Source organism: Rana temporaria, chromosome 4 (genome assembly GCF_905171775.1).
Source record: "Rana temporaria chromosome 4, aRanTem1.1, whole genome shotgun sequence".
In the NCBI taxonomy this organism is placed as follows: domain Eukaryota; kingdom Metazoa; phylum Chordata; class Amphibia; order Anura; family Ranidae; genus Rana; species Rana temporaria.
In genome coordinates this window covers 59080216-59301271 of record NC_053492.1, presented here as the reverse complement: position 1 = coordinate 59301271, position 221056 = coordinate 59080216, and the positions used below count along the sequence as shown (strand labels likewise).

The 221056-nt window shown below is 45.4% G+C and overlaps 1 protein-coding gene across 2 annotated transcripts; it reads left to right on the top strand.

Annotated features, from left to right (window-relative positions):
• Positions 1 to 20190: 20190 nt before the first annotated feature.
• RCAN2 (regulator of calcineurin 2) lies at positions 20191 to 195108 on the top strand. Of its 2 annotated transcripts, none has more exons than XM_040348440.1 (4): positions 20191 to 20437; positions 139435 to 139608; positions 147061 to 147232; positions 194073 to 195108. In XM_040348440.1, the coding sequence occupies exons 1-4, from the start codon at positions 20213 to 20215 to the stop codon at positions 194231 to 194233; spliced, it is 732 nt and encodes a 243-aa protein (XP_040204374.1). In that variant the 5' UTR covers positions 20191 to 20212; the 3' UTR covers positions 194234 to 195108. The 2 variants fall into 2 exon arrangements, with proteins under 2 accessions (XP_040204374.1, XP_040204375.1); XM_040348441.1 differs by lacking the exon at positions 20191 to 20437 and adding an exon at positions 79742 to 80441.
• The last annotated feature ends 25948 nt before the right edge of the window (positions 195109 to 221056 follow it).

The following is a 221056-nucleotide window of genomic DNA, read 5'->3' as shown; positions in this document are numbered from 1 at the left end:
TCAAACAAAGCAGGATGGTAAGTTTGAATGACAGCAACTTAAGAGACAGTGACTCATTGTCTTCCCAGCTCGAGAGCATGGCAAGGACCCTGGAAACGTCCCAAGTGGACTGATACTTAGGCCGCGGGGTCGTTTGAACCTGATACCTCGCAGGAGTCTGCAGATCAGGGGGTGTTTGCCGACAGGTCTAGAATCCACTGGATAGTGATAGGCCGATATGGCCGACCTGTAAACATTGATGGAACTGTAAGCCTTGCCAGAGGCAAAAGACTCCGCTAAGTAGTTCGCAATGAAGGTTATAGGGGCATGCAAGGGATCAGCTTGCCGTTGGTCGCACCAACGTACCCAAAGCAGCCAGGCTGATCGGTATGCCGACCGAGTCCCCGGGGCCCAGGCCATGGCGAGGAGGTCTCTAGCCGAGCTTGAAAGGCCGTCACCCGGGTCTGGCATCCAGAGACCAGCCATGCTAGGAGCAGTAGGTTGCCTTCTTCCACTAAGGGATGAATGCCCTTGGTCGGGTGTAACAGAATCCGAGGGAACTGGGGAAGGACTCTGGGGTGGTCGACGATCGAGTCCAGCAGTAGAGGGAACCAAGGTTGAGCCGGCCACCACGGTGTGATCAGAACCACCGTTGCTCCCTGATTGGCGATTTGCCGAAGGACCCTGGGGATCATTGAGAAGGGGGGAAACGCATAATGTGTGCCCCCTGTCCAGGAGTGGCGAAAAGCGTCCACTGCCGAGGACCCTGGGTCCGGTCTCCAACTGAAGAAGTGGGGCAGTTGGTGATTGAGGCGGGAGGCGAAAAGGTCTATGCCCAAAGGTCCCCAAAGTAAATTTATCTGGGTGAAAACCGAACGGTCCAAGCCCCAGTCGCTGGAATCCATCAGATATCGAGAGTTCCAGTCTGCTACTGTGTTGGAGACCCCCGGGATGTATTCCGCTAGCAGAGAGATGTCTCGAGACAGACAGAAATGCCAGATCTCCGCGGAGATGTCCGCTAGAATCTTGGATCTGGTACCTCCCAGGCGGTTGATGTATTGAACCGCTGAAATATTGTCCATGCGTAATAATACGCAACAGTTGGTCCGTGCTGTCAGGAAACTCTGAATGGCGAACAGAGCCGCTGAGAGTTCCAAAGCGTTGATATGTAACAGGGATTCCTCCCTGGACCAGATCCCTCCTGTGGACAGTAGTCCCAAGCGGGCGCCCCAGCCGTGTCGGCTCGCGTCCGACTCGATGACAACATCTGGTTGTGCATTGAAAATTGTCCGGCCGTTCCACTCGGTGGCGTGGCGGAGCCACCAGCGTAACTCGACCTGAGCTTCTGGGGATATGGACACTTCGTCCGCGTAGCGGAGGCCCCGTCGCAGGTGTAAGATTTTTAACCTCTGTAGGGCCCTGTAATGTAAGGGAGCCGGGAAGATGGCCTGTATGGATGCAGCTAGTAGGCCGACTATGCGTGCTAGAATGCGTAGGGATAAGAAACCCTTGCGCAGAACCGCCCTGATCTCTTTCCGGATTAGAGCCAATTTCTCGCTGGGGAGTCGCAGGATAGCGAGTTGGGTGTCTATAGAGAAACCCAGGAATTCCATCTCCTGTGCAGGGACGAGAACCGATTTTTCTCGGTTGATTACAAAGCCCAGGCTTTGTAACAGGTCGATGGTCCAGTTCATGTGACGATACGCCAGATTTCTGGAATAAGTCATTATGAGGAGGTCGTCCAGATAAATGATCAGACGAACTCCCCTGCTCCTCAGAGCTGCCACGACCGGTTTCAGGAGCTTGGTAAAGCACCACGGGGCTGAGGACAGGCCGAACGGTAGGCACGTAAATTGCCAGATGCGACCCCACCATCTGAAGCGGAGGAGGTGCTGAGACTCTGGGTGCATGGGAACTGTGAGGTAGGCGTCCTTCAGGTCTACCTTCACCAACCAGTCCCTTGGGGTGAGTAGGTCCCGGAGGCAGTGGATGCCTTCCATTTTGAAATGCCGATAGGCGACATGTTGGTTCAAGTCTCGGAGATTTATGACCGGGCGATAACCCCCCCCCTTCTTCTTGACCAGGAAGAGATTGCTGAGGAAACCCGGGGAAGGGGTGATGACTTCGGTGACCGCATGTTTGGCTAGCAATTCCCGAAGTTCGGTGTCTATAAGGGTCACATTTTGTTCTGAAAAATGGATAGGGGGAGGTATTATCCCCAGAGTCGGTGGAGAGACCAGGTCTATCTGGAAACCCGTTACCGTGTTCAGAACCCAGGGATCTGCCGTAATCGCAGACCAGGCGTGCGTAAAAAACATTAGGCGGCCTCCCACCGGTATGAGGGGAAAGGGAATGAGAATGGTACTCACCGGAATACGGGCGTGAACGAGGGTATCCTCTTTGGCCGCGTCCTCTCCAGGGTCTTCCACGGGGGGGGGAAGAATGGTGCCGGTTGCGCGGTGGTGGTATAGTGGGCGGGAGCCTGGTTATAGTGTGTTTGGGCAGAAGACCTCTGGAAGGGTCTGCCCGTGTTGTATCGGCCGGCAGAACGGCCCCTGTTTCTGCCGGCCCGGGGAAAAACTCTGGTATTATTGGTTTTCTTCAGAGATGTTTGAGCCTTGTCCAGGCTGTTGAACATTCCAACAAATTTATTAATGTCCTTTATTAAGGACTCACCAAAAAGCATGCCCTCTGCCGAGGGGCCTGGCTCGGACTCTGCTAAGTGGGCCAGTTGCGGGTCGAGGCGCATGAGAATTGAGCGTCTGCGCTCGACTGAACAGGCGGTGTTGGCGTTGCCCGTAAGGCATATGGCTCTTTGGGCCCAACCGCGCAGTTGATTTAAGTCAACCCCTTGGCCAGTTGTTGCGGATTGTTCCGCCAGATTCAGAATTTTTGTCAGGGGGCCAAACAGGTCCAGGATACGATCCTGGATATTATTGAAGGACCGATCGATCCCTTTCTTAGGCATCTTTCCTGTTTTAATCAGGTATTTCATCAGTATAGGGTCCACTGTAGGTGTGGCAACCGCTTTCATAGGGATATGCGGGCGGGGGCACTCCGCTCTAAGTTTGTTGCGATTGGATTTATCCAATTGTCTCCGTGCCCAGAGCTCTACATACTGGGACACATGGGGCAGGGGAGACCAATCCCCTGAGCGGGGATGTGAGATAGTGTCAGGATTGAAAAGAGGTTCCCCAGTGGCGTCTAATATGTCTTTGCCCTGTTTGTCAGGGTTGGCATCCGGGAGGATTGCCGAAGCCCCCGCATCCTCTTCCTCATAATAATCATCGGACCCTGAGACCTGTGATTTATCCGACTCGGCGGATGAATCGTCGTCTGACTCTATGATGTAAGAGTCTGGTTTGGCTCTCTTAGCGGAACCGTGCCTTTTTATTGACTCTCTGAGGCTCAGAGGTTGAAAAGGGTCTGTAGGATGCGTGGGGTGGCAGTCCGTGGAAGGATCTGCTCGTAGCATATTGTTAGCTTCCCCTGCCGGGGAGTCATAAACCGTTACCACGTTCTTCCTTTTAAAGGAAGATTTTCCCTTCTTTGTGGCTGGTTCTGTGCCGGGTGGTACGGACACAGGGGGGTAGTTGGATTGAGAAGCCCCAGAAGCGGTAGTTACTGCTAGTGCTGCTTGGACAGACTGGTTAATGATGTCCTGTAATTGGGAAGTACTGAGAAGATGAGTAGGTTCCAGGATTAGTTCCTGCTCTGTGGGGGAGGGGGAGCCCTCTTCAGTCATGATGATGAAGGAGAGAGACAGCGGTGCAAGGGTTAATGATGCACAGAAATTTTGCAGATGTCTGAAAAATAATGTGTATATATATATATGGCAGGTATCATCTAAAGGTTCTGGGGCGGTAGGATGTGGGCACAGGGTAGGATGGGAATTAAATTCCCAGGAGAAATGTGGTGACAGAAACTATACCAGGCTCTCCCTCCGGTCACCAGCGCCGACTGACACGCGACGGGAGGAGAGCCTGTAAGTGAGAGCGCTCTGGGGGCGAAGTCTCGCGAGACTACGGCCCCCAGGCGTCTATTGGTTGGAAGGTGTGAGAGAGCACGTATCTCAAGTCCAGAGCGCGATGCGATAGGACGGCGGGGGCGGCTCTGCAGAAGTGAAGTGAGGGGAGGCCCCGCCTACCTGGCGACGCACGTTCGTCCTATGGAGAGAAGGGGAAGATTGCCCGAGATGGCGCGCCGCATGGGAGAAAGGAAAGAGAGGGAGGGGTGCGCAGATCGCTGACACAACTGACAATCAGCGGTGTCAGCGGAGCGGAGGTAAGGAAAAAATATATGGGCACAGAAGAAAAAATGTTAAGGATAAAGTAAGATATAGTACATAAAAATAAAAGAGCTTGGAGGAAAGCTTAGGTGACAAGGAGATATGGGATCTCTTCAAAATCGCACCACCAAGACATAGAAATATATACAATATAAATATATAAGTAATATCAATATCTAATAATCCATGTATACTTATCTATGCTCCGCCGTGAGCAGAAAGAAAGAGGAAGATTCTAGTGAGAGCAGTCCATTTATAGAGACTGGAATGGGAGTGGTTTAGGCCATGGGACTGCTGGGAGGTGTGGTTCTACCAGTTTTTTCTTTTATTACATTCGTTAAAGGTTTTACACTTCTGCTGTGAGCATTAATAAAGAAGGATTAATGCATAAGATATGAGCCTCCTGTCTGATGTATAATCATAATGAGATCTGCATTTCATTCTTTATAGTGCTTCTTCCCTTGGGACAAACTTGCTGCTTTGCTTCCCTCTTTCTCATTGTGTGCAGAGCTCCACACCCTGAACATTCAGCTGAAAAGAAGCACATACAGTGTACACTAGAATAGATAGGATGGCAAAAACACCTATGTGTGCTGTTATCCTGCCTGTGTAACACAAATGTATGGCGACAAAGGAGTGGGCTTAAACGCACACACTCCACGTCTCTGGGTAGCTGATAGTTCTGTGTGTTCTCTTTCAAATGCGGATTAATGCATCGGCATACCTTCTTAAACCTAGTCTGTGCAGACATTATAGTCACCTGCTGACTTGGCACCATCTGCAGGCGGCTTAACTCCTAAATAGGAGACAGGAGTTGAACCCAACACAATTTTACTTCAGACAGTTGAAGTACAGAGGATATTTTTTCCAGTCTTAAGAAGACAATAACTTTCCTAAGCCCCGTCTCCGTGAATAATTAACACACTGACTGGGGGAACATGGAAGAACTGGGGTAGGTCTAGCTAAGACAAAACTAACTAGCCCTAAACAGGAGGGAAGCACAGAGGAAGAGACCAAAATCGCAATAATAAACAAGTTGTAGTGTCACAAAATCACCACTAGGTGTAAAAAAAAAAACATACTACAAAACAATAACAACTTACAGTGGCATACCTCCCAACATTTTGAGATGGGAATGAGGGACACCTACTAACAAAGTTATGTAGGCATAGGACACGCCCCCTGCCACACCCCCTTAAAGGAGAATTATCCAAAAAAGGACTTTTTTTACCACCACTATTCCTTTATACTAGCCTTTTAAATGTACAAATGCAGCAATTTAGAAATTGGATTTAACTGGTAATTGCGCGGTCATGCAATATTGTACCGAAACGAAATTTGCGTCTTTTTCTTCCCACAAATAGAGCTTTCTTTTGTTGGTATTTGATCACCTCTCCGATTTAAATTTTTTGTGCTATAAACAAAAATAGAGCGCCAATTTTGAAAAAAATGCAATATTTTTTACCTTTTTCTATAATAAATATCCCCCAAAAATATATAAAAACGTTTTTTTTACTACTAATGGCGGCGATCAGCGATTTTTTTCGTGACTGCGACATTATGGCGGACACTTTGGATAATTTTGACACATTTTTGGGACCATTGTCATTTTCACAGCAAAAAATGCATTTAAATGGCATTGTTTATTGTGAAAATTACAGTTGCAGTTTGGGAGTTAACCACAGGGGGCGCTGAAGGAGTTATGTTTCACCTAGTGTGTGTTTACAACTGTAGGGGGGTGTGGCTGTAGGTCTGACGTCATCGATTGTGTCTCCCTATAAAAGGGATGACACGATCGATGCAGCCTCCACAGTGAAGCACGGGGAAGCCGTGTTTACATACGGCTCTCCCCGTTCTTCAGCTCCGGGGACCGATCGCGAGGGGGTGGCTAGAAACGAATAGCCGCGCCGTCGTCCCGGATCGCTCCCTGACGATTTCCGACCGCCGCATGTACCGGGGGGGGGGTCCCGATCGGACCCCCGATCCACGTCTAGGCAGCGACGTGCGGGCACGTCGTTCTGCCTGTCCGTGCCATTCTGCCGACGTATATGTACATGCGGCGGTCGTTAAGCGGTTAAAGTGTTACTAAACCCAGGACCCTGCATTTACTATATCGGGTCTCCCACAGTACATGGAAATGAAATTATTTTAGTAGATATAAACTGCTAAATACCTTTTCTCATTCGCAGTACATAGCAGTCCTGTGACTTTTATCCGTGTCTGGCCGAGCACTGGTTAAAGCTTGTAGGAGGAGTTTTCATTCTCCTATGACTGTTCTATGAGGCTGCATGACCCCTGACTTCCTGTCTATGGTGCTTATTGGCCCTGTGCTGATCACATGCACCCTAATGAAAAAAAACAAACAAAGCAATACACACCAAACTGAGCATGTGCAGAGTGCTCCCAAGGCTCTGTTATATCAGTAGATGGATTGAGGACAGTAAAAGAAGGGGAGGATCAGAAGAGTCAGGATCAAACAGCCTTTTTACACAATGCAGAGGATTAACCCTTTAGGTTCCACAGTTAACATGCATGCTTTACTGCATATACAGAGTGATATTTCTGTTGTGGGTTTAGTAACACTTTAATGCATTCTTTGATGCAGCAGCGGGGCTCGGGAGCAAGCCAGCATAAGTGCCCCCATGGGAAATGGCTTTCTGTTGGGGGCATCTGCTAAAGAGGAGGAGCTGTAGCGCGAGACCCAGGAAGAGGAGGTTTGGAGTCGCTCTGTGCAATTCCAAAACTCAGTGTAGCACACCCCCTAAGGAGCCGCAGGTTACTGGGATCCCCCACCCTGCACAGCCAGGCACAACAAATTTCACAGTCTCTGAGTCAGAGAGCATTCCGTGACTTTGTTGGTTTTTGTTTTTCTTTATAGAGGGTAATAAACTTAAATGGGGATAGGGGTATTATGGGATTTCCACTTGACTTCAGAACAAACTTCAGGGATACTTCTTCTATATACAATCTATATACACTCTGCTTCCTCCAGAACTCGCTTGCAGAACTCCCCTGGCTCACTGATGGTGACACAGCATATAGTCATATTTTTCAGCAAAAGCCTGTTAGGTGTCCAGCATACAGTACATCTCTGTGGCTACTGATCCCAGCACCACCTCTTCAGGCACTGCCAGTCCACCTGGATGCAGCGGTCTCTTTCACTAGCCCTCCTGGCCAACTTCTCCACAATCCTCCGAGACTGAACACTCACCAGCCTACCCGGCTGACCTCTCAGGAGATCTCCTGGACATGCTGACCTGCTCCCGTTGTCCTCTTCTTGCTCCCATGCCTCCGGGAAGGGATTCCTCCATGTGATGTGGGGGATCCTTCCAGCACCTGGCCCAAAGTCACCCCCCAAGACTAGGGGGCACCCTCAAGGGCCACCGACAGCCTCCTCAGCACTCTATCTCCATCTTCCACCCGACTGACTCCTGCTGGCATGACGCATGCCCATTTATAAGGTGGCCTGCCCCTTGCCAGCCCATTGGCTGGGGTCCTCATAAATATGCCAAGCAGCTCCTCTTAGCCTCTGCCCACTACATGAGGAAGCTTCTCCAAGGTTCCATAAAACAGGGGGAGGCAGCAGAGGTGCTGCTTGCTGAGTCATCCAGCCTCCCCGAGTCACTCAACCCTGACCAAGATTTAACCCAAGCCTGGCTCTCAGCCAGACCAATTTACCTACACCAGTAGCCAGGCAAATTGAGGTTGAGGGTGCTACACCAGTTTTGTGGGTTTGAACACTCTTGAGCCCCAACATATACCAATATACTGGCCAGTGGGAGAGGGTTGGACAGAGACTATGAATTTCTGATTCTTGCATCACATTTAGTTAGGACACAAGAATTTGCAACTGTTCTTGTATACTTGTTAGGCCTCGTACACACGGACGGACTGTTCGCTGAAATCGGTCCGCCGGACCGTTTTCAGCGGACATGTCCGCCCGGAGATTTCTGTCTGATGGTTGTACACACCATCAGACATAAATCCGCGCGGACAGACAGCGCAGTGACGTGGCCGCGACGATGACGCGGCGACGTGCGCGACCCTGGAAGGTCAATGCTTCCACGCATGCGTCGAATCACTTCGACGCATGCGAGGGATGGCGGCCGATCGGACATGTGCGGTGAGTCTGTACAGACGACCGAACATGTCCGACGGACATGGTTCCAGCGGACATGTTTCTTAGCATGCTAAGAAACATTTGTCCGCTGGAAACCTGTCCGATCCGCCGGACATTTGTCCGGTCGGCCGTACAGACGACCAAACATGTCTGCTGAAACTGGTCAGCGGACCAGTTTCAGCAGACATGTTCGGTCGTGTGTACGAGGCCTTAGAGTGTTCTGCTGCTGTTGCTGGGAATAGGGTACCTGAGAAAAAGTGACTCCTTTAGGGGTAAGTGCTACATTCATTGAGTCCATGAAGTCACCATCTAATAGTTGGTGCATCTAAGCGGTTTGTATACCTCCTCATTCAATCAAAAATCTACAGGTGCAAGGCAAACTTTAGACTTGGACGGGTGAGTTGGGTGAATTAGGTTAGATCAGGTCAAAGGGGCAAAAAAGATAAGCCTACTTTGTTTTGAAGTGTACTTATTCTTAACCCCCTTAGCGGTATTCTCGAGCGTTCTCGGGGTTGTTTTTCAATGCAAAAATCGGTAACCCAGAGTCACGCTCGGGGTAGATGTGCAGAGCCTGCAGCGCGCGCTGGCTTACCTTTTCCAGGTAGGGTTACTGTACTTACCTTGTCCCTGGATCCAGCGATGCATCCCCGCTGTGTAAGCGAGCGGCGTCCTCAATTCGACTCACACAGTAAGTTCCCTGCGACGTTACGACGCACGGGGGCGGAGACCGGCGGCAAATTCAAAAAAGTAAACAAACACATTACATACAGTATACTGTAATCTTATAGATTACAGTACTGTATGTAAAAAATACACCCCCTCCCCTTGTCCCTAGTGGTCTGCCCAGTGTCCTGCATGTAGTTTTATATAATAAAAAAAAAAATTTTGTGCCTGAAAACTGTAGATTGTCCATAGCAACCAAAAGTGTCCCTAGAAAACAGCGATAATAAATTCTAATCACTTGTAGAATTGTGCGATAGCGATTTGTGGGGAAATTCGTCATAAAAAAATAAAAGTAATGACAGCGACAATTCTGCAACTGAGCAAATTTCAGTGATTTTGATTTGATTACATTATTGAATAATTTTTATTATAATTACATTATCATTTGTTATAATTATTTGTGGTTATTTATTATATTATAATTTTATGATTTTGTGTTTCAAATTTTATCATACCCGGGATGCCTACTAGACTCTTGTTTGGACAGATTTAAGTGAGTTATTCCTAAGAATTGCAGGCCTACAGTATAAAACGCAGAATTTCCATGCAAAATAATTGTACCGCTTTTGGTACGTAATTCCAGACAGAATCATACCGCCAGGGAGGTTAAAGGCAGAACAGGAAAAATAGCAGCCTTGGCTGCCCCATGCCTTAATTGATAAGGATTGCAATGGCCAGAGAGAAGCTAGCACAGCTGCATTGTTTGCTCCATCAGACACTAAGCTTGGCCATTTGGACACCTACCAGGCCCTAGGCTTCTGTCTAGGTCAGTGTTTCTCAACTCCATTCCTCAAGGCACCCCAACAGGTCATGTTTTCAGGATTTCCCTCAGATGAAACGGCTGTTACTCAGGCTGGGTTCACACTACTACACTACTTCCATCCTACTTTGCTCTGCTACATTGGTCCTACACTGATCCTACATTGGTCCTACATTAGTCCTACATTGATCCTACATTGGTCCTACATCCATCCTACTTTCATGAACAGGATACTACTTTGATCCGACTTTGTGATAGTCTGACTTGTTCTTTGACCAATCAAAACAATCCCAGAGTGAGATAAATTCCTTTTACTGCTGCTGTAATCACATGTCAGATGTCAAAAGTCAGATGGTTTAAGACAAGGCTCCTACTTTGGTCCGACTTCAATGATATTCAATGGGCTGAAGTAGGATCAATGTAGGACCAAAGTAGTACAGGGAGCATTTTCAAAGTCGGACCGACTTGTGTAGGACCAGTTAAGACAGCTCTCATAGGGAAACATTGATTTTCACACGTCATGCTACATGAGCTCCCAGTGTAGGACCGTTGTCGGACAAGTGTGAACCCAGCCTACGGCAGTGAAACTGATCAAATCACCTGTGCAAAATAATGGAAAGCTTGAAAACCTGACCTGCTGTGGCTCCTTGAGGACTGGAGTTGAGAAACACTGATCTAGGTTGCATTGTGGATGATCCAATTGTGACTGGGCTGGATTCCTTCCTGTCAACTGCTTGGGGCTGAAGGGGGTGTTTGCAATGTGCCCGCCCCCCCGAAGTTCTTCATGTGGGCACGTGGTGCGAACATTCACCCAATGTGATCAGGCGTGTTTACATGCTTTCATCTTTTATCACAGTGATTGTTCAGTGCCGAGATTGATAAAGTCTGTAGGAAGTTTTAGAATGATTTCTGCTGTGCATTATAGAAAGCTTTATATAAAAGTATTATACATTTAATGTTTTTTTTTTTTTCTTTCAATCATTTTTATTTATTTCAAGATATGAAAAGAAACAAAGTCATCAGGGAAAGGTAAAGCGTAGGTGGAATGAAATTAAAGTGTATGTAGGCAAACCGCTAAATACGCAGCTGAAGTACATAATTGTGAGCGTTCTCACCTACCGAAAATATACACCAAAAGCCAGTATGGCTTTTCTACAATAAAAATGCTTCCTGCTCGCAAGTTTAAAAAAAAAAAAATAAGCATAATTATTAATTATATTTAATTATATTATATTATCATTTTATTTGATATAATTAAACATCGTTTTTTAAATAATTATTTATTTAAATATCAAAAATGTTATATTTTTTAAAATTACTTTTTGGGAAACATTTTATGTCTCGCCCATCCCTCCTTTTCACCCCCCCCCCCCCTCTATCTGATCGCTGTTATGAAATAAATCCTAAATGTCCATTTTACTTAGATAAGTCATATGCCGCCTACACACGATCAGCCTTTTGCCCGGCCAAATCACATCGGAATTCCATCGGAATTCCATTGGAGAAAAATAGAACATGTTCTATATCTAAACTCCAATGGAATTCATCTGAATTTCGATGAAAAAACTCTGATGGGGCTACACACGATCGGAATATCTGATGGAAAAAGTCAGTAGGACTTTTTCCTTTTGAAATTCCGATCGTGTGTACGCGGCAATAGTCATACGGGACTCAAGGCCCAGGCCTTTTCTTCTTTTCTTTACTTCTTCCTTGGGATACGTTTTCGGGTGCTCGACGTGGACTCTTTCGATTGGATGGCCATCGGCGAGGTCCTCTCAGAAGATAGGGGGACTGAAATAATAACAGGAAGATGGCAGGAAAAGGTGGTCTTGGGGCGCCATGGCAGTGTAGGAATAGCAGTCCTACACATGCTTTTTAAATAATTATATATTTAAATATCAAAAATGTTAGATTTTTTATAACCTCTTTTTGGGATACATTTTATGTTTTCACCCCCCCCCCCCCCCCCATCTGATCACTGTATTAAAATAAATTCTAGGGCCCAGATTCACAAATCGCTTACGCCGATGTATAACAAGTTACGCCGACGTAAGTGCAAATGTGCCCAGTCGTATCTGTGCGCCAGACACACAAACTAATATGCGCCTAAAAACACGCTATACCCCGCCGACGTATCTTGCTTACGCCGGCGTAGAGTGGGCGCACGTTTAGGCTGGGAGCATGGTGCCGCTCCCATTGATTAGCCATTCAAACATGCAAATTAGGGAAATACGGCGATTCATGAATGTGCGTGTGCCCGGCGCATGCTACGCGAGATGTGCGTAAGTTGTACGTCCGGCGTGAAGTTATTCCCCATAAAGGAGGTGCAACAGACATGCACAGGTCTGCACCAGGGAGCACAAGCCGGCGTATTGTGCGTTGGACGTGTGTCTGGCTGGGCGTACGTTACGTTCACGGCGTACGCAGTGATCCGGCGTAGCTTAGGCAGTTGTGGCGGCGTGGTTGTGGGCAGGCGCGGGGGGGGGGGGTGCACATGCGCAGTTCGTGATACGTACCTGTCTGGCGCTCGGCCCATCTTTTGCATGGGGTCACGCCTCATTTGCATGGGTCACGCCCACTTCCACCTACACCGGCGTACGCCTACGAAACCCACGCCACGCTGGCGCAACGTTGGGAGCACTGGCTTGCTAAATTCAATGCTTGCCTCTCTGCGCTGCGTTGGCGTAGCGTACGGCGGTTACTCTACGGCGGCGTAAAGTGTGCCTTGCTCTCTGTGAATCAGAGCCAAAATGTCCGTTTTTACTTATGTAGCACTACCCCCGGAGGAGCTGCTGGTTGTTTTGGGTGGCACATTTACTTCATGGCTCCCCCGAATTCCTAGGGGTGAATGATGCGTATTGCATTTAGTAGAAGTAAAGGGATGTCCGCAACAGGTGTTCTTTGCTGTGCTCTTTATTACCCAGCCGGGTAAAAACAATAAAACTTGTGGCGAGGAAAGTAAAGTTGAAGAAGAAAGGAGAATAGCAAATTCAGGCGTGATAATAGGGAAACAATCCTGCTCCCAAGCGTAACACTTCTCTGTGCCACTCTTGCCGAAGTGGGTCTAGTGTACCCGGACAGGCCTCTCTCACTGACCTGGCAGCCGGAGTATCACTCAGACAATTGTAGGATAAAGTCTCTGCCACAGACCCTCCTTAGTGAATGTCAGGGAGACACCTCTGCCACAGGCCCTCTCTGATTTGTAGTTACGGAGGCAATCCTCCTTCGGTGAATTACGCCTGGATCTCCTTCAACTTGTCGCCCAGGTACCGACTGACAGGTGATCAATCCTTCATTGTCCAGCTACCTTGATACCCGGTGGTTTGTCGAGGCCCTTTTGGACCGCCAGCCTCTCAATGGTGCTCCTCAGACGGACTCCCCACCGAACAGCAATACAGCTTGGGATCCTCAAAGGTGGGAACCCAGTCGCTCACTGGGTCCCTGTCACTTTTCAGATGCTCCGGGCCATTGTGGTCCCAGAACCAGGAACACGTGTGGCACGCACGCCCCGGCCAGGTAGGCCATAACGCCGGGGCGCCGTGATGTGGTCACCCTAAAGGTGGGTGCCACACTCGAAGAAGAACACCCAGAACCAATGGCATCTGCCCCATAAATACCCCTCCCCAGCATGCACAGCGAGGTCAAACCCTACTGATTAGCTGCTGGGAAAGAGCACCCAAACCTTGACTCCACTGCTGCTACCTGCAGCACCAGGGTTGTAAGAACACCCCAGCACAACAGAATAAGCCCACAGCACAGCCAAGCTGAGACAGAGACCCTGTTTAACACATAACAATTTGAATCAGAGTTTAACTACACTCTGATCTCCCTCTAAATTTAACTAGCACCGGTACTGTAAAGTAACCAGGCGCTACACTTAGATAAGCCATAGTCATACGGGACTTAAAGCCCAGGCCTTTTCTTCTTTTGTTTACTTCTTCCTTGGGATGCTTTATCGGGGGCTCAACGTGGACTCTTCCTATTGGATGGCCGTTGGCAGGGTCCTCTCTGGAGAGAGGTGGTTGGCAGGAAACGGTGGTCTTGGGGTGCCATGGCAGTGTAGGAATAGGAAAAGCAGTATCTCACACTGGAACCAGTGGCAGCAAGGAATATGGATGGGGGACTTATATCAGGTAAGTATTGCTGACTTCACAAGGCAGGGGGTAAAAAAGATTCAGGAATGAAGGGGAGGGGTTTGTTTGTGAACAAACCTCATGTGACCACCATGATTGGCTGCCATGTTGATCACAAGATTACAAAACACGCTGCTTCCCCGACCTTGACAGTGCAGTCTCACAACGCGCTTATATGTGTGCATTCTAGGTAACCAGCTAGGAACAATGTAAGTATGTATGTGTCACATCTGTGGGATCCCCATGGAGCTGGAACTGTCCCTGATTTCGAGGGACTGTCCCTGATTTGGAGCAATGTCCCTCTTTCCTCCTCATTTGTTCCTCATTTTGGTCAGATCTGTATAGTTGTATATAAAATTCATGTTTTATCTTTCAAAAAGTGTTTCCCAATGCTAAATCTTTGATCCAAATTATAAATTGCTGCATTTGTAAATTTTAAGAGCCAATATAAAGGAATAGTAGTGGTAAAAAAAGTCCCTTGTTGATTTAATTAACCTTTTTTTGGGTTATTTCTCCTATAAGGGGGTGTGACAGGGGGCGTGTCCTATGCCTAAATACATTTGCTATTAGGTGTCCCTCATTCTCATCTCAAAATGTTGGGAGGTATTCACCAGTGATTGCCACTAGCTTCCAGGTCCATGCTGAGTGGCTTCTCACTGAAAACAGGAAGCCATTTAGAAAAGACTTTGCATTTTCTCAGTGAATGCAAAGTTTTCTTTGTTTGGATGAGATAGAAATGGTGACATCACCTCCTCGTCCAATCAGAATTCTTTGCATTTACTGAGAAATTGCAAAGTGTTCTCTGAATGGTGCCTATGCCAAGCTGGTGACCTCCTGTGTTTACAATGCAGCAGGGCAGCCGCTCAGCATGGGACCCGTCCCGGAAGCAAGCGGAGATCACTGGAGTAGCGGAGCTTACTGGACCAATGTAACATACACTATATTACCAAAAGTATTGGGACGACTGCCTTTGCACGAACATGAACTTTAATGGCATCCCAGTCTTGGTCCATAGGGTATAATATTTAATTGAAATTGTTGTAGGTGTCACCGGCGCAAAGATAAATAAACAATATAAAACGTGATCTGCTGCAATACCGTGTAAGCCCTAAAGAGGGCAAAATGTGCATGTAAAAGGAAAAAGTTACTGCGCTGATCTAATAATCCCTAAAGTGTGATCTCTAGAGATGTGAACTGTGAACTGGTATAGTGCACAATCAACCATATATATTATCAGGAGTTTGAAAACACCTAATATTCAATGTGGATAAAAAATAAACAAATCTTGATACAAACAAACAATCTGTGAAGATATGTTATAAACCTAAATACATTAAACGTGATCCAAACAGTGATTTTTTGGTTTGGTTGGCCTGCACATCAGAGTGCCATAGTGCTCCTATAAAGGAAAAGAATGGCTACTCTTACTGCTTCAAGTCCACCAATAGTGAAAACAAAGCAAAAAAGATTTTCCCAAAAATAAAATAAAATCAAAATAATCAAAAATCGCAACAAAACCAATAATACCAAATGTGCAATGCGCCAGCTGCGCTGAAAATATAGTCCAATAACAGGCAGTTTTGCTATTACACAATATATTCCAGTGGGAAAAAAGTTCAATGCTGGTAATGCTGTATACTGAAAAAAGTGCAACTGTCTCTTCCACCCGACAAAGATGTGCCACCATCACCAATGGTTAAACTCAACACTCACCAGACCCCAGGTCATAAAAGGCCCCAAAGTAGTGTCTTTTCTTTGTCCGTTAGTGGATGTTGCCTCCTTCTCCCTTTTACAAGATATCCTTAGATCCTCAAAAACAAGGGGCTCATCATGGTGTAGTATATTAAAACTTATTTATTAAAATATATAAAAATGCACTTACAAGAAAGAGTGCCTGTGACCGGTGTCTTTGGCAGTGTCAGCCGTTAAAAGCCGCTGACCAGCATGTGAATGGCGTTTTGGGAAGTGTGCATACCCCGCTCCTCTCCTCATATGCTGCTACAAGGGGACCTGGCGTGCTGGTATGTTCCCCTCCTTGTGTGTGTGTCCAGACAGCCTCTGGCCCACCCTTTGCAGCTATAACAGCTTCAACTTTTCTAGGAAGGCTGTCCACAAGGTTTAGGAGAAAAATGGTCAAACACTCCCATAGACACTCCTAAACCTTGTGGACAGCCTTCCCAGAAGAGTTGAAGCCGTTATAGCTGCAAAGGGTGAGCCAACTCAATATTGAACCCTACGGACTAAGACTGGGATGCCAATAACGTTCACGTTAATGTGCATGTAAAGGCAGGTGTCCCAATACTTTTGGTAATATAGTGTATGTATAAATTGCCATACCTGGACTTCTTCTTTCATGGTCTCTCAGCATGGGGAACCAGAACCATGCCTGAGAATGTTGATCTACAGATTAAAGAAGTAAAGGGGACTTCTATCCCTTACTATATTTCAGACTTTTAACATAGTTACATAGTTAGTCAGGTTGAAAAAAGACACAAGTCCATCCAGTTCAACCACAAAAAAAATAAACAAACAAAATAAAAAACACAGTACAATCCTATACACCCAACTCCATACCCACAGTTGATCCAGAGGAAGGCAAAAAACCCCAGCAGAGCATGAGATCCAATTTGCTACAGCAGGGGAAAAAATTCCTTCCTGATCCCCCGAGAGGCAATCGGATTTACCCTGGATCAACTTTACCTACAAATCTTAGTACTCAGTTATATTCTGTACATTTAGGAAAGAATCCAGGCCTTTCTTAAAGCAATCTACTGAGCTGGCCAGAACCACCTCTGGAGGGAGTCTGTTCCACATTTTCACAGCTCTTACTGTGAAGAAACCTTTCCGTATTGGGAGGTGAAATCTCTTTTCCTCTAGATGTAAAGAGTGCCCCCTTGTCCTCGGTGTTGACCGTAAAGTGAATAACTCAATACCAAGTTCACTATATGGACCCCTTATATATTTGTACATGTTGATCATATCCCCCCTTATTCTTCTCTTCTCAAGAGTGAATAAATTTAGTTCTTCTAATCTTTCCACATATCTGAGCTCCTCCATGCCTCTTATCAGTTTGGTTGCCCTTCTCTGCACTTTCTCCAGTTCCCAGATATCCCTTTTTGAGAACTGGTGCCCAAAACTGAACTGCATATTCCAGATGAGGTCTTACTAATGATTGATTGATTGATATTTGAGCTTAATTAGGCGCCAAATGCCCACTGTGAAGTGAGCGTCTAAGCGCCGCTGGTGAGATGTAACTTTGAATCAATCCGTGGTGAAGAAGAGAGAGAAAAGAGAAGAGAGGGCGGTAAAAGGAAAGGGTATCCAGCCCTTAGGGGAGCAAGAGGAAAGAGCCGTGAAGTGTATGAGAAAAAATATAAAAGAAAAAGGAACAGTGGGGATACTAGAGGAGGGGTAGAAGACATCATAGTTATTAGAGAGGCAAGTGGCCCCTTCAATGAGGGGGCGGACTGTAAGAGGGAAAAGAATATAAATTTAACCATAGGCCTGGATGAACAGTTCCGTCTTTAGTTTTTTTCTGAAGAGGAGCAGGTTAGATGTCATCTTAAGTTCCAAGGAGAGGGCATTCCACAGCATGGCACCCCTACTCTGGAGTCGTTTGCCTCCCATGGAAGAAAGTTTAGATGGAATGACTGTGGCTAAATGTTGGGTCTTGGATCTTAATGGGCGCGAGGGTTCATAGTGCACCGCCAAGCTGTGTAAGTACTTGGGACCCTGTCCCCAGTATGCACGGAAGAAGATGCAGAGCGTTTTAAAGATCACTCTCTGCTCAATAGGGAGCCAATGAAGTGATCTCCTGGCCAGGCTAATATGGTCTCTTCTCGCTAGACCGAGTACAAAGCGAGCAGTGTGGTTCTGAACCACCTGAAGCTTATGGGCCCATTTCTGCGGGGCACCCAATAGGAATACGTTTGCCCCGTCTAACCGGGAATGGATAAAAGCCTGGGCAAGTAGTGATCTGTTATTTTGGGTGAATAGATGTTTTACTTTTCTGAGGAGCCTTAGATGGTAATTGGCATTCCGCAGGATGTTTCTGAAGTGGGGAACAAACGAGAGGGTGTCATCGATTATGACTCCTAGGTTTTTTACCTGCTTGGCTGGAATGGGTGTGGGTCCGAAAGACAGAGGCCAAGCAGCCAGCAATAGGGGGCTAGTAGGACCAATTAATAGAACTTCAGTTTTAGCTGCGTTCAGTCCAAGCCTATTGCCAGCCATCCAGTCCTGTATTTCTACCAGGCATTTCGCCAACTGAACTGGCTGCTGAGGTCCTCCTGCTGAATCAGCCAGAATTTGTGTGTCATCGGCATAAAGCTGACACTCCAAGTTATTGTTCTGGATGATGTCAGCAAGAGGACGAACATAGCAGTTAAAGAGGAGTGGCGATAGAGCACTCCCCTGTGGAACTCCGCATGTCAGAGGTCTTGGGGTAGACCGGTGTGTTCCCATCTTGACACATTGTGTTCTCTCATGGAGAAATGAGCGTATCCAACTCAGGACCACCCCGTTAAGACCAAAAAGATTTTTTAATCTGTCCAACAGTATATCATAGTCGACAGTGTCGAATGCTGCGGAGAGGTCTAGCAAAATCAGGGCTGCCGACCCCCCTGCGTCACGGATTGTCAATAATCTTTCTCGCATGGCCAGCACAGATATCTCGGTTCCTCTTCCCGGACGAAACCCCGACTGGGTGTCATGGAAGAGGTTACCCCCCTCAAAATAGTTTTGTAGCTGCCTGAAGACTACTTGCTCTAGGATTTTTGCCAGGAAGGGGATGGCGGAAATGGGCCTGAAATTGAGTGGGTCATTTATGTCTAGACCCATCTTTTTCAGAAGGGGTGTTACTATGGCATGCTTCATTTTTCCTGGGACGATGCCTAATTGCAGAGAAAGGTTAATAACTTTGCAAATGTCCAGGGCCAATGTTTTTGCGTTGGCCTTCATGAGCCACCCGGGACAGATATCATCCGGATATGATGATGCTTTTAAGTCTCTCATAATTTTCAGTATCTCCCCAGGGGTAGTATCTGTAAATCGCATAAGACCTGAATGGAGGCCAGATGATATTGGTTGGTCTAAGGGTCGCATAGCCTGGTTGGTAGATGTCCGGATTTTCTGTATTTTGGCTTCAAATGACAGAAGAAGGCTGGAGCACATTTTATCTGAGGATGGTATGGAAGAAAAGTATTTTTTGTTGTTAAAGAGGCTGGATGTGATTTTGAATAGTTCAGCCTCTTTATTAATAGCTTGGGCTATTTGGGCATTATAATAGCTTCTTTTTTGGAGTTTTACGTGCTTGCTATACACTCTGCACTGGTTCCTGTAGGCCAATTTGTCCTGCGGGTGGTTAGTTCTGATCCATTTGCGTTCAAGCTGACGTCTTTTGGATTTTAACTCTCCCAGTGAGGATGAATACCAAGGGCATGATTTAGATTTCCTAGGCCTATTGTATGACGTAGTGATGGGCGCCACTTTGTCAAGGGTGTTTATTAGTTTTTGTTCAAATGCATCCATGGCCTGTTCTAATTTTTCCAAATCATTTTCAATGTCGACTAACTTCTGTTCTGAATTGCCTTGGCTGTTAATATAGGCTGAATGAAAGGTTTCATCGCTGATTTTTGTAAGTTTTCGGAAAGGCTTTGATCTTTCCATCGGGGGGCCTGAGGTATTTTTTCTGGGGGCTAGGTCTGGCAGAGTGTATTTTAATAGATAGTGGTCCGTCCATCCTGTCACTGTTGTAGATAGATTTGTGACTTGAAGATCATTAGAGAGTATAGCGTCAAGCTGATGTCCAAGGATATGAGTTGGCCCCTGAACTTTCTGCTCGAACCCCATACCCTCCAGGTCTTCTAGGAGGTCCTTGGCGTGTGGTTCTTCAGTCTGCTCTAACCAAACGTTGAAGTCTCCTTGAATTATTAATTTATCCTGGTTAGCAGTTAGTTGCATAATATATTCATTAAATTCTTTGACAAAATGGCCGCTATATTCTGGAGGTCTATATATAGTGACCAGGGTAAATGATAAGCAAGGATTGACTGAGCATTTAATGAATGATTTGTACAGGGGCAAAATTATATCTTTGTCTCTGGAGTACATACCTCTCTTAATACAAGAAAGGACTTTTGTCTGACATCTTTTTTTATCTTTCCATTGCATTTTGTGATAGGTCATTTCTTTTTTGTTCTTTGTTTAGGATGAGGGAAGACCTATACTTAACCGGGATGAGGGATGCAAGTTATTTTACCTGTGTGGTCGGGGGCGGGGACCTTCTGGTACTCTGCCCCATACATAGAAGCATGGATCTGTCCAGGTACCTCACTGAAGAAGATTTTCAGGGCATCACAGACTTCAACGATCTTCCCACCTCGCTCTTCGCCTGCAACGTCCACCAGTCTGTTTTTGAAGATGAAGCCAGTAAGGTAAGGTACTGCCTAATGAGTGAAAAGGCCATTATTGGGGCCAATGTGGTTCAAGCTGAATACACAGATGAAATACATATAAGAGACTTGCTTTACCTGCTTAAGGAATTGAACCTCTGTCCATTCAGTTCTGAGATTTACATGTCTAACAGATTCCTCCATCCACACTACACACCACGGATGGACGAATCTCCTGCTGTAGATATTGTACTTGGAAACCCGGCCTCACCAGCTGTAAAAACACCTGAACAGCAGCTGCATCTGGCCAACAGTTTTCCACTTGGCTCCTTTGATGTTTCAGTCGAGGAATGGTGGAAGGGAGGCAGCCAACCGTGCCACCCACTAAGAACATTTTGTCTGGTTGATAAGGAACTGGCTGAAATTTGGTCTGTGTATGGCCAGCTTAAAGAGGAAATGAAAAGTCAGCAGCTAGAAATACTGTAGCTTCTGACTTTTAAAATAAGGACACTTACCTGTCCAGGGATCCAGCAATGTCCTCACCCGAAATCCTAGAAGACTGCGGGGGAAGGAGGGGGGAAAGGGCGAACTTCCGGCTCAGATTGCTGTCGTGATCTGAGCCAGAAGTGGGAGCGGGTACCTGTCAAAACCAGGTACCCCCCCCCCCAAAAAAGTGGCAAATGTGGCAGTGGGGTGCAAACAAGCAGAGCTTCCCCTTTTGACTGGAGCTTCGTTTTAAGGCACGCCTGCCCGGCTGTGATTCGTCACAGCACATGCCGATCACTCTGTCCTGGCCAGTAATTGAGCACCAGCACCTGGCGATCAGCGTTTACAGAAAACAGTTCTATGCGCTAGATTCAGGTAGAATTAGGCGGGTGTAGCGTATCTCAGTTAGAGCAGCAGGTCCTGTATTCACATAGAACTTGTGCTGAAACTTACGGCGGCGCAGTGTAACTGGGCCGGCGTAAGCCCGCCTAATTCAAAATAGGCTGGTTGGGGGCGTGTTCTATGTAAAATACTAGTGACCCCACGTATTTGACGTTTTTAATGAACGGCTCATGCGCCGTCCGTGGACCTATCCCAGTGCGCATGCTCCAAATGACGTCGGCAAATCGTCATGCTTTCGACGTGAACGTAATTTACGGCCAGCCCCATTCACGGACGAGTTACGCAAACGACGTAAAATTTTTAAATTTCGACGCGGGAACGACGGCCATACTTAACATTGGCTGCGCCATGTATTTGGTGGAATAACTTTACGCCTGAAAACCCCTTACGTAAACAGCGTATCTTTACTGCGACGGCCGGGCGTACGTTCGTGAATCGGCGTATCTAGCTGATTTACATATTCTAGGCGTAAATCAGTGTACACGCCCCTAGCGGCCATCGTAAATATGCAGTTAAGATACGACGGCATAGGAGACTTACGCTGGTCGTATCTTAGCAACATTTAAGCGTATCTCAGTTTGAGCATACGCTTAAAGTTGCGACGGCGGTGATTCGGACTTACAACGGCGTATCGACTGATACGCCCATCGTAAGTCTATGTGAATATTCCCCTTAGGCCTCGTACAGACGAGGGGTTATCCGCTGGAAACGGTCCGCCGGACCGTTTCCAGCGGACATTCCTCCTCCGGATTTTGATCCGATGGCTTGTACACACCATCAGATCAAAATCCGCGCGGAAAACATCCGCGGTCATGTGTCGCGCCGCGACGATGACGCGGCGACGTGCGCGACGCTGGAAGGTAAATACTTTCACGCATGCGTCGAATCATTACGACGCATGCGAGGGATGGGAGCGGACGGACTGATCCGGTGAGTCTGTACACAGACTCACCGGATCAGAAATTTTTATCCGCTGGGATCAAAATTTCTATCCGCTGGAAATCCGTTGGCTGGATTTTTATCCGCCGAAAATTGTCCGCTCGGGCCTACACACGACCGGATCTATCCACTGGAACTGATCCGCGGATAAATCCCAGCGGATAGATTCGGTCGTGTGTACGAGGCCTTAGAGTGTAAACAGCACAGAGCTGTATTCAGTGACAGAGATCTAGCTTGTTTTTCATTCCCTACTAAGCAGGGAATGAAACACTAGATCCACGGTAAAAGCAGCACACAGTACACACACAAACACCTGTGAGGCACATATTTAACCCCTTGATCGCCCAAAACGTTAACTCCTTCCAGCTCAGTGTCATTAGTACAGTGACAGTGCATACAGTAGTATTAGCACTGATCACTGTAATAATGGCACTGGTGATGTCAGTGACAGTTCCCACAAAAGTGTTAGTTATTGTCAGATTGGCCACCGCACTATTGCAGTCCTGTTATAAGTGCTAGAAAAAAAAATATGAAAAGAAAATTAAAATTAGATATATAAATTATATATCCCATAGTTTTTGGACGCTAGAACTTTCACACAAACCAATCAAGATGCACGTATTGGGATTTTTTTTTTACCAAAAATGTGTAGCAGAATATATTTTGATTAAAATGTATTAAAAGATTATTTTTTGTGGGACATGTTTTATAGTAGAATGTAAAAAATATTGGGCCAGATCCACATACAATTGCATCGGCGTAGCGTATCTGAGATACACTACGCCGCCGTACCTTACCTGGCGTATATTCGAATCCTCAGCGAGTTCGCGCCTTAAATTACGGCGGCGTAGTGTATTTCTGGCGGCGGATTTGAAATTGGGCGGGTTGGGGGCGGGTTTCATTTAAATGAAGCGCGTCCCCGCACCGAATGAAGTGCGCATGCGTCGTCCCGAAATTTCCCGCCGTGCATTGCGCTAAATGACGTTGCTAGGACGTCATTTTTTTAACTTAGACGTGAGTTACGTCCATCCCTATTCACGGACGACTTACGCAAAAAAAAAAAAATTCAAATTTCGACGCAGGAAAGACGGCCATACTTAACATGGCAATTCTATCTATACGCCGCAAAATACCAGCTTTAACTATACGCCGGAAAAAGCCGACTACAGACGACGTTAGAAAATGCGACGGCCGCGCGTACGTTCGCGGATCGTCGTAAATCGCTAATTTGCATACCCGACGTGGAAAACGCCACCCAGCGGACGCCGAAGTATTGCATCTTAGATCCGAAGGCGTATGAAGACGTACACCTGTCGGATCTAACCCAGAAGCCGTCGTATGTTGTTTTGAGGATTCAAAACAACGATACGACGCAGGAAATTTGAAAGTACGCCGGCTTATCAGCAGATACGCCGGCGTACTTCGTCTGTGGATCTGGCCCATTTTTTTTTTTTTCAAAATGGTCAGACTTTTTTTTTATAGCACAAAAAAAAAACCCAGAGAGGAAAAAAAGATATATAATTTGGTTTGGGTACAGCGTTGCATGACCGCCCAATTGTCAGTTAAAGTAGCGCAGTGCCACAGAGCGAGGCTAAGATGGCAGCTTCCTTAGCTGAAAGGGATAGGAGGGTTTACTTCCACGGAATTAAACCCATCAATTTAACAGTTTTAAAAAAACAATTGCATTCCTGGCATGCCGGCATTGCTAACTGTCACATTGGTTGTGTTCTCAACCAAACTGTCAAATCATCAAATGTCTGGAGTCATAACTGATCACATGTACAGCATCATGGCGGTTGCAGATCAAACTGAAGCAGCTTCCTTAGCTGAAAAGGAAAGGAGAGTTTTGTTCCACTTTAGGTGACAGTTCTAAGTATGCCAAGGCTTCTGATATCACATCCAAGATGGTGACACCCAGCAGCTGTGTCAGGGCTTTTGATTGTCTAAACAAAGGAGGCTTTTACAGGAAAGTAACATGCATAAAATAGTTAAATGCATATATATTTTAGTATATATGGGGAAATTGCACTTTGGCCCCGGATTCACGTAGGAGATACGACGGCGTATCTCCAGATACGCCGTTGTATCTCTGAGTCTGAGGCGTCGCATCTTGGCGCCTGATTCAAAGAATCAGATATGCCAGAATTAGTATAAGATATGACCAGCGTAAGTCTCCTTCGCCGTCGTATATTAACTGCATATTTACGCTGGCCGCTAGGGGCGTGTACGCTGATTTACGCCTAGAAATATGTAAATCAGCCAGATACGCCAATTCACGAACGTACGCCCGGCCGTCGCATTACAGATACGCCGTTTACATTAGGCTTTTTCCGGCATAAAGTTACCCCTGCTATATGAGGCGTATATGAGGCGTACCAATGTTAAGTATGGACGTCGGGCCAGCGTTGAATTTTCCGTTGATTACGTCGTTTGCGTAAGTCGTTCGCGAATAGGGCTGTGCGTAATTTACGTTCATGTCGAAAGCATTGGCTTTTTGGGGGTTAATTTGGAGCATGCGCACTGGGATACTTTCACGGACGGCGCATGCGCCGTTCGGAGAAAGCGTCATTTACGTGGGGTCACAATACATTTACATAATACACGCCCACATCTTCCACATTTGAATTAGGCGGGCTTACGCCGGCCTATTTACGCTACGCCGCCGCAACTTTGCTTTGAGAATACTGCACTTGCCTGTCAAAGTTGCGGAGGCGTAATGTAAATAGGATACGTTACGCCCGCACAAAGATGCACTCTCCTACGTGAATCCGGGCCTTAGTGATCTAATTGTAATTGATATATGTATATATTTTAATAGGAAGATTTTTGTTGAAATAAATAATCTGGTGACAGACACTCTTTACCTGCTTGCCGACCGTATACTGTAGATATATGGCGGCAAGGCAGCTCTCCTGTGCAGGATCACGTACCTAGCGGGAGCTGATTGGTGGGTACGGCAGACTCGATGTCCGCCGGCAACTGCCAATGCTTTGGTACACTGACAGAACGGCATTCTGCCTATGTAAACGAGGCAGATTGCCGTTCTGTCACTACAGAAGACATGGGGCCAGATCCACAAAAGAGATACGACGGAGTAACTGCTGTTACTCCATCGTATCCCTTGTCCTAACTTTGGAACTGATCCACAGAAGCAGTTTTCCAAAGTTAGGCAGAAGATCCGGCATGTGTAATTGAATTACACTGCCGAATCTTAGGATGCAGTACCGCATCCGCCGCTGGGGGCATTTCGAGTCGAAATGCCGCTTCTAGTATGCAAATTAGCACTTAAGGCGATCCACAAAGCTTTTCAGCCTCGTTTTTTCGCCGTAAGTTTTAGTTTGCAAGTGTAAAACTAGGGCTGGTGTTACAAAGTGTAAACTAGTCACACCATGTAAAAGCCCATTCCAGCGACGGCATTTGGTATGCATTCCCGAGGGAGAACTCCACGGCAATTTGTAAAAACAAAACCGGCATGGGTTCCCCCCCAGGAGCATACCAGGCCCTTAGGTCTGGTATGGGTTGTAAGGAGACCCCCCCCACGCCGAAAAATCGACGTAGGGGGTCCCCCTACAATCCATACCAGACCCGTATCCAAAGCACGCTACCCGGCCGGTCAGGAAAGGGAGTGGGGACGAGCGAGCGCCCCCCCTCCTGAGCCGTGCCAGGCCGCATGCCCTCAACATGGGGGGGTTGGGTGCTCTGGGGCAGGGGGGCGCACCGCGGGCCCCCCCACCCCAGAGCACCCTGTCCCCATGTTGATGAGGACAGGACCTCTTCCCACAACCCTTGCCGTTGGTTGTCGGGGTCTGCGGGCGGGGGCTTATCGGAATCTGGGAGTCCCCTCAAATAAGGGGGCCCCCAGATACCGGCCCCCCACCCTAAGTGAATGGATATGGGGTACATCGTACCCCTACCCATTCACCTGGAGGCAAAAAGTAAAAGTTAGTAAACACACAACACAAGGGTTTTTAAAATAATTTATTATTCTGCTCTGGAGGCCCCCCCTGTCTTCTTTATTAGCTCTATTAGCAGGGGGGGCTTCTTCTTCCACTCTCCGGGGGTCTTCTTCCACTCTCCGGGGGGGGTTTCTTCTTCCGCTCTCCGGGGGGGGCTTCTCCGGACTCCGGGGGGCTTCTTCCATCTTCTCCCCTCTTCCGCTGTTGACTCGGCGAACCCCGGTTCTTCTGCAGCTGTCCGGTGCCTTCTTCTTCAGCGCTGGCTGCCTGCTATGTTTGTGTGTTAGCTCAATTAGTAACAGGCAGCCATCGCGGTCTTCTGTGACGTCAGGTTCTTCTTCTCCCTTCTTCCGATGTTGACTCGTCGCCTCTTGTCACTGTAATGATGGAAGCGCGCCTTGCATCCCATTTATATAGGCATCACCGTCCCATCATGCTCCGGCAGGTACCCACGTGGTGGGTCTCCTTACAACCCATACCAGACCTAAGGGCCTGGTATGCTCCTGGGGGGTGAACCCATGCCGGTTTTTTCTTTGAAAATTGGCATGGAGTTCTCCCTCAGGAATGCATGCCGAGCGACTCTGTCAATTTTATTTTTATTTTTCCCGACGCAACTTTTTTAAGCCGGCGCGATCCACAAAACTCGGCGTAACGTAACTTCGCGCATGCGCAGTACGGCGGGAGCGCGCCTCATTTAAATGGGACTCGCCCCATTTGAATAGGAACGCCTTGCGCCGGCGGAATTTTAGTTACACGGCCTGAAATTTCTAGATAAGTGCTTTGTGGATCGGGCACTTAGGTAGAAATTTTAAGGCAGTGTAACTTAAATGGGATTTTTTAAGTTGCGCCAGGTTTTTGTGGATCTGGCCCATGGATCCTGTGTCTCTGCTAAGCAGAGGAGTAACGCAGTGTCGTATTGTAGAAAATGGCCTGGTCAGGAAAGGGGGGAAATCTTTTGGAGCTGAAGTGGTTAAGTTATACAGCGGTATCATTTAAAGGGCTTGTTCACATGGGGGGTGGCAAAAGCAGGTGGTTGAGCCATGGTTCTACCTCCCCTGATCGACTACCTAAACGCCGAAATGCAGCTGCTCAGGGCTGAACCCATGCTGCTTCCGTAATGTTTTGCTTCGCAGTTGCAGCAAAAATTAAACCGCATGTTGCATTTGGCAAAAAACGTAATTTACGTTGGGTCAAGACGTATTACCATAAAACACGCCCCCATCTCAACCATTTGAATTGCGCGCCCTTACGCCGACACAATTACACTACGCCGCCGTAAGTGTAATTCACTACGCCGCGCAAATTCTTTGAGAATACGGGAAATACGCTGTAAGTTACGGCGGCGTGTGTATCTGAGATACACTACGCCGGCCGTAAAGAAACACCGCGCTTCGTGGATCTGGCCCATAACGTTTATTATATATCTAGTCTCATAGGACAGAACATAATATCGCCCTAAATATTGCAACGAACCCCTCATATGTTTATATGTAAGTGGTGTTTATGTTCTCAGAGCAGCAAATCCATTTCACTTAAACAAGGTCTTTATTTTATTGAGTAAATAAATCTTCTAATTAAAGTTTAATGTGCCTGGAGTCCTACTTTAAAATGGTGCCACCTTGTAAAATGTTGCAGCCAAGGTTCTGCCCTCCTAAATCAAGCTATAGGACAGATGGTCAGATGTACTAAGTAGTGCTAAGCTTGGTGGCACCTTGTGGCGGATGGTTGGAGGATTAGCACTGGGTTAAGGTGTCTGCTGCCATGCCCGCTTCTCACAATGGCGCATTCTTCCTTCCTTTGGTTACAGACTCCTTGTGTTGGTAACGTCCACAAACAGAATTGTGTTGCAAAACCTTCAGGCCGGGTTCACACCTATGCGAATTGAGTGCGGCTTAAACCGCATCCAATACGCAGAACATTTCTAAATGCATTGTTTTCACTGAGGCTGGTTCACATATGTGCGATGCATTCGCACTGCGCATTGCAGTAAAACCGTTTGCGTCTTTTAGGCATTGCGGTGCGGCTCAGGTGCAAATTCAAGTCCATTATCTTCTATGGGTACGCAGCTGATTCGCAGATGTGTTCAGTTCTCTTCAGGAATTTCTCTCATTCAGCTCAATACACTTCTCCCCCACTCTCACCTGTAACTTCTCCCAGGTCTCCAAATTCGCATCTAAAATGTTGCTAATCTGCTGAAGACTTCTCTTACCTCTCTGCAGAGATAAGAGAGCTGAAATTCGCACCGCACTAGTGTGATTCCGGTCTAAAACCCAACATGGATGAAGACTTCCAGCATGTCTACGCTTTTTTTTTTATCTTCCTTTTTTTTTCAACATACATTTTATTAAGTTTCCTTTTTTTTTCAACAAAAATGTTATTACAGTGGATCTCCAGGCCCCCCCCCCCAAAAAAAATAACAAATATACTGTAGCTGCTGATTTTTTAGTATAAGGACACTTACCTGTCCAGGGATCCAGCGCTGTCCTCACCTGAGCCGATTCTTCAATTGAGGGAAACAGGAAGTGAAGCCTTGTGGCTTCATAACCGGTTTCCTACTGCACTAGTGCAAGTCGTGCTGCACCTTGTGAATGAATGGTCTCATAGTCTTCTGGGACCTGTGATGTGTCTCAGAAGACTGCAGGGGAAGGAGGGGGGGGGCGAACTTCCAGCTAAGTTTGCTGCTGTCAAAACCAGGCACCCATTCTTCTCCAAAAAGTGCTAAATGTGGCAGTGGAGTGGAGGACGGTGCAAGTGGGTGTGTGGAACTCTGCTTTAACAAAATTGTCCTAACAATGTATTTAAACACATATGCTAAAATGTTGTTTACTGCCTAACTTTTGTGTCCCATAACCTTTGCCATTCTAACTTTTGCTTCGAAAGTTACTTTTAATCTGCATCTTCCATTAAAATAATTCCTGGTGGTCCCTTGTATGAAGATTCCTTTTCAGGCACAATGCGTCATTCTCCTGCATTGTCACACAAGCTTCCAATGGAGAGCGGACGTCGCCTGCCCGCGTTTCCACTACCTTCAATCAAAGAACACTTTGCATTCACTGAGAAAATGCAAGGCGTTCTCTGAATGGTGCCCGTGCTGAGCAGATGACCTAAAAGGGAGTGGAGATCGTTGGCGTAGCAGTGTCTCCTTCACCAGTGTTTTCCAGCTTCCAGGGGCATTGGCCAAGTATGGTATATACAATGGACCAATGTAACTATGGAAATATATACCATGCCTGGAATTATTCTTTAAAAGGATAGTTCACCTTTACAAAAGACCTACCTATGTTTGTAGATTAAAATACACTGTACAGCTCTGGCTAAAGATGAATAATACCCTTGCTATAGGTGTAGGCCATTTACATACCTCCCGAAGCCTGACTGGAATACTCCCACCATGTTGCTAAGCACTCCCAAGACATTGCAAAGTGAGGCCTAGTCATCACTGCTCACCTTCACCATCACAGGAGTGAGCTCTTTCTCTGATTCAAATCCCCTCACATACTCTTTGATGACTAGGCCTCACTTAGCAATGTCCTGAGAGTATTAGAGTCAGGCTTAATAAGGTGCATAAATGGCCTACACCTATAGCAAGGGAATTATTCAACTTTGGTCAAAGCTGCACAGTTTGTTTTTACCTACAGATGCCCCTTATCTGCATTGGCAGTTTTGTGGTAAAGGTGAACTATCTCTTTAACCGCTTAATCACCGCCATATAGACGAAAGACGTCTACAAGGTGGTTCCTTAACTCTGGGAGGACGTCTATGGACGTCCTCCCAGAATCACGCTTCCGCGCGCCCCATGGGGCGTGCACACGGGAATGTCCGTGACTGCCGGGCCTCCAGGCCCGGAGCATCACGGATGGCGATAAATCGCAGTTGATGGCGGTGGTTTACCACGTGATCGCTTCGTCCAATGACGGAGCGATCACTTGTAAACAAACCGGCGTCATGTGATGACGCCGGTTCCTCCCTCCCCTCTCTGTACCGAACGGTACAGTGTGAGAGGAGAGGGTAGAGAGTGGATGCAGTACGAGTGTTGTGGGCTGGATCTGTGACAAATGCAGTCACAAATCCAGCCATCCATCCATCCCTACATGCTCAGCTATCCCTGCCCATACTGTGCAATACACAATACCCTGTGCAATACTCTGCAATACCCCACACTACTCTGCAATACCCCACACTACTCTGCAATACCCCACACTACTCTGCAATACCCCACACTACTCTGCAATACCCCACAATACTCTGCAATACCCCACACTACTCTGCAATACCCCACACTACTCTGCAATACCCCACACTACTCTGCAATACCCCACAATACCCTGCAACGTCACCTATGGGGATTTTTAAGTAGCGAAGTTTGGCGCCATTCCACAAGCGTGTGCAATTTTAAAGGGTGACATGTTGGGTATCTATTTACTCAGCGTAACTTCATCTTTCACATTATGCAAAAGAATGAAGAAAAAATACTAAATTTGCAAAATTTTATAACAGAAACAAAGAAAAATTCATTTTTTTTTTACAGAATTTTCAGTATTTTTTCTCTTATAGCGCAAAAAATAAAAAACCCAACGGTGATTAAATACCACCAAAAGAAAGCACTATTTGTGTGAAAAAAAGGACGAAAATTTCATTTGGGTACAATGTTGTATGACTAAGTAATTGTCATTCAAATTGTGAGAGCAACGAAAGCTGAAAATTGGTCTGGTTATTAAGTGGGTTTTATGTGCCTGGTGGTCAAGTGGTTAAGTAAAAATGTTGGTTCACATGTAGGCCTCATTCACATGGGTGTATGAATTTATACTCACAAGATGCTGTATTTGCTGAAGAAAATGCCTCTATGTACCTGCGTTTATGTGCATGTGGTGTTGAGTGTAAATGCATTCTACTGGCCACAATGTTTTATCCAGTTGCCCCCAAATCACGTGAATGTACGTCATATGACTTCAAGTCATAGTGGGATGATGCCTGCAGCTACAGCAGTGTTCGTCAAACTGTGTGTCGCGGCACACTAGAATTGCAGGTATGCCGTGGGAAGCGTCGGGAGGGGGGCTGACCAGATGTCTTGTAGTGCTTGTTTTACATTATTAGCCCTGAGCCCAGGGCGGCAGGCCAATCCTCTTCTGGCCTCTAATGCGGCCACCGCACTGGTTGCTAGGATCGCCTGCTGCCTGGCAACAAGTAATGTCACAACGTCGCAAGGAGAGAGCGAGGCCCCAACATTCAAAACGGAGGAGGATTTAATGGATAGATGCTTGGTCATAGTTATGACTAAGCATCTATCCATGATGTGAAACATGTTAGCTTTTTTGTCCCCTATGTCCACTTTCTACCATTGATTGCAGTGTTGCATGAATTTTTGGATGTTATACAGCTTTGGATTCTATCCTTTGTTCATTTTGTTTCAATAAATCGCCTATCAGAGTGCTGCAGTCCAGGAACATTTCTTTTTTCCACCATTTTGGGACCATCGTAATTTTTACAGCGATCAGTGCTATAAAAATCCACTGATTACTGTGAAAATGACACTGGCAGTGAAGAGGTTAACCTGTAGGGGGCGCTGAAGGGGTTAAGTGTGACCTAAGGGAGTGATTCCTACTGTGTGGGGGCGTGGCTTGGCGTGTGACGTCACTGATCGTCGTTCCCTATGACAGGGAACAGATGATCAGTGACAGGCTCACTAGGAAGCACGGGGAGAGGTTTGTTTACACTTACCTCTCTCTGTGACCCGATCGCGGGACACCAGCGGCGATTGGGTCCGTTGTTCCCGATGGGACGGTCACGGAGAAGAGGTCGCGAGTGGGCCGCCGGCGGCGAGCTCGCGACCCACAGCTGGGATCTTAAAGGGGACGTACATGTACGCCCTTGTGCCCAGCCCTGCCATTCTGTCGACGTATATCGTTGTGCGGCAGTCCTCAAGCGGTTAAAGCGCCCAGTCCCTGTGTTGGTACCCAATGCATACATAATCAGCGATCGCACCACACAATTGAGGTATTGCCATGAACATCAGAGCAAGAGCAACAATTCTAGCACCAGACCTCCTCTGTGACTCTTAACTGGTAACCTGTAAAGGCGTTTAAAGCATCTCCTAGGGAGATTTTTAAATACCAAAGTTTGTTGTCATTCCACAAGTGTGCGCAATTGTAAAGCATGACATGTTGGGTATCTATTTACTCGGCATAACATCATCTTTTATATGTTACCAATTGGCTATTATATTGTGTTTGTGTGCAAAAAAAATGCATTCAAGTGTATTTTTACTAAACAATTTGCATTCGAAAGACCACTGCGCAAATACCGTGTGACAGGGCTCGACAAATCCTGGTCGCCATGGCGACTAGAAATAGTTTTTTTTTTTTTTTGTGAGCTGGCGCCATCTGGTGGTGAGCCGTTGGTATTACAAGTTATTACAACCAGATGTGTGAGCTGGCGCCATCTGGTGGTGGCCGTTGGTATTACAAGTTAAGCATTACAAGTTAAACAGCAATTCTAATGTCATTTTACACTATTTTCCACTATTTTCACTGCCATATTCTTCCCTCTAATTAGAACCCCCAAACATTATATATATTTTGTATCCTAACACCCTAGAGAATAAAATGGCAATCGTTGCAATACTTTCTGTCACGCCGTATTTGCGCAGCGGTCTTACAAGCGCACTTTTTTGGGAAAAAATTACACTTTTTTTAATTAAAAAATAAGACAACAGTAAAGTTATCCCCATTTTTTTTTTATATTATGAAAGATAATGTTACGCCGAATAAATTCATACCCAACATGTCACGCTTCAAAATTGCGTCTGCTCGTGGAATGCCGACAAACTTTTACCCTTTAAAATCTCCATAGGCGACGTTTAAAAAACTCTACAGGTTGCATGTTTTGAGTTACAGAGGAGGTCTAGAGCTAGAATTATTGCTCTCGCTCTACCAATCACGGCAATACTTCACATGTGTGGTCTGAACACCATTTACATATGCGGGCGCTGCTCACGTATGTGTTCGCTTCTGCGCGCAAGCTCGTCGGGACGGGGCGCGTTTTCTGGCTCCTAACTTTTTTAGCTGGTTCCTAGATTCCAAGCAAATTTGTCAACCCCTGCCGTGTGACATAAAAAATGGCAAAACCCACCATTTTATTGTCTAGGGAAGTGATGGAGAACCTTGGCACCCCAGATGTTCTGGAACTACATTTCCCACGACGATCAACTATACTGCAGAGTGCATAAGCATCATGGGAAATGTAGTTCCAAAACATCTGGGGTGCCAAGGTGCGCCATCACTGGTCTAGGGTCTCTGGTAAAAAAAAAAAAAAATGTTTGGGGGTTCCATGTAATTTTATAGCAAACAATACAGATTTTACTTAAACAGTATCATAAGAAGGCCTGCCCTTCAAGTGCTTATTGGAATATATTTTCACGCGTGCGCGTGCGTTTATGCTCATAAGCTCCTTGCAGAACACACCTTTTTTATATGCTTGCAGAAAAATCCTCTATAAATGCACCTGTAAGTGCCTTTGTGTGCATGGCCACATAGACTATATAGCAGAAGATAATCCTTTGGGACCTTCTGTGTCCCAGCAAGAAATAAACCTATATCTGTTATTATGGGTGGATTGCTTTCCATTCATTTTCTACTCTTCCTTGCATTCCATTCGCTGTATACAGATTGATGGATTACATGCATAGTGTAGTACTAGGGTTGCCACCTTTTCATCAAGTCAAACCCCAACACTTTAGCGCTGAACAGCAATATTTTTTATAGTATAAGCTATACATATATTGTGCTATTAAATAACATTTGTAATCATATGAAGTTAATAACAAGAGTCCCCCTTTACATCTGAATCCGCAGAGTTCCCCTTTACATCTGAATCCACAGAGTTCCCCTTTACATCTGATTCCACAGAGTTCCCCTTTACATCTGATTCCACAGAGTTCCCCTTTACATCTGATTCCACAGAGTTCCCCTTTACATCTGATTCCACAGAGTTCCCCTTTACATTTGATTCCACAGAGTTCCCCTTTACATTTGATTCCACAGAGTTCCCCTTTACACCTGTATCCACCGACTTCCCCTTTACACCTGTATCCACAACTTCCCCTTTACACCTGAATCCACAGAGTTCCCCTTTACACCTGAATCCACAGAGTTCCCCTTTACACCTGTATCCACCGACTTCCCCTTTACACCTGTATCCACAACTTCCCCTTTACACCTGAATCCACAGAGTTCCCCTTTACACCTGAATCCACAGAGTTCCCTTTCACATGCAGACTCTGATGTAAGGGAGAACTCTGGGGACTCTGACATAAGGGATGCTCTGGGAACCCTGATTTAAGGGGGAACTCTTATGTAAGGGGTGCTCTGGGAACCCTGATTTACCTTAGTGTACTCACTCAGAGGCAGGAGAGAGAAGGGGGGGGACTTCAGTCACAGACAGAGATGGATGGTGAGCTCACTCACCCCTTGGCAGTCAGCACCTCTCATCCAGATGTATCTGAGGCTGCTGGACTTCAAATTTCCGGCCCCTACTTTCCTTTTCTGAGGCACAGCCCTGGGGATCAAGGCTGTCTTAATGAGAGGGCACACATGGGCACTGCTGCATGGGGGCCCCTGCCCTTTCCCCAACGCAGCTGATCCTTGAGCCTGGGCTGTCCTTCTACATCCCAGATATCCCCCCAGCACTCTGACCCCTCTACACCCCAGATATCCCCCCAGCACTCTGACCCTTCTACACCCCAGATATCCCCCAGCACTCTGACCCCTCTACACCCCAGATATCCACCCAGCACTCTGACCCCTCTACACCCCAGATATCCCCCCAGCACTCTGACCCCTCTACACACTAGATATCCCCCCAGCACTCTGACCCCTCTACACCCCAGATATCCCCCAGCACTCTGACCCCTCTACACCCCAGATATCCCCCCCCATTTTTTGGCGGGAAAAAACACTAAAAAACGCAAAACGCCGAAAAACACTCAAAAACGCGCAAAAACGCCGGTGCCAGCGTTTTTTTTGCGTTTTTTAATCCATTGAAAAAAAAAGTAAAAAACAAAAAAAAAGCTACACTGAAAAACGCTGATTAAAGCTATTGCAAAAAACGCGAAAAAACGTTGAAAAGCTCCCTGCAAAGCTACTGGCGTTTTTTTTTTATAGCTTTTATCAGCTTCAGTGTGCATGGAGCCTTATGCTGTTCCATGCGGCGCATGCGCAAGTACATCCCGGGCGCTTGTCAATAGCAGGCACTTATCGGCAGAACACCTGCATACTTTTGCTGATAGGTGTCCCTCGTTCCCATCTCAAAAAGTTGGGAGGTATGCATAAAGGTATGCACGGGAGTGACGACATCGCGGCTCCAGCCACTCACAGCGCTGGAGCCGAGATACCCGGAAGACACGCCAAGGCGAAATGTCAGCTGCCTCGGCGTGGACCGGGAGGGACACCGACCTCTCGTTCTAAGGTAAGTATTTCATAATGAGCTAGTATGCGGTGCATACTAGCTCATTATGCCTTTTCCCTCACAGGTGTAAAAAAAAAAAAAATGTTTACTACCGCTTTAATACACAGTGTGATCATGACTGGGCCTCTTTGCTTCTCTCTGCAGATCACAGCTGGTGGGAGCTCCCGGCATGGTGTTGTACATAGCTTCCTGAAAACATCACCACACCAAGAGCCAGGCCCTCCCACCAGCCATGGTCTGTCTGCATTGCATTGAGAAGCACAGAGACCCAGTGATGATGACGCTGGGTATAAAAAAAGGTATGTAATGAAATGATCATTTGAATAAGGGGATAAAGGAGGAAACAGGGAAAATATTAAACAGGTGGAACGTGGCAGACCTGTAAGTGTGCGTCAGGTCAGACTCTATTCAGGGACCAGACTTGGCTTTGGCTGTTGCGCCGCGATGCAGTAAATAAGTTATTTTTTTGGAACTGAGTTGCTAACGTCACACATGGGAATTTTCTTCTTTTTTTTTTTTGGAAAGACTTGGATGTTTTATTTTTGCTTGGCAAGTACGTTACTGACAAAGATTCCCCTGACTATTCCTCCGAGGCTTCCCCACAGCTAGAAAAATGTCACCTGAGCAGAACAAACAGGAACTGTCAGCGACACACCGCGGAAAAAACAGCGAGAAAGGTCGCTCCTCCAAACTAGAAACCTCCAGCCAGTGGAAAGCACTTTACCATTGGAATCCACGGTTATGTTTTTAACCCTTTCACTGACAGCGAGACCCTGGAGAATAAAATGGTGGTAGGAGTACCTGTCAGAAATAGGTACCCACTCCCTAAAAAAAAAAAACGCAGGTGTTAGAGGAGGATGAAAAGTTAAACTTCCCTTTTTAATTGACTTTGCCCTGTAACCACTTAAGACCCGGACCTTTAGGCAGCTAAAGGACCCGGCCAGTTTTTGCGATTCGGCACTGCGATGCTTTAACACAGTGGTCTCAAAGTACCGGACCGCGGGCCATTTGCGGCCCGCGGACCAGTTATAAATGGCCCTCAGGCAGGGTGGAAGTGAGGGGAGCAAAAAAAAAAAAAAAAAATATTTTTTTTTTTTTTAGCTGGTGCCATCTGGTGGTGAGCCGTTGGTATTACAAGTTATTACCACCAGATGTGAGCTGGCGCCATCTGGTGGTGGCCGTTGGTATTACAAGTTAAGCATTACAAGTTAAACAGCAATTCTAATGTCATTTTACACTATTTTCACTGCCATATTCTTCCCTCTAATTAGAACCCCCAAACATTATATATATTTTTTATCCTAACACCCTAGAGAATAAAATAGCGATCATTGCAATACTTTCTGTTACGCCGTATTTGCGCAGCGGTCTTACAAGCGCACTTTTTTGGGAAAAAATTACACTTTTTTTTATTAAAAAATAAGACAACAGTAAAGTTATCCCCATTTTTTTTAATATTATGAAAGATAATGTTACGCCGAGTAAATTCATACCCAAAATGTCACGCTTCAAAATTGCGTCCGCTTGTGGAATGTCGACAAACTTTTTTACCCTTTAAAATCTTCATAGGCGACGTTTAAAAAAATCTACAGGTTGCATGTTTTAAGTTACAGAGGAGCTAGAATTATTGCTCTCACTCTACCAATCGCGGCGATACCTCACATGTGTGGTTTGAACACCGTTTACATATGCGGGCGTGGCTCACGTATGTGTTCGCTTCTGCGCGCAAGCTCGTCGGGACGGGGTGCGTTTTCTGGCTCCTAACTTTTTTAGCTGGCTCCTAGATTCCAAGCAAATTTGTCAAACCCTGACTTACACCAGTGCTGGTGGTAATAATGCGCTCGCTGACACCAGTGCTGGTGGTAATAATGCGCTCGCTGACACCAGTGCTGGGGGTTAATAATGAGCTCGCTGACACCAGTACTGTTGTTTTTGAAGTTTGAAAGTTTGCATGCGGCCCCCCATGGCATATGAAAACTTGTCTTGTGGCCCTCAGGTAATTTGAGTTTGAGACCCCTGCCTTAACAGATATTTGCGCGGTCGTGTGACGTGGCTCCCAAACAAAATTGGCGTCCTTTTTTCCCCACAAATAGAGCTTTCTTTTGGTGGTGTTTGATCACCTCTGCGGTTTTTATTTTTTGCGCTATAAACAAAAATAGAGCGACAATTTTGAAAAAAATTCAATATTTTTTACTTTTTGCTATAATAAATATCCCCCAAAAATATATATAAAAAATATATGTTTTTCTCAGTTTAGGCCGATACGTAATCGTCTACATATTTTTGGTAAAAAAAATTGCAATAAGCGTTTATCGGTTGGTTTGCGCAAAATTTATAGCGTTTACAAAATAGGGGATAGTTTTATTGCATTTTTATTAATTATTTATTTTTTACTACTAATGGCGGCAATCAGCGATTTTTTTTCGTGACTGCGACATTATGGCGGACACTTCGGACAATTTTGACACATTTTTGGGACCATTGTCATTTTCACAGCAAAAAATGCATTTGAAATGCATTGTTTACTGTGAAAATGACAATTGCAGTTTGGGAGTTAACCACAGGGGGCGCTGAAGGGGTTATGTGTAACCTCCTTTGTGTTTCTAACTGTAGGGGGGTGTGGCTGTAGGTGTGACATCATCGATTGTGTTTCCCTATAAAAGGGATCACATGATCGATGACGCCGCCACAGTGAAGAACGGGGAAGCTGTGTTTACACAAGGCTCTCCCCGTTCTTCAGCTCTGGGGAACGATCGCGGGACTCCATCGACGATCGGGTCCGCGGGTCCCGGGCACGGAGCTTCGAACCCACGGCTGGGCACTTAAAAAGGACATACCTGTACGTGCTTGTGCCCAGGCGGTCCTTAAGTGGTTAGGTACACACGATCCGAAAATTGGGCTGCATTCACACCTAATCGCAGCGTTTTGTCCCGCGAATTGCGGCGACAAATTGCGGCATTTTGTACCGCGATTTGCAGCGACAAAACGCCGCGATTTTAACCTCCATTAACCCCCAGGTCCACATCTCCTATGACGAACGCCGAAGCCGCCTGAAAAAAAGGGTCCGGGACTTGTTTTGAGCTTCAGGCGTTTCGGCGTTCGGCGTGGAGATGTGAACCATCTCCATAGAGGGCAATGGTATTTCTCCCCTCCAGCGTATCGAGCGTCGGGCGTAAATACGCCTAGGTGTGATTGGAGCCTAAGACCCCTTACACACTAGGGCCCAGATCCACAAAGAAGTTACGCTGGCGTATCTATTGATACGCCGCGTAACTTCTAGGAAGCTCCGGCGTATCTTTGTTTTGTATCCATAAAACAAGATACGCCTGAAGCTGGGCTAGATCCGACTGACGTACGTCTTAGTACGCCGTCGTATCTAATGTGCATATTTACGCTGGCCGCTAGGTGGCGCTTCCGTTGATTTCCGCGTCGAGTATGCAAATTAGCTAGATACGCCAATCCACAAACGTACATCCCACCGGCGCATTTTTTACGTCGTTTACGTAAGGCTTTTTTCGGCGTAACGTTACCCCTGCTCTATGAGGCGTACGCAATGTTAAGTATGGACGTCGGGCCAGCGTAGAATTTTCCGTCGTTTGCGTAAAACGTTCGCAAATAGGGCTTTGCGTAAATTACGTTCACGTCAAAAGCATTGACTATTTGCGACGTGATTTCGAGCAAGCGCACTGGGATACCCCCACGGACGGCGCATACTCCGTTAAAAAAAACGTCATTTACGTGGGGTCAATAGGAATTACCATAAAACACGCCCACATCTTATCCATTTGAATTGCGCGCCCTTACGCCGACACAGTTGCACTACGCCGCCGTAACTTACGGCGCAATATCTTTGTGGATACGGAAAATACGCTGTAAGTTACGGCGGTGTAGTGTATCTGAGATACGCTACGCCGGACGTATAGATGCGCCGAGGTACGTGGATCTGGCTCTAGGGCTGTCCGTGTGTTTGGCCACTAGCGGAGCCCTTTTAACCCCAAAAAAGGGATTAAAAACTCCTGCGTTGCGGCGCTTCCGAAGCACTTTTCAGGTACTTCGGAATCGCTGCCCATTCATTGCAATGGGCAGGGGTGTTTTGGGAGTGCTGTATACAATGCTCTCAAGCCACCCCAAAGATGCTGCTTGCAGGACTTTTTTCTAACGTCCCGCAACCGCGCCGCCCGGGTGTGAAAGCACCAGTTGCAATGAATAGGAGGCAGTTTTCAGGCCCTTTACCGGCGCTATTTCTATCGCTAAAATACCTGAAAACTCCCCCAGTGTGAAAGGGTCTAAAGTGCTAGAATACCGGATTTTCTGTGCAAGTGGGTCATTTTGTAAACCACAGCAAATGATAAATGTGAAGTATAAACAGGATTATGTGCTGGCCATCATAAAGCAGACCACAGCTCCGCAGCACTTGGGGATATGTTGTTTCTCTCATACATTTTATCTGACATGCCGGATTTGCCTTCAGTTATTTGCAGGAACGTAATGGAAGCCGATGCCAGTAAGTGCCATGTTGTATTAGCCTGCACAGGCTGAGGGGGAGAGGGTGGCTGCGGGTACATGACTGGAATGGAAGGTACAAAGTGTATCCCGGGCAGAGCTCAGGCTGGAAGCATTTTCTATCACACTTCAATTTACTATTATATAGCAGGAACACTGCATGTTCTACATGAAACCATTATACTTCTGCTTGTCCAGAGGAGCTTACATTCTAATATCGAGCAAGCACATCCACTTTAGGGACAGAAACCTGTGAAAAGTACACTGCGGTCAGACCTGAAAATGAAAGCCTTGAAATGTATACAGGGAACACAAGCCTTAGAAACCACTTCCAGCCCAAGGACGTCATATGACGCCATTGACTTTGAGTCTGGGTTTAATTCAGATGTCATCTTTTACAGCCGACGATTCTGCATATCGTAACAATCATAGCCGCAGTTTAGCCGCACCCCCCTCCTGCCGTCCTCCGGTGCTTCTCCAGGCTTTCCCGTACGATTGGCTAACCGGAGAAAGAAACGGGAGGCCCGAGCATGATGTTACGACTTTACGTCCGGCCCGGTGGAAGTAAAGTACCTGCGCCCGAGATTGTGTTTCCAGCGCGTTCCTGTGCTCGGTGCTGCAGGCTGTACATCTCGCGCTCGCTGAAGTGGGAAAACACATTTTGTCGCTCAATGCAAGCAATGCCTTGTCGCTCATTGATGGAGGGGAAAACAAATTTTTCCTTTCCCGATGAGCGAGCTAGCTCGGCGCTGGCTTCCGCGACGGGGGTCACGGGTGTTAATCTCGCCGATAACAGAGGCGAGATTGACACAATATCACGGCCATGTACTGTAAACAAAGCCGAGAACTCGGCTGGAAAGAGAGAGATTGTTGATTTTTTTTTATCTCGATCTTTCCAGCCTGGAGCAGAGAGGTGAGGTCTTAAAGACCTTCCAGATTCCAATAAGCCCCCCGTCTGCAGACCCCCACAACCACCGGCCAGGGTTGTGGGGAAGAAGGCCCTTGTCCCAATAAACAGACCCCCTGCCTCAAAGCACCCACCCCATGTTGAGGGGAAGTGGCCTGGTATGGTTCAGGGGGGGGCGCTTGCTTGTCCCCCCTTCCCTGACCTGCTGGGCTGCATGCTCGGATAAGGGCATGGATGGGGGGAGACTCCATGCTGTTTTTTTCCTTTATTTTTCATTGTTGACATTTTTTAGTTTACATTCTGCTGTCAGTGGGGAAACCCGATGACAGCTAATGAGTCATCGGTTGTTAAGGATGCAGGGGCCAGCTTCCCGGCCCGCTCCTTAACAACCAGCTATTCTTTACACAGAATTCGGATCGGGCGATCAATTTTCGGCTTATTCGATTTCCAATCATTCTGATATTTGGAATTTTTTAGAAAATTAAGAAACTAAACAGTTCTGCATATGTATACCGGCTGTGTAGAAAACAAACAAAACAATCACATTGGTCAAAGCCAAATTCACAATGGAAATCATACATTGCAAATCCCATTTTGAAGTGTGAACGGGATCTTTTTACTGGGTTCCTACTTCCTGGTATTTTCAGGAACTGGTGACTTAGCCAGAGCCTCACAGATGCTTCCTGGTAATATGGTTGCCAGCTGTCCGGGATTCATCCGGACAGTTCAGGTTTCGAATTGTGTGTCCGGACACAATATTCATAATGGACTGTGGCTCCCCAAATAACAAAGTACCACAACCGCCGAGTGCATAGGGGTGTGCATTTGACCCATTCCCATAGATGACAGGAGAGGAGAGAGGGCTTGATCTGTTCCTCCTTCTCCCATCCTGACCCCCTCTGTCTGCCCACCCACACTCCTAGAGGTGGCTCTAGGCTTTGTGAGGCCTTAAGCAAAACTTAGACATGGGGGCCCCACTAATGCCGAAAAAATTCAAGCACATAAAAATGGCTGCAGAAAGATGCACGGATCTAGCACACAGTGATTGGGCAGAGGCAAATTACACAGCCGCAAGGCCCCTGTGAGTGCAAGGCCTTAGGCGACCACCTAATTTCCCTAATTAAAGAGCCGACTCTGCACACTCCAATCCACAGTGTTCTGGTCCTTAGGAAAGGGATGTGTGGGCTGGAAATCTGAAGTTCAGGAACCGGCAGATACATTCTAAATGAAAGGTGTCTATGCCTGAGCCTCCATCCTTGGGTCAATGAGCTCACCATCCAATGAGTGTGACTGAAGTCTCCCCCCCTCCCTCCCTTCTCTCTCCTGCTTCCGAGTGAGTGAATATACTGAGTTAAGAAGGACTCAGATTCAAGGGGTGCCCTGTGGATTCAAAATTTAAGAGGGTATTCGGGAACCCTAATTTAACCAGTTAACAACCGCCCTATAGACGATATACGTCTACAAGGCGGTTGCTTAACTCTGGGAGGACGTCCATGGACGTCCTCCCAGAATCGCGCTCCCACGCGCCCTCTGGGGCGCGCACACAGGAATGGCGCACGGATCACGGTAAATCGCCGCTGATAGCGGCGGTTTACCACGTGATCGCTCTGTCCAATGACGGAGCGATCACTTGTAAACAAACCGGCGTCATGTGATGACGCCGGTTCCTCCCTCCCCTCTCTGTACCGAACGGTACAGTGTGAGAGGAGAGGGGGGGGGGGAGAGCGGATGCAGCAGCAGCTGCTGTGGGCTTGATCTGTGACACATGCAGTCACAGATCCAGTCACAGTCACAGATCCAGCCAGCCATTCATCCCTGCTCAGCCATCCCATACCCATACTGTGCAATACTCTGCAATACCCACACTACTCTGCAATAACCCACACTACTCTGCAATACCCCACAATACCCCGCAATACCCCACAATACTCCGAAATACCCCACAATACCCTGCAACGTCGTCTATGGGGATTTTTAAGTAGCAAAGTTTGGCGCCATTCCACGAGCGTGTGCAATTTTGAAGGGTGACATGTTGGGTATCTATTTACTCGGCGTAACTTCATCTTTCACATTTATGCAAAAGAATGAAGAAAAAATACAAAATTTGCTAAATTTTATAACAGAAACAAAGAAAATTTCATATTTTTTACAGAATTTTCAGTCTTTTTTCTCTTATAGCGCAAAAAATAAAAAACCCAACGGTGATTAAATACCACTAAAAGAAAGCTCTATTTGTGGGAAAAAAAGGACGAAAATTTCATTTGGGTACAATGTTGTATGACTGAGTAATTGTCATTCAAATTGTGAGAGCACCGAAAGCTGAAAATTGGTCTGGTTATTTAGGGGGTTTACGTGCCTGGTGATCAAGTGGTTAAGGGGAAATGCTGGGAACGCTGATATAAGTGGGAGGTTTGGCGAGCAGAAACCCTGTTACATCAGAGTTCCCATTTACACCACAGCATTGCCCCTTAAAAAAATTGTTAAAAGTGTTGGGGTTTGGCTTGAAGAAAAGGTGGCAACCCTACCCGGGCACCAGTACTGCTATAGACTTTGACTGGCTGCCTGCAGCAGGGCTGGGCACTGCCCCTCTCCTGGAGGCACTAAAGCGCCAGGACGGACGCACTACAGCCGAACGTTCCATGTGTGAGGGGCCCAATGCTGATGGAAAATCCTGTGCAGTGTGATGAACTGATCTTACTACACTCTGTTCCCAGCATCCTCTGCACCCAGTATAAATAAACACGCACAGCGGGACGAGTTGTGTGTGCAGGATCACATTAATGGCAATACGGCTTCCTTTTCACATAGGCTCATCGCTCATCATCCCTGCGCTGGAGCAATCTGAGCTCTCTCTATTTTTAGGGCCATGCGCGCTTTTTTTTTCTTTTGTTTTATTAATAGAGTTTGGCCCCAGCCTGGTGGAAAGTGACTTCAGTGCGGCTGAATGATGTCACCGTGCCCAGGCCCGGCGTGGAATGTCTGCCCTGGGGGTACGTGTCTCATCTCTCTTTGTTATCAGACGCCGCTTTCCTTTTAGGGATACCGCTCTCCGCCAGGGCGCGCGGTTATCACCACACACAAGTGGGGTACAAGAGACCCCAAGGTGATGGTGACATACTGGCCAGAGTGCTGCTGTCACTATAAGCTTCTTAAAGGGCCACTGTATAGCAAAAATAAAAAAATGTATGGGTTATATTAGGAAATGATTTGTATTTTAATAACTCAGATGCATATTCAAAAACAGAATGACAGGGCAAGGTTTTCAAGCAAATAGCCAACTTCCTGTTAACCACTTCAGCCCCGGACCATTTTGCAGCTAAAGGACCTAGCCCCTTTTTGTGATTCGGCACTGCTTCGCTTTAACTGACAATTACGCGGTCGTGCGACGTGGCTCCCAAACAAAATTGTCGTCCTTTTTTCCCCACAAATAGAGCTTTCTTTTGGTGGTATTTGCTCATCTCTGCGGTTTTTATTTTTTGCGCTATAAACAAAAATAGAGCGACAATTTTGAAAAAAATCTTTGGCCCAGATTCTCAAAGGAGTTACGCTGGCGTATCTCCAGATACGCCGTCGTAACTCTGAGTGTGAGGCGTCGTATCTATGCGCCTGATTCTTAGAATCAGTTGCGCATAGATTTGTCTTAGATCCGACCGGCATAAGTCTCTTACGCTATCGTATCTAAGTTGCATATTTACGCTGGCTGCTAGGTGGGGCTTCCGTCGATTTACGCGTTGAATGTGGTAATGAGCTAGATACGCTGGTTCTCAAACGTACGTGCGCCCGGCGCATTTTTTTACGTCGTTTACGTAAGGCTTTTTTTGGCGTAAAGTTACCCCTGCTCTATGAGGCGTAGATGAGGCGTACCAATGTTAGGTATGGACGTCAGAACAGCGTCGAATTCGTCATGGCGTGTGCGTGCGTGTGAGGAGGACGCGCCGCGCTCTTGGGCGGGGGGAGTGAAGATCTATGGGATCGATAGGAGGAAGGATGGACCGTGACGAATGAGGGAGTGAGACAGCAGCCCTCGTACAGCACGCTGCGCGATACGCTCACCAGCTCTGCATGGAGCCGCTGGAACCATCTGTATCCCGCCGTGTTAAGGGCTGCAGATGGTGAGGAATTGTCCCGCTCCGCTACCTGCTGCCCATGCTCATATAAGCAAACTGGAGAGGACGGGGGAGGCAGAGCAAGTAGCGGGAGGACGGCACCTGTCGGTCGCAGCAGCTTCCGTCAGGTCATAATCAACACAGACACAGACGTGAGTATGCCGAGCCAGTGGACACGCTGAGCTCGGCTGGTCTTCTCCTACACCCCTCCTTTCAGTGGGTCAAGAACGAGAGGTACACTATGTATTATCATTTGAATACTATTGAATACTATTGAAGAAGACCAAGAAGGTCTGTAAACAGCATCTTATGTGAAACCCATTGTGAACTCATTGTGAAGGGAGATATATCTAACATGTTGAATATGATATGCTGCTTCTATCAAGTGCCAGGAATGTTGACATAGGTTACATAAGTTGCACAAAGGTAAAGAGCTTTGCAATGCTTGGTATAACACAGAACAATTAACCACACGTGAAAGGGGGGCTAGTAGTGGAGGAAATTGGGAACCTAGAGACAATTAGCGGTTTCTTTTGAATGACCCTCAATAAAAGGGATGGACAAGGACAAGGACATATTAAACTGACCGAATGGGACTATACACACCGTAACTGGAAAAATTAGAACAAGACAAGATTGGTATGGGTATACATGTTTGTATGTATGTACATATATATGCGCCTCTCCTTTTTTTTCGCCTCCGCCTCCGTGTACTACTCTAGGGGCGGGCCCATCCCCCGGTATTTTTTGTATTTTTTTTTTTTTTTTTTTTTTTTTTTTTTTTAGGCTGCTGACTGCTGACCGCAGCATTAACTGTATGCCAATTCTCCTTTTGGGAACCCCTAGGCATTCCCCGGCCCTGGTTTTCCTTCCTTTTTTTCCCCAGGGACCTTCCCCCCCCTCTTTTCCCAGGACATGCAACAATAGGAAAGGGACTAAAAAGGGAAGGAAACCTGAAGCTAACCTGTCCCCCTCTCTTTAATGACCAAATATTGATCAGTAAGCAGGTGAATTCCGTTTGGTCAAACCCCTTGCAGATACAGATTATCTGCCTGTATCCGATCGGTCAACATTTTAAAACCGTGGATAAGCACATAAAAGGGGGAGAGGCCCAATAGATAAAAGAAGGGGAAGGGAAGAAAGGGGGGGAACAACGATCTCCCTTTAAATAAAGAAGACGGGGGAGAAATAAATCCCTTGGACATCTTGTGTAGAAACATTAAATAAAAGGGACTTTTTGTTAAAAACTGGAAAATATATAGGAGGAAGGAAGAAAGAATAGGAAAAAAAAAACCTTTAAAATCTCCTATCTCACCCCGTCCGGCACACCATACTGGCCCATACCCCTATACGGAATCTTGCATTAAATTGTTGGAAATAAGAGGTCAAGCTGGGGAAGAGAATCAGAAGGAGGGAGACTAATATGAGCAGAATGACGAGTAGATCAACAAAAGGGGGCCCTCCAACTACCCCAAGTAACATAACAGCAACAAGCTCAATAAGGCCATTTGTGACCAGAGGGGAAAGCCCGCGTGCCTCCGGTACCCAGGGATTAACAAAGCAACAACAAGTGAATAAAGTAAAAAAGACCGAAAATAAGAAACCCCAGAGTGATACTTCCAGGGAAACATCTATAGAGGAAGGACCTACAGGGAGTACAGGGAGTGGACCGGAAAGCAGCAGGATGGATGATCGAAGCGCAGACACTCAATCCCCCTCCAAGGGAGAAATGGCAGAGATGCTATTAAAACTGGAAAACGCGATAAAAGGCGAAATACAGAATCTGCGGACGGATTTTGGCCATATGCTCTCCAGAATAGAAACAGCAGAGGAACAAATAGAGAAACAGGCACAGGAGGCAAACACATGTAGAGCCCAGATGGACCAGATCCAATTACAACAAAGACATATTCTCTATAAATTAGAGGATCAGGAAAACAGAAATCGGAGACAAAATTTAAGGATAAGGTTCATACCAGAGAAAAGGGGTGAGGACCTCAGGATAATAACGCAGATGATATTTAATCCAATATTGGAAAGAACTGTAGAGAACCCAGTCGGGATTGAAAGGGTCCATCGAGTAGGAAATCCGAAAAGAGCGACCTCTGAGAGATCAAGAGATGTCATAATAAGGTTCCGATTTTATGAAGAAAAAGAGGCAATTTGGAAGAAGCTGAGGGGACAACCCCCGATAGTGTTTGAAGGGATGGACCTGCAGATATTCACCGACGTGGCCCCAGAAACTTTGGCAAGGAGATGGTTGTTAAAACCGCTCCTAAAACAGATGATGGACTCGAATGTCAAGTATAATTGGGGTTTCCCTGCCTGTCTAATTGGAACAAAAGATGGGAGATCTGCGACATTGAGATTTCCTGAGGACTTGAATGAATTCTGTAGGAAACTGGAGATTCGGGTCCCTGACATACCGGGTTGGGAGTAGGGGGAGGGGGGGAGTGGAGAATGGAAGCTCCGCCCCCCCCCTTGTTTTTTTTTTTTTTTTTCCCCCTCTCTCTCTCAATTTTTTTTTCTAGCCGCCCCCTTGTGGGTCCTTTTTGAGGCCCCCGGTTTCTTTTTATGCTTGTTTTTTGTTCGCTTTTTTCCTTCTGACCTCTTTTTGTTTTTTTTTGGCCTTCCTTCTGTTCCTTGGTTGGGCCTTGTGCCCCCCCCCCCCCCGCCCCGGGTGGAGAAACCGGGACGGGGGGGGAGATCCCAGACCCCGCCCGGAGCAATCTGAACCAAGACATGGAAAATGGTTCAGAGGTCTTAAATAGGCCAAATTGGGAGGGTGGGAGGGAGGGGAGGGAAGAGGGGAGGGGGGAGGGAGGGAAGAGAGGGGGGAAGGGGGGGGGAAGAGAGGGGGGGTGGGGGGAGGGAAAATACCCTATCTCACCAAAACAATCAAAAGAAAGCGTAATCTGAAGAAAAGAAAAATGTCAGACCTAGACTTAGGGAAGAAGGCAAAGAAGAAAAGGACAAAAGTACACCAAAGATGCCAGTAATTAAATGTCTATCATACAACGTAAAAGGCCTCAACAGTCCATCTAAGAGACATAAGGTGTTAAAGGAGCTGAAGAGGTATAGGACAGACATCGCTTTCCTACAAGAAACCCATCTTACACTAGGATCAAATATAAGGCTATATTCCCCCGATTTTCCCGTATGGTACTATGGAGATACTATCTCCAATAGGGCCAGAGGGGTAGCAATTGGAATAGCGAAGGGGACTCGATTTGTCTTAATAGACAGACTGACAGATCCAGAAGGGAGATTCCTCTTCTTAAGAGGAAAACTGGAAGAGGCGGAATATACTCTCGTAAATATATACGCGCCAAATACTTCCCCGATGAAATACCTACAGGGAATATTAGGGAAATTAAAAGATTTTGGGAGGGGAAAGATAATACTGGGAGGGGATTTAAACTTCTGTATGGACCCAAAAGTTGATAAGACACACCAGACATCTGAAACCCAAGATAAACAATTAAGAAAAGTAAAAGATAGCCTACATAGAAGCCAACTAGTAGACACATGGAGGATTTTCAACCCAAGTCAACGAGATTTTACATATTATTCCCATGTCCATGGGAGCTACTCTCGGATCGACCACATTCTCGTTGAACATAGAATGCTGGAAATGGTGGTCGAGACGAGAATAGAGACCATGACGATATCCGACCATGCACCTATTAGTATATCCATAAATATTTCAGGTAATCAAAGACCCTATCAAAATTGGAGACTAAATGAGGAATTATTGATTGATGAGAAAAGTTTGTTAAGGGTGCAAAAAGAATTAAAAGAGTTTTTTAAGACAAACGAGACAGACGAAATTTCGGCAGCAACATTATGGGATGCTCATAAGGCGGTGATAAGGGGGGTCCTGATATCTGAAGGAGCAAGAAGGAAAAAAGAAGAGAATAGTAAAAGGGAAAAACTAATAGAGGAGATTTTTAACCTAGAACAACAACATAAGAAAATGGGGAAGCAACGAGATCTATATTTGAATCTAGTTGACAAGCGGAATAAACTCAAAGAACTAATGGATCAGGACACAAGAAGGGAATTTAATTTAATAGCAAGGGAAAGATATAGATGGGGAAATAAAACAAGCAAACATCTGGCTCGGATGGTACAAAAAAAGAAATCAAGGAACCATATAGATAAAATCAAAAACGGGAAAGGAGAGGTCCTATACACAACAAAAGATATTGCAGAAACTTTTCGACTATACTACGAAAAACTATACTCGGTAGAACAAAAGAATTGGCAAAAAGGTGAGAAAGAAAAAAAGATCATAGCATTCTTAGAAGAATCAGGATTATCAAAAATCAGCCAAATAGACGCAGAAGGGATGGATAGGCCAATTACGGAAAAAGAAATTAAATTAGCACTAACAAGCTCAGCCTCAGGTAAAAGCCCGGGCCCAGATGGCTTCACAGTAATGTACTACAAAAAATGCAAGGAGATACTCCTACCGAGACTATGCCAGTATTTTAATGGTCTTGGAAAGGAGTATAATCTAAGTAAAGAGGCATCAGAGGCAACTATCACTATTATTCCAAAGGAGGGCAAGGACACGGGAAGTTGTTCAGGCTACCGGCCGATATCTCTGCTAAATACAGATTTAAAACTGTTCGCAAAGGTACTGGCTGGGAGAGTTAGACAAGAAATGACAAAACTGGTATACCCGGATCAGACAGGGTTTATCCAAGGAAGAGAGGGGAGAGACAACGGAGTAAGAACACTCCTGATTCTGCGGAGAATGAAGGCAATGGGGTCCCCAGGACTACTCCTGTCGATAGACGCAGAAAAAGCGTTTGACAGGGTAGACTGGGGACTTATGCTGTCCACTCTGAAGGGAATGGGGTTTGGACAGAGGATGATGGATTGGATTGCCACCCTCTATAAGTCACCTACGGCCAAAATAAAAATAAACGGCAGCCTCTCTCAAACCTTTTTAATGAAAAACGGAACAAGGCAGGGGTGCCCCTTGTCGCCACTCCTGTTTGTTCTATCACTGGAACCTCTGCTGGCCAAAATTCGTAATTGCCAAAAAATAAAGGGGGTCAAAATAGGAGAGGAGGAACACAAACTCGCTGCCTTCGCAGACGACGTCCTCTTCTATTTAGAGGAACCTAAAACATCAATTCCAAATCTATTAAACTTATGCAGCGATTATGGAGAAATTTCAAATTTTAAATTAAACATCACTAAAACGGAGATCATGGGTATAAACATAAGTAAGACAGACGAGCAACTCCTGAAAGCGAAGTACCAGTTTGCTTGGGTTAAGGAACTAAAATACTTAGGGATATTCTTAACCAAATCAACCAGGAAAACCTATGTGAGAAACTTCATTCCCTTATTAAACGAAATTAAGACAGAAATAAAAAGGGTGGAAAATAGAGCAATATCATGGATAGGACGAATTAATTATTGCAAAATGGTAATTTTACCAAAAATCTTATACAAATTCCAGATGATCCCCATAGCCCTTCCAAGAACATTCTTCTCTGCCCTTAGAAAAGTAATTATGAATTACATATGGAGAAATAAGAAACACAGGATATCACTCCAGACGTTAAAACAACCAAAAAAAAAGGGGGGACTTGCGGTTCCGGACATTAAGGGATACTATGACGCAGTTGTATTAACAAGAGTGGTGGAGTGGGCCAGATTCAACAAAGAAAAAAGGTGGGTAAGATTAGAAAATGAATTCTCACAGGTGAGGTTGGATAAGATAATTTGGAACCCCCCCCAATTTAGGACACTAGATAAAAACTTACACGAGATAACAACGAATGCACTTAAAATATGGGACACTGTTTATAGGAAAACCGAGAAGGTATATAATTCACCACTTATAGCACTGAAAAATAATGATTACTTTGCACCAGGTAAAACACAAGTAGGGGGAAACTGGATTAAAAAGGACACTGCACAATTAAGGGACATAATGAATGAAGGTCACATTTTAACACTACAGGAGTTAAGACTCCAAAAAAATATAATGGAAATTAATGAATGGAGGTACCGGCAGCTAAACCATTTTATCCAAGAACTCCCACACCCATTGAGGTCAGGAGATCAGTTATCAGAACTGGAAAAAATATGTACCAAAGAAAGTTCTAAAGGAACCACCTCAATGTTATACGGGATTCTACTAAAGATAGAGGAGCAGAGTATACCTCCATTCATTAAAAAATGGGAAAGGGAACTTGGGACACAACAGGATAAGGCTACAATAGAGAAAATGTTGGCTCTGACACACTCCTCTGCGGTAGACAGCCGTACTGCGGAGATGTGCTTTAAATGTATAACCGGATGGTACATGACACCAGATAAACTAAGAAAATTTAAAGGGGGACAAACAGGAGATTGTTGGAGGGGCTGTGGATCATTAGGAAATATGGCCCACCTTTGGTGGGGATGCCCTAAGGTAAAGAGGTACTGGGAAAAAATATTGTCCAATGTAGAAGAGATCACAAAGAAAAAGATCAAGATGGACCCATGGGTTGTCTTATTCCACGGAGGGCAAGAAGGTATAAAAAATTATAGGAACACCCTTGTACCACACCTATTGAATGCCGCAAAAAGATTAATTCCAAGGAGGTGGCAAGAGATGGAATGCCCACCAATCTGGGAATGGATCGATGCGGTTGAAGAAACCTATAAAATGGAAGAACTAAAAGAGGGAATAGAGGGCAATAATATGTCACAAAACACGAAATGGGACAACTGGAGAACCTTTAAGAAATCATGGAGTTACGCAGAAAAGTTAAGGGAAGACATTTAAAAATTAACCTAGAAAAAGTTGGAGAGAATTAGAGCTATAAGAGATCGTTTAAGGTGAGATAGGGGGGGGCGGGGGGGGAGGGAAGAGGGAGAATAAGGGGAGGAAATTGTAACGGTATATATTTTTTGTCTTTTTCTTTCTTTTCCTCCTTTTTAAGGGAAGGGGAGCAAAAGGATTGAAACAATAATAATAAATATAATAATAAAAAAAAAAAAAAAAATTTTCACATAAGAAGCAACACTAATGATGCGAAACCATAATAGAGATGCAATGGGCCGGCACGCAGAACATGAGCATATAATGCACACTCTATGAGGTAGAGTCTGAAGTGAAAAAAGAGTAAAAAAAAAAAGAAGCAAAAAAAAAAAAAAAAAAAAAGAACAGCGTCGAATTTTTCACGTTTTACGTCGTTTGCGTAAGTCGTCCGTGAATGGGGCTGCGTAAGTTGCGTTCACATCGAAAGCATTGAGTCTTTGTGGCGTAATTTGGAGCATGCGCACTGGAATACGTCCACGGACGGCGCATGCGCCGTTCGTTAAAAGCGTCGATTACGTGGGGTCACGATTAATTTCCATAAAACACGCCCACCACTTCCACATTTGAATTAGGCGGGCTTACGCCGGCCCAGTTACACTACGCCAGCGTAAATTAAAGCGCAAGTTCTTTGAGTTACGGCGGCGTAGTGTATCTGAGATGCGCTACGCCCGTGTAAGATAGGCGATTCTACGTGAATCTGGGCCTATATTTTTTACTTTTTCCTATAAAATATATAAAAAAATATTTTTTTCCTCAGTTTAGGCCGATACGTATTCTTCTACATATTTTTGGTAAAAAAAAAATCGCAATAAGGCGTTTATTGATTGGTTTGTGCAAAAGTTATAGCGTCTACAAAATAGGGGATAGTTTATGGCATTTAATTTTTTTACTAGTAATGGCGGCGATCAGCGATTTTTATCGTGACTGTGACATTATGGTGGACACATCGGACACTTTTGAAACTATTTTGGGACCATTGTCATTTTTACAGCGATCAGTGCTATAAAAATGCACTGCTTACTGTGAAAATGACACTGGCACTAAAGGGGTTACGTGACCTATTGTGTGTTTCTTACTGTAGGGGGGCGTGGCTGGGCGTGTGACATTACTGATCGTCGTTCCCTATGACAGGGAACAGACGATCAGTGAGAGGCTCACTAGGAAGCACGGGGAGAGGTTTGTTTACACTTACCTCTTCCCGTTCTTCAGCTCTGTGACCTGATCGCGAGACACCGGCGGCAAACGGGTCCGCGGTCCCACGGGCACGGTCACAGAGCTCAGGACCGGGTCGCAAGTGCTGGGCTCCTAAAGGGCAACGTACATGTAGGAGATTGTGCCCAGCCGGTCCTTAAGTGGTTATTGAACCCCTTCCTGCCAGCACGAAGGTGGGCCTCATTCTGTGCTGCTGCATAGATAGGGATGTGTTTTGCTCTGGGAGCATGATGCTCAATCACGCACTGCCAGCACCGTGACCGCACTGTCACAAACTGCTCCTAATTACAAGGCAACAATCAGAAGCTGGTAGGACGGGTTACACGTTTCGTAAATGTGTGCAAGAAAAGCATGATTTTGCGCACATTTATGAAAGGCTCAGGTGTGAATGGGGACTAAAGGTCATGTCATGTTGCCCTGCCTCCCCCCCCCCTCAGTGTTGCCAACTGTCCAATTTTACGGACAGTTCGTAAAAACTGGCACTTTTTTCCCCCGTTCGTAAATGTCCGTGGTTGCGGGAATGTGCCAGTAAGAATAGTCAAGATCGTTTCGGCTTGGAACTGCGCATTGAGATTGGAGGCAGGGGGTGATGGTGGCTGCAGTGGCACCGCAGAGGGGGATGGAGGTTGGGGGAGATTGGAGGCAGGGGGTGATTGGAGGCAGGGGGTGTTGGTGGCACCGCAGAGGGTGGGGGGTGGAGGCAGGGGGTGTTGGTGGAACCACAGAGGGGGAGGGAGGCAGGGGACGATGGAGGAAGGGGGTGATTGGAGGCAGGGGGCCTGGGGGAGATTGGAGGCAGAGGGAGATTGGAGGCAGGGCAGATTGTGGCACCGCAGAGGGGGGTGAAGGCAGGGGGTGTTGGTGGCAGAGGGGGATGGAGGCAGGGGGTGATGTGACTAAATAATTTGCCCTTATTATATCGAAAATAACAAAAATATGTTTTTTCACCTTAATATCTACCTTAAATCACATTGCTATTTGCCTAGCGTACTTGTTTGTAGCCTAAATACTGAAATTTGCACCTAAAAATGTAATTTAGTAACTTTTGTGAAATGCCAGTAAAAACTTGGCTGCGCCATTAAATTTCGGGTGTTGTGCCAGTAAATTTCAATCTGGTAGGTTGGCAACACTGTCCCCCCTCCACTCTTACAATTGCATATATATATATATATATATATATATATATATATATATATATATATATATATATATATATATTTTATTACTAATGTCTTTTTCCACATTTCTCGCCTAGGTGAGAATGATTTTTTTTTTCTTTTATCTATCCCCACCCCCTGCAAATGCGCAGATGCGATGGCATTCGGTTCCTGAGTGAGCCCTATTTCACAGTTGAGCATGCGTTTTACTGTGCATGCACAAAGATGGCAATTAGAAATTGCTCCGCACTCCAGCCGAGGGAAGAGTCGGGCGAACAGGAAGTGGGTCCTGAGACTCCCTGGTCAATCGGGTCTCAGGACCTGCTTCCTGATTGGCTGGGAGGAGAATCAGGAAGACAATAGCGCCCACAACTGGGTGGCCTCAGGGCGCAGTGCTCTGCACATGCATTTCTAGGTAGGTGGCGCGCACGCTGCTTGTGCTGTGATTAGTCAAAGCAGAAGCTGATCAGTGGGTGCCAGCCAATGGTTGTTCGCTGGCACCCTCTGATCTGCGAGGAGACACAGGACAGAGCTTTGCATATGTAAACAATCTAGAGATCCATCCTGTTATTTTGTAAAAGCAGCACAATGTGTACACATAAACACTGGTTAGGCACACATTTAACCCTTTTCTCATCCTTGATGTTAACCCCTTCCCTGCCAATGTCATATTTTAGGCACTGATCACTGTATTCGTGTCACTGGTTCCCACAATGTGTCAGTTTTGTCTGCCGCAATATCGCAGGCGCAATTGCTGCCATTACTAGTATCAAAAGAAATAAATAAAAATTCCAGTGTATATATACTGTAGTTTGTAGTTGCTATAACTTTTGCCAGAACCGATCAATATACGCTTAATTAAAAGGGGAAGCAATCAGCGCAAACAACCAAAATAAGCAGAAATAATGCAAGCTGGACACAAATAGGTAATCACAAGCCTAAAATAGATATACAAAACGATAGGCTAATGCAGCGCAAAAAGAAATTGGATAAATGTCCATTCAACAATAATAAAAAGGTACAAGCTGAAGTTCCAAGAGTAAACGACAAGATCCCTCGTTAGGAAAGATGAAATGTTGTGTCGTGGTCGAGATTGGAACCAGTGACCTTTTTTACTGCTAGACAAGAGTGCTACCCACTACACCACTGTGCCGCCCCTTGTGCAGGGTGACTGGTCTTGTCTCTGCCCCTATAGTAATAAAGACTGGTCACTGCTGTCTCTCTCCTTGTGCAGAGTGACAGGTCTTGACTCCACCCCTCCTGTAGTAATAAAGACCGGTCACTGCTGTCTCTCTCCTTGTGCAGAGTGACTGGTCTTGTCTCCGCCCCCTCCTATAGTAATAAAGACCGGTCACTGCTGTCTCTCTCCTTGTGCAGGGTGACTGGTCTTTTCTCTGCCCCCTCCTATAGTAATAAAGACTGGTCACTGCTGTCTCTCTCCTTGTGCAGAGTGACTGGTCTTGTCTCCACCACTCCTGTAGTAATAAAGACTGGTCACTGCTGTCTCTCTCCTTGTGCAGGGTGACAGGTCTTGTCTCTGCCCCCTCCTATAGTAATAAAGACTGGTCACTGCTGTCTCTCTCCTTGTGCAGAGTGACTGGTCTTGTCTCCGCCCCCTCCTGTAGTAATAAAGACTGCTCACTGCTTCTCTTTATCCTTATACAGGCTGAATGGTCTTGTTTCTGCCCCCTTTTCTAGTAACAAAGACCAGTCACTGCTGCCTCTATCCTTTGTGCAGGGTGACTGGTCTTGTCTCCGCCCCCTCCTGTAGTAATAAAGTCCGGTCACTGCTGTCTCTCTTCTTGTGCAGGGTGACAGGTCTTGACTCCACCCCCTCCTGTAGTAATAAAGACTGGTCACTGCTGCTATTTATCCTTATACAGGCTGACTGGTCTTGTTTCCGCCCCCTTTTGTAGTAACAAAGACCAGTCACTGCTGCCTCTATCCTTGTGCAGGGTTACTGGTCTTGTCTCCACCCCCCTCCTGTAGTTTTCTACAGGCAGCCTCTAGTCAGTAGAGCTTGGTAAGGCCCCTCCCACAGTTCTGCCCTCTGGACAGGCTATGTACAGCACAGTGATGATGTCATTGCTACATATAGTACAAGGTTGTTATTGGGTTTGCAAAGGCATTTGGTGCACACAAAGTCATTTTATCATTTGTTGCTATTATATAATGTGTTGCTTTTGAAGAATCTGCTTCAATGAATGTGTTTGAACCTGGAGTTCACATTTTATTCACATGGGGAACTGCTTCTGAGAATTGAAGATTCTTGCCAGAGAAAAAAAAAACTACCTGTATGCACTCAGTGGCCCAGATCCACAAAGAACTTACTCAATAGATACGCCGCGTAAGTTCTACGATGCGCCGTCGTATCTTTGTTTTGTATCCACAAAACAAGATACGCCTGAATGTGGGCTAGATCCAACTGACGTACGTCTTAGTACGCCGTCAGATCTTAGGTGCATATTTACGCTGGCTGCTAGGTGGCGCTTCCGTTGATCTCCGCGTAGAGTATGCAAATTAGCTAGATACGCCGATTCTCAAACGTACATCCGCCCGGCGCATTTTTTTACATCGTTTACGTAAGGATTTTTTCGGCGCAACGTTACCCCTGCCTCTATGAGGTGTACGCAATGTTAGGTATGGACGTCGGGACAGCGTCGAATTTTCCGTCGTTTGCGTAAATCGTTCGCGAATAGGGCTTTGCGTAAGTTACGTTCACGTCGAAAGCATTGACTATTTGCGACGTGATTTCGCGCATGCGCACTGGGATACGTCCACGGACGCCGCGTGCGCCGTTCGTAAAAAGCGTCAATTACGTAGGGTCATACCAGATTACCATACAACACGGCCACTCCAAGCCTACTTTGAATTACGCGGGCTTACGCCGGCAGATTTACGTTACGCCGGCCCGCATATGGGAGCAAGTTCTTTGTGGATACCCTACGAGCCACTCTGATTTATGGCGGCGTAGCGCATATGAGATGCACTACGCCCGCCTAAATATACCCCTGTTTTTGTGGATCTGGCCCAGTGTGTACAAATTGCCACGACCAGATTTCTACTTTGTACATATCAATGACCAACGCCACCACTGTTCCCATATAATCGCTCATCCCAGCAGCTACACGCAAGTAGGGACGTCTGAGCAGCAGTTTGTATCCATGGGTGGCGTTTCTGGGCATGGTGAATTTAGGGTTGCCACCTTTTCTTCAATCCAAACCCGAACACTTTAGCAACGCACGGCAAGTTTTTTTTGTTTAATGGGGACATTGTGGACTTTTGTGTTGAGGGAGAACTCTGATGTAAGGGGATTTCTACTAAACAAAGCCCCCCTTACATCTGAGTCCCCCTTACTTTACTGTGCTCACTTGCACAGAGGCAGGAGAGAGAAGGGGCGGGAGGGGGAAAACTTCAGTCACAGACAGTGGATGGTGAGCTCACTCCCCCGAGGCTCAGGCATCGGCACCTTTTATCCACCATGTATCTACAGGCTTCCGGGTTTTCAATTTTCCAGCCACACATCCATTTTCTGAAGCACAGCACACCTGAGACTGGAGTGAGATAGAGAGGTAAGGATGGGAGGAGGAGGAACAGATCAAGTCCTCTCTCCTCTCCCATCATGTCCTCTCTAAGGGATGGGCTAAGTCTGACACTGCACAGCGCTAATCACAGGTAGTGAGACATTTCTCAATCTGTGCAACTGTGGACCGGGAAATGTCTCACTGCCTATGAATAGCGCTGCGGAGTGTCAGCTTCCTGGCGTCGTGCGGGCACACGAACACGCCTGAGCCCATCCTTAGTCCTCTACCATCCATGAGGGGGGAGGGGAACTGTGTGATGGCTCTCCTCTGGGCAGTGTGATAGAGAGTGTCAAAGACACTTACCTTAGACAACTTCAGCTAGCCCTCTGGACAGTTGGCAGCCCTGATGATTAGGGTGCGCCCAGGTACACCCGGCCTGGCCCATGGGCACACCTATGCACTCAGTGATTGTGGTGCTCGGTTACTTGGGGAGTCACAGTCCGGTCTAAATATTGTGTCCGGGTTTCCGGCAGTACAAAACCCGAACACATGATTCAAAAATAGGACTGTCCGGGTGAATCCCGGACAGGTGGCAACCCTAGCTGAATGGAGCAGTGTGTAGGCCGCCATAGCACAGAAGCTTCTGCATCTGAATGTGACATTTAGGATCTTTTTGTATGACCGTATTGTCAGTCTTGAGTATTTATCATTTGCTGCATTGTTTGTTTTCCCGAAATATATTCTGGGCAACAGAAGTTTCTAACATACAAATGACCTTTGTACACATTATTTATCTGTCTCGGTTGGTGCTTTATCTGTCCTCGAAGAACCTATTAAGCTGCATGTTCAATTATTCCTCTACATGTACCAACATGTCCTGGCAGCCAGCGGGTTATCATATATATCCCAGAGGATTTTTTGGATAACGGAAACAAAAAGCCATTTACAATGCTGCCATCTACTGTCCAATCTTTTCATTACCATTTTGCTGCTCTGTGAATTGCTTTCTATTCCAAATGGCCCACGGTTTCCAGAATTACCACCCATCAACAGAGACATGTTTAACCACTTGCTTACTGGGCACATATACCCCCTTCCTGCCCAGGCAAAAACATTTCCCCCCAACAAATAGAGCTTTCTTTTGGGGGTATTTGATCACCTCTGCGGTTTTTATTTTTTGCGCTATAAACAAGAAAAAAAAACACAATGGGCCAGATTCACATAGAATTACGCCGGCGTATCAGCAGATACTCCGACGTAAGTCCGAATCTAAGGCCGTCGTATGTTTAAGTGTATTCTCAAACTGAGATACACTTAAACATGCCTAAGATACGACGGCCAGCGCCGTTGTATCTTAGGGTGCAATATCTACGCTGACCGCTAGGTGGCGTTTCCATTGCGGTCAGCATAGAATATGCAAATGACTAGTTACGCCGATTCACGAACGTACGCTTGCCCGTCGTAGTGATTTTACGTTGTTTCCCTAAGAGATATGCGGCGTAAAGATAAACATGCCCCCTAGGTGGCGTACTCAATGTTAAGTATGGCCGTCGTTCCCGCATCGCAATTTGAAAATTTTACGTTTTTTGCGTAAGTCGTCCGTGAATGGCGCTGGACGCCATTTACGTTAACGTCAAAACAAATGACGTCCGTGCGACGTCATTTAGCGCAATGCATGTCAGGTAATTTACCCGACGGAGCATGCGCAGTACGATCGGCGAGGGAACGCGCCTAATTTAAATGATCCACGCCCCCTACCAGGATCATTTGAATTAGGCGGGCTTGCGCGGGTGTACTTTACGCTACGCTGCCGCAAGTTTACAGGTAAGTGGTTTGTGAATCAGCCACTTGCCCGTAAAACTTGCGGCGGTGTAACGTAAAGGAGATACGTTACGCCGCCGCAGATCTACGAGAATCTGGCCCAATATTTTTTACTATAATAAATATCCCAATATGAATATGCTTTGATCTAAACCATTTCATTGTAGCTCTGGCTGTATGTTTCGGATCGTTGTCCTGCTGGAAAGTGAACCTTCGCTCCAGTCTCAAGTCTTTTGCAGACTCTAACAGGTTTTCTTCTAAGATTGCCCTGTATTTGGCTCCATCCATCTTCCCATCAACTCTGGCCAGCTTCCCTGTCCCTGCTGAAGAAAAGCATCCCCACAACATAATGTTGTCACCACCATGTTTCACAGTGTGGATGGTGTGTTCAGAGTGATGTGCAGTGTTAGTTTTCCACCACACATAGCATTTTGCTTTTAGGCCAAAAAGTTACATTTTGGTCTCATCTGACCAGAGCACCTTCTTCCACATGTTTGCTGTGCCCCCCACATGTGTCCCCCAAACAGGACTTCGTATGACTTTCTTTCAACAATGGTTTTCTTCTTGCCACTCTTCCATAAAGGACAGATTTGTGGAGTGCACGACTAATAGTTGTCCTGTGGACAGATTCTCCCACCTAAGCCATGGATCTCTGCAGCTCCTCCAGAGTTACCATGGGGCTCTTGCCTGCTTCTCTGATTAATGCTCTCCTTGCCCGGCCTGCCAGTTTAGGTGGGCAGCCATGTCTTGGTAAGTTTGCAGTTGTTCCATACTCTTTCCGTTTTGAGATGATGGATTGAACAGTTCTTCGTGAGATGTTCAAAGCTTGGGATATTGCTTTTATAATGTTACCCTGCTTTAACCACTTCCATACCGCACCATAGGGAAATGACGGCGTCAGGAACCCCTCGTCGATCCGGGTGGACGTCATATGACGTCCTGTGTTCCCGGCAATCTAGGGCGCGCGCGCGACCTGGCGCGGGTGCCCGGAGCCCGCGATTGCCGGTGATCAAGTCAGGAGTGTGGATCTGTGTGTGTAAACACACAGATCCACCTCCTGTCAGCGGTGAGGAGACCAATGTGTGTTCCCAGTACAGAGGAACACACATCAGTCTCCTCCCCTTGAGAGTCCCCTCCCCCCTACAGTTAGAACACACCTTAGGGAACATATTAACCCCTTCAACGCCCCCTAGTGGTTAACCCCTTCCCTGCCAGTCACATTTACACAGTAATCAATGCATATTTATAGCATTAATCGCTGTATAAATGTGAATGGTCCCAAAAACGTGTCAAAAGTGTCCGATGTGTTCGCCGCAATGTCACGGTGACAGTAAAAAAACGCAAATCGCCGCCAATACTAGTAAAAAAATTAATAAAATAAAAATGCCATAAATCTATCACCTATTTTGTAAACGCTATAACTTTTGCGCATCAATATACGATTATTGTGATTTTATTTTACCAAAAATATGTAGAAGAATACGTATCGGCCTAAACTAAGGGAATTTTTTTTTTTTTAAAACTGTGATATTTATTAAATAAAAAAGTAAAAAATATTGTGTTTTTTTTTTTAAATTGTCGCTCTTCTTTTGTTTATAGCGCAAAAAATAAAAACCGCAGAGATGATCAAATACCACCAAACGAAAGCTCTATTTATGGGGGGGAAAAACATAGATTTAGTTTGGGTACAGTGTTGCATGACCACGCAATTGTCATTTAAAGTGCAACAGCGCTGAAAACTAAAAATTGGTCTGGGCAGGAAGGGGGTGAAAATGCCCTGTATGGAAGGGGTTAAACTCCTCCACAACTTTACCCCTGACCTGTCTGGTGTGTTCTTTGGCCTTCATAATGCTGTTTGTTCACTAAGGTTCTCTAACAAACCTCTGAGGGCTTCACAGAACAGCTGTTTTTTTATTCTGATATTAAATTACACACAGGTGGACTTTATTTACTAATTCAGTGACTTCTGAAGGTAATTGGCTCCACTAGATTTTAGTTAGGGGGTGTCAGAGTAAAGGGGGCTGAATACAAATGCACGCCACACTTTTTACATTTTTAGTTGTAAGAAAAATGTGAAAACCATTTATAATTTTCCTTCCACTTCACAATTATGTGTCACTTTGTGTTGGTCTATCACATAAAATCCCAATAAAATACATTTGTTTTTTTTGGTTGTAACATGACAAAATGTGGAACATTTCAAGGGGTATGAATACTTTTTCAAGGCATTGTATAGTAGGCTGTTTGAAAGAAATCTGTGTGTGTATGGCCAACTCTACAGACAGCTAAAAAGATCATTTGTATCTTGCCGCTGGCTCTCCCGTGTGGCGACGGACCTGGAACTATGCAGATTCTATCAGGTGAGAATGTAATATATTGCAGCTTACCAATCATTAGAGGTGGTGGCTGCATCCGTTTTCTTTTCCAGGCTTTTTTCACCTGGTGAAATAACCAATAACACACAGTATTAGAGTGCCCCTACTCTGGATGAAGGAGCACAGGGGTCACCTTTGGACAGCTGCATTGTCAGTCTGGATTGAGTGGAGTGTTAGATGGACTAGCAGATTTAGATACACTAACAAATTGAAGCCAAACTCCTGCTAATACGTAATAAGCAGTTACAACAAAATATTATTTTTATTTTTTGGGATAAATAAATAAAAGCTGATCGTTGTAAGCACCCCCGTTAGTGTTAAATTGTATGTCTCATCTTTGTAACTGTTATATTCTGCTGGAGAGCTTGTTCTTTTGAAAAACAACAGACTTACTGGTTAGATCACTGGTGAAAATAAAGACCAAAAAGACAACCTATGAAAAGAAAAACGAATGCACTCACCCCATTAAAAATAAATAAATAAGCTGCAATAAAATAATAACACAGCTTTAATCAACCACAGCTCGAGCAACAAAGAGACAGTAAAATTACAAGCTGTATATTCTTTTTATACTGTTTTACTATAATTATCACTTGACTTTTCAGCTCTGCCTTTTTTTATTTTTTATTCAAAGATTTTTTTTTTTATTCTTCAGATATTTAACAAAAATACTACATTAATTACCCACTTAACCCCCGGACCATATTGCTGGTCAAAGACCAGAGCACTTTTTGCGATTCGTCACTGCGTCAGTTTAACTGAAAATTGCGCGGTCGTGCGACGTGGCTCCCAAACAAAATTGGCGTCCTTTTTTTACCACAAATAGAGATTTCTTTTGGTGGTATTAGATCACCTCTGCTGTTTTTAGTTTTTGCGCTATAAACAAAAAGAGAGCGACATTTTTGAAAAAAATGAATATTTTTTACTTTTTGCTATAATAAATATCCCCCAAAAATATATAAAAAAACATTTTTTTTCTCAGTTTAGGCCGATACGTATTCTTCTACCTATTTTTCGTAAAAATAAATCGCGATAAGCGTTTATTGATTGGTTATAGCGTTTGAAAAAATAGGGGGTATTTTTATGCCATTTTTATTAATATTTTTTTTTTACTAGTAATGGCGGCTATCAGCGTTTTTTTTTTTTTGGTACTGCGACATTATGGCGGACACTTCAGACACTTTTGACACATTTTTGGGACCATTGGCATTTTTATAGCGATTGGTGCTATAAAAATGCCACTGGCAGTGAAGGGGTTAACACTAGGGGGCGAGGAAGGGGTTAAGTATGTTCCCTGGGTGTGTTCTAACTGTAGGGGGAGTGGCCTCACTAGGGGAAACACTGATCCTCTGTTCATACATTGTATGAACAGGCGATAGGTCATTTCCCCCCCCCTGACAGGACCGGGAGCTGTGTGTTTACACACACAGCTCCCGGTCCCCGCTCTGCAACAAACAATCGCGTGTGCCCGGCGGCGATCGCGCCCGCCGGGCAAGCGCACGGGAGTCGGGGGCGCGCGCTTCTCCGGAGGCAGTCGCGCCCCTAGTTGCCTGCGAGAGAGCCGACTTGGAGCTACAGGCTCTCACGCAGGGGAGCCGACCTGCCGCCGTAAAACGACGGCGGCAGGTCGGCAAGTAGTTAACATCAGCTCTGCCTTTTATAAAGTGCAACAAAGAAACTTCTTCATGCATTGCATATAATGACCACAAGAGGGAGCCGTTGCACTTGACATTTGTTATGGGAATGTTTCCATATACAGTGCCTTGTGAAAGTATTCGGCCCCCTTAAACGTTGCGACCTTTTGCCACATTTCAGGCTTCAAACATAAAGATATAAAACTAATTTTTTTTGGAAGAATCAACAACAAGTGGGACACAATCATGAAGTGGAACGAAATTTATTGGATATTTCAAACTTTTTTAACAAATAAAAAACTGAAAAATTGGGCGTGCAAAATTATTCAGCCCCCTTAAGTTAATACTTTGTAGCGCCACCTTTTGCTGCGATTACAGCTGTAAGTCGCTTGGGGTATGTCTCTATCAGTTTTGCACATCGAGAGACTGAAATTTTTGCCCATTCCTCCTTGCAAAACAGCTCGAGCTCAGTGAGGTTGGATGGAGAGCGTTTGTGAACAGCAATTTTCAGTTCTTTCCACAGATTCTCGATTGGATTCAGGTCTGGACTTTGACTTGGCCATTCTAACACCTGGATATGTTTATTTGTGAACCATTCCATTGTAGATTTTGCTTTATGTTTTGGATCATTGTCTTGTTGGAAGACAAATCTCTGTCCCAGTCTCAGGTCTTTTGCAGACTCCATCAGGTTTTCTTCCAGAATGGTCCTGTATTTGGCTCCATCCATCTTCCCATCAATTTTAACCATCTTCCCTGTCCCTGCTGAAGAAAAGCAGGCCCAAACCATGATGCTTCCACCACCATGTTTCACAGTGGGGATGGTGTGTTCAGGATGATGAGCTGTGTGGCTTTTACACCAAACATAACGTTTTGCATTGTTGCCAAAAAGTTGGATTTTGGTTTCATCTGACCAGAGCACCTTCTTCCACATGTTTGGTGTGTCTCCCAGGTGGCTTGTGGCAAACTTTAAACAACACTTTTTATGGATATCTTTAAGAAATGGCTTTCTTCTTGCCACTCTTCCATAAAGGCCAGATTTGTGCAGTAGACGACTGATTGTTGTCCTATGGACAGAGTCTCCCACCTCAGCTGTAGATCTCTGCAGTTCATCCAGAGTGATCATGGGCCTCTTGGCTGCATCTCTGATCAGTCTTCTCCTTGTATGAGCTGAAAGTTTAGAGGGACGGCCAGGTCTTCGTAGATTTGCAGTGGTCTGATACTCCCATTTCAATATTATCGCTTGCACAGTGCTCCTTGGGATGTTTAAAACTTGGGAAATCTTTTTGTATCCAAATCCGGCTTTAAACTTCTCCACAACAGTATCTCGGACCTGCCTGGTGTGTTCCTTGTTCTTCATGATGCTCTCTGCACTTTAAACGGACCTCTGAGACTATCACAGTGCAGGTGCATTTATACGGAGACTTGATTACACACAGGTGGATTCTATTTATCATCATTAGTCATTTAGGTCAACATTGGATCATTCAGAGATCCTCACTGAACTTCTGGAGAGAGTTTGCTGCACTGAAAGTAAAGGGCTGAATAATTTTGCACGCCCAATTTTTCAGTTTTTTATTTGTTAAAAAAGTTTGAAATATCCAATAAATTTCGTTCCACTTCATGATTGTGTCCCACTTGTTGTTGATTCTTCAAAAAAAATTACAGTTTTATATCTTTATGTTTGAAGCCTGAAATGTGGCAAAAGGTCGCAAAGTTCAAGGGGGCCGAATACTTTCGCAAGGCACTGTACATAATATAACTGAGGATTGACATTTATAGGTAAAAATGATCCGGGGAAAATCTGATTGCCTCTCGGGGGATCAGGACGGAATTTTTTCCCCTGCTGTAGCAAATTGGATCATGCTCTGCTGGGTTTTTTGCTTTCCTCTGGATCAACTGTAGGTATATGGGATTGTACAATATTTTTTATTTTGTTTATTTTTTTATGGTTGAACTGGATGGACTTGTGTCTTTTTTCAACCTGACTAACTATGTAACTATGTAATACAGGGATCGGTGCTTAAAAAAAAAAAGCACTTTCACAGTATAAATGACGCAGGGGAGGGGTTAACATCAGGGGCGATCAAAGGGTTAAGCGTGCTCATAGGGAGTGATTTCTAACTGTGTGGGGATGGTTTAACTGGAGGAAGAGAGAGATCTGTGTTCCTGATTAGCAGGAACACAAGATCTCTCTCTTCCTCTCTCACAGAACGACAATCTGTCCTGTTTACATAGGCAAAGCGCCATTCTGCCTCTCCAGTGAATGATCGGCGGGTGGCCGGTCGCCATCTCAGCCGCCGGAGAGCCGGCAACAGCAATCACACAGAGGTACATGATTTTGCACTTAAAGCGGAGTTCCAACCACATATATGAATTTAAAAAAAATCTATCTCTCACTATCATATAATGTCTATTTAGCAATGGATAGTCTTGTAAATAGCGGCGCTTTTATGAATATTTTATTCAAAAAGTTACCTAATATTATTGCTGCTAGGGCATTCCCATCTTACTTGTGGACAGGCGAAGCCCACAAGCATAAACTTGCAGGATATGGCGCTGCTGTATGACCAGCATGCACTGCCTGTTCTTGCGCATGTGCATAGCAAGCGGCACAGGAAATTCAAATGTTGCCATCACAACGGGCGTTGTTGTCAGAAGTGCCCACCCCATTGTGATGGCAACCATGGTAACCTTTTCAAATACCGTGATTCTAGCCCTCGGCGCTGCCCAGTGACTCCTGGAGCACAGGTAATGAGGGAAATGACGTCAGACGCTGCGGAGAGGAAGGGGCAGATTTCAAGCAACCCCATAGCAACAGCGCTGAACAAGTAAGTAAAAAAAATAAAAATTTCCAAATATTGTTGCTGATGTTTATTGCTGATGAATACTGTAAAGTAAATTTTATGGATGGAATTCCGCTTTAAGTGCCGCCCTGCTGCAGTACATGTACGTGTACGTAGGTCGGTCCTTGATTGGTTAACCAACCAGCATGTCTTCGGAGGGTAGGAGGAAACCCAAGCAGGCACAGGGGAGAACATGCAAACTCCAGGCAGGTAGTGCTGTCGTTGGGATTTAAACCAATGACCCCAGGGCTGCTAGGCAGAAGTGCTAACCACTTAGCTACTGTGCTACCCCTTAGGTTTTATATTTTTAAAATTGTAGCCATGTATTAAAGTTTGTATAAATTAGTAACATTCTTTGTAATAGTAGATAGAAAATCAACAACGTGCACTTTGACTCCAGGTTCCCAAACTTCAGCATAAAGAAGCTTTATATGTAGAGTTAGCATATCCAAATCGCCCCCCCCCCCCCCTCCCCTCGTAGCCTGTTCTGAACGTCTCTTCAATGGACAGCCTGTATATGGCAGGTCTATCATGTCCTTCAATAGTAAGGGGTTTATGTGTGTTTGTACAGTGTGCACACAATGGAGGATGTCACCTGGCGGTGACAGATCTTGAGGCTTCATTTATCAAAGTATTGGGTCGTCCAATCTGGATTTCAATACTCAGGGCAGCAGCTGGCAACAACGCATGAATCAAGCGTCTTATCACACTCCATTCATGCCATCAGCAGTGCACAACACCTTGGCCCAGATTCTGAAAGGGCTTACGACGGCGCAACGCAATGTACGCCGTCGTAAGTCCTAATCTGGGCCGTCGTATCTATGCGACTGATTCTTAGAATCAGTTACGCATAGATATCCATTAGATCCGACAGGCGTAAGGCTCTTACGCTGTCGGATCTTAAATGCATTTTTTTTTTTTTGCCGCTAGGTGTCGCCTCCGTCGTTTTCCCGGTCGTTTATACAAATTAGCAAAATACGCGAATTCCCGAACGTACGCGCGGTCAACGCAGTGAAGTTACGGCGTTTACGTTAGATTTGCGACGCGTAAAGTTGCCCCTGCTATATGAGGGGCAACCAATGTTAAGTATGGCCGTCGTTCCCACGTCGAAATGTAAAAATTTACGTTGTTTGCGTAAGTCATCCGTGAATGGGGCTGGACGCCATTTACGTTTACGTCGAAACCAATGACGTCCTTGCGACGTCATTTAGCGCAATGCACATCGGGAAATTTTAAGGACGGCGCAGGCGCAGTACGTTCGGCGCGGGAACGCGCCTAATTTACATGCTCTACGCCCCCTACCCGGCTCATTTGAATTAGGCGGGCTTGCGCCGGGGGATTTACGCTACGCAGCCGCAACTTTACAGGCAAGTTCTTTGTGAAAAAAGCACTTGCCTGTAAAACTTGCGGCGGCGTAACGTAAATGACATACGTTACGCCGCCGCAGTTTTACGCCCATCTACGAGAATCTGGGCCCTTATTTGCATCCCAGGTATGATGTACTCCCCAGGACAAATTAAATTTCAGTTAAGGACCATTATTGCAAAAAAGAGTGTGTTCTCTGATAACTGCAGTGTTCATTTCTTAGACTAAAACATTTTCGTTGACAAAATTAATACTATTTTAGTCTACTAAAATACGACTAAAACTAAAATAATAGAGATGACTAAAATACGACTAAAACTAAAATGGCAGTTTAGTTTTTACTTAATTTAAATTTGACGTAAAAATTAACACTGGTCTGTAGTGCATGTTCAAACCTAAATACCATAAATAATAACAGATTCTATTTTTCACTCCAGCAGTATAAATGAGTTTGAAAATTGTAGCGAAATGCTTTAATAATTCATTACAATTTAACTACACCCATTGATTTTAGATGAGTAAAATGTACTGGAGATTTAGTTGACTTAATACGACTAAAACTAAGACTAATGCCATTTTAGTCAAAAGACTAAGGCCCGGATTCAGAAACGACTTACGCCGGCGTAGCTCCAGATACGCCGTTGTAAGTCTGAGTCTGAGGTGTCGTATCTTGGTGCCCGATTCGAAGAATCAGATACGCCTCACTGTTGCCAAGATACGAGCGGCGTAAGTCTCCTACTCCGTTGTATCTTGGGGTGCATATTTACGCTGGCCGCTAGGGGCGCTTCCGTATATTTCCACATTGAATATGTAAATGAGCTAGATACGCCGATTCAGAAATGTACTTGCGCCCGTCAGATTTAGCTACGCCGTTTACGTAAGGCGTCGGTCCGGCGTAACTTTACCCCTCATAAAGCAGGGGTAAGTCATGTTCGGTATGGACGTCGGAACAGCGTCGTATTTTACGCTGTTTGCGTAAGTCGTCCGTGAATGGGGACGGGCGTAGGTTACGTTCACGTCGACTAAACATTGAGCCGACGTATCTTAGGGAGAAAATTCGACGTGATACTGAGCATGCGCGCGTGCGCCGTTCGTTAGGTGCGTCATTTACATGGGGTCACGATTCATTACCATACAACACGCCCCCTACCAGCCTAGTTTGAATTAGGCGTGCTTACGCCGGCCCATATACGCTACGCCGCCGTAACTTAGGACGCACGTTGTTTCTGAATACGGTACCTGCCTCTCTAAGTTACGGCGGCGTAGTGTATATGAGATACGCTACGTCCGCCCAAACTTACGCGAATCTTTCTGAATCTGGCCCTAAGACTAAAACTAAATCAAAATTTGCTAGAAAATGAACACTGGATAACTGTATGTAAACCCAATGGGCCAGATTCACAAAGAGATACGACGGTGTATCTACAGATACACCATCGTATCTCTGACTTACACTGGTCCTATCTATGCGCCTGATTCATAGAATCAGTTACGCATAGATAGGGCTTAGATCCGACAGTGTTACAATGTGTTACACTGTCGGATCTTATTTTCGATTTAAAAATTGCGCCGGGGGCGTTCCCGCTGATTTACCTTGAATAATATGTAAATCAGCGAGATACGCAAATTCACGAACGTACGCGGACCCGACGCAGTCTTCTTACGACGTTTCCGTAGCGGCTTTCCAGTTGTATACTTACCCCTGCTTTTATCAGGCGCAGCCAATGTTAAGTATAGCTGGCGTTCCCGCGTCGAATTTAAATTTTCTAACGTCGTTTGCGTACGCCGATTCACAACCACGCGCGTCGCAAGTCATGCTCACGTCGAAACCACTGACGTCCTAGTGACGTCAGTGGGAGCAATGCACGCTGGGAAATTCCCCGGACGGCGCATGCGCATTTAAATCGGCGCGGGAACGCGCCTGATTTAAATAGTACACTCCCCCTAGCCGCGGAATTTAGGATCCGCCACCGCAAGTTTGGAGGTAAGTGGTTTGTGAATTAGCCACTTGCCTCTCAAACTTGCGGGAGCGGATCTTAAATCACGTAGATCGAGCGGATCTATAGATCCGCTGATCTACGTGAATCTGGCCCAATGACTGAAATCTTTTATATAATCTTCAACATGTGTCTGCTGAATGCTACAGGGCAGATCATGTTTGCTGCACCACAATGCAAAGCATTGCAGCCACAACATTGGTACACTCCCAACAGCTGCCTCTCCAGCTTAAGGGGGAGCAGTTGGGAAGTGGTAAAACACAACTCAACCATGTGTCCTTACCTCCCCTAACTGCATGTATAAGTGTGGTCTTATTGAGTGTGGCAATATAAATGATAATGGAAGAAGATGTAACCCCTAGCAACCACTCAGCAGGCTACACTATGTACATTATCCACTCCTGACCCCTGCACTCTGTACATTTTGCACTCCTAACCCCTACGCTCAATTCACCTCCCAATCCTGATACCTGAACGCGATACATTACATACTCCTGACCCCTGCTCTCTGTACATTACACACTCCTGATCCCTGCAACCTGTACATTACACACTCCTGTCCCCTGCACCCTGTACATTACACACTCCTGACTCCTGCATACTGTACATTATACACTCCTGGCCCCTGCACCCTGTATATTGGACACTTCTGGCCCCTGCACCCTGTACATTACACACTCCTGGCCCCTGCACCTTGTACATTACACACTTCTGGCCCCTGCACCCTGTACATTACACACTTTTGGCCCTTGCACCCTGTACATTACACAATCCTGAATCCTGCACCCTGTACATTATACACTCTTGACCCCTGCTCTATGTACAGAACATTAACATTGCTGACCCCTGAATTGCTTTAAATAGCCATTTGTACAGCCCCTTTCACATGGGCTTTCCGATCAGGTTCACCTGAAAAACTGACAGGCAGACCTGATCGGAGCCTCTATTTTCTCCAATGGGGCAGCAGATGTCAGCGGTGACGTGTCTGCTGACACCCGCTGCTATCTGATGCGATCCTGTCTGTTAAATCTAGACGGATCGTGACCCTATTCTCCATCCGTCTGGCGGATCGGATGGGATCGGCAGTCCGTTTTCATCTCCCACAGTGGAGAACGGGTCTCTGACAGGGCCATCCCAGCTAGGGTTGCCACCTCATCCCTTTAAACCCAAACACATATGAATTGCACAGGTTCTGAGGCTAATTTAACCACTTCAGCCCCAGAAGGATTTACCCCCTATTGCCGTCCTTTTCCCCCCCACAAATAGAGCTTTATTTTGGTATTTGATCACCTCTACGATTTTTATTTTTTGCGCTATAAACAAATAAAAGTGTGACAAATTTTTTAAAAAAAGCAACTTTTTACTATAATAAATATCCCCATAAAATATATATAAAAAAAACAAATTTCTTCCACAGTTTAGGCCAATATGTATTCTTCTAAAAAAATTGTGTATATTAATTGGCCTGCACAAAAGTTATCGCGCCTACAAAATAGGGGATAGATTTATTGCATTTTTATTATAATTTTTTTTATTAGTAATGGCGGCGATCTTCGATTTTTTTCGTGACTGCGACATTGCAGAGGACAGATCGCAAAACTTTTGACACTATTTTGGGACCATTGACATTTATACAGCGATCAGTGCTATAAAACTGCACTGATTACTGTGTAAATGTCACTGGCAGGGAAGGGGTTATACACTAGGGGGCGATCAAGAGGTTAAATGTGTTCCCTGCACGTGTTCTAACTGTAGGGGGGATGGGCTCACTAGAACATGACAGAAATCACTGCTCCCGATAACTGGGAGCGGTAGATCCCTGTCATGTTGCTAGGCAGAAGAGGGAAATGCCTTGTTTACATAGGCATCCATTCGTTCTGCTTCTCTGTGCCACGATCGCGGGCCACCGGCAGACATCGGCACGCTCCCACGACGCGCCCGCTAGCCGCTGATGATGCAGCGATGTATGGGTACGTTGTTTTGCACACCTGTGCCGCTTTGCTGAGGTATATTGGCGCGAGCCGGTCGGCAAGTGGTTAATTCAGATAAGGCACCAAGTGAGTTTAATTACCACCTTAATCAGCCACAGAACCTGTGTAATTTATATGTGTTCGGGTTTAAAGGAATGAGGTGGCAACCCTAGTCTCTGCACAGCGTGCGGAGACGGACCTGTCATCCGCCTGCTCAGCAGGGATCAGCGGACCGATCCCATGTAATAGAGCCCTAAAGAAAAGATTACTTTACTCACCTGACCCCTGCACTCTGTACAGTTCATGTTCCTGACACCTGCATTTTCTACGTAATATACCGTATTTATCGGCGTATACCGCGCACTTTTTTGCCCTGAAAATAAGGGCAAAATCGTGGGTGCGCGATATACGCCGATACCCGCTTCCCGCGCTGTGTTTGAATGCCTGCGCCGACATATACCGAGCGCAGTACACTCGCGTACATTCGGCCAGGCTCGGCTTCGCTCGTAGTCACGCATAAACGTCGCAGAGCGTGAGCACGAGCGAAGCCGAGCCTGGCCGAATGTGCGCGAGTGTACTGCGCTCTGTATGTGTCGGCGCAGGCATTCAAACTGAGCGCAGGAAGCGGCGATTCGACGGGTAACAGCGCGGGAGGACACCACCGAAGCCGCAGACGGACGCCGGACCCGACGGGGAGGACACCACCGAAGCCGCAGACGGACGCCGGACCCGACGAGGAGGACACCACCGAAGCCGCAGACGGACGCCGGACCCGACGAGGAGGACACCACCGAAGCCGCAGACGGACGCCGGACCCGACGAGGCCGCCGATGGACGCCGCGCAAGACACCAAAACTGTAAGTACTAAAATGTTTTTTTTACAGGAATGCGGGTCCACATTAGGGGTGCGCGCTATACGCCGATACCTGCTTCCCGCGCCGTGTTTGAATGCCTGCGCCGACATATACCGAGCGCAGTACACTCGCGTACATTCGGCCAGGCTCGGCTTCGCTCGTAGTCACGCATAAACGTCACAGAGCGTGAGCACGAGCGAAGCCGAGCCTGGCCGAATGTGCGCGAGTGTACTGCGCTCTGTATGTGTCGGCGCAGGCATTCAAACTGAGCGCAGGAAGCGGCGATTCGACGGGTAACAGCGCGGGAGGACACCACCGAAGCCGCAGACGGACGCCGGACCCGACGGGGAGGACACCACCGAAGCCGCAGACGGACGCCGGACCCGACGAGGAGGACACCACCGAAGCCGCAGACGGACGCCGGACCCGACGAGGCCGCCGATGGACGCCGCGCAAGACACCAAAACTGTAAGTACTAAAATGTTTTTTTTTTACAGGAATGCGGGTCCACATTAGGGGTGCGCGCTATACGCCGGGACGCGCAATACTCCGATAAATACGGTACACACATTTGATCCATGTGTGCTGTACACATTTTTAACCCCTACCAATTTCTTCACAATGCACACCACCTCCTTTTTCTCTGCTGGTTGCCTGTGAGCTGGGGGTGGGCTCAGGCCCTGGCCCTGTAAGGTAAGCTGAACGGGGCCCCATGATTTCTAACTGTGGCCCTGGGCACCATACCTTCACTCGGTCAATTAAACCCCATTAACCATTAGAAAATTGATCCAGTGTTCTGAAAACAGAATGATACCGGTGTATGTCTAGCTGTACGGCAGAGAAGGCTCCCCCTCCCCCAGTGCTCAGCCATTCTCCCACCCGCTCAGTTATCAGGGACTACTTATGTCTCTTCATTCCATATGACACGCCAAGAGAAATGGAGGGGAGGAAGCTGCATTTATAGGAATGTTAAACCGTTTAGCGGGAGAAAAGATACAGGTGGACTGTGATTAAGACTAATGGGTCCACCAGGACACTTATTACAGCCTATGTTCACTCGTGGTGACTGCCCGCTCTAACTGGCTGGATGGCAGGGTGCAGAGAGGTTCAAGTGCCACTTTCTCAGCCTTTAATGACACAAAAGAAATGCCATTAAATGCAATGCAATGATTCTTAATACGTTCAGAGCACAAAATAGTCGCTGAAAGACGTAATGGGCACTCAGAATCTGGTGCATTTGTTCTTAAAGGGATTGTAAAGGTTCGTTTTTTTTCCACCTATGCATTAAAAGGGAGTTCCAGACTTTTTTTATGTTTATTAAAAGTCAGCAGCTACAAAAAGCATAGCTACTGGCTTTTAATAAACATACACTTACCTGCTCCACCATCCAGCGCCGCGCCGCCCGGAGCTCCGCTCCTCTCCGCCGGCGCCTCCATTCTAACTGTGGGCACCTGGCCGTGACAGCTTTCGGCTTCACGGGCAGGCACTCACTGCGCATGCGCAGGTGGCGCTGCGCTACCTGAGTGGATGGGCGATCGCCTGGGACCTGTCACGTGTCCCAGGTGATCACCTACAGGGAGGAGCAGCCAAAAGGCGATATGACGTTTTGCCTAAGCGGTCCCTAGGCGGACCGAGACAGACGCCGAGGGACCCCAGAAGACCAGGATCGGGGCCACTCTTTTTTTTTTTAACGGGAACATTTAGTGTCCCTTTAATGCCAAAAGATGACTTCTATTGCTCTGTCTCCTTCAAATCTCCTAATCCTTTTTTTTTTTTGCTGTGATCTGACTTCTTGTTAGAGGGTGGCTACGTTCGTTCTCCATGGTCCTACTGTATGTAGGAACATATCCACCCTCTCTTGCTCACTCCCATCATTGACTAGGGACTATGGGATGTGTAGTGTGCCTAGAGCAGTGCACATGACTACAACCAACATACACTGCTTATTCCAAATACAGTAATACCTCAGATTGCGAGTAACGCGGTTTACGAGCGTTTCGCAATACAAGCTATTTTTAATAAAAAATCCTAACTAGATTTGCAAGCGTTGTCTCGCAAGTCGAGCAGGATTCAATCCTTTGGGGTGTGCAGTACCGCATGTGGCCAGAGGTGCGGGGGGCACCGTTGACACTCGGAGATGCTTGGAGACCCTCGAAGACACTCCGTTTTCGACTGTCTCCCAGCATCTCCAAATGGTCTCTGAGCTTTTCCGATTGATTACAGGGCCATTACGTGGGTATGTATGGAATATTTTTGGAAACTAAGGATATTGTTTGTTCAGTCATCTTAGTATACAGTAGATAAAACAGTGATATATATGAATGTTTTTCAAGTCTTTAGAAGTGTAAGAAGACAATAACCTTCCTAAACCTTGTCTATGGGAAATACTAACACTGACGGTAACATGATGGAAAAAATGGGGAGGGTCTAGCTAGCTGAACTAACTAGCCCTAAACAGGAGAGGACAGAGTGAGATACCAAATCACATACACAAACAAGTGATAGCCTGATGCAGCTCATTTACAATATATATATATATATATATATATATATATATATATATATATATTCTGAGTGCTTTCAGCTTTATTTTTAGGATGAAAGAAAAAATTAAAGAAGGAAGAAAATCTAAGAAAGAAAGGGAACAAGAGAAAGGAATAGAGGAATGAAGAGAGAGAGGAATGTATGAAGGAAAGAAATAGAAAGCAAAATGAGAAAGGAAGGAAGGGATAGAGAGAGGAAGGGGGAGAACAAGAAATAAAGACAAGAGAAAAAAGGAAGCAAGCAAGGAGAGGAAAGAAGAGAGCGGGCAGGGTGTAACTACAGGGGTCGCAATTGCGATTCAGCCCCATTCTCCAGGGTCCGTGTGGGATAGGAGGGGCAGCAGCATATGGAGGAACCATTCCCCTCCCTCCTACAGCTGCTGAATGCCTCCTCCCCCTCCCACAGGCTTTCTGCAGCTGCAGAAGGGAGAGGATCGGTTCTTCTATATGCCGCCGCCCTTCCTATCCAGCTTCTTAATGTGTAATATATATATATATATATATATATATATATGTAGAGTCTGGTTACTTCAAAGTACCGGCAGCAGTGGAGTCAAGATTTGGGTGCTTTTCCCCAGCAGCCAATCAGGAGGGTTGGGTCTCGCTGGTGCATGCTGGGGAAGGGTATTTATGGGGCAGATGCCATTGGTTCTGGGTCTTCTTCTTCGAGTGCGGCACCCACCTTTAGGGTGACTGCACCACGTCGCCCCGGCGTTATGGCCTACCGGGGCGTGCGTGCTCCTGGTTCTGGAACCATGTTGGTCCGGAAAATTTCAGCTGTGGCAGGGAGCCCAGTGGTCGACTGGGTTCCCAATCCTGAAGATCCCAAGCGAAATAGCTGTTTGTGGGGAGTCCATCTGAGGAGAGCCAATGAGAGGCTGGCGATCCAATAGGGTCTCGACAAACCACCGGGGATCGAGGTATCCGGACACTGAGAGGCTGGTCACCTGTCAGTCGGTACCTGAAAGCAACTTGAAGGAGATCCAGGCATAATTCTATCAAGGAGGTTTATCTTCGTAACCACAATCAGGAGGGCCTGTGGCAGAGGTTTCTCCCTGAGTTCATTCCAGGAGGGTCTGTGGCAGAGACTTTTCCTTAAAAGTTCGAGTGATACCCTGGCTGCCATGTCAGTGAGAGAGGCCTGTCCAGGTACGCTATTCCCACTCAAGCAGGAGTGGCGCAAGAAGTGTTACACGTGGGAGCAGGATTGTTTTCCCTATTGCTACGCCTGAATCTGCTATCTTCTTCTCCTTTCAACCCTACCTTCTTCACCACAAGTTTTATTGTTTTTACCCAGCTGGGTAATAAAGAGCACAGCAAAAGACACCCGTCATGGACATTCTGTTACTACTGCTATATGCACCATACACCCCTAGGAATTCGGAGAGCCACGAGGTAAATGTACCACCCAAAACGAACCAGCAGCTCCTTCGGGGGTAGTGCTGCATATATATATAAAAAATTAAAAAAACTACTGACACCAGTAGCAGAACTACCATGGTCGCAAAGGTCATACTTATGACCGGGCCCTGGCATTCTACCACCGGGCTCGGAGGTAAGGGTCCTGGTCCCTCAGGGGGGCCCTTCATGGTTTCTTGCACTGGGGCCCTGAAGGTTCTAGTTAAGCCTCTGGAGAGAGGAAGAAATAAAGGCACAAAGGCAAAGAAAGAAGGAAGGAGAAGAGACAAAGAAATAAATACAGAAAAGAAAGAAGAAGAAGGAAAGATGGATGGAAGGAAGAAAGGGAGGAAAGAGAGAAGGAGGGGAGAAAATAAAATAAAGGAAAGATGTAAGGGAAAGAAGAAGGAAGGAAATAAGAAAAGAAGGGAGTGGGGAAGGAATTGAAGGGGTTGTAAAGGTAAAAAAAAAATCCCTAAATAGCTTCCTTTACCTTAGTGCAGTCCTCCTTCACTTACCTCATCCTTCCATTTTGCTTTTAAATGTCCTTATTTCTTCTGACTGTAACTCCACACAGTAATGCGAGGCTTTCTCCCTGGTGTGAAGAACGCCTCTTGAGGGGGGAGGGGGCGAGCAGGAGGGTCAGGACGCCCACTAAAACACAGCTCCTTTCTCTCTCTGCAAAGTAGAGTGTCCTGACTTGCCTGCTCGCCCCCTCCCCCCTCAAGAGGCTTTCTCCACACCAGGGAGAAGGCCTCGCATTACGGTGTGGAGTTACAGACAGAAGAACAGGAAGTGAGGATTTCTCAGAAGAAATAAGGACATTTAAAAGCAAAATGGAAGGATGAGGTAAGTGAAGGAGGACTGCACTAAGGTAAAGGAAGCTATTTAGGGAAAACATTTTTTACCTTTACAACCCCTTTAAGGATCAAGGCAAAGAGAGGAGAAGGAAAGAAGAGATGAAGAAATAAAGGAAAACTAAAAAAGAAAAGGAGTAAGGAAGTAAAAAGAGGAAGAAGGAAGCAAATCAAAAAAGGATAGCAGGGAGAGAGGAAGGAATAAACTAAAAAAAAACAAAGAAAGAAGAATGAAGCGAGAAAGGAGAGGAAGGAATAAACTAAAAAAAAAGCAAAGAAAGAAGAATGAAGCGAGAAAGGAAGGAAGGGAAAGAGATGAAGAAATAGACAGAAAAGAAGAAAAATTAAGCAAGGAAGCAAAGAAAAGAGAGAGGAAGAAATATGGGAACATAGGAGAAGAGAATGGAGGATGAGATGAAGGAGGGATGAATGACAAGGAAATAAAGGAAGGATAGAAGATAAAAAAGAAGAATGGTAGGTAGGAATGGAAAGAAAAAGAAGATGGAAGTGAGAGAGATGAGAAGGAAGAAAGGGGAGGAATGAGGAAAGGAAACGAAGAAGTGAGAACAGGGGAGGATAAGAGAAGAGGAAAGACAAGCAAATAAAGGCAAGACAGAAGAGAAAAAAGAAGAAAGGAAGGTAGGAATGGAGAGAGAGATGATGGTAGTGAGAGAGATGAGAAGGAAGGAAGGGGAAGAGGGAGGGAAAGAAGTGGGAACAGAGGAGAAGAGGAAGGAGGGAGGAAATAAAGGAAAGACAGAAGAGAAAAAAGGAAGTATGAGTTTATAGAAAGATTATAGAAGTGAGAGAGATGAGAAGGAAGGAAGGGGAAGAGGGAAGGGGGGAAAGAAGAAGTGAGAACAGAGGAGTGAAGGAAGGATGGAGGAATTAAAGGAAAGACAGAAGAGCAAAAAGGAAGTATGAATTTAGAGAAAGATGATAAAAGTAAGAGAGATGAGAAAGAATGAAGGGGAAGAGGGAGAGAGAAAGGAAGGAAGGGAATACGTGGAAACAGAGGAGAAGAAGAGGAAGAAGGAGGAATACAAGAAAATAAAGGAAAGACAGAAGAGAAAAAAAGGAAGTAGGAATGGAGAGAAAGAGATTGGGCAAGTCAGAGAGATAAGAAGGAAACAAGGGGGAGAGGGAAAAGAGGAATGGAGGGAGAAAAAACAGTGAATTGAAGGCAAGACAGAAGAGGGAAACGTAGAAGAAAGGAAGGTAGGAATAGAGAGAAAGAAATGATGGACATGAGAAAGATAAGAAGGAATGAGGGGGGGGAGGAAGGGAAGAAGTAGGAATAGAGGAAGGAGGGAGGAAAAAAATAGACAGAAGAGAAAAAAGGAAGTATGAGTTTATAGAAAGATGATAGAAGTGAGAGAGATGAGAAGGAAGGCAGGGGGAGAGTGAAGGAGGGAAAGAAGAAGTGGGAACAGAGGAGAAGAGGAAGGAGGGAGGAAATAAAGAAAACACAGAAGGGAAAAAAGGAAGTATGGATTTAGAGAAAGGAAGTAGGAATTGAGAGAAAGAGATTGGGGAAGTCAGAGAGCTAAGAAGGAAAGAAGGGGGAGAGGGAAAGGAAGAAAGGAAGGAAGGAGAAAAAACAGTGAAATGAAGGCAAGACAGAAGAGAAAGAAGTAGAAGAAAGGAAGGTAGTAATAGAGAGAAAGAAATGATGGACATGAGAAAGATGAGAAGGAATGAAGGGGGGAGGGAAGAGGGAGTGAGGAAGCAAGGAAGGGAAGAAGTGGGAACAGAGGAGTAGAGGAAGGAGGGAGAAAAAAAATGAAAGACAAAAGAGAAAAAAGGAAGTAGGAATAGAGAAAAAGAGATTGGGGGAGTGAGAAAGGTGTAAAGGAAAGAAGGAGAAGAGGGAAAGGAAGGAAAGAAAGAATGAAGAAAAAAGCAGAAGAAATAAAGGCAAGACAGAAGAGAAGGAAGTAGAAGAAAAAAAGAAGGTAGGAATGGAGAGAAAGAGATGATTGAAGTGAGAGGAGAAGGAAGGGGGAGAGGGAAAGAAAGAAAATGAAAGAAAGAAGAACAGATGAGAGCAGAAGGAAGTAAAAGAAAGAAATGTAGGGGAAGGGAGAGAGGAAGCGAGAAAGGGGGGGGGGGGGATAGAAGCGAAAATAGAAGAAAAGGGAAAAAAAACAAAGAAAGACCCAGTCAATTTAGGTAAAAGGTCTGGCATTGTTTTCTGCCACATGTGAATGAGCCCACCCTAGGTTGGGGTATTGATAGGTGTGGGATTGAGGGTACAGACTGGTCCCATGCCCAGGTGCTTTGTGGGTGAAGGTGGAAGTATCAGCATGCCTTTTGTCTTAGTTATAAAAGAATCAATTTTCCAGGATGGGATTTGTATTCTCCCTTGGAATTATTTCCAGTCCAGTAGTATAAGCAATGTGCGGGCACAGGTATTCTCTGGGCACGCCTCGTCTTCTGGCACACTGCAGTCCCTGTGAGGTCAGCGCTGTGACTGCATTGTAGGTCCTGGTAGGATTCACGTTTAGTACATAATCATGTCAAGTTTGCTCGGCTGCACTGCCTGCAGATAAAAGGCTTCATAAATAGACATAGCGTATGTCAGCGCTGGCGGTGATGTCACTGCTGGGAGAGAGAGACGGCTCTGGCTGTTACTATGCTGGGCTCATTCAGTGTGGAGGCACACACAGAGGAGAGTGGCACAGCTGTGATAGACAGGCATTGTCACCAGCTCTTGTATGGTCCTCTCCAGGAACAGCTGCCTGGACCACAAGAGGCATACAAGGACTAACCAGCACTCAAGTTCCAGCACATTGGTCCTGGTTTACGCAGCTGCCATGCCTTCCCGTAGCTTTGACTTCGATGTCACCTCTCTGGTGGCATGTGTGGTGGACATGGAGGTTTTCAACAACCAGGATGTAAAGGTAAAGTACAGCTGTAGCTTTTTTCCCTTTTTTTCATGGGCATGCTGTGACTTGTAGTTCCACCTTAAAGTGTATCTAAACTTAAAGGGGTTGTAAAGGTTTGTTTTTTATTCTTTTAAGCTAGTGCATTGTTGGTTCACGTACCCTTTCCTTCAATTTCCCTTCTAAATGTTTTTTTTCTTTGTCTGAATTTCTCACCTCCTGTTCCTCCTCAGTAAGCTGTTCTGGCTGACTAACCCCCATGGATGATGGGGGCAAGCTTACTGAGGAGAAACGGGAAGTGAGAAATTCAGACAAAGAAAAAACATTTAGAAAGGAAATCGAAGGAAAAGGTAAGTGAACCAACAATGCACTAGCTTAAAGGAACCTATTCAGAAAATAAAAAACGAACCTTTACAACCCCTTTAAGAACGAGAATGTAATTCATTGCAGATTCCGAGTCCTTAGATGTGGTGGATAGTTTTCTTTTTCTTTTACGCCGTCTTTTCTTTGTTTTCCACTGGTGATCCTGCCAGTAACATACTTCCTTTCTGAGTGTGACAACGCTCACTCACTGTACTGTATTTATGGAGGGATATAGCCAGATTCAGATAGACTGGCTTACTTTTGAGGCGGCGAAGCGTATCGCATATACGCTACGCCACCGTAAGTCAGAGAGGCAAGTGCTGTATTCACAAAGCACTTGCCTCCTAAGTTACGGCGGCGTAGCGTAAATGGGCCGGCGTACGCGCGCCTAATTCAAATGTTGAACAGGGGGGCGTGTTTTATGTTAATGACTAGTGACCCGACGTGATTGATGTTTTTAACGAATGGCGCATGCGCCGTCCGTGGACATATCCCAGTGTGCATGCGTCGGATAGAATGCCTAAGATACGTCGAACACTGCCTACGACGTGAACGTAACTTACGCACAGCCCTATTCGCGTACGACCTACGCAAACTACGTAAAAAGATAGGCCTGTTCCGACGTCCATACCTTGCATGGGCTGCGCCACCTAGGGAGCAGCTTTATCTTTACGCCGGCGTATCTCTAACGTAAACAGCGTAACTAATTGCGACGGGCGCACGTACGTTCGTGAATCGGCGTATCTTGCTCATTTGCATATTTGACGCTGCAAAACAACGGAAGTGCCACCTAGCAGTCAGGGTAAATATACACCCTAAGATACGACGGCGTAGGAGACTTACGCCGCTCGTATCTTAGCCTAATTTAAGCGTATCTGGTTTCCAGAATACGCTTAAATTTACGACGGCGTAGATTCAGAGTTACAACGGCGTATCTACTGATACGCCACCGTAACTCTCTGTGAATCTACCTAATCGTGTTGTCACCCTAAGACAGGACTATTTATTGTATGATTTATTTATGACAGGTATTTATAGAGCACCAGCAATTTACGCAGCGCTGTACATGCACGCCAGTCCCTGTCTTCGCGGATCTTACAACCTAAGCTCTCCATCTCACATGCATGCATATAATAGATCGGAGCCAATTAACCTACCAGCATGTCTGGGAGGAAACCCACACATACACATGGAGGACATGCAAACTCCATGTAGGTAGTGTCCTGGTTGGGATTTCAGGCAGGGACCCCAGTACTGCAATGCTAACCACTGATCAAACTAACTACTAACAATAACGTTTAACCACTAACAAAGCCACCTAACTAACTGACTAACCACTAAGCTACTAACTAACCATCCACTACACCACTGTGCTACAAAACAGCCCCTCTTCTTATCTCAATAGCATCGGGGAGGTGTTCTGTAGTTCACCAAAGGAAACCAGGCTGGGTTGATAACAGTGCTTGAGATTCACGTGTCGTACATGCAGAGTGCAAAGGAATCTAGGAGCTCCCTGGATTGCTGTTATGATCTGAAAATTTGGAACAGATATAACACAAAGGGGGTTATGTACTGAAGGCAAATCCAGTTTGCACTACAAGTGCAAACTACAAGTGCAAAGTGCACATGAAATTGCACTGAAAGTACACTTGGAAGTGCAGTCGCTGTAGATCCGAGGAGGACATGCAAGGAAAAAACAGCATTTTAGCTTGCACATGATTGGATAATAAAATCAGCAGAGCTTCCCCTCATTTCAGATCTACCCCTCAGATTTACAGCGACTGCACTTTCAGTGCAATTTCAAGTGCACTTGTAGTTTGCACTTGTAGTGCAAAGTGGATTTATAAATAACCCCCAAAGTGTTCAGCTGTATACGTAACCACATGACCTCTGGAAGATTTACCCCTCTTCATGACCAGGGCATTTTTTGCGATATGGCACTGCGTTACTTTAACTGACAATTGCTCGGTCGTGCGACACGTACCCAACTTTATGTCCTTTTTTTCCCCCCACAAAGAGAGCTTTCTTTTGGTGGTATTTGATCCCCTCTGCAGTTTTTATTTTTTGCACGATAAACAAAAAAAGAACGACAATTTAAAAAAATATTTATATATTTTTTACATTATGCTATAAAACATATCCAATAAAAAAAATGTAGTTTAGCCCAATATGTATCCTGCTAAAAAAAATTGGAAAAAATATCCCAATAAGCGTATAGTGTGCAAGTTATAGCGTCTACAAACTATGGGATATATTGATGGAATTTTTTTTTTTTTACTAGTAATAGCGGCAATCAGTGACTTATGGCGGGACTGCAATGGTAAAATCATTTGATGGAGGGGGGCATATGGTGTGGGGTTGTTTTTCGGGGGTTGGTCTTGGCCCCTTAGTTCCAGTGAAGGGAACTCTTCAGGCGTCAGCATACCAAAACATTTTGAACAATTTCCTGCTCCCAACTTTGTGGGAACAGTTTGGGGACGGCCCCTTCCTGTTCCAACATGACTGCGCACTGGTGCCCAAAGCAATGTCCATAAAGACATGGATGGGCGAGTTTGGGGTGGAGGAACTTGACTGGCCTGCACAGAGTCCTGATCTCAACCTGATAGAACATCTTTGGGATGAACTAGAGCGGAGATTGTGAGCCAGGCCTTCTTGTCCAACATCAGTGCCTGTTCTCTTTTTTCTCATCGTGAGATTCTTGGCAGTGTTTTCTTGCCGTGAAACCCGAGCGTATGTATACTTACCTCTGCATGGAAACACGTGCATGCTCGAAATGACTTTGACGCATGCGCAGTAGCTTCCAAGGCATAGGTAGGGTGAAGCAAGATGGCGGCGACGGCATCGAATGTGACGAGCGTGTTTACAGGGCTTCACTCCTAAACCTTGTGGACAGCCTTCCCAGAAGAGGAAGCTTTTATTGCTGCAAAGAGTGGACCAACTCAATATTGAACCCCACGGACTAAGACTGGGATGCCATTAAAGTTCATATGTGTGTGTGTGTGTAAAGGCAGGCAACCCAATACTTTTGACTAGGGTTGTCCCGATACCACTTTTTTAGGACCGAGTACAAGTACCGATACTTTTTTTCAAGTAGTCGCCGATACCGAATACCGATACTTTTTTTTTATGTCATGTGACCGTTTTCAAACCACAATACAGACCAAAGATATTTTCTTTAGAATTATGAAGAACTGGTACATCATGGTGTGGGGCTGTTTTTTAGCATACGGTACTGGAAAACTACATATCATTGAAGGAGTGATCACTGTCAGTGCAGCTCATCGGTGCCAGTGCCCAAAAGTGCAGCTAGCCAGTGCCACCTATCAGTGCAGATCAGTGCCCATTAGTGCATCAGTGCAGGGAGGCAGCTTATTAGTGCATCTCATCAGTGCCACCCAATCAATGCCAGTGCCACCTATCAGTGCCATCCATTTATGAGTGCCATTCAATCAATGCCAGTGCCACCTATCAGTGCCATCCAATGGTGCCATCCAATTTGTGTTCGATGTCACAAAAAAAAAAAAAAAAGTATTCTATTTTGGCATCGGGAGTATTTGCGCGAGTACGAGTACTAGCGCAAATACTCGGTATCGGTCCCGATACCGATACTGGTATCGGTATCTGGACAACCCTACTTTTGACAATATACTATATATATAGTATGCATAGTATATATTAGGTAAATGTGTGCCTTACCTTTCTCATCCACTTGTAGTAGGGACACTACTACGGTACCTCTACACTATCTACACCACCATCACCAGTGTGTGCATCCCTATACCGTACACCCCCAACTGTATGACCCTTACAGAATGTGCACCCCACTAACAGCACACCCCCTTACCATACAATCACAGTCGATACAGTTCCCCCCAGATACTGGAGTCATCATTACAGACATTTTCCCCAAGAAATATTTTGTTTAAATTATTGATGCACTTGACCTATAGTACACAATAAACCTTTTAGTTAACAGGTATAAGTGGTGCCCCCCCCCCCCCCCTCCTGTAATCATAAAAAAAAAAACGGGCCCTTTAAGAATTTAAGAATGTCGTTTTTACTAATATTGACTGCAGCGCCGCCCCCTCTGGCTCTCGCAAATAACATACATTCATGCAATGCATGAATGTATGTTATTGTTGCCAGCTGCTGCTGGTCTATTCAGATGGCCTGACCTTGGGCGCCGGATACCTGAATAACGGCAGCTGGTTGGCTGTGCGGAAGTGCCTATCAGAGCCAGCATGTTTTTTTTTTTTTTTTTTTTTTCGATCCACTGTACCTTAGTAATCCTTTATGTTACTGGCCGCTTCCTGTATATGGATTCATCGGGTAGTGTGCGGGTATTCCGTCACTTCCTCGATGCCGCAATGTCTCCTGGGAGCTTTTGTCATTGTTCTCAGGAGACACTGCGGAGGTCTGCCGCGAGTTATGGCAGGATTTAGAAAGAAGTGACTGGAGCTGGGCATCGCCGCTTAGTGAAGGATTGGCGCGGGCGGCTCGGCTGCTCTCGGCCTGCAAAGGGAACTGAGTTCCTGCTGTGAAAAAAGTGCAGGAACTCCGTTCACGCGTTCCCGCAGGACTTGAGCCCTGGACAGTGACATGCACAGTTGCAACAATGGGCACAGTGGTGACAATGGGCAGAGTGGCAACAATTAAAGGGCACAGTGACATGCACAGTGGCATAAATGGGCACAGTGGTGACAATGGGCACAGTGGCGACAATTAAAGGGCACAGTGACATGCACAGTGGCAACAATGGGCACAGTGGCGACAATTAAAGGGCACAGTGGTGACAATTGGCACAGTGGCGACAATTGAGGGGCACAGTGGCTGCGTTTGATGGCATGGCACAGTGGTGACAATTGATGGCACAGTGGCTGTGTTTGATGGCATGGCACAGTGACTGATTTTGACGGCATGGCACAGTGGCTGAGTTTGATGGCATTTCACAGTGACTACGTTTGATTGCATGGCACAGTGGTGTCCTAATTGATGGCATAGTGACTGCATTTGATGGCATGGCACAGTGGTGATAATTGATGGCACAGTGGCTGCGCTTGATGGCATGGCACAGTGGTGACAATTGATGGCACAGTAGCTGCATTTGATGGCATGGCACAGTGGTTACAATTGATGGCACAGTGGCTGCGTTTGATGGCATGGCTCAGTGGTGAAAATTGATGGCACAGTGACTGCGTTTGATGGCATGGCACAGTGGTGACAATTGATGGCATAGTGGCTGCTTTTGATGGCATGGCACCGTGGTGACAATTGATGCCACAGTGGCTGCGTTTGATGGCATGGCACAGTGACTGCATTTGATGGCATGGCACAGTGGTGACAATTGATGGCACAGTGGCTGCGTTTGATGGCATGGCACAGTGGTGACAATTGACGGCACAGTGGCTGCATTTGATGGGCACAGTGAGGCTGCAATATTTTTTTTCCCGTTTGTGCCCCCCAAAAAATGGGAGCACCAGCCACCACTGACAGGTATGCTTTTTTGGCATATTTAAATGTCATGACAGGGTTACTTTAAGTGCCAAAGGTTTCTTGCTATACTAATTACCGTAGTCAAATGGAGTTGATCCTTCAAAAATTAAACAAGAGATCTGATTGGTTGCTTTGGACAATGGCTCCACTTTAGCTTTGGTTTTGTGTTGTTTCCTAATTTCGCTCAACTTCAGTTTGTGTTACGCCAGTGAAGCAATAAAGAGAGGTGACAAGGCAGTAAAACTCTCAGATATCATTACTGAAACCTTCCACTATGCTGAAATACGTCTATTTCTAAAGACATAAAGCGTGAATTATATTTCAGATGTTAAGCAGCTCTTGTGGCAACTATAATGGCAAATACGATTTGTTTCATGTTCAAAAGCTATTGATTCAGTTAATCAGCTGTAAAGTAAAGCTTACTGGAATGGAAAGTAATACAGATAAAGATGTGATAATGGAGGAAGATAATGTACCGGGTACAGATGACTTCCTGTGCCGTGATTCCACACTTCAGTTAGCCAATCACCAGCCTCTAACAGATGATACTGGGCGATCGGAAATATGGTATCTATTAGAGGATCCCATAGGACTGATGTTATTGCAGAGCAGCAGCTGTGTGTCTAAGGCAGGGCTGGACAAATGAATATGGGATTCAGGAACCATTCTGTCCAACCAAGAAGCCATCCAATTTTCTTAGAAGCCTGCTCCGTTGACAAGAACTAGAACAAAAACTCAAAAGTAAGGTGCCAACTGTAATTTTTAAGGATCTTTGGCTCCCTGACTCCTTGGATTTGTCCAGCCATGATCTAAAGCAACCCTCAAAAATTCCACTTGGCTGCTCGCACTTTGCGAGTGGATTTTGAGGGCTGGCAAATGTGGGCTGCCTGGGGGGCGCGAGAACCGTCATTAGCCTGGATGGTAAGGGAGCCGTTCTAGGGGAAGAGAGAGGAGAGCCGGAGCCGCTGCCTGGTTGATTACAGCGCTGGGGAACATAACAGCTTTCATTTCAATAGCTGTGTTCCCTGCCGCGTGCCGTCATATACAACCCCTCCCCTTTGTCCGGGGAACTTTGATAGACAGATCACCCATCCCAGTATTGGACGGGTGATCTGTTTATCAACGTTCCCCGGACGGGGGTGGAGGGGCTGTATATGACGGCGCGCGGCAGGGAACACAGCTATTAAAATGAAAGCTGTTATGTTCCCCAGCGCTGTAATCAACCAGGCAGCGGCTCCCCTCTATCTTCACCTTCACAGGTAGGCTGCACTGGGGTGGGGGGGTCACAGTATGCACTGGGGTGAGGGGGTCACAGTGTGCACTGGGGAACATAGTTGGCACTGGGGGGGGGGATGCAGGCTGAACTGGGGGGGGGAGGAACAGTGCAGGCTGCACTGGGGGGGGGGATAAAGTTGTTGTTAAATGTTTTATGCAGAATTAAGTTATAAAAAGATTAAGTGTAATTTCATGAGATAATTTCTGAGGGCGTGTTTAGGGGCGGGGCAACTGGTGGCGAGTAACATTTGAGGCCTGGCTAGTAGCTTAGGACTTGAAATTTTGAGCCCTGATCTAAAGGGCTATCCTCTCCTGCATTGGAGACCACATGACCATTGCCTTGGCAGTCATCATCATTGCCTAATTATTTCTCTAACAAATTAACAATAATAAAGTGGTGGGGGACTGGGGTTAATATTCATTCAAATGGGAGGTTTTTTTTTTGTTACTTCAGTTCTGCTTTAAATCTAAGTGTTAATGTTATTGGCATTGTGTATTGCTATTCATTCACCGTTTTCCTCAATCTGCAGTGATTTCAAAATTCATATTGCTCATTCTTCTTATGCCTGGTTAAATGTAGCATGACGAGGCTGGACCATGTCAATGGAAGTAGGAAACACAGTGTAGTGTGCACTAGAGGTCAGTATACAGAAGCACTATTGTCACCTAACATTGTTACCCATACACAGTAAGTGGCCTCTGAGATGGTTGATTGGATTTACAGTTTTCTCTGGGACTGTTTGGCTCTGGTCAGGGTCCTGGAGCCCGGAGGCTTGGTAAAGACTTGAGTGGGATGAAGCTTCCAACTCGAGGTCCACTGTTTTTTGCTGACCATCACCAACTGATTGTGTAGGTGTATACAGGGCAGCCATCACAAATTTTGGGGCCCCTTACACAGCTTTAGGCAGGGCCCCCCTGGAGCAGATATCTGGGGGGGGGGCTTCTCTCTCCTTTCGCAAGATAAGTGGGGGGAGGGGGCTGTGGTAACGAAAGTGTCATCTCTTTTCTCTCCTGCCACGAGATGATAAGCGGGATGGGGGGGGGGTTGGTGCTGACAAAAAAGACCGGGCCTCTGGGGACCATCGGGCCCCTTACAGGTGTAATGCCAGTACCCCCCTGATGGTGGCCCTGGGTGTATAGAAACCATAGGTTAGGGGAGTTTACTACAGTTCAGGATTCCTCCCGAGAAAAGGAGGAGACCTCCACGCTAGAGAAAGGAGGGCTCCACTGAGAAGAGAATGAGCTAGCCAGTGGCGGTGCATCCATAGTGGGCGCAGGAGCGTCGCCCCCTCTCTCCTGCACCTGTCAATCTCCAATAGAAACATTTATGCATTGCATGAATGTATCTATTGTCGCCACAATAAGAGCCGGCCATCTGAATAACAGCGGTGGGTGTGTTTTGGAAGTGCCTGATTAGAGTCAGAGGCTCTAATAGGCTTCCTGATTAGAGCCTGTGGGCTCTAATCGGCTTCCAAATAGGTAAACAGAGGGCTCACGGCTGTGCGTTCCCTTTTTAAACAGTTCTGTGTTAGGGAATCGCTTCCCTAACACTGACCCACCTCTCAGCCAATCTGGTGCACCGGGTCTGGTTCCCGGTCACCTGGCTGAAACGACAGGCGAGCAGAGATGACATTGAGGGAGCGTGGAGGAGGGCGGCTGACCTAAGAAAGGTAAGTGCCGGGCGGGGTGGGGGCAAACTGGCTGCATTTGGTGGGGCAAACTGGTTGTCACGGTCTGGAGTCAGGCTCAGAGGCCAGTAGCTATAGCAGCAGAACAGGTCACCCTGGCTGATGACACGGGGGTCACCTGAGGTGCGGAATCTAAGCGCTAACCGGTATTCACCAGAGCTTCTGAAGGTGAAGATGGATTTTGCTGCGTGTTAGCGCCAGGTCGCGGTCCTCAGGATTGCCCCACCAGGAGGTGAGAAAGCCGGGGTACAATAGCAGATAAGCAGGTAAGGATCAAACAGAAGCGTAGTCGATAACAAGCCAAGGGGTCGGTAATGAGTATTTGTAGGTTGGGATCAGGCAGAAGCGTAGTCGATAACAAGCCAAGGGGTCGGTAATGGGTATTTGTAGGTTGGGATCAGGCAGAAGCGTAGTCGATAACAAGCCAAGGGTCGATAGCAAATATGGACGGCAGCAGGGAAGACAGGAGCAACATACAGGCTGGAGATAGCACAATATTCTGGCAAGGAGGAAGTGCAGAGACATGGCTTATATCAGGAAGTTTGTGGGAGGAGCAAGGGGTTCAAGGTTCAAGACAATCAAGACACAAGGCAGGAATGTTCAATGGATCAGATGGGTTTGTTCAGCAGATCAGACAGGGAGCTGTCCAGCATCCCAGATAGCTCAGTGAGAAGGTTCACTGCCAGACACAGCTAAGGTCCCAGGTTCAAATCCAGGTCCTGACACTGGTGGTATTTGAGGGGGCAAACTTGCTGCAATTGATGGGCACAGTGGCTGCGTTTAGCGTTCAAGGTCTCCAAGTATATGGGGTAGCACTTCACATGGTCTTCCAAAAGGGGAACTTCACATCCATTTGAAAGCACCAGCCAACTTTGATGATGGTAAAGGTGTATTGAGCAGAATGGGTCAGTACACACTTCTGTGATCGTTGGGTACTGTGTAAGAATGGCATCAAACGTGTATGTAACTTTTGAATCTTGCTATTCCATTCATTGCAGTTCTCTCCCCAGCATCCCCCAATTACATCCAAGAGAATGTTGACTGCATGCATTGTTCAAATGAATGTGACCTAACTATGGTACATAAAAAAAAGAAGATCCCCTTGGTCATACCCATTATAGTTATCACCTGCCTTCATCATAGTTTAGCAGAGTTGGCAGAGCGACAAATCCGGCCAAAAGTAGAATGGCGGACTCAGAATGGGACCCATTGTAACCAATGCGAGTAATGAGGTCACCTGGGAGGAGAGTGTTCTTTCACTTCTATCCTGAGATGTTGAAACTGTTTAATTAGACTTTTTCTGCTGACTAGCTGAGAGCACGCTAAGGAATTTTTGTATTGCTTTGTATATTGCCCTACCATGGGCACTTTGCCTTTTTTGGCTAGTTACAAATGAATCTGAACAGCTACCATTGTTGCTTTGTTGGATTTAATGTAGACATGCACTCGGGTCTTCAGCTGCCATTGAGCAATTTGGGGCTTCTGGTGCATCACTGTACTTTAAGGACCGATTCACACCAGAATGTTTGAACATGGATGTTCCTGCGCATTGCCCTGCAGTGCAGTTTTGGCAGCCTATTTATTCTAATAGGCTGCAAAACGCACTGGGACATGGAAAAAGTAGTGCAAGCACTACTTATTTAGAACGTGCTGCACCAAACCGCATGGTACTGTATCCCGGTTATGTAATGTAGCACCCTGCTCCCAATGAGTGGGTGCTATCTCTTAAAATTATAGTTTGTCTGAGCAATAGTTTGGCTCAGAAAGATTGTATTTAAATTGTGGTTCTGTTTCAGTTCGGCTGGGTTGCACATTTTTCACTTGACAGTAGGTGTCACTGTCACCACTGGTCAAGGTTGGAAAAACAATAGGTTGAATGTATTGGGTACTCCTTTTTCAGAAGTGGCTCAGAGGGCGTGGTCAACCCGCTGTGCATTCTGGGAGAGGGTACTTAAGAGACAGACACCATTTTGTGGGGCGGTTTTTGCCTGATCCGGACCTGAGGGCCCTCCTGGCCTCAGGGATGTATTGGCTGTTCCCGCCTTGGGGCCACGTTGGCCTTAGGCTTCAATACTGAGATGTAGGCCCCAGGACTTTCTGGGGCCTACTGATCCAGGGATGATCCTGTGTCACCTTGCCTGCTGGAAAGGACTGAGCAATTGAGGACTCAATTGGAGGATGCATCCGGATCAACCTTTACCTCACAGTGCTGCCGGAGCGGCTGAGAGATCCTGGCACTGTGAGCGGTGTTCTTTTTCTTCAGAAGTTAACCCAGTGCGTGGTTACACAGGTCTGTGGCAGAGACCATTGAAGCAATTCTGCTTTCACCAAGTCTGTGGCAGAGACTATCTTTTGATCGAGCTTCGCATCGGCTGCTAGTCCAGTGAGAGTGGGCCTATCCGGTGGTTGTTCCTCTGGACCTAGGAGAATATCCGTGATTCGCAAATAAAAAACCCTCTCTGCAGGCGGGAGAAAAAGAGACAGAGGCCCAGATTCTCAAAGGAGATACGATGGCGTATCTCCAGATACGCCGTCGTATCTCTGAGGCCTCGTACACACGACAGAGATTCTCGGCAGAATTCGCCGAGAAACTCGGTCAAAACCCGGATTCTGCCGAGAATCTCTGTCGTCTGTACAGTTTTGGCTCGATGGAGCCGCCGAGGAGCTCGACGAGAAAATAGAGAACATGTTCTCTATTTTCTCGTTGGCCGCGTTGTTCTATAGGAGAAGGCGGCCCGCCGAGCTCCTCGGCGGCTTCATCCCAAAACGAGACGAGGAACTCGACGTGCCAAGCACGTCGAGTTCCTCTGTCGTGTGTACGGGGCCTGAGTCTGAGCCGTCGTATCTATGCGCCTGATTCATAGAATCAGTTACGCATAGATTTCTATTAGATCCGACCCCCGTCGGATCTTAACTGCATATTTACGCTGGCCGCTAGGGGCGTGTACGCTGATTTACGCCTAGAAATATGTAAATCAGCTAGATACGCAAATTCACGAACGTACGCCCGGCCGACGCAGTACAGATACGCCGTTTACGTTAGGCTTTTCCCGGCGTAAAGTTACCCCTGCTACATAGTGGCGTACATGCGGCGTACCGATGTTAAGTATGGACGTCGTTCCCGCGTCAAATTTTGAAAAAGTTACGTTGCTTGCGTAAGTTGTCCGTGAATGGGGCTGGACGTCATTTACGTTCACGTCGAAACCAATACGTCCTTGCGGCGTACTTTGGAGCAATGCACACTGGGATATTCCACGTCGGGTCACATAACATTTACATAAAACACGCCCCCCTGTTCCACATTTGAATTAGGTGGGCTTACGCCGGCCTATTTACGCTACGCCGCCGCAACTTACGGAGCAAGTGCTTTGAGAATACAGCACTTGCCCGTCTAAGTTGCGGAGGCGTAGCGTAAATAGGATACGATACACGGAACAAAGATACGCCGATCTATGAGAATCTGGCCCTGGGTGTTTGGCGCAGACATTTCTTTCTTTAACCACCTCTTCAAGGAGAACCCCTGAGACGAGTGCAAGGAAAAGTAAGGTAACGGCAGGCCCAAATCTAAACCAGCAGCTCCTTCGGGAGTGCTACATTAATTTGACAGCCGCAAACACAGCATGTTTTCAAAATGGGTTTGGGGTGCCAGTAACAATTCATTGGCACAAGCATGCCACTCACAAGGGCAGCACGTTCACCTGGGGTGTGGAAAATGTGCATGGAACGGAACGCGCCTTTCCTGCACAACATTTTAGTGTGAACTGCCCTAAAGGAAGAAAGAGCTGACTTCAGATGAGGTTCCTGTACCCATTTCTCTGTGACAGTTATTTAACCAATTTCCTGACCGGCTAACGCCTGTCATGTTACATGATATTATTTTTATTATGTACTGTCTCTTTAATCCCTATCTAGTTTGACTCTTGTGGCATTCCTTAGTTTGCATGCTGCTCAGTCTCCTCCCCCTCTTTTCTGTATCAGTCATTTTAATGCTGTAATTCATGTGACCTGTGTGTTTCTTCTACCTGCAAGAATCGTTCTTTTACCTGTTGTAACTTGCATTCTACGGATCATACGACGAATAAACATCGCCAGATCTTCTTTCATGTGAGTTGTGACTGAGTAAGCTATCTGGAAAGGTGATTTGGGATGGATAATCTCTTCAGGGCAATGAGCTCCATGTGCTACTGAAAAATACATTCATAGCCTTTGTAACCGATTCAGAATAGTAAAAGAACGTATCCAGCAGCCTGCACAGAGATAACTGCGTCACAGAACAGATCATAGTGAAGTGTAACTGTGTGTATTGCATGAGAATTCTGCATACAACCCCAGCACAGCTTGTTACAGCTCCTCACAGTATACAGACACTCTTCACTGCTACAGTCAAGCCTGTGTACTGCAGGCCATCATGAGTGGAAAGGGCTCAGTGTGTGATGAAACACCACAGCATGCTTCACACAGAGAAAGCCAGGATGAGGACCCAGAGTCCACTGCATTGACCAAACGCTCTGTGAAACCCACTTGGAAGGTTAAAGAGAACTATGAATCCATGAGAACTGAACTAGCAACCAGTTTGAAGCAGATTTGGGATAAAATCCTCACCCACATTGATGTGATTTCATGTCCCAGCCATGAGGTACTGCAACTAGAGGGCGCCATAAAGCATCTCTCTGCTTCATACGAACTGTACCAGACTACAAGCAACAAGTATAAAACTATTCTGCAAAGCATCAACACTGAGGAGTCCTTAGAGCAACTTAACAATGCCCAGCTTCTTAATGAGGAAAGAGAAAGCTTTATCCAGCGAACTAAAGCAAAGGCAGAAGCAAAATTAATGCTGCCACGGGACACTGTATCTCACAAATCTGTATCCACCAGACGTTCTAAAGGTTCCTCTAGATCCCGAAGTTCAAGGCACTCAACGCTTAGTGAACAGCTAATGAATGCCCACGCCGAAGCAGAGGCTATCAAGGTACGGGCCGCATATGCAAAAAAGAGAGCAGAAATGGAAACCGAGGCAGCGCATCAAAAGGCAGTAATGGAAACCGAGGCAGCGCATCAAAAGGCAGTAATGGAAGCCGAGGCAGCGCATCAAAAGGCAGCAATAGAAGCTCAAACGGCACGTCAAAGGGCAGCAATTGAAGCTTTAAAGGAACAGAGCAACTACGAGGCAGCTGCAGCAAAACTAAAGGTTTTGGAACAAGCTATCGGTGCAGATGAAGATGCTAGCGAAAGGGTCAGCGTCAAGGCAGATGTAGAAGATCCTTTTGAACGCACTAAGAACTATGTTCTAAACCACAGCAGTGAACACTCAATTACCTCCACGTTTCACGGCAACGCAAGGACTTCACCACATCATCAGGTAAAAGCTGTTCCAGCCACTTCCTACATGCAAACCCACCCCAGTGCAGCTCCCGACTGTCATGCTGATCCCGCATATGTCACAAAACGGCACACTAATCCGCAAGCAAGTCGCCAGCCTCCTGCTAACAGTACTGTTCCAGACCTTCACCCAACAATTCAGCTGAATGCCCTTGCTGCACCATATCTTCCCACGTCTCTTTGCAACGATACCATAAACAATGCTATCCACAACAACCAACCAGCAACCTCCTATGTAAAGTCAGAGGCAACCGATACAACAGAGGTAGTAAAGTACTTACTTCGACATGAGCTCGCCAAGTCAGGCCTAGTAAACTTCGACGACCATCCTGAAAATTATAGAAGCTGGAAAGCCGCTTTCAAAACTACATTAGGCGGTATCGGTTTTACTGCCGATCGTGAGCTGGATCTGCTGATCGGGTTGCTTGGCCCACAGTCAACAGAACGTGTCAAGAGCCTCAGGTCAGTTTACATCGACAATCCAACTGCAGGTCTCACCGCAGCATGGGAGCGTCTAGAACAGACTTACGGTAGTCCTGAAGCCATAGAGAATGCATTGCTCAAACGATTGGAAAATTTCCCAAGGATATCTGGTAAGGACAATATAGAGTTCCAGAGACTCAGCGACCTTCTTCTCGAAGTCCAGCTTGCCAAAACTGACCCTAAGCTACCTGGCCTCAGTTACCTGGACACTGCTCGAGGAGTTAACCCTATCGTTTGCAAGCTTCCGCATGGCCTACAAGAAAAGTGGATCCAAGTTGGGTCATCATACAAACGGGAAAACAAGGTTTCCTTTCCCCCGTTCTCCTACTTCTGCAATTTCGTCAGGAACATTGCTGACACCAAGAACGATCCTAGTTTTGCATTCAGCGAGTTCAATACTCCCTCACCTAAAGGTGACAACCTACATACTAGCTACAGGAACCGCAGAGGTCCCGTGTCCGTTAGGAAGACAGACATTATTCCCACTCCCGCCCCAAACAAGAGCGGCAAGATCGAAAACCCAAACCGATTATGTCCCATCCACAAGAAGCCTCATCCCCTCAAAAAATGTATCGGTTTCAGAAAGAAGCCCCTACAAGAACGAAAGGAACTCCTAAAGACTTTTGGGGTATGTTATAGATGCTGTGCTTCCACCGATCACTTTGCCAAGGAATGTAAAACTCCTATCAAGTGCATAGAGTGCGGTTCCGAGGACCATGTGCAAGCACTCCATCCCCTTGAGTCCAATCCTTCAAAACATGCAGACCTTCCTCCTGGGCAGAACCACAGCAGGAAGAGTACAGATCACGTACCTAATTCCACCATGGTATTTTCTTCGTGCACTGAAGTCTGTGGGGAAGACCACTGTGACAAATCTTGCGCTAAAATATGCCTAGTGAATATTCATCACAAGGATCAGCCAGAAAAGACTTTAAGGGTGTATGCTATCTTAGACGATCAAAGCAATCGATCGCTTGCACGATCCGAACTGTTCGATCTATTTTGCACAAAAGGAGAGGTTCACCCTTACACCTTAGGTACTTGTAGTGGAACTACAGAGGTTTTTGGAAGAAGGGCTCATGGATTTATTGTGTCTTCCCTAGAAAATAACCTACAATTACCCTTACCTACACTTGTAGAGTGTAACCAGATACCAGCCAACAAAGAAGAAATACCTACACCAGAAGTTGCCTTCTACCACCCTCATCTAAGGTCAATAGCCAGTGAAATCCCACCACTTGACAAAGATGCTAAAATCCTTCTTCTGCTGGGAAGAGATATTCTAAGGATCCACAAGGTACACAGGCAGGTCAGCGGACCTCCAGAGGCCCCATTCGCCCAGTACCTGGACTTAGGCTGGGTCATCATAGGCAACGTCTGTATAGGCAAAATGAAAAGGCCTACTAACATTTCTTCATTTAAGACAAATGTATTGCCAAATGGTCGCAATACTCACTTTGAGCCATGCCCACATCACTACTGGGTAAAGGAGAAGGTAACTAGCTGCAAGTTGCAACATTGCAACACAAACCTTTCCCGCACCTACGATGACAGCTTTGGTTCTACAGTTTTCAATGTAAGCAGTGAAGACGACAAGTTGGCTCCTTCGGCAGAAGACAAAGAATTCCTTAAAGTAATGGACAATGAGTTCTTTCAGGAAGATTCCAATAGCTGGGTAGCACCCCTACCCTTTCGCCTCCCGAGAGAGAAGCTACCAAACAATCTACATCAAGCAGTCAAAAGATTCTCCTCCTTAAAGCGTACCTTAAGCAGGAAGCCAGAGATGGAAAGACATTTTGTGGACTTCATACAGAATATCTTTGACAGGGGTCATGCCGAACCCGCACCCCCATTGAAAGAAGGAGAAGAATGCTGGTACCTCCCTTCCTTCGGTGTGTATCACCCACGAAAGCCAGACCAAATCAGAGTTGTCTTTGACTCCAGTGCCCAACATGAAGGCTTCTCACTTAACGACATGCTCCTCACAGGGCCCAACTTGAACAACAACCTCATTGGAGTCCTAATTCGCTTTTGTCAAGAACCTGTAGCGGTGATGGCCGACATTCAACAAATGTTCCACTGCTTCATCGTCAAGGAAGATAACAGGAATTACCTCAGGTTTCTATGGCACAAGGACAACGACATCAACAAAGAGGTAATTGATTACCGAATGAGGGTACATGTCTTTGGGAACAGCCCTTCCCCAGCTGTAGCAATCTATGGACTAAAAAAGACAGCTCAGCTTGGAGAAGCTGAGTATGGATCCGATGCTCGTCAATTTGTTGAAATGAACTTTTACGTAGACGACGGGCTCAAATCCTTTCCTACTGCTAAAGAAGCAATTAATCTTCTTACCAGAACAAAGGAGATGCTAGCTGTAGCAAACTTGAGACTTCACAAAATTATATCTAACAGCCAAGAGCTAATGAATGCATTTCACCCTGAGGACTATGCTGCCAGTGTGAAAGACCTTGACCTTGGGTCAGACACACCCCCTATACAGAGAAGTCTAGGTCTGCTGTGGAACATCAAGGCAGACACATTCACCTTCCAGGTGTCAACCTGTGACAAACCCTTCACCAAGAGAGGAGTCTTGTCCGTAGTGAACAGCATCTACGACCCACTGGGATTTATAGCCCCAGTCACCATCCAAGGTAAGATGTTATTAAGACAGCTTACTACTGATAACATAGATTGGGACACTCCGTTACCTATTGAGAAACAACAAAGATGGGAGAAATGGAGAGGTTCTCTGAAGACATTAGAACAGCTCCAAATTCCACGTTGCTATGCCCCAGTCTCCATCTCAGCCGCTGTCCAGAGGGAAATCCATATTTTCTCTGATGCATCAGTTGAAGCTATAGCTGCAGTGGCCTATTTGAAGACCTCAGGAGTTAATGGAGACATACACTGCAACTTTGTTCTAGGCAAGACAAAGCTAACACCAAAACCCGCACATACCATACCCAGACTTGAACTTTGTGCAGCTGTGCTAGCAGTGGAAATAGCTGAAGTCATAAAGAGTGAAATGGACATTAACATTGATTCCTTCACATTTTACACAGACAGCAAGATAGTGCTTGGTTACATTTACAACCAAACTAAACAATTTTACGTGTACGTCAGCAATAGAGTAGAACGTATCAGAAGGTTCTCCTTGCCAAAGCAATGGCACCATATTCCCACTGACCTTAATCCTGCCGATTGTGGGACAAGAGCTATATCTCCAGTAGCTCTCCTCGACTGCTTGTGGCTGTTGCCTCCAAGATTTCTTTCTGAAAACTCCTACTCAATTTCCACGGACACTACCTATGAACTGGTACATCCTGACGAGGATAAAGAAATCAGGTCTATGTACACCACACTGCGTACCTCTGCGAGTTCAGAACAAAAACTAAAGTCGCATCGTTTTGAACGTTTCTCAACCTGGTCATCAGCTGTTAGGGCTGTTGCTTATTTGATACACATTGCCCACTGTTTTTAAAGGAGGTTCTGCTCGGACTTTCTCACGACCAATCACGGAATTGGTGCTTCTTCTCCCAAGTGAGTGACTTAGGCAGGAGTACCGGCTATACCTGCTATGGCGGGGAGAATATCACTATCACTATTGACTGTGCTACTGTTGAAGTCCCACGATTATAAACGATAGACTACAGGACTCAAGCCATCTGTTTTTTGGACGTCATGTTTCATTGTTCATTTACTGCATACCTTCTTGTGTTTGCGGGTATCTCGTATCTATGGTTTACACACCAGTTTTACCTTTAACGTTTCTTCCCCTACAGGTTCAAGTTGGACTTATCTTTATATATGTAATAGACTTTGAAATCTAAAGATTTCAGGCGGGGAGTGTCATGTTACATGATATTATTTTTATTATGTACTGTCTCTTTAATCCCTATCTAGTTTGACTCTTGTGGCATTCCTTAGTTTGCATGCTGCTCAGTCTCCTCCCCCTCTTTTCTGTATCAGTCATTTTAATGCTGTAATTCATGTGACCTGTGTGTTTCTTCTACCTGCATGGAAGAATCGTTCTTTTACCTGTTGTAACTTGCATTCTACGGATCATACGACGAATAAACATCGCCAGATCTTCTTTCATGTGAGTTGTGACTGAGTAAGCTATCTGGAAAGGTGATTTGGGATGGATAATCTCTTCAGGGCAATGAGCTCCATGTGCTACTGAAAAATACATTCATAGCCTTTGTAACCGATTCAGAATAACGCCGATATGCGTCGGCAGAATGGCAAAGGCTGCGCAAAGCAACGTACCTGTACGTTGGCGCAAGCTCCGTGCCGCAATCGTGTCACAGAGCTGCAGAACGGGGATATGTAAACAAGACATTTCCCTGTTCTGCCTAGTGACAGGACAGTGATCTACTGCTCCCTGTCATCGGGAGCAGTAATCACTGTCGTGTCACTTGTAGCCCAGCCCCTCCACAATTAGAATCACTCCCTGGGGCACACTTAACCCCTTCATCGCCCCCTAGTGTTTAACCACTTCCCTGCCAGTGTCGTTTACACAGAAAGCAGTGCATTTTTACAGCACTGATCGCTGTATAAATGACAATGGTCCCAAAATAGTGTCAAAAGTGTCTGATGTGTCCGCCATAATTTCACAGTCATGATAAAAATCGCAGCTCGCCGCCATTACTAATAAAAAAATAAAAATAATAATAAAAATGGCATAAAACTATCCCCTACTTTTGCGCAAACCAATCAATATACGCTTTTGGCGATTTTTTTTTTAATGTGTAGAAGAATACATATCGGCCTAAACTGAGAAAAATTTGTTTTTTATATATTTTTTGGGTATATTTAATAAAGCAAAAAAGTAAAAAATATTTTTTTTTCTCAAAAATTTCGCTCTATTTTTGCGCAAAAAATAAAAACTGCAGAGATGATCAAATACCACCAAAATAAAGCTCTATTTGTGAAAAAAAAAAAAGGACGTAAATTTTGTTTGGGTGCAACGCCGCACGGCAATTGTCAGTTAAAGCGACGCAAAGTCGAATCGCAAAAATTGCTCTGGTCAGGAAGGGGGTAAATTCTTCCGGGGGTGAAGTGGTTAAAGGATGTTTAAAAAAAAAATTTAAACATTAACAAATCAGCCTATAAGAACAAGTGTGACAACGCTTAATATATATTTTAAAGAAAAGTTAAATTATTTAGTAAAATTAAACAACAACAATTACTATAGCATCTTCACCGTCTCTGACAGTCTCTTTCAGCATGTCAACAGACTCTGATCATCTCTTGTATCATGTCTGCAGTCCCTGACCATCTCTTGTATCACATCTGCAGTCTCTGACCATCTCTTGTATCATGTCTGCAGTCTCTTACCATCTCTTGTATCACATCTGCAGTCTCTGACCATCTCTTGTATCATGTCTGCAGTCTCTGACCATCTCTTGTATCACATCTGCAGTCTCTGACCATCTCTTGTATCACATCTGCAGTCTCTGACCATCTCTTGTATCATGTCTGCAGTCTCTGACCATCTCTTGTATCACATCTGCAGTCTCTGACCATCTCTTGTATCACGTCTGCAGTCTCTGACCATCTCTTGTATCACATCTGCAGTCTCTGACCATCTCTTGTATCACATCTGCAGTCTCTGACCATCTCTTGTATCACATCTGCAGTCTCTGACCATCTCTTGTATCACATCTGCAGTCTCTGACCATCTCTTGTATCATGTCTGCAGTTTCTGACCATCTCTTGTATCATGTCTGCAGTCTCTGACCATCTCTTGTATCACATCTGCAGTCTCTGACCATCTCTTGTATCACATCTGCAGTCTCTGACCATCTCTTGTATCACGTCTGCAGTCTCTGACCATCTCTTGTATCACATCTGCAGTCTCTGACCATCTCTTGTATATCATCTGCAGTCTCTGACCATCTCCTGTATTATGTCCACCGTCTCTCACTAGCTCTTGTATCATACCCACAGTCATTAATTATATCCGGTTGTGTGTCTGTTGCCTCTGATGTTGAATATTCACTGAGTTTTATGTGCAGCCTTTTGAGGATGTTGAAGGCTGAAATTGTGTCTCCTCATATCAAGAATGTTGACCACTACTTGTTAATAAGAGTGCATACAAATCTCACACTTGCTGCGGAAGTGGGGATGTGCTTTTACCAGTCTGAACCTTTTTATTGGTCTCCTGAAAGTTCTGTACACAGCAGTCATATTAACAACAACTAGGATGAAATTGCAGACTCATAACAGCTTGGAAAACAGGTCCTAGGTAAATTCCCAACAGCAATCAGACAGATCGTCTCTCAGTTCTTGCTGTCTGCCGTGATTCCCAAAGTGGTGCCAAACCTCGCTTCTCAGCAGTACTATGTCTAAATATGCACCTAGGAGCTCAGGATAATAATTCAATGCTCCGCCTGAACCCCTCACACGTGCCTAAAGTGTAAGCCTAGCCAAAGTGTTTGCCAAAGTGTTTGCATAATTTTAGATATAGTTATTTTTTGCTGCCTGTCCTGGATGGGAGATTTCCTTTCAATTCCTCTCTCTTAAGCCTCGTACCAACGCACGGTTTTCTCGGCAAGAAAACTGCTGGCAGAGCTTTCTTGCCGAGCAAACCATGCGTGTGTACGAGGCTTTCAGGTTTCTCGTCAAGAAAACTGCCCAGAATCTAGACGAGAAAAATAGAGAACCTGCTCTCTATTTTCTCGCCATGAGATTCTCGGCAGTGTTTTCCTGCCAAGAAACCCGAGAGTGTGTATACTTACCTGTCTTCATGGAAACCTGCGCATGCTCGAAATGACTTTGACGCATGCGTGGTAGCTTCCAAGGCACAGGTAGGGTGAAGCAAGATGGCGGCAACGGCATCGAATAGGACGAGTGCATGCTCGTTGTAATCGATGATGTCACTGCGTTCGTGCCATTCAAAAGAATGGCGGTTTTTTTGAATCGTATGTGTCTACACTCAGAAAATCTTGCCAGAAATCTCGTCGGGTAAAACAACGTTTTTTTCCTGACAAAAATCCAGGCCGTATGTACAGGGCCTAAGAGATAGAACAGGAAGTGAGAGGACATCTCCTTAAAGTGAGGGAAATTCCCATCTTGGACAAGTGTGTCCAGAACATTGAAAGATTTCCCCCCTTGTTTTCATGACAACTACTATATGGTGTGTTGACCATGGGCACCTGGACAAAAAGAGGGGTGATTAAGAGAACCACCAAACTGATAAGAGGCTTTGAGGAGCTCAGCTATGAGGAAAGATGAGAGGAACTGAATTAATTCTCTCTTGAGAAGAGGAGATAAAGGGGGGATATGATCAACATGTACAAATATACGCGGGAACGACGGGTATACTTTAGCATTGGCTGCCCCTGCTATTAGAAGGGGCAGCCTTACGCTAAACACGCCGTACGGAAACAACGTAACTTGCGTAACTTACGCAGGGCTCACGCAACATTGTGAATCGGTGTTAGTATGCAATTTGCATACTAGACACTGAGCACAATGGGAGCGCCCCCTAGCGGCCATCGCAAGAATGCAGCCTAAGATATGCGTGGCATAAGAGCCTTATGCCACGCAGATTTTAGGCTACAGTCGGCGTTACGATGTTCCTGAATCAGGAGCATTCGTAACGCTGGGGCAAGTAAGCAATTGCGCTGTGTAACCTATGGTTACACAGGCGCAATTGCTTCTTGAATCCGGGCCAATAACTTTAAAGCTGTACTATTAAACACAAAGCTGCATTCAGTTGTGTATTTTTTTAGCTTCTTAGAGTTCAGCTTTAAAAAGAATGAAAGGAGCGAATGAAGAGACCTCAGCTCCATGTCCCTCTTCCAAAGGACATCAACTTACAGTGTGAGCGTGCCCATAGGACATTACCAACCCCGCACTGACCCCTGCTATGGTGCCTGGGAGAAAAACACTTAAAGTGTATAGGGACAAAAAAAAAATCCACAGTACATCTCTGTAATACATTAAAATTTCCCATGTATTATCCGGACAAAGGCCCAAGTGCAAAAAAATACCCGTTCTGTCAGAAATACAAATAAGTCCTGTTGGAGGGGGGGGGGGGAGTCTTTTTGTGGACTGAGTGGTGTCAGCTCTGCACAGTTGTCTTTTGGTAAGCTACTCAAACCCTCCCACTGTCCTCCTCTGTACAACACAGGCACTAAGGGCCAGATCCACAAAGAACTTATGGCTGGGTATCTATTGATACGCCGCGTAAGTTCTACGATGCGCCGTTGTATCTTTGTTTTGTATCCACAAAACAAGATACGACTGAATGTGGGCTAGATCCGACTGACGTACGTCTTAGTACGCCGTCGGATCTTAGGTGCATATTTACGCTGGCTGCTAGGTGGTGCTTCCGTTAATTTCCGCGTAGAGTATGCAAATTAGCTAGATACGTTGATTCTCAAACGTACGTCCGCCCGGCGCATTTTTTTACATCATTTATGTAAGGCTTTTTTCGGCGTAACGTTACCCCTGCCTCTATGAGGTGTACGCAATGTTAGGTATGGACGTCGGGACAGCGTCGAATTTTCCGTTGTTTGCGTAAATCGTTCGCGAATAGGGCTTTGTGTAAGTTACGTTCACGTCGAAAGCATTGACTATTTGCGACGTGATTTTGCGCATGTGCACTGGGATACGTCCATGGACGGCGCATGTGCCGTTCGTAAAAATCGTCAATTACGTGGGGTCATACCAGATTACCATACAACACGCCCACACCAAGCCTACTTTGAATTATGCGGGCTTACGCCGGCCGATTTACGTTACGCCGGCGCACATATGGGAGCAAGTGCTTTGTGGATACCCTATGAGCCACTCTGAGTTACGGCGGCGTAGCGCATATGAAATGCACTACACCCGCCTAAATATACCCTCGTTTTTGTGGATCTGGCCCTAATTATTCTGTATTAAATGATAAAAAGAGGCGTTAATTAGACTTCTTGAGATAATGCAGAAAGTACAAACAGGACAGCTCTGAATATATGATGATATTGACCCATAATTTTTTGCATTTCGTTAAGAGATATTATAAAATGCTTGTAATGGTAAGTTTACTGGACCAAAAGGGAACAAATAACGGAAATTAACTGTAAGGCCACTTTCACTGAAAGCACCCGGGCGTCAGCGGTAAAACTGCGTTTTTGCAGTGATTTCGGCCACTAGCGGGGCGCATTTTACCCCCGCTAGCATTCGAAAAAGGGTTAAAAGCGCCCGCAAAGCACCACTACAGCAGCGTTTTTGTTGGTTCTTCGGCGCTGCCCATTGATTTCAATGGACAGGGGCGCTTTTCACCACTCCTAAAGCGCTGCCAAGAAGCTGCTGGCAGGACTTTTTTTGATGCCCTGCCAGCGCAGCGCCCCAGTGTGAAAGCTCTTGGGCTTTTACACTGGGATTGAAGCTGAGGCTTTTTTCAGGCGCTATTTTTAGCGCTAAAGCGCCTAAAAATGCCTCCAGTGTGAAAGGGTTTAAGGGCCAGTTCACACCACAAAAATGCGTTCAGGATGAGCTATTACTTACAGTTCACACCACACGCAGTTCTGGTGTATTTTTGATACATTTTGCTGTGTTCCAGTACAGTTCTGTGCAAAAAAAATGCAGCATGTCCTACTTTTTTTTTCTGCACTGGAACTGACTGCATCAGTGTGAATTTAGGGCCATTGGAATACATAGAAATCACTGTGCATGCATTATTCATGCAGAAAAAAAAACGCACTGCATTTCATTGCAAGTTTGGGGGCAATTTGAAAGACATCTGTGCGGGTTTATGCACAGATATCTATTGAAATTGCCCCCGAAGTCGCCAAAAGTAGTGCAGGGACTTCGTTTGGGAAGTCGGCGTCGCACAGATTACATCTGTGCGACCATTCTATGCTGGAAAGTTTATTACATTATGTACTAAATTTAGATTGTTATTGGTGTAGAATAAGAAAAAATCTCTAAGGCCAGGTTCACACCTATGCGAATTGAGGGAGTGGGCGTTCCTATTCAGAGACTAAGTGATTGACGTATGACAAAAGCTTGCCCCCCCGGCCCAAAAGGCGCGTCACCAGTTTCCGAAAAAAAGCCGAACGTCGGTGCGCAGGCGCCGTATAGCGCCGACTCGCAGTTCGGCTTCTTTCGGAAACTGGTGACGCGCATTTTGTGCTGGGGGGGAAGCTTTTGTCATACGTCAATCACTTAGTCTCGAATAGGAACGCCCAGTCCCGTGGGATTCACTACCCAGAAGCCGGGGGAAGAAATACCTATACTACGGTATGTAAACCGACAAAAAAATAAAAAAACAGCATACTGTACATGTCGGCAGTATGCTGGATTGAATGGTATATACTTGTTTTAGGGTGAACCCCCGCTTTAAAGACACAGAGCAATAATAAATCACATAGTGTAACACAACAGGACTGATGAGACAAAAGTTTAACTTTTTGTAAAGTGTGCATCACGTTACATCTGGTGTAAAACTAACAATGCATTTCATAAAAAAGAACATCCTACTAACAGTCACAAATGGTGGTGGTAGTGTGATGGTCTGGGGCTGCTTTGCAGCTTTAGGACCTGGATGACTGGCCATAATTGATGGAACCATGGATTCTACGCTCTACCAGAAAATTCTGAAGGAGAATATCCGGCCATCAGTTTGTGCACTTGAGTAATGCAGCAGGACAATAATCCGAAACACACCAGCAAGTCCACCTCTAAGGCCTCGTACACACGACCAGACATGTCCGATGAAAACGGTCCGCGGACCGTTTTCATCGGACATGTCTGCTGGGTGATTTTGGTCTGATGTGTGTACACACCATCAGACCAAATTCCCTGCGGACAGAATACGCGGTGACGTGGCGGCGATGATGACGCGGCGACGTGTGCGAACCCGGAAGTTCAATGCTTCCACGCATGCGTCGAATCACTTTGACGCATGTACGGGATTTCGTACTGACCATCGGACATGTCCGAAGGACAGGCTTCCAGTGGACAAGTTTCTTAGCATGCTAAGAAACTTTTGTCCACTGGAAACCTGTCCGCTAGGCCGGAAAACTGTCCGGTAGGCCCTACACACGGTCGGACATGTCCGCGGAAACTGGTCCGACGGACCAGTTTCAGCGGACATGTTCGGTCATGTGTACAAGGCCTGAATGGCTAATAAAACAAAACGAAATTAAGGTTTTGCAGTGTCCTAGCCAAAGTCCGGCCTTAAATCTGATTGAGATCCTGTGGTATGATCATAAAGGCCATTCATGCTCGAAAATCCTCCAATGTGGCTGAATTAAGTGGTGTCAAAATTCCTCCACACCAATGTGAAAGACTCATTGCCAGTCATCACAAATGCTTGATTGCAGTTGTTGCCGCCAAGGTTGGCACAACCAGTTATTATGCTTAGGGGGCAATTACTTTTTCACGTAGTGGCCAAGCAGTTTTGGAAAGCTTGTATTCCCTTTATAAATAAAATAATTTAAAAACTGTATTTTGCATTTACTCGGGTTATCTTTGTGTAATATTAAAATTAGTTTGATGATCTGAATCATTTAAGTGTGACAAATATACAAAAAATGAAAAAAATTAGGAAGGGGGCAAATACTTTCTCACATGACTGTAGTATAGCTCAGATGAAGCGTGCTACAACATTTTTCGGATGTCTGGAATAATGTCGCTTTCATTAACTGGATATAAAATGTGCCTCTGTATTGCTTAAACAGGACATAAAAGAGTCTTTTAGCGTAATGAATTCAGAAACAATTTGCACCACTCATTGTTCCTTTTGATTATACTGCTGTTGCCTGGATTGCAGATTGTAGGTCTGTAATCAGCAGCCAGTGTTCTGCTTTACAGCGACTCAGAACATTTTGTCTCGCTGTTGTATCATCCTTATGGCACAATCACTCAGGCACAAGCTGTGACTGGCAAAAGTGCCATGTGAACCTTGATCACTCCAATTGCTCTGCTTTTTGTATTGTCACTTCTCTCTCAGTAATGTGCTAGAAAACTGACATGACTGCCAGGGTGACCGAGATCCATCACTGCCACTCAGCTTGCGGCTAAATTGCTTTGAAATGGGAGTCTTTTACCACGTCTTCAGATGTAAGAAAAATTCTAGGACCTCCACATTCTAAAGAAGCCCACCGATATGAGATGGCAGAAATGCCAATTTCCTAATGGTCCTTATGGCTAATGATGACTTTAAAGCAGCAGTCCCCAAACTTTTTGCCACCAGGAACCGTTTATTTTAATGCCAGACAATTTTCCCAGGGACCGGGGGGGTGGGGTTGTGCTATTCAGAGTCTGTCCTTAGCCCCCCCCCCCCCTTGACAGCACAGTCCCCCCTATATATCAGTATCCTTAGTTCCCCTTCACAGACCCCCTTTACAGTGCAGCCCCCCTTTACATCACAGCCCCCCTTTACAGTGCAGTCCCCTTTACATCACAGTGCCCCTTTACAGTGCAGTCCCATTTACAGTGCAGTCCCCCCTTACAGTGCAGTCCCCTTTACATCACAGTGCCCCTTTACAGTGCAGTTCTCTTTACATTACAGTCCCCCCTTACAGTGCAGTCCCCTTTACATCACTGTGCCCCCCTTACAGTGCAGTCCCCTTTACATCACTGACCCCCCTTACAGTGCAGTCCCCTTTACATCACAGTGCCCCTTTACAGTGCAGTTCTCTTTACAGTGCAGTCCCCTTTACATCACTGTGCCCCCCTTACAATGCAGTCCCCTTTACATCACTGCCCCCCCTTACAGTGCAGTCCCCTTTACATCACAGTGCCCCTTTACAGTGCAGTTCTCTTTACATTACAGTCCCCCCTTACAGTGCAGTCCCCTTTACATCACTGTGCCCCCCTTACAGTGCAGTCCCCTTTACATCACAGCCCCCCTTTACAGTGCAGTCCCCTTTACATCACTGTGCCCCCCTTACAGTGCAGTCCCCTTTACATCACAGCCCCCCCCCTTTACAGTGCAGTCCCCTTTACATCACTGTGCCCCCCTTACAGTGCAGTCCCCTTTACATCACAGCCCCACTTTACAGTGCATCCCCAATTACATCACAGTGCCCCTTTATAGTGCAGTCCCCTTTATATCACAGTGCCCCTAGCAATCAAAGCCTCTTCCATCACAGTGCCCCTGCAGTCTGTCCCCCCCCTCTTTTCCTTTCTAAAATGACACTTCCCCCTTCTAATCTCTGCCTTCCCTGCACAGGACTAACTTTGGCAGAGCAGAGGCTGCGATCAGTCCGTGTGTCCTCTCCCGGCTCGCGAGTGGCTGTGGCTGGTGAGGCGCTGGCTAGTATCAGAGTCATATACACACAGGTTACATACTCCGCGAACAATACAGCAAGAGCAATAATTCTAGCACTAGACCTCCTCTGTAACTCTAAACATGTAATCTGTAAAAAAAAAAAATTTAAAGCATTGCCTGTAGAGATTTTTAAGTACTGAAGTTTGGCGCCATTCCACAAGTGTGCGCAATTTTAAAGCGTGAGATATTAGGTATCTGTTAACTTGGCGTAATGTCATCTTTCACATTATACAAAAAAATCGGGCTAACTTTAGTGTTTTTTTTATATGCATTACATTCCCCCAAAAAAAAAGTGTTTGAAAAATTGCAACGGCCACCAATTTATTCACTAGAGCGTCTGCTAAAACAATATAGGTATATAATGTTTGAGGGCTCTGAGTAATTTTCGAGCAAAAAAAATATGATTTTTACATGTAGGAGAGCAGTGTCAGAATTGGCCTGATTGGCAAGGGGTTAATTCCCATAAGTAATATACAAATAATTATTATATATTGTTTTTAAGGTAATTTACTATATTTTAAAAAACTGTATTTCACACAGAAAATCAGTCCAAACATATTTCCGTTGCGAACCTTGATAAAGTCACATGGAGATGACGAAACGTGTCCAGTGGAGGCCATTAACCTCATTGCGCGGTCAGACATCAGGACTCATTGGAAGTGAGATCAAGGGTTCATGCTCCTTAACCACTTCAATACCAGACCATAGTCATATGACATCCACAGATGGGATCTCCCATCCTGGGTGGACGTCATATGACGTCCTGGGCTTTGTGAGGTGATATCTGAATGATGCCTGCAGCTAGAGGCATCATTCAGATATCATTATTATTCTCCCGCCGCCATCCGGTGCTTCTCCGGGCTCTCTTGTGCCATCGGGGGCCTGGAGAAAGAATCATCTGGCACCGGATGGGAAGCATAGAGATGACCAGTCATCTCTATAACTGTCGGAGGCCCGGGCGTGATGTGATGACGTCACGCCTGGGTCCCCGGAAGTAAACAAAGCTGCTGATGGGGCTAGTAAGCATGAGATCAGTGAATTATTTTTCACGATTTCATGCTTTCCAGCCTGGAGGAGAGATGTGGGGTCTTATTGACCCGCATCTCTCCATAAAGAGGACCTGTCACACACCATTCCTATTACAAGTGATGTTTAGTGATGCCCACTTATATAAACGCTGTTTAATCCACATATGTGAGGTATCGGCGCGTGTGTTAGAGCGTGTGCAACAATTTTAGCACTAGACCTCCTCTGTAACTCGAAACTGGTAACCTGTAAAAATGTTCAAAGCGTCGCCTATGAAGATTTTTAAGTACCCGAAGTTTGGCGCCATTCCATGAGTGTGCGCAATTTTAAAGCATGACATGTTAGGTTTTTTATTTACTCGGCGTAACATCATCTTTCATATTTGACAAAAAAATTGGGCTAACTTTACTGTTTTATTATTTTTTAATTAACTAAACAATTTTTCCCCCCAAAAAAGGCGTTTGAAAAATGATTGCGCAAATACCTGCAAGATAAAAAGTTGCAATGACCGTCATTTTATTCCCTAGTGTGTCTGCTAAAAAAAACATATATAATGTTTGGGGGTTCTGAGTAATTTTCTAGCAAAAGAATGATGATTTATACATGTAGGAGAGAAGTGCCAGAATAGGCCCGGTATGGAGGTGGTATAAAAGCCCGGTATTGAAGTGGTTAAGGGGCTAGTGTTTGTTTATTGGCTATTCCATCTAAGTGCACAAGATATTGTGCACATGCAAATGTGAGTGCTTTTAAACGTTTTTTTTTTTATAATTTCAAAGGATGATGGTTCCTTTTATGCTCTTTTGAGTGCTTAAAGTGGATGTAAACCCAATCTCATCCTTTCTAAACTACAGCCATAGTGCTAATCTATAAGAATATAGATGCCTCCTGCATGTATCCTTACCTGTCAAATGTTTCCCCTCTGTCTGTTATTAGAACTGAAAAACTGCAGATTCTGTGGGTGGATCTGTTGTCTGGAGCTCGGTGGGTGGAGTCGTGATGTCAGTAGACTCCCCGCCCACCTCTACGCTCCCCTTGTCAACATGCATTTTTTCCTATGTATTCCTTACACTAAATTCTGCTATGATCACTAACATCCAGTCAAAATCCAGAAAAGTAACCACATGACTTCAAAAAGGGAGTGGGGGTGGGAATTAAAAAATAATGCCTGTCTCCAGGCTAGTGCATGAGATATGTAAATAACCTGTCATTCACAGCAAGGGGGGCGGAACGGACAAAGGTTTTTCTCTGTAAGTCCGTTTTATTTCACTGAACAATAAGAGGATTGCTCAGAACTGGATTAACTCGTGTGTGGCAAAACTGGGCACAGATGATAGAAAATCTTATACTGTACATTGTGACATAAAAAAAAAAAAAAATATTCTTTAATCTCCCTATTGAGAGGGGTGGCTTTATGGACACTGGTGTGACAGGAAAGTTGTGTGACTTTCAATCCGACTTTGCCCTGCGACTTCGGTCCGACTTCCATGCGACTTTAATGAATGGGATATGATTTTGAATCGACTTTGAGATGAGTGTGACATATCCTTTGACCAATCAAAACAATTCCTTTGGTGTTGGTATAGATGCCAAATTAAAAAAAAAAAAATGCCGTGGGGTCTCCCCCTAAATCCATGCCAGGCTCTTTGGGACAGTATGAGATGGATTTTTTTAGTCCTTTATTGAAAATGAATAATATCCCCTGTAGTAGCTCCAACGTAAATCAACGATGTCCGCCACTGCCGACCTGAGGGGGAAAAAAAACGCTCCTCCACCGACACTTGCTCCTGCAGTTCTTTTAGCTCCGGTGTCTGACAGTACTTATACAACTATGAGGGTATCCATCAGGTGACATCACTCGGAGACCCCGCCCCCTTGTGACGTCATGGACCCCCTTCTTTCCAAGAGCAGAGAGGTCAGATAGGTTTACTGTTAGTGTTGGTCAAAGTGGAAATCTCCACATGCATGTCATTATCGCCTTCCGGATTTATTTAGAGGCCAATTTGTAAATGGGATCCTTGCACCATTTTTCATCCTTCTTTAGTGCAAGCAGGCACAACCTACATGAGATTGGCAACTCTGCTCTAACTTCAGGAGCAGTGCAGCATTGTTGCCATCTTATTCAGGAGGCTACATTACTGTATGTGGATTTCACTGGTAGGCCTCGTACACACGAGGGGACATGTCTGATGAAAACGGTCCGCGGACCGTTTTCATCGGACATGTCCGCTCGGAGATTTCGGTCTGATGGTTGAACACACCATCAAACCGAAATCCGCGCGGACAGGATACGCGGTGACGTTGCCGCAACGATGACGCGGCGAGGTCCGTGACCCTGGAAGGTCAATGCATCCACACATCCGTCGAATCACTTTGACGCATGCGAGGGCTTTCGGCTGAGCGGACATGTCCGGTAAGTCGTACAGACGACCGAACATGTCCGACGGACAGGCTTCCAGCGGACAGGTTTCTTAGCATGCTAAGAAACATTCGTCGGCTGGAAACCTGTCCCATCCGCCGGAAAATTGTCCGTAGGCTCCACAACTACTTGGTCAAGAGAGATTGATCCGAGTGGCCCTGTGCCTTGTGATCACTGTGATGGCCAATCCGAGTGCTCTCATATGTGTGCACTTGATTTTACATCTAAGAACCTGACCCTTCCTCCTTTACTGCTGATCATCTTCATTCTTTACCCATGGAGAAAAACTGCTTCCACTGAACACCAACCAAAGGCCGACACACTGATTATCAAGGGGACAATGATAATGACTGAGCTGCAAGGGGGCGCACAGTGAGCATATGAACTTTGAGGCTGGGTTCACACCAGTCCAGTGCGCATCCAATTCGCATAGGTGTGAACCCAGCCTAATTCAGCACACTGGCCACCAACTTTATGGGGCACTTGCAACTGATTACCAGCATTATAAAGGGCACAAACCATTGACCACCAACGTTTAAAAGAGCACTTAAAAGAGCACTTACTACTGACCACCACCATAAGTGGTTGTTGAATACCGCCAAAAAAACTGTCTAAAATATATAAAGATGATTTGGGTACAATGTGGGATTGTCGAACTCACAGCACTAAATACTGAAAAGTGGCCTGGTAATGGAGAGGTATAGGGGTAGATTCACGTACCTTTAGGCGGGCGTAGCGTATCTTCTATACGCTACGCCGCCGTAACTTTGAGAGGCGAGTACGGTATTTTCAAAGATTTTGCCGCCGAAGTTATGGTGGCGTAGCGTATTAGGGCCGGCGTAAGCCCGCCTAATTCAAATGTTGAAGCTGTGGGCGTGTTTTATGCATATTAACTGTGACCCCACGTAAATGACGTTTCGATCAAACGGCGCCTGCGCCGTCTGTGGACGTATCCCAGTGCGCATGCTCCAAATGACGTCGGCAAATCGTCATCCTTTCGACGTGAACGTAAATTACGGCCAGCCCCATTCACGGACGAGTTACGCAAACGACGTAAAATTTGAAAAATTTGACGCGGTTCCGACATCCATACTTAACATTGGCTGCGCCATGTTTTTGGTGGTTTATCTTTACGTCTGAAAACCCCTTACGTAAACGGCGTATCTTTACTGCGACGGCCGGGCGTACGTTCGTGAATAGGCGTATCTAGCTGATTTACATATTCTAGGCGTAAATCAGCGTACACGCCCCTAGCGGCCAGCGTAAATATGCATTTAAGATACGACGGCGTAAGAGACTTACGCCGGTCGTATCTTAGCAACATTTAAGCGTATCTCAGTGTGAGCATACGCTTAAAGTTGCGACGGCGCGGATTCGGACTTACGACGGCGTATCTACAGATACGCTCGTCGTAAGTCTTTCTGAATCTACCCCATACTGTATGCAGGCTGGTACTCGTGGGGTTAGTGTTGCTTTCCCCAATTAACTCTAAAATGTTGAAATTTTGCCAAAATTGCACATATTTTACCCAAATTTTGTAAAAACTGAAATTCTCAATCTTTCTTCCCCACTTATAAGTTACACAGTAAACTACAGGAGAACTATGGCCGATCGTAGTAAAAACTGTCACCTTTAACAGGAACGATACAATGTACAGTAAATCCACAGCAACCAATTAGCAAACATCTATCAACAAACTGGTGAAAAGTGTCGTCTGGTTGCTATGGGATACCACAAATCACATCTACATTCTGCAGCGCGTTTGTCTCTTGCTTTTGTCATGTTGCGGCAGAGTTTTGCTTGGCTTTCTTTGTCAGCTCTGACCGTTCTGCTTGGCCGCCTTTCCTGGGCAATCACAAGCGTAATGAACTCAATTATCTATGTATATGAAGTTCTTTTTTTTTTGGGACTGCAGCAGCGTGAGCGTAAACCGTTCCAGTCTCTCTCTGGGTGATAAGCAAATACGCTACTGAGAAAAAAAATAAGTCTCCCTGTATCGGGAGGTGTGGAGTGCGGACTTCAGACATCAGGAGAAATTAGTGCCACTGCGAATGGGTCATGCATACAAATTGAGGGATTAGGACAACTTGCCTGGGTCACATGCATCAAGGCTCCGTAGTCGTCGCCATGGCAACAGAACATTCACAAATACCTACACGAAACTTGTGAATACTACAGAGATATGCATATATGGATACAATGGTGTAGATTTATTGTTATGCATTTATTTCCTGCTGAATGTTTCCAAAAAGGAACATTTGCATGACACATTGAAAGAACTTCAGAAAGCACAATGTACATTTAACCACTTGCCGCCCGTCAATGACAAATTGACGTTGGCAAATTGGTTGTAGAATCCTGACTGGATGTCATATAACGTCCTCAGGATTCTGAGCCGCTGCGCGCCCCCGGGGGCGCGCATCGCGGCGATCGTTGTTGCAGGGTGTCAGTCTGACACCCCGCAACACCGATCAAGGTAAAGAGTCTCTCACGCAGACTCTTTACCACGTGATCAGCCGTGTCCAATCACGGCTGACCACGATGTAAATAGGAAAAGCCGGTAATCGTCTGTCAGACGCGAGTAGAGGAGAGCCGATCGGCTGCTCCTGTGACAGGGGGGGTTTGTGCTGATCGATTATCAGCACAGCCCCCCCGAGGATGCCCACTGGACCACCAGGGTTGCCCACTGGACCACCAGGGATTGCCACTAGACCACCAGGGATTAAAAAAAAAGTATGCCACCCTAGACCACCAGGTATGAGGAGGACACAAAAAATGGATGCCAATCAGTGCCGCAATGGATGCCAATCAGTGCCCACTATGGGCATCACTGATTGGCAGGCATTGTTTGGCACTGATTGGCATCCATTAGTACAACACATACGATAGTGCCCATCCGTGCCACCTATCAGTGCCCATCCGTGCCACCTATCAGTGCCCATCCATGCCGCCTATCAGTGCCCATCCGTGCCGCCTATCCGTGCCCATCCGTGCCGCCTATCCGTGCCCATCCGTGCCCAGCCGTGCCGCCTATCTGTGCCCATCTGTGCCACCTATCCGTGCCCATCCGTGCCGCCTATCCAAGCCCATCCATGCCGCCTATCCGTGCCGCTTATCAGTGCCCATCCGTGCCGCCCATCAGTGCCGCATATTAGTGCCCATCAATGCCACCACATCAGTGCAACCTCATCGGTGCCCATCAGTGCTGCCTTATCAGTGCCCGTCAGTGCAGTACGATCAGTGAAGGAGAAAACGTACTTATTTACAATGTTTTATAACAGAAACAAAAAATTTTTAAATAAATAAATATCCCAGAGGTGATCAAATACCACCAAAAGAAAGCTCTATTTGTGGGTACAAAATGATAAAAATTGTGTTTGGGTACAGTGTAGCATGACCGCGCAATTGTCATTCAAAGTGCAACAGCGCTGAAAGCTAAAAATTGGTCTGGGCGGAAAGGTGTATAAGTGCCCTGTATGGAAGTGGTTAAAGTGAATAGGAGGGAATTATTCAATATCAGAGCAGACAGAACCTGGAGCAGCTGTGCATGGCAACCAATCAGCTTCTATCTTCAGCCTGTTCAGTTACGCTTTGAAAATGTAAGATAGAAGCTGATTGGTTGCCATACACGGCTGCTCCAGATTCTGACTGCTTCAGTCTTCCTGATAAATCCCCCCATTATATTAATTACATAAACCTAAAAACAATCTGTGCAATATCTATGCAAATATTTAACAAACTAATAAAAAATAAAAAAAAATACAAATGAATGAAGATAACAAATATTACGTGCTGCCAGCTTAAAACACTTAGTAGTGATTCCACCCCACTAATTCATATAAAATTATGACTCAATAGTGTAATGCAACACATTTTCTAAATGATTGCTCTTAACCACTTAAGGACCGCCTAACGCCGATATACGTGGGCAGAATGGCACGGCTGGGCACATCAACGTATATGTACGTTGATCACTAAGCCCAGCCGTAGGTCGCGGGCTTGCGAAGCTCCGGGACCCGCGGATCCGATCGCCGCTGGAGTCCCGCGATCGGTCCCTGGAGCTGAAGAACGGGGAGAGCTGTGTGTAAACACAGCTTCCCCGTTCTTCACTGTGGCGGTGTCATCGATCGTGTGATCTCTTTTATAGGGGAGACACAATCGATGACGTCACACCTACAGCCACACCCCCCTACAGTTGTAAACACACATTAGGTGACACATAACCCCTTCAGCGCCCCCTGTGGTTAACTCCCAAACTGCAACTGTCATTTCCACAGTAAACAATGCATTTTAAATGCATTTTTTGCTGTGAAAATGACAATGGTCCCAAAAATGTGTCAAAATTGTCCGAAGTGTTCCTCCATAATGTCGCAGTCACGAAAAAAAAAATTAATAAAAATGCAATAAAACTATCCCCTATTTTGTAAACGCTATAAATTTTGCGCAAACCAACCGATAAACGCTTATTGCGATTTTTTTTTACCAAAAATAGGTAGAAGAATACGTATCGGCCTAAACTGAGGGAAAAAAATGTTTTTTTATATATTTTTGGGGGATATTTATTATAGCAAAAAGTAAAAAATATTGCATTTTTTTCAAAATTGTCGCTCTATTTTTGTTTATAGCGCGAAAAATAAAAACCGCAGAGGTGATCAAATACCACCAAAAGAAAGCTCTATTTGTGGGAAAAAAAGGACGCCAATTTTGTTTGGGAGCCACGTCGCATGACCGCGACGCAGTGCCGAATCGCAAAACTATTACAAATAGTGACCATATAATCATATATAAAAAAAAATCAAAAGTTAAATAACCAAAAAGTTCCAATAATAGAAACATATAAAGTAAAGAAGTCCCAGTGTTAATAAAAATTATGAGAAAAACACCCAAGTGTCTTCACTATTTATTCACACTTCTGGGCATATCCATCACCAGGCGAAAAACCTGCTTACCTTATTTAAATAAGAGACCCGTATTTGCTCTATATTCCCCAGTTCAGTAAATCCTCAGAGAACGCCTCCTCAGTTTGCTCGAGATGGCTACCTCCTCTGCTCTCCAGTATGATCGTACATTCCCCATATAGGGTTCAAAAGGCACAAACATAGTGTATTGTTTCACAAGTTTATTGTTTGTAAGAATACACTTACAAGTAACAATATATCAGAGCGGTAAACAATACTGTCATCAACCGACTCGACTCACCACCTAACCACGCCAGGAGAGCAGCGTGACATCACAGTTTTGGCTCCTTCCTCCTAGACACATTGTGCCCTGTGATTAGGCTTCCTCAGTAGGAAACCAAATCACGTAGTTGAAAGGTCCAAATGGGTGCTATTCAGAGAATCAAAAATCATAAAGTCGGTCCCCCGACTACGTCATCTCTCTGACGAGTGGCTACAATGTGACGTCATCATGCACACATGCTGATTGGGGTCTGGAGCCCAGTGTAATCAGTTCAGCCTGCAGCTTTGGAAGCTAGTATGGGGGTTTTGTTTTTTGTGCTTGCTGCCCATGTGATATTTTTTTTTACATATTACACTATGGGTATGCACCATTTTTAACTTTTGGCAAATCTCTAATGCCAGTGGAGAAATCCCGATGGAAGACGTGTTTTGAATCTAGAGGATCGTGGTTAAAGGACATAAATAAGGCACTTTTAACCATTTGTATCCCAATGGTCCACTTCATTTGGTAAGAGGCTCCCTAAAACAGTGTCATTTGGTGGTGGATGCACAGGAAGTTGGAGTGTGGGACTTGTGAAGCTATATAGACCAGAGGTCTCCAATTTTTTTAAACAAAGAGCCAATTTATTGTCCTTCAAACTTTAGGGGGACCAAACTGTGGCTAGCGGGAGTGGACATTTTTCTGGCCTCAGTGGGAGTAAACATTGCCACATTTGGTATTAGGGGGAAGAACAGTGCCCCGTCGTTAGTATCACTGGGGTGGATTCAGTAAGCAATTGCGTCTGCGTAACCATAGTTACGCAGCGCAATTGCTTAGTTGCGCCGGCGTAACGACTTTTCTGTATTCAGAAAGCTCGTTACGCCGACTGCAGCCTAAGATATGACTGGCATAAGGCTCTTATGCCGTCGTATCGTAGGCTGCATTCTTACGATGGCCGCTAGGTGGCGTTCCCGTAGTGGTCAGCGTAGAGTATGCAAATTGCATACTCACGCCGATTCACAACCCTACGCGCGCCCTGCGTACGCATTTTACGTCGTTTGCATTCGTCGGGTTCCGCGTAAGGCTGCTCCTGCTATTAGCAGGGGCAGCCAATGCTAAGTCTACCCGTCGTTCCCGCGTCACGATGTTTGAAAATTACGTTGTTTGCGTAAGTGAATCGTGAATGGCGCTGGACGCCATTTACGTTCACGTTAAAGCAAATGACGTCCTTGCGACGTCATTTGCCGCAATGCACGTCGGGAAAGTTTCCCGACGGAGCATGCACACTACGTTCGGCGCGGGAACGCGCTTAATTTAAATGATCCACGCCCCTTACGGGATCATTTAAATTACGCACGCTTACGCCGGCCATTTTTACGGAGCGCCTCTGCAAATTACGGAGCTACTGCTTCCTGAATCAAGCGTAGCGCAAGTAATTTACGAAGGCGTAGCGTAAAAACGTAACGCTCCGTAAGAAGTGCGCAGCAGTACCTGAATCTACCCCACTGGGAGAAATAGTGCCCCATTGTTGATGTCAGTTGGCAGTATAGTGTCAGAGGGAGAAATAGTGTCTCTAAGGCCAGATAAAGGCAAACAAAGGGCCTTACCAGGTCCCCGGGATGCAGTTTTGAGACCACTGATATAGACTGTAAAGGGACTTTATTTTGAGTAACCCCTTGGCGCCGGCCACCTTCAAATAAGCAGCCTCTCGGCGGGCAGGCTTTGGCACCGAGCAGCCGCATATTTGTGTGAATTTGTGTAAATACAGCTGTGCCAAGCGCACCACAGTTACCGGCGGATAACGGAAAGCTACTTTCGATTACGAGCTTTCCGATCATGTGACTGGCTGTCACAGCGGTCACATGATCATAAACCCTGCCTCCTGGCATCCTAAACCCCTTAAAGGGTGAGGAGGCACCGGCTCCAAGGGGTTAATATAGGGAAAGAAGGTTTTTTTCGTATCATGTATGTTTTTTCACATTTCACTTGTTAGATAATACTTATACACATTGAATTATTCATACGTTGATGATAATTTATACTGTGATTTTGTGCTGCTTTTTGATAATTTTGCTATTCAGAGAATGCTTTGCATTTTCTGAATGAGTGCAAAGCGTTCTCTGATTGTACATAGTGGAGAGCCGGATGTCACAGGCCCACCTCTCCACCTCGTGCAATCAGAGAACAATTTGCTTTCAATGAGAAAATGTAAAGCGATCTCTGGATTGCACCCACGTCGGCCGGCCAACTTTCTGTGTTCACAATGCAGCAGGACAGCTACTACGGCAGGACCTGGAAGCTAGTGGAGATCACTGGAGTAGAGCTCACTATGCCAGTGGTTTCCAGCTTCCTGGTGCATTTACCAGGTATGGTATATACACAGGTACATTGGTCCAAACTGGACCAGTGTAAAGCCTGGCACACACTACAAGTTAGGCCTCGTACACACGACTGAGGATCTTGACGGGCGAAACACATCGTTTTGCTTGTCGAGTTCCTTGTTAGGCTGTCGAACTCGACGTTCCAATTTTCTCCATTCCGGTCGAGGAAAAAGAGAACATGCTCTTTTTTTGGCTCGTCGAGTTCCTCAACAGTTTCCTTGTCGAAAAATGTACACACGAACGGTTTCCTCTGCAAAAAAAAAAACAGCAAGTTTCTTGCTGGTTTTTGCCGAGAAACTTGGTCGTGTGTACGAGGCCTTAGGGAAATGTCTTCCTCTCTTGTAGATGCAACAGGAAGTGAGAGGAGATCTTTCTGGTGTTCAGGAAGACCCCTTTTTAGACAGTTGTCATGGGAAAAAGTGTCCTCTTTGGAAGATTTCCCCTCTATTCCTGTTCTGGTGATCACTCTAAACTTTGGATTCACCCTCAATTTCATTTATTAGAGAAGGCCAATCTCCATAATGGGGACACAGACAGCAATAAAACATGAAAGAGGTTCTAAACCATTACCAATCTATCCCCCCAAAAAGTGTTTCCATTTAGTACACATCCGGAGTTGTGCCCCCATCTTGTAGGCATGTTTCCATGGCAGCACTGGGAAATTAGAGAGATAAGGAGGTTGCACTGGCATTGTGCGAGACTGGTAGCAATGGAGTGGGCAGCCAGAAATGGGTTTTGTGATGCTCAGTTGCTTACGAAATTTTTTAATATGGATGGTGTAGGAGAAAGGTTAATTTTGACCTTGCTGCTTCTTCCTGTGTATTTGGCGAGGAGCGGAGGAGAAGAACACCGAAGACATAGAAGTTCTCATTGAGATTTCAAATGTCAAGTTGTTGTTTTGGCACTTCTCAGTGGATAATGATTAAATACCATCTCTCGGATCTGCAGCGTCTGTGTGTGTGTGTATGATATATTCTGCATACTGAAGAAGGAACAGTCAGATTTCACTCTAGATAAGGCTGACCTAACATTATCCTGTATAAAAATAAAAATAAAACATTATCCTGTATGAAACCTGCAGATCAGATGCTAAAAGCTCTTCTAATGCTCAAATATTTGATGGTGTATTCTGGTCAGACATGAAATGCTACATTTAGGGCCCTCTCAGGCCTCGTACACACGACCGAGTTTCTCGGCAAAAACCAGCAAGAAACTTGATGGGATTTTTTTTTTGCTGAGGAAACCGGTCGTGTGTACATTTTTCGACGAGGAAACTGTCGAGGATCCCGTCGAGCCAAAAAGAGAGTGTAACGGAATGACCCGGGACACCCAGAGACTTTGTGAGGATGGGGGATACTCCTGTGTCAGCGTCACTGATAACTCTTGGGTCTGAGTCCACCCTATGCCCTTTGGGCATGGGGTGGCAAGTGAATCATAATTCATGTATTACATGAGATGGGACATCACTAATAGTTCGTATTGCAGGATTTTGAGATACTGCAAGATGTTGGCCCAACCAGTCAATAGTGACTCATTCTATGATTAGCCCTGACTAGTGACATGCTAATTGAGTTAGGGCCTGGAAGACATTTCATTGTCCTTGTGTAAAGGTGTTGTAACGGACAGGTGTTAATCCAGGTCTGCTCCCAGACCTCTAATTATATATGCTAAATACTGTTTATGTGTGGAATATACTTGTTGGAGACAGAACGTCTGTCTGGGGATGTGGATTAGAAAGAGAGCATTGTGTGATGGTGTTTTGTTTGTAATGCTGTTAATGAAGGAATGTTTAGTAATTAGCCTTTTTGTGTAGGTGGGGAGTTGATTGTTCCTTTAATGCCTTGTACTTTATATAAGCTGAGAAGAAACCATTAAAATTGTCTTAATTTTGAAACCAGTAATGGAGCAAGTCTCGTTATTCTGGGAAATGGGAGGCCTGCTGGTTTGTCTGTGTGTCAGATGAGCTGTCGTAGTTGATGGAAGGTCGTAAACGGTGGTGACCGTTACAGAGAGCATGTCTTCTTTTTCCTCGACGGGAATGGAGAAACTTGCCTTGTCGAGTTCCTCGACGAGGAAAACGATGTGTTTCGCCCATCGAGTTCCTCGGTCGTGTGTACGAGGCTTCATACTTATACGTTCTGTTGCAGCACGAATGCTAACTTACATTGCGTTAGGACGACCCATTTAATTGCAATACAAGGGACTGAAAAAAAGGACCTACATTTTGTTTTAAACATAACATGCAACCTGTGCTTTGTGGTGAGCTATTGCCCAACTGTCTTGCATTCTACTGTAGATTAGTTGCCAAGTGTCCCGGATTTTGTGGGACAATCCAGAGATTTTGAGCGCTGTCCGGCAATGTGCATGTCCTGCAGGACCCAGGACACTCAGTACCAGTGCAGGGTGGCAGCAGGGTTGCTGGAACACTCTCTGCTTTTGGTGGTTTGGCGGACTATGGTTGTCAGGTGGAGTGATCTCTGCTCAACAGTAGAACTATAGTCCCATCCTGAGCGGCAACAGCACAGGAGTGTGTGATCAGGTAATCAAAATCAATGACCACAAACGAAAGGGGGGTGAGGGTGATTAAAGTATATGTTAACCTAAGAGCCGGTTCAAACTGGGGCGGCACGACTTCGGGGGCGACTCGGCAAGACGAATTGAGAGGCGACTTGCAAAATTACTTCTGTATAGAAGTCAATGCAAGTCGCCCCGAGTCGCCCCCGAAGTCGTACAAGAACCTTTATTCTAAGTCGGAGCGACTTGCGTCGCTCCTATTAGAACGGTTCTATTAACTAGAATGGGACGCGACTTGTCAGGCGGCTGAGTCGCCTGACGAGTCGCCCCAGTGTGAACCGGCTCTAACATTTCATATATCTGATACATGCCTGCCATACCATGTATTTACAGGGAGTGCAGAATTATTAGGCAAGTTGTATTTTTGAGGATTAATTTTATTATTGAACAACAACCATGTTCTCAATGAACCCAAAAAACTCATTAATATCAAAGCTCAATATTTTTGGAAGTAGTTTTTAGTTTGTTTTTAGTTTTAGCTATTTTAGGGGGATATATGTGTGTGCAGGTGACTATTACTGTGCATAATTATTAGGCAACTTAACAAAAAATATATATATACCCATTTCAATTATTTATTTTTACCAGTGAAATCAATATAACATCTCAACATTCACAAATATACATTTCTGACATTCAAAAACAAAACAAAAACAAATCAGTGACCAATATAGCCACCTTTCTTTGCAAGGACACTAAAAAGCCTGCCATCCATGGATTCTGTCAGTGTTTTGATCTGTTCACCATCAACATTGCGTGCAGCAGCAACCGCAGCCTCCCAGACACTGTTCAGAGAGGTGTACTGTTTTCCCTCCTTGTAAATCTCACATTTGATGATGGACCACAGGTTCTCAATGGGGTTCAGATCAGGTGAACAAGGAGGCCATGTCATTAGTTTTTCTTCTTTTATACCCTTTCTTGCCAGCCACGCTGTGGAGTACTTGGACGCGTGTGATGGAGCATTGTCCTGCATGAAAATCATGTTTTTCTTGAAGGATGCAGACTTCTTCCTGTACCACTGCTTGAAGAAGGTGTCTTCCAGAAACTGGCAGTAGGACTGGGAGTTGAGCTTGACTCCATCCTCAACCCGAAAAGGCCCCACAAGCTCATCTTTGATGATACCAGCCCAAACCAGTACTCCGCCACCACCTTGCTGGCGTCTGAGTCGGACTGGAGCTCTCTGCCCTTTACCAATCCAGCCACGGGCCCATCCATCTGGCCCATCAAGACTCACTGTCATTTCAGCAGTCCATAAAACCTTAGAAAAATCATTCTTGAGATATTTCTTGGCCCAGTCTTGACATTTCAGCTTGTGTGTCTTGTTCAGTGGTGGCCGTCTTTCAGCCTTTCTTACCTTGGCCATGTCTCTGAGTATTGCACACCTTGTGCTTTTGGGCACTCCAGTGATGTTGCTGCTATGAAATATGGCCAAACTGGTGGCAAGTGGCATCTTGGCAGCTGCACGCTTGACTTTTCTCATTTCATGGGCAGTTATTTTGCGCCTTGGTTTTTCCACATGCTTCTTGCGACCCTGTTGACTATTTTGAATGAAACGCTTGATTGTTCGATGATCACGCTTCAGAAACTTTGCAATTTTAAGAGTGCTGCATCCCTCTGCAAGATATCTCACTATTTTTGACTTTTCTGAGCCTGTCAAGTCCTTCTTTTGACCCATTTTGTCAAATAATTATGCACACCTGATATAGGGTGTTGATGTCATTAGACCACACACCTTCTCATTACAGAGATGCACATCACCTAATATGCTTAATTGGTAGTAGGCTTTCGAGCCTATACAGCTTGGAGTAAGACAACATGCATAAAGAGGATGATGTGGTCAAAATACTCATTTGCCTAATAATTCTGCACTCCCTGTATATGAAAAAGTATCCTGTTCCTTTTGTATTGCGTCCTTTGTGTGAAATCCCAGGTGTTCCTGCTCGTCCTCTCCTTTCCTATTAATAAATGACCACACTAGCCTTGAGAGCACAATGTGGTCAGTTTTCTGGCTATGGTGGGAACTCAGCCTGCTCTCCTCCAATGATCGGACTCGTGAATGCAAAAATTCCATATATATTGACTCAAGCTGATTCCAAACAAGGCCTCAATTATATGGGAATTTAATGGCTGATGGAATGTTGGGGGCATGATGCAGAAAAAAGGCTGGGTCATATGGAATCGGGTGTTCTGTGAACTTTTGGACAATTTTTTGAACCTCCTTCTAAAACTGCTTGAGTCTGGGGCATGACCAAAAGATATGTAGAAGCGCCCCCCATCCCTCCTGGCATCTCCAGCAGTGATCAGTCGTCATAGGGAAGATTTTATGCAGCTTTGAGGGCGTATGATACCATTGTGTCATAATTTTAAAATTAGTTTCTTTTATACTCGTACATATGGAGGATTTATGGGCAAAGCAAAGGATATTGTTTTGTTGACTTACAGAGAAAGTACGGTTGATGTCATGTTACATGATATTATTTTTATTATGTACTGTCTCTTTAATGCCTATCTAGTTTGTCTCTTGTGGCATTCCTTAGTTTGCATGCTGCTCAGTCTCCTCCCCCTCTTTGCTGTATCAGTCATTTTAATGCTGTAATTCATCTGACCTGTGTCTATTCTCTATACCTGCATGGAAGAATCGTTCTTTTACCTGTTGTAACTTGCATTCTACGGATCATACGACGAATAAACATCGCCAGATCTTCTTTCATGTGAGTTGTGACTGAGTAAGCTATCTGGAAAGGTGATTTGGGATGGATAATCTCTTCAGGGCAATGAGCTCCATGTGCTACTGAAAACCACATTCATAGCCTTTGTAGCCGATTCAGAATAGTAAAAGAACGTATCCAGCAGCCTGCACAGAGATAACTGCGTCACAGGACAGATCATAGTGAAGTGTAACCGTGTGTATTGCATGAGAATTCTGCATACAACCCCAGCACAGCTTGTTACAGCTCCTCACAGTATACAGACACTCTTCACTGCTACAGTCAAGCCTGTGTACTGCAGGCCATCATGAGTGGAAAGGGCTCAGTGTGTGATGAAACACCACAGCATGCACCACACAGAGAAAGCCAGGATGAGGACCCAGAGTTCACTGCATTGACCAAACGCTCTGTGAAACCCACTTGGAAGGTTAAAGAGAACTATGAATCCATGAGAACTGAACTAGCAACCAGTTGGAAGCAGATTTGGGATAAAATCCTCACCCACATTGATGTGATTTCATGTCCCAGCCATGAGGTACTGCAACTAGAGGGCGCCATAAAGCATCTCTCTGCTTCATACGAACTGTACCAGACTACAAGCAACAAATATAAAACTATTCTGCAAAGCATCAACACTGAGGAGTCCTTAGAGCAACTTAACAATGCCCAGCTTCTTAATGAGGAAAGAGAAAGCTTTATCCAGCGAACTAAAGCAAAGGCAGAAGCAAAATTAATGCTGCCACGGGGCACTGTATCTCACAAATCTGTATCCACCAGACGTTCTAAAGGTTCCTCTAGATCCCGAAGTTCAAGACACTCAACGCTTAGTGAACAGCTAATAAATGCCCGCGCCGAAGCAGAGGCTATCAAGGTACGGGCCGCATATGCAAAAAAGAGAGCAGAAATGGAAACCGAGGCAGCGCATCAAAAAGCAGAAATGGAAACCGAGGCAGCGCATCAAAAGGCAGTAATGGAAACCGAGGCAGCGCATCAAAAGGCAGTAATGGAAGCCGAGGCAGCGCATCAAAAGGCAGCAATAGAAGCTCAAACGGCACGTCAAAGGGCAGCAATTGAAGCTTTAAAGGAACAGAGCAACTACGAGGCAGCTACAGCAAAACTAAAGGTTTTGGAACAAGCTATCGGTGCAGATGAAAACGCTAGCAAAAGGGTCAGCGTCAAGGCAGATGTAGAAGATCCTTTTGAACGCACTAAGAACTATGTTCTAAACCACAGCAGTGAACACTCAATTACCTCCACGTTTCACGGCAACGCAAGTACTTCACCACATCATCAGGTAAAAGCCGTTCCAGCCACTTCCTACATGCAAACCCACCCCACTGCAGCTCCCGACTGTCATGCTGATCCCGCATATGTCACAAAACGGCACACTAATCCGCAAGCAAGTCGCCAGCCTCCTGCTAACAGTACTGTTCCAGACCTTCACCCAACAATTCAGCTGAATGCCCTTGCTGCACCATATCTTCCCACGTCTCTTTGCAACGATACCATAAACAATGCAATCCACAACAATCAACCAGCAACCTCCTATGTAAAGTCAGAGGCAACCGATACAACAGAGGTAGTAAAGTACTTACTTCGACATGAGCTCGCCAAGTCAGGCCTAGTAAACTTCGACGACCATCCTGAAAATTATAGAAGCTGGAAAGCCGCTTTCAAAACTACATTAGGCGGTATCGGTTTTACTGCCGATCGTGAGCTGGATCTGCTGATCGGGTTGCTTGGCCCACAGTCAACAGAACGTGTCAAGAGCCTCAGGTCAGTTTACATCGACAATCCAACTGCAGGTCTCACCGCAGCATGGGAGCGTCTAGAACAGACTTACGGTAGTCCTGAAGCCATAGAGAATGCATTGCTCAAACGATTGGAAAATTTCCCAAGGATATCTGGTAAGGACAATATAGAGTTCCAGAGACTCAGCGACCTTCTTCTCGAAGTCCAGCTTGCCAAAACTGACCCTAAGCTACCTGGCCTCAGTTACCTGGACACTGCTCGAGGAGTTAACCCTATCGTTTGCAAGCTTCCGCATGGCCTACAAGAAAAGTGGATCCAAGTTGGGTCATCATACAAACGGGAAAACAAGGTTTCCTTTCCCCCATTCTCCTACTTCTGCAATTTCGTCAGGAACATTGCTGACACCAAGAACGATCCTAGTTTTGCATTCAGCGAGTTCAATACTCCCTCACCTAAAGATGACAACCTACATACTAGCTACAGGAACCGCAGAGGTCCCGTGTCTGTTAGGAAGACAGACATTATTCCCACTCCCGCCCCAAACAAGAGCGGCAAGATCGAAAACCCAAACCGATTATGTCCCATCCACAAGAAGCCTCATCCCCTCAAAAAATGTATCGGTTTCAGAAAGAAGCCCCTACAAGAACGAAAGGAACTCCTAAAGACTTTTGGGGTATGTTATAGATGCTGTGCTTCCACCGATCACTTTGCCAAGGAATGTAAAACTCCTATCAAGTGCATAGAGTGCGGTTCCGAGGACCATGTGCAAGCACTCCATCCCCTTGAGTCCAATCCTTCACAACATGCAGACCTTCCTCCTGGGCAGAACCACAGCGGGAAGAGTACAGATCACGTACCTAATTCCACCATGGTATTTTCTTCGTGCACTGAAGTCTGTGGGGAAGACCACTGTGACAAATCTTGCGCTAAAATATGCCTAGTGAATATTCATCACAAGGATCAGCCAGAAAAGACTTTAAGGGTGTATGCTATCTTAGACGATCAAAGCAATCGATCGCTTGCACGATCCGAACTGTTCGATCTATTTTGCACAAAAGGAGAGGTTCACCCTTACACCTTAGGCACTTGTAGTGGAACTACAGAGGTTTTTGGAAGAAGGGCTCATGGATTTATTGTGTCCTCCCTAGAAAATAACCTACAATTACCCTTACCTACACTTGTAGAGTGTAACCAGATACCAGCCAACAAAGAAGAAATACCTACACCAGAAGTTGCCTTCTACCACCCTCATCTAAGGTCAATAGCCAGTGAAATCCCACCACTTGACAAAGATGCTAAAATCCTTCTTCTGCTGGGAAGAGATATTCTAAGGATCCACAAGGTACACAGGCAGGTCAGCGGACCTCCAGAGGCCCCATTCGCCCAGTACCTGGACTTAGGCTGGGTCATCATAGGCAACGTCTGTATAGGCAAAATGAAAAGGCCTACTAACATTTCTTCATTCAAGACAAATGTATTGCCAAATGGTCGTAATACTCACTTTGAGCCATGCCCACATCACTACTGGGTAAAGGAGAAGGTAACTAGCTGCAAGTTGCGACATTGCAACACAAACCTTTCCCGCACCTACGATGACAGCTTTGGTTCTACAGTTTTCAATGTAAGCAGTGAAGACGACAAGTTGGCTCCTTCGGCAGAAGACAAAGAATTCCTTAAAGTAATGGACAATGAGTTCTTTCAGGAAGATTCCAATAGCTGGGTAGCACCCCTACCCTTTCGCCTCCCGAGAGAGAAGCTACCAAACAATCTACATCAAGCAGTCAAAAGATTCTCCTCCTTAAAGCGTACCTTAAGCAGGAAGCCAGAGATGGAAAGACATTTTGTGGACTTCATACAGAATATCTTTGACAGGGGTCATGCCGAACCAGCACCCCCATTGAAAGAAGGAGAAGAATGCTGGTACCTCCCTTCCTTCGGTGTGTATCACCCACGAAAGCCAGACCAAATCAGAGTTGTCTTTGACTCCAGTGCCCAACATGAAGGCTTCTCACTTAACGACATGCTCCTCACAGGGCCCAACTTGAACAACCTCATTGGAGTCCTAATTCGCTTTCGTCAAGAACCTGTAGCGGTGATGGCCGACATTCAACAAATGTTCCACTGCTTCATCGTCAAGGAAGATAACAGGAATTACCTCAGGTTTCTATGGCACAAGGACAACGACATCAACAAAGAGGTAATTGATTACCGAATGAGGGTGCATGTCTTTGGGAACAGCCCTTCCCCAGCTGTAGCAATCTATGGACTAAAAAAGACAGCTCAGCTTGGAGAAGCTGAGTATGGATCCGATGCTCGTCAATTTGTTGAAAGGAACTTTTACGTAGATGACGGGCTCAAATCCTTTCCTACTGCTAAAGAAGCAATTAATCTTCTTACCAGAACAAAAGAGATGCTAGCTGTAGCAAACTTGAGACTTCACAAAATTATATCTAACAGCCAAGAGCTAATGAATGCATTTCACCCTGAGGACTATGCTGCCAGTGTGAAAGACCTTGACCTTGGGTCAGACACACCCCCTATGCAGAGAAGTCTAGGTCTGCTGTGGAACATCAAAGTAGACACATTCACCTTCCAGGTGTCAACCTGTGACAAACCCTTCACCAAGAGAGGAGTCTTGTCCGTAGTGAACAGCATCTACGACCCACTGGGATTTATAGCCCCAGTCACCATCCAAGGTAAGATGTTATTAAGACAGCTTACTACTGATAACATAGATTGGGACACTCCGTTACCTATTGAGAAACAACAAAGATGGGAGAAATGGAGAGGTTCTCTGAAGACATTAGAACAGCTCCAAATTCCACGTTGCTATGCCCCAGTCTCCATCTCAGCCGCTGTCCAGAGGGAAATCCATATTTTCTCTGATGCATCAGTTGAAGCTATAGCTGCAGTGGCCTATTTGAAGACCTCAGGAGTTAATGGAGACATACACTGCAACTTTGTTCTAGGCAAGACAAAGCTAACACCAAAACCCGCACATACCATACCCAGACTTGAACTTTGTGCAGCTGTGCTAGCAGTGGAAATAGCTGAAGTCATAAAGAGTGAAATGGACATTAACATTGATTCCTTCACATTTTACACAGACAGCAAGATAGTGCTTGGTTACATTTACAACCAAACTAAACAATTTTACGTGTACGTCAGCAATAGAGTAGAACGTATCAGAAGGTTCTCCTTGCCAAAGCAATGGCATCATATTCCCACTGACCTTAATCCTGCCGATTGTGGGACAAGAGCTATATCTCCAGTAGCTCTCCTCGACTGCTTGTGGCTGTCGCCTCCAAGATTTCTTTCTGAAAACTCCTACTCAATTTCCACGGACACTACCTATGAACTGGTACATCCTGACGATGATAAAGAAATAAGGTCTATGTACACCACACTGTGTACCTCTGCGAGTTCAGAACAAAAACTAAAGTCGCATCGTTTTGAACGTTTCTCAACCTGGTCATCAGCTGTTAGGGCCGTTGCTTATTTGATACACATTGCCCATTGTTTTAAAAGGAGGTTCTGCTCGGACTTTCTCACGACCAATCACGGAATTGGTGCTTCTTCTCCCAAGTGAGTGACTTAGGCAGGAGTACCGGCTATACCTGCTATGGCGGGGAGAATATCACTATCACTATTGACTGTGCTACTGTTGAAGTCCCACGATTATAAACGATAGACTGCAGGACTCAAGCCATCTGTTTTTTGGACGTCATGTTTCATTGTTCATTTACTGCATACCTTCTTGTGTTTGCGGGTATCTCGTATCTATGGTTTACACACCAGTTTTACCTTTAACGTTTCTTCCCCTACAGGTTCAAGTTGGACTTATCTTTATATATGTAATAGACTTTGAAATCTAAAGATTTCAGGCGGGGAGTGTCATGATATTATTTTTATTATGTACTGTCTCTTTAATGCCTATCTAGTTTGTCTCTTGTGGCATTCCTTAGTTTGCATGCTGCTCAGTCTCCTCCCCCTCTTTGCTGTATCAGTCATTTTAATGCTGTAATTCATCTGACCTGTGTCTATTCTCTATACCTGCATGGAAGAATCGTTCTTTTACCTGTTGTAACTTGCATTCTACGGATCATACGACGAATAAACATCGCCAGATCTTCTTTCATGTGAGTTGTGACTGAGTAAGCTATCTGGAAAGGTGATTTGGGATGGATAATCTCTTCAGGGCAATGAGCTCCATGTGCTACTGAAAACCACATTCATAGCCTTTGTAGCCGATTCAGAATAGTTGAGATTGTGTTCCCATTGAACAGATGTTGTATCTCTTCTATCCTCTACCTATTAAGTTAATCTACCATTAGACCCAAAAGTGTGTTTTCTTAATATGCTACATGACTCTCTTGTGCCCAGTTAGTCGGTAGATTCTATTCCAAGATTGCTCTACGTATCTCAGAAAGTAATTGCCCAAACATGGATGTCCCCTAGCCCTCCCATGCTTAGGAAGTGGAAAAATCAAGTTAATAATGTTGTTTCGAGGGAAAAGTTTATTACCAAATTGCATTTTTGAATTTGATAAACTTTGGAAGCCCTGGCTGGTCACGCCTGGTCTAGCTCCATTTCACTTGATTTCAGACAGGTTACTCTCCCTATAAATGTGGAGTTCCTACTTTGTACTTAAAGACAAGCTACAATCTTCTCAGAGAATTTTAAATAATCACATGTTTATTCTTCTTAATTATCACTCGTCCTTCACTGTGTTTTTGGCTACATTATACAAAATATTCTTAACGCCCAGATTACTGCCTAACGATTTAATAGTTGGTTATTACGTGTATCCGTTTGCTTACAGATTTTTTTTTTTAATCTGTTTGGTGTTACTCAACCTCTCATGCCGCGTACACACGACCGGTTTTAATGTCATGGAAAAAACAAATAGCCAAATTCACGTAGAGTTACGCCGGCGTATCAGTAGATACGCCGTCGTAACTCCGAATCTGCGCCGTCGTATATTTAAGCGTATTCTGAAAACCAGATACGCTTAAATTAGGCTAAGATACGAGCGGCGTAAGACTCCTACGCCGTCGTATCTTAGGGTGCATATTTACGCTGGCCGCTAGGTGGCGCTTCCATACGTTTTCCGCGTAGAATATGCAAATGAGCAAGATACGCCGATTCACAAACGTACGTACACCCGTCGCATTTAGTTACGCCGTTTACGTAAGACATAGGCCGGTGTAAAGATAAAGCTGGTCTCTAGGTGGCGCAGCCCATTCAAAGTATGGACGTCGGAACAAGCGTATCTTTTTACGTCGTTTGAGTAAGTCGTACGCGAATAGGGCTGTGCATAAGTTACGTTCACGTCGTAGGCAGTGTTCGACGTATCTTAGGCATTCTATCCGACGCATGCGCACTGGGATACGTCCACGGACGGCGCATGCGCCAGACGATCAAAACGTCAATTACGTGGGGTCATGCCTTATTATCATAAAACACGCCCACCTCTTCGCCGTAACTTAGGACGCAAGTGCTTTGTGAATACAGCACTTGCCTCTCTAACTTGCGGAGGCGTAGCGTAAATGACCTGCGCTACGCCGGAACAAAGAAGCGCTGCTCTACCTGAATCCGGCTAAAAGTTTTTATCGACGTGATTCTTGTCAAGCCTGCCTTGCATGCACACGATCGTGAATTAAAATGCTCGAGCAAAGCGCAGTGACGTACAACAGGTACGACGGCACTATAAAGAGAAAGTTCCATTTGATTGGCGACACCCTTTGGGCTGATTATGCAAATTTTCCTTCTCATAGCCTGCTTCTGAGCATGCACGTTTTTTTTCCTCGGTCGTTAAAGCCTACACGCGACCGTTTTTCACGACATGAAAATTTTTAATGCCCATTTTTCATGTTGAGAAAAATGCTCTGGAGCCTACACACGATCGTTTTTAATGACCAATTTAAAAAATTGCATTTTTCTCGTCATGAAAAACGGTCGTTTGCACGCGGCATCACTGTATGGTGGATCTTATTCATTTTTCTGTTGGTTGTTATGTGCCTCTTGTGCGGATGTATGTTTATTTTTGTTTAATATCTGTTTATTAAAAGATTAAAGTGGAGTTCCACCCAAAAATAGAATTTCTACTTTTTGGAATCCTCCCCCCCTCCGGTGTCACATTTGGCACCTTTCAGGGAGGAGGGAGCGGATACCTGTGTAATACTGGTATTTGCTCCCACTTCCTGGCACAGATCACTGCAGTGATCGAGGTGACCTATGCCACATCTGGTGCCTACTCTGTCCTCCCTTGCTGTCTTCTGGGAGACACACAGGTCCCAGAAGACAGCAGGGATCAGTGAGGACGCGCAGTGTGACTCGCACATGCACAGTAGGGAACTAGGAAGTGAAGCCGCAAGCATCGAAGATGGTGGTGGCAGCATCCGAGAGCTTTGCTGCCAACATCAGCTGTCGACATCGCGGGCGTCCTGGACAGGTAAGTGTCCATATATTTAAAGCGGGAGTTCACCTGAATTTTTTTTTTTAACATTAGATTCATGCTCATTTTGTCAAGGGGAATCGCCTATTTTTTTTAAAATCGAAGCTGTACTTACCGTTTTAGAGAGCGATCTTCTCCGCCGCTTCCGGGTATGGTCTTCGGGACTGGGCGTTCCTATTTGATTGACAGGCTTCCGACGGTCGCATACATCGCGTCACGAGTAGCCGAAAGAAGCCGAACGTCGGTGCGGCTCTATATGGCGCCTGCACACCGACGTTCGGGTACTTTCGGAAAATCGTGACGCGATGTATGCGACCGTCGGAAGCCTGTCAATCAAATAGGAACGCCCAGTCCCGCAGCCCATACTTGGAAGCGGCGGAGAAGATCGCTCTCTAAAACGGTAAGTACAGCTTTGATTTAAAAAAAAACACCCGATTCCCCTCGACAAAATGAGCCTCAATCTAATGTTAAAAATTAAGTTTTCGGGTGAACCTCCACTTTAAAGTCAGCAGCTACAGTATTTTTTTTTCGGCAGAACTCCGCTTTAAGCTCTGGTTCACACCAGTGTAGCTTTGAAATTGTGCTATTTCAGAGGTGCAGATCAGTGTCATTTGCACCTCCTGATTTCACTGCGATTTCATTTAACAGAAGTCTATGCAAGTCGCAATGAAATTGGGAAAAAGTAGTGCAGGAACCTTTTTTAAAGTCGCAGTGACATTAGTCGCGGCAATTTGAATGGTTGGCAATGGGGTGCGACTTGTCTTGTTGTCAAATCGGAACTGTCTAATTGCATGACAACTCGCACTGGTGTGAATGAGGGCTAAACAAAGATATACAAAGCAGTGTTTACCGTTAAATGTGAACCAGAAATCTTTACAAGAAGAAATATTTGGGATGTAGTGAACTCGAGGACCATGATTGGCAAATCGGAAGGGTCAGTATCCAGTAGATGGCAGTATGGTTTCCGGTGATTATTATTTAATTAGCAGAATCGGTTATACCAGAAAAAAAATGAATGATTGGAGAGGGATGGAAAAAGACAGACATCTCCTGCTCTACGTAACCATTGAGCCAGGGATGGTACTAAGGTCCAAGGGTCATGAGGAATACTACAGCCATGGATCAAACCTATAAGATGAAGCACCTCTTGCCAATAAGGATGGATATGCGGGCACTCCCACCATATGTGGGCATGAGAAGCTGGGTTACCACATTCCCTGGTTGTAAGTTTCGAATAAAAATATATTTAAAAAAAAATCACACTTTTGCATTAACGTGTTGGTACGTTGCGATGCCATTCAATGTACAGTGCCTTGAAAAAGTATTCATACCCCTTGACATTTTCCACATTTTGTCATGTTACAACCAAAAATGTAAATGTATTTTATTGGGATTTTATGTGATAGAACAACACAAAGTGGCACATAATTGTAAAGTGGAAGGAAAATGATAAATGTTTTTTTTTTTTTTTTTTTTATAAATATGTGAAAAGTGTGGGGGGGCATTTGTATTCAGCCCCCCTGAGTCAATACTTTGTAGAACCCCCTTTCCCTGCAATTACACCTGCAAGTCTTTTTGGGGATGTCTCTACCAGATTTGCACATCTAGAGAGTGACAGTTTTGCCCATTCTTCTTTGCAAAATAGCTCAAGCTCTGTCAGATTGGATGGAGAGCATCTGTGAACAGCAATTTTCAAGTCGTGTCACAGATTCTCAATTGGATTTAGGTCTGGATTTTGACTGGGCCATTCTAACACATGAATATGCTTTGATCTAAATCATTCCATTGTAGCTCTGGCTGTATGTTCCGGGTCGTTGTCCTGGAAGGTGAACCTCCACCCCAGTCTCAAGTCTTTTGCAGATTCTAACAGGTTTTCTTGTAAGATTGCCCTGTATTTGGCTCCATCCATCTTCCCATCAACTCTGATCAGCTTCCCTGTCCCTGCTGAAGAAAAGCATCCCTACAACATGATGCTGCCACCACCATGTTTCACGGTGGGGATGGTGTGTTCAGGGTGATGTGCAGTGTTAGTTTTCCGCCACACGTAGCATTTTGCTTTTAGGCCAAAAAGTTCAATTTTGGTCTCATCTGACCAGAGCACCTTCTTCCACATGTTTGCTGTGTCCCCCACCATGGCTTCCCGCAAACTGAAAACGGGACTTCTTATGGCTTTCTTTTAACAATGGCTTTGTTCTTGCCACTCTACCATAAAGGATAGATTTGTGGAGTGCACAACTAATGGTTGTCCTGTGGCCAGATTCTCCCACCTGAGCTGTGGATCTCTGCAGCTCCTCCAGCATTACCATGGGCCTCTTGGCTGCTTCTCTGATGAATGCTATTCCTGCCCGGCCTGTCAGTTTAGGTGGACGGTCATGTCTTGGTAGGTTTGCAGTTGTGCCATACTCTTTCCATTTTCTGATGATGGATTGAATAGTCCTCTGTGAGATGTTCCAAGCTTGGGATATTTTTTTATAACCTAACCCTGCACGCCACACTTTTCAGATACTTATTTGTATAACAATAATTGATTACCATTTATCATTTTCCTTCCACTTCACAATTATGTGCCACTTTGTGTTGGTCTATCACAGGGGTCTCCATACTTTTCAAGCAAAGGGCCAGTTTACGGTCTTTCAGACTTCAGGGGGGCCGGATTCTGACCGGTTTGGGTAGAAAATGCCCCAGGGCCGAGCATCAGTGAGAATAAACATGGCCCCAGTGTTGGTGGACAGTAGGAGGAGGAATAGTGCTCCATCATTGCTATTGGTCTAAGAAATAGTGCCCCATTGTTGGTGCTATTGGGAGGAATAGTGCCTCATATCATTGGGAGCAATACTGCCCCAAGGGCCAGATGATGCTAGCAAAGGGCCATGTCCGGGCCCTTGGGCCGCAGTATGGAGACTCCTGGGGGCAGATTCAGAAAGAGAAACGACGGCGTATCTCCTGAGTTCCGTCCGTCGTATCTATGCGACTGATTCATAGAATCAGGTTCCCCATAGATCTCCCTAAGATCCGCCAGGTGTAAGTGACTTACACCGTCGGATCTTAGGCTGCAATCTCTAGGTGGCGCTTCCGTTTGTATACGCGAGGAATATGCAAATGAGGAGTTACGCCGATTCAGAATTGAATGACCACCCGGCGCTTTTTTTTTACGTCGTTTGCGTTCGGCTTTTTCCGGCGTATAGTTACCCCTACTATATGAGGGGTAGCTAATGTTAAGTATGGCCGTCGTTCCCGCGCCGAGTTTTGAATTTTTTACATCGTTTGCGTAAGTCGTTCACGAATACGGCCGGACGTAATTTACGTTAACATCGAAACCAATGACGTCCTTGCGACGTCATTTGGAGCAATGCACGCTGGGAAATATTGCGGACGGCGCATGCGCAGTTCATTCGGCGCGGGGACGCGCCCGATTTAAATTTTACACCGAATTTGAATTCCACCGGGGGATTTACGATACGCCGCCGCAACTTTACAGGCAAGTGCTTTCTGAATAAAGCACTCGCCTCAAAAACTTGCGGCGGCATAACGTAAATCAGATAGATCAGCGGATCTTTAGATCCGCGTAACCTATCTGAATCTGGCCCCTGGTGTATTACATAAAATCCCAATAAAATACATTTGCATTTTTGACTCTAACATGACAAAATGTGGAACATTTCAAGGGGTATGAACACATCAAAGTGATACCCCCCGTGTTCATACACATTATATTTTCATTTTTGGTTTAGATATGATATACAAGTAAAGGTTTGTGTGACCGTCAGATGCTGTTTGAAGTGTACACCCCCTTGGAGATATGGTGGTCTCCAGCCCAGACTGTCTGGATTGTGTGCGTCTTTAGCAATAGTAGTGTGAGGTGCCGTTACTTGACTCTGCATGTGAAATTCTGGGAACATTGTGTTCTAGCTAGATGTTTTTTTTTTCCTTTTTTTCTCACAAAACAAAAAAAACGAAGTTGTGTGTAGTGGATAGTATTACAAATTGGAAGGCTGTCAGGCAATAGGATCATGAAAAGGAGAAAATAAAAATGTTCATGGATAGAAACTGCCATGGCCAATGACTTGTTGGACAGACAGGGAAAAATACTGTATTATAGGTTCTAGAAATAAGCGACTGCAATTACAAATCAATTGATGTAGCATTGCCCAGCTCTTTGAGCCCTTTCTCATTGATGCCTTATTGCTGTATTGTTTACCTTGCTAAAAACGCAAGTAAAATGTTTCCCTTTAACCACTTCAGCCCCGGAAGAATTTACCCCCTTCCTGACCAAAGCACTTTTTGCAATTCGGCACTGCGTCGCTTTAACTGACAATTGCGCGGTCGTGCGACGTGGCTCCCAAACAAAATTTACGTCCTTTTTTTTCCACAAATAGAGATTTATTTTGGTGGTATTTGATCACCTCCTGCGGTTTTTATTTTTTGCGCTATAAACAAAAATAGAGCGGAAATTTTGAAAAAAGCTATATTTTTTACTTTTTGCTATAATAAATATCACCAAAAAATATATAAAAATGTTTTTTTTTCCTCAGTTTGGGCCGATACGTATTCTACTATACTCTATTTGGTAAAAAAAAAAATCGCAATAAGCGTTTGATTGGTTTGCGCAAAAGTTATAGCGTCCACAAAATAGGTGATAGTTTTATGGCATTTTTAATAATATTTTTTTTTTTTACTAGTTATGGCGGCGATCAGCGATTTTTATCGTAACTGCCACATTATGGCGGACACATTGGACACTTTTGACGCTATTTTGGGACCATTCACATTGATACAGCGATCAGTGCTATAAAAATGCACTGATTATAAATGTGACTGGCAGGGAAGGGCTAGGAAGGGGTTGAGTGTGTCCTAGGAGTGATTCCAACTGTGTGGGGGCGGGGCTTACTGTGACATGACACTGATCGCTGCTCCTGATGAGAGGGAGCAGATGATCAGTGTCCTGTCACTAGGCAGAACAGGGATGTAACGGAACCCCAAATGGGACAGGGGTTAACGCCGTTTAAGATATTCCATTTGCGAACCCAAGACAGCTACCGACACGCCACAGTCAGGCACACGAACCCCAATAACGAGACACACAGCTCTGTTTGAGGTTCAAAACGAATAGACTCTCTAATGAGAAAATCAGGCTCTTAGGCCTCGTACACACGACCGAGTTTCTCGGCAAAAACCAGCAAGAAACTTGCTGGGTTTTTTTTTTTGCCGAGGAAACCGTTGTGTGTACACTTTTCGACGAGGAAACTGTCGAGGATCTCGTCGAGCCAAAAAGAGAGCATGTCTTCTTTTTCCTCGACGGCAATGGAGAAATTAGGCTCGCCGAGATCCTCGACAGCCTAACAAGGAACTCGACGAGCAAAACGATGTGTTTCGCCCGTCGAGTTTCTCGGTTGTGTGTACGAGGCCTCATATACAGTTAGTAACCAAAATGAACAATGACTTAACTCCACCCACATCATCACACAATGAGCTCAATACACATCTTTTTTGGTAGAGCTTCTGGCACCATCTCTGACATAATTTGCATGAGCTAATTAACTAATCATTTACCCAGACAAGGTGACTCCGAGACATGACCCCTCAAGGTAGACATCCCGGCTCCTCTCACCTGCCACACAATACACATTTATCACCGGACTCCTTCACACAGTATACACGATCGTTTTTCGGCATGAAAAAAAATTAAGTTTTTCGGCATGTAGAAAAAACGCTGTTTTTCCAGCTTCATCATTAAAACGACGTTGCCCACACACCATCGTTTAAAAAAAATGCTCTAGCAAAGCGCGGTGACGTACAACACATACGACGGCACTATAAAGGGGAAGTTCCATTTGTTGACGGCGCAAATTCGTTGAGGATTCAAACCAAAGCCAAGTAAGTTAAGGCGGCGTAGCGTATCTTAGATACGCTGTGCCGGTGCAGATCTTTGTGGATCTGCCCCATTGTGTTTTCTGCACTAAGTGTATTTTTCCCCCAAAAAATGCGTTTGAAAAAACACTGCACAAACACCACGTGACATAAAAATTGCAACAATCGCCATTTTATTCTCTAGGGCCTCAGCTTAAAAAAAATATATATCATGTTTGGGGGGGTTCTTAGTAATTTTCTAGCAAACTACTTTCTACTGATTTAAACTTGTAAACAAAAGGTGCCAGAAAAGGCTTAAGTAGTTAAAGGAGAAAGCAGTGGCCGAGAGATGAGCACATCAGTCTGCTGCTTCTCCTTTCACTGTCCACTCACAGGCTGGGGGAGGGACAAGACCTGTAAATGTGTCTTTTTGGAAGCAGAGAAAATCAGGTCTCCTGGTCTGCTCAGTGTGGCAGAGATGTGTAAATCTCAGGACTGGATAGACAGAATTACGAATCCTTTTGCAGGTAAAATAACTCTTGTGTATGTATTTTTTCTGTGTATTTAGCTGTTTGCCACGTATAGCCATTCACTTGTATATCACAGCTCCCCGATTATGGGAAAGTGTCTGGAAATTCAAGTGTCATGGTCAATAGTTGCACCATTGTTACATGCCACCGGAGCCCCTAGTTGTGTTTTTAATAAGAATCTGTCTTTGTTTTTCTAGGAAAAATTTGAATCCCTTTTCCGAACGTATGATGATTGCGTCAGCTTACAGCTATTCAAGAGCTTCAGACGAGTTCGGATAAACTTCAGTAACCCCAAGGCAGCAGCACAAGCTAGGATAGAGCTCCACGAAACACAGTTCAGAGGGAAGAAACTAAAACTATATTTTGCACAGGTGTGAATTTTTTATGTATTTCAAAAACGACATTTATAAATACATATACACGTGTACCGTGATTAAAGAAAAAGTACGGCCAAAGCTTGTTTCGCTGTACTTCCCCTGTGGATCACAGGAGTGTAGATCTTTCTGCACTCCTGATGTGACCCGTTTTCAGCAGACATCGGGCTGAAGCCCGCTGTCGGCTGACGTCTAATGCTGCGTACACACGATCATTTTTCGGCATGAAAAAACATGGTTTTTAAAAAAATCATTTGAAATGATCGTGTGTGGGCTTCACATCATTTTTCGGGTTCTGAAAAACGACAATTTTTTTTTTCTAAACATGCTGCATTTTTTAACGACGTTTTAAATTATGTCGTTTTTTCTCGGGTTGTAAAAAATTATCGGTGTGGGCTAAAATGACGTTAAAAACCCGCGCATGCTCAGAAGCAAGTTATGAGACGGGAGCGCTCGTTCTGGTAAAACTACCGTTCATAATGGAGTAAGCACATTCATCGCGCTGTAACAGACAGAAAAGTGCGAATCGTCTTTTACTAACAAGGAATCAGCTAAAGCAACCCAAAGGCGAATGGAACTTCCCCTTTATAGTGCCGTCGTACGTGTTGTACGTCACCGCGCTTTGCTAGAGCATTTTTTTTTAAAACAATGGTGTGTGGGCAACGTCGTTTAATGATGAAGCTGGAAAAACAGCGTTTTTTCTACATGCCGAAAAACGTCATTTTTTTTAATGCCGAAAAACTATCGTGTGTACGCGGCATGAGAGTCGGTTCAGACTCAGGAAGGATCCGCCCACATGCCTGGACCGACACTCAGCTCAGCCTCTCAGAAAGTTACTGAAAGCCTGAGCCAGCCACTCCGACCCCTTCACAGCTCAGTACTCCAGTGAGCATGGGGGGTGTAGTGCAGACAACTGTAACTGACAGTAACCAGCGCTCTGCTCAGTGAGAACCAAGCGATTGGCGGTGTTTGATTGCTCAGTTCTCAGTGTTAGAGCCGGCAGGGGGACGGATGCTGCATCCGCCTAGGTAAGTATGATTCAAAAAAATAAATAAATCACATACATCTCTTTTAATGAATAACTTCCAACTCTATCAGGTCAGTTTCACCTTAAGGTAATGTGTTTCGGCCAAGCCTGTCAATGAGCTCATCACATTTCCAATGTACTAAGAAATTCACTGTGGATGTGCCCATAGCTCCCAATTTTATGCTACAGTGTATGGGATTGAGATTTAAAGGGTCGGTCTCTTGAAATTTGTTGTTCAGTTATAAATCAGTTCTGCTGCTGCTATATGCTGGATTCTGATGTCTCCTAATCAGTCCAGTAGCAATATCCCCTTGCAATGGTTAGTGGCCCAATACCATTTTCTCTCACTCTTCTTAATCTGGGATGCAGTGGCGGCTGGTGCTCAACATTTTTTTGGGGCGCAAACAAACTAAAAAACACTGAAAAAAAAACATCAATTGTGGCCTCACTGTGCCCATCATATGCAGCCACTGTGCCCATCATATGCAGCCACTGTGCCCATCATATGCAGCCACTGTGCCCATCATATGCAGCCACTGTGCCCATCAAATGCAGCCACTGTGCCCATCATATGCAGCCACTGTGCCCATCATATGCAGCCACTGTGCCCATCAAATGCAGCCACTGTGCCCATCAAATTCAGCCACTGTGCCCATCAAATTCAGCCTCTGTGCCCATCAAATGCAGCCTCTGTGCCCATCAAATGCAGCCACTGTGCCCATCATATGCAGGCTCTGTGCCCACCATATGTAGCCTGTTCCCATCAAATGCAGCCGCTGTCCCCCTCATATGCAGCCTCTGTGCCCATCATATGCAGCTTCTGTGCCCACCATATGCAGCCTCTGGGCCCATCATATGCAGCTTCTGTGCCCACCATATGCAGCCTATGCCCATAATATGCAGCCACTCTGCTTACCCGCCTGCCCACCGTCTGACAGGCACTTACCCCATCCTGGTGGCGGGTCAGGCAGCGGGTGACAGCGAGGAGCTGTGGGACGGGCAGGCGACGGCTCCTGCATCCTTCATGGTTCAGAGGCATCTCCTCTTCCATTCCACTAGGTGTCCAATAGGGATGTCTTTGCCTTCACCCAATTAGGTGACGGAGAGGCAGTTCAGTGTTAGAAAAGCAAATATTAATTTTCTTTTCTGACACACCCGGATGGGCTTCTAAGGCAATGCTTTGTGCCACGAGTCCACCTTTTTTAAAGCCCATTAGATGCTATTAGATAATCAGGTGCTTTAAAAATACACCCCCCACCACTGTAATTTCAGGCGCCCGGCGTCCAAAAAGGGGCCGGACGCGAGAATAGGGAGTGACAGCGGCAACGGATAGATTCATGCAATGCATGAATCTATCCATTTTACATATAGGGGGTGGCGCCCATGCATCCTTAATGGACGCACTGCCACTGCTGGGATGGCCTTATAGAAGTTGCAGCAGTTTGCAGGCTGGAAACTCAAGCACCAAGCGCTCGCCAGCAACGTCCCTCAGAGGTATAAAAAAATGTCAGTGGTATAACTCTACGTCGGCTACAAAAACCCTAAAATATTTGTTTTTCCGTGGAGAAGCTCTTTAACCACTTAAGGACCGGAAGATTTTCCCCCTTAATGACCAGGCCATTTTTTGCGATACGGCACTGCGTCGCTTTAACTGACGATTGCGCGGTCGACACTGTACCCAGACAAAATTGATATCCTTTTTTTCCCCACAAATAGAGCTTTCTTCTGGTGGTATTTGATCACCTCTGCGGTTTTAATTTTTTGCACTATAAACAAAAAAGTCCAACAATTTTGCTATAATAAATATGATAAATATCCCAAAAAAATGTCTTACTCAGTTTCGGCCGATACCTATTCTTCTACATATGTTTGGTAAAAAAATCTCAATAAGCGTATACTGATTGGTTTGCGCAAAAGTTATAGATTTATGAAATTTTTATTATTATTTTTTTACTAGTAATGATGGTGATCTGGTAACCTGTGTTAGGGCTAGATCCAATGGTGTATGGACTCCCTATGGACACCCACTGTTTAAAAACTTGGGTGCATATAGGTAACCCTATTGCTGGTAGGAGTGTAAAAAACTGTGTGCCAAAAAAAAAATTTGTGGCTAGATCTGGATCAACAGCCTCCGCTGGGTTCCAGGTGATGTGTAAAAAATGTAAAGAAACAAAAAACAAAAAAAAATATTATATATATTAATATTCAGAAGTGCTCCTGTGTGAGTGGTCAGGATCCTGTGCAGGCCAGCAAATTGCTGGATGTATCTGTGCCCGCGTATGGTCAGTGCTGTGTGATGAGACTTAGTGCGCATGTAAATAGCTGATTCCTAATGCTTCCCAAGCAATCTGAGGCAAAGTGTAGCAAACAATAATAGTCAAAATATAAATAATAAAAAAGATATAAAACCGAAAAATTAGGAGAGAGACACCATCCTAAAGGAATGTGTTCAACAACTCTGAAGCCAGTAAGCAGTAATACTTTACTACAAGTTCCATTAATCCATGATATTCTGTTATTTGGACTAACAGAAATATGTGGGTAAAAAATGTTAAAACACACATATGCAATCAATAATGTTCCTTTAGCAATAGGTAATGACGTGACTTGGTGCTGGTTTCAAACGATCCAATATTAAGGTGACCTTGGTGCTCCCCCTCTTAGGTCCCCACTCACCAGATATGGATGCCCCAGCTGGGGTAAAAGACAATTGGTGATGGTACCTTGCTTCTGGTTGGTATGCACTGCCCTCTAATGGATTCCAGCTGATGTCTTCCTTCTGTACGACTTCTCAGAGACCAATGTCTCTAGCGTTAGTTTGCAGTGTGTCACTCAAATGAAAAAAGATGATGTCCACATAGTGTAGTATGTATATAAAACTCCCAGGGAATAATTTATTGTAAAAAATATGGCATATAAAAAACAGCAGCTGATGGGTACAGAGACACTGGATCCCACCAAATATAGACAGTCAAAAAATGGTAAGTAGTTTTAAAAATAAAAATAAAATTAAGATAAGTAGCAGAGTTGGCCACCTGTCCCAGGCAGGCTGGTAATGCTGACGGCTAGTGGCGCCGTTAATTTTCTCCTCAGCCTCCAAGCCAGCTAGGAAGTGGCCGTGCGTGCGTGCTGACGTTAAGGTCAACTGACGCGTTTCGTCATTGGACGTTCTCAACTTTGAGACTGAGACTTGTAGTGAACTGGGGGGGGGGCTGCAGTCCTGATAAAAATCGCAGATCGCCGCCATTACTAGTAAAAAAATAAAATATTAATAAAAATGCTATAAATCTATCACCAATTTTGTAGACGCTATAACTTTCAATCAATTCGCTTATTGCAATTTTTTTTTTTATGTAGAAGAATATGTATCGGCCTAAACTGAGGACAAAATTCGTTTTTTTTTATATATTTTTTGGGGATATTTATTACAGCAAAAAGTTTAAAATATTGCTCTTTTTTCTAAACTGTCGCTCCTTTTTTGTTTATAGCGCAAAAAGTAAAAACCGCAGAGGTGACCAAATACCACAAAAAGAAAGCTCTATTTGTACGAAAAAAAGGACAACAATTTTGTTTAGGTACAACGTCGCACGACCGCGCAATTGTCAGCTAAAATGATGCAGTGCCGAATCGCAAAAAATGCTCTGGCCAGGAAGGGGGTAAATTCTTCCGGGGCTGAAGTGGTTAACCAGTAATCTAATTAAAGTAATTGACAGAAGAGAAACCACTGCAGCCAGTATATAACATTACCCATAAGCATATAGATGCACACTAGTGTAGAAATAATACAAGCCTTATATAAGAAGAGATTAATAATAGTACATGCATTCAATGTACAAAAAGATATTATCAGCAGTCCTGGGGCACTTAAGCACATATATACAGGTATGTACACTGTATATAGTAATGTATAGAGATACCTCTAGATGAATGTTTAAAGTGGATGTAAACCCGATTCATGAAATTTGAGCTGGGCACATATATCTGCAGTATTTTGTTATCTATTTTTAATGAGCTAAGTCTTATAGCTCTCTTCTGAACGGTTCCTCTGTTATCAGTCTGAGAACTCCTGACATATTTTTAGACTTTTTAGGCAGCCTGAAGCTTTTGTCAAAGGAGGTTGCTAAAATAGAGTAGCAGAGAGCAGCTCCTATTACAAAACAGCTCTGAGAGTCTCTGCCTATGATGAGAGGGGGTGTGTGCCTTTCCTCCAGTCAGCAATGTTAGCTATCTTGGCTATATACCCAGACATCACAATCTATGTTGACCAGGAAGAGAAAAACTCCTAACACTATCTCAACTTTCTAAACAGTATATACATGTGAAGACAGCAGATATACATATAAAACCTATGTAGGGAGATTTGGTTAATCTCTGTGTATCATCTGAGGCTGTTCACTTCACTGGGTGTATGGAGAGTTTACATCCATGTTAAGCAAAGTCATATTGCAGGAACCTCCAAGATGTGTCATCTGTCTTTGTGTGGGAAACCTGAAGACAAGATTTGTGGTGATGAGTAGACCCTCCAGCTGTTACCCAACCAGCTTGGAACACAGTCCTAGTAAACTGGCTTTGTGCATGTGAGATAGTAATATGACAGAGATATTCTGTTTGTCATGAGGATTCAGCAATACACTCAAGAAGCTATTGGCAGCTGCCTTTAAAGTGGTTCTAAAACATTTTTTACCTTAATGCATTCCTTGCATTAAAGTAAAAAATGTTTAGGCATCAGCATCCCTACCACCCCCTTTTACTTACCTTGAGCCCTTCATTTGATCTAGCACCTTGCGTGTCTACAGCGCCACTCCCCTCACTTTCAGGTCTCGCTGTCTTTGCTGTGACACCGGGAGCCATTGGCTCCCACTGCTGTCAATCAAAGCTAGTGCTGAGAGGGCAGGGCTGAGTCCTACTGTCTGTGTCAATAGATGCAGCAGTGGGGCTCGGGGGAAAACATGCACAAGTGCTCCCTTGGTAAACATTTTTTCATGGGGACACTGAACAGGAAAGTGGGGCTAGGAGCCCAGTGGGAGACCTGAGAAGAGGCAGTTCGAGGTAAGTATTGACCTGTTGGTTATTTTACCCTTACAATCTCTTTAACCACTTAAGACCCGGACCATTATGCAGGTTAAGGACCTTGCCCCTTTTTGCGATTCGGCACTGCGTCCCTTTAACTGACAATTGCGTGGTCGTGCGACGTGGCTCCCAAACAAAATTGGCGTCCTTTTTTCCCACAAATAGAGCTTTCTTTTGGTGGTATTTGATCACCTCTGCGGTTTTAATTTTTTGCGCTATAAACAAAAATAGAGCTACAATTTTGAAAAAAATACAATATTTTTTACTTTTTGCTATAATAAATATCCCCAAAAAAATATATAAAAAAACGTTTTTTTTCCTCAGTTTAGGCCGATACGTTTTTTTTGTCTACATATTTCTGGTAAAAAAAAAAGTCGCAATAAGCGTTTATCGATTGGTTTGCGCAAAATTTATAGCGTTTACAAAATAGGGGATAGTTTTATTGCATTTTATTAATATTTTTTTTTTTACTACTAATGGCGGCGATCATCGATTTTTTTCATGACTGCGACATTATGGCAGACACTTCGGACAATTTTGACAAATTTTTGGGACCATTGTCATTTTCACAGCAAAAAGTGCTATAAAAATGCACTGATTACTGTGAAAATTACAATTGCAGTTTAGGAGTTAACCACTAGGGGGCACTGTAGGGGTTACGTGTGACCTCATGTGTGTTTCTAACTATAGGGGGGCGGGGCTGGACGTGTGATGTCATTGACTGTGTTTCCCTATATCAGGAAACAGACGATCAATGACACTGCCACAGTGTTTACACACACCTCTCCTCGTTCTTCAGCTCCGGTGACCGATCGCGGGACACCGGCGGCGATCGGGTCCCGCGGGCGCGGTCACGGAGCTTAGAACCAGGTCGCGAGCGCACCACCGGTGGCGCGCTCGCGAAACCATGGCTGGGCCTAAAAAGACACGTAAAGGTACGTGATTGTGCCCAGCCGTGCCATTCTGCCGACGTATATCGGCGTGAAGGGGTCCTTAAGTGGTTGAACTATTAGTGCATAGAAATATTTGCATAATTGTCTCTTCTGATCTGGTAATAGCAGCATAGACATGGACGGGACATGTGGCTGAGACATTCTCTCTCTCTCCATTTCCCCCTTCCAGGATCTTTTCCCAACAACTTCAGAGTCAGAAAGTGACATACATAACATTGCATTACAGTGTGACACTATTTAACATTAGAGGGTAGTAGAGATCCTTACAATCTGTTTCCCTATTACATCCAGTGATCGTCTTTCATTTTGTAATCGAGACCAAAAGGGAACAAATAAGAGCAATACTTTGTAAAGTTTTACATACACTTTAATATAAATGATTTAATTTTCCATATACAGGTGCAAACAACAGAGACAGGCGGAGACAAACTACATCTGGCTCCCCCACAGCCATCTAAACAGTTCCTCATCTCACCTCCCGTGTCACCTCCCGTTGGCTGGCAGCCCATAGATGACGCCACACCAGTAATTAATTACGACCTTCTTTATGCAGTGGCCAAGCTTGGCCCAGGTAAGGACCCTTTCACATCTAACAGGATGTCTATTATATGCAGCTTGGGCTGTTCATGTTTTCACCTATGTTTGCAACATGATGTGCAACAGATGTGTTCATATAAAGGGATGTCAACATTCTAAATCAAAGAGAGGAACTTATTTACAGTATTGGGACTTTCTAGGTACAAAAACATAAATCTTTCCAAAAAGTCAATACAGTTGAACTTTGGATTACGAGCATAACCTGTTCCAGGAGTATGCTTGTAATCCAAAGTACTTGCATATCAAAGCGAGTTTTCCCATTGAAGTCAATGGAAACGAAAATAATTTGTTCCGCATTGACTTCAATGTGATGCAATACCGAATGCGGCCTGAGGTGGGGGGCGCCAGAGAGTGACGAAAATGTCTGAAAAGGCCCGAGGACACTTCAGCTTGTTCCCTGCGCCCCCGTACCTCAGGTCAAATAAGGTACTGCAGGCCAATGTTCTGCTTTTTTTGGCTCCTGAGCCCCCGTACCTCTGGCCAAATGAGGTGCTGCAGGCCTATTTTCGGCTCTGCTCTGCTTCTGTGCCCCCGTACCTCAGGCCAAATGAGGTACTGCAGGCCTATTAAGCTTGAATTCTGCTCGTCTTGCGAGTCAACACTCGCAAACCGAGTCAGAATTAAAAAAAAAAGTTGCTCGCAAATCAAAATGCTCTCAAACCAAGTTACTCTTAAACCGAGGTTCCACTGTATAAAACTTCCTCGCTCACCAAGCCTTTTCTGGAACTTTTTGTTTACAAGTTTAAATTTTGTCTTTTTTTTACTAGAAAATTACTTAGAACCCCCAAACAGTATATATATATTTTTTTTTTTAGCAGAGATCCTAAAGAAAAAAATGGCGATTGTTGCAATATTTTATGTCACACTGTATTTGCACAGCGGTCTTTCAAACACAATTTCTTGTGGGGGAAAATGCACATTAATGAATAAAAAAAAAAACCACAATAGTTACTTCTGTTTTTTTGTATAATGTGAAAGATGATGTTACGCCGAATACATAGATACCTAACATGCCACTTTTTAAAATTGCGCACGCTCGTGGGATAGCAACAAACTACGGTACTTAAAAATTCATAGGCAACATTTCAGTTTTTTTACACGTTACCTATTTAGAGTTACAGAGAAGGTCTTGCACTAGAATTATTGATCTCGCTCTAACGATCACGGCAATTCCTCACATGTGTGATATGACCACCGTTTACATATGCAGACGTGACTTACATATACGTTCGCTTTTGCGTGCTAGCATGGAGGAATGGGGTGCTTTATTTATTTTTTTATTATTTATTTGACTTTTTATTTTTACACTGTCCCCTTTTTTTAAATCACTTTTATTCCTATTACTAGGAATGTAAACATCCCTTGTAATAGAAGTGAGCACGACATGTCCTCTTTATTTCGAGATCTGGGGTCAAAAAGACCCCAGATCACTCATTTACTTTTAAAAGCAAAAAAAAAAGTGCCTTTATGCTAGTGAACCGGATGTGACATCAGAGGTCACTCCAGTCCTCCAAGGGCATAGAGCTGAGTAGGGGCCATCTTGTCCTCACATCCTGTCCAACAAACAGCCGCATTGGATTGCTTCCAGGTTTTACTGATGGCTCTGGTAAGCCCGGAAACTACCAGGAAGTGGTGGGGGCACCTCTCCCACCACTTCTAATGCCTTGTACACACGATCGGAATTTCCGATGGGAAAAGTCCGTCAGAATTTTTTCCGACTGTGTGTGTCCCCCTTAGGAGTTTTTCCATCGGAAATTCCGACGGACTTAGAAAGAGAAGATGTTCTCTTTTTTTCCTGATGAAAAAAAATTCTATCGGAAATTCCATTCGTCTGTATGGAACTCCGACGGAGAAAAAAAACACACATGCTCAGAATCAAGTCGACGCATGCTCGGAAGCATTGAACTTCATTTTTCTCGGTTCGTCGTAGTGTTGTACGTTACCGTGTTTTGGACGGTCGGAATTTGGTGTGACAGTGTGTATGCAAGACAGCTTGAACGGAAATCCGTCGGAGTTTATCCAGATGGAAATTCCGATCGTGTGTACGGGGCATCAAAGTGATCCTGTGGCGAATTCGCCCATTAGACCACTTTTATCCGACACGGAATCATCCATAGTAAATGGCAGCTACCTGCTGCTATAACACCAGTATTAACCGTCAAAGTGATGGTGTCCTTTTACTATGGGCCGGTTTGCAATTGGTTAATAACAGAAGCTGGCATACACTTCGTTTTGCATTATTATCATTACCTTCATATGAACCTCACCGTTTGCATAAGATATGATTATCACCATAATCAAAATGATGCTAGTTTTCTATGTCACTTTATGATGACAGCACAGTATTATCTCAACCTTTGTCATTTTAATTTTTACTGACAATCATCTCTTATGTAAATGGTGTGCAATTGGAGGTACTAATAATAATGAATACAAAAAGAAGTGTTTACCAGCTTTTTTTATACAGGGTTTTATAATGATCGCTTAATAAAATGTGAAAGTTCTAACTCTTTGTGAAAGATTTATAGTTTTGTACCTAGAAAGTCCCAATGTCCGTGCTCGTCTTGATACTCCAAGTGGGATAATCCATGGACAATAAATAGTTTATGGTTGCACTAGCTTCTCAGTGCTATTTGTGCTGTTTCTAAGGCAGGGATCTTCAAACTACGGCCCTCCAGCTGTTACGGAACTACACATCCCATGAGGCACTGTAAAACTCTGATGCCGCGTACACACGATCATTTTTCGGCATGTAAAAAACGACATTTTTCGGCATGTAGAAAAAACAAAGTTTTTCCAACTTCATCTTTAAAATGACGTTGCCCACACACGATCGTTAACAAAAAATGCTCTAGCAAAGCGCAGTGACGTCCAACACGTACGACGGCACTATAAAGGGGAAGTTCCATTCGGATGGCGCCACCCTTTGGGCTGCTTTAGCTGATTCCTATTAGTAAAAGACGATTCGCACTTTTCTGTCTGTTACAGCGTGATGAATGTGCTTACTCCATTACGAACGCTAGTTTTAACCAGAACGAGCGCTCCCGTCTCATAACTTGCTTCTGAGCATGCGCGGGTTTTTAACGTCGTTTTAGCCCACACACGATCATTTTTTACAACCCGAAAAACGACATTGTTTAAAACGACGTTAAAAAATGCAGCATGTTCGAATTTTTTTTTTTGTCGTTTTTCAGAACCCGAAAAATTATGTGAAGCCCACACACGATCATTTTAAATGACATTTTTTTTAAACGTCGTTTTTTACATGCCGAAAATGATCGTTTGTACGCGGCATGACATTCACAGACATGACTTAGCATGATGGGAATTAGGGTTGTCCCGATACGACTTTTTTAGGACTGAGTACAAGTACCGATACTTTTTTTCAAGTACTCGCCGATACCGAATACCGATACTTTTTTTTAAATGTGTCCCCAAATGCAGCCATGTCCCCCCACAAATGCAGCCATGTCCCCCTACAAATGCAGCCATGTCCCCCCCATATGCAGCCATGTCCCCCCTATATGCAGCCATGTCCCCCCCATATGCAGCCATGTCCCCCCCATATCCAGTCATGTCCCCCCATATGCAGCCATGTCCCCCCCATATCCAGCCATGTCTCCTCCATATGCAGCCATGTCCCCCCCATATCCAGTCATGTCCCCCCATATGCAGCCATGTCTCCCCCCATATCCAGCCATGTCTCCCCCCCATATGCAGCCATGTCTCCCCCCCATATGCAGCCATGTCTCCCCCCCCATATGCAGCCATGTCTCCCCCCCATATGCAGCCATGTCTCCCCCCATATGCAGCCATGTCTCCCCCCATATCCAGCCATGTCTCCCCCCCATATCCAGCCATGTCCCCCCCATATCCAGCCATGTCCCCCCATATGCAGCCATGTCCCCCCCATGCAGCCATGTCTCCCCCCATATCCAGCCATGTCCCCCATTTGCATCCATGTCCCCCCCCATATCCAGCCATGTCCCCCATATGCAGCCATGTCTCCCCCCATATCCAGCCATGTCCCCCATATGCAGCCATGTCCCCCTTACCTGCATCCCCGCTGCCGCCAACTGGTTAATACCAGTTGGCGGAGACACCCCACATACCAATAACCTAACCTTGGGTTGCCCTTCTCATATCTAGTACAAGTACTCCCACAAATACTCGGAATCGGTCCCGATACCGATACTAGTATCGGTATCGGGACAACCCTAATGGGAATTGTAGTTTCTGAAAAACTGGAGGGCCATAGTTTGAGGACCCCTGTTCTAAGGCAAACCAGCATCTGTTATCTGTAAAAGTTGCACATAATGTCCGTGTTTCTTAGGGAGTGTAAAACTGACAGTTAAAGCAGACCTTTACCCTTTCACATGATCGGACCTGTCAGTTTTGACGGCGGACGTGAACGGCCATGCAGTCCTATGAAGCGGCGCATGTCAGCGGAGACATGTCCGCTGACATCCGATCCGCCAAAATCGGACGAATGGCGATACGTCCTCATCCGTCATCCGCTCCATGCAGTCCTATGAAGCGGCGCATGTCAGCGGAGACATGTCCGCTGACATCCGATCCGCCAAAATCGGACGAATGGCGATACGTCCTCATCCGTCCATGGCGGATCGGGTTAGATCTGATGAAAACGGACATCTTTTGTTTGTTTATTTTTTGTGGTTGAACTGGATGGACTTGTCTTTTTTCAACCTGACTAACTATGTAACTATGTAACATGCTGTCCGTTTTCATCAGATCTCCCCATAGGAGGCAGCGGCGTTGCACAAGCCCCTACCCGCTCAGTCAGCAGAGAGGGACTTGTCATCCGCCGGCTCAGCGGAGATCAACGGAGAGATCTCCTGATGAGCCGGCGGGAGCAGGCGGACTCCGTGTGGAAGAGGCCTTACTAGACCCACTGATTCACTGTCACTAAATCCCTTGATCTCCTCCAATCTTCACAGTGGTTTCTTCCTCAAACTCTAAATACCTCTCAAGCTTCACCCTCACTGGCCTTCTCGGTCCCTAGCCTGACACACAAGTCTGCTCTGCAAGCATCACCTCTGCTGGCTCGGTCCCTGACTTGACTTCTACTGAAGTTTCCCAATTCTTCACCGTCTCCGGTTGGTGAGAATGCTGCTCTGGTACTTGCCTCAGTTACTCACTGTGGTCCCTGGTAATAAGGCGGATAGTCCCTTACTGGCGACAGCTTCCCTTCTACCTCCGACCATGTCAGGTTCTCCGGCTGGCAAAACCGTCACTTCTTGTTGGACTGCAAGCCGCAATCCCAACCCTGCGCTGCTCTTGCTTCTGGATAGGCCCTCAGACAGCCTAGCAGCCAGATGTGCCTGGGATAGGCCCGATCTCTGGCCTAGCAGCCCAGGAAGTACAACACACGTCCACCCAGACAGCCGTCCAGGTGGCACAGAACATAGATCACCTGACTCCACCCGAATATATAGGCTCTCCCAGCAGGCCAAGGGATTCAAGAAAACCCCTGCCCATTGGCGGAGACACCCCACATACCAATAACCTAACCTTGGGTTGCCCTTCTCATATCTAGTACCACCAAGTGACTGGCCACCTAGTGGTAGAAGAGAAAAGTGCAACAAGACCAAACTTAGGGAGAAATCAGTAGATCTCTAACAATAAACCAGGATAACTACTCCTGGCAAGTAAATTTGTGAGGAGCAACCCTGCCTAAACTCCAGGGTGCTACATCTGTGATCTCAACCAAGCTGTCAAACAATCAAATGGGTGGTGTCATAACTGATCACATGTGCAGCATCGTGGTAGTTGCAGATCAAACAGAAGCCGCTTCCTTGGCTGTAAAGGATAGGAGAGTTTAATTCTGATTTAAGGCTGTCAGCAGATCGGCCTCTACAAATTCAGCAGTGTCTAAAAATGGAGAGCCACTGGGCATGTGCAGAGCAGGGTGAGGCAGTGAATTACTGGATTTTTTTAAAGTATAGACACTTATTTTTAATGTTTTACATAGCTATACCTGCAAATGGGGCCAGGCTGAAGTGATCTAGCAGGACTTAAAGCAAACGTAAAGGTAAAAATTATAAAACAATAAATAAATAACAAAAATGTGTACACTAACCTGCCTAGCACTGCAAACCTCCTCTTCTCGGGTCTCCCACCGGCACTCCTTGCCCCTCCTCTCTGTCCAGTGAAGTGGCTTCCCATGGGGGCTCTCGTGCATACTCACTTCCAAGCCCCGCTGCTGTGTCCATTGACAAAGACATTGGGACTTAGCCCCGCCCACCGCTCCCTCGTTACTGGCTTTGATTGACAGCACTGGGAGCCAATGGCTCCCGGTGCCCTAGCAAAGCCAGTTTGACCCAGAAGGGAAGGGCAGAGCTGCAGAAGTGCGCAGTGCTGGATCCAATGAGAGCTCAGGTAAGGGGGGGGGTGTGCTGCAGCCACTTAATGACACTTTCTGCAGCTTTGGGGTGGCCACAGATGGATCGAAATTCGACCAGTTCAGCAGAGATTGGCTGAATTTTGATCCACCTGTGGCCACTTCCGCTCGACAGAAGTCGATGAATAGAGTGGGCTTGTTGGAAATGTTTTCACGATCAGTGGCTGCAGCCATTGATTATTGTATTCTGGCAAAGGAGAGTTCATGCTGTTAGAACAAAACCAGCAGGGAGGTTTATACTATCCAACTCAAATGTGTGAATGGAGAATTTTTTTTCAGCCCCCTGGTTGAACGCTGTTGTAACGCAGGTCAGTGACCAGATCTGAAAATAGTCACTCTCCCCCACCTTGGGTCTTTATGCCCCATGTTGGCATGTAGGGTGACCACGTGTCCCGGATTGCCAGGGACAGTCCCGCATTTTGCAGGTCTGTCCTGGACAAGTTCATTCCAGGACAATACAGTGTCCCGGAATGAAACTGACACAGCCACCCCCTGGGCCAATCTGATGTCCCCAAAAAAGGCCACCATATCACAGCTTTACTCACTGACAGTACTTGCTCTGGCCGGGAATGCCTGGAGGAGCACAATCCCCGCCCCCTGCTTGTGATTGGAGAAATCTTAAATCCCACCTCTTTAACCAATCACTGTGCTGTGATTCCTTACAGCTCAAGCTGATTTTTGGGAAGGGGGGGTGTCCCTGAATGGTAGTTTAAAAATGTGGTCACCCTATTGGCATGGTGTCCACCGTAACGTGTGCTGTGGTAGATCAGTGGAGGATTGGCCATAAGAGGAATTACTTTGACGCAGTTGGTCAGCTTAAACATGTATTGCAATATACAGTATGTGAACTAAATATCCCTATTTTTCATTGCAAAGTTTGCTGGAAAGGGTGTAGCAGTGTGCAGTGGGTCCATCCAGAATTTGTAATGTTAAATTAACGACATCGGAAACACAGGTTGCAAACACAGTGGGCCAGATTCACAAAGAGATACGACGGTGAATCTCCTGATACGCCGTCGTATCTCTGAGTTCTGGATCTATGTGCCTGATTCATAGAATCGGGTTCCGCATAGATCTCCCTAAGATCCGACAGGTGTAAGTGACTTACACCGTCGGATCTTAGGCTGCAATCTCACGCTGTCCGCTAGGTGGCTAGGTGTTTGTATACGCGAGGAATATGCAAATGAGGAGTTACGCCGATTCAGAAACGAACGACGCATGCTCAGAATCATTGAACTTCATTTTTCTCGACTCGTCGTAGTGTTGTACATCACCACTGTAACGGTCAGGGGTTAACACGGTTTACGATTTCCCATTCCACCAACCCAAAACAGCTTATCCGACACTCCGACAATCCAGCAGACACGATCCATAAGAATTCCCCAGAAGGACAAGACACACAGCTCTGTCTCTGGTTCAAACGAATGAATGCTTTAATGGTAAACTCTCAGATTTTTATACAGTTAGAAAGCATGCTGCAGTAATTACAGGGACAATGAAACTATGCACCCACAACATCACACAAAGGGGTGCTCAATACACATTCCGTTTCTGTGACTTTCTGGCACCGAATCTACAGGAGTTAATTACTACAGCTGACAAGTCACATTCCACATCTATTATCAATAGTATTTTCACACAAAACAGTGTCATTAGCATACACAATGAAAGATCTTAGGAGCAGACGTAATTAGCACAATGGACAACAGAATGCAATCACAGCAAGCCCCATCACTACAGCCAGGTGGACTTAATTAGCATCTCAACAGTCTATGTTACACATTGAATGAGTCACTCTATTGACCTGTTGAGGTCAGAATAAACAACCTGTAATATTCCAAGATATCCTGCCATACATGAATTATCATTAATGTCCCATCTCATGTAATTCATGATATCATTTCTCAGTCATCCTATGCCCCTACTGGACATAGGATGACCCTAGACCGTTCTTGACGTTCTGAATTTCCGAGAACATTTGTGTGACCGTGTGTATGCAACACAAGTTTGAGCCAACATTCCGTTGGAAAAAAATCCACTGTATTCTTGTCGTGTGAATTCCGATCGTGTGAAGTGTAGTATCTCAGTGCATGTATTCCCTTATACCCGCACTACCTTTGGTGCAATGCAGTGCGATTTTAGCCCATTCAATATAAATAGGGCTCAAATTACAATGCACTGAATTGCATGTGAATTTAACAGGAATGCACAGAGCATTTCTGTGGGATTCATAGCGTGCTTAGGTCATAAGGATCAGGGTTCCATTGAGAGACGTCTACAGATATCCATAGATATATGACCAGCACTTGATCTGTTCAGAGATTTGTCTCCCTATTATACCTAAGACCTTCACAAACAGCTTCAGGCTAATGCCCCGTACACACGACCGTTTTTCTCCCATCGGAAAAACTGCGATGAGAGCTTTTTGTCGGGAATGCCGACCGTGTGTATGATCCATCTGACTTTTTCCCACAGGAAAACTGCCGGAAAAAAAAGAGACCAGGATCTCTTTTTTCTCGTCAGGAAAAAATCTTAGCGTGAAAACCGTTCGTCTGTATGCTTTTCCGACAGGAAAAAAAACACGCATGCTTGGAAACAATTTGACGCATGCTCAGAGGCATAGAACTTAATTTTGTCGGCTCGTCGTAGTCTTTTACGTCACCGCGTTCTTGGCAGTCAAAAGTTCACCGGACTTTTGTGTGACCGTGTGTATGCAAGGCAGGCTTAAAAGGAATTCCGTCAGGAAAACCATTGTTTTTTTTTTTGGCGGGAAAACCGGTCGTGTGTACGGGGCATAACTGATTTTGGGGGAATTTCCTACCGTACTATAAGTTTTCCCAGGTTAGTTGTGATAACTAATCTGACGTTGGCTTTGCTGTGTGGGTTTTTGAAGTCCCTTGATATAATGTTTTGTGGATTGAAGAGGAACATAATTAATTTGCAGTGATCATTAGTCATAAACCGAAGCCCCCGGGCTCTATGTGCAAGATTCTCCGTTCATTCTCCTTTTACAGAATGTATTCCATGAGTCAGAAATACGTCAGACATAGCAAGGGCCACACTGATATGTCACTGAGTGCATCATATCTGTGCTCAGCCGTCTGAGGAGATTTGTGTAGATATACTGTACATGTACAGTAACAGAAGCTGGGGGCATCCTCTAGCTCTTCAGCAGAGGAAGGTTCCAAGTTCTGGCATGCCCTGTTATCTCTGATGCCACAAGCTTGTTTCTAAAATCTCTGTTAAGGTTCTTATTTATCCAGGTCATACTATAGCTAGTAGTGGTTAGTCACAATAAACTGGATGTGTTCTGCAATATTAAGTTATATATATAAAGTTTGCTGTCTAGGGGACCTACGGCCAGGGAGCACCGATTTTTCAAAGCGGGGCACCCCTTCTTTTTTTTTTTAAAGTGTATTTCGTGCGTGTACTCGAGAAAGGAGCCGGACTGCAGGAGTTGGGAGTAGGCCTGCCACCTTTCTCCATGCCCCGGGTGGCAATGGTGGGTGTGTGAGGGGGTCCTCCCACACAGCCCGCCCTACCTGCTCCGCTTTGAAGCCCAACGGGGCAGAGGGACTCCCTATAAGGGAGTTAGAGGATCTAGCCCGCTCAACCAGCCCCGTTAGTCCTTCGCCTCTCTTTTTAGAGACCGCGTGGTCAAAGTGCGTGCATGTTAACCCAATTTCGAGTGCGTGTAAGTGTAGTGGTTTTTGTGGGAGGGGGGTGGGCGTACTAAGTGCAGGCTTACCTCGCATAGCACACCCACCGGGAGCCGGGCTGAGACCACCAAACTCAATTCACATGTAGCTGAGACCGGGATCCGAACCCCTAGCTGCAGAGGTGAATGGCTTGTCAGCGCAGTCTAGTCATGGACACAGTGAGACATGGGCACAGTGAGGCTCAGTGAGGCATGGGCACAGTGAGGCATGGGCACAGTGAGGCATGGACACAGTGAGGCATGGGCACAGTGAGGCATGCACATGGACACAGTGAGGCACAGTGAGGCATGCAGATGGACACCCTAGGCTTATACTTGAGTCAGTAATTTTTCCCATTTTTTTGTGGTAAAATTAGGTGCCTCGGCTTATATTTGGGTCAGCTTATACTCGAGTATATACGGTAATTGTATTATACATTAAAGCGGGGTTCCGGGCATAATTTATTTTTTTGCAAGCTAAAATTAATCACATTAAATAGTCCCTGAAAATGTAATAGAGAAGAGATTAAACAAACAACAAAAAAAAAAAATAGTCCCTGAAACATATTAATAGCTCCCCAATCGTTCCAGAAATCACTTGCCTTATATCCTCCAGCTCATGTTGTGGCCGTATCCATCATATGTGTGGGCATGTGAAGCCCAGTTCCTTTTTCTTCCTGGTTTTCAGGGAGAGGTGCATGCTGGGTAACCAGCATGTACCTCTCATTCTCGCGAATGCGCAGTAGAACGGCACTCGTATCGCTGTTAGTTTGGATTGTTGCCATGACGACAGGTGACGACGGAGGAACGTCCTGCCCCGTTATGACAACAAAGATCTCGCACATGCACAGTTAAATGGCGCTAGCACTGTAATGCCCACAGACTCCTGGGAAATGGTGACACTCATTTCCCAGGAGGCAATGGGGTCTTAGGACAGGAAGTAGAACCACTGCTGCGAACTAGGAACTAGGCAGATTACGAAATCTGCCTAGTAGCAGCCAGATAAAAGTGAGTAAAAAAAAGTTTTATTTATTTATTGTTTTACCTTAACCACTTAACCACCAGCCGCCGTCATATAACGGCGGCAAGGTGGTTGCTTAACTGGGGGTCGCCGTTATTTAACGGCGCCCACCAGAAGCAGTAATGCGCGCCGCCTCGGGCGCGCACACTGAAAATTCTGTGCGCGCCGGGTCTATGAGACCCGGCGCTACACAGATCTCGGTAACTGACCGACAACCGCGGTCTTTTACCATGTGATCGCGCCGTCCAATGACGGCGCGATCACAGGTAAACAAACCGGCGTCATTTGATGACGCCGGTTCCTCCCTCCTCTCGCTGTACCGATCGGTACAGTGTGAGAGGAGAGCGCGGATGGCAGCAGCAGTGTGGGATGGATCTGTGACTATTGCAGTCACAGATCCATCCATCCCTGCTCAGCCATCCCTGCATTAACCCCTGCAATACTCTGCCTTCCCTGTGCAATACTCTGCATTAACCCCCTGCAATACTCTTCCTTCCCTGTGCAATACTCTGCATTAACCCCCTGAGATACTCTTCCTTCCCTGTGCAATACTCTGCATTAACCCCCTGCAATACTCTTCCTTCCCTGTGCAATACTCTGCATTAACCCCTGCAATACTCTGCCTTCCCTGCGCAATACTCTGCAATGCTCTGCCTTCCCTGCGCAATTACTCTGCAATACCCCCTGCGCAATAATCTGCAATACCCCCCGCGCAATACTCTGCAATACCCCCCGCGCAATACTCTGCAATACCCCCGCGCAATACTCTGCAATACCCCCGCGCAATACTCTGCAATACCCCCCACACAATACTCTGCAATACCCCCGCACCATACTCTGCAATACCCCCGCACCAATACTTTGCAATACCCCCCGCACAATACTCTGCAATACCCCCCGCACAATACTCTGCAATACCCCCGCACAATACTCTGCAATACCCCCCGCACAATACTCTGCAATACCCTCCACACAATACTCTGCAATACCCCCCACACAATACTCTGCAATACCCCCCACACAATACTCTGCAATACCCCCGCACCATACTCTGCAATACCCCCGCACCAATACTTTGCAATACCCCGGCCAATACTTTGCAATACCCAGGCCAATACTTTGCAATACCCCGGCCAATACTTTGCAATACCCCAACACCAATACTCTGCAATACCCCAACACCAATACTTTGCAATACCCCAACACCAATACTTTGCAATACCCCGGCCAATACTCTGCAATACCCAGAAAAAAATGTGTTTTAACCACTTCCCGCCCACGTCATATGAGGTCCTTGACTTGTGCAGGGATATCTAAATGATGCCTGCAGCTACAGGCATCATTCAGATATCATTTTTTTCAGCCAGCGATTCCCTACACCATAAGAACGATCATGGCGGCTGTTCCGCCTCTTGATCGTTCTTACGGGAGGCAAAAGTGGACGTCCCCACTCCCTTCGCCCTCCGGTGCTTCTTCTGACTCAACGCTGCGATCGAAGCCAGGATCGTTTTTTTTTTGTTGTTTTTTTTCAGGCTTCCCAGCCTAGAGGTGAGATGTGGGGTCTTATTGACCCCATATCTCACTGTAAAGAGGACCTGTCATGCTATATTCCTATTACAAGGGATGTTTACATTCCTTGTAATTGGAATAAAAGTGATCAAAACATTTATTTTTGGGGAAAAACATGTCAAACTAAAATAAATAAAGTAAAATGAACAATAAAAATAAAAAAAAAATATTTAAAGCGCCCCTGTTCCCGCGTGCTCGTATACAGAAGCGAATGTGTACGTAAGTCCCGCCCACATATGAAAACGGTGTTCAAACCACACATGTGGGGTATCGCTGCGAACGTTAGAGCGAGAGCAATCATTTTGGCCCTAGACCTCCTCTGTAACTAAAAACATGTAACCAGTAAAAACATTTAAAACGTCGCCTATGGGGATTTTTAAGTAGCGAAGTTTGGCGCCATTCCACAAGCGTGTGCAATATTGAAGGGTGACATGTTGGGTATCTATTTACTCGGCGTAACTTCATCTTTCATATTATGCAAAAACATTGGGCTAACTTTAATGTTTTTTTTTTTTTAAAAAGCACAAAACTGTTTTATTTCCCAAAAAAATGCGTTCGAAAATTGCTGTGCAAATACCATGCGCGATAAAAAGTTGCAACGACCGCCATTGTATTCTCTAGGGTCTTTGCTAAAAAAGCATATATAATGTTTTGGGGTTCTATGTAATTTTCTAGCAAATAAATGATGATTTTTACATGTAGGAGAGGAATGTCAGAATTGGTCTGGGTGTTCCAGAACGCCTGATGGTGCTCCCTGCATGTCGGGCCTCTGTATGTGGCCACGCTGTGTAAAAGTCTCACACATGTGGTATCGCCATACTCGGGAGGAATAGCAGAATGTGTTTTGGGGTGTATTTTGTGGTATGAATATGCTGTGTGTGAGAAATAACCTGCTAATATGAAACTTTTGTGGAAAAAAAATAAAAATAAAAAAAAACTTGATTTTGCAAAGAATTGTGGGAAAAAATTACAACTTCAAAAAACTCACCATGCCTCTTTCTAAATACCTTGGAATGTCTTCTTTCCAAAAAGGGGTCATTTAGGGGGTATTTGTACTTTTCTGGCATGTTAGGGTCTCAAGAAATGAGAGAGGCTGTCAGTACATCAGATGTGATCAAATTGATCAATTTTCAGTAATTGGTACCATAGCTTGTAGACCCTATAACTTTCACCCAGACTAAATAATAACCCAATTTTTTTTTTTTAACCAAAGATATGTAGCAGTATACATTTTAGGCCAAATTTATGAAGAAAAATTCATTTTTTGCAAAATGTTATAATAGAAATGAAAAAAAAATCATTTTTTTACAAAATTTTCGTTCTTTTTTCATTATTAGCGGAAAAAATAAAAACCGCAGAGGTGATCAAGTACCACCAAAAGAAAGCTCTATTTGTGGGAAAAAAAGGACAAAAATTTCATTTGGTTACAGTGTTGTATGACTGAGTTATTGTCATTCAAAATGTGAGAGCACCGAAAGCTGAAAATTGGTCTGGTTATTAAGGGTGTTTAAGTGCCCAGTTGTCAAGTGGTTAAAGGCAAGCTGTTAATAGAAAGTACATTTTTAGTGTAGAACTCCGCTTTAAGAACGGGATGGTTCAATAAACGTTGATAAATTCTATTCTTGGACAATCCACATCTGCACTGGCACATTCCAAGGCGATTGGATCAAGATGACTGTGGAATGCTGTGGAATGTTTTTGACACTCATTAGAGTTTAAGAAACTGCCTGAAATATCTTTAGCATTACAGAACAAGTCTGATTGAATGTGACCAACTACAAGTGGTAAAGTCAGTACGACTTTGGCTTTCTGACATGCTGCCACTGTTCTTAATCTACAGCTAGGCTGGTGCAGGGTACAGTGATGCCTACGTACAGTCCCTTGAAAAAGTATTCATACCCCTTGAAATTTTCCACATTTTGCCATGTTACAACCAAAATTGTAAATGGATTTTATTGGGATTTTGTGTGATAGACCAACACAAAGTGGCGCATAATTGTGAAGTAGAAGGAAAAGGATAAATGGTTTTCAAAATGCTTTATAAATAAATATGTGAAAAGTGTGGGGGTGCATTTGTTTTCAACCAAGTCAATACTTTGTAGAACCACCTTTCACTGCAATTACAGCTGCAGGTCTTTTTGGGGATGTCTCTTTGAGCTTTGCACATCAAGAGAGTGACATTTCTGCCCATTCTTCTTTGCAAAATATCTCAAGCTCTGTCAGATTGAATAGAGAGCGTCTGTGAACAGAAATTTTCAAGTCTTGCCACAGATTCTCAATTGGATTTAGGTCTGGACTTTGACTGGGCCATTCTAACACATGAATATGCTTTGATCTAAACCATTCCATTGTAGCTCTGGCTGTATGTTAACCACTTAAGGACCCCTTTAACGCCGATATTCGTCGGCAGAATGGCACGGCTGGGCACATCCATGTACATGTACGTGGCTCTTTAAGCCCAGCCGTGGCGCCGCGGGCACGTGCACGCGACCCGGTCCGAAGCTCTGTGGCCGCGGGACTCGCGGACCTGATCGCCGCTGGAGTCCCGCGATCGGTCCCCGGAGCTGAAGAACGGGAAAAGCTGTGTGTAAACACAGCTGCCTCGTTTTTCACTGTGGCGCTGTCATCGATCGTGTGTTCCCTTTTATAGAGAACCACAATCGATGATGTCACACCTACAGCCACACCCCCCTACAGTTAGAAACACAAATGAGGTCATACATAACCCCATCAGCACCCCCTTGTGGTTAACTCCCAAACTGCAACTGTCATTTTCACAGTAAACAATGCATTTCAAATGCATTTTTTGCTGTGAAAATGACAATGGTCCCAAAAATGTGTCAAAATTGTCAGAAGTGTCCGCCATAATGTCGCAGTCACGAAAAAAATCGCTGATCGCCACCATTAGTAGTAAAAAAAAATTAATTTATAAAAATGCAATAAAACTATCCCCTTTTTTGTAAACGCTATAAATTTTGCGCAAACCAATCGATAAACGCTTATTGCAATTTTTTTTACCAAAAATAGGTAGAAGAATACGTATCGGCCTAAACTGAGGAAAAAAAAATATGTTTCATATATTTTTGGGGATATTTATTATAGAAAAAAGTAAAAAATATTGTTTTTTTTTCAAAATTGTCGCTCTGTTTTTGTTTATAGCGCAAAAAATAAAAACCGCAGAGGTGATCAAATACCACCAAAAGAAAGCTCTATTTGTGGGAAAAAAAGGACGCCAATTTTGTTTGGGAGCCACGTCGCACGACCGCGCAATTGTCAGTTAAAGCGACGCAGTGCCGAATCTCAAAAACTGGCTGGGTCCTTTAGCTGCCTACAGGTCCGGGTCTTAAGTGGTTGAGGTGGTTGTCCTGCTGGAAGGTGAACCTCTGCCCCAGTCTCAAGTCTTCTGCATACTCTTAACAGGTTTTCCTCTAAGATTGCCCTGTATTTGGCTCCATCCATCTTCCCATCAACTCTGACCAGCTTCTCTGTCCCTGCTGAAGAAAAGCATCCATACAACAGGATGCTGCCACCACCATGTTTCACGGTGGGCATGGTGTATTTATGGTGATGTGCAGTGTTAGTTTTTAGGCCAAAAAGTTAAATTTTTGTCTCATCTGACCAGAACACCTTCCACGTGTTTGCTGTGTCTCCCACATGACTTCTCGCAAACTGCAAACAGGACTTCTTATGGCTTTCTTCTTGCCACTCTTCCAAAAAGGCCAGATTTGTGGAGTGCACGATTAATAGTTGTCCTGTGGACAGATTTTCTCACCTGAGCTGTGGATCTCTCCAGAGTTACCATGGGCCTCTTGGCTGCTTCTTTGATTAATGCTCTCCTTCCCGGCCTATAAGTTTAGGTGGACGGCCATTTCTTGGTAGGTTTGCAGTTGTGCCATACTCTTTCCATTTTTGGATGGCGGATTGAACAGTGCTCTGTGAGATGTTCAAAGCTTGGGATCTTTTTTATAAACGTAACCTGCTTTAAACTTCTTCACAACTCTATCACTGACCTGTCTGGTGTTTTCCTTGGCCTTCATGATGCTGTTTGTTCATTACGGGTCTCTAACAAACCTCTGAGGGCTTCACAGAACAGTATTTATACTGAGATTAAATTACACACAGGTGGACTCTATTAGGTGACTTCTGAAGGCAGAGTATTAGAGTAAAGGGGGTTGAATACAAATGTATGCCAAACTTTTCAGGTATTTATTTGTAATTTTCCTTGCACTTCACAATTATGTGTTGGTCTGTCACATAAAATCCCAACAAAATACATAATTATGTTTTTGGCTGTAACATGACAAAATTTTCAAGGCATTGTACATGGTAACTCTTGTATCCATTAGCTATTCTCCCCCCTGTCCTCCTGAATAGCAAAGGCACTGGCAGGGAATCATATTTGCAGATCCAGGAGGTATTGAGGTTAATTTCCCCAAAAAATTGCTTCTGAGGCCCCGTACACACAACCGAGTTTCTCGGCAGAATTTAGCCAGAAACTCGATCGGAGCTGTATTCTGCTGAGAAACCCGGTTGTGTGTACACTTTTGGCCGAGGAAACCGACGAGGAACTCGTCGAGCCAAATAGAGAACATGTTCTCTATTTCCTCGCTAGTCAATGGGGAAACATGGCTCGCCGAGATCCTCGGCAGCTTCACAAGGAACTCGATGAGCAAAACGATGTGTTTTGCCCGTCGAGTTTCTCGGACGTGTGTACGGGGCCTCAGACTTGAAAACGGGTTATTATAGGGACTCTTTAATGCCTCGTACACACTGATGGACCGTTTTCATCAGTCAAAACCGATCGTGTGTGGGCCCCATAGGTTATTTAACCATAGGTTAAAAAAAAGCCAACTTGCTTTAAATTTAACCAATGGGTCCTAACCGATAGGTCAAAACCGATCGTTAGTAGGCTCAACCACCGTTAAAAATCCACGCATGCTCAGAATCAAGTCGACGCATGCTTGGAAGCATTGAACTTCGTTTTTTTCAGCACGTCGTTGTGTTTTACGTCACTGCGTTCTGACACGATCAGTTATTTAACCTATGGTGTGTAGGCGTGACGGACCATCAGTCAGCTTCATCGGTTAACCTAAGACAACGGTCCTTCAGACCTCTGTCCTCTGGTTAACCTATCGTGTGTACGAGGCCTAAGTTATCCATTAAGAGCAAAGTGATACAGTCAAATCCAAGCCCAAACCCACTAATACTCACCTTCATCTCTTTCCTCCAACTCTCTGTTCTTCCTCTGTCCTAGCCCTGAATAAGGCCTGTATGAGATGAAAATAGAGCTTACACCGGATTAATGAAGTGTCACCATCTTCACAGGACATCCCAAGCACTGCCTCATGGGAGGAGGTCACATGGTCCCCATAGCTAGACACTCAAAGCCCCGTCTGGTTTTAATGAAGGATGTAAAATTAGAGGAATAGTGAAAATAGGACCATACCATCCACGCGAGTCGGTATGACTCTGTTCTGCCTTCCTTGTCTTCCTTGAGGGCAGGAGTCGGCACAATTTTCCAGATGGTCAATTCTGTCCATTTCACAAGCCCATTCAGCCAGCGACGGCGGTTCAGTTTGCCGCCAATGTCTGGCTTTTAGTCAACACACATTTACATTTTTATTATCAATTTTCTATGATGTCACCTTAATACGCCCCCTCTCATTAATGTTCTCTGAGTTCATGACGACACAGAGCGTCATGTGCAGATACAATTACCAGGCATTGTAATCATTTATGTATACAGTCACACATATTTATTTTTGTCTGCTGCCTCGGGTCTGGAAAAACCTACTCGTCATGGAAGCCGCTATGCGGCCGTACGAAGCATAAAATCATATGTTCAGATTCTAGATGTCAGAGAGAGAAATGAAGATACAAGGTTGTATGACCTAGGTATTCAGCCTCTGATTTACATACTTTGACAGGTCATGTCGCTTTATACACCATTTATTTGCCAAGTCTTTAAAGTTTGCTAAAGAGTTCCTCATTTTTAAATGCAGAGCCAATCAAAATTCACTTTGCTGAAGGCAGGCCAAGATGGATGCTGATTGGTTGCTGCAGTTTATTCCACTTAAAGGCTAAGTTGACCTGGACAGACTTTAGGTCATGACACAGGAAGGAGATGACCAACTGAGGGTTGATGATGCAGGGTGTGTGCTAATGAGGTCAGCTGGTCAACTCCTTCCTGTGTCATGACCTAAAGTCTGACCAGGAAGTAAGGCAGAAGTAATCAAGCAGTAGGAAAAGAGTGAGGTAAGCCTGCGTAGAATTTTGCTGTCAGAAATGTCAGATGAAGCCTGCACACGGTCGGAATACTTACCTTCTGTTCACCTCTCACTCCATTAGTCTGCCGGAGATTGTACTTCCCTTCTGTTCAACCCTCACTCCATTAGTCTGCTGGAGATTGTACTTACCATCTGTTCACCTCTCACTCCATTAGTCTGCCGGAGATTGTACTTACCTTCTGTTCACCCCTCACGCCATTAGTCTACTGGATATTGTACTTACCTTCTGTTCACCCCTCACTCCATTCGTCTGCTGGAGATAGTACTTACCTTTCGTTCACCCCTCACTCCAATAGTCTGCTATAGATTGTACTTGCCTTCGGTTCACCCCTCACTCCATTAGCCTACTGGATATTGTACTTACCTTCTGTTCACCCCTCACTCCATTAGTCTGCTGGAGATTGTACTTACCTTCTGTTCACCTCTCACTCCATTAGTCTGCTGGAGATAGTACTTACCTTTCCTTCACCCCTCACTCCAATAGTCTGCTATAGATTGTACTTACCTTTGGTTCACCCCTCACTCCATTAGTCTACTGGATATTGTACTTACCTTCTGTTCACCCCTCACTCCATTAGTCTACTGGATATTGTACTTACCTTCTGTGCACCCCTCACTCCATTCTCCATGCTGGAGATTGTACTTACCTTCTGTGCACCCCTCACTCCATTCTCCATGCTGGAGATTGTACTTACCTTCTGTTCACCCCTCACTCCATTAGTCTGCCGGAGATTGTACTTACCTTCTGTGCACCCCTCACTCCATTCTCCATTCTGGAGATTGTACTTACCTTCTGTGCACCCCTCACTCCATTCTCCATGCTGGAGAAATGTAAATTTGAAAACGGAAATATTTTGTTTAAAAAAATGTTTTTGCATGTTGATGGGGAGAACCACAGAAGGCAAAATGTAAGCATCTGAAACCTCAGCTCTAAACCAGGACTATAGGGGCACTTTGCCGGTAACTATGTACACAGTAAGCTGCGTTGTACTGTATCTTTCCACTTAATCAGAAGCCACCGCAGGATGACTAATAGCATGGCATTGAGTTTAACAGCACAAGCTGCAGGAGTCCTTTTGTTAGCGCAGTACAGTCACAGATGTCAGTTTGCCTGCGGTAAAGTCCTGGCCGCAGTTTCCATAGTGACAGTTAACTCCACAATGTACCAAAACCCTTTGCAGAATTCCATTGACAAGACAAAGCTATGGACCCCCGGACATTGCACTTTGGGTGATGGCAAAGCTTAGCAGACCGAGTAGAACAGAAATTGTGCCGTATAAAGGATCCCCTGGGAAGATTGTAATCATTTACCAGAGAGTGCGTCCAACTGCCAAGAGAGTTATCATCAGAAGGCTGAGACCATTGGAAAACTATTGAGTACTTCCAGTAATCACACATATTGGGATATTATTGTAAAACGTCCCTCAAAGTAAAGTTTGCTGTCGTATTATCTATTTCTTTGACAAGTAAAGGCTCGGTCACACCAGCTCCATTGGGCTGCGTTGGGCAGCGTTGCCCAGTGTAATCCCAACACAGGCATGGGTACCGTACTTGCCTTATGTCTTAGGCCCCGTACACACGAGAGGATCGATCCGCTGAAATTGATCCGCGGATCGGTTTCAGCGGATAGATCCGCTGGTGTGTACGATCCAGCGGATATTTATCCGCGGATATATTTCGGGCCGACCGATTTCCAGCGGATAAAAATTTCTTAGCATGCTAAGAAATCTATCCGCTGGAATCGGCTCCAGCGGATCGATCCGGTGGTCTGTACAGACTCACCGGATCGATCCGTCCGAACCCATCCCTCGCATGTGTCGTAATGATTCGACGCATGCGTGGATATCCTTATATGACAGCGTCGCGCACGTCGCCGCGTCATCATCGCGGCGACGGCGCGACACGTCACCGCGGACGGAATTCCGCGGGGATTTTGATCTCCTTGCTTTGTGCACTGGTGCGCAGTCATGTTGGAACAGAAAGAGGCCATCCCCAAACTGTTCTCACAAAGTTGGGAGCATGAAATTGTCCACAATGTCTTGGTATTCTGACGCCTTAGGAGTTCCCTTCACGGGAACTAAGGGCCAGATTCACAGAAGAGATACGACGGCGTATCTCCTGATACGCCGTCGTATCTCTGTGATCCGCCCGTCCTAACTATGCGGCTGATTCATAGAATCAGTTCCACATAGATAGCCCTAAGATCCGACAGGTGTAATTGACTTACACTGTCGGATCTTAGGATGCAATTCTATGCCGGCCGCTAGGTGGCCAGGCCATTGCGGTCAGAGTAGAATATGCAAATGACTAGTTACGGCGATCCATGAAGACCTGCGCGTTCGTCGCAATCCCGTACGTCGTCGCTAGTTGTTTTTACCCGTAGCAAAGTTACACCTGCTTTAACATGGCTTATCTTTAGATCAGCCATGTTAAAGTATGGCTGTCGTTCCCGCGTCGAATTTTGATTTTTTTTTTTTTGCGTAAGACGTCCGGGAATACGAAATGCCGTAACGCACGTCGCATTTAAAACAAGACGTCGGGCGCCGTAATTTCACGCAATGCACGTCGGGAAATTTCCTAACGGAGCATGCGCAGAACGTTCGCCCCATTTGAATTAGGCGGGCTTGCGCCGAGCGCATTTACGTTACACCGCCGCAAGTTTACAGGTAAGAGCTTTGTGAATCGGGCACTTACGCTGTAAACCTGCGGCGGTGTAACGTAAATGGGATACGTTACGCCGCCACGGCGTAACATAATTGTCTGTGAATCTGGCCCTAAGAGGCCAAGTCCAACCCCTGAAAAATAACCCCACACCATAATTCCCCCCCCCCCCCTCCAAATGATTTGGACCAGTGCACAAAATTAGGTCCATAAAGACATGGTTGAGCGGGTTTGGGGTGGAGGAACTTGACTGGCCTGACCTCAACCCGATAGAACACCTTTGGGATAAATTAGAGCAGAGACTGTAAACCAGGCCTTCTCCTCCATCATCAGTGCCTGACCTCCCAAATGCACTTCTGGGAGAATGGGCAAACATTCCCATAGACCAGGGGTAGGCAACCTTAGCCCTCCAGCTGTTTTTAAATTACAAGTCCCATGAGACATTGCAAGACCATGACAATCACATCCATGACTCCTAGAGGCAGAGGCATTATGGGATTTGTAGTTTCACCACAGCTGGACGGTCGAGGTTGCCTACCCCTGCCATAGACACACTCCTAAACCCTGTGGACAGGGTTGGGGTGGAGGAACTTGACTGGCCTGGATAGAGTCCTGACCTCAACCTGATAGAGCGCCTTTGAAATGAATTAGAGCAGAAGAATGGTCAAACATTCCCATAGACACACTCCTAAACTTTGTGGACAGCCTTCCAAGAAGAGATAAAGCTGTTATAGCTGCAAAGGGTGGGACAACTCAATATTGAACCCTACGGACTAAGACTGGGATTTCATTAACCACTTCAATACTGCTGTATTGTCAAATGACATCCACAAGGTGGCTCTGCCATCCTGGGTGGACGTCATATGATGTCCTCGGTCCTCCAGGGGGCGCTCGATCAGCAGTTACAGAGCCAGGGACGTGGTAAACACAGAGATCCATGTCTTGTCAGGGAGAGGAGACCGATGGTGTGTCCCTTGTACATAGGGACACAGATCGGTCACCTCCCCCAGTCAGTCCCCTCCCCCCACAGTAAGAATCACTCCCCAGGGAACACATTAACCCCTTGATCGCCCCCTAATGTTAACCCCTTCCCTGCCAGTCACATTTATACAGTAATCGGTGCATATTTATAGCACGGTTCGCTGTATAAATGTGAATGGTCCAAAAATAGTGTCAAAAGTGTCCGATCTGTCCACCGCAATATCTCAGTCCTGACAAAAATCGCAGATCGCCGCCATTACTAGTAAAAAAATTAAATAAAAAAAATGTCATAAATCTATCCCCTATTTTGTAGACGCTAGAACTTTTGCGCAAACCAATCACTATAGCGCCCCCGACACGTTAACTCCTTCACTCCCAGTGTAATTTAGCACTGATCGCTGTAAAAATGACAATGGCCCCAAAATAGTGTCAAAAGTGTCCGATGTGTCCGCCATCATGTCACAGTCATGATAAAAATCGCTAATTGCCGCCATTACTAGTAAAAAAAAAAATATTAATAAAAATGCCATAAAACTATACCCTATTTTTTAGACGCTATAACTTTTGTGCAAGTTAAAGCTGCTATCTGGTGGCGTACTCAATGTTAAGTATGGCCGTCGTTCCTGCGTATATTTTTGAAAAATTTACGTTGTTTGCGTAAGTAGTCCGTGAATGGGGCTGGACACCATTTACGTTCACGACGAAAACAATGACGTCCTTGCGACGTCATTTGGAGCAATGCACCCTGGGAGTTTTGACGGACGGGGCATGCGCAGTTCATTTCGGCGCGGGGACACGCTTCATTTAAATGAAACACGCCCCCTACTAGCCGCATTTGAATTCCACGCCCTTACACCGCGAGAAATACACTACCCCGCCGTAACTTACGGCGCAAATTCTTTCTGGATTCGAACCAAAGCCAGGTAAGTTACGGCGGGGTAGCGTATCTCAGATACGCTGCGCCGGTGCAGATTTTTGAGGATCTGCCCCTCAGTCTTTTTGTTTATAGCGCAAAAAAATAAAACCGCAGAGATGATCAAATACCACCAAAAGAAAGCTCTATTTGTGGGGAAAAAAGGACGTTCATTTTGTTTGGGAGCCACGTCGCACGACCGCGCAATTGTCATTCAAAGCGTGACAGTGCTGAAAGCTGAAATTTCGTCTGGGCAGGAAGGGCGTGAAAATGCCCAGTATTGAAGTGGTCAAAGTTCATGTAAAGGCAGGCGTCCCAATACTTTTTGTTTTTTGTTTTTAAACAATAGATTTTTATTGAAAGTATTTACTTAACAGTACAGATTAAAATTGTGATATTAATCCTTAGTAACCAACCGAGTTACCTTGGTTCATGAGATTGTTCTTATAATAATACATTACTGTACCAGCCTACCCCTATTGGGTTCAATCTGTAGGCATGGATAAGCCTCCAATTGAGTTAACTATTTGTATATAAACAAAAAATCATAAAGTAAACATAAAAAAACAAATATATATATATATATATATATATATATATATATATATATATATATATATATATATACATACGCATGTAAAGGGGGAAAGAGGCCTCCAATTGAGTTAACTATTTGTATATAAACAAAAAATCACAAAGTAAACATAAAATATATATTATATATATATATATATATATATATATATATATATATATATATATATATATATATATATATACATACGCATGTAAAGGGGAAAAAAAAAATCTTATGGGAATATTATTGCTGGGAAAAAAATGGCCTGGTGACAGGGTCTCTTTAAAGTAACAACAGGGGTCAAGAATGTCTAATATTCCTATTCCATATACTGATTTTTCGATTCTTTTTTTAGACTGTATATCAGGCAGTGCAGTCAGTGGCCATGCTGTACAACTGCTGAGATGACACCAATTCCTTATTTTCCCAGGTAGAGATTGTATAGATCTGTGGTAGGTAGGTGTGTGCAGGGGCGGACTGACAACTCATGGGGCCTCCGGGCAATAGACGATTATGGGGCCCCCGGGCTTACAGATGGCCACCATGCCAGGAGGCAGTGCAGCTAAAATCTCGGGATTTTCACATCAAAAGCATGTCGGACATTTTTATACACTGTCCCTGGTTTTACTGAGCCTGGCAACCCTGATGGGGCCCCCAGTGGCATGGGCCCCTGGGGCAGTGCCCGAGTGACTCAATGGTCAGTCCGCCCCTGGGTGTGTGTCACCCATGGACTGGACAGGTCAGGAAGTTTGCCCCGATAAATATGACTTTGTGCGGTCTGACTGTGCCGCTCCACTCTGCATTGACACCATCTTGCCCGGCTGATGGAGCGCAGCTACCAGGGTGAAATGTAGGAACGGCGCAAGCACCGAGGTCACTTTATTGCTTATTAATCAGGATGACGGAGTGTAAATCCTGTCAGGCGATGAGACCTCCGAGGACTAAATGAACGAAGCTCAGCGTGGCGGTTATTGTGCGGCAGACGGATGTTCTTTATATCGCTTGAAATGAGCTCTTTTATCTTCGTAGCGGAGGATGTGTGACCTCCGAGGCACATTTATGTGATGGCGGACGTAGATGGGTATTTGTCTTACTGAGAGCGGTACAAATTTTCCTGATTCGCCCCAACAGACGGACGCCGCACACACACAAACAATCATTGGCATGCTGGAATTTTTTTTAAACCTTAACCACTTCAACCCCCGGAAGAGTTTACCCCCTTCCTGACCAGAGCACTTTTTGTGATACAGCACTTTATCGCTTTAACTAATAATTGTGCGGTCGTGCGACGTGGCACCCAAACAAAATTGACGTCTTTTTTTCCCCACAAATAGAGCTTTCTTTTGGTGGTATTTGATCACTGCTGCAATTTTTAATTTTTTCGCTATAAACGTAAAAGAGCGACAATTTTTTTTTAAAAAAAAACAATAATTTTTTCTTTTTGCTATAATAAATATCCTCAGTTTAGGCCGATACGTATTCTTCTACATATTTTTGGTAAAAAATCGCAATAAATGTTTATTGATTGGTTTGCGCAAAAGTTATAGTGTCTACAAAATAGGTGATAGTTTTATGGCATTTTTAATATTATTATTTTTTTTTTACTAGTAATGGCGGCAATCTACGATTTTTATCGTGACTGCGACATTATGGCGGACGCATCGGACGCTTTTGACGCTATTTTGGGACCATTGTCATTTTTACAGCGATTACTGCTATAAAAATGCACTGATTACTGTGTAAATGACACTGGCAGGGAAGGGGTTAAACACTAGGGGGCAATGAAGGGGTTAAGTGTGTCCTAGGGAGTGATTCTAACCGTGAGGGGGCTGGGCTACACGTGACACGACACTGAGCACTGCTCCTGATGACAGGGAGCAGTAGATCCTGTCACTAGGCAGAACAGGGGAATTCCATGTTTACATCTCTTCGTTCTGCATCTCTGTGACACGATCGTGGGCCGCTGGCGAACATCAAGTTTGCAGGGGCCCTGGGCACAGTCACGGTGAGTGCCCAGCGCGTGGCTTCTTAAAGGGGACATACAGGTATGTCCATTTGCCCACCGCTGCCATTCTGTCTCAAAGTAGCACTTTAATGCGGAACTAAAGTTCCAACGTCACTCACTGGGAGCAGGCAAGCTCTTTATTGTGGAAGAGGCATGCAATGTCTCTTCTGAAATAAAATACACGTATCATATTCCTCCCACTGACACCAGTGATAGGGCATTATTCCTTCCACTGACACCAACGATGGGGGCACTATTCCTCCCACTGACACCAACGATGGGGGCACTATTCCTCCCACTGACACCAATGATGGGGGCACTATTCCTCCCACTGACACCAATGATGGGGGCACTATTCCTCCCACTGACACCAACGATGGGGGCACTATTCCTCCCACGGACACCAACGATGGGGACACTATTTCTCCCACTGACACCAATGATGGGGGCACTATTTCTCCTACTGACATTATTAATGGGGGCACTATTCCTCCCACGGACACCAACGATGGGGACACTATTTCTCCCACTGACACCAATGATGGGGGCACTATTTCTCCTACTGACATTATTAATGGGGGCACTATTCCTCCCACTGACACCAACGATGGGGACACTATTTCTCCCACTGACACCAATGATGGGACACTATTTCTCCCACTGACACCAATGATGGGACACTATTCCTTCCACTGACACCAGCAATAGGGTGTTATTACTCCCACTCACACCAATGATGGGGTAATATTCATCCCATGGACACCAATGATGGGGCGCTATTTCTCCCACTGACACCAGCAGTGGGGCTTTTTTCCTTCCACTGGCACCAGTGATGGAGCATTTTTCCTTCCACTGACACCAATGATGGGGCACTACTGCCCCCACTGACACCAATAATGTGGTACCACTCCCCCCCCACTGACACTAAAAAAGGGGCATTGATCCTCCCAATGATGGAGCACTATTTCTTATCCTATTGACCACAGGGGCTATGTAATTTTTTAATTCCCACTGGCCAGCAAGCCTGAGATATTGTCTACACCCACTGACAGCAAGGACTTTTCTACTCCCACTGGCCACAGTCCGGCCCCTCTAAACTCTGAGGGACAGTAAACTGGCCCTTCGTTTATGAAGTTTGGAGACCCCTGCTCCAAACAGTATTCATCTTGTGCACACGGGCACAGACAGCCTCCTTCCTCTCAGAGCCCTTAGCCACAGTCATTCCCAACCCAAAATATGCATAGCTGAACAATCAGTGGGAACTGGATGCTCAGAAAACATGGACCTTGGGCTGAAGACTTCATCCCTCCTAAGACTCTATGAAACCTCCAAGCTCCAGGACTCAAACTAGGATTTACCAAGCCCTTGAGAAAATCAACAAGCTTGTTATCGAACTATATAACACAGGTCCTGGAGCCTTTCACCCTGTATAGGTGAGAACCCTAGGTGACGCTTATACGTTTAATGATCCTGCAATCCAGGCTCAACTGCAAAACTTTAACAAGACTCATTGCTGCACGTGGGGAGCAAAGGCTGGCTTGTGTAGTCCAGTCCAATTAAAGAGATACTGGTTCCAATAGAAAGCTGTCAGAACACACAGTCCATCACAATTTGTTGTATATGGGGGCTGTGTAGCCGCAGACTGGTCAGGGTGCCCATGCTGACCCGTGATTCACAGCCAAAGTCACCTACAATGGGCATGTGAGCATCAGAACTGGACCACAGAGCGATGGAAGAAGGTGGTCTGGTTTGATGAATCACGTAGTCTTATACATCATGTGGAAGGTCAGTGGATGTACATCACTTACCTGAGGAAGACATGGTACAGGATGCACTATGGAAGGAGGGAAAGCTGGCAGGCGCAGTGTGATGCATAGTGGAGTCCTTGCCTCGATGGGTCAGGGCTGTTTTCGCAGCAAATGGGAAGCTATTCAATAGTAGGTGGGTGGTCATAATGTTATGCCTGATCAGTGTACACTATACAGTAGGGTGACCAGACATGCCCGGTTTCCAGGGACAGTCCCCGGATTGAGGACACTGTCCCCAGACCAAGTCTATCCCCGGGTTTGTCCCCGGATTGGATTTGAACAGGGGATGGGCAATTTCAAAGACAGTCAGTGCAGAATAAAAAAAATCTGAATTACAAACCCCCACTCCACCAGATCTACTAGCTTAGGGGGGCAGTGGCGGCTGGTGCTCCAAATTTTTGGGGGGGCGCAAACGAAAAAAAATAAATAAAATGCAGCCTCACTGTGCCTATCAAATGCAGCCACTGTGCCATCAATTGTCACCACTGTGCCATGCCATCAAACGCAGTCACTGTACCATCAATTGTCACCACTGTGCCATGCCATCAAACGCAGCCGCTGTGCCATCAATTGTCACCACTGTGCCATGCTATCAAACGCAGCCGCTGTGCCATCAATTGTCACCACTGTGCCATGCCATCAAAGGCAGCCACTGTGCCATCAATTGTCACCACTGTGCCGTGCCATCAATTGTCACCACTGTGCCATGCCATCAAACGCAGCCACTGTGCCTATTGTTGCCACTGTGCATGTCACTGTGCTGTGCCCTTTAATTGTTGCCACTGTTCTCATTGTTGTCACTGTGCCCTTTAATTGTTGCCACTGTGCCCATTGTTGTCACTGTGCTGTGCCCTTTAATTGTTGCCACTGTGCCCATTGTTGTCACTGTGCCCTTTAATTGATGCCACTGTGCCCATTGTCGCCGCTGTACCCTGTAAAATGCACTTACCTTTCTGCTTCCATGTCCTCCCTTGATGTCTTCTCCCTCCTTGGTGACGCTTCAGCCAATTAGGTTCCTGATAACCAGAATCCGGGAACCTGATTGGCTGAAACGGCCGTCAGTCTTATCCAAGGAACGCAGCCCCCTTACGTTCCGAGGATAGACCTTCCGGGAGACTAGGGCTGTACTCGGAAAGCCTATCAGAGCCGCTGGCTCTGATAGGCACTTCCGCTCAGCCAACCAGTTGCCGTTATTCAGGTAACCGGCGCCCAAGGTCCGGTTATCTGAATAGACCAGCGGCAGCTGGCGACCAACAATACCATACATTCGTGCAATACAATGCATGAATGTATGTTATTTGCGAGAGGGGGTGGCGCTGCAGCGCCCTCTATAGACGGCCGCCATCACTGCAGTTAAAATGTAAAAATTACTTTTTAAGCCAAATAAAAATTCTTAAAGGGCCCGTTTTTGTTTTTTTTGTTTTTTTTGTGACTACAGGAGGGGGGCGGCGCCCGGACGAAGTGACATGTTCTAATTTTTTAAACACGCAGCTTTCATTAAAATAATCCCCGGTGATCCCATAAAGGTCCTTAAATAGGCGCTTCCTATTTTAGGTGCCTGTCCCCTTGAGCTGTGACCAGCCATGCTGACACACATTGCACAGGCGTGGTTCAAGGCCAGTCCCAAGCAATGAGGTGCAGCCAAACCTCAGACAAGTGCATGGAGACAGGTGGTTTTAAAAGTCTGCAGGGGACCAGCAGCATCGAGATGCAAATTTTTTTTAAAACAGGATTATATGGGAAAAAAGTCCATTGTTTATTATACACAGTGTTTAAGCAAAGCAAGTGTCACCTAACGAGGAAATACATCCACTTTGTATTTGCCTAATGGAAGCTTTTTAAAGTTCCTTTCTCTATTTGCATAATGCATACTCAACCAAGTGTATGCAAAAGCCTGCATTACCATGATAAGCATACGTGAAATGCATGTATAAATCATGGATTGTTAGTGAATGTCCATAGATATAAACATCATTTAACTCTTTCTTCTTACATCATGGCTGCCATGCCCTCAAAGTGAACCTGTGTCCTGCCCAGGCAGGGCAAAGCAACAGGTCCCTTTTAAAGCACATCTAAAGCCAAAACAAGTGGTGAGTGGGTGAGAACCATTTTACTGTCTTTATTGCTGTGTCCCCGATAAGGAGATTTACCCTCTCTATTGGTCCTGTGGCCACTTTCATAAGGACAGAATACGAGAGAAAATACAAAATTGTATGTTGCCACTGGAACAGGAAATCGTCCAATGGGGAAGCTTATTCTACGGCCAATTTTCAAGGTGGAGATATCCTTTCAGTTCCTGTTGTGCTTACAAAGATAGAATGTGAAGGGACACAAATAATATAAAAATGTGATAAAGTAGCAATGGGCTTTTAACGGTGCCACAACACACAGTAAATATGAAAAATATAAAAATGTTATTGAGGCAATAGTTAAAATAGCTTCTTTTGTTACTGTATGTATGATTTATACATGATTTTTCTTTATCTAATTATATCAATTTCCATTTATAATGATTTCATATGCAGTATCTATTGTATAGCTCCTGAAGAAGCCATCATTTGGCGAAACACGTAGAGCTGGATATACTCCATTTCTTCTATTGAATGGACAGTGTGCAATAAGGTAGAAGAAAGACACAAGTCTGTCCAGTGCAATTTATGTGTGTGGAATTTGTGTTCTCCAACAATTTCCACAGCCCTGTATATTCTACTTCTTGAGGAAGACTTTTGAGGGAAAATTTGAAGTACAAAAGGTCGTCTTATACGCCGGAAAATACGGTAGTTCAAGTATGTTCCTATTTATCTGCTACCACCTATTACTACATTCCCCTAGCATACTCTCTTTGTTATACACAGCGCGGATACACTGGTGTGACCACTGTACATTTATGCTCTCTTAGCACCTTATCAATATTTTCTGCTAATGGGATCCGTTTTATATAAAAAGTTCCACTTTTGGGTGGAACTTCCGCTTTAAGGTAACAAATGTTGTGCCTTTAAAGTGGTTGTAAACCCACTATTTGGACTTTTACCTACAGGTAAGCCTACAACAAGGCTTACCTGTAGGTAAGGAGAATATCTCCTAAACCTGCACGGTTTAGGAGATATTACCCCCGCAATGCGGGCGGCGCATGCGCAGGGGGGACTCCACGGCTGAAGGACCGGCATCGCCGGACCCTGCCGATTTTAAATCTCCCACGCGCACGCGCGGGAGTGACGTCATCGCCGCTCCAGCCAATCACAGCGCTGGAGCGGCGATACCCGGAAGACACGCCGGAGCAAGATGACATCCTGCTCGGCGTGGACCAGGTAAGTGGTACACACCTCGTTCCGAGGTAAGTATTTCATAATAGGCTAGTATGCGGTGCATACTAGCCTATTATGCCTTTTGCATTGCAGGTTTGGGGGGGGGGGGGAAAAGTTTATGCGGTTTACAACCGCTTTAAAACCACTTTAAGAGTACATCATTTAATAAAATTGTAATTTCTGTAAACTAGAGTTTAGTGTCACTTTAACAGTTTCAGCATCTCAGCTCACATTCACACCTATGATCTCCCACATTCACACCTATGATCTCCCACATTCACACCTATGATCTCCCACATTCACACCTATGATCTCACCAGTGGCGTAGCGTGGGTTGTCAGCGCCGGGGCCGAGGTAAGTAATTTGCGCCCCCCTGACCCATGGACTTACCTATTTTCAGCTAGCTCCAGTCTGGTCATATGATCCACTGTGTGAGACAGCGGTGGCTGTAGGGTAGAGGAGAGCATGCTTGATAATGACTGGAGTGGTGACATCATGTAGATGTCCCATCTCTTGTTGGTGCTCCCTCCTCTCCACTCGTGACATCGCCCCTCTAAATTTTGCGCCCGGGGCGGTGGTCCCCCTTGCACCCCCCACGCTACGCCACTGGATCTCCCACATTCACACCTATGATCTCCCACATTCACACCTACGATCTCCCACATTCACACCTACGATCTCCCACATTCACACCTATGATCTCCCACATTCACACCTACGATCTCCCACATTCACACCTACGATCTCCCACATTCACACCTACGATCTCCCACATTCACACCTACGATCTCCCACATTCACACCTACGATCTCCCACATTCACACCTACGATCTCCCACATTCACACCTATGATCTCCCACATTCACACGCCTGATCTCTGGCCTGTTACGGAATGTTGGGGTTGCTCACTCTTCCTTTTTGTGAACGTTGCCTTTATTTTTGTGGTGGAGGTGGAATACTGTGACTATTGGACCAGTAAGTGATATCTAGCAAAGCGCTGCATGACGGGTAGAGATAACCATCTAAGTCTCGCTTTATAAAGCACAGGAAAAGCGTCTGGGACAAGCTCTCTGTGGATAAAAGACACTCTGATCAGGAAACAAATGTGACATTTAGATGGTTTTTATCAGCCAACGAGCATCACAGGGAATTCATTTACTAGCGGTGCCAAGGGACGCTTCTCTTTTGTGTCTACTGAGCCACTAAGCCATCAGAGGCCATCAGAGACCAATTGGCCTTCGGTGCTGGCTGGCAGCGTTGACGTCAGCCCGTGCCGGAGAAATGAGCTGAGGCCTCGCGGGCAGCCGAGCAGAGACGAATCAAATAATTTCCTCTTACAAGGCAGCCCGCGTCGTCCCTTCATAATAATCTGCTTCAATTACTGTACTATGTCTTTTCATTCTTACTTCTCCCACCCTCAGGCTGTCATCTGTGAGATTCTACACTGTGCATGAGGTCCCGGACTTAGAACTAGCTTCATTCTCGATTATCTGCAGTGACATCCGCAGTCACCATTGCGTAAATGCACCTCTTCCCTGAGGATAAGGTACATGTAGGCAATACTGACAGAGCTACAGATCACGGTATGTTATTTCGTTCTGCGGTACTCTAGATCAGGCTTTGTCCTTTGGATCACCCAGGAGCCACTACAGTATACCTCTCATGCCGCGTACACATGATCATTTTTCGGGTTGTAAAAAACGTTTTTTTTAAATACAATTTAAAACGATCGTGTGTGGGCTTCAGAGCATTTTTCGGGTTCTGAAAAACAGGCAATTTTTTTTTCGAACATGCTCTATTTTTTCACGACGTTTTAAACAATGTCGTTTTTCGGGTTGTAAAAAATGATCGTGTGTGGGCTTTAACCACTTCCCGACCGCCGCATGTAAATGTACGTCCACAGAATGGCACGTACAGGCAAATGGGCGTACATGTACGTCCTTGCCTTCTAGCGGGTGTGGGGTCCGATCGGGACCCCCCCCCCGCTACATGCGGCGGTCGGATTCCCGCGGGGAGCGATCCGGGACAACGGCGCGGCTATTCGTTTATAGCCATCACAATCGCTCCCCGGAGCTGAAGAACGGGGAGAGCCGTATCTAAACACGGCTTCCCCGTGCTTCACTATGGCGCTGCATCGATCGAGTGATCCCTGATATAGGGAGACTCGATCGATGACGTCAGTCCTACAGCCACACCCCCCTACAGTTGTAAACACACACTAGGTGAACCCTAACTCCTACAGCGCCCCCTGTGGTTAACTCCCAAACTGCAACTGTCATTTTCACAATAAACAATGCAATTTAAATGCATTTTTTGCTGTGAAAATGATAATGGTCCCAAAAATGTGTCAAAATTGTCCGAAGTGTCCGCCATAATGTCGCAGTCACGAAAAAAATCGCTGATCGCCGCCATTAGTAGTAAAAAAAATTTTTTTTTATAAAAAATGCAATAAAACTATCCCCTATTTTGTAAACGCTATAAATTTTGCGCAAACCAATCGATAAACGCCTATTGTGATTTTTTTTACCAAAAATAGGTAGAAGAATACGTATCTGCCTAAACTGAGGAAAAAAAACATTTTTATATATGTTTTTGAGGGAATATTTATTATAGCAAAAAGTAAAAAATATAGATTTTTTTTCAAAATTGTCGTTCTATTTTTGTTTATAGCACAAAAAATAAAAACCGCAGAGGTGATCAAATACCACCAAAAGAAAGCTCTATTTGTGGGAAAAAAGGACGCCAATTTTGTTTGGGAGCCACGTCGCACGCCCGCGCAATTGTCTGTTAAAGCGACGCAGTGCCGAATCGCAAAACCTGGCCTGGGCATTTAGCTGCCTAAAGGTCCGGGGCTTAAGTGGTTAACGACGTGAAAAAAAAACGTGCATGCTCAGAAGCAAGTTATGTGACGGGAGCGCTCGTTCTGGTAAAACTACCATTCATAATGGAGTAAGCGCATTCATCACGCTGTAACAGAAAGAAAATCGCGAATCGACTTTTACTAACACGGAATCAGCTAAAGCAGCCCAAAGGGTGGCGTCATCCGAATGGAACTTCCCCTTTATAGTGCCGTCGTACGTGTTGTACGTCACCGCGCTTTGCTAGAGCATTTTTTTTTAACGATCGTGTGTAGGCAAGGTCGTTTTATTGATCGGGTTGAAAAAAGCGTTGTTTTTTCTAGAGCCTGAAAACGTTGTTTTTTACAACCCGAAAAATGATCGTGTGTACGCGGCATCAGAACCTCAGCCAAAACGATTGAATTAGAACAAACATAGGGTTCATTCTCTGCATGCAAAACTTTATTGTGCAGGCAACAGAGACACTCCAACTGCTCTTTCCTCTGATGCTTTTCATCCCCTATAGGGGTTTAAATGCTAACTGCACTGTTTGCAAAAAAAAAAAATAAGAAATGCAGTATTTGCAACAAAATGTTTTTATTTTTTTGCAAAGGAGCAATGCAACCACATTCAGTGGGTTATGGGTAAAAATCCAGGCTCCTGCTGACTTTTTTTCTTATTTATTTTTTCTATTTTTTGGGTCTGTCGGGTGGCGTGATTGAAGATGGATGGACTTCGCGGGATGCTTTTTTTTACTTTTTTAATAAAGGAATTGTCAAAAACTGTCTATCGTGGTTTTTACTTTTTGACACTTTTTTGATAAATGGGTACAATGTACCCATTCACATAGGGGGGATCTGGGGACCCCCTTGTTAAAGGGGGTTTTTATATTCCGATAACCCCCTCCTTTTGCAGACCCGACAAGAAATGTCCAGGGTTGTCGGGAAGAGGCTCTTGTACCCATCATCACCCTCCCCATGTTGAGGGCAAGCGGCCTGGTATGGTTCAGGCCTGGCCTGGCCTGCTAAGCTACTTTCTCAGATATATGTGTATATATATATATATTAATACACTGCCTGCACTGTATATATAGTCTACACTGACTACACTGTGTATATATATGTGTGTGTGTATATATATATATACTAAACTGCCTGCATGCCACTAACTAACCTGCTCAATCTAGCGCAAGTTCTCTCAATCTCCTCCACGTATCACACTACATATGGCCGCTGTGTAAGCAGCCCTATATAGTGTGGAGCATGGACTTAGCCCCCTGAGCCATGATTGGCCAAAGGCACCCTGTCACCCAATGTTTGAGTCAAAAGTTTGATTCGAACATTGGGACCATCCCTAGTCAACAGTCTGAAGATGCCAACAGCATCTGCCATGAGGAGCGGGACATGGCTGGTCCACACTCAAATGGTAGGCTTCCTGAAGAGGAGTTAGCATAGTCCCTACTATTTTCCTACTCCTCTGGAACCTCTCTCTACCACCAGGCACTGTCTTTGACAGGGAACCCACCCTTACATTAACCACTAGCACAATGCACTTCAAAGAAGGGAGCCAGGGCCTAAAAGAGAAGGGTTTTTTTTTGTTTAATTTAGAAATTATACTTAGGTGGATGCAGAATTGGTCCGATGCAGCAGCTGTCCCCCGCCGGCTCCAAGACTGAGAACTGAGTGATCAAACCTCTCTGATCTCTCAGTTCTCAGTGCTTCGTGAGCAAAGAGCTGGTAACTGTCAGTCACCACTATCTGCTCCCCCCCTCATGCTCACTGGCTCAGGCTCTCAGCGGCTCAGTCCAAGCTCCTGGGCAGATCCCAGCCATATGGGGATCTTTCCCCATGGCAGACCTGCTATAAACACAAGCGCGGAAGGCCATAACCATATTGTTTTTTTAACCGATGCACATTTCACAAGTAAACCAGGCCCACTATTTTTCACTTGACTTCTGCTCCCACCAAAAGTTGGTGTTATTGCATGCGAGTTTGTACATTCCAAAGAGCCATGGCTTGGATCAGCTCTAAAATAGATGGTATATTTGTGTCTTCAGGGGATTCCAGCAGACATGACTGCTATAAAAGTCACCCAACAGAGAGCCATTAATTGGTGTAAAGATGTATTATGTGACTCATACGCTCCATCCATGACTCTCTAGATGGTTAGACTCTGAGTGACCTCATTGATTCGGGGCTTACTGGGTGAAATGTCTTCATGTAGAAAGTGGAAAAGGACAAGGACAGGGTGTCATGTTATTAAAGAAAACTTTTCAAGTTACCTTCAGTTGCTTATCACAAACTTTTAGTGTATCTAAAGTCAAGTGCTTTAGTTTTGTATAGAACTAGTTAAATGCCTGTTAGCTTTTTAATTGCTGTCTCTGTCCAGTTGGGGAGATTTCCCTCTACTTTCGATCTTGCAGACACATTACAGGGCCTTGAAAAAGTATTCATACCCCTTGAAATTTTCCATATATTGTCATGTTACAACCAAAAACTTAAATGTATTTTATTGAGATTTTATGTGATAGACCAGTGGTCTCCAAACTGCGGCCCGGGGGCCAGATGCGGCCCTTTGCTTGATTTTATCAGGCCCTTGGGGTGCTGTTTTATTCATTGGCACCAATAAAGGGCAGAATTCCTCCCAATGACACCAATGAAGGGACAGAATTCCTCCCGATGACGGGGCAGAAGTCCTCCCAGTGACGGGGCAGAATTCCTCCCAGCGATGGGGCAGCGTTCTTCCCAATGACACCAACGATGGGGCAGAATTCCTCCCAATGACACCAATGAAGGGGCAGAATTCCTCCCAATGACAGGGCAGAAGTCCTCCCAGTGTTGGGGCAGAATTCCTCCCAATGACACCAGTGACGGGGCAGAATTCCGCCCAGCGATGAGGCAGCATTCTTTCCAATGACACCAACGATGGGGCAGAATTCCTCCCAATGACACCAACGATGGGGCAAAATTCCTCCCAATGACACCAACGATGGGGCAGAATTCCTCCCAATGACACCAACGATGGGGCATAATTCCTCCCAATGACACCAATGAAGGGGCAGAATTCCTCCCAATGACAGGGCAGATGTCCTCCCAGTGTTGGGGCAGAATTCCTCCCAATGACACCAGTGACGGGGCATAATTCCTCCCAGTGACGGTGCATAATTCCTCCCAGTCACGGGGCATAATTCCTCCCAGTGACGGGGCAGAATTCCTCCCAGTGACGGGGCAGAATTCTTCCCAATGACACCAATGATGGGGCAGAATTCCTACCAATGATGGAGCAGACTTCTTCCCAATGACACCAATGATGTGGTCCAATGACACCAATGATGGGGGATTTTGTACTCCTGATGGCCACAGTCCAGCCCCCTTATGCCGCGTACACACGTTTTTTTTTATTGTGATGAAAAAATATGTAATTTTTTTCTCATGAAAAAAAACAACGTTTTTTCAAACTTCATTTTAAAAAACGACGTTGCCTACACACCATTGTTTTTTCAAAATGCTCTAGCAAAGCGCGGTTACGTTCAGCACGGACGGCGGCACTCTGTTCCATTCAAGCTCGCTTCATAACTTGCTTCTGAGCATGCGCGGGTTTAAAAACTTTGTTTGAGCTACACACAGTGATTTTTTATGACACAAATAACGACGTTTTGAAAAACGACATAAAAAATTGAAGCATGCTTGAAAAAAAATTTTGGTAGTTTTTCAGAAGACATAAAAATGTAATTTTTTTTTTCCATCACAAAAAACGACCGTGTGTACGCGGCATTAGAGTCTGGAGGACAGTAATCCGGCCCTTTGTTTAGAAAGTTTGAAGGCCCCTGTGATAGACCAACACAAAGTGGCCCATAACCGTGAAGTGGAAGGAAAATGATAAATGGTTTTCAATTTTTTGTTACAAATAAATATATGAAAAGTGTGGTGTACATTTGTATGGCGCCCCCCTGAGTCAATACTTTGTAGAACCTCCTTTCTCCGCAATTACAGCTGCAAGTCTTTTTGGGGATGTCTCTACCAGCTTTACACACCTAGAGAGTGACATTTCTGCCCATTCTTCTTCGCAAAATAGCTCAAGCTCTGTCAGATCGGATGGAGAGCGTCTGTGAACAGCAATTTTTTAAGTCTTGTCACAGATTCTCAATTGGATTTAGGTCTGGACTTTGACTGGGCCATTCTAACACATGAATATTCTTTGATCTAAACCATTCCATTGTAGCTCTGGCTGTATGTTTAGGGTTGTTGTCCTGCTGGAAGGTGAACCTCCACCCCAGTCTCAAGTCTTTTGCAGACTCCAATGCCGCGTACACACGATGAGACATTCCGACATCAAAACCGTGGATTTTATTCTGACGATGTGTTCGCTCAAACTTGTCTTGTATACACACGGTCACACAAATGTTGTTGGAAATTCCGAACACCAAAAACGCGGTGATGTACAACACTACGACGAGCCAAGAAAAATGAAGTTCAATGATTCCGAGCATGCGTCTAATTGATTCCGAACATGCGTAGAATTTTTGTGCGTTGGAATTGGCTACAGACAATCGGAATTTCCGACAAGAACTTTTGCTTTCTGAAAAATTGAGAACCAGCTCTCAAACAGTTGTTGTCGGAAATTCCAAAAGTAAATGTTCGATGGAGCCTACACATGGTCGGCTTTTCCGACAACAAGCTCACGTCGAACATTTCTTGTAGGAAATTCCGACCGTGTGTACGCGGCATAACAGGTTTTCTTCTAAAATTGCCCTGTATTTGGCTCCATTCATCTTCCCATCAACTCTGACCAGCTTCCCTGTCCCTGCTGAAGATTAGAGTTGAGCGGACAACTGGATGTTCGGGTTCGGACCCGAACCCGAACTTTAAAAAAAAAAAGTTCGGGTTCGGGAACCCGTCGCTGGAGACATCACCCGTCGCTGGAGAGATCACCCGACGCTGGATAGAGACAACGATGGAGTAGCGAGCAGCATCGATTGTCTATTTTCACCGCTGGATTTTTATTTGGTTTAATTAATAAAGTAATTTGTTCTACGGTGTGTGTGTTTTTTTTTCTGAAAACTACTATTTACACTTCCTTCGTGAAATGGTAGGGGTACAGTGTACCCCATTACCATTTCACACAGGGGGGGCCAGGATCTGGGGGTCCCCTTTGTTAAAGGGGTCTTTCAGATTCTGATAAGCCCTCTGCCCGCATACCCCCACAACCACCGGGCAAGGGTTGTGGGGATGAGACCCTTGTCCCCATCAACATGGGGACAAGGTGCTTTGGGGGGCACCCAAAAGCACCCTCTCAATGTTGAGGGCATGTGGCCTGGTGCGGTTCAGGAGAGGGGGGGGGGGCCGCACTCTGTCCCCCCCTCTTTTCTGCGGCCGGCCAGGTCAACGTGCTCGGATAAGGGTCTGGTGTGGATTTTAGGGGGAACTCCACACCATTTTTTTTTTTAAATTTGGGGTGGAGTTCCCCTTAAAATCCACACCAGACCTGAAGGGTCTGGTTATGAATATTTAGGGGGAACCCTACGTAATTTTTTTTTAAATTGATGGCGGGGTTCCCCTTAACCACTTCCCGACCTCCTCATGTACATTTACGTCGGCAGAATGGCACGGACAGGCACAATCACGTACCTGTACGTCCTCTGCTAGTGGGTTCTCCGATCAGGACCCCCCCCCCCGGTACATGCGGAGGTCGGGTCCGCTCGGGGAGCGATCCGGGACGACGGCGCGGCTATTTGTTTATAGCCGCTCCGTCGCGATCGCTCCCCGTGCTTCACTGTCGGAGCATCGATCGCGTCATTCCCTTTATAGGGAAGACACGATCGATGACGTCATTCCTACAGCCACACCCCCCTACACTAGTAAACACACACAAAGTAAACCCTAACTCCTACAGCGCCCCCTGTGGTTAACTCCCAAACTGCAACTGTCATTTTCACAATAAAGAATGCAATTTAAATGCATTTTTTGCTGTGAAAATGACAATTGTCCCAAAAATGTGTCAAAATTGTCCGAAGTGTCCGCCATAATGTCGCAGTCACGAAAAAAATCGCTGATCGCCGCCATTAGTAGTAAAAAAAATAAAAATGCAAAAAAACTATCCCCTATTTTGTAAACGCTATAAATTTTGCGCAAACCAACCGATAAACGATTATTGCGATTTTTTTTTACCAAAAATAGGTAGAAGAATACATATCAGCCTAAACTGAGGGAAAAAAAATTTTTATATATGTTTTTGGGGGATATTTATTACAGCAAAAAGTAAAAAATATTGCATTTTTTTCAAAATTGTCGCTCTATTTTTGTTTATAGCGCAAAAAATAAAAACCGCAGAGGTGATCAAATACCACCAAAAGAAAGCTCTATTTGTGGGGAAAAAAGGACGCCAATTTTGTTTGGGAGCCACGTCGCACGACCGCGCAACTGTCTGTTAAAGCGACGCAGTCCCAAACTGTAAAAACCCCTTGGGTCTTTAGGCAGCAATATGGTCCGGGGCTTAAGTGGTTAATATCCATATCAGACCTAAAGGGTCTGGTTATTGAATTTGGGGCGACCTCCGCGCATTTTTTTTCCCGAACTCCGAACCCGGACCCGAACTTTCAGCAATTATTCGGGTTCGGGAAAAACCCAAAGTCTGTACTGAACCCAAACTTTACAGTTCGGGTTCGCTCAACTCTACTGAAGATACATCACACCATCATTGCATCCATCGCTAAGCCTCTGTGCATTATATGTTGAATAATCCCCACAATAGAGGCCTACGTGTTGCAGTCACAGGCTTTGTGATAGAGAGCTGGCTGGTGAGACACAATCCTCTAATTTTTTCCATGCACTGAGGCCAATCTGCACGTATTGCCAATGCAGTAAAAAGGAACTGGGTATCTAATACTCTCATCCTGCCTGTTACATCATTAAAGGTTTTATGGTGCCATCCAGCAATTAAATTAGATCATTTATACTGCGTGTAATGTCACAAATGTAAGTGTTAGCTGAAGTTACACAGCATTATGCTTTCAGCACGTAGACAGTGTAAAAAAAAAAAAAAATCACACGCTCATTCTGCATTTCCCAGGATAAACCACTCTGATTAAAGCCAAACTCCAGACAATTAAAAACTTTAATTGAAATACATTCCTCAATAGTCACAAAGGTGATAAGTCCACTTTGTGTACCTTTGCAAACTCAGTTTTGACCTTTGTATACTGTAAGTAACATCATCACTGTACTATACAAAGCCTGGGCAGAAAACAGAGCTATGGGAGGGGCACAACAGGCCCCACCCACTGCAGTGTGCCTGTTGTAAACTACAGGAGTGGGCGGAGACAAGACTTGTTACCCTGCACAAGGAAAGAGACAGCAGTGACCGGTCTTTATAATGGGAAACTCCTGCACAGAGAGAAACTTCCACACTGGATTACTACACATATTTGGAGGAAATACACAAAGCACACAAAGATTCAAGGAAGAATACACTTCTCTTGCATTCAGATAATATTTTTTTAACCACTTAAGCCCCGGACCTTTAGGCAGCTTAATGCCCAGGCCAGGTTTTGCGATTCGGCACTGCGTCGCTTTAACAGACAATTGCGCGGTCGTGCGACGTGGCTCCCAAACAAAATTGGCGTCCCTTTTTAATAGAGCTTTCTTTTGGTGGTATTTGGACACCTCTGCGGTTTTTATTTTTTGCGCTATAAACAAAAATAGAGCGACAATTTTGAAAAAAAAACAATATTTTTTACTTTCTGCTATAATAAATATCCCCCAAAAACATATATAAAAATGTTTTTTTTCCTCAGTTTAGGCCGATACGTATTCTTCTACCTATTTTTGGTAAAATAGGCGTTTATCGATTGGTTTGCGCAAAATTTATAGCGTTTACAAAATAGGGGATAGTTTTATTGCATTTTTATTAATTATTATTTTTTTTACTACTAATGGCGGCGATCAGCGATTTTTTTCGTGACTGCGACATTATGGCGGACACTTCGGACAATTTTGACACATTTTTGGGACCATTGTCATTTTCACAGCAAAAAATGCATTTAAATTGCATTGTTTATTGTGAAAATGACAGTTGCAGTTTGGGAGTTAACCACAGGGGGCGCTGTAGGAGTTAATGTTCACTTAGTGTGTGTTTACAACTGTAGGGGGGTGTGGCTGTAGGACTGACGTCATCGATCGAGTCTCCCTACATAAGGGATCACTCGATCGATGCAGCGCCATAGTGAAGCACGGGGAAGCCGTGTTTACATACGGCTCTCCCCGTTCTTCAGCGAGCGATCGCGACGGAGCGGCTATAAACGAATAGTCGCGCTGTCGTCCCGGATCGCTCCCCACTGAATCTGACCGCCGCATGTAGCGGGGGGGGGGGCCCGCTAGAAGGCAAGGACGTACATGTACGCCCATGTGCCTGTACGTGCCATTCTGTGGACGTACATTTACATGCGGCGGTCGGGAAGTGGTTAATTTGGAGTTCAGCTTTAATGCCTTGCCACTGCCTCCCTGGGTTTCCTTTAAGTGAATGCCAATGTCGCAAGGTGGAGGCAGCTTCCCGATCATATGATTGCTATGATTGGCTGTCACAGTGATCAGATGATTGGGCACCTATGCAGTGATTGAATGTTAAAGCCACCCCTGCCCTGTCGGGCAGGTTTACATTGATTTCAAGCAGACATATTCTCAAATGTTTATTAAAAGCTTAAAAGTCTTGCTGAAAAAATGCCACATGCTCAAGCTCCCAAGACATTCGGAATTTGGTAAGGCAAACTGTTTGGAGAGTTAAAATAAAACCTTGGATCTCATTAAGCTTAATGTTACCAAATATCAAGTTGTTTGGTTATGTAGGCAACACTGGTGAGAGCCTGTAACAGCTTTTTTCTCCATGCCAACAAGATTGTTAAAGCTGAAGTTTAGGTGTGGCAGTTTGGACCAATGTATGTATGTACCATTCCTGTGGGCAGGGGGGACAGCCCATACACATGTAAGAGGTCCCGAGGGGCCCAGGCCGCAACCAACGAGTTGTTGCTGAAGTAGTAACTAGCAATTGCTATAGTAGGGTGGGCACCGAGTGAACCGATGCACCGTGTGTAGCCTGCAGGACTGCTCAGTGCTCATTGTGGACCTGTCTGGAGACAAGTTGTTAGATATCACAATGGTAAATTGATAGACAATGTTGGTGGATTTGGACCTGTGCTGCGACTGTCTCTTTGCTGGATTGGGCTGTCTTATTTCTGAATATATGGGGATGTCTCCTTGCTGAATATATGGAACTCTCTCTTTGCTGGACTGGGATGTCTCTTTCCTGGGTGTAGGGGTTGCAGACTGGCACTGATTGACCTTAGGCAAAATCAGTGTGTTTGATTCGGGTTGCCACCCATTGAGAGAGATTTCAGCAGTGGCGGCTGGTGCTCAACATTTTTGGGGGGGCGCAAACAAATGAAAAAAAAAAGGCAGCCACTGTGCCCATCAAATGCAGCCACTGTGCCATTCCATCAATTGTCACCACTGTGCCATCCATTGTCGCCACTGTGCCATGCCAAATGCAGCCACTGTGCCCATCAATTGTCACCACTGTGCCCATCAATTGTCACCACTGTGCCCATCAATTGTCGCCACTGTGCCATGCCAAACGCAGCCACTGTGCCATCTAACGCAGCCACTGTGCCATCAATTATCACCACTGTGCCCAACAATTGTCGCCACTGTGCCATGCCAAACGCAGCCACTGTGCCATCAAACGCAGCCACTGTGCCATCAATTGTCACCACTGTGCCCATCAATTGTCACCACTGTGCCATGCCAAACACAGCCACTGTGCCATCAAACGCAGCCACTGTGCCATGCCATCAATTGTTACCACTGTGCCCACATCAATTGTCCCCACTGTGCCCACATCAATTGTCCCCATTGTGCCCACATCAATTGTCCCCACTGTGCCTGTGCCCACATCAATTGTCCTCTGTAAAATGCTGCCAGTCAGATCCCTCCGCCCGGCACTTACCTTTCTGGGGTTCGCCATCCTCCTTCCACGGTCCCTCAATGTCTTTTGCCGCCCTTGATGACGCTTCAGCCAATCAGGTTACTGATAACCAGAATCAGTGAACCTGATTGGCTGAGACGGCCGTCAGTCTTATCCAAGGGACGTAGCCCACTACGTTCCGAAGATAAGACATCCGGGATCTGAAGGGCTGTATTTGGAAGCCTATCAGAGCTGCTGGCTCTGATAGGCACTTCCGCACAGCCAACCAGCTGTCCTTATTCAGATAACCGGCGCCCAATGTCCGGTTATCTGACTAGGCTGGCCACAATGACATACACTCAATGCATGAGTGTATGTTATTTGCGCGGCGCTGCAGAACAAATTTTAAAAGCCTTAAAGGGCCCGTTTTTTTTTTAAGTCTACCTGGGCGCCCCCTATGGGCGGGCCGCCACTGGATTTCAGTACAGGAAAATAATAAGACACAGACGCGATGTATCTGAAATCAGTCTCTGGCTTTAGTGATAATACTATGACAATATATGCATTACAAAAAGGGGAGGGGCCGTAATACATTACTTTGGGTAGTGAACAAATAAATATTATGTTAGCAATATGTGATTGGTTAACACAGACTTCGTGTTCTGTAAGGATAAAAAAACAGACTTCTTATTAATTAAAAAGCTTAGTAATAGAAAATAACACCTGCATGGATTAATTGGAAAAAGGAGTAAAGTATAACATAGAGAAGTTATAGATAAAAGTATACAACATTAGTTAGTTAGTTCCAGCAATTACTAAGGAATTTCTTACAGAGAATAACACCTGTGAATATAATAAGAAGAAAGATACTTCCTTAGCAATTACTAAAGATTGTTGCATGTATAATGTTTTGCTCAGAGATAAGAATTAACAAGAAATGTATGTGTGCAAGGCCATTTAGAATTCTACTAAAATGAGTGAAATAATATTCACTCTGAAAACCTCTGAACCCCTTACAACATATGTAACAGTTAGGCCCGGTACACACGAACAAACATGTACGATGAAACCGGTCCGTCGGACCGTTTTCACCGTACATGTCTGCCAGAGGGCTTCTGTACGATGGTTGTACACACCATCGTACAGAAGTCCGCACGTAAACAATACGCGGGGCGTGTCCGCGTCGTCGCCGCGATGATGACGCGGCGATGACGCGGAGACGTGGGCGGGCCTGCCATTTAAAGGCTTCCACGCATGCGTCGAAGTCATTCGACGCATGCGAGGGACGGCGGGCGCCTGGACATGTACGGTAGGTCTGTACTGACGACCGTACATGTCCGAGCGGGCAGGATTCCAGCGGACGGTTTTAAAACACGTCCAGGAATATTTGCCCGCTGGGAAAAGGCCCGGCGGGCAAATGTTTGCTGGAATTCGGCCCGCTCGCGCCCACACACGACCAAACATGTATGCTGAAACTGGCCCGCGGACCAGTTTCAGCATACATGTTTGGTCGTGTGTACGGGGCCTTAAGGCTCCATTCACATCTAGGCGGACAAAATCGCTGCGTTTTGTCGCCGCAAATCGCGGTACAAATAGCGGCGTTTTGTACCGCGATTTGCGGCGACAAAACGCCGGTATTGTCCGCCTAGATGTGCCCCAGATTGACCCCCTCTATGAAGATGCTTCCCATCTCCTAGCCGAACGCCGAAAGACGCCTGAAAAAAAGGTCCGGGACCTTTTTTCTGGCGTCAGGCCTTTACGGCGTGGAGATGTGAACCATCTCCATAGAGGGACATGTGTTTCCAGCCCTCTGGCGGCAGCGGCGTAGCGCTACAGGCGTAAAAACGCCTAGATGTGAATGGGGGCTAAGGAAGCACCCTATCTTCAGAACCTTAACCCCTTACACTGGGTTGGGCCATCTCTTTTCTGAATATATGGGGATCTCTTTTCTGGATGGGGATGTCTCATTTCTGAATATATGGGGATGTCTCCTTGCTGAATATATGGAACTCTCTCTTTGCTGGATTGGGATGTCTCTTTCCTGGGTTGGGCCATCTCTTTTCTGAATATATGGGGATCTCTTTGCTGGATGGGGATGTCTCATTTCTGAATATATGGGGATCTCTTTGCTGGATGGGGATGTCTCATTTCTGAATATATGGGGATGTCTCCTTGCTGAATATATGGAACTCTCTCTTTGCTGGATTGGGATGTCTCTTTCCTGGGTTGGGCCATCTCTTTGCTGAATACAGTATATGGGGATGTCTCTTTCAGTGGATTGGTTTCATTTTCATATAGTAATTTTTAAGAGTTTCAAAACAAAAGTAGGTGCACTGAAGGACTCAGTGGGCGGATTCAGTGGCAGGGCCAGTCAGTGGGCCCTGGGCAATGTTAGTGGTCAGGCCCGGGGGGGCCCAGGCCTAAAGCTGTGTAAGGGGCCCAAACATTTCTGGTGGCTGCCCTGCCTGTGGGATCCTGTGTAAGCTGGAAATCACTGTAGTAGGTAATGCTACTACAGTGGTCTTACCTAGCTTCCTGGTCCCATGGCTCTGCATTGTGATTACTGGAGTTTGCTCACTTGGCACGCGTGCCATTCAGGGGACACTTTGCCTTTTCTCCATGAAAATCTAAACACTTTCAATTTGTATACAATCAGATAGGCCCTTGCCTAGGTAAATATAAAGGAAATCAATAGTGTGTATTCAGCTTTAGCCTGTTTTTCTACAGTTTTTTGTATTATTATTAATAACCCCTTGGTGTCTCTTATTTTTTTGCAGGACAGAAATATGAGCTCCATGCAGGAACAGATTCCACCCCCAGCGTTGTAGTTCACGTGTGTGACAGTGACTTGGAGGATGAAGAAGATCCAAAGAATTCACCTAAACCTCGAATCATCCCCACACGGCGTCCTGGACCACCGCCGACCAAATCCAACTGACCTGCAAACCCCCCCCCCCCTTCCTCCCCCTGCACAGTGTTACCCCAAACCCCTCATGACACAGATTTCTATCTTTCTCTTCCTGTAGAAAATAGATTTTTTTTTTTCATTTTTATAGGGAGGCTATTGCTACACGGTAATATTAGCATGTTGTGACTATTATGAAAGATGTAGCCAAAGTGCGCCCCTTTCTTTTTTTTTTATCATTCTGTCTGTGGGAAGAATTTTCTCAAACAGTCAAAAGTTGCACATAGCAACCAATAAGATACGCCGTATCTGCTCTTCAGGATATTGTGGAAGACTCAAAGGAAGATTGGATGCTATGAGCAGTGCACTGGCTGTATGTCTTCATTCCTATTTATTCTTAAAAGCACCCCAATGCACATATACAGTAAGGGTCTATTCATACTTTGATTGGCTGCCAATATACCAGAATATAAAAAAACACACATCCCAATACAAGGTATAGTAGTGTGTTATGCGTTGTGGTGCACTGCAATGCAAGTGCTTCAGAGGTGCATTGTCTTAATGTGTTGGAGTGCCATTGAAATATGCATATATGGTACATTGTGATAACTTGTGTTACTACAATGCACCAGACCCGATTGGTGTAAATGGGCCCTAAACAAGTCCCGCCTGCACTATAATGCTCTAATAGTGTAGGTACGTTTTTTTCATTATTCATTTAGGGGCACAGGATTAGTAGATAATCTTGACCCAATGGTGTTCACCTCCTACCTATAGGCAGCTGCATATAAAAACCCCTTAGCCTATGATTATCTACTATTCTTTGTGCCTCTATTAACTTCAAGGAAAAGATTTTATGGTATATGGTATATATTTCCTTAGTAGATAATCCTAGATCGGGGTCTCTAAAATGTTTAGTATGAGGGCCACGTCATATATTTTACAAATATTCGCAAGCTGAGAATAGTTTCCCATTTGGGTCCCCATCAGCGCCCCCCTCCCCCCCTTACATCAAGAGTTCCCTGTTACATAGAGGGGAAAGTTAAAGCAGAGAACATAGGCAGCCTCTTCTGACCTTGATCCTAGTAGTGGGCCAAATAAAATCTTGCAGTGGGCTGGATTTGACCCAGCAGTCTTAGGCTCCATTCACACCTAGGCGTTTTAACGCCTGAAGCGCGACGCTACAATACGCCGGAGGGTCGAAATTACATTAGTCTCTATGTAGACTGTTCACATCTCAACGCCGAACGCTGAAACGACGATCGCCTGAAGCTCAAACAAGTCCCGGACCCTTTTTTGTCGCGCGTATCGGGCGGTTTGGGCGTATTTGAGCGTTTCCATTTCCCATAGAAAGTAATGGAAATGCTCGATTCAAGCAAATTGCGCGGCTACGGGCGTTTCGTCGCTTTAATCAATAGAACTTGTCGCCCATGCAGAAGATTAAAAAAATCTACCAACATAGCAACAAGTGATGAAAAGATGATAATTTTTCCTATTGGCTAAAATAAAAAACGTCGAAGTAAAAAACGTCGGACAACGCTGTATGCAAACGCGCAAATAAGCATGAATACGCGCGACAAAACGCCGGAAAAAAACGCCCAAAAAAAACGACCGAACGACCGACGCTCAGGGTGAATGCAGCCTAAGTTTGGAGGCCTCTGTCTTAAGCTTCATACACACAATCGGACTTCCATCCGACTTTTCTGTGGAATTTGGTCCGAAGGGCGTTGGCCATAAACTTGTTCTGCATACACACAGATTTTGGTCCGAAGGGCGTTGGCCGTGAGCTTGTTCTGCATACACACGGCACAACATTTTCAACCAACCCTGACCAAACCACGTGTTTTTTCAGCTCTTTACCGCCACCCTTTGGGCAACTTCTACTATTGTTGTCTGACATTTTAGCATTGGTTCTGAACATGCGTGTTTGTACTTTGGATTTTAGTTGAACGGACTTGCGTACAACACGTTCGGACAAACTGACGTAACAGATTTATTGGCCAACAATTGGTGAGCATGAACAGCCAACTTTTGTTGTAGTTAATTCACCCAATAATTGTCTGATGGAGCATACACACGGTCGGATTATCCGACACAACGCGTCCGTCATACAATTATGGCCATAAAGTTGGATCGTGTGTATGAGGCGTTAGACCAGTGGTCTCCAAACTGCGGCCCGGGGGCCAGATGTGGCCCTTTGCTTGATTTTATCCGGCCCTTGGGGTGCTGTTTTATTCATTGGCACCAATGAAGGGCAGAATTCCTCCCAATGACACCAATGAAGGGCAGAATTCCTCCCAATGACACCAATGAAGGGACAGAATTCCTCCCGATGACGGGGCAGAAGTCCTCCTAGTGACGGGGCAGAATTCCTCCCAGCGATGGGGCAGAATTCCTCCCAATGACACCAATGAAGGGGCAGAATTCCTCCCAATGACAGGGCAGAAGTCCTCCCAGTGTTGGGGCAGAATTCCTCCCAATGACACCAGTGACGGGGCAGAATTCCTCCCAGTGACGGGGCAGAATTCCTCCCAGTGACGGGGCAGAATTCTTCCCAATGACACTAATGATGGGGCAGAATTCCTACCAATGACACCAATGATGGGGCAGAATTTTTCCCAATGACACCAATGATGTGGTCCAATGTCACTAATGATGGGGGATTTTGTACTTCTGATGGCCACAGTCCGGCCCCCTTAGAGTCTGGAGGACAGTAATCCGGCCATTTGTTTAGAAAGTTTGGAGACCCCTGCGTTAGACTAATGGGTTAATGAAGTTGTCTACAAGAGGTGCACACCCTGGGGTTGATTTACTAAAACTGGAGCACGCCAAATCTGGTGCAGCCCTGCATGATAGCCAATCAGCTTCTAGCTTCAGCTTTGCCAATAAAATCTGGAAGCTGATTGGTTTCTGTGCAGAGCTGCACTAGATTTTGCACTCTACACAGTTTTAGTAAATCAACCCCCATAGGTCTAAGTCTAAGATGATCTCTTATTCTTGTGTTCCTTAACGGACAATACAGAAAAGATTTTGCGGTAACTTCAAAAATCTTATTTTTACGTACATTAAGGTGCCTAGAGGAACCTTTCAAAACAAATGGGGGCTGGCTTACTCAATACCCATCAATATGCAAAGACGTGTTTGTTAATGGGCATGGGTTATGGCCTGAAAGATCCCTAACTTCTCCCTCAGATACAATGATAAAAATATTCCCACTGGGTCTCATTTATAAAACTATGTTACGTCAGGATAAAATCCACCAGTTTTGGTGATTCCTTAGCCTGCCATGAGCTGCTGAAGAACCTGCACTAAATGCCAACAATCGCTGAGCTCACAAAATCCCCTCCATAGTGTGTTGGCATCAGATGCACTTAAACCTCGCCCAGTTGGCTCTGTTGACAATATGCTTTTTGTTTTGTTGTAAGTCCCTCCCACAGCCACCTACGGAGGCCGTAGGGCAGCTCTTTGTTATTACAAGGCAACCTATCAAAAAAGAGTATTTTTAATTGTTCCGTCAAATGTTTGCACATCAGTTTACAATGGCGCTGTTGTGAGGTACAGTCACACTAATCTAGGTATTCAATTACAGTTTTCTGTTCTTGGTTGCAATTCACCATATAGCGAGATTTCCAGTTTATTAAAGACCTGTAATTACTTTGAGAAGCAGTAGTGATTCCTTAATGTTTAGGGCAGGTGTAGTCTGACCTATTTTTTTAGGTAAGTTATATCCTAAATGTGAGATTTCCCATCACCTCTTGGCCTCTGTTAAAAGAAAATTATGATTTGACCATACGGGGCAAAGTATCAGATTCACTTTCTAGAGCCAGAAACCATTCAGGGCGGAGTGAAAGACCCTCCCGATAGCCCACCCCCGAGGTATGCTTGGCTCTCTGCGTTCCTTCGCTGCCACCTCACTCCATCGAAGTCCTGGTTCCATTGGGGGCTGCAGGCATGTGTCCCAACTCCCAACCCCATTTGGCAGAGCGCAGGCAACCAATCACCAGGCCCAAAACCCTTTTACATGGGGAGCAGTGACATCGTCCACCTTGCTTGGATTTCAACACGTAGTTGGTTGCCTTCTGCTGCTACAAGAATATACTATGGTGCATATACTTTGGCCTGGGCAAAGTGACTGTCTATTTATTTGACTATCCCCAGCAGAGCATACTTTCCCGTTGTCTGCTCACCTGGTGGCTCTATTTAGTATAAGTAAAGAAAATACTGTACTTCCAGATATGGAGGAGACTCTCCTGTAGAGGATAGTGCTGGTGCTTGTTGATAGGTTCAGTGCTGTCACATGGGAGCAGGGAGAGTCCTCAGACCTGGGTAAGCTACAACTAGAGGGACACAGAGCTTTCTTTTTTGCTTTCTCCCAGTAAAGAAAGGGGTTGTGAGGTGCTGCTAGGAAGAAAAGGGGGGGGCAATAGAGTATCAATAAACTCAGCCTATGAAAAACTCTCATTACATGACCTATAACAGAGAAATCATACTCACAACGCCATTAAAGCATTAATTTTGTGTAGAGTGAAATATACCTGGTTGATCTAAGTGCTTTCCCCAACTTGTTCATTCCCTGACATAGTTGGGGTAGGCGGTACACTTTGGGTCAGCCACGCCTCATGACCATTGCCCCCTGGGGACTGCCTTCTGACCTTTGACTACTGGGGGAGGTCCCTATTCCAATCCCTGAGTCCTAGCCTAGTTCTTCAAGGGGACACGCTAACCCTAAGCTCTTTCCCCCCGACTTGTTCATTCCCCGACTTGTTCCTTCCCTGACTTAGTTGGGGTAGGCAGTACACTTTGGTGGGGGTGGGCCACGCCTCATGACCATTGACCCCTGTGGACCTGCCTTCTAAACCTTTGACTTCTGGGGGGTCCCTATTCCAATCACTGAGTCCTAGCCTAGTTCTTCAAGGGGAAACCCTAACCCTAAGTGCAGGTTGAGATTGTGTAGACCAGCTGGTGTCCTCTACAATTAGGTGGCCGCCTAAGGGCTTAGGCTCACAGGGGCCTCGCGGCCGCCTAATTTGCCTGATGGAGGAAGGGGAGAGCCCAGCATCGGGAAGAATGATGGCACTGCCTGCGGATGTGTGGGACCAATCTCCTCATGCAGGGACTCTGCACTAAAAATGTAATATCTTTTCCCATTATGGGCGTGAGTGGGGCCTTAATGTATAAGTTTTACCTAAGGCCTCACAAAGCCTAGAGCCACCTCTGCCTCTACAGAGCATGCTCAATTTCAGTTCCCTTCGAAGCTCTTAATTTCCTATTTTTTTCTTATCTGTGCAGCCCACATGACTATAGAGCAATGTATATAGGGTATACACATAGCGGTAAATTACACTCCCCTCCCTCCCTTCTCCTCTATGTCCTCCTAATGCTAAACACTATGGGGCAGGATACTGTATAGTATGCTGACTTAAAGTTAAAAAAAAAGCCTTGATGCCGTCTGAACAAAATGAATGCTAGTGTCAATCAATCATATCTGATTCCACCTACACCATATGATGCACAAAAAATTACACATTTGATGTTCAATAAAGATTTATTGGGAGCTGTAAAACAGTTATTTGATATTTATAATCTAATTTGAACTGCTCTTCTGAAACTGTTTTCAGGGCTGTGCAGACAGACACACACATACTGTAGAGATCATACATCAGCAAAGTATTAGAAGCCCCATCCCAAGGATCTTTCCCTGCAGATGCCAAAGAACGGGAAAAAGATCACATGATCACAAAACAGTGCTGCAGGAATAAAGAAACTTGGAGGATTAAAAAAAAGAAAAATATATATATATATATAATATAGTGGCATGATATATATGATTTATGTGAACGAATTATGGAAATTAACACTTCTCTGTTTAGTATCACTTTAACGGTTTAAATCCAGCTCGGGGCTGCAATGTCCTTGTTTACGATGGTTGGGGGGGCAGCTCAACTGCCTGCTTTTACCACCCCTGGTCGAATGTCCAGCCCTAAAAATGAGCCTCTTGCTTTTGCCCTGCATAGTCAAAATGCATGTTTAAGGATGCCTCCTTTTCTGGGAAAAACGAGAAATCCTATGATCTCTTTCCTAATATTATTGGACCAGGCAAGAAATATACCCCACAGGTAGTAACCCTATGCCTGTCACTGAAACAGGAATGAACAGAAGATATTAACAACTAAACATATTTTTAGTAGAGTGGAGAAGAGTTAGACTGGCCATACACCTATAGATTTTCTGCCGATTTTCTATGCTCAGATGGAAAAAGTGGAACAGATTCCTCCATCTACGCTGAACTGTGTAGATGGAAGAATCTCCCACTGGCCCAAACTTCCATATCTCGCTAGTTGGCCCCGCTGGCTCTCACAATACTTCAGGTTTTCAGGATTTCCATTATTTTGCACAGGTGATTTGATCAGTTTCACTGCCTTAGTAATCACCACAGCCTTTTCATCTGAGGGAAATCCTGAAAACCTGACCTGTTGGGGGGGCCTGAGGACTGGAATTGAGAAACACTGCAATACCTGAACATTGTGATTGGGTGCAGGCATTGTTTAGGTTGAGAGCCAGCGGGGCCCACTAGCAAGATACTGAAGCTTGGCCCAGTGGGAGATTCCTCCATCCACACAGTTTAGCGTACATGGAGAAATCTGTTGCACTTTTACCATCTAACCATAGAAAATCTGCAGATAATCTATAGGTGTATGACCAGCTTTAGAAAGCTGTCTTTGTCCCAATAGAGGGGATTCCCTGGACTGTGGGTCATCCAGCATGAACACAGACAGCAGTACAAATCTGTGTTCATCCTTCGGGCTCTGATTACAACAGATTTTAGTTCCTTGCAGCTGTGTCCCTTCGTTTCTAAAGGTAACTTCTGATGAGAAAAATTGGTGATCTCTATCTGAAAATGCTAGTTCCCTAGCTCCTTCTGAAAATATGAGTTGCCTGCCTAATAGGCTGATACAATGACTTCAGTACATTCTTAGTCACTCAGGTGAAACAAGCCTGCAGTCAGTGAAGTAAAAAAGTCCTATTGTGCATACTCATTCCAGACCCATTATTCATAAAGCATCACTGACATGTGTATAGTATATATATATTTTTCCATTACTGTCCTTTAGCTTCTCCCCCTCAGAAGTCCAATTTATGGGCTTTCCTATTGCTGACGGCTGTCCAGTGAATGTGTTTAACTGGTAAATGGAGGTGCACGCTCACATACCCCCTCCCCTTGCATGACTGTTGGCTGTGCATTCCTATTGTGGCGCTCATACCGAGTCTACTTGCTTCTGCCCCCTCTGCTGTGAGTGCCCCTGTGGACTGCAGTTACTCCGACACATCCTCCACCTGTGCATGCATTGTGATGCCATTTGTCTCAGGCAAGGACCTGGTGCCAGAGACAAGCACTGTCAACCAACATTAATTAGTTATTCATCTCCTACAGAGCAGCATGGGCTCACAGCGGTGGGGAGAGAGGGGTGCTCTATTGACAATGCTAACTCTAGATTCAAAGCACCTTTTAAAATGAGATTAAGCGCAACATGCACTTTGTCTCCTGGTGGACAGGATAAGGAACATTTGTGTAAGATGAGACTTCCTTTTTTTAAAGACAGAGGGTTGTCAGGCTACTAGCAATTTAGAGAGAAAGGTCTACCATGGCAGCCCACTTCTAATGACTGTTTTCCCTTAAAACTACTTTGTGGTGAATGTTAAAAAAAAAAGACCTACCTGTCCCGCCACCCATGCCTCTGATTTTCCCTCTATTGCAGAGCTATGCTAGCAGAAGAATCTTTAACATCTGACACTTCTAGGAGTGACAAATTCCTGGTGCCCCATTTCATACTGTGCCAGCTGCTCCTGTAGTCATGCCCATTAGGGACAAGTGGTAGGAACCACAGTGGGCGGTGGAGTACCAGGCATTCATCACTTGCAGAAGCAGGTCAGATGCTAAAGATTCTTCAGGTGGAAAAACATTTGAAGAGATTGAAGCTGTGAACTGTAGCAGTTGAAGAATCTTCAGAATCCAGCACCACCCTACTGTCCACTTTGGTTCTTTCTAATGGCCCCGGTGTCCCTACTAAATATCACTACAGCAGCTGCTGACAGATGGAACCACATCGTGCAGTGGGGGGGCAATGCATCCAACACTTCCAGGAGTGTCGGATGTTGAAGATTCTTTAGCTGGTATAGATCCGCAAGCTCTGAAGCACACACACTGATTTTTCTTTTAAAAGTCACTTTTAATGCCCGTGTAACTGATGGAAAGACTGCTTTACCCGTCATTGTTGGCCCTTGTACTTGGTGCACTTTGCCACGGATTTGTAAACCATGATACATTTGTGCATCTAACATCAAGCGAATATACCAGCTCAAAGCTTTCCTAGATTCTTAAATACAGGGTTCTGCATTTAGCAATCACCCAGTAGACATTATAGATCAATTTTGAACTGTAAATCTCTCCAAATAGCGAGCTTCCAAGGATAGCAAATGCCTATTACTATTGAACGCTTCGGTACGTGTCATGTGTATTTTCTGCCACCCTTCTATCCCGTCATCATGTCTTGCGGTGAACTCATCTTTGGGCACTTTGTGCGTTCTCAGCATGGCAGACATCGTTCCGTGTACATGCACTGGCGGTCACCGCTCGCTCCAGACGTCCAGAGTCTTCGCTGCTTTCTCACGCCGTTCACTGTAGCCTAAAAAGAACAGAGATTGTTATTAGAGCCGGATAAAATGTGTTCAAGCAGATGCATTTTTGTACATTTGTATAATCGCCTGAGTATGGTGTTTTGTATAAACTAGTTACAATCTGAGTAGAAGAAATAAATTGTGATTATTTAGGCGTGTTGTCTCCACTTTTTTTTTCTTAACTGTGATGTCAAAAAGGGATACCATTACCCAAATCATGAATCGGAAGGAAAAGTGCCCATCATTGGTATCATAGGGAGGAACAGTGCCCCATCATTGGTATCGTAGGAAGGAATAGTGCCCCATCATTGGTATCATAGGGAGGAATAGTGCCCCATCATTGGGAGGAATAGTGCCCCAATGTTGGTATCAGTGGGAGGAATAGTGCCCCTATCAGTGGGAGTAATAGTGCCCAATCATTGGTATCAGTGGGAGGAATAGTGCCCCATCCTTGGTATCAGTGGGAGGAATAGTGCCCCATCATTGGGAGGAATAGTGCCTCAATGTTGGTATCAGTGGGAGGAATAGTGCCCCACCATTGGTGCCAGTAGGAGGAATAGTGCCCCTATCAGTGGGAGTAATAGTGCCCAATCATTGGTATCAGTGGGAGGAATAGTGCCCCATCCTTGGTATCAGTGGGAGGAATAGTGCCCCATCATTGGGAGGAATAGTGCCTCAATGTTGGTATCAGTGGGAGGAATAGTGCTCCACCATTGGTGCCAGTAGGAGGAATAGTGCCCCTATCAGTGGGAGTAATAGTGCCCAATTATTGGTATCAGTGGGAGGAATAGTGCCCCATCCTTGGTATCAGTGGGAGGAATAGTGCCCCATCATTGGGAGGAATAGTGCCCCAATGTTGGTATCAGTGGGAGGAATAGTGCCCCACCATTGGTGCCAGTAGGAGGAATAGTGTCCCTATCAGTGGGAGTAATAGTGCCCAATCAGTGGGAGGAATAGTGCCCCATCCTTGGTATCAGTGGGAGGAATAGTGCCCCATCATTGGGAGGAATAGTGCCCCATTGTTGGTATCAGTGGAAGGAATAGTGCCCCACCATTGGTGCCAGTAGGAGGAATAGTGTCCCTATCAGTGGGAGTAATAGTGCCCAATCAGTGGGAGGAATAGTGCCCCATCCTTGGTATCAGTGGGAGGAATAGTGCCCCATCATTGGGAGGAATAGTGCCCCATTGTTGGTATCAGTGGAAGGAATAGTGCCCCATCATTGGTGACAGTAGGAGTAATAGTGCCCCTATCAGTGGGAGGAGTAATAGTGCCCAATCATTGGTATCAGTGGGAGGAATAGTTCCCCTATCCTTGGTATCAGTGGGAGGAATAGTTCCCCTATCCTTGGTATCAGTGGGAGGGATAGTGCCCCATCGTTGGTATCGATGGGAGGAATTCTGCCACTTTTGGTGGTATCAGTGGGAGGAATAGTGTCCCATCATTGGCTTAAATGGGAGCAATATTGCCTATCAGTGGGAGGAATAGTGCCCCACCATTGGTGCCAGTAGGAGGAATAGTGCCCCTATCAGTGGGAGTAATAGTGCCCAATCATTGGTATCAGTGGGAGGAATAGTGCCCCATCCTTGGTATCAGTGGGAGGAATAGTGCCCCATCGATGGGAGGAATTATGCCACTTTTGGTGGTATCAGTGGGAGGAATAGTGTCCCATCATTGGCTTAAATGGGAGGAATATTGCCTATCATTGGTATCAGTGAAAGGGATAGTGCCCCGTCATTGGTGTTAATGGGTTTATTGCCCATCAGTGGGAGGAATGGTACCCCACTGTTTATGTCAGTGGCAAAAATTATGCCCCAGTGTCAGTAGGAGGCAAGGGCCGGTTAAAGGTAAGCAAAGGGCCACAGTTTGGAGACCACTGTCATAGGGTGATCAGCTGTCAGTGCCCAAGCAGTTGGTGTAGCAGTCTGGAAATCGCCTCTCTTCTCCATTCTGTAGTGCTTCCAGGACAGATCGGAGCAATTCTGATTGGTCAGCACCTTTAGAGCATGGCTCAGATTCATCCTAGAAAGAAGGGGAATAAGAGTGTCCGCTCTCCTACTCCGATTTATGGGCTACAGCGGGAGGGGCCGTGATCTCCCTCGGACATCAGTGACCATGCTCGTTCACTCACTCTATGGAGGAGCTACGTAGTCACCCTTGGCTGCTGTTGTGACTTGGACTATAATCACCTCCCCTCTCTTCAACTCTATTACATGTTGGCTTGTAGTTTAAAGACACCTGATAACATTGCTTGAGTTTTCAGATCAGTCCACAGGAGCTTACAGGGACACTAGGGCCCAGATTCTCAAAGGACTTACGACGGCGTAGCGCCATGTACGCCGTCGTAAGTCCAAATGAGAGCCGTCGTACCTATGCGGCTGATTCTTAGAATCAGTTACGCATAAATTCGGCTAAGATACGAGCGGCGTAAGTCTCTTACACCGTCGTATCCTAGGGTGTATATTTACGCTGGCCGCTAGGTGGCGCTTCCGTAGATTTCCGCGTTGAATATGCTAATGAGCTAGATACGCCGATTCACAAACGTACGTGCGCCCGGCGTAGCAAGATACGTCGTTTACGTAAGACATACGCCAGCATAAAGTTACCCCTCATAAAGCAGGGGTAAGTCATGTTAGGTATGGACGTCGGAACAGCGTCGTGTTTTACGTCGTTTGCGTAAGTCGTCCGTGAATGGGGCTGGATGTAAGTTACGTTCACGTCGACTAGGCATTGAGCAGGCGTAATTTAATTTGAAAATTCGACGTGATACTGAGCAAGCGCGCGCATGCGCCGTTCGAAAAAAGCGTCATTTACGTGGGGTCATAATTAGTTTACATAAAACACGCCCCCTTGTTCTTCATTTGATTTTGGCGCGCTTACGCTACGCCGCCGTAACTTTAGACGCAAGTGCTTTGTGAATACAGCACTTGCCTCTCTAAGTTTTTTTGTACATCAAGAAAATGCCTGAAACATTTCAAACTAGAGAGGCAGTCAGCATACAAGAGTGTGGCTGGATAATGTGCAATAGGGGAGTCTATTCTGAATAAGTGATGTACTGGCGCCCTCTTGTGGTCATTTACATTATTGCTACTACACAGTCTTTACCAAGGCAATTCAGTGTTGGCTTGTCATTTTGTTTCTTTGTAGCGCTCTGCCTGGAAAGCTGTGATAGGGTGTCACACTGTAACCATACGGAGACATTTTATTTTATTAATCTGTAACTTAAAGTGGAAGTTCAGCCTAAAACTAACTCTCTCTAAATCTACTGGCAGCCACATTCTAAGAATAACCATAGGGGGGCGCAGCCTATTGCATTAGGGTGTGCTGTGCGCCCCAAAGCTCAAACACACGTGTGAGTGTATAATTAGTATATATAGCAGTAGAGCAACTTACAGTGTCAGTAGGGCAGAGGTTGGTGTCAGTAGTTTATTTTTATTATTACTTTTTTGCAATTGTTTTTAATTATTTTTTAACAATAATTTATTTTATTTTTTACATTTTTGGGGGGTTTTGGTAAATTATCAGGGATCTAAACAGACCCCTGGTGTCTCACTTTTGAGACAGAGAAATAGACAGAAGACAGAGATTCCCCAGCCCCTTTCTCTGCAGTCAAGCAGCAGGGAGAATTTGCACGGGGTGATTAGGGTGTGCCCAGGCACACTGGCACACCTTGTGCGCATGCCTATGAGAATAACCTATCTACCCCATCAAAGCAAAAATCGCTATATATAGCTTTTCTAAAGTCGCTCCGGTATTGTCTCCTGTGTGCAGGAGACAGCCAACAATGACTGAAATGCCTGGGAAGTTTCATCACCCATATACTTACTATGGGGCTTCCATTGTTGGTTGCCTCTACACAGGTTGGGGGGGGGGGGGGGGTGTCTGCTGATTTAATATAGATTCCCTGCACTGTTGCTCTTCCCTAGCAATTTCTACTTTCAGCACTAGTCCCTAAGGCCTCATGCACACGGGCACCATCTCTGGACATAGATTATCCATACCCCCTCAACTTTTTGGGCTTGTTCATACTAGAAATCGCACAGGAATGTGGTGCGAGTTCCTGTGCGCTTCACATGCAGTAAATGTTGAATGCGCTGACATTGCACCGCACCAAAAATAGTGTATGAACTACTTTTGGAAATGCACTGCAACCAGATCACTTGGTACGTCTGTACTGTGCAATCCAGTGTGGGCAAACACAGTGCATTTGTGATCGGCGATTGGGATGTCGTTAACATTGTACTGACACCCGCTGGAGATCGCATGAGCAGCGCACTTTGTACGCCGTGCAGGAAATACGACTGGAATGTGGGTTTCCTGCACCACATTCAAGTGTGAACAGGCCCTCTGAAATGATAAAGGAGGACACCTTTTAGCACACGGTATGTAGTGCTACAGTGTAGGCAACGGACGCAAACGTTTCCTCTTCCTTTACCAGGGTGACAACGCTTCTACGGTCAAGTTGCACAGCAGTGTTGCCACCCAGTGGGAAGAACCAGATATGTCCAAAGGCTCTGACCAGCAACCGGGGGGGGGGGGGGGTCGGGTAGGGGAGCTCAATTCCACAATCCCAGTTACACGGACCACAAAGATCTAATTTGCAGAAAAGAGATTTTTTTTTAATCTCTATTTTCCTTTATATTGGCTTTTCAAAATAACAAATGCAGTAAACATAGAGGCTAGATAAAAAGTTTAGAGCAGCGTAACACTTTTGGTCATAAAATTGTACATTTTTAGCCAGATTCAAGTAGGGCGCCGCATCTTTAAGGCGGCGTAGCGTATCGTATTTACGCTACGCCGCCTTAAGTCAGAGAGGCAAGTACTGTATTCACAAAGCACTTGCCTCCTAACTTACGGCGGCGTAGCGTAAATGGGGCCGGCGTAAGCGCGTCTAATTCAAATGAGGATGAGGGGGCGTGTTTTATGTTAATGGGTGGTGACCCGATGTGATTGAAGTTTTTTTACAAACGGCGCATGCACCGTCCGTGTACATATCCCAGTGTGCATTGCTCCATAGTACGCCGCAAGGACGTATTGGTTTCGACGTGAACGTAAATTACGTCCAGCCCTATTCACGGACGACTTACGCAAACGACGTTAAATTTTCAAATTTCGACGCAGGAACGACGGCCACACTTAAAGCGGGGGTTCACCCTTAGAGAGCACTTTTTAGCCTTAGATTCCTGCTCGTTTTGTCTAGGGGAATCGGCTATTTGTTTTAAAATATGAGCTGTACTTACCGTTTACGAGATGCATCCTCTCCGTCGCTTCCGGGTATGGGCTGCGGGAATGGGCGTTCCTTCTTGATTGACAGTCTTCCGAGAGGCTTCCGACGGTCGCATCCATCGCGTCACGATTTTCCGAAAGAAGCCGAACGTCGGTGCGCAGGCGCAGTATAGAGCCGCACCGACGTTCGGCTTCTTTCGGCTACTAGTGACGCGATGGATGCGACCGTCGGAAGCCTCTCGGAAGACTGTCAATCAAGAAGGAACGCCCACTCCCGAAGACCCATACCCGGAAGCGACGGAAGAAGATGCATCTCGAAAACGGGTAAGTACTGATCATATTTTAAAACAAATAGCCAATTCCCCTAGACAAAACGAGCAGGAAGCTAAGGAAAAAAAAAAAAAAAAAAAAGGAATTGGTTGAACTCACGCTTTAACATTGACTAGGCCAGCTATTTGATGGAATAACTTTACGCCGTAAAACGCTTACGTAAACGGCGTATCTTTACTGCGACGGGCACACGTACGTTTGTGAATCGGCGTATCTAGGCATTTACATATTCTACGCCGAACTCAACGGAAGCGCCACCTAGCCGCCAGCCTAAATATTGCACCCTAAGATACGACGGCGCAGGCTGTCGTATCTTAGCTAGGTTTAAGTGTATCTCAGTTTGAGAATACACTTAAACTTACGACGGCACAGATTCAGAGTTACGTCGGCGTATCTACTGATACGCCGGCGTAAATCTTTCTGAATCTAGCTAACTGTATAGAGATATACACCTCAGAGGGACGAGGGACAATAGAGGGACCACCACTCCAAATCAGGGGCAATTGGGAGATATGGACTATAACAGTGATGGTGAACCTTGGCACCCCAGTTTTGGAACTACATTTCCCATAATAATCATGCACTCTGCAGTGTAGTAGAGCATCATGGGAAATTAGTTCCAAAACATCTGGGGTACCAAGGTTCACCATCACTGGACTATAAAGTATTCAAGTAGCCGCACAAAGCTGCGTACAGCCATTCATTACTATTACACAGCTGTACACAGAAGCTGGGTAACTCGGACACGTGAATGAGGCCTTATGCCGCGTACACACGGTCGGAATTTCCAACAAGAAAAGTTCGATGTGAGCGTTTGGTCGGAAATTCCGACCATGTGTAGGCCCCATCGGACTTTTACTGTCAGAATTTCCGACAGCAAAAATTTGAGCGCTGGTTCTCAAATTTTCCGATGGGAAAAGTTCTTGTCGGAAATTCCGATCGTGTGTACGCGGCATTACAGAGTACTGGCTATGCTGATGGCATTATAATACTTTATCTTTCACTATTGTCTCCATTTCACAGAGGAAGATCGTAGGGAGCTCCCCCCCAAAATTCTGATATGGGGCCCCATGGATAGTTATTACACCCCTGATCACATGATAACATATAGAAAGTAAGGGATCCTTTGTTTAATAATGCATATAAAAAGGCTGTAATATTCCCCGGGACGAAGCTTAAAAGCAGAGAGCAGCCAGAATTCGGATCAGCAGGGTCTGGTGTTCCTGTCCATCTCTTCCCACCTCATTGGATCATAGCTGGCGCAGCGCTCGGAGCAGATGGAGGGGACATCTGTGTTTGTCCTGCACGTTCGGTGCTGCCAGTCTGACCACCTCCACATCCTCCTGAGAAGAAGCTGCACATGGCCTGGCTGACAGCTCTCCGGATGGATCGGTGAAACACGTCTGAAACTGGCATGTTGACAAAGAGGACCAAAATAATCTTTTATCAATGGAAAAAAATGAAATAGGAGCTTCATTCTTGACATCCAAGTGTCCACAAATTCCACATTTACAAGAATTACAGCAGCAATATAAAAAACGACGTACGTGATGCCATCTGTCAATAGCAGCTATAGTATCCCTTGAAACAAGAGTTTTATTACACGTTTGTATTGGCAGTAGATAAAAAAAACTACAGTTTTTCCTCTTCCTTTACCAGGGTGACAACGCTTCTACGGTCAAGTTGCACAGCAGCGTTGCCACCCAGTGAACAGAATGGCAAGTACCAGCTATGTCCAAGGGCTCTGACCAACAAACGGAGCTGTAGGGGGAGCTCAATTCAGCTTTGATGTGGATCACTGCACTAGAGCTGGACGATTTTGGCCCCCAAAAAAATATGCCATTTAAAAAAAAAAATAGTTTCACGATTCTAATTGAGTTTTTTTTTTCCTGGTGGACACCGCATCTGTCCTAAGTTTATAGGCGAGGCCGCGGCTTCGGCCTAGTCCACCGCGATCCTGGGAAAAGGCCACGGACTAGGCCGAAGCCGTGGCCTCGCCTAAAAACTTAGGACCGGCGCTAAGCGGACTAGACCGTAGCCGCGGCCTCGAACAAAAAATCCTGCCCGCAGCTTGCCGCGATCCTGGGATTCCCAGGATCCCGGCGGGCAGGATTTTTTATTTTGAGGCCGCGGCTTCGGACTAATCCACGGAGCGCCGGTCCTATGGAAAAAATAAAAAATAAAAAATCTAAAAAAATCGATTTGGTCAAAATCTGAATCGATTTGCCCTCGCAATTCGATTCAAATCGATTTTTTTCCCCAGCCCTACACTGCACCGTATGGAACTCATCTTAGTTGAAGTCCTGCTTGGAACACGGGTCTTTACATTGCCCCCCCCCCCCAGTCAAAGTACATCCCCCACAGTTAGTAATCACTCCTAGCAAACACAATTAACCCTTTGATCGCCCCTGATGTTAATCCCTTCCCAGCCAGTGTCATTAGTACAGTGACAGTGCATATTTTTTTTTGCACTGATCACTGTATTCGTGTCACTGGTCCCCAAAGTGTCAGTGTCTGAAGTGTCTGCCGCAATATTGTAGTCCTGTTGCTGATCAGCCACATTACTAGAAATATATATATAGCCAATAGTTTGTAGACGCTATAACATTCAAACCAATCAATATACGCTTATTGGGATTTCATTTTACCAAAAACATGTAGCAGAAGAAATATTGGCCTAAATTGATGAAAAAAGTTTGATTTGTTTTATAGCATATATTGTGTTCCCATTTTTAGCACGGTGGTCCTGCAGAGCCACCACACTCTTTAGTTAAGTCTCAAGCCTCCATCCAGCTGCAGGTGACACCTTCCTGCAGCACCATTGCATGCTGGGTAAGTGGACAAACCAGAATACGGACACCCATCTCATACAGGAGCCCCAATAAATCCAACAGACATCTAAAGATTTAATAATTTATTACAAAAAATAGAATACAATTGGCAGAATTAGAAAAATAAGACACTTTTCTACATAATCTCTACTATCAAAGCTATTGAACACGTGAAACGGTTGTGCTTTCCAATTTTCCAGTAAGAAGAGAAACCTCAGACATGAGACACACATATACAGAACAATCTAAATGGAGTGTTATTATCAGACAGCATAATAGACCCCCGGAAATCAGACATCTCTCGCAATTGTGCTTCTAAGTACACAGATCAGATCAGAAATTAGGTATACGGTACATAGTTCAGGCCTTGTACATAGTGGGACTTTCATTCACTTAGAGGGGAGATTTACTAATACTAGTGCACACAGAATCAGCTTCTAACTTTAGCTTGTCCTATTGAGCTTTGACAAAAATTCACACTTGTGCGACTTGTTAAGCGACTCTGGCCACAAGTCGCAGCCTATGTACATTTCAATGGAAGTTGTTTAAGTCTATGCACGTCAGCACATTGCACGTCGAGTCGATTAAAAAAATTAAGTTAAAAAAATTTCAACACTGCAATGCGTTGTAGAATTTTGGGTAGAATGAAGTGTGCTGCGCTCCATGAATAGGCTGGCTGCTGGGGAAGGAGGAGGGGGCTGAGTTTGCCACAGCAAACTCAGCCAGAAGTGGGAGCGGGTACCTGTCAAAACGCGCATGCGTGAAGTGTGCTGCGCTCCGTGAATGGCTGGCTGCTGGGGAAGGGAAAGGGGGCTGAGTTTGCGTCAGTGAACTCAGCCAGAAGTGGGAGCGGGTACCTGTCAAAACGCGCATGCCTGAAGTGTGCTGCGCTCCGTGAATGGGCTGGCTGCTGGGGAAGGGAGAGGGGCTGAGTTTGCAACAGTCCTAACTGTCAAAACCAGGTACCCCGCTCCCCCCCTAAAAGGTGCCAAATGTGGCAGCGGAGGCAGGAAGGAGGCAGACAAGCAGAGTTTCCCCTCTTGGGTGGAGCGCCGCTTTAATGTTATCAATGCGACAGTTGCACAACAGTCAAAGCCAAAGTCGCACCCATCCAAAGTAGCATTAAAGTCGCAATGGAAATCGCATAACTTTGGAGTGGCACAAGTGTAAATGGAGCCTAAAACCTGGAAGCTGATTGGTTACTGTGCATAACTGCACCAGATTCTGTGTGCACCAGTATTAGTAAATCTCCCCCTCTCCCAAACCAGCCAAGGGCTTGTTCACACCAGGTGCTGCACTGATCCATGCAGGCTCAACACTGGACAATGAGAAACCCATTGTTCTCCATGTGCCCTGTTTACACCATACAAGTCCGTTGGTATGCACTGCATACAAATGCAGCAACGCACAAAAACAGGTTACAGTGCACGTCAGCACATTGCAAGTCGAGTCGATTTGTAAAAAATAAAAAATGAAATAAAGTTAAAACATTTTCAACACTGCAATGCGTTGTAGAATCAAAATTTGTAAGTCCCTTCTGCCAAAAATGATTTTCCCTTTCTCCTAGCAATTCTATCATTTATTGTGTGAGCAATGCCTTTAACTTACACACACAGTACAGCTTCGGATCCTACTATCCTCTGCTCCGCCCCGGCCGTTTCGTCACCTTGTTCTGCGTCTACCAGCAAGGCCTTGTGCTAAGGGCTGGAAGCTAGCTGTAAACAAAGTCCCTTATTCAGCCCTGACAGCGCAAGTGTCTTCAAGGATCCATTCCCTAAGATCCTGCTTGCTACTTAAAGTGAATCTAATTATTAAAACAATTGTTAAATGTTAAAAAAATAAAAAATTGTGAAGCGGTAGGTTTTTTATTGCAGGAGAGACATGTAATGCCTCTTTTGCTATAAAGTAAACTAACCTGCCTATTCACAATCCTCTGCAGAATGTTACACTGAGCTGCACTCTAATGCCCTGTACACACGATCGGATTTTCCGATTGGATAAAATCCAATGGAATTTCCCCCTCTACTTTTCTTCTGAACTTTGATTTTTGGTAATACAAGTGGGCTGACAAGCACTTAAAGCGGAGGTTCCACCAATTATTATTTTTTTTTAGCCAGCAGCTACAAATATTGCAGTTGCTGACTTTTTAAAAATGGACACTTGCCTGTCCAGCGCGCCCGCGATGACGTCAACCGAAGACGAGCAATTGCTCGTCCCTCGGCTGCACCCACCGCCATGCTCGGTTAGGTAAACGGGAAGTGAAGCGTTACGGCTTAACTGCCCGGTTCCCTACTGCGCATGCGTGAGTATGTGCGCCGCGCCATCACTGGTCCCCACTCTCTCCTGGGAACATTGTGTTTCCCAGAAGACAGCGGGGGCTGCGGGTAGAGGCGTGTCTGCCGCAGTCCCGGAAGTGGGTGCAAATACCTGTCTTACACAGGTATCTGCACCCCCCTCCCCCCGAAAGGTGCCAAATGTGACACCGGAGGGGGAGAGGGTTCCGAAAAGCGGAAGCTCCATTTTCGGGTGGAGCTCCGCTTTAAACTCAATTTGAACTGGCATGCACCCACTAAAAATACTTCTACCACTGAGCTAATATCTCCCCACATATCAAACCAGCTTAAAGAAGAAGTTCACCTTTGTTATATGTTCCACCTGTATTTAGGGTAGAACATGTAACATGTCCCAGCACCTTCCTCCTATCCCCCCTTTCTGTGACAACAAGCGGGGATCTTCTCCCCGCACCTGCTGTCAAAATTTAAAGACAGAGCAGCCGTGTGGGGCTCCACCCACAGACACGGCTGAGTCATTCATTCACATAGTATGGGTAGACAGTGTACTGAGTGTCTGCAGGATCCTTGCATCGCACCCACGATCTGCTGATTGCCAGGGAAAGGTGTCACCACACTAAGCAGGCTAAATCAGATCCCAGTTGGCTGGACACCAAATCAGCCCCTCGCTGGCTCTGCAGCCTCCTATACAGTACATGGGAAAAGATACTTCCTCTAGGCTGCTCAAGCCTCAGCCTGAAAAAAATATATAAACTAAAATGTAAAATAATTTAACAAGTTAGATACTTTACACATTCATTACATCAAAATAATTATACATGTTCATTTTAAGCAAAAAAATTCCAAGAACAATAAAGCTGGCCATGCTCTGATCGGAATTCCCCCGATCCCTGCTGGATCAGTGAGTGGGATCTTCCACTTGATAAAAGTTGAATATTTAATCAACTGCTGTCAAACGGAAATGTTGGAAATTTTTACATTGTTCCTCGACTGCAGCCAATCAGCTGCTGCCACTGATCAGTGTATTCTGGGGGGGGGGGGGGGGGCTCCGTCTGCTAATCAGTATAGAGCGGGCAGATGGCACATCAGTATCTGCAGAGCGCATGTATACAGAGCTCGCTCTGCGCTATGGGCGGGTTGGGAATAAACAGACTCTGCTGTCCATTTACACCCGACTACCTCTGATCTGATCCGCCTAGAAGAAGGGGGACAGATCCCCTTCCGTTTTTTTCTTTAGTGGGCCGGACTGGATTGTAGGTAGGCGGTGTAAGGGTTCGATCAGGTCTGATTGAAAAACTGACAGGAGATCTGATCGGAGGGGGCCTAATGCCTCGTACACACGATCAGTTTTCCCGACGGGGAAAAAACTGCGAGGAGAGCTTTTGACCGGGAATCCCAGACGTGTGTATGCTCCTCGCAGGAGATGCCCAAAAAACGCTGGACAAAAAAAATAGAACAAGTTTTATTTTTTCCCGCCGGGAATACCAGCGGACTTTTGCCCGGCGGTTTTTGGCATTTTTCCTATGGGAAAAACTGCGATGGAGCATACACACAACCGGGATTCCCGGGCAAAGCTCCCGGGCAGATTTCCTGTTGGGAAAACCGTCCGCGTGTAGGGGAAAGACTGAACCGAGTGTTCTTGGCTTTCCCCTCGAGATTTCCAACGGAACTTTTCCCGTCGGAAATCCCGCACGTATGTATGGGGCATTAGGGTACAATGTCCGTGGGACGGGGGGCATCCTCATTTAATTAACTGTGCACGACCAGCTAAACTTTAGATTACAATAATAAAACAGAAACAAAAAATGTGACAAATTTCGGAAAACGCCAATTCTGCGTGTAGTACGAGAGTGGGCACAGCCATATTTCTTCATTCCATAGGCAGGCTCTGCTTCCTTCTTAGCACTGCTGAACAATGACTGCACTTTACTGCTCCCCTCTCTCACTACAAGTCAGGCCTGGCTGGACAGAAAACAAAAAGGCTCTAAAAAGCTAACTGGGCTTATCTCAGCAGACATAAAGCAGGGCTGCTAGTTCCATTCCCTGATGTACAGACTAGGAATCTGCGTATTCGTAAACTTTGTATGAAATACAGTTATCTACCTTAATTACGGAACAGCAAATGAGTACAAATTGTAGTAAAAGTTGCTTTCAGAAAAGAGACAAAATACCCCAAAATGTGTAAATCTGAACACACACCATCATTTCCCATTAAAGTGGATGTAAACCCGAAATTTTTTTTTTTTTGATGTCACAATGTAGATTATAAGATTTCCTATCATCTGTGCCGTCTTGCCACACAGAGTTAATCCAGCTCTGAGCAATCCTCTTTTATTGTTCAGTGAAATAAAACGGACTTACAGAGAAAAAACAAAGTCCGTTCCGCCCCCTTGCTGTGAGTGACAGGTTATTTACATATCTCATACACTAGCCTGGAGACAGGCATTTTTTAATTCCCACCCCCACTCCATTTCTGAAGTCATGTGGTTACATTTCTGGATTTTGACTGGATGTTAGTGATCATAGCAGAATTTAGTGTAAGGAATACACAGGAAAAAATGCATGTTGACAAGGGGAGTGTCTATTGACATCACGACTCCACCCACCAAGCTCCAGACAAAAGATCCACCCACAGAATCTGCAGTTTTTCAGTTCTTATAACAGACAGAGGGGAAACATTTGACAGGTGAGAATACATGCAGGAGGCATCTATATCCTTATAGATCAGCACTATGGCAGTAGTATAGAAAGGACGAGTGGGTTTACATCCACTTTAAGGCACAGACTATTAGAGCCTTGTAGAAAACAAACAGGGTAAGTGCATAGAACACAATAGGGGGCTATTTACTAAAACTGGAGAGTGCAGAATCTGGTGCAGCTCTGCAAAGAAACCAATCAGCTTCCAGGTTTTATTGCCAAAGCTTAATTGAACAAGCTGAAGATGGAAGCTGATTGGCCACCATTCACAGCTGCACCAGATTTGCGATTTATACGCGATTTATATAGCGCCAACAGTTTACGCAGCGCTTTACAATGTATAGGAGGGACACCAGCTTTAGTAAATCTCCCCTCCCCAGTAGACAGCTGGCTTTATGTGAGAGTGCAGCTCAGCTGGAACTACTATTGTACCATAAAAAAAGAGCACCTGTCTGCGCACACAGGTGAGGAGCAGTGCTAGAGACAATTAGGTCGATTCAGGTACAATGGAATAAAGTTACGGCGGCGTAGCTTAGCGTGTTTAGGCTACGCCGCCGTAAGTTAGCTAGGCAAGTAATGATTCTCAATGTACTTGCCTGCTAATATACGGCGGCGTAGCCTAAAGCGGGCGGGCGTAAGGGCGCCGAATTCAAATCTGTGTTAGGGGGGCGTGTTTAATGGTAATAAGGCTTGACCTTACGTTTTTGACGTTTTTTGTTACTGCGCATGCGCCGGGCACCTACATTTCCCAGTGTGCATTGCGGCTAAGTACGCCGCACAGGCCTATTGATTTCGACGTGGACGTAAACAACGTAAATCCCGATTCGCGGACGACTTACGCAAACAACGTAAAAAATTTGAATTTCGCGGCGGGAACGGCGGCCATACTTAACATTACTATTCCACTAGGGCCTAGCTCTAACTTTACGCGGCCTATCTCTTACGCAAACGGCGTAAAAGTACTGCGTCGGCCGGGCGTACGTTCGTGAATCGGCGTATCCCCTCATTTACATATTCTACGCCGACCGCAATGGAAGCGCCACCTAGCGGCCATCCAAAATATAGCAATCTAAGATAGGATGGCGCAAGCCGTCGTATCTTAGATATGTTTAAGCGTATCTCTGTTTGAGCATACACTTAAACATAAGTCGGCGTAGATTCTGAGTTAGGTCGGCCTAATAAGCCGGCCTAACTCTACCTGAATCTACCTAAAAGCAGTCATTTAGGAACCCATTTGCACTGGATTAGCAGTCACAGTGCTATACAGGTACATACAAAAAATCCCATGAAAAAAAAAAGGCCATTAAGACACATCAACAAGACCTGAAAGCAAATACAGAGACTGCCCAAGACCTGCTCCTAAAAATGCCAGTCGCCTGGCTGTCTTCTCTGAGTCACGGACCTGGAACAAGCAAGCTGCAAGCAAAGGCAGAATCCCTGATCTGGATATTTGCGGTCATCAGTGACTGGAGGTAGGGAAGCCGTGAGATCATCATGACAGCCAGGCAATGTGTGTTATTAATGGCAGTCTCAATACTTTCTTCATACAGGTTCCCTTTCAAAGACAATTGTAATCATTAGGGTTCGATCCATCCAGATCCCATGAGCCATTTATATACTGGCAGCTTCAATCACTTCTTATATCTCTTGGAAACTCTGATAAGGTGTAGGAGGCGTCACCTCTGACGGGGTCTCCCTTTATATCAAACAGCAGGGGGAGCAAGAGCTCTCTGCTTGGCACTGGCCTTGTGGGAGAAGCAGGGCTGGCCACTCAAGACATGGGGCTGATTTACTAAAACTGAGAGTGCAAAATCTGGTGCGGCTCTGCATATAAACCAATCAGATTTCAGTTTTGTTTTTTTTATGTCACAATGTAGAGAATACGATTTCCTATCATCTGTGCCCAGTCTTGCCACACAGAGTTAATCCAGCTCTGAGTAATCCTCTTTTTATTGTTCAGGGAAATAAAACAGACTTCCAGATAAAAACCAAAGTCCTTGCTTGAGTGACAGGTTATTTACATATTTCGTGCACTAGCTTGCAGACATACACAGCTTCTGTAAAAAGTGCACAATTCACATCCCCCTCCCCTCTTCCCTCCAGCTCTATGTATATTCTGATGGCTGTTGCATTTCCTCATGGCACTGAACTGTGACTCACCCCATATTTTGAAAACATTTAATCAAAACACAGGGGAGGGGGATGTGAATTGTGCATTTTTCTTTTCAGAAGCAAGGACTTTGGTTTTTATCTGGAAGTCTGTTGTATTTCACTGAACAATAAAAGAGGATTGCTCAGCGCTGGATTAACTCTGTGTGGCAAGACTGGGCACAGATGATAGGAAATCTTATTCTCTACATTGTGACATCAAAAAAAACAAAAACATTTTTGGATTTACATCCACTTTAATTGAAAAGTTAGAAGGTGATTGGCTACCATGCACAGCTGCACCCGATTTCACTCTCCAGTTTTAGTAAATCAACCCCAAGGTCTCCGGTAAGGATGAGCCCAGGCGTGTTCACAACTCCACGTGCCCCACTCCCGCCAGGAAGCCGACACTCCGCAGCGCTAATCACAGGTAGTCAGACATTTCCTGACCTGTGCAGCCGCGGACCGGGAAATGTTTCACTCGCTGCGCAGTGTCAGCTTCCTGGCGGGCGTGGGGCACGTGGAGTTGTTCATTCCCCGACTTAGTTGGGTTAGGCGGTACACTTTGGTGGGGGTGGGTCAGCCATGCCCTGTGACCCAGTGTCAGCTTCCTGGCGGGCGTGGGGCACGTGGAGTTGCGACCACGCCTGAGCTCATCCTTAAGCCTCATACACGCGATCGGATTTTCTGTGGACAAATCGTACGACTTTTATCTGAAGAGCGTTGGCCAGGAACTTGTATTGCACACAAACGGCAAAAAAAAATGGCCAACAAACTCAGCTCTTTAGCGCCACCCTTTGAGCAACTTCTGCTAATGTGTTATGGTGAGAATTGCTTCTGAGCATACATATTTGGACTTCGGACTTGTGTACACACGATCGGAAAATCCGACAACACGCAACCGTTGGCGGACAATTTTAAAGCATGCTATCCAACATTTGGCCGCGGAAAATCCGACAACAATTATCCAATGGAGCGTACAAGCGGTCAGATTTTCCGACAACAGCGTGCCGTCACACAAGTCCCGTCGCATAATCCGATCGTGTGTCCAAAGCCTCGTACACACGATCAGATTTTCCAACAATTGTCCGATGGACATGTTTTGTTGGAAAATTCGACCGTTTTTATGCTCCATTGGACAATTCTTGTAGAATTTTCCAACAACAAATGTTTTATAGCATGCTTTAAAATTGTCTTATCGGATTATCCGATCGTGTGTACAAAAAAATCCAAAGTACAAATATGTATGCTCAGAAGCAATGCTCACCATAACACATTAGCAGAAGTTGCCCAAAGGGTGGCGCTAAAGAGCTGAAAAACACAAAGTTTCGTGTATGTTGGCTGAAAAAGGCATGCACATGGGCACAGTGAGGCACAGTGAGGCATGCACATTGACACAGTGAGGCATGGACATGGGCACAGTGAGGCATGGACATGGGCACAGTGAGGCACAGTGAGGCATGGACATGGGCACAGTGAGGCATGGACATGGGCACAGTGAGGCATGCACATTGACACAATGAGGCAAAGTGAGGCATGCACATGGGCACAGTGAGGCGGGCACAGTGAGGCACAGTAAGGCATGCAGGTGGACACCCCCGGCTTATACTCGAGTCAATACGTTTTCCCATTTTTTTGTGGTAAAATTAGGTGCGTCGGCTTATATTTGGGTCGGCTTATACTCGAGTATATACGGTATATAGTTTTGGTAAATCTAAAGGAAAGTTGAACAAGAAAATGTATGGCCAGCCCAAGGCCAATTAAAAGGTAGCATAGAGGAATAGGCAGAATGTTCACTTTAAGGTTAGGATAACGTTCACTGATACTTAGTTATTAGAATTACTGCCACACTAAATGATCAGTGTATAAGTCGTATAAGTGACAACAATGGAATTACCCGCACTTTACTACTTACTACTACTGAAAACCATTGCACTGATACTTTTGCACCAATTTCAAAAATGTCCCCAATGTTGGAGCCCCAAGAGATATAAGCTAGAGGCCGGTCAGCGATCCGACCCATGAGGAGCCACCAAAAGGTGGAATTTTACTTCTGGATGGATGTTACCTTTATGATTCAATTTCAAGGCCCATGTATATATACACTATATTACCAAAAGTATTGGGACACCAGCCTTTACACACAACTTAAATGTCATCCCAGTCTTGGTCTCTGTGGTTCAATATTGAGTTGGCCCACCCTTTGCAGCTATAACAGCTTCAAGTCTTCTGGGAAGGCCGTCCACAAGGTTTAGGAGTGTCTATGGGAATGTTTGACCATTCTTCCAGAAGCGCATTTGTGAGGTCAGGTACTGATGTTGGACAGGAAGGCCTGGCTCACAGTCTCCACTCTAATGCCGCATACACACCATCACTTTATGTGATGAAAAAAAACGACACTTTCTGTGAAGTAAAAAATGACGTTTTTGAAACTTCAATTTTCAAAGACGAAGTTGCCTACACACCATCGTTTTCTCACAATGATCTTGCAAAGTGAGGTTACGTTCCACCACGTTTTTCCATTGAAGCTTGCTTCATAAGTAGCTTCTGGGCATGCGCGGATGAAAAAACGTCTTAGAAAACGACGTTTTTTGCTACACACGGTCAATTTCTGTGAAGTAAAAAGTGCACTTTTGAAAAACGACACATAAAATTGAAG

Bases quoted from the DNA above. Each gene is read 5' to 3' on its own strand.
- RCAN2 (XM_040348440.1), top strand. From the start codon at position 20,213: ATGAGGGAAGACCTATACTTAACCGGGATGAGGGATGCAAGTTATTTT. The intron at 20,438-139,434 runs GTAAGGTACTGC...TTGTTTTTCTAG, and splicing joins TTGAAGATGAAGCCAGTAAG to GAAAAATTTGAATCCCTTTT. The intron at 139,609-147,060 runs GTGTGAATTTTT...TTCCATATACAG, and splicing joins TAAAACTATATTTTGCACAG to GTGCAAACAACAGAGACAGG.